The sequence below is a fragment of the Delphinapterus leucas genome, chromosome 18 (assembly GCF_059928025.1).
Source record: "Delphinapterus leucas isolate spDelLeu-1000000601 "Yukka" chromosome 18, BTC_Dleu_Yukka2, whole genome shotgun sequence".
In the NCBI taxonomy this organism is placed as follows: Eukaryota; Metazoa; Chordata; class Mammalia; order Artiodactyla; family Monodontidae; genus Delphinapterus; species Delphinapterus leucas.
In genome coordinates, this window is record NC_143146.1 from 29,971,698 (window position 1) to 30,215,490 (window position 243,793).

Genomic DNA, 243,793 nt, shown 5'->3' on the forward strand with positions numbered 1-243,793 from the left:
TCTATTTTAAAATAAAATTATAAAGTGAGAACATAGAATTATTCAACAGGGCACAAGAACTAACTGAGGCCCATTAACAGTGAGCTTTTTTTAATTTGTGGGTGGCAGGAACACTAGTGAGACAAGAGAATTTTCACCGCTGAAATCATCACAAAAATAGCTGTCACACTTGACATTAATGTTAATTGTGGACAAACTGAATCTTCTGACAGATTTTCTGCAGCTAATAATTTAGTAAAAGTGCTCTGCTTTGGAAAGCCAAAAATGTCAGCTAAAGGTCAGCTCCCAGGGCTTTGAAATGCCCCCTTTCTGTAATAAGAAGTTAAAATTCGACTATTTCTGCCTCAGTCTAAAATTGGAGAAAGTAAACAATAGGTACTAAGTACCCTACATTACAAAGTGTAGGGCAACACCACCTCTGCAGAGCTTCCAAAGCAAATGATAATAAATCAGTGTTGCCGTGAATCGCTCAGCAACCCTCTTGAGGATATAAAAGGATTGAGGTTTAAAGGGATTGCAAAGCAAAATTACTGCGGCCAGTTCTAGAGGACTATAATATTTTCTCTTCCCATCATAGAGGAGGGGAAGAGGGCAAGTAAGAGAAGCATCTGGTGAATGGCTCAGAGCAGTTGATCTTGACTGCCTGGCATATCTGGGGTCCAAGACTGATGTCAGAACCATGCTTGAAAAGGCCTGAGGCAAGAAGCTGAAGCCCATGGCTAAAGACGAAAGCCCTGCACTGGGAACAAACTGCAGTTCTTGGTGGGACAAATATTTCTGAGCATTTTCATTGGTGAGATGTGGACTACATGGGGAAGAAAGCTGACCTGGAGCTGCCTTAAAGTAAACTTTACTCAGGAGATGCCCTGAATGTATGATGGAACCCTAAAGAGAGACTTAGCATGAAATGGGTCACTGCATATACAAAGGCTGAGACTCAAATCATGACAATTACAATTAGAGAGCCCCAGCAGGAGTGTTTCTGTGGAAGTCACAAAAGCACCTAAAAGAAAAATAATCAGTGTTAGGGACCTGCCATAAACAGAGGGAACCAGTACCAGAATTTCATCCCTTCTGCAGAGGCAACTACTGTTCAATATCACTGTAGATTACCTGTCCTAGAACTTTATATAAATAAATTCATATAATACGTACTCTTTCATGTCTGGCTTATTTTACTCAAGGTAATGTTGTTGAGATACATCCCTGATGTTGCATGTATCAGTGAGTTATTTTTCTTCCTTATTGCTGAGTATATTCCATTACGTAAATATAGTTTGATGTGTTTATCTAGAAGCTCTACATATTTTGTTCTTTTATTTGAGTCGATCCTCCAATTTGAACTGTCTTATGTATAGTACAAAGTATATGTTGAAGTTCTTTTTTTCCATACAGATATCCAGTTTTCCTTGCACCATTTCTTGAAAGGAGTCTCATTTACCCACTAAATTATCCAATTACTTTTGCTGCATAACAAACTACCACCAGAATGACTGGCTTAGAACAAGGATTTTACTTTGCTATTTTATGGGTCAGCAATCTGAGAAAGGCTCTGCTGGAGTTTATTCATGGAGCTTCTCATGTGGATACACTTAGGTGTTGCATGGGGCTGTAGATTTCTGAAGGTTCAGTTAGGCTCAGGGTCAAATATGGCTCATTCACATGACTGGCATGCTGGCTGGCTGCCAGGGGCTCAGCTGAGAGTGTCAATCAAAATATCTACACATGACCTCTCCAGCATAGTAGCCACAGGGTAGTCAAACTTTTTACATAAGCCTGGCTTCCCACAGAAGGAGTGTCCCAAGAGAACCTGGCAGAAGGTGTTTTGCCTCCTACGACTTACTCTCAGGAATTATACAGTTTCATTTCCATCATATTCTTTTGGACAAAGTAGTCGCAGTCCCATCTAGATTCAAGGGATCCCCACATCCTGCTGGGAGGTGTATCTAAGAATTTGTAGTCATCTTTAAAACTATAACAACATACACCTGTGGGTCTATTTATGGACTCTTTTCTTCCATCCTATTGACCTATTTGTCTATCCTTACATCAATAATAATGTTTGATTATAATAATTTAAGGTAAATCTTGAAATCAAGTAGTCTAAGTTCTTTATCTTTAAAATTGTTTTGGCTATTCTAAGTCCTTGGCATTTCCATATAAATCAGCTTGTCAGTTTCTATTTTTTAAAAACTGCTTGGATTTCAATTGTCATTGTCTGAATCTATAGAACAATTTGGAAAGAAATGATTTCTTAACAATATTAAATCTTGCAATCCATAAATGGTATATTTCACCATGAATTTAGGTCTTTTATTCCTTTTTGCAATCTTTTTTGGTGTTTTGTATAGAGGTCTTACACTTCTTTCATTAAATTTATTCCTATGTATTTTATATTTTTTGATGCTATTGACACTAGAATTGACCTTTAATTTCATTTTCCAATTGTTTCTTGCTTGTATATAGAGAAGCAATTGTCTTTGTATATTGATCTTCAATCCTACAACCTTTCTAAATTCACTTACTAGTTCTAATACATCCAGTACAATTTGGAAAGAAGTTTTAAGAGTGAACTTCCTTTCCCTGTTCCAAAATTTAAAGATCAAATTTTAAATTTTTGCTAATTATTTCATCCTTGTTTTTCTGCCTCAGTCTCACTCTTCCTTCTTCTGGGAACTCCAGTTACACATAAGTTAGACCGATTATTGTTGCCTCACAGATCTCTGAGACTGTTCCTTCTCTCAGGCTCTTTTCCTGTCATTCAATTTGGATAGTTTACTGATATTTTCTTCTAAAGTGTTCAATCTTCTGTTAAGCTAGTCCAGTGAATTTTTCATTTCCTTTTTTTTTTTCAGTTCTAATGCTTCATTTGGTTCTTGTTTTATAATTCCAATTTCTCTACTGAAATTATCCACCTGTTCATCACTAAGTATGACAATATTTTCCTTTAAGTTATTGAATATATTTATAATAGCTGTTCAAGTTCTTTCCTGCTAATTCCAATATCTCTGCCATCTCTGGGTCTGCTTCCATTGATCATTTTTTTTCTACAGGTATAAGGCACACTTTCCTACTTCCTTCTCTAAGGCCACAGTAGCCCAACATCTGAGATGTGGCCTTTATGGGGTTTCAGTTGAACACTTGAAGTTTCAGCAAGACCCCTCTACTTTGGTTGGTCAGAATTCTAATGCTCCCTTGAACTCTGTGATCTCAAAAATCTCAGGTCAGCTCACAGCTCCCTAAGTAGCTGCTTGCTGTCAAGCCTTTTGCCATGTCTCTCCCTGCACCTGCCGATTAGTATTTGGCCAACGATTCAAGGGGACCCCTAGGCAGATTTCTGAAGCTTATTTTCTCACCAGCTGCCTTCTTTCAGATATCCATTCCTACAAGTCCAGCCTCAGCAGCCCCAGACTCTGGCTCCTCCATTCAGTGAGGCTGTCATACTTGCTAGGGTTTCAAATTCCTGTGCCATGGTCTCAAAGTGCCTTCAGTCAAAAATCTGGGGTAATCATAAGGATCATGTGTTTTCCTTTTCTAGGGATTACAGTCCATTGCTGCCTGTCGTCCATCATCTGAAAACAGCTGTTCCATACATATTTGTCTAGCTTTATAGTTGTTTACGTTGCAAGAGCTAGTCAAGTACCAATTACCATCATGGCTGGAAGGTCAACTGAAATTTTATTATCTAAGATTGCCTGGAAACATCAGTGGCTGGCTGAGATTTTATCCTAGTTACAGGAGTGAAGTGTCCACAATGTTTGAGATAATGAGATAAAACTGTTTTCTACTTGCGCCCTATAGTGTTCAACTAATTCAATATACCAGTTATGTTACCACTTCAAATATATATATAAAATAAGAAATAGAGTATGTTTGTGGAGCACTGATACAGCACTTTAATTAGGGAATGGAGGAAATGGCAAGCCATGAAACATCGATTATACAGGAGCAAATCTGGAATGGTTCAGTGTAGGGGAGGACCCGAGTTTGGACTCAGTCCCAACTCTATTCCTTATTAGCATTATTGAGCAAGTCATTTAACCTAAAGTTAAAAGTCAATGTTCCCTATAGCTGGACTGTAATACTGGCCCCTCCATTTAGTCATGAGTAGCAGATGTGAAAGTGTTTGCAAACTCTCCATAAGTGCTAGTTTTCATTGATAGAAACTTGATTTATGAGCTATATGAGGTAGAAAAACAAAAGCTGTATCCTATACTGTTGATATAGCTTCATTCCCAAATCTGTCTTCTCTCAGCATATATAATAATACTAGCAGTCCCCCTTTGTTCAGAGCCTACTACCTGCCTATAACTGTTTTGGAGATTTTAGCTTATTTATTTTTTCCAATAAACTTGAATGACAGGGATTAACATCTTGATTTTACAAATCAGGGTCCTAAGACTAAGCAAAGTTAAGAAACTTGCTCAAGGTCAAATGGAAGTCAAAAAATCCAGCTCAGACTGTTGTGTCTCCAAAGCCTAAGTTTTTGCCATTACACCACTTTGACCATGGACAATCATAATTTCTCTAGGCCTCAGAACTCTCCTCCGTGAAATGAGGATTTTGAGCCACATGGTAAGTATTACTATCCCTTCTCATCTAAACATGCAAAATTGCAACATGATTTTCTAATCTTATTAAACCTGAGGCATAAAGAGGCCTAATCTAATTCTAAGTCCATATACATAGAAATGTTGAATTCTACAAGTATATTTTGTCTGATTTTCATACTCAGATTCTGATCTGCTATCAATAAAGACTGCAACCTGAACAAAGATTTTCTTATCTTATTCTAATCAATCACACAGGATTTGGTGCTCAACTTTTTTCTCCTCTATGCTGGTCATATACACAGTGCATTTCTAGCTGTCTCATCTGTCATTGCTTGTCACAGAGGAGATGTATCCTTGGTAAGTATATTTGAAGAAGAGTCCCCCAATTTATTCTGATATGCCCTCTGTCCACTGATAATCTGAAAAATATCATTGTGCATTTGTTTGTGCACAGCTCAGGTCATATTGCAGACATATATTATTCTACCCTATGCTCATTAGTACTAAGTATCATTTTATCTCTTTGTTTTTATATCTATACAATCCATGTCAATAATGTTACTAGTTTGCAGAGCTGGCCTGAGAAGGGAGGAAAGGGCAAATATTCATCTCGATGTCTGCTTTGACAAGACTTGAAATGGGTGCAGGAAGAACACACTTCTACCTCCCATGCAGAAATAAGAGAGGCCAGCCTTTGAGACAACAAGAGGTCATTCCACAAGCATCAGTGGACAGAGGGCACATTTAAACAAGCACATCAAAACACCCATCAAAGAGATATTTACCCCCCCTTGCTGACAATCACCAAAGTCAGTGACAGTTGGTTCTGTTGGATCTGCACTGTTCATGTGAAAGGCATTGAAGAAAAGAAAGCATTAAGCAGTAAGGCCAGTGAAATTGAGTTCAGGGAGAGGATGGAGCTGTTTCCAAATATTTCTGCTATGTGTAGGGAGATGAAAAAGCACTAACTGTCTCCTCACAGAACACATTCCCGTTCTCCTGGCATAATCTGGAGACCCAGTGGGGTCCTAACCAACCAGGTTCTTCTGGTCCAAACAGTCCCCAATATTCTCTACCTTTATTCTCCAAAGATGATGAGAAACTGACCAGCAGTGAGGCACTATCTTGGCTCTCACCTCCAAAGCAGTAATTTCTTTCTTTGAATATCAGCCACACGGGTCACTCATAAATCATCTGGTTGAAATGCAGGCTTTTAAGGTGCTCTGCCTCCTACAGAAATTCAGTCAGTCTCTAGATCCAAGTTGACCTCCTTTTCAATCTCCCTCTTTTTCAATCTCTTGAATTTAAAATTAATGCAGCATCAGTGTTTACTGCATGATTAAAGATTCCAAACCCTGAAATGTAATAGTGTGTAAAATGTTAGCAGGGCAAAAGATCAAGGACGTGTATAAGACAATTTGACACAGGCACAGGCCAAGTCAAAAGGCCACATCACAAAATACATTGCAACTAGCAAGGGCATGAAAGAACAGCAGGGCCATGCTTTACAAATACATTAGCAGTGTGGGCAAAGTATAGAAGCCTCAATTATTGTGGTGGGAAGGGAAATAGAACAAGAGACAGCAGCAAAATGATGGAGTTATTAAGCATTGTCACCATCATAAGGTATATATCAAATGCCTGGAAAGTATTAGTTTAACTTCAGTTTTGGAAAAAAAAAAAAAAAAGACTCCAATGATCAGAAGCCTAGTTTTTACTATACTTGAAAGAAAAAGAAAAGTCAGCCTGATTAGAAAGTAATTTATCAACTGCTTACTGGACATTTCTAAATGTCTCAGTCACTGAAACTCTACATACACACACACAAAAAAATCATCACATTTCCATCAAAAATTATTCTTCTCCTGGAATCTGGAACAAAATGGTGGTGCAGGAATATCCTGAGGCTACCTCCTCCCACGGACACACCAAGTTACAACTGCTTACAGACAGCTATATTTGAGAGTGACTTGAAGACTAGCAGAAAGGATTTTCCATAACAAAAGATACAAAGAAGGAGTAACAACAAAAGGGGCATCTAAGTCTGGACCCCCGCCCCCAGCAAGGTGACCCAAAAGTGGGAGGAAAATCACAACTGCAGAGTTCTCCTAAAGGAGCCAGGAATCTGATTCCCACATCGAGCTCCCCAGCCTGGGGGTGCTGCACAGGGAAGACGAGCCCACAAAATGTCTGGCTTTGAAAACCCGAAGGGTTTAAATCCAATTAAAAAATGGGCAGAGGACCTGAATATACGTTTTCCAAAGAAGACATACAGATGACCAACAGACACAGGAAAAGATGCTCCAATATCAATAAGCCTCAGGGAAATGCAAATCAAAAACACAATGAGACATCACCTCACACCTTTCAGATGGCCATCATCAAAAGACAACAAAAGTGTTGGTGAGGATGTAAAGAAAGGGGACCCCCCTCTTGCACTGTTGGTGGGATAGTAAATTGGTGCAGCCACTATGGAAAACAGTATAAAGGTTCCTCAAAAAATTAAAACTAGAACTATTATACAATCCAGAAATTCCATACCTGGGTAAACACCTGAAGAAAACAAAAATGCTAATTCAAAAAGATATATGAACCCATATGTTCATTGCAGCATTATTTGCAATAGCCAACATATGGAAGCAGCCTAAGTGTCCAAGGATAGATTAATGGATAAAGAAGATATGGTAAATATATGCAAAGGAATATTGCTCAGTCTTTAAAAAGAATGAAAGCTTGCCAACAACATGGATGGATTTAGAAATTATTATGCTAAGTGAAATAAGTCAGACAGAGAAAGACAATTACAGTATGATTTCACTTATACGTGGAATCTAAAAACCAAAACAAACAAAACAGAAACAGGGTTGGAGATACAGAGAACAAACTGGTGGTTGCCAGAGGAGAAGGGGGTGGGGAAATGAACAAAATAGGTGAAGGGGATTAAGAGGTACAAACTTTCGTTCATACAATAAATAAGTCATGGAGATGTAATGTACAGGATAGGGGATAGTGTCACCAATATTGTAATAGCAACTGTATGGTGACAGATGGTTTCTAACTTATTGTGGAGATCATTTGGTAATGTATAGAAATATTGAACCACTATGTTGTACACCTGAAACCAACATCGTAGGTCAACTAAATGGCAATAAAAAAACTATGCCTCTTCCAAATATTTGCTGTCACTGCCAATGGCACTACCATTTATTTTCCCAAATCTTCAAGACTTGAACCTTTTAAGTTATCTTTGACTCACCTCCCTCCCATCTTTAATGCTTATCGCCACCAACTTTGTTTTATTTCCTTCAAAGCATCTCTTTATCTATTCCTTTCCTTTTATCTATTCACTGCTTTCTTTTGATCTTTCAACTCACAATTTAATTCTTCCATTGTCTGTACTTGCCTCTCAGGGTCCACTCATTTTATACACCACATTTATTGTGGCCGTTCTTTTCCAAAACTACAAAAGTTCCCTCCTTTCTATCTCATCAATTCTTCACCCACCAGCATAGTTCAACACAAGATATGAAATCTTTTTCTTTTTTTTTTTTTTTTTTTTGCGGTACGTGGGCCTCTTACTGCTGTGGCCTCTCCCATTGCGGAGCACAGGCTCTGGACGTGCAGGCTCAGAGGCCATGGCTCATGGGCCCAGCCGCTCCGCGGCACGTGGGATCTTCCCGGACTGGGGCACGAACCCATGTCCCCTGCATCGGCTGGCGGACTCTCAACCACTGCGCCACCAGGGAAGCCCAAGTTATGAAATCTTATGTGACGTGATTTGCAACCTCTCAGAATTTACAATCCTCTTTCCCATCAAAGGCCTGCTATTTTTTTCAAGGACCCAAGCAGACACAAATGCTGACTATGAGCTTTGCTTTGACCTAGACTCAGGGAGCCTGTGCTTTAGCTCCTGGTTCTGGCATCTAAGGTCTGATTATCATTAGGCACTTGGACACCTTTGAGTTCTGGTACTGAAAGTAATAGGAGAGAACAGGCAGAAAATCCAGTAGCAGCACTGATACTTCAAGGAGACGTGAGCTTGAGCCATTGGGCATGCTCGTCTTACAGAATAAATAACATTGGCTTATATAACCAAAAGTCCACGTTCTCAGTGGCTTAACTCAACAAAGGTTTATTTCTCTCTCATGCCACAGTCCAACGTAAGTCAGTGAGGCAGGGTGAAGAGTGGAGAGCGAGAAGCAGTGAATAATAGGGGGACCCAGGCTTCCAGACTCCTTTATTCTTAAAGTACATTTACTTTAAAGTGGCTTCTGGGGCTTCCCTTGTGGCTCAGTGGTTAAGAATCTGCCTGCCAATGCAGGGGACATGGGTTTGAGCCCTGGTTCAGGAAGATCCCACACACCGCAGAGCAACTAAGCCCGTGCGTCACAACTACTGAGCCTGTGCTCTAGAGCCCGTGTGCCACAACTACTGAGCCCGCGTGCCACAACTACTGAAGCCCGAGCACCTAGAGCCCGTGCTCCGCAACAAGAGACGCCACCACAATGAGAAGCCCGCGCACCACAACGAAGAGTAGCCCCCGCTCGCCGCAACTAGAGAAAGCCCGTGCACAGCAACAAAGACCTAATGCAGCCAAAAATAAACAAGTAAATAAATTTATTTTTTAAAATTTTTAAAAAATAAAGTGACTTCTGAGGATACGGCAGTACAGAAAGAAGAGATGAGGGTCATGCATAGAGCTTTTTATGAGTCAGGCAGGGAAGTGACAGGCTTCACTTTAGCCATATTCCATTAGGCAGAACTTGGTCAGATGGCCCCAGAGTCACTGCTAAGGATCTGGGAAATGGAGTTCAGCTATGTGCCTGGGAAAGAGAGGAAAAACATAGATATTGAAGATGTGCAATTTCTACCCATCATCCAAGAGTCCATTCATTAAGGGCTGCCTAGAACCTAGATTTGCTGTCAAATCCATATTAACTTGTTCCCGCTTAAATCAATAATTCCTGTCAGGGACCAATCCTTTGAACCATTTTTATTGATTTTATTTGATCACATGTGTTACATTAGTCCATCTTCTGGATTTTGCCACCCATTTGGTTTTAACTACTTTAGCTTTAGATCAATACAATGCAATGACCAGCAGGTTCTCATCCTGCCTCACGCTGTAGAATACTAGACCCAGACACCGGTGGCTGATTCCCACTTCTCATAAGGATAACAGTGATCTCAATTAGTCCAACATTTATACTATAATTACCCACATATAGAGTTTAATAGAACAAACTTCTCAATCAATGAGACCTGGGTTCAAATCCTGCAGGGCTCTGTTACTAACTATGTGACCTCACTGGGGTATTAACCTCCCTAAGCCTCAGTTTCCTTATCTGTAAAATGGAGATAATAACATCTACTTTCAGAGTTGTTGTGAGGACTAACTAAATGAAGTATTTGTTAGACACTTAGCACAAAATTGTCACATTGTGACAATGAGGAGGTCATCTGAACATTGTCAAATTGGTGACGAATTCTTAATAACACCAAGGAAAGAATCAGTAATATTATTTTAGACAGTAGCAAGAGGCTGATGGGGGAGATATATGGAAATTAGGTAACAATCTAGAAAGATTCTGTTACAAATCACGTATCTGAATCTGCTCTGTTGAGAAGAAAAAAATAATTGCTTTCATGGAGCAAATAAAGATATAGCACAATGTTAGGTACTATAGATACTGCGATGGCTTTGTAACATGTCAGTTTGGCTGGGCTGAATTACATTTTCTAGAATTCCATTTCTTGTGTCTTTCTGATTAGACCACAGGAAGATTCTGGGAGATGTAGAGAGCAGAGGGAAGCAGCTGCCTATTTGTAGCTCACACCCATTGTTGCTGATCTGCTGAGATACCCCAGGGGCATAGAGCAGTAGCTGGACTGCCTTTCCCTATCCTCCTGCAGCTTCTTTAACACCTGAGCCAGCGACTCCTGGGCCAGGTGCGTGTGTTTAGCTCCCTGATGAAGTGCCTTGGCTTCTGCAGGATACCCTTGTCAGCAAGGCCAGTGGCAAAAAAAAAAAAAAATGGATACAGGTTTTATTTAGTCCATCCCCATGGGGTTCCAGGTCATGTTTGTGGGTTCCAGCCAACCCTTGATCTCCCCACTCCACATCCATCTTCCCCTCCTGACCAGATGCAAATACTATATATATATATTATATCTATATAATATATATACGTAATTCTGTGCTTAAACCCTGACTGATACAGGTACCATGATTTTTTAAAAGTCAGACAAGTACATAGCAAGAGGTTATTTTAGATAGGATAGTCAGGTAAGTCTCTTTGAGGAGGTACCATTTGATCAGAAACCTGAATGAGGTAGCAAATGAGTCCTGAGACTATCTAAAGGGAAATTATTCCAGCGGAGGGAATATCCAGGGCCCAGGGCCTTTGCACTTGCTAACTCCCTCCAGGCCCTGGGAAGAGTTAGATGAAATAGGAAATCTGCACAGGGGTTTGGACTATGTGGTATTGGTAGAAGTGATAAGAAGTGTGTAGATTCAATACATATTTTGAATGTGAAGCTGATGGGAATTGTTGATGAAATGGATGTGAGTGTGAAGAAAAAGAAAAATCAAGAATGAGTCTTGATGTTTTCCATTAAGGAAACATATGCTAAGCCTAGGAGGATCTAAAAATAGGGCATTCACTATCCTCAAGGATTAACAGTCTGTTCGTTCTGCACAGAAACCATACTCAGCATCTCCTTCTTCAAACACTCTTCCCAACTCCTCATTTGAGTAACTGTGAGTCTCCCATCTTCACTCAGTTGTGTGCTCCATAGGAGCAGGGATTAGCCTTCTTCGTCTTTTTTTTTTTGCCCCAGTCCATCTAGTGCAGTGATTTGTGGAGAATAGGGTTTATTTAAATTTCTTTGTGTTGACTCTTCTTGAAAAAGATTTGAAATATGCAATCAGTCATAAGCTTCCCTAATTCCTTCAAATCACATCACAATGTGGCTTTAAGGCTTTATTAGAAAGCCAAGATGTGGATTTGTTTACATGTGCTGATTTTTTTTTTTTGGCAAATTTCAGTAATTTCATTATTTCAATAACATACCAGGAATCAAAGATTACAGAAAAGGAAATCCTTTTATTCCTGCCATTTACTTCACAAAAGAATCAGAATGTCCTTTAACAAAGAACATTTATATATTAGACAGATTTTAAGCAACTAAATTCTAATCGAGCCAACCAAAGCCAATTCAATATCTTACACATGCTGGATATTAATTAACACAGTTAATTAAAGCAATTTAAAATCTCTCCTTTCCTGATTCCATTAGCATTGGCTTTTTCAACTAATAAAGAACCTTTCTTAAGTATTATGAATTGCCATGGAAATCACAAACTGCAGGGGCATTTATGAAAGAGAAATAATTTATTCATTCATTACTAAAATTCACTGACCATAAATTTGTCACTGAAATAAAACTGTGGCATTTATGCCCAGATGCACTCATAAATAACTAAATAATTAAACCCATAGCCTCAGAACAAAAGCCACACAATGGGCACAATGAAACTCAAATAAGTATCTCACAGGACAAAAATAGAACAAAAATTATGCTAATCTGCATGTGACCCTGTCAGAGATTTTGCGCCAGCAGTTTACAGAAATTCTACTTCACTTTCCAAAACTTACTTCCTACTCACTGTCCCTTAAGAGTGACAAAGTATTTGGAGCACCCCAAGGCAGATATTGTCCCTGTCAACACTGTATAGGTCGTGGCAATGAGGACTGTGGTCTTCCAGCTCCCAAAGCACATCTCCCAACTTCTCATTTTACCAGCGTGGCCTAAGCCTCCTCCACTGGGCATGAAGCCAGGGGAAAGGAAGAGGGAGAGAGGAGAACCAGCATTTACTGAGCACCTAGTATTCAGTAACAACTGCCCAACGCCTGTTCCAAATACATTCACCTATGTAGCCCCACGATAATTGTCTCCTCCATTTTCAAACAACAAAAGTGATAGTGAAGGTTTAATTAGATTGCCCTGGCCACCCAGGACAAGATGCTTTGTACCCATCCTAGTCAGCCCTAATGAGGTCTGCAGCCCTGCATCGGGTCCACCCTGGATTGACCAGCCTGCTCCGATGACAGCAGCAACCTTTTGCATCAAGCTACGTTCCTCAGCAATTTCTTCTTGTCTTTGGAGAGCAAATCAATGTATTGAAAGCAGCCCAGAGACTTCTAAATCAGAAGCATGTTGACTAGAGGATATTACATACACATACTGTGTTCTTTAATGTTGTACAAAAATATGGGGAAAGGGCCACCAAACTCAGTGGAGGAGCCCTTGGATGATGAGTTAGATATGAGAAGAGTGAGTAAATCTCAAAGTAAATAGCAATTTCTGCCCCTTCCTACTCTACTAGTTTTTTACAAAAATAACTGGGCTTGGGTCCACAGAACTTCAATTTCTTATTCTTGCTTTCCCAGTTACTCGCTGAGTTACTTTGCCCAAGACTTTTACCTCAGAGAGCCTCTGTTTCCTCTTTTGCAAAATGGTGTCTATAGTCAACTTTGAACAGTTGCTAGAGGCCCAGAAGAGATTGTGCGTATCTGAAAAGAAGTCAACAGGGTAAATGTAGCCCACGTATATGTTTCATTTGAATAGCAGAGCAGTTTTCTTTAAATGTGACTTTGAACTTGAGGGTAATGCATCTCCCAGTTGGCCACAGTCCCCACCACACCCTACTGTCTTATACCAGGCAGCACCACACATTGACGCTATCTGCCTGGCCCCTGAGGCATTTACGTTTGCATCTTATATGTTTATATGTCTTCCGTGAACTCTCAGGAATTATATGAATTTTGTCAATATTATGTGTTCCTTTGAAGACAAGAAATCATACCTCAATACCTTCATGATGTGATAATATACAACAGAATGCCAGGCAGATATTGAACTCTAAACAGAAGCATCTGGAAATGAAATCATATTGATGGTGTCTTGATAGAAGTTGTGGCGTTCTTTATAGAGGATCCATCCTCAAAAACTCACTTATACTGCAAAACACTGGTTTCCAGGGCCCAAGGCACTAATTAGCCTTCCTTTGTCTTTCCAGAGAACACTCGGATTCTTTTCAAGAAAGAATCTTAATGTGTGGCTTAGATTGAAAACCTGTATTTGTATTCTGCAGCAATGGTTCAGGTCGTGGACGTTTTATAGGAAAAGCAAATAAGTACATCAACAGTACAGAAACTGTTTACCCCAGGGCCCATATGCTACCTTGCGCTCATTACAGTACTTAATATTGCCGTGATTAGTGTTTCTCCCTTGTGAATTCAAGGAATAAGAGGTATTGTGAATGTATGAAAAATTATTATGTATTCATCTAAAAAACTTCGAAAGAATCTTTTTACTGCACTGAGTATTAGGCATTGCAATGCCCTGGGAGGTTCAGCCAGACCCTGAAGCATGAACTGCATGAAGCTAGCTCCCGGGAAGGGAAAATAACAAGAATAGCCATTTCAGCCCCACTGTTCCCAACTTTCTGTTGCAGGCTGGGCGCCTTTATTTCTATCTACTAGTGAAGGAATAAAATATACGTAAGAAAATTGTATGTTCTAGACCTCTTACCACTAATTTACGTAAATGGAAAAAACCCACAAGTTCACATCCGTACTACTTCCTTATCCATAATTGGACAGTTTTCTCCAGTGGCTTAAATAATACCCTTCAGCCAAAGCTTTCAGATTGTTCCTTCGTATTAACTTTATTCCTCTAGGTCCCCTGTGAGCTGGGTTAATAACAGGAGCATTGGAGTCTTTATGTTGCATATAAAAAGGGAGTCAAAATGATTAACCCCAATTCCCAACCCAGCGCTAGAATCTGGACGCTCTCCCTTAGTTCTTTTTTTTCTAGTCCCACACCATATTGTTGAGACACAGGCTAAAATTGCCAAGGATCACAGTCAGCAAGATGGGTACCACCAGATGTGAATGGTGGTCAGCACAGACAGAAGTAGGAAAGAATACATTTCAGGCAAAAGTCTTTCAAGTCAGTGTATCTGAGGGAGAGTTTAAACCATGCATTGTTCTTGTCTTCACTCGATAAATTAGTGATCCCAAATATGTGGACCATGGATCACCTACAGATTTGGAGAGCTAATACAAAGAGGGGTGGAAGAATCTATATTTTCAAGTGTATGTCCTCAAACATTGTCTGTAGATGACATACATTTCTTGCACATATAGCTGCTACTTTTTTTTAATCTTATATAGTTTATATGTGCTGCTCTGATTTATGAAATACCACTTATATGAAAAGCTATTTATTGTAGTCTTGTAATTATGAATCACCACAATTACTATAAGATAAATTTACAAATAATATTGTGCTGAGTGTATTAGGGGAAAAAATGAGCTTGGGGCATTTAAAAAGTTGGGGTCCACTATCCTCAATGATATGCTCAAGTCTATCTTATAAAATGCAATTAGATCCAAGGAACCCAGTTTCTTTTTGAATAATGAACAACTTGAAGCAAACTTTTCACCATTTTTAACCTTTCTACATTTATTATTTCCATTTATACCTTTATGTGCCCAATCTTTAAAAGTTTTGTTTCCCAAGAAATATCCACCAAATAATTTGGTCTTTGCGTAGTAGACATATGCTTTTTATTAGAATTTTTTAATTAAAAGTCTCTTTCCCCATTCATTATTTAGTTTAGAGACACCTGATTGAGAATTGCAGCTTTGAATTCTTTAATTTATTTTGAGTTTATTTTTATAGTGATCACAGAATTTCCAACAATGGTTTTTCTGCTTTGGAGTTCCTGATAAACATAATGGGTATCTAATCACCATATTTATTTTTATCACTTTCTGACAATGAAGAACATTCTGTATCACTTAGTTTAGAAACAGTACTATATCCAGTGAGATAGCCCTTTGTTTCAGAGCTGGCTCCAAGCCAGATAAGTATGATCGATTCTTCTGCAGAAAGGGTTTTATTTCCCAGAGTTTATTGAAGTAATCCCCAAGCAAACTTATAGGCATGATGTTGATTTCAGTATAGACTTCCCACTGGCCAGTCTATTGACTCAAAAACTGCTTCCCTACATTAGAAAAACTGAGAAAAGGGCAACTGTCATTAAGGGAATTGTACTAGTCTTTTTCTATCATTGGGAAGTCTATGAGAGACTAAAAGTTTAGGGAGAGAAGAAATCATAACTCTCGTAACCTAGAAGAAAACAAAACAAAAAAAACCCTGAGGCTGATTGTGGGATTAGCAAAACTCTCCCTGCAACAGCCATGTACTAGGCAGAGATGCACAACTGATGCCATTGAGATGGTTTACATAGATCATCATTTTTATTATAATCATTATTATTTTACATATAATGAAACCAAGGCTTAAAATATCACACTTTCATTGGGCTTAATTATAGACTAAAAGTCATATTTCAAATGCATTATATGCACACACACACACACACACACACACACACACACACACGGATGGCATAAATCCTTCTGAATGCCCTATCCACATATCACTTTGCTCAGATAATTGATCTTCGTAACCAGAGAAAGAGTTCTGGATCTCAACCAGGAAATAAGGGAGGCGTCTCAAGAAAAAATAAATAACAATAATGGAATGTTCCCTCCAATAAGTTATTGATCAAACTGATTATCAGAAATTACCTGGGGAATTTTTATTTTATGAATGTAGCCCCGTGGCTAAAAGTTCAACAGGCCTTAAGCAAAACCTGGGATCTGTATATTTTTTACCTCACAAAGTAACTCCAATAATCAGCCAGGTTTGGGTACCACTTACCTGACCTTCTGTCTTGCAATGCCACATAAAATTTCATCACCCCCTAGTATTTTCCTGAACACTCACCAGAGTCGCCGATGGTGACAGCCAATCCCAACCTTCTCTGCCACCTGAAGTCCAGGCAAGAGCTAATTTTACCACCTCCTCCTTGTTTGCCTGCAATCAGAGAAACAGTAAAGCCAACGTTTAGGCTCACCATATCTAATATTTAATTGACACCACCTACCTACATGAGCTGTTTATAATTATCATCTGTTCTGAGGGTCGCTGCCTGGGCCAGTCCAGGTGTTCAATATTTTCCATGTTAACACCAATACTAACAAATGAGTGAGGGACTTGGAGTCATTTCGAGTGATGGGATTGCTATTCTGCAGCAACTGTAACAGATGCAAAGAAACAAAAGAAAGGGTAAGGGAGCCTTTGTTTTCCCCTCTTGACTGCACCCAATGCGGTCCCCACAGTGACCTTGCAGCAGTGCTGGAAGCCTAGTGATGATCAGCTGGGAACTTTCTCTCACTTGACAGAGATGTGGCCTCTTGTTGAGTCATTTTAGTTCAAGGTGATACATATTTCTTGTTGTTTGGTTTGTTTTTGTTTTAGAGACTAGTGCCAAAATAGTAATTTTTGTTCAGCTGAGGTGCCCACTCCTTTTAGAGACCTAGATAAAATCAGCATTCTCACCATGATGCCTGAATCTTGTCAAGCTACTTTGCCTCTTCCCAGGGTTTCTGCAAGAACTCTGGTCTCAAACGTTTCATGAATTTTAGTAGAGTTTACTCAAGATGTTCGGGGTCACAGGGAGAGTCACACTGTGGAATAGAGACTTCCACCAGCTACCCTGTTCCGCTTTCATCATTCTTGCCATCATCGTTCCTGTCCGCCGTCTCACAACCCGGCTCTGAAGGCCAAACGGTACCAAAGTCTGGATATGAGGCAGATAGAGCAGTGGTTAAAGGCGTGACCTTCGGAGTCAGATTGCCTGGATTCAAATCCTGCCCCGGTCAGCACTCTGCCTCTGGACAAGACTACTGACCATGAGAGGTGTCATTTGTTAACCAGGAATGATAATGGTGGCTACCTCACTGGGTTTTTGAGTAAATGATACCAGACCATGGCTTAAAGCACAAAACACAGAATTGGGAACATTATAGGTGCTCGTAAATATCCCCCAGCGGGCATACTGATGATCCCCTGAGCTACTGAAATGATGCACCCTAATCCCTGCCTCATAAATGAGGATAAGGGATGGAATCCAGCTCAGTATTAATTATTATTAACACTCAGTTAAATCCTGAGAGAAATCAAATTCCAGCGATTTCAAGGAACTTACAGTTAGAAATATACTACCAATTCATGAACGGGGAGATCTGAGAAGCAATGTACAAGGTGACAAAATTAACAAAATGGAAACTGAAAGCTAAGCAAAGCCATGTTCAGCGTGGAATAGTGATACTCAAGGAAAGCATTTAGAAGCAGACATTCTGAAATTGATGTTAAAATGAAAACACACACACACACACACACACACACACACACACACACACAAAACCCCGATAGCAAGCAAGTAAGAGAGAAGGTATCTGAAATGCTGGGTGGTTTTAGGAAACATACATTGATTTGCATAGTTGTAAGTAGCAGGTCCTAAGCTAAGGTGAGAGAGGAGGGGCGGAAGGAGAACATTGATGGCTGATGGAAGACTGTGTAATGAATCCTTGAGCATTTGCCTCTATAGGCTCCCAACAGAGAGCGTACAGAGCCACAAGCTGTCACCTCCTGTTGGGCACCACAAGGAGAGAGGACAGGAGGGGAGCTGGAGAAGGAAGGCCTCCAGGGATCAGGCTGTGTGGGAATGTGGAGTGTGGGCCTCGGAGCTCTGTGGGACCGATGAAAACAGAACAGGTGAATCCAATGATGTTCCAGCAATAATGTCATGATCTAACCTTTTCTATACTAGCGATTTCTGTGGTTTTATGAAATCAGAGTCACTCATTCAAAGAGAGAAATATTGAATATTTCCATGACATCACTGTGCCTCTGGATGACTGCAGGGCTAGATGGATTAGGCCACGTGCACACACTCATGCAGCTGTGGAAGGAGGTTAACTGTGGGAATAAAAGCAGGGTCTGGCTGAGGGGAAATCAGACCTACATCTGAATCCTAGCTTTGCCAGTTGCTGGCTGCTTGACCTTGGGCAAGCCACCTAACCTTGCTGAGATTTAGGGTCCTTCTGGGTAAAGCATGAATAATGCCCACCTTGCACAGTTTGTTGTGTGGATTACAGGTAACATGTACAACACAGCACCTTGCACACAGCAAGCACTCAATAAATGCTAGCCATTACTGCAACGTACAATACAGGCAACTAAACCCAAACAACATGGAAGGTGTAACCTACAGTTGAGAGTCCTCAAACACCCTATCATAAAATCCGTATATTATTGTACCAATTTTTTAAAACTCCTACAAATTTATTTGTATTATAACTTTTCATTGTATACTCCTGCGTGTGAGAGATACGCAAGAACTTCACGGGTTGTATTTGCCTGCCCCCTCGTGGTAAGATAAGCCCACTTCAGGTATGAGGCAAAATACCTCATTTTATTCTTTACCTAGAAACCAGAGGCTGCAGAGGTAAAGCGACCTCCCCAAGGTCACTAAGTACTAAAAGGCAGAATTGGAATCCAGGTCTCGTCACTCCTCTCCATGTTTTTTTCTATCCACCGCAGGGCTGGAGAGGGCTGAGGGAAGTTTAAGCTGGACGTTTAATGAATACAACATATAGGTCTCCCTTCGCTTCACCTCTCTTAGGCAATAAGGCTATTTTCCTTTGGTAATGAAGGGGTTTAAGTTGCCAGGTAATGAAGGGGTTTAAGTAGCCGGCCACCTGGCTAACCTTACATGGAGTCAGGCACGATTGTTGTTGAAAAAAAAAAAAAGGAAGCCTGCAGTGCTTCAGGTGGGGCTGGACTCCCAGGGACAGAAGCAGCCAAGTCAAAGCATATTAAGAAAATCCTGGGCTTCCCTGGTGGCGCAGTGGTTGAGAGTCCACCTGCCGATGCAGGGGACACGGGCTCGTGACCCCGTCCAGTGAGAGTGAGAGGCCTGCATACCGCAAAAAAAAAAAAAAAAAGGAAATCCTGACTTAGAATAACCAAAAACATTTTCTACCAGTAAACTGGTCAGGATAGGATAGAAGGGATGACAGCCCTCTCACCTGGGTGATACTCTGGGCTCGTAGCCAGATGAACTGGTTGGAATCCGAACTGCATCTCTTCTCGCTCTGTGGTCTTCAAACAGAAGGGAAGGGGGCAGGGCACAACCTTTAAAAGAATGACGTAGCACGTGAGGGTACGCAAAAACTGATTTAGAACCAATTGGGCCCAAGATGGCAGAAGATTCAACTTCCAGGAGACCTTGAGCCTCATTATGTGCTCATTGTAATAAATTAGCATATGCTAAAGGCCACACCCACAGGCACCGCCATGACAGTTCCAAGGCCAACCATAAAAGGCCAAAAAGTGGGCGGTGGCCCAATTCCTGGAAATCCCCGCCCCTTCCCCCAAAATAGTTGGAATAATCCTCCCACTCATTAGTTCATTAAAATACCCCGCCCATAAAAATTAACCGCCGCCGGCTTCCCTGGTGGCGCAGTGGTTGAGAGTCCGTCTGCCGATACAGGGCACGCGGGTTTGTGCACCGGTCCGGGAGGATCCCACATGCTGCGGAGGGGCTGGGCCCGTGAGCCATGGCCGCTGAGCCTGCGCGTCCGGAGCCTGTGCTCCGCAACGGGAGAGGCCACAGCAGTGAGAGGCCCGCGTACCGAAAAAAAAAAAAAAAAAAAATTAACCACCGCATAGTTCGGGGCCGCCCTCTCACCTTCTGAGATGGCCCACACTCTGTCTGTGGAGTGTGTATCTCTCTCAATAAATCTACTTCTTACCTATCACTTTGCCTCTCGCTGAATAACTTCTGCGCTGAGACATAAAGAACCTGAGCTTCAGTAAGTCCTGACACCAGGTGTGTGATTTTTACAGAGTGAAGTAAGTCAGAAAGAGAAAAACAAATACCATATGCTAACACATATATATGGAATCTAAGAAAAAACAAAAAATGGTACTGATGAACCTAGTTGCAGGCAGGAATAAAGAGGTAGACATAGAAAGTGGACTTGAGGACATGGGGTGGGAGGGCGAAGCTGGGGCGAAGTGAGAGTAGCATCGACATATATACACTACTGAATGTAAAGTAGATAGCTGGTGGGAAGCAGCCGCATAGCACAGGGAGATCTGCTCGGTGCTTTGTGACCACCTAGAGGGGTGGGATAGGGAGGGTGGGAGGGAGGCTCAAGAGGGAGGAGATATGGGGACATGTGTATGCATGTGGCTGATTTGCTTTGTTGTGCAACAGAAACTAACACAGTACTGTGAAGCAATTGTGCTCCAATAAAGATCTATTTAAAAAAAAAGAGAGTGGATTCAAGTCCCAACCTGAGTTGTGCGGTTTCAGTCTTTAATCTACGCCTAGTTTGAGTCCAATAACTGGGGGGAAAGAAACTATATTTGAGAACCACATGTCAAAATTTTCAAAAGTCAGAGAATTTTGCACATAATAGAGCTTCAAATAAATGCAAGTTGTTACCATTTTCACATCACACTGGACTGTCGGTATAAAACATACAACTTTTTAAGAAATGCTTCTAAGTCATTACGGTTCTGAGGTGAGGGAAGCACTTCACCTCTCTGAGCTCACTTTATTCATCTGAAAACATACTTTACAGGTTAACAATGAGAGTTCATGGCATGATATCTAGATGTTCAGTAAATGTTACTTGAATCTAAAATGGAAACAGCTAACCCTCAACTTTCTTCCTGTCATTGTCCACCCCCAAACCATAAAATACACAGAGCAGGAACCAGAAAAGGAACTCAAGTCAGTCCACTCAACAGTTTGGTTAGAAGGTTTGGTTGAGACACAAGATCACAACTCTGGATTTACAGGTGGATAAACAGCCCTCAGTAAGCCTGGCCCCACTAACACGACAAGGAGTCATGGCTATATTTAGAAAAAGACCTGCCTTTTCTTTTGACATTTAGGAAAGAGAATTTGCTGATTTTTAGGGTTTCCAAACTGTGTTCTATGAAACAATAAGATTTTGGAGGGTTCCCAGGGCTCTGGAAGGGAGGGATAGTAATATAGGGCAAAGAGGTGGGCTTCTGTGTCCCCCATCTGTGGTTCAACCTGAACAGCTGCATTTTATAAGATTTTATTTGGAAGGCAAAGTTTCTGCTTTAAAACAACTTTAAAAATATGACCAGGCTAGACCATGGCCCTCATAAGGGCCTGGTGGCAGGTCCCATCCTGATTAGTCGGGCCTTCTGACATGTTCCAGAAGTGGCATCACGAATGCCAATGATTGGTCTAATCAGTGAGGACTGAAGAGGCAAAGGGAAGAGCTTGAGGAGAAGTCTCCCGGAGAAATCAATCAAGCAGCTGACATGCACTGTATTACTTTGTGCCAACCAATGACTAACGCCCAAAATTAATTCAGCTGATGCTCATAACAACTGTGACTTTTGGTGCCAAAGATCTGCACCCTTAACCTCTGTGCTGTATTGCTTAACCATACAAATAGATCGTGTGAATAACCGAAACTATAAAGAAAGACCATCAGCTCTAGTGTTGTCAGGAGTGTCACGTTGGTAAATGAGGGATCATAGGCCACTACAGGATGGAACATTTAGTCTGAATACATTTCCCTCAATTTCCTACTGAGGAAGCCCTAACTGTGAAAAGGCTATCGTGCTGTCCCGACAGCAGGTCACTGCAAGGAAGATGTTCTTCTGGAAGCTTCTTTTAGCCTAAAACTTCACATGCAATCAGCATAATTTATAGATGGGATTTACATATTTTTAAAAATATTTCAAAATTAAAATGACTAGTAACTTATCAGTGAAACTACCAAACCCACCTCCCCTTCACTCTTCACCACCAGACATCCAATAAAGTCACCATCGCAGATGCTGCCGTGTCCATCCCATGGTTTCATGTCACCCCTGTTTGGGGAAATACAACTGCCCAAGATGGGAAATCTGTCTGCCATGGCTTATTGGGTATGTTTTGGAACTCTGTTATATTAACTTATTCTCCCAAACAAATCCCACACTGCTGGACCTCCTTTCCCTTCAGTGACCTAAGGGTAGGGCAGAGATATCTTCACATTCTAGGAGAGGTGGGTTTTCCATGGAGTTTATGAAGCTTAAGGTTCAGGGCCCTTACTTGTACAGTAATGTGTCAATGTAGTCATAAGATTTGTAAAGCTTGCAAAAGAAAAATCGTTCAACCCCAATCAGTTAAGGCCTCTGTCTCCTTTCCAGTCCTAATTTCCCTCTGATACATCTCCCCTCTTGTCAGAGGGCAGTGGCGTGGCCGTGGGCATTTGGGGTCTGGCTAAGGGGAGGTAGATCCAAGGGCATGTGATCTGTGTGAGAGTATCCCTGCGGCTTGCAGTCACTTCTGTGCGTGGTAGTTGCTGTGGTTCACGAAGGGCTTCCAGGAAATGCCCGGCCCTCTCCACGCTGACCCACCCTCCAGTGTCGGGGTGTGAAGACAGGAGGGCAAAAGTCAAACGAGATATGAATGTGGTTCCACAGCAACCAGTTTTTAAAGTATTCATAGTGGAAATGAACAAAACCAGAATTTTCTCTGTGGAAAATTCTTCCAAATCTTAAAGTTCATATTTCAAAGAAATTTTTGAGATTTTTTTCAACTCTGAGAATCTTGAAAATTTACATGGCATAACCAAAAAGAAGTGTGAAGTGGAAAGAAATTTATAAACTGTCAAAAATATTCTTCTCAACGATGTTAAAGGAAAGACTAAATTATCTATCATCTCTATAAAAATATATTATATCACCAGAGTCGTATGAAGAAGTAATCAAAGAGTATGTAGCCAAAACTACAGGAAAAAACTATTTCATAGGTGTGTCGGGCAGTTAATGAGTATAAATGTCTTTATTGGACTTTGATGCTTACACAATTTGTCAACTTTTACAATTTTGTCATTTCTTGGGATTTTTATTCACATATTCACTTTTGTATCTAATTTTATATTCTCTCTTAAAGCGGGTGGCTAATTTTCATAAGCTTCAGACCCCAGCAGTCTGCATCTGCCCCTGATTGTCCCAGTGCCTTATCACCCAATTTCCTCAGAGCATTTATATGCCCTTTCCTCTGGAATAGTCTTACCCTAGAACATTGCCTGTTTCACTCCCTCACTTCATTCATGTCTTAGCTGCTCGAGCTGCTATAACAGAATAACATAGTCTGGTGACTTCTAGTCAACAGAAACTTATTGTTCATAGCTCTGGAAGATGAGAAATCCAAGATCAAGGTGCTAGTAGATTTGGTGTCTGGGGAGGACCCACTTCCTGGTTCTTACATGGCCGTCTTTTCACTGTGTCCTCACATGGTAGAAAAGACAAGGGATCTCTACGGAGTCTCTTTTATAAGGGCATTAATTCCATTCGTGGGGGGCTCCACTCTCATGACATAATTACCTCCCAAAGGCCCCATCTCCAAATATCATGACGTCGGGCATTAGGATTTAACATAATGAATTTGGGGGAGACAGGAACAATCTATGGTAATTCAGGTGCTTGCTCAGACGTCACCACACTCAGGAATCCTTTCCTGGCCACCCTATCTAAAATAGAATCCCCTTCATTTCCCGTCTCTCTCTATCACTTTACACCACTTATTTCACAGCACTTACCACCTGCCACATTTGTGTGTACTATAATATAAGCACCACAAGAGGGCTGACATGTGTTTCGTTCACTGCTTTATCTGCGTTGTTGATATCAGTGCTGTGGATGAAATATGTCACCTGCCATATCAGTAAACAAAGGATGTTGTGGCCATCAAGCAAGCAGCCACTGCAGTCACCACCAATTGTGTACCCGGAGGGGATTCAGGATGGAGAAAAGCAGGCTACTGGCCCTAGTAGTTAGGGTGCATATCAAAGGGATGATTTCAGTGAGCCCAGACTCTTGCATCTTCCCATCCAGAGAAAAGCACTAAATTCATTAACTTAAGATGTCTGGTTTTCCTTCAATTAACAGTAATCTTTTTTTTTTTGGTCACACTGCACATCTTGCAGGATCTCAGTTCCCTGACCAGGGATTGAACCCAGGCCACCATGGCAGTGAAAGCCCAGAATCCTAACCTCTAGGCCACCAGGGAGCTCACAGTCTTCTGATGTTCTGACTACTTGGTTTTTGTGGCAAAACTTCTGTAACCCTGGCTCCTCCCTTATCTCTTCAGAGAAATCCCTCGGAGCTATCTGAGAGGCTGCCATCCAGGGTTAAGTCCTCAATTTTGTCCACCAAATAAAACGATTCTCAACTTTTAGGTCATATATTGCTTTCAGTAAACAATGCCTAGCTCATAGTGGGCAATCAAAACATATTTGTGGGCTGAATGAATAAAAATTGTCTGTGTGTGTGGATACAAAGACAGAGATATATGCCCAAATCCATTAAAGAGTTCATCTGCCTGATGGGAAATATTTGGGCTCAATTAACGTTGTAAAAATCCAATTCAAAGGAGGAAGAGGAATCCTCATCTTTCTGTGGGCCCCATGCCTTTGCCCAGTTGTGTCAGTTGCTTTTTTTTTTTTTTTTCCATTTTAACAGGTGATAATCTACCTTCACCCTTCTCAGAGAAGCTCCAGGTGAAAAATCTTAAAACAATATGAGAATTATTTTAAAAACTGGTCATTTTTAAAGGCAAGACCCAAATGTCTTGGCAGTCACTCGCCTCTCCCACAAAGAGAGTCAGTAATGGTTGCAACAAAATCCCCCAGGCAGATTGTAGGTGGCTCATTAGCTGAGGAAACGTGGAGATGCCTGAGACAGGACAGCTTCTCTAAGCCGGCAGCACTATCCGGGACGCCTCCAGGCCACCGGTTAGTGAGCTGAAGCGTTCCTAAATCTACTCCCGCGCAGAAAAGAAAGCCCTAAAATAGCGTGTAATCATCTGATAGAGAAATAAGGACCTAGATTCTCCACATGGCAACAGCCCGGATTTTCTCCTTATGAAGCAATGATCATTTAAATTTCCTGTTAATCCTTCAGCCGCTCTCCTGTTGGACTTAGCATTGGGGTGCACCCAGACTACTAACACTGGACTGATCGGTGATTTAAAAACTAATCAGAAAGTTATCAAACATGAAGGGGAAAGGAAAAAAAAAAAAAAACTGGTGGATTTTTATTTCCCCATCTTGTGCCAACACTGCCACCTATTGTTAAAAATACATAAAAGGAACGCTGCAAGTAAATCCTTCCAAAGAAATGGGGAATTAGGAACACAGTTGCGCTCTCAGCTGTTATTTATTGTTGATTTTCTAAAATTGTGTCAACCCTGTATCATCTCAAAAGCCGAAATCGAGTTTTTAGAAGATTGATTATTTATTCTTTCTTCCAACACTCAGCGTTTGCCATTCAGCTGAAGAGCTAACGTGCATTATCTATTTCTATTGGCAAAAGCCACTTTCCTAAGGGCATTACGTGAATTGACTTGGGACTGTTCTTGGTCACAAGAAGCTCATGAGATACAGATTGTTAGTAATACCCATATTAATTTTGTTTTCCACATAACTGAGGCACGGAGAGGGAAAGTAAGTCACTCAAGGTTACATCTCTGGTAAGCAGGGAGCCACAGACCCTGTGACTCAGCACTGTTTTAACCGTCACAGCGTCCTGCCCCTCATTCTAAGTGCTAATTGCCATGAAGGTGATACAAAATATTTAGAACACTTGGATCCAACCATCAACAAGTTGGGGGACAAGTAAATACAGCTCTTAATGGAAAAATGCAAAATTCAGGATGAGACCGAGTGCTTTATTTGATCACTAAAGGCTTTTCACATGGAGATTTGTGTCTCTGAAAGTTCAAGTTTCTACCCCATGTGTATTATAACCAAACAATAGAGTGAGTCCCACTGCTAATGCTCCAATTCTCCAACAGATGTGTGTTTTAGTGCAATTCCCTTCACCTGGAGTAATTTTAAAAATACATTTAATGTAAAATAGATAGCTAGTGGGAAGCAGCCACATAGCACAGGGAGATCGGTGCTTTGTGACCACCTAGAGGGGTGGGATAGGGAGGGTGGGAGGGAGGAGATATAGGGATGTATATATATGTATAGCTGATTCACTTTGTTATACAGCAGAAACTAACACAGCATTGTAAAGCAGTTACACCCCAATAAATATGTTAAAAAAATACATTTAAAAGATTTAAGATGGGAAAACCCCAAACAGGACAAGACCTAAGTTCCAGTTCTGGTCTGAGATACTTTACTTCTTTCGGTTTTAGTTGCCAGAACTGTAAACATGTTTATTTATTTTTAAATAAATTTAGCTAGTTTTGGCTGCGTTGGGTCTTCGTTGCTGCACAAAAATAAAGCCTTTCCTCCCTCAAAATGTTTATTTTTCTAGATATTTTTATGAACACAATATGACTGAATATTCTGATCTTACAAAATATCTTGATTGGTGATACAAAGATTGGAAGATTTCGTTGTGGACTAATGTACAGGCATCCTTGGTGTGCATGGCTGGCACAAAGGGGCAGGTGGAAGGAGTTTGACCTTGGCTGGTTTACTGAGTCGCACTAAGCAGCTACTCATTGCTCAATGGCATCTACCATTTAGCAGACGTTTTGTTAAAGATGAGCTTGGGGCTTCCCTGGTGGCTCAGTGGTTGAGAATCTGCCTGCCAAGGCAGGGGACACGGGTTCGAGTCCTAGTCGAGGAGGATCCCACGTGCCGCGGAGCAACGAGGCTCGTGCGCCACAGCTACTGAGCCTGTGCGTCTGGAGCCTGTGCTCCGCAATGAGAGGCCGCGACAGAGTGGCCCCTGCTCACCGCAACTAGAGAAAGCCCTCGCACAGAAACAAAGACCCAACACAGAGAAAAAATATATGTATATATATATATATTATTTTTTTTTTTTTTCGGTACTCGGGCCTCTCACTGCTGTGGCCCCTCCTGCTGCGGAGCACAGGCTCCGGACGCGCAGGCTCAGCGGCCATGGCCTACAGGCCCAGCCACAGCAAAAAAAAAAAAAAAAAAAGATAAGCTAGTTAATTTCCATCCCACTACTTCCACTCACTGAGTCCTCTGCCTTTTGTGTATATTTAAACAAATTGGTTCAAATTCTGCTAAAAATATATCACTTGAAAATACTGTTAAACATTTTAGTTTCTGATGAGAAATGTGTGTAATATTTAGGGGTTTTTTTGCAACAAAACCATATAATAATGGAAACTTTTTACACATTTAATTTTCAAACTGTTCTCTCATAGCATATGTTTCTTTCAAAAGGAGTTATGCATTGTATTTGTTTTTATCACCTTTATTGTACAAGAAGATTATTAAGCTTGTTTTTGTATTTTAAATATCTACTAGGAAAACTACAGGCAGCCACCTTGGGAAAAGGTCAACAAATTAGAACCCCCCCTTTTTTTTTTTTGGCAAAGGAAAATCTGCAGAATATCTTCAACCACCGCCAAAGTAATGAAAACAAAGCCATCAAACGTTGTTGCTATCAAGTGTAGCAAAAAAATATTTTCATGGTCATTCCCTATCTCATTACAAAATGTTATTTTATTCTAGTAAAGATCTTGTTCTGTTTTGTTTTTTTTTTTTACAAGTCTTTAATTAAAAAGCTCAGCAAGGGGCTTCCCTGGTGGCACAGTGGTTGAGAGTCCGCCTGCCAATGCAGAGGACACGGGTTTGTGCCCCGGTCCGGGAAGATCCCACATGCCGCGGAGCGGCTGGGCCCGTGAGCCATGGCCTCTGAGCCTGCGCGTCCGGAGCCTGTGCTCCGCAACGGGAGAGGCCACAGCAGTGAGAGGCCCGCGTACCGCAAAAAAAAAAAAAAAAAAAAGCTCAACAAAAATATATAATCAAGCATTTTACATAATGCATACATTCTTAATATCTGCAGGTAAGATAAATAACAGAAGGCAAAAACAGATATACTAATTGTATTGCTTCTCTTTGGCAAGTCACCAATATTATCCCCTGCAGAAACATAGGATATGTGTAAAAAACAAAAAGCAAAAATACCCACTACAGTCGTAAAATAATTGTCCCTTAGTAGAAACAACAAAATATTTAGCAATAATGCAGTAGACGGATTTTTCAAATTGACTAAAATTTATTATAATACTTTATTTATACCACAGGGGTTAAAGTAGCAAGCTGCTTTCCAAAATTAAGGCCCACAGCAGTAGTTAGGAAAAAAAAAAACAAATGACACCCTTTTTTCCTGGTTATATCCTGGCTATTTTTCATTTAATAATGTCACATTCAAATTCTACCTCTCAGCTGCCACTCCTAAGGAAAACAAAATCCTTCCCTAGACAAAAGCTGTTTTACTTGAAGGTCAGTTGTCTGACCACCCCCCAACCAAATACACATTTTGTTATGAGGCATTCAGCTTTCTTAAGTCAGTATTTACCATCTAACTCAGTGTCCCAGAATGAAAAAATTCCTTCCACTTTACAGCAAAGATACATATTGTGGCTCTACTGAAGCAATGTATACATGTTGGAACTAAAAATTAGAAAAGCAAAAGGGTCCATTCAACACACAGCAGCTTATATCGAAATATATACATGTATGTATATGTTCTCACAGTTACATTTTAGAAAAATATTTACATTTGATATGTTCAGAAATATTTCTCCTAAGGTCTATAAATAATACTTTAAAAGCTCAACTGATGAAAATGCAATACAAGAATGTATCAAATTAAATAAATCTCCTAAACCTTGAAGTCAGTAAAGCTTGAGGTTTGTGTAAAGTGTGTTGTCAGTCCCTAATACTAGGGAAGACAGCATCCTCTAAACACGGTAGGAGAGGAACTCTAAAACTTTGGAAGGAATCGGCAGCTCCTGGACTTCTTGGGTGGGCATCGCTCTCCGGATTGGTATGCGACATAAATGTTGAAGGTTAGGGACTTGCCTTGGAGTGGCCCCAAAATACACACTTCCATCATGTGTCCCAGCAGCTAAAACACTGCCCTCAGTAGAAAAGGCACAGCAAAGACCATTGCTCAAAGGTGTAACTTGTACTGGATAATCCTCATCAATTCTCCAGAACCTCACCATTTTATCATCAGCAAGGCTTGCAACATGCAGTCCATCATGACTAAACGAGACAGATCGTACCCATCGGTCATTTGCTCCTCCAGCAAATATTGGAGTGGGTGGGGAAAACAGGTGCCCAAATTCCATCAGAATGTCTCCAGTGTGTGGATCCCAGATATAAACTCGAGTATCGTAAGAGGCCATAGGCAGTAATGCTCCATCAGGAGAAAAGTCACAAGCTACAACATCATGGTGATGTCCTTCTAGTTTCTGTATCATGGTATATTTATCCATATTCCAAAGGAAAACTGCTTTACTGGCTCCCACTGAACACAGCATAGAAGAGTCAGGAGAGAATGCACAGCTGTACACCCAGTTCTGATGGCCCCTCAATACTTTCATCATGTTTCCGTCATCTTTCAGGTCCCACACTCTCAGAGTTTTGTCTCTTGAAGCTGACACCAGGATCAAGCTCCCATCTGGAGCAAAAGTTAAATCTCTGACCACTTCAGTATGACCTACCAAGTTAAGGAGGAGTTTTCCTGTATATACATCCCATATTTTGATACACCCATTGTTTAACCCTGTGGCAAGGAGTAGCTGATCTTGTCCAAATTTGAATCGATGCCATTCTATGTTTACACAGCGACTCTGTTTTTCTGGAACTGAAGATCCAAAAGCAAGACTCCAGACTATATCGCCACAGTCTATAATATGTTCACGAGGCTTATTTTTTTGACCACCATCACTGTTTTGTCTTGACAATCTTAAACTGCTTGAATTGGTGATATTCTTGGTGCCATGCAAGAGAAAGTTCTTAAGGCAAAAGCAACAGTCCAATTTTCACGACCACATTTCTTGTCAAAAGGAGCTGCAGGAGCTAAGAGTTCACCTGTAGTACACGATCTCACGATCTCTTACTTGTTGACCATCGGGGGAAAGCTGGCCATCTATGGGGCACCGTCTGATTCCGGGGGCGTGATGCGGCGTGACGCGGGCTGGGTCCCTCCGGTCCCGGGGACGGAGGGGAGGGGCGGGGCGGTCGCGGCGTTTTCTGCCGACCGCCCCGGGAAAGCTCCGGGAGGCCTAGGACCAAACTACGGAGTCAAACACAGACAATAGATGCTGTTCTCTTTCTCGCGCCTACGGACCAAGATGCTTCCCTCCACACAACCGACTGCAGACGAGACACTGGAGCAAGATCTTGTTTTTAAAGAGTAGAAAAGTGGTTGCACAGGGCTGTGGGTGGAGGAAATAGGGAGATGTTGGTAAAAGGGTATAAATTTTCAATTATAAGATGAGTAAGGCCTGAGGATCTAATGTATAATATAGTGACTATAGTTGATAACACTGTACTGTATAGTTGAGATTTGCTAAGAGAGTAGAACTTAAATGTTCTCACCAAATAAAAAGGATAACTGTGTGAGGTGATGGAGGTGTTAATTGGCTCCATGGGGGAAATCCTTTCACAATGTACATGTGTATCAAATCAGCCCGTTGTATACTTTAAATATCTGGCAATTTTATGCGTCAACTATACCTCAATAAAGCTGAAAAAAAATCCTGTTTATAAAATGAACCACATTTGCTAATTTCTGACTACAATTTGAGACTAAAACTTGCAATAAATTATGCAGTTAAAAATAATATAGTAACATTATAGAGACTCTGGAACTATATTCTGGAATCTCTTTATTCCAAAACAGTCATTCCATCAATGAGTAAATGTACCCAGTTTTACCATACATTTTTAAAATTTATTTATTTTTATTTATTTATTTTTGGCTGCATTGTGTCTTCGTTACTGCATGTGGGCTTTCTCTAGTTGCGGCGAGTAGGGACTACTCTTTGTTGCGGTGCACCGGCTCTAGGCACTCGGGCTTCAGTAGTTGTGGCTCGTGGGCTCTAGAGCGCAGGCTCAGTAGTTGTGGCACACGGGATTCGTTGCTCCACGGCACGTGGGATCTTCCTGCACCAGGGCTCGAACCCGTGTCTCCTGCATTGGCAGGCGGATTCTTAACCACTGTGCCACCAGGGAAGTCCCTTGTTTTTAATAAAGAAGTAACTTACTGTTGAGTATCAGTCTCCTAAAACATTTTAATGGCTCATAAATAGTTCTTTTTGTATTTCATCATTGAAACAATTTAGCAAATACCATAAGCTGAGATACGATGGAGACACCTGTATTATGGAGCAAACGTCTCACACTGAATTATTTGTTCTCATTCTTGTTTCTTCTCTACTTCAGTGATGTTTTCTGTACCTCTTCCAGCAATATTTGCTGACAAAGGAATATACTTGTGTCAGTTTCCATGTTATTTCCAGTATTTTATTTCAGCCATTTTAACCTCAGTAAGAAGAGCAAGGGGATTTGCCGTTATGTGCATCTGCTATTATGTAAGCTCAAAAGATGCTTGTAAACATTTATTACTGTATGTAGTATGTCAAGGAGAGATTAAATCTTACTTGACTTTAAGCATCACTGGAAAAATTGTAGATGTTCTTCTTCGTGTTCCTCATGTTTCTAAAAATCTTGCTTGCAAAGTGATGACATAAATAAATTGTAATATATCACAACATGCCAAATGAAGAAACCATTGCAGGGTGGGGTGCCCATTCAGCCCTCAGGACATCTACATACTACACTATGCGTTCTGCACTACACGTGACTAACACAGCCATAACGACAAGCGTGTCTGTGTCAACCCTTCTACGAAATACCAGAAATGCTTAAAATGTTTCTTTTCAAATATAAAAACACATACAAATACATTTTCTAATATGTTCTTCATACAGCACAATGGATCATCTTGCCCATCGTTGTAGAGACTGCTCCCAAAGAAATGAGGCAAAACGGGCAACGCACAGGTCACTGGAACCACCACTATCCCACTGAAAATTAAGCCCACTGAGACGACAAATGTCATTTTATTACACTTTTAGTGATGAGCACACATTTATAAATATTATTTGAGAAAAAACTTTAACATTTTTAGTCAGAATCATCCTAATGATCTTTTTAAATAGTGGCAAAAGGGGAGAATACTAACTCCTGGTTTTAGTTGGTAAATATCAAAGTGACTGTGGTATGCCAAATAATGTTCCCATCCTAATCCCTGGAAGCTGTATGTTTCCTTATGTGAAAGAGGGACTTTGCAGATTTGATTCAGGATCTAGGGGAAAAGAGGACCTTTGGCTGACAGAGCAGACCTGTTGACCCAAAGAGATGACCTGCCTGAGATGAAGGGGTGAGGGCTGAAGCTGAACAGTGGATGACCTGTGCTGCATGGTCCCTCAAGCCATGGATCAGATGGGAAAGTTGACACCCAAGTGGATGCCATCGTGAGGGTTAACCAAGTAGAAAGACCAGACAGGATGCTAGGTGCTGCAGTGATCACTGGGATAGCAACTAGGTGCATAGAACAAGGTGCTTCCACAGGCCCACCACGGGGCCATGACTCTGTCACCATGTAAATCAAGCCAAGGTCAGATAACAACTGTGGGGCAGAAGAGGGGTTAGGGAATATCCTGATTTGATTGGACTTAAATCTGAAAAAGCTGGAGAGAAGAAATGGGCAAGATTAGATTTGAGTTTTCTCGCCTTCAGGTGGAATGGGGCTCTAAGTATATATTAATTTTGACTATAAAATTGTTTGTAAATAATTTTAATTATAAAAATGTTAATTTTCATAGCTGAATTCATAGTTATTTTATAATATGAAAATACCACACTTGTACCGTGTCCCTAATACACCTGGCACACAATGAATACTCAATAAAGACTTGTTAATGTAAACTCAGGTCATGGGAGAGGCTCTTTCTTGGCTTCTCTCTGCACTTCCATTGGCCTCCTCTTCAGCTGTGAGCTATATTCCTGACCCTAGAACTTAAATGTATTCAGAAAGAAGCCAACATGGATATCCTAAACCTCATTATACATCCGAACTTGAAGCTGACACAAAGTCAGTATTTTACGACTAAGGGCTCCCAGGAAGCCAGTCTGATTTGGAGGTAGAAATGGATTTAAGAACACAGAGGACTTGCAAGCTTGATTTGGAGGTAGAAATGGATTTAAGAACACAGAGGACTTGCAAGCTTGACCCAGGAGCTCTCTTGGCCACCTGTGATGGATGTTTTCCTGCTGCCGTAGAACAGGTTGAAAGGGCAAATGAGCTTCTGACAAATGTAAGAACTCTCTATTTAGCCTGAAATGGCAACAGGCAGACCAATGCTTCCCATGCAGGTCTGTGACACTGAATTCATTACAGATTTAATAAAGCAGTTTAGCTATCAAAAATACAAAAAAAAATTTAAGTAACAGCAAGTAGCACACAAAAATATGTAAGTTAAAAGCCTGGATGTAACCTAGAAAGCACTGCTCCATCCTTTTCCTGATTCTAATAGGTCTCTCCTATGGAATTTTCAATAAATCCTATTTTTCCCAATCTAATTTTAACAGCAAGGAGTTTTGATAATCTTTCACAGGATTGTGTTATAAAACTGGTGTTGAAAAATACTCTCCATGACGAGCTTTGAGGATCTTTACAGTGTAAGCATTAAAGAGCTTCACACAGAATCGTCATCAAGAGAATTACTGAGCATTAAAGAGCTTCACACAGAATCGTCATCAAGAGAATTACTGGGTCACCTAAATGTATTAAACGATCTCATGGGATTACAGTACCTAAAACCCACAATCTTAAGTTTAAAATTTAATCATAAGAAGACGAGCATTGAACCCACCATTCCCTTTCATGAATTTTTACAGGAAAAAACTGAAAAAGTATGAGACTATTTTTCACACTTTATATTCATAAAGTATTCACAAGTATTTACAAATTATCCAGGTTACCGATTTTTCACCTCATCACCACCATGATCTCTTCATGATTGCTTGAACAGAACAAATTTTCTCAAGTACTCTCTCACATGATCCTCGGTGGGTACGACAGAGGAAATATTCTTGTCCTCTCCCCTGTGCTCTCTATATTGTTCCTTAAGAAAATCGCGGACTTACAAGGTTCTAATTTTGAAAGACAGGGTCTCACATCATATCGACCCAAGTACGCAATTTTTAAGAGAATTCATAAAGGCTAACTATGGTAAATGTTGTGGTTAACCCCCCACATTTAATCCACCAAACTCCCATCAGTCAGCAATAGCATCACCAGGTGATTCTCACTTAAGAGGGACCCCTGGTTCAAAACTGGGCAAATAACCCAAGGCTGGCCTATGAGAAGACAGAAGTTTGGCTAATGGCTTCTGGGAAAGGTCCCTTATACGCTGAAGAGCAATGAGGGCTCAGCATCTCTTCCAGTGAATATGAAAAAAGAAGCATGGAGCCTGTCTGCCATCTTGCAACCGTGGTAATTAGCAGCCTTAGGAGCAGCCACCGTTGTGATGGCCAAACAGCCTGAGATGAATGATATGGGTCTTTGATGACATTATTAAACTGCTGGATGAACCGGCCTTCTCGACTTTCTCTCAGGTGAGGAAATAAACTTATATCTAAGTCAATTTGAGCTTGCAAACGAACCAACTTTAACGGATGTCATTTCTTTCTAGTTAAACCCAAACCCCTATTTCCAGATACCTTCACCTACTTCTTCTCCATGTATGTCAACCCTGTGGCATGTCCAAAACAGAACTCATTTCCTTTTTCAACAATATCAGTCTCTACACTACCCAGGCTTGGGGTCCTACAGTTATTCTTTTGCTTCTCTTTAGGTCGTGTCATGTCTTTGAGTCATGATCTCTCATCCATTGACTTATTCCTTTTTGCAGTCTCACCACCCTACGTCAGATCTTCACCACTCCATGGAGACATGATCCCACATAGTGTATCTAGGGATCTCCTCATTCCTCTGCGAAAGAGGCCCAAGTGTGTATGCTTTTGATCGAATACAACGTAAGGGAGGCACCTCTGGGAATTTGATCCCAACTCAGAAATGGTATTTTGTTCCTTCTGCATGCTCTATCTGCTAAGATTACGTCTGCTCTTAAAGATGTAGTTCAAATATCAACTTGGCTGTGAAGTTGCTTCACAACTGAGTAAATGTAAATGTAAATGTCTCATGGATTCTCACACACTGGATTTCTCTCATAGCCCTGGTCTTTTCTACCAGGCACTAGAATCCTTTGGGTATGTGCCTTTCCCCTCCATGAGAATAAGGATTGCTTTGTATTCATCAAATATTCCCTCCATGTTTTATGACATTAATCTGAAAATTGCTTTTTTCCTGTCCTGTACACAGGGATTTTAAACACATACTAGGGTTTTTAAATGCCATTTTTTAACGTCTTTATTGGAGTATAATTGCTTCACAATATTGCATTAGTTTCTGCTGTATAACGAAGTGATTCAGCTATATGTATACATATATCCCCATATCTCCTCCCTCTTGCATCTCCCTCCCACCCTCCCTATCCCACCCCTCTAGGTGGTCACAAATCACCAAGCTGATCTCCCTGTGTTACGCGGCTGCTTCCCACTAGCTGTCTATTTTACATTTGGTAGTGTATATATGCCCATGCCTCTCTCTCGCTTCGTCCCAGCTTACCTTTCCCCCTCCCCGTGTCCTCAAGCCCATTCTCTACATCTGCATCTTTATTCCTGTCCTGCTCCTAGGTTCATTAGAACCGCTTTTTTTTTTTAGATTCCATATATACGTGTTAGCAGACGGTATTTGTTTTTCTCTTTCTGACTTACTTCACTCTGTATGACAGACTCTAGGTCCATCCACCTCACTACAAACAGTTCAAATTCTTTTTATGCCATTTTTACTGGTATAAACTGGGACTTGCATTAGCATACCTTAACACCTCTTCCAGATTGCCAGGGTTGATGTTAGAGCAGTAAATAAAATGAGTAAACTCCCAGCCCTGGCATATACACTATTAGAGATGTCTCTCAACTAACAATCAGGCAGTAGTTTTTATTCCAGGCCTATTCCTTGGAACCCAGCTAGTTTCTTTCTTTCTTTTTTTTTTTTTTTTTTTGCTACTTCTCACACCGTGATAGAAATGAAAATTAAGTATTGAATAAAATGCCTAGATTACATTCTTGAATAGAACAAATTTAATTTTCATGCTACTTTCCTTTCTGAATCTAGCACTGCAGAGGCTCCGGGTTTTAATGACTACAGGGGATAAAAGCATCCTCTTCCCTCCTCTACCAGTCATGCCTACCCATAAAATAAAAACTTTTGATTTCCCAAAAATATTGAAGAAATCATCCCTTCCTTCTACTCCTCTCACTCACTCACTCCTCCCCACTACCTCTTTGGGACAGACTGGATGTTAGAATTAGCCACTCACAAATGGCCTGGCCCCTCAATCCTTCCTTGGCCTTGTCTTATGAAGCTGCCTGTCCACAGGCCATGTGCCATCTTCTCCCCCCATGTCGTTCTCCCACAAACACAGAGGACAGAGAGCTCTTCTCTTGGCTACTCAATTGCTAAGCTCAATTCAAGTAGGAGGAAGCAGGAAGTGTGCCAGCAGAAATGACGGTGATATTTTTTGATCCCTGCCTCTTGTAAAGATTCCCAATGGACCCAGCACTCTGATTATTCCTCCCCATACACACACAGATAATTCTCATGTGTAAACAAAACAAATGAAAGACTAGAGAATACACGTGTACATACTGCCTCTTTAAGTCAAGATTATAAAGGGTAACTTTAAAGAATATTTACGAAATTTTAAAACGTAGAACTTTCTTATGTCTTAATATGGCATCTAGGACTTCCCTGGTGGCACAGTGGTTAAGAATCTGCCTGCCAATGCAGGGGACACGGGTTCGAGCCCTGGTCCAGGAAGATCCCATGTGCTGCGGAGCAACTAAGCCCATGCGCCACAGCTACTGAACCTGCGCTCCAGAGCCCGCGAGCCACAACTACTGAGCCGGCGTGCCACAACCACTGAAGCCGGTGCGCCTAGAGCCCGTGCTCCGCAACGAGAAGCCACCATAATGAGAAGCACGTACACCACAAAGAAGAGTAGCCCCCGCTCACCCTAACTAGAGAAAGCCTGTGCGCAGCAATGAAGACCCAATGCAGCCAAAAATTAATTAATTAAAAAAATATATGGCACCTAGATGGCAATTTCTGACTTGGCCTCTCCCTGCTTCCCACAAAGCATACATGGAGACATTGAAAGTGATGAAAAGCCTTAACACTGAGATCTACCACTGGCAATGCTAGATTCCGGGGGTGGGAGGGTACAGAATTTCAATCAACTACCATGAAACTCAACTGTGAATCATAATTTAAGGACCAAAGCTTGTCTGTAGCTTGAAGTAAGGCAGAGCGACCAAGTCCGGGGCCTCAGCCGAGAGACGCAAAGTTTGTGTCTCAGAACACGGCAGAACAGAACCCAGCTGGCTGTCTCTGCCTCTGGAAGCAGCCAGTGCACTCTAACCCCAGTACCTCTGTTTCCAGGACATTCCGAGAGTCCCCCAAAACTACAGGGCAAGTGGTGAAGGGGAAGCAGCACACGTGTCAAGGGAACTCACTCACAGCACACTGGGAAGTGCAGCTCTGATTCCTAATATATCATGGGCGCGGGGCGGGTGGTACGGACAGAACGCGGCCTGGAGATGGCTTTCCAAGCTCTCCCTCAGTTCATCTCGCTGGGTAAATAGACAACACATCAGGACATTCAGAGGTTGCTAGGCACTGGAAATTGGGCTGGGTGCTGTGTACGTGAAAGACCCCCCAACTGAACATCTGAGGTGGTCAATCCACCAACACCAAAATGTACATGATCTCCAGTCATCGACTGGGTTCTCATCTTACTGCATCACTGGGTAGCCTTTGACACAGCAGGTCCCTTCCGCCTTGAAATATGCTGTTGACTTGATTTCCAGAACCCCAGTGGGTGGGTTCTTCTCCTGCCTCTGCATCTCTGATCTCCAATGCTGGAGGACCCCAGGAATTGGCCCTTCTGCGATATTCTTTGCTCTAATTACAGTCAGAATCCAGGTGATGTCCTCTTGATTCTCAGCTTAAATTCCATCCATATACTGATGACCCTACACTTACGTCCCCAGCCTGGACTTCTGCCTTGAACTCCAGATTTGTACGGCCAGCTGCCCACTCGACACTGTCATTTAGTTTATCTAATACTGTTCAGACCTCACCATGTTTAAAATCCAAACCCTGATCTCCCTGCCCCACCAACCCCAACTGGGCTCCACCTACCACCTTATCCATTTTAGAAAGTGGTGGTTCCATGTTCAGCTCCTTAAGACAACACTTGAGACTTGGACTCTTCCCTTCCTCTTAGGCTACATCCAACCCATCACCAAATTCTGTCACTTCATCTTCGAGACACATATGCACACTGTGTAATCTGTCACCTCCTTCCTCATCACCTCCCCTGCTCCCGCCCTGCTGAAGAGGACATCTTTCGCCTGGAGAATTTCAATAGATTCCGAACTCGCCTCCCTGCTTTTACCTTTACTCTTCTGCAACCTATTGTTTATGTGGTGGTCTTCAGTCATTTTAAAACATAAGTCAGTTCATTTCACTCCTCAGCTCAACCCTCCAATGTCTCTGTCCTGCTCAGCAGACCTGCGTCTTCCTGCCCACACCTCCTTGCTCACATCACTCTCACTGGATCCGTCCTAACCACATGGTCGCTTCCTGAGCACACCGAATATTCTCCTGCCTCAGGACACTTGAACTTGCTATTCTCTGTATCCGGAATGCATTCCCCTCAGATATCTGTAAGGTCTGCTCCCTCAATCCTTCAGGCTTTGGCTCAAATATCAGAGAGGATGTCTCTACAACCCATATAAAAAGGCACCACGGAACTTTCACTTCCAACACTCATGGAGCCTCCTTGCCCTGCTCATTTGTGCTTCAACACCCTTATCTCCACATGCATGTTACATTTTATTGAGTTTATCACTGTCTCCCCCAACTGGAAATCTAAGCCCAGACAGAGACAAGACTTTGTATTTCTTCATTGCACTATCTACAGTGCCTAAAACTATGCCTGGCGCATACCGCTTGAATAAAGAATGCTGAATGACTGAATCTTTCCTTGTTCCTAAATGAAGTTACAGATTCTCATGGGCATATACAAAGGTGCTATAACACCGGTGTCTCAGAAGAAAATCTCTGAAAGCTGTCCTAACAACTTGTACTAACAAAAGTATTATCACTTAAAAAGATAATATGAGAGATGAGGAAAAACGTCATAAGAATGTACAGAGAAGAAGAAAAACAGTATACAAGGTTAAGATGAAAAGACACAGGATTTAGATGAAAAGGAGTACTGATCAGTAAAGATGTTGGATGAGAAAACTAAAACTGTGAGGTAAGAAATAAAGCTTGTACTAGAGGTAGGAACAAGCAGAATTAACAAGACAGAAATTGAAGCAGTAGTTTATTTATTAATTTATCCAGCTACTGCATACTGAGGGCTACTATATGTCAGAGAACAAGGCAACGGAAATTCCTGTGTGGTGCTAGTGGGAGTCTAAGTTAGTAGCATCTTTCTGGAAACCACTGTGGCAATATGCATCGTGACAGCCTTAAGATGCATAACCTCTGAGCCAATAATCTCATGTCTATGAAAATAATATAAAGAAATAGATATGATCACGGAGAGTCCATCACAGACTTTATACTAGAAATATATGCATACATATAGTATATATAACCATGTTATATATATCACAGGGAGCTCAGCTCGGTGCTCTGTGGTGACCTAGATGGGGGGGAGGGGGGAGGGAGGTCCAAGAGGGAGGGTATACAGGTATACATATAGCTGACTCACTTCATTGTACAGCGGAAACTAACACAACATTGTAAAGCAATTTTACTCCAATAAAAAATAAAAATAATGGGGAAAAAATAAAAGTAACTGTTATATCACTTTAAAGAGAATAAAATCTATTTGTTTAAAAAACGTGTTAAATATTAGAAACAACTGAGATGCACGCAGTAGAGGAACTATCAGGTAAGTATTAACAGCACCAAACAATGGAGCATTATGCAACCATTAATAAAAATATACAGAAATGGTTTTAAGAACATGGAAAAATTCACAAGCCAATGTTAACTAGGAACACAGGATAAATAACTGTGTATGGATTGAGTTTAAACACAGAGCTCTTGTCTTTGAAGTTTGGCGTTGAGAATTATATTCCTTACGCTTTAGGTACTTGATAAATTTTCATCAAAAAACACACATTACTCTAATAATCAGAAATAAAGAATACTAAACAAAAATAAAAACTGAAACTAAATTTTTTATGTTCTCCCACATTACAGCTTCTTATATATTTCTAACCTATCCCAGTACAGTTCTCATATCCTAGAATTAACCACTCCAGTTTCCTTATTATAAAGGATTCAAGCAAGCTTGTATTTTTGCTCAAAACATGCTAAAGTCTTGCGTTCTTGCACTCTCACTCCAGATTTCTAAAACATTATAGATATTTTTTTATCCTATAGATTTTCTAAACTTATCACTGAGGAAGTAAAAGAATATGTAAAGATTCTATGCAAATCATCCAACAATTCACCATTCACTTCACCTCTCACCATAAAAACGTATTGCATTCAAAAACAACTTTCCATCAAAAATAAAGTTTCTTGTTAAAATTTTTCAGGAAAAACGATATCACGATTGCAGTTATAGTTTCATAGGTATATACACATATCAAAACCTGTCACTGTACAGTTTAAATATGTGCATTTTATTGTATGTCAATTTATTCCTCAGTAAATATGCTAAATAAAACATAGTATCAAGAAAAGCCACACACCGAAACATAATTAAAAGGCTTGGAAGGTAGACAAACACAGGCACACACAGAAGAAAAAGAACCACTCTTTAAATGCATCAGCAAGTTTATTTACAAATGCAGTTGAACAGAAAGGCTCACTAGTTTCTGGAGAAAACTTCTGGCATACAAACCGTGATGATTTTCCATGAATGAAAAGAAGCAATTTCTACTGGGAATTGCTTAGTGACAATTCTGGTGAAGAAAATAGAGCTCCCCTCATCAAGCAAATAAAATGTCATATAAGCTAAAAAAAAATTTAATAATATTACGTAAATGAAAGGAAGGATACAGAAAGCAAATTTGGGGGTGGATTTTAGTGACATTTTCCGTATTGTTCTGCATTAATTTAGAATACATTATAATAAACAGAGCAAATGCAATTACATATTTATATTAACTATTTCAAATAATGTTTCCAAAACTTAAAAAAAAACAAACAATAAAATAACCCTCCTCAAAACACCATTAGAAAGTCAAACTAGATCATTATCAGCATCAAAAAAATATTTTGAAGTTCTTATTTTTCCCCTGTGCTTTTATAATGCTGAATTCAAAAAGGAAATACTGCACTTTTCCCCACACATAATTACCTTCTTATAAATAAACAACAAAAATACAGGTTCTACCAAGACTATAATGCTCTGATGTAATCTAAAGAGGCCAGAAAAAGTATTATTCTTTTTAAAAAAGAGAGCAAAAGGACATACAACGTATATTTATAGATCTATATCAGCAGCAACCACCTCTTCTTCTATCTGCAACAGTGCTTTCGTGTGGAGGCTTACATCACATGGCGGTTGGCCGTCCAGCTGATCAGGCAAGGAGAGAAGAAAGAAAAGTGCTTAGATTCAGAAACACTCGAATATCGCCACCTGGGATACATAGCAGGAATCGTTCAGAGAATGACCCCACGAGGTAGAAAGAGTTACCCTGTTACTCACTTAGGATAAAGCTGGGCAAATCACACCTCTGGGTTCTACAAGTCTTTCTTTGCAAAAAAATGGAGTAAAAATTAACTGCTGATATAGAAACAAGTTACACTCAACTCTCTATTATTTGTACTGGAGGAGAGAAAAGGCATGGGCAATTTTTCCATGATGATTCCAAAAATCAATTATATTTGGCTTTGGAATTTTGACTAAAGAGAGAAAAGCTCACACACATACACACACTCCCTCCCCATTCCATGCCCAGCCTTGACACTCTCCAACCTCAGTGCTGGCATCCAGGAAGGGTCTGGACCAACGGGGTGAGAAGGCTCAAAACACGGTGACAGATAAGAGAGAGTTGACTGGGCTGAAGCCATTTCCAAAGCACTCTTCACATAAAGGCCATATAAATACCTCAGAGCTCAAAAGCATATGGTTTGGCTGATACCACTTGTAACAAACACCCTTTCACAATAAGGAAGAAACACATGTTACCAGCATCAAGGCTCAAAATATAAAAAGGAGGAATGGTTGTCTTTATGTAGCTATAAACGATATGCAATCTACTTACGCTACCCTATGTTTATAACACACTTACAGGCAAAAACATGCTTCGACACAGAATAGCATGTGAAGTTTTCGAAAAACTCAATTTTTCCAAAAATGACACTGAAACACTATGTCATCAGAATTAATGCTTAAATTATTGTATAATTTGATAGCATATGATTATAGAGTAACAAAGCATACACTGACTATTCTTTATTACCTTTTTAAACCACAGTTTTTAAAGTTGGTCATACTCTAAATCACATAATCAGACCCCATTAGTAAATAATAGAAATCAGCTAAAATGATGAGAGTTTCTTAGCCAAGAAACTGATGAGAGTCTATACAGAAGATTCATTTTGACTGTTGGTCTTGGTTGGTTTTTATGCTTGAGTCACCAGAAGTTTCTCCAGACTCAGCAGACTGCACAGCACACCGTCCTGACTCCTGGCACGCATCCCTCTCTGGTTCTTTGGTCCTACACCCACCCTTGTGCGGCTGGAATCCTGAGCACTGACCCACTGACCCGCTCACCGGACCCTCTTTGAAGGGGATACTCTGAGGTTCCTGAAGTCTGGAGCTCTGGGGCAGGGAGCTTGAAGGGGAGCTGGTGGTAGGTTCAGGGAAAGGCATGGGAACCCGTGGTCTCCGTAAAAGACAAGAAATTTTCTCCCTGATTTGCTCTCTTACATTTGAGTCTGAGATAGCAGTCGTTGCAATACAGTTGGTTGTTTCGGATTCTGACTTCGGCTCCTGAGGAAGAGACTCCGAGGTCACGATCACAGGCCACACACTGGGAGACAAACAAAAAACAGCAAAAACAGGAAACGTCCACACTTAGCTCAAGAAAGCTTGGGGCACTCCCAGAAAAAAAAAAAAATTAAGCAAAATGCAGCTTCTAAGCTCTTAGATACATCTCAGCAAAGGAAAAAAAAAAAAAAAAAGGCCCAAAGATAATTAGATGAAAAGGAAACCTGCCAGATGAGACATTAAAGAATTCATAAAGCCAATTTTAAGAGCCAAGATATCATTCTAAATATACCAAAAGAATAGAAATGATTCGTTGATCGGTTTAAAGAAATTGCATCTTCCTTTCTCCCAGCGGAATGGAGAGGATAAAGCACCACAGGAAGGAACGGGTGAAGGGCACCAAGACTGGGTGTCTGGCTCTCTGCCCTGGGGTGGGTCACCCCAGGCATTCCCCCAGCACCAATTCGGTGAGGTTCACTCATGGTGCTTTCCCTTCAAGGCTGGGTATTTTGGTTCCATGCGCTCAAACACTAATCATTTTGACTCATTCTGCTATGCCTAGGAACAACCCAAGCCAGAGATAGACAAGCTTAAACAAGCTGAGCTCTAAAGGACTCCAGGATCAACTACCGGAATTTCTCTCTCTGGCCCAACACAAGTTCAAGAATCAAACAGATGTGTCTCTAAAGACATGCTGCAAACTAAGGGAGTCACAGAGCCCTACTTCTCTCTTATGTGCAAGAGCCCCTTAGGTGCAAGCAGGCTGTGCAACGGTAAACATACGTTATTTTTCCTTTCATACTCTCCCTATTCAAAGCTAGGCTTTGGACACTGTTATAATTCATGTCCCCATGCTGTTAATAACCGTGGCAACATGTCAGAGAAAGCATTTACGCACTGTAAATTTTACTTAGAGAATCTTAGATTGGAAATAGGAAGTGCATAGTGCTTCCGGCTTTAAGTTTTGAAGCCAGGTTCAAGGTTTGAGAACCTAGTAGCAGTAGCAGGCCATTTGCGATTCAAAGTGCAGCACAGGCCGACAGAGGCAGCGCCTAGCTTGTTAGTGGCAGGTCCACACCCAGCGCTGCGAGAAGCCATGCTCTCTCCAAGCAAAGCAATGCGGGCCTGTAGGCTGTCTGGCTCAGTCTCACCTTAAAACAATGCAAATGATAACAAAGACCCAGGGACTCGATGATCATGGCGGCTCCTTTGCCCAGAATGTTATGACAATAGGAGCACACGCGCTTCCCACTGACCGACCTAGACGTAGAACGAGAATGGAAGGGTGGCTTTCATCCGAGTAGCTCAAAGCTCTTATCTAAAAATCACACTCTGGTATTAACGTGAATCATAGTTTACGAAACTCTTTATTTTATAAACCTGTGGCAGGAAAACTTTCACCAGTCAACCAAAGTATGCCTTGATTATACTGTACCTTGATGGATCTCCACAACGGCTCTGGAACCCTTGACACCTAGTCACATACATGAAGGATTTCCATGTAATCAGTCCATTCTGCACTTCGCGATGCGATCGCCCTCAGACCACATCTGTACTCGGCAACAGCCCCCCCTCCTCTAACGCAGCCGACATCATCTTGCCAGGTAAACCCTCCCAGGCACAGCTCTAATCACGTCTTCTGCTCATCGAACACCGAAAGAGCAGCCCCGCTTCGGAGAGGTGTTGCAAGTCTACTCAACCAACCGCCTCAACCTTATTTTCTCAACCTCTTTCCCATTCACCCGATATTCTAGGTAAACAGAAGTATCAGTGCTTTCCTGACTGTACCTCTGGTTTACAGGGCTGCCTCTGTGGAGAATGACATGAAAACTGCCTGACAGCTACCATTTAGATAGGTAAGGCAAGTTTCTACTTTGCTTTATTTACAAGGCTTATCTCTTCTCCCAGGCCGAAAGGTGAAGGCTACTTCTTATCTTTGCATCCCACTGGACTGGCACAGCACTTCAGTGACATTGGAAAGGGCACAGCTGTTGAGTGCCTCACGTTAGAGCACCACGTGCTCTAGATAGAGACCTTTTCAGGGCAGAGAAGTCCACAGCCCCGTCTCCTTTCTGCTTTCCGAGGGCAGGGTTCTCAGTAAGGAAACAGGTACTCTCTCCTCTGGCTTCTCCCCGACTCTGCAGTCCCTATCTTCCCTCCAAATTTACCAAAAATCCTCATCTCTTCTTCTCTTAATTTAAGCTCCCTGATACACATTTTATAAATCCTGGCACAAGCAACATTTTTAGCTAGATAAAAATATCTTCTCCGAATGAAATCCTTTAGCTGATAGCTTAAAAAAAAAATCCCAATATTAATCATTGTGTTTCTACTTTTCAGTACTTCAACAGTGATGAAAAGTAGCATAGGCCTGTAGCACTCCCTTCAGGTCTCAACAGAAACACTGCTGTATGTGGCTTTGTGAAGCATCAGTGATCTGTGGAGAAGCTACACAGATATAACACCCCAACACAGGCTGATAATCCGAGCTTTAACCCATACCAAAAGGCAAGTGTCAAGACCCACCATTATAACTCTCACACAGTTCCCGCAGCATATGACCTGCAGAATTCAGTTGATGCAGTCTGAGTAAGATGTTGGAAAACCAGATAAGAGACAAGCAATGGTCTTGGAAATCAAAAACCCAAAATGCCATATCTAACTTAAGGATTTTTAAAGCCAGCTTGTTCAAAGTTCCACAGACGATGGGTCTGGGTTATAATGCTTTCCTTTCATACTCAGTTCCTATAAAATGATTTTATATTACAGTCTCATCAAAACAGTCAAACATTTTATAATACTGCTTTTACTCATCAATTTGTCATGCATTCTTGAGCTACTGTATATTTTTATGATTCCACAGTGAGAACCGTTCAGGTCCGTCTGCATCTAAGACACTGACCACAGGCCCAAGCAAACGAGCCAGTGGCAGTGAAGTAAACATTTTAAAGGCCTCCAATGGCTTCACAAGACATCCATAAATGCCCTTGGGTTGGCATGGAAAGATAGCAAGGAACTGATTTGGGAAAGGAACACTGAATCTGACACACTCAAAAAGGCTTGTTTTTCTTTTTTCATTGGAAAGCTTGGACAAGATTTTGGGAAATTTTTAATGAAAAACTACCCCTTGAGATGAAGGGAAGAAGAGGGGAAACCCAAAGGGCCTCACCTGTTGCGTGGCTGGCAGCCGGGCTGCGGCACCGCAGGGGAATGGCTGCGCAGTATGGGGGACGGGGTGGTGGTCTTCCCGGAACCCGCTGAGGGAGGGGGTACGCCGGAGGAGGGGTTCCGCATGTAGGCACGGTTCGAAGTGGACAGCAGCTGAGGTGGGGGGCGACTGAAGTCTTGGACAGAGGAAGTGGCATAGACTCCTGAAGGCTGGTTGAGCCAAGGGGACTGTCGCCAAGAACTGGCTCTCGGGGAATCCAGGTTATCTAGAGATTCACCTCTGAAACACAGAAAGGGTTCATCCAAGTTATAGAACACATTCAACTAGAAATCCACTTAACACCATTACAGTCATTAAAATATCCATGTATTTTATAAGCAGGTATGAATCTAACAAGGCCAGTTACATATAAAATTACCTTTAACAGCTAAAGTTCCTTTGCATCAAAGGCATCAGGATGTTTCATATTCAATTAACCTTCATTTATTTTTTTTTAATTTTTTAAATTTTTATTGGAGTAGAGTTGCTTTACAATGTTGTGTTAGTTTCTACTGCAGAGCAAAGTGAATCAGCTATACGTATGCATATATCCCCTCTTTTTTGGATTTCCTTCCCATTTAGGTCACTACAGAGCAAGAGTTCCCTGTGCTATACAGTAGGTTCTCATTAGTTATCTATTTTATACACAGTATCAATTGTGTTTATAGGTCAATCTCAGTCTCCCAATTCATTCCACATCCCCTTCCCCTTTGGTATCCATACGTTTGTTCTCTATGTCTGTGTCTCTATTTCTGCTTTGTAAATAAGATCGTTATGTACTTGACATTAATTCTGACCTACAAAGATTGACTCCAAATTATGAGGGTTTTTTCCTACCTGGTCAATTTTGTTGTTATGACTTTTAAAACTTTCTCTCTTATCCCAAGTTTGAAATGTGTATTTTTTCAAATTATAAAAGTATTATATCATCATGATGAGAAAGACCCAAGCAATCCAGCAGGGTATATACACTTTTACTTACAATTTACCTGCCCTAATCCCCAGAGGTAACCACTGTTGACTGTGTATCCTTCTAGACTCTTTCCTCACACATGCAAGTATATATTTACATACATATACAAATTTACATATGTACGTATAACCACGTCTATATACATATGTAATGTGTTCATATGTTTAACATGCTTAAACAAATGGGATTATTCTACAACTCATATTCTTCATAACTTGCTTTATTGCATGTAATATACATTTTCTTAGAACTATCTTCATGTCAGTTCAGGTGATAGAAGGTACTTTGGTGGCCCCCAGTGGTTCATCTTCCTGGTATCCACATCCTTGTGTGGTCCCCTCCCACTGATTCTGGGCTTAGCCATGCGACATGTTGGTCAATGGGACATTAGCAGACATGAGACAAATGGAGGTTTGATAAGCACTTGCACATTAGGGCTTACACCTCTTGCAAGGTTTCCTCTTTAAATCCAGGTGCCAGGTTATGAGGCAACCCAAGCAGCTAGGTGGGGAGGCCTATTTGGAGAACAGCAGCTCCCAACCAATAGCTCCAGCTGAGCTCTCAGTGGAGTATCAGAGGTCAGCAAGTTATAGCCCACTGCCAGGATACGAAAAATGCATGAGCTAAGGGTATTTTATCTTTTCAAACAGTCATTTAAAAAAACAACAAAAAATACATGACACAGACTTGGGTGGCCTACCAAGCCTAAATTATTGACAATCTGGTCCTGCACGCAAAACAAATTGCCAACCGCAGCTCTAAATGACTACAGTTGCCAAGTGCCCCAACCAATACCATGCAAAGACCTGCCCAGCCAACGCTCAGAATTTTGAGAGTAGTGAATTGTTATTTTAACCCACTCACTGTTGAGGTGGTATATTATAGAGTGATGTCCCTTTCACTCTTTAATAGTTGTATAGTATTCTACTTACCAGGGTGCCACTATTTATTTAATGAGCACCAAGTACACTCTTATTTGTAGATATTCTGATTATTTCTCTTTTTTGCTACTGCCAATACTATCTTTGCATACTTATCCAAATATACCCAGAAGATAAAGTGCCGGAAACTCAAGTGCTCACGGGGTATACGCAAAAACTTCTGCTTAATAAACACTGAAAGAACTGCCCACCCAGTTGGGAACAAGAATTCCTGTTTCCTTATACAATTGTCAATACTAGATTTAGTCAATACTAGATTCAATCAATACTAGATTTAAGTTAATTTAATCAATACTAGATTTAATCAACCTTTTAACTCTACAAATCCCACGAGCGAGGCATACCACTGTTGTTTTAGGAGAAGTGTTGATCTGTCATATGCTTACTGACTTTGTTTCTTTTTCTATGAACTATCTGTTCGTATCACTTGTCTATGTTTCTATAAAGTTGTCAGGGTTTATTTACTGCTTTTCAAGCGTTACTTTTACATTGAGGTAATTTAGCCCTTGGTCTGTAATGTGTTGTCAGTAATTTTCCTCAGTTGCTCGGCTGTGGAAATACTAAATAGAAGTAGCTTCAGTATTCACTTACCCACGATACATCTGTTTAGTTCATCCTCTCATCTCCAATTAATTTATATCTCTGGATTTTCCTTTAAGTTACAAAAATTAGGCGTCCACACTTTGTGAAGAACACTACTTTCATGACTCCAGTCTAACCACTGCCTCATTATAAACAGAGGTTTAATTTTTTTTTGTTTTTTGGTTCAGCATCATCCACGGAAGCACTAAGAGCACATCAATTATTTAAGTGCCTGAATCACACATCAGAGCTCCACAGGCAGCCTGGCAACCTATTAGCCGTGTGGTTTTGTCCGAGTGCGTTGCTTGCTCTAGTCACAGCTTCTTCGTATGGAAAAGCAGAATTACTACCCCTGCCTCAAGATATTCTTTCCAGATTAAGTGAGATGATGTAGACAAAGCACCTGGCACGTGTCTGGCACTAATCAGTGCTCTGTGACAAGTGCCCAATGACATCTGCTCTCCTTCTCTTTCCCCCACTGAATCTTACATAAGAAAAGAAATGATGACATCTCTTCTGTCCAAAGCAGCCAGCACGTCTAGAAATTAAGTATCTGCACCTCAGTACAGAAGGAGAAATAATTCCGAAGATGTCTCTCACCTTCTCATAATCCCAGGCAGACAAATAGGCTCTTTATTGACACTGGAACTGCGCTGTCGGATCCAGCTGTTGTCATCATAAAGGGACGTTCTCTTCCTCATTTCTTGAAGGATCTGCTGTCTCTCCAACTCCGCTCCTGATGGGACTTGTTCCTTCTTGGAGCTTTTCTGCGATGAGCTACTGCTCCCAGTTCGGTCTAAATATCTATTGCTTCCTAAATTAAAAACATCAAAAGCTCTGGGATTAGCACATTAAAAAAAGGCATAGTGGATAAATCTCCAAATACAGTGGAGAAAAAAAAAAACCAAAAAAGTGACATTGGGCACATATGCTCACATTATCAATTCTCAATGAGACTGCTGCCTCAGAACATAAAGGAACAGTCTCCTGTCCCTAGAAATTCCAATTCCACACCCAGAGGCATACCAGAGGGCTGCCTAAAAAGGAGACAACCAGCCTTGATTTCAGCAGTATTACATTACAAACTGCTCATCTAGAAAGTTTCTCTTCCACTATTTCCTTCCTTCCTAAATTAAAATCAATCAAGCACCTGCTCACTGAATGCTTGCTGTGACAACTCTGCAAGGGAACAGGGCACTCTGTTCTTTCAAAAAAAGTACACTCCCCCCGCGGAGAGAGCGAAGACATAAATGCATGCATCTCCAGCTAACATGGCTCGAGTCTTCATGGTGTAGGTCACAGAATAAGTCATGACCAAATCATGGGAATGAGAGCATATTCAATGACCGAAATGGCTTTTGTGAAATAGCCAAGTAATCCAAATGATAAGCAAGGAATGTTATCAGACTTGTATCTCCTGTCAAGGAACTGACAGAACTATAATTTGGATGAATGACAATTAAGTCAGGTTTTATCCTGAAGGCGTTGTCCCCTTGGATTTGCTGATTAATTCCTGATATGGGTAAAACATCCCTAACTTTGATGTATCCTCCCCATCTCAATTTGGATTAGAAAATTTCATCTAAGGATTTGTTTTCTTTTGCTCTCCAGATTCACTGCTATTGTCTTTCTTTCAAAATTCATTCTGCCTTAGTTTATCTTCCAGTAAGCAATGAACAAGGCCACCAAAGGTTTCTTGTACACGCCTATGCTTACATTGGTGTATGCACACAGCTTATCAATTTGGTCAGATTTGGAATAAAATGTTTTCTATTTTAAAGATGCCTTACTGGCATAGCCAAGTTTTTCAATAAAATATTTAATAACGTCTACCGTGTGCTATACAAGAGCTTACAGTCAGTAACGGGGAGAAAACATACATAGAAAAGCAGCCAGATTAATAACACTAGTCACAAATATCAACAAAACTATTTCTGAGAGTCACACTTGTTATTACTAACAGGTCCCGTGTTTACGTTCAAGAGAGAATATGATCACTGCAGGTTAAAAATGTTTCATGGCAGATTCAAGTACTTAAACTTTAATTTTAATGGTGGCTTAGGGGCAAATTCAGGGGAGAAGAAACTGGAAATCCAAACAGGTGAGAGCAGAGGAACTAGATCAGAAAGCATCTGATAAGTTGGAAAATGAGAAAGTGAACAGTTTGGTTATAGTTAAGGGCCCCTGATGGGGAAAACAGCAAAATACGCTGGAAAGTTAAACTAGGACCAGACGATGGAAGGTCCTCTGTGTTAAGGGAAAAGGGGTGATTACAGAACCTATTAGAAACTGTAAATTCTACAAGCTTTAACCAGAGCTGCCATCAGACCATTGGGGCCTGTGGATGTTGTTTTGTTCACAGAGGGCTGTAAATTTTTTTTCATGGCTCACAGGCCCAGCCGCTCCGGGGCATGAACCCGTGTCCCCTGCATCGGCAGGTGGACTCTCAACGACTGCGCCACCAGGGAAGCCCCATTTTGAATTTTTTGAATCTTGTCATTTAAATGTCCAATTTCAGGTTTATATGCAATTTCGGGTTTATATACAATTTCCCTGGTACTCTGCAGAAAACTTTTCTGTCCCAATTCTTTGGAGGCAAGATGAAATTCACTATACAAAATCATATCAGCATCACTCTGCAAAATTTCCACAGATTTCCTTAGCTATTTATAATCATTTTAATCTTGCAGTACTCCCTCCATCATAAAATAAAGCCAAATTAAGCACAAGATAATTTCGTTCTTATACACAAATGGGAAGGGGTGCTAAAAATCTGTTGTATTTTAAATATGTAATCTTAATCAACCTGAAATACCCTGACCTTAAAAATACTGATCATAAGGTGTGATAGCATAACTAAGCAATTGCGCTGAAGAATTCTGGAAAAAATTCACATTTACCATTTTTGTTTGTGGGGTAATCATCCAGTTCAGTAGTGGATCTGGATTTATTCCTAAAACACAGAACAGATTACATGCATCTCATTAAAAACATCCTTTTCATATTTATGAAGTAAGAACCCCCGAAAGATTACTTTTTAAAGCAGATATTTATTTCCCATGTCCGTTGAGAGCCATATTTATTTTCATACCAAACTAGCAGAAAACAAGACATCTCTAAAGAGAAAAGAGCTTGATGCTAGGAACAGAAGCATGTGAAAATCCTCTCCAAGTTGACGTCAGTTAAAGCCTAGGATTTTCTGACCAGCTTGAATACTCTGACTCTCTTCTCTTCCAGACATCAATCTTGCCAGGCTGTACAAAGCATCTGTCATCAGATCACCTAACATCAGACTGTCAGCACTTCCTTCACGCTGCCCGAGGGTCAAGAAGTCATCTTTGGGGGCATTAGGGTCCTACTCTGAAACAGCAACTCACCAAATGTTATCCTAGCATTCCAAAGAGGTACTGGAGCACACGGGCATAGGCAACTTCTGAAAAGGCCTAAACCTTGGGTCCATATACCAATCCATGCTCATCTCTTTCTCACTCTCCTAGGCACAATAACTTCAAATACTAGTAATAATAATGAATAATAATATATTATATAATAATAATATACACTGTCATACATAGGTATATGCAGACGTTTATAATATATCAATACAACATATAATTATGTGTAACACACAATATATCACAACTGTTAGCAACATCCACGAACAGTTTCATTTGTATTAAGGTAGAAGAAAATATTTTTAATGCATGATGTCCAGCTACGCTCCTTAATGCCTCTAGGGCATGCTTTATCACAACTACCTACGAGCGTTTCATACTTTCCAGGATTCCTTAAGTTTCCTTTCCCTAAAATCTACTTGTTTTCTCAAGGTAATGAACCACATACATCAAGCTTATTTATATATATATAAATAAATCATAGCTTTAAAAAAAAGAGATACACATTTTAATGATCTAAAGTTACCCAGAAACATTCACTATAAATAAGGTTATCCATCACTAGAATTTTTTGTCTAGCTTAATGTCAGCCCATTAGTACCTTTATGTATGTTGTTTTTCTTTTCCCTATCTACTCTGAGCCCTGTTCAGTCATCCTGATTGCCTATAGAGATGAGTCCTTCCTTATTTCTAAGGTGAACTTCCTAAAGGAGAAATTTATCTGTGAAAACACAGATTAATGGTCATACACTGGATATATATATATAGACAGACTTTTCAGAAGTCCTTAGTGATTTCAAGAGTGCAAAGCATTTTTAAAATTCTTTTAAAATATTAAATTTAATGTTTTAGGAAATATATAACTTTTCAGGTATCTGAAATCCTATCTTCATTCCCTGAAACTGACTAGTAGTTCTAATCAAACTAAGAGGAAGGCTACAATTCTCATTTCAGATGTCCGCATGGAACTTTTGGTAAGCTTATGCCATTGCTTATAACTTTTTTAAAATAAAGCTTCAGGTAGATCGCAAAAATGAACACAAGTCTTATTCTGTGTCCATTACCCTTGCACTGTGGCTCCTCCCACAGAGAGAGGGTTTTTCTCCTCTTCGTGAACTTGCGCTGGCCTTGTGACTTTAGATAACAGAATGTGGCAGAAGCAACGGTGTACCAGGTCAGACCTTAGACTGCAAGGTGCCTCGCACGCTTTCTCTCTTTAATTCCCTCTCTTTTCTCTGTCCAGCCACCATGTACAGGAGACTGCACTGGCTTGCTGGATGTTGAAAGACACGTGGCTTAGTTGTTCTCACTGTCCCTGCTGACGGCCAGTCAACTCCCAAAAGCAGAATTGCTTAGTAAACTGGTGGTAGATGCACTAGGGACCCAGTCAATTAAAAGAACCACCAGTTGAGTTTAGTCTAAAATGCTGACCCACGAAATTGTAAGTCAAGTCACTAAGTTTAGGGGCAGTTGGTTACACGGCAAAAGCCAGTTGATACAAACATCAACCAGCAGGATATCTTTGTATCCCACAAAAGAGCAGGCGCTAAAGCAGTCCTACGAAACATCTAGGCAAGACCTCAAATATTCTTCTGAGGCCAATTACTCCAACCAAATTACAATTAAAGTTCTACACACCTGTCACTAGGAAGCAAACCTGAAGATTCTTCTTCTCTCTTTGGTATGTCATAGGAATCAACCGGCCTAAAAGATGGAAAAAGAGTTTATGCTCAAAGTATTAGACTTTAATGCCTGCCCAGAGTTTAAGAAATGGATATCAAAGTAATGTTATTCCAGCCTCTTTATGAGAATGGTCTCTGAGTTGAAAACTAAACATACAGAAGTATTTCAATCCATCCCTACAGAAAACAGACCTACTACCGCCAACAGACATTTGCAATTCATTCATTCCACAAACATACACTGAGTGCCTGCTATGTTCTGGTACTATTCCAGGGCTGGGCTACCGAAGCAAACAAAACAAACTTACTGGCCTCATAACACATTTTAGTGGGATGGGGCAGGTTAACAGACAAGCAAATAAATGCATAATGTAAAGCAGGCGAGTGCACACTAGAGAGAAAGGGTGGGGGGAAGAGACGTGTTTCTGATGAGGTATTCTGCAAAGTCTGAGAAGGTGACATTGGAGCAGAGACTTAAAGAAAATGAGTAAGCCACACAAACACGTGAGGGAAGTCTTCTCCAGGTACAGGGACTAGAAAATGCAAAAGTCCCGGGGCAGAGTCAGTTGGACATTTTCATGGAAGGAAAAGGAGGCCAGTGTGACTGTAAGCAACCAAGTGAGGGGAAGAGTGGTTGGAAGCCGGGTGGACAAGAAGGCCGAGATGCAATTCATTCAAGCCATCGGGGCCACGGCGAGGACTCTGGATGATGTTGTAACGTGACAGGGAGCCACATGGGAACTTTGAGGAGGGAAGTTAGGTGACAGGATCACTGACAGTGAAAAAGGTTCACCTCTGCTTGTGTGGCCCTGCGTGGAGGACGGATAGCAGGGAGCAGGGGGACCAGTTAGCTGTATCCATTCCCCACTTCAGAGGCACCCAAGTCAGATCAACCGGAAAAGCACACGCACCCTTCGGCCGTGGGGACAGACCTTCTGTACTGGTATATTTGGATAGAAGTTTCCCTCTCTCTCTCCGCCCGGCGCTTCTGCTCGTCTGCCTCTGCCTCTGCCTCTGCCTCTGCCTGGCGCTGCTTCTGCTCCTGGTCTTTCTCCTGCTGCTGCTGCTGCCTCGTTTCCTCCTCTGCCGGGGTTCCTTCGCTGTCAGGTGCCTTGGACTCTTCGCCCCGGGTGGCCACAGCAGGCTCCCGTGTGGTCAGAGAAATGCTGTTTGAGTTTAGGACCATTAGCTCCTACGTGACCAGGGAGAAAAGAAACCCATCTGAATCCGTGCATTTCTGTACTATGCACAGATACGTCTATATTCAGTTTTAAATGATACTTATTGTAGTTGGCCCAGAATTCCACTTGAAATAACGTTAAAAGTTTTATCACTAACAAAAATCACACATGGGTGGTGGAGCTGTAACACAGAAGAGGAAGATGCACTTAGAGCCTAGCGATAGGATTATTTAGTGACACAGTAGAGAAGCTAGGAGAAAGGCTGAAACGTCACAGTGAAATTGACAAACCAGAGCCTGGTATGTTCAGAGAACTACACAGGTGAATGTGTGACAAAAGCCAGGTGAAACGGGGTAGCTTCCACTTTACAGCGAATTTCACCAACAAGGTAGAGAAGTTAGAAGAGGGCGTGGGCCAACACTACCTCATTCAAGTACTTGGAATTCTCTCTCTCAGCCTCCTGCTTAGCCCTCTGCCACTCTTCCCTTAGCTTCTCCTGTTCACGTTGATATTTTTCCTACAAGATGAGATGGCATATTAATTAGTTAATAGGTTAATGATGTTAATCTCTCATTTGCATTTTGCCAGTTCTACCCTCTACCTCCATCTTTAAAGACAGAGATATTGGTTTAACCAATCAGATTTGCACCCCTAAAGTAGATCATAGCTTATACTGAGCTAAAATGCAGACTTGGGAAACGGCAGACATTCAGAATTGAACCCATATCCACTCTTTACTGTGGCTGTAATTCATCGACGCCCCTAGCTAACTGGAAGGGGCACTGAATTACGGTGCAATGGACCAAGCACACAGTTTATGCAGGTGGAGATCCTGACAAATCTCTACACCTCTCATGCATAAGAAAATCCATAAAACGATGGTGCCGCATACTCTAAAAATATACAAAGGGTCTAATGAATAATTTTAAAAGGAGGACTCTGGAAATTTTCAAAATGGAAAAGTATTTCATAAAAAATGTGCTACAGGGGCTTCCCTGGTGGCGCAGTGGTTAAGAATACGCCTGCCAATGCAGGGGACACGGGTTCGAGCCCTGGTCCGGGAAGATCCCACATGCCACGGAGCGACTAAGCCCCTGCGCCACAACTACTGAGCCTGTGCTCTAGAGCCCGCAAGCCACAACTACTGAGCCCACATGCCACAACTACTGAAGCCCACGTGCCTAGAGCCCGTGCTCTGCAACAAGAGAAGCCACCGCAATGAGAAGCCCGCGCACTGCGACAAAGAAGTGGCCCCCGCTCGCCGCAACTAGAGAAAGCCCGCGCGCAGCAACGAAGACCCAACGCAGCCATAAATAAATAAATAAATTTATTTATTTTTAAAAAATGTGCTACATATCAAAAGACTTGTTAATTATGAGGTTATTGGCTTTTAATTTTTTTTAAGTTGCTTCTTAATGTAGGTTGACACTGAGCAGGAAGAGCTGTTAAAGCAAACTGTGTTCCTGCTGACCCACACTACCCTGCTTTACCTGCAGCAGGCGGTCCTGCTCTTTCTGCCACCTCTCCTGCCGCTTCCGCTCCCCTTCCTGATCCCACGTCCAGCGACTCGGGGCACTGATGGTCGGAACTGGAAGCTGCCGAGTTACAAGAGAAAAGGTGCAAAGCAGAGAAGAATATGTTACTTCATTAAGTCATCTACTGAAGTACTTTTTTTTTTTTTTTTTTTTTTTGCGGTACGCGGGCCTCTCACTGTTGTGGCCTCTCCCACTGCGGAGCACAGGCTCCGGATGCGCAGGCTCAGCGGCCATGGCTCACGGGCCCAGCCGCTCCGTGGCATGTGGGACCTTCCCGGACCGGGGCACGAACCCGTGTCCCCTGCATCTGCAGGTGGACTCTCAACCACTGCGCCACCAGGGAAGCCCTACTGAAGTACTTTTGCATACATAAATTATTCATATCGCCCTTGGCCTACGCTGTACTAAAGGAGGGTGGGTTTTATATATCAAAATAGGTCTCTTACACAAATGAACTTATCTACGAAACAGAAACAGAGACTCACAAACATGGAGAACAGACTCGTGGTTGCCAAGGGGGAACAGGGCAAGGGGCAGGGGAGGGTTGTATTGGGAGTTTGGGATGAGCAGATGCAAACTATTTTATATAGAATGGATAAACAACAAGGTCCCATTGTATAGCACAGGGAACTACTGATATATCCAATATCCTGTTATAAACCATAATGGAAAAAATATGAAAAACTATATATATATATATATATATATATATATAACTGAATCACTTTGTTGTACACCAGAAACTAACACAACATTGTAAATCAACTATACTTCAATTAAAAAAAAAATAGGTCTCTTTATCTTGGAAAGATACTCCTGGATAAACTCTCATGCAGCTTAAAATAACGGTAAGCGATGCTACTGTGTGCTAATTCAGTCCCACCCAGGCCTCCTTGTTTATTCCAAAACCAAATGAATACTACTTACATCAGGCACCACAGAATCAGAACTTCCTATATTACAGCACGTGGGCAAGGAAAGAAAAAGAAAACAATATAAATCTTCATTTCTATGAAATGATTCCTTTCAGAAAGTTGTATCACTAACTGTCTCTATGCCAATATACTGAGTGACATCAGTTTTTTCAAACAACAGTACATTTCTCTCTTTAGTTCCATCTGTTTGTTACTCATCTTCCAAATTCAAAGTCAGTAAAAAGAAGAGAAACAGTGGATGCCAAAGTTTCATCTTATCTCTAGGTGCTAGAGCTGAGGTACTGGTGTACTTATTTCTAAGGGTTCAGGGTTCTTTTATTAATAGAGTGGATAGTATTCTCATAACTTGGCCTAACAGAAGAAAAATTGAATTTCAAGTATTACAACATCTACCAAACCCAATTTTTTTACTTGCTGCTATTCAATTACATTGTGACAGGTGTAAGTCACATTTTTCAGGCCTTATTGCTAAGGAGCTACTTTTCTGAAATAAGCCACCAACGAACATATTCAAGAAACATTTCCCTTTCCACTCCTATTATTTGAAACACAAAATATTCAGACTTCATGTGTAACCCTATGGGGAGAACGCTATTCTTTTTATTCTTATGGGGCCTACATAATTGTGTGTGCCTGTATGTAGTACAATGATTATAAACATGTAAGCAAATTTAATAAAAAACACTACCATACTGTATTTTTAAATTTTCCTGAAACCTCAGCTGTCAAATAAATTATTCACTTACACAACCATATTTTTAAGAAAACTGCTTTGAGATTTAAGAAAATATTCTTCCCTAAAATAGTCTGTTGAAGAAAAGTGCGTGAAAATGGAGAAAGAAAAGGAATTGCTTTATTTTAGCCAATTTGAGCTAGGCGTATCACACAGTTTCAATTAAATTACCATAGAATAACAAGAGTTGAACAAAAATTATCAAAAACACAAAGGACACTGACACAAATGGACCCTTGTACATGCAGAGCTGGTAAGCTACTTCTATTTACGGTCAAAAAGAAATCTTAATTCACCAAAAAAGACTACGAATAGATTAACACAAAATACACAAATCCAGTAAGTACCATGTTATAAGGCAAGTTTGGAAATATTTTTGATAATCTTAAAAGTAAGAAATAATAACATTTTAGACACCAACAGCACACCCCCTACTGACTGTGCCATTGCATCTCAAATGTTGGATATTACTTTTAAGCTCTTGACTGCAAAGCACAGAGTTCAAACTGCATTCATGAGACAGAGCATTAGACAAACGTGAAAGGGGAGGAAATGCCACATGCACGGCACATTGTAACGCAGCACTGCCCGACTACACCAACAAAGAGAATCTCAAAATGTACTTGTTTACAGATGTGACCAAATTTACAGAGCGGTCCTATTAACACTCCAAAGCCATCATCCCAAGAGCAATCAACAACTCTGTTCTTTATTCAGAGCATTTTCCAAAACCCAAAATTTGACTCTAAAAGTTGGCCAATTGTATGTTGGTGTAATCTAATATTATGCAATTTGTAGGAAGCAGTAAGGCATAAATGAAATTCCTCATTTCTTACTGTCACCCAGTGGCAAGTAGTGTGTGTTTAAACAGCATCTCAATGTTTTTAATTAAAAAAAAACCAAAAACTTCAGAGGTATACAAAGGACACACAAAGACCCATTACCACAGAGGTAGACCCATGAACTGTAAGAAAAGCCTGATGACCCTAGGGAAAGAATGGAAATGGATTATGTTGCTTGGTCATAATCATGGCCAAATAGAAGAGGCTCAGTGCCCAGCACCACAGACTATCAGGAAGATAGAAGACTATCAGTGGAGAGTGGGAACAATTCCATGAAAGTACATGAATTGTTAGCTTGGCAGTTTACCTTGTTCAAAAAATTGTGATCGCCTTTTTAAGTTTTTCAAAGAAATAGGTTCAGAGGCTGGTTGAAAAATACAAACACACAAAAAAAAACACATCAATACCATGTCATTCATTTTAATCTCTCACCACTGGAAAACTAAACGATACTTGATACATCTTTCCATTCTGTAGCAATATTATTTTTAAAATGATAAAACTGATTGCCATAGAAGATAGGGATTATTTCAATGCACAAAGACACACATAGGTTTAGTAGTCTATACTACATTCAAATTAGTAAAAGGAACTAATATTTTGATTAATAAATTTTAGCAGGTAGCATCACAGTTTCAAAGTAGCTGAAGTAACATCTTCCGTGCTAGATCACACCCCTTTAGGGAAGTGGAAATTAAAATGTTTTTGCTTAGGTTAATCAATTCAAAATCTTTTCTAGTACAGGAAGAATTGTTTGTAACTAAGGTTTTTCATAGTACTAGTAAGTAAAAAAGGAACTAAAAATAATGGGGAGGCGGACAAGAAAATAAATATCCAGAGAACAATTCTAAAAAAAACCCAAATGCTAAAATTAAAATATTCTTCTAACTAGACTATTTTGCCCTAGTTTCCAAGATCTTATAGCCCCTAACTTTACATAAAGCAAATAGAGTTCAATCAGATAAAAAAGAAAAAGAAAATATTCTGACTTCTACAGATCTGTCACAAGATTATGGCAAATGATTATTATACTTCAGTTTATTCATAAAATGTAAATGTAATTATTATTTGACACTAGTTGATATTGACTTATCTAAACAAAACCCTCAAATGACAGGGCCTGTGTATCGCCCCATAGTCACTAACAAGTGCTCCGCTGAGTCACAGACAGAACGGGACCCGCACATCTTAGATTAAAATATCATGAAGAAAAAAGCAGTCATGTTCACTTTTAAAAACTCCTTTGACAAAGAATGCAATATCAAACAGTTAAAATATAGTCACATAATTATCAGAAATTAAATACATAAATAATCAATAAAGGAAGGGAAATTTATAAATTTGGTTTGATTTTGACGTAAGGTATTATGAACTGACAAATGCAGATTCAAAACCACCAAACCACTGAGAAAACCCAGACCTGTGCCTGGCAGTCTAGTTTCATGCTAAGAGAAGCTTCATCTTCTTTAGGTTTCTTTTCCTGCCTATGTGGACCAGATCTTTCTTATTTATTTTGTGTACCTAAGCTATAGCACACAGCATGTGGTAGCTCAATTATTTGTAGATAGACAGCAGAAGGAAGGGAGTGATGACTCCATAATGCAAAATTTCCCTAGATGCTATGTCTGCTTTTTCATTACAGATGGGTACTTCTGCTAACAACTGTTACTGCCACTGGTATTTCCTTATTACTAGCTGCTTCCAGGCTTGTCCCTTTCACAACATAAAAAGGGAGAAAGGAAACCTCGCATTTACCTAAGATTCCCTTTGCCAGCACACCATAGCGAGAAGGCTGATGGCCTCGGGAAAACCAGTCTTTCTTATTTGGATTAGACACACAGGCACTCAAAGCTCCTGGACAGGCTGCCAAAGCTTTGTTTGCAGTTCCTGGACTATTCAACACTGGAACTGAATGCCCTTCCACCTGGCTGCAATTGGATCTATGTGCTAACCTCTGAGTTTCAACTTGCAGTAGATCAGTTTTGCTTTCACTCACAGATATTAATTTTTATAGTAGCAGAACTTGAGTGCAATGACTTCTCCTATATTATAAATGTAAGCTATAATGGTAATGTTTACCTTTTGATTCAAAAGTATTGCTTTCATCACGAATTCCATTAATTTCCTTTGATTCAGTGTTCTAGAAAGGATAAAAATGCCAGTTAACAACATTCTCTCCAATTGGACTTCAAGCTTAAATAATGCATTTCTCATTAGTGAAAATATCTTCTAATGACATGAGTTTTTCACAGCATTAATATATTCTTTACAGCCTTTTACATATAATAGAAACATAATTTTTTCATTGTTCTTCAATATTTGTGGAAGAATTAATGACCAACTGTAAGCACGAATAGCTTTAAGTTCAATCAGTCATTAATTTTCCAAGAAACATGATGGGCCAAATAATCATTGGTCCATTCAGTTTATATTTATGAGTAAGCAACACAGTCATACAGGATTCTCTAACATTTAAACTTTTCTTATACAAGGTAGCAGGATCTCCTTATTACATGAAAGGGAGCATCTTGGGATAACAGCCATTATATCTAGGGAGTCAATATAAACACATTTATTTGCAAATTTAAATTTAACTATTACTTTGATAATTAGAAATTTTCTACATTATAATTATTTTAAATCAATTAATGTAACTGTGTATCTCTTAACCACATATGTAAGTCTACCCATCACATTCATCCACACAAGGACTAAAACTGCTTCATGAGGTTTTAAAACTGCACACAATTACTATATCTATTTTACCAGTAAAGACTAAGGAAAGCATAGAAAAGTTATAGTGTATAATTTTACATAATTAACTACTTCACATTCACAAAGATCTGAGAGAGGGGTATAATGATGAAGGATTGGTAAGAAACACCTGCAGGGACTTTCCTGGTGGTCCAGTGGTTAAGAATCCACCTTCTAGTGCAGGGGATGTGGGTTCGATCCCTGGTCAGGTACTAAGATCCCACATGCCACGGGGCAACCGAGCCCGCCCATCACAACTACAGAACCCACGCGCTGCAACAAAGAGCCCACCCGCTGCAACTAAGACCTGACACAGCCATAAATAAATAAATAAATAAATAATTAATAAATAAATGTATGTTTAAAAAAAACCCTACAAAACATCACTATGGGATCTTTTGATTTTTTTCATTATACAACTATTACTCTAAATTTTTAATGAGTAGTGCCTTACGATTTTCAAAAATATATTTTATTCTCATTACTATAAATTACCTTATTCAATTATCTGTTTTTAAAACAGCATCAAAATTGTTCAAAGAAAGCAGATTCTTTCCCCCCACAATCACACTTCCTATAGTTGCTTTGCTCTACCCAAATACTCCCACTTCTAGAAATACTTACAGAATTCTGAAGGCTTTCTGAGAAATCAGCTGTTATTGATAGATTTGAAGATTTGTCTGAGCTGTAAATTCCAGAAGTTGCATCAATCCACTTTGTTTCAGGTGAACCTATAATTTTGGTAGCCATACTGGTGAGATTGAGGGTTTTATGCCGTGTAAATGGCAGGGAAGGCTGGTCTTTGCCCCAGTCTGATTGGCACACGAAGATCAAGAAATGAGTACACGTAAATGTTGAAGTTGAAAGAACAAAGTACTGAATGTACATATACAAAATACACACACAGAAGACAAACAAGTCAGATAGTGTGTGAAAGAAATGAAGAGTTTAGGCCTTTTACCAACAGATCACCTTCCAAAAACAGAGGGTTAGAGCATGTTAATAGTGAAAAGACTGGCAAATTTGCTGAATCTTTCTGTAAACCAGGACTGGGTATTATATTTTGATATCATAAGTTGGTAGGTCTGGGAAGGCTTAACGCCCTTCCCCATCTAACCTCAACAATTAAGCAACACAATAATGAAATGTACATCGAAAGTTCTTCGCGAATGAACAACTGGGATGTTGACCTACTGTGCTCTCTCTTATACCAGTTACAGTCATGATGCTGTAGAGGAGGTGAAACCATGGTGTAATTCTTAATATTCAACATCATCATATGACTTCCAAATGCAGATATAATTACAAGAGCCTTCAGCTGATATGTGCATTCAAAGCCAGTCCAGCATATAAGTCAGTCAATAAATAATGCAGAATTCAGTAAATTTGCTAGTGAAAAGCTTTCAGACAGAACATCCAAAGAAGCATCATTCAAGACTTGTCTCGACATAACCACAAAACATCTTTAAGCCAAAAAATAAAAAAGTGAAACGAAGAGAGAAGAAAATGTTATTGAAGCAAGCTGTTATAACCACGGGCCAAAGACCAGTTCCCAATTTAGAAAGCCAAACACGGTGGTATAACCAACTCACCAGACTTTCCATAGCGTCTGATATCCATTACTAGGTTTCCAGTTTCCTGAGCATTAGCCATGGTTTCCTCCCACTCTTTTGTGTCCTTATATGAAAACTTAGTGTTGTTGATAGCAATAATTTCATCATCTACCTGTAGCTGAGAAAATTCTGCTGGGCTACCTAAATAAAGCAAAATAAATTAAACTACCAATAAAAAATAAAAACATGTCCTACTAGTCACTGCTTATTTAAATTAAGAGAAAAAATGACTTCTTAATCTCACCTAATCACTTCTCATATTCTTTTCAGGTGCAGATGAGTCACAAAATTTCTTAAAGTTATCAAATATTTGAGTAGCTACATTACAAAGCAACCAAAGGCATTTTTTAATCCTATAGAATGTATCTTCCTTAACGTTTAAAGGGAAATGATAAACCCATCTGTTCAATAAAATTTCTTTATTAACCTCCTAGGAAGAAAATTTTAAATTATTTTTAAATTAAAAATGTGAAATATATATTCCGCTTTAGCTGAGCTTCCAAAGCCGGATGCACTCTAGAATGGAGAAAAAAACAGAGCCGCCTAAAATGGCTTAAAATTACTACTTACCATTATCTAATTAAAGCAGCCTTGAAATTTCAAAGAAATAACCAAAGTTCACATGCATTTTTATATAGCTAAAATATGTAAATGAGGAACTCCTCATAAATACAATAGCTTTCGTTTTAATTTTAGGTCTTGTAATATTTTGCTAAGAGTTTCTGGGCTTGATTTGGTGGAGGAGGGGCAGTGCTTTTGTAAAAGTCCCAAAGCATCCTCAGGAGTCCTTGGGCAATAGATACATTAGGGCGCTCCAAAAATACTGATTATATAGCACCTATGTATCCATCACAAACACAAATGATCAGGGAAAGTTCTTTCTGGATCTTCAATTTAGCATTGTTTGTTAGTATTTCCCAATATTAAGCCTAAAATTTTGATAATTGAAGTCTGTAACAGTCACAAAATTACGACTCTTCAAAACTAAAATTAACGAGGCAAGATCAAACAATATGTAATGTGTAACTCCAACTATCAGTCTCTGGGAAGAGGATGCGCCTCTTCACTTCACTGCTGCATTTTTCACATGTGCTTTCTCCTCCTCTATCAAATAAACTAATTTCTCTGGGGGCTTTTTGAACAGCACAGGACAACAAAGGAGAAGAAACTTCAGTAGAGCTCAATCTATGATTTACCTGGTTCGACTGATGCTACGAAGATCCTGGAAAAATCCCATTTTACTGTAAATCCAAAGTCAAGGCTGTTCCCAGGCGTCTGGTTTATGCTGATTCTCATATCACTGAACTGATCCTGAAAACAAACATGAAACGGTGGGATCAAGTGTCCCTGGCACCCACATGGAGGAAAGTCTATCCGTGAAAGAAGGGAGGCTGCACACAAGGTACACTTGAATTATTTCATGATAAACCGGAAGCTTCATTCTTTTCCCCTTGGGTTTGGTAAAACCTTCACTTACATAAATATCTCTGAGTTTATTATTTTGCTGCTAAAATCAGGGAAATCGTCATATCCATAGATATTTTTCTTCACGTGCATACTATAAATCAGTTGATTTATAATGATAAAGCTTAGGCTTTTGCCCACCATACAGTTGGGTCTAAGTTACAGACCATTTTTTATAACACAGGAATGAAGCTGAGTGACATGTGGGGTGTGTGTGTGTGTGTGTATACACACACACACACACACACACACACACAATGGAATTCAGCCATGAGAAAAAGGACATCCTGCCATCTGTGACAATATGGATGAACCTTGAGCACATTATGCTAAGTGACGTAAGTCAGACAGTGGAAGACAAGCACGTATGATATCACTTATACGTGTAGTCTAAAAGCCAAACTCATAAAACAGGGCGTAAAGTGGTGGTTACCAGGGGATGGGGGTGAGGGGACAGGGCAGATGTTGTTTAAGGGTACAAACTTCCAGTGAATAGTAAATGAGCCCTAGAGATCTAATACACAGTACTGTGAGTATAAACAATATCTTATTATAATGAAATTTGCTAAGAGACTAGAACTTCCAACCTCTAAAAAGAAAGGATAATTATGTAATGTGAGAGATGTTAATTATCACTACAACAGCAGTCACATGACAATATATAAGTGTATCAAATTAACATGCTGTACCTTTAAAATTTACACATTATATCTCAAATACATTGCAATAAAATGGCATCTTTGAAAATGCAAAAAAAGATTTAAATCATTTATTTTTAAAATGTCACAATACTTAAACTACCTCCAACATTCAATATATTTAGCCAAATAATTTTGAGGGGTTCATAGACACAAAATTCAGCTACCAGAATCACTCCTCTAGGACTGGTACCACCCCCGAATGGGTATCTGAAAGTTTGGCAAGGCATTTTTGCTTGTCCTACTGCTGCATGAAGGTCGAGCGGTAAAGGCAGAGCTGCTACATTTGCTACAAAATGCAGAACTGGGTCATGCCTGAGGAACCACCAGTAAGATGCCAAGAGGGCCCCACTGAGACACCATGAGCTCCAGGCCACAACCCCCTTGAAATAACAACAGCCCGCAGGCCCCAGAACTTGGACAACAGGCAGACCTCTATTTTCATCTCCATCCCTACAGTCCACAGCCACAAATTCTGAGTTTCACGGACTTTCTTAGGCCATTTTCCAAAACAAATATTTTAAGTTTTACAGTATAGTACACTAGGTCTGTGAAAATTTTAATTAACTTCCATAATTTATATTTTTTGTTTCGGGTAAACAGCAGACATAAATTTTAGCATGTGTTTCCCAGACTAGTGTTTCCAGTTCTTTGATTCATAATTATCAAGAACTTAGACTTAACTGTTTAAAAAGAAAAATTCTTCCTAAAGCCACTTTATTTTCCAGAAAAAGGCCTACAACTCCTCTATTTTAATTTAGCAGTTAAATCCAGACCTAGGACCAACAGGGCAATTCATAAGTTTTTCTACCTTTAGAACAAGTTTGAAATCTAAGTGACTATATTCTAAGAAACACTGTGATATTATATAAGAATTAGAAGACAAGGAAGGCATTGACTAAAGGATCAAGAACTTACTGTATTATATGGATATGAGCAATAAGTGTTGTAACAATACACACTTACTCATTTGTTCAACGTGCATTTACTGTGCATCTATTCTGCATAAAACACTTGGGAAATAAAGATGAATTAGGCATGGTCCTTGCTCTCAAGAAACAATTACTGACTCTTCAAAGTGGGTATGGAATTTTTTAAGAAAAAAATTGTAGCTAATAATATAGAAGCGTTTTCATCAGACATCATGTAAAGCAGTTGAAATATGGGAACCCAGATGCAGATAGTGAGAAAAGAGTCATTAATGATCAGCCTGATGGATCCCAGTCCCCGGAGTATATCAAAACTCTGCTATGAATAGAAAAAATTACCGGTCGGTTCTACTCCTTAACCAAAACCACCACACACTTAAATTAGAGATGACTCAATGAAAATAAACAGTCATCTTCACCACTTTTACCCCACTCTACTCCCCCCACCAAATTCTGACCTAAAGCCAACTAGAGGGCAGAATCTATTGCTATATAAGGGCACAGAGACAAATGATGGGTTAGAAATTCCAAGACACTAATTGAGGTTTTTTTATCTTGAAGAATAAGAGACAGGATGGAGTTTTAATAAATAGTTCCAAACTACAATAAAGAATACTTTGTGGGAGAGAGCAAGTGAACATTACCCTTTTCCACCAAACATAGGATAAAAGAGAATGAGCTTAAGCTCTAGATGGCAAAGTGTCACAATTGTATTAGACCAGAAGAACTGTCCTCCAAAGGACTGCTCTTACCTTGGAGATAAATCTCTACTTGAACATAATAAAAAGGCAAATAACCACCTCTCTGAAAGAGTTAATAGAGGAGGTCAGCCTTACTGTGGCTACAGCCTGGCAGCCTGTTACGTGGGTCCTGGGAGTGCACACAGGCAAAGGAGAGAGAACCATGTGAGCACTTACAGGACTATTTCTGTCAATGGCCAGGTGGCCTCAGGCATGTCACTGAGTCTTCCAGAGAATTTTCTCTCACAATGACATTAATTTTAAAGCTTTCTGTTTTCAAAACCCTATCTTCCAATGCAGACCATCTCCCTCCCACACCACAGAAAGGATTAAAGTAGCTGGTGGCAGTTCAGGGAAAGGGCCCCAGAGGCCCCTCTTGCACGGCCTCCCCACCATGACAGTCTCTCTGGCATCTCTGTGGAATCCTGGGTTCTTGAATTAAATTATCCTTGAGACTTTTTGCAGGTGAATATATCTATAATTATAGTCAAGCATAAACTATTCAACAATGATTAGGATTTCTACTTCCTTATTTTTCTTTGCAAGATATATGCCATGTGAGTATTCTACAAAGGGTCCATGTTTCAGAAGATGACACTGTGGGAATTTCCTTTTGAACTGGATGGAACCAGGAATATAAATTATTGGGAGAAATCTAGATTCTTGATGACTGATAAATAACTATCCCAAGTGGTTACAGTTGCCTATTCTGGGAAAGATAAAATACAGTTACCAACATATCAGCATCTAAAATAAAAATAACTTCCCTCAATTTAGGTACAATTTAAACAGAAATATACACTTAAATCTGAGATTTTAAAATAATGACATGGTGATCTGGCATAGCAATGGTAAGATTTATTTTTATGAGATCTGATGAATTAAGATTCTCGTATCAACACAGATGGGAATCAATAAACAACAGGGTCAATCAGATGGCCATTCTCCTCAAACTTTTTCAATTAGATAAACATGTTCCCTTAAAGAAAGCCTACTTAAGTTGATAAAGCCAAATAACACTGAAAGTAGATTCAGGCTGTAAACTCACAAATAACAGAGGAAATATATAATCTTTGATTTTTGTGACACGGCTCTTTAGTTTCTTTTTTCAGGGTCTTAGTGGAACGAGAACATAGTGAGTAGCCCTCAACTCATGGTGCAGCTCTGGCACTGGAGCTACTCTCCTTCACCAAAGATGCGTCTATACCTACTTGTTTCCCCTCTCCATTATCCGTTCCAAAGAAGCAGGTGGTGTTTCCAGCTCTACCACTTGAGTCAACCCATTCCCCAGCTTAGCTCTTACCTACCAAATCCATTTTCGGCCCTCATGCCATCAGGCACTACAAACTATTCTTGCTTATGGGAAACGGTCTTCCAAGTCACCCATTATTCCACTTTCTCCTGCCTTTTTCCTCTATCCCTCTCGCCACCTCTCAGCTTCATTAGTGTGTTCCTCTTTATTCTATTTTCTCTTTGTTGCTCTTCTTCACCCCTAGTCAGTCTCCCACCTTCCTGACCACATGTTTTCCTGAGTCAACCTCATGCATTGTCATCAACTACTATCTACGCCCAACATACTCAGAATTAAATTCATTATCTTCCTCCCCAAACCTGCTCTTCCACCTCTTGCTTTTCACATGTTGGTTAATCACATCACTGTCTAACCAGATACCCAAGCTAGAAACATCAGGTTCTTTCTGGGCCTCTTCTTCCTTCCTTCCCCTAAGTGCTCCCCACACAACCTCTACACAATGGTCTCCCAAGCACCACCACACACATGCACTTAATAAAGTGTCAGCAAGTCCACAAGCCATAAATCCATCTGGAACCATCCCATCCTTCCATTCTCCTTCAGGCTCTCATCTGAACTCAGGTCACGGTTTCCCCTCTAAATTGCTGTGGGTCACCTCCTAACTGGCTCTCTTGCCTCCAGCACTTCTTTCCCCCCATCTTGCTCACATCTGCCAGAACTTTAGTTATAGAAAATACCAATTATTATATCATACCCTGTTTTAAAATTGCTGGTAGCTCCTTATTGCCTGCTGGGTAGAGTTTGAAGTCTGCACCTCAGAATTAGATTCAGTTCGGGTAAGTTTTGATAAATATCTACCTTTCCTCAAAATAATTTTAAGAATGATTTTCTCTTTATGAACCAGAAGATATTTCAGTCCATATTGGCTCTAAGATTCTAGAGACATGGCCAAGTTAAATTAAGTCAACATCTGGTGTTTTAAGGCAGTTCTCAAATTTAAGCATGTCACATTTCAAAAAAAAATTGGGGTCAGAGAAGTTGCAAATGTGGCCTAAGCATTTAACTAGCCTAGGGTGTGTTACATAACTTTCAACTCTCAAGTATTTCACTGGTGAAAGTGAGTATAATACCACCTACTTTGCTAGGTCATTGAGAGAATTAAATGAAACATTTTAAAAGGTGCCAAGCCACATGGTTGATGCCCAGTAATTATCTTCTTTTTCCCATGGAAACAGTGTTATACATGGTAATATATGCTGGTTAGGCAGTTTCCAGATCAACTAAAGAAAATCCTATTTAACTCTCACACATGTAGCTCTAAAGCTAACAGAACTCGGTCAGCATTCAATGTATAATTACAGATCCAGGCACCGTACTAACAGTGAGCACAACAGGCTTGCTTCCTACCCTTAGACAGGGTAGGGGTCTAGTGAAGGTGATAAGCAGGTAAAATGCACAGGAGGCAGATGTGATAAGGTAAACCCTGGGTACTCTTAAAAGAGGTACTCTCGTAGACTTGGGCATTAGGAAGTGTAAAAATCTTCCTTCCTTCCACATGTATCATCCTATTTCTGGGTTCTGATTTAAAAATCTGGGGCAAAGGTCCTGAAATGTGGATTTGGATGAGATTTGGGTGCAGAAGGCTTGGACAAGACAAAACAAAACAAAACCCTGTATGCGACACCAATTTGGGGGAAAAGCCACATCTGTGAGGCAGTTGGAGCGGGACGGAGGACTCTGGGAGTCCCACTGCCTCCCCTTGTTCGGGTGCCCCAAGAATTGCCCTGGCAGCCCAGTCTGGCAGGGGAGGCTGGAAAAGAAGCAGTACCATAAGAGAAGTCTGTGAGAAAAGGGAAGAGAGAGAAACAGAACTCCAGACTAGCAATGGAGGTGAGAAAGAAACTCCTGGGCAGATTTTAAATGAGGTCATTTAAGTTCTTCCCTCACTAAGTCTTTGCTTCTTTATGCCATGAACTCCCTTCTTACCACAATTCTGTGAGAGGCTCCTAGCCCATCTCTGCCCCCAGATTTCCCCTCCTTCAAATAATTCTATATAGCATCACAGTGCTCACATTCCTAAAACACTCCTTAATCTTAAAGAACCTATAAAGACCTAAATTACCTGCTGAATCAAGTTCATACTTCAGTCTAGTAATCAAGGCCTTGAATGTAATTCAAGTCAATAAATACTTAAGTGCCAACTACGGGTAAAGGCTATGGAGGGTATAAACAATGCCAGAGAAGGAGAAACGAACATATGGAAAAGGAAGCATTCAGTGAATGAAGCTTGCAAGGGTAGGAAGTTCAGTTCCAACAAGGGGGAGGCAATCTCTTGATCCATGAAGGAACCGAGCCTCCTGTGCTTTGAAGGAACAGGAGAACTTCAAAATACAGAGATGGGTGAAATGAACATTTTTAAATAGGGCAACAATAAGAATAAAAGTATACATGATGTGTTCATGAAAGTATAGGGTATGTTCCAGAAATATCAAGCAGACTCATGTGGCTAGATATCACCTACTTCCGCTCTCTTTCTCACAACACAGGGCAGTGGAGGCAATCTTGAGACAAACTAACTGAGTTCAAATCCTGACTCCACCACTCGCTATGCTGCATGGCCTTGGGCAAGTAACATGACCACTTCATGCCTCCATTTTCATGGCTACAAAACAGCAATAAGAGGGTCACTGTGAGGATTAAATAAAATAATGCCTTGCGAAGCCTGGTCAGCATAGCAGCTACTCAGTAAACATTAGCCGTTTGGGCACTACAAAGGGAGTTTGGGAACAGTCATGAGAGACCTCGGTGTTCCCCTGAGTGCTTTGAACTTCACTGATCAGACCACAGCATGCCACTGGGGGCTTTGAAGCAGAGAAATTACCCAGTCCAGCCCGGCATCATGCAAATTAATCTGGTGCCAGCCTTGTGTAGAATGCACAAAGACGTGACTATTTACTAAGTGTTTGCGTGGATGAGGGAAAGGGCTGGAATCAGGGTAGCGGAAGCAGGGATAGAAAAGGGTAACAACATCAAGGGAGATGCTGTAGGAAGAAATGAAAGGACACTGCCAGCACAAGTGTGAGTAAGGAAGAGGACCTGAAGAACACTCTTCTACAAAGCTACCAAGACGTCTACCTGAAACTAATATAATATTGTAAATCAAGTACGCTTCAATTGAAAGAGAAAGACATCGGGCTTCCCTGGTGGCGCAGTGGTTGAGAGTCCGCCTGCCGACGCAGGGGACATGGGTTCGTGACCCGGTCTGGGAGGATCCCACATGCCGTGGAGCGGCTGGGCCCGTGAGCCATGGCCGCTGAGCCTGCGCGTCCAGAGCCTGTGCTCCGCAACAGGAGAGGCCACAACAGTGAGAGGCCCGCGTACCAAAAAAAAAAAAAAAAAAAAAAGAGAAAGACATCTAGATGTTCAGCCAGACACCATTTTTTATTTTTCTGAACTCCCAGAACTAGGTAGTTCAGAGGAGTGTTGCATATGCCCTGGCCACACTGGTCCTAGGCTGTTCTGTGCATTCCCAGCCCTTTTCCCAAGTCAGTAAGCTCCTTCGCAGTGACAAGAGCAGGGTGATGCTACATAAGCTACTTTCCTCAGAGTGCAGAAGTGGACACACCAAGCATCTCAGGGATAGGCAAGTCACCATATGATATATACATTTGTTCAAGAATTCCAATTGCTCCACTTATTAAGTCAAGCCTAATTTTGCCCGGTAGCATTCCATTTCAAGTTGGGTGACTAAAGAGCATAAATCCACTAATGATAAAACCTGAAACCACGCCATGTTAACTCACATTCCTCTGAACTGCTCTAACCTGGAAGCCACACCCACACCCTCTTTTTCTTAATCCACTGATGCAGCTAGTCAACTGCCACCCTGAAGGAGCTACCACCACTGAGCACACAGTACAATAATCAGGCTGTTTCGTGGGATTTGCTATTTGAAAAGGCGAAGGCAAACAGGCAAGTCCATAAAACAAAAGACAGCTTGCTTCTCTCTTTATTATTCATCCACTGGTACCTTATGTTCCCCAAGTGTAACAGAGGCTACTGTCCTCATCCACTGAGACTTACGATGCTAATTACGTACTCCAAACTCTTTAAAAGTGAAGTTAAAAAAAAATAATTGACAACCAATGATTTTAGCAACCTGAAGAGACTGGCTTTAGGTATGTTTGTAAATATACATGGGAAAACTGAAAGAAATGTATCTAAATGCTACAGAATATCTCTAAATGACGGGATTACCAAGTCATTTTTATTATGTATGTTTTCCTGCATTTCCAAGTTTTCTCAAGCACAGAGTACTTTATAATCACAACGAAAAAGAGCTTACTTTAAACTTGTAAAGCTTTCCTGTACTAATAAAAACTAACAATACTAAAACATGCTGTATCATATTTTACACAAAGATATTTCATTAATATAACTTGGGCCAAGTTATATACTTGATGTTGTGCCTTGGGGAAAAAAATACACTTTAGTAAGGCATCAGAAAATGCTAGACTAAGCCACAGAACCATAAAAGCATCTCCGCACTAAGGGGTTCATACAACTATCAAATTGCTTATTGAAGGTTTTTCTCTAAAAGAGAAAAGTTTCTTTCTGTTCTCTAGACAAGCAACAACTCTTTAGCCTATGTGTAAAACATAACTAAAAGAACATTCATTACCTAATAATTCTCTTAAAGTCATCTGTGGGATTTTAAGTAGGAAAAACTACAAATGCCCCCAGTCCTTCTTCATCTGACGGTATATTTTATTTGGACTCCAAATGTTAAAGAATGCAATTGTCATACTGTAACTAAGCCTCAATATTCCCCTTAAAAGAAAAGGAGTGGTACAAAATTCTAGGCTTCCCAAAGTACAAATTAGTATTGAAAGTCACTAGGATTTTTCATATGGTAGAGAAAGAAGTTCCCCTCTCACGTGTACCAGTTTCTCCTTGTGGTCAGTTCACTTCCCTGAGAAGGGGTTTTTATTACCCATTTTCTATTAGACCTGCATCTAAAACCTCCTGAGTGACTCCTGCACCCAAACCCGGACTACTGAGTGCTAACGGTGCAAGGCAACAGCTGCTGAAATGGGGAGTAGAGAGCAAAGCCAGCCAACTCCAGGGAGACTGGTCCAAAAAGTCTCCATACACCCATATCACAAGGGTCATCTGGATCCATCAACTCAGAGTTGGAAGAGATCTACTTCCGCCAAGATCTGTTACAAATAAAATGCAATGTCATTTTCTACATTATCAGCCCAGACTGTAGTGCCTAGAGGTTAGAAACGTGGTTTCCTGGTTTAATTACTTATGTTTCTGGGCAGAAGGTGATTTAAAAGCCTTCCCAAACTCACCTGTGATCTTGAGACCTCTGTCTGTGGTGAGCTTTTCCCTTCTCCAAGCTCAGGCGTTAAATCAGGGCTAGATGTTGAAGATAACGTGTCTTTCGAAGTGGCAGCCTGGCCCTGGGAAGGAGATGAGAAGGTGGGTGTAGGAGAGAGCAGCCTCATCACACTTTCTCTGGGTGCTGCTGCCTCTCTTTCGCTGGATGACCTGGACGCAAACTGGCTCGTGTCAGGTCTTTGCACAGAGATGCTGACCGAACTGCTTTGGGTTCTCTTAATGCCTTCTACGTCTCCATTATACTTCCAAGAATCATCCATCTAAATAGGAAACATCATTTTAAACTTCGTGTTCTGTTAGATTTCTATTTAAAAAGCATATACATTAAATTAATACTTCAAAGTAATGAAAGTAAATTACCTCCCTCAGTAAAGTAACTACTACTAAAAGCTTGGAGCATGTTCTTTCACACTAACAGATCCGTACATATGAAGTGGTAGGAGTAGTTATTTTTTACAAAAGTGTTTATTTTACAAACAGACCTCTGAAACTTGCTTTGACCATCTACATCACTCCAGGTCAATAAACAGAAATCTAAACTAGATCAATTGAATACTTCACACTATGGATCTCTACAATTTATTCATTTGATATGCATTCAATGTCATTTAAAGTGTACCAAAAATATTGCACATCTCTTTATAACCAGAATATTTTTATAGCACAGATTCCCAAAAGTAGACTTGCTGGACGAAAGAATATTTTATGTATGTAGTATAAAATATAATTTATATATATATATATATATATATATCTTTAAAAATTGTAGCAATGCACTCCCAAAGTAATATATAAGAATGTCTCTGTCCCTGCATCCTTGCCAACACTAGACGTTTTGAATGTTTTAAATCTTTGTCAGTCTCATGGGTGAAAAGTTGTACACTTCATTCTTGCTCTAATGAGACTGAACATGCTTCTATGTACTTTATGTTACCAACCATTTAAATTCCCTCTCCCTTGAACTATTCATTTCTATATTCACTTTTCTACTGTTTATCTTTCCTTATCAATTTGCATTTTAAATCTTAGGGATAGTAAACCTATATATAAAATACATTTTACTAATATTTTTCTGAGCCTATATAAATTGTCTTTTGGACTACATTAACGGTGTCTACCATATAAATTTAATTTTTATGTTGTCAAATATGCCTGTATTTACTTAATATAATGGTCAGCGGTTTTTCTGGCTAGTTTAGGCAGGCTTCCCTCACCTTGAATTTTTTTAATCAAATGTTTTCCATTTTCGAATTTTAGGATTCCTCATTGGCAGAGGTAAAAGGAATTTGAACACCAATGTGCTCAAGACTGTATTGCTTCCTTTTAAATAATTCAAAATAATACATTCACTTTCAGCCCTGCTTCATTCTCAGGGCAAATGAGTCTATATCCTTTAAAACCCCAATAAAAATATGTATTTTTTGAACCATGAGACACATTTTAATAACTATAATCAAATATATCAAGTTCTAATGAAGTGGGAAATCAGGAAAAACAGAACTTTGTGCATAATCACCTGAAAATATTTAGGTTAAACCACATGAAATTGCTGTTTTGTAGGTCAAAAAGAACTGACTATTGGCAACTTCATACAGTGCAACCTAATACTTTACAAAAGATATATTTGAGAAAATATGACACTAAAAAATAAATGCTCTGCCTTAGAATGTAGATTACTTATTTTTTAAAATGTATCAGCTCGACTTTCACTGAATTTAAAGTTTAATCAGTTCTGCATCGTTGCTATATTTTAAGCATTAAATGTCGATTGAATCTAAATTGGTAAAAATACAATTGCTTTATATACAAGTTATATACATTTTACCCATCAAGTATCTGTAACTCAAACCTCTGCACAAGTTCACCGGTATTTTGCGCTGGCGAACAGACTAAGTGAAGTAGAAACACGTTTACCGTGTAGGATCTCGGGAGTGATGAGATTCCCCGTGACTGAGATCCAAAAGGTCTCGGTGTGACCACAGACGTTAACCTGGCCGCATCAGTTTTCTGGTAACTTCTAGGGAGAGTAGCTGAAACTCGAGTGGACTCCATTTGTCGTGAATGCTGAGAAGACAAAGAGGCTGGGCGTTGTTCTTCCACGGGGCTTTTCGAAGGAAGCTGAATTTCAGCTGTGATAGTAGCCTCCCTTTTTGCAAAAGCTGTAGAATCTTGCTTAGGAATTTCCGTCGGATAAGTGGTTCCCTTCTCTTCTACTCTCTCACTCTGGGAACTTACTTCTGACATAGTCAGCATAGGGGGAAGTTTTTCTTCACTCACTCCATCATCAGAAGAATACAGTTTCCTCCTCGATGTCACTGTAGACATATGATTTGGGGATTCCCTTAGCAGAAAGAAACGCCAAAACCACAAAGTTAGGCACTTGACACACAGAGGTGGAGAGACAGATGTTATTTTGGTCATTAACATAAAAAAATGGGTGGGAACAAAAAGACTACTGACTTCATATCATAACACAATATTAAGAGAATGTGGGAATAAATACACGCAAATTTTTTAATGTCACACTAAGAAAGATTAAGAGCTTGACTTTTTTTTCTTAAAGAGGTTAAAAAAAAGTCCCTGAAGTATATGCAATTGTAAAGAAACTTTAATAAGAAAACTTTAATAAGGAATTATTCAAAATTTCATCCACAAGTGTATAACGCTTCCAAAATTAACACACTATAACGATAACTAATTGACGACCAATTTGAACCCGCCAAAGATGTGGATTTCTTAACAGGGTTGAGAGTTTTCTTGTACACAATTTATAATAGCTTCGTAAAAACAGAAGACCACAAAAGACTCAGACTTTCATTAAGATCAAGTTAGTCTATAATTTCACACAGCTTGATAGAATTTCCATAGAAAATTATTGCAGATTAAAAGTCACCATTCCTGTCTATAGAGAGGCTGATGAAACAGTCTCACGGCTACCATTTAGTAAGGAGTACCTCTCAAGCCAACTGCATTGCGTTTAAGTGAATGAAACTGTGTTTACCACTGGCTTCTAGGGGACAAAGGAGCTTTGCTTAATTTCACCTGACAGCACGTTTCCTTTTTGACATTATCCTTAAAGACTATTTGCCTTCTCCCTGACCTGTAAATATCTCAAGGTTTCACATAGTAACTGCTCCACAGGCAAGTATAAATTGGACCTTTATCCTGTTATGTTGCAATGAAAAAAAATAAACCCTCACACTGATGTTTATATAGTCTTCCTTTAAAAATACAATTTTAATTGCACCACGAAGACATGAAAAAGAACTTTGCTATACTTTTACACAATTTAGTTAAGAGTAAGAGCTGGTTTTATCCGACCATTCCATTCCTAAATTTACTTTAAAAGGAGAAAAAGTTGTTTATTTTCTGCATATATAGCCAATCCTGCATGTGAATATACAATGTAAAATGAAGAAATTACATACACCACCCTTAAGTACTCATTTCTTTCATTAATCCAAGTCACTACTTATTACAGCAATACTCTGCTTTTTCACTGCAGAGCAAAATGCTCGAAGGTTATGCACATTTAATGACAGTTTAATATTGGTGCACATGTACATCCCACTACACTTACACAAAATATCTATTTCTAACACTGGTATCCCCAACCCTGAGATGCATTCAGTCTCATTACCTGTCCTGCAGCATTTCGTTAAATGTCTTAGATCTTCTCTCAGACTTCTCAAGCGACTGCTTCTCAATCTCTTCCCTCTCTTCTTTTTTCTTCTGCAAATCTGAAGTGTAGCTTTTCCGACGATCTTTCCATTTTGCAAGGTCCTGACAGAAGAAAATCACATCAGCACAGGCACACCTGAATTTCTACACACCCTCTCCAGCAGTGAGAGCGCGCCAGAGGATCCCATTACATCGCTGAAACTATTCACTACAACTTTGATGCCAAGGTGCCCTAATTTTGCTTTTTATAGCCAGCGTTTCTGTACCAAGCCTTTTATCTCATGTATCTGTCTAAAAGCCCTGACCTAATAAGATAGGCCCCATTTTTGTTTTCCCAGGTAGCCTGCCTCACTTGCCCATTTCACAAAGAATGCTAAATGCTTGTAATTAGATGCCAGGTCAGAGAAGATCAGGAACTGTTTCAAATTCATTTCCATCTCACTCCAATAATCTGGCTCTTACACAAAATGACATGTTTCACTAGTCAGACTGGAAGAGAAACGTGATTGTAAAATGGCTAAACGTAGAAGCATACATTTAACAAATACTGAGTTCAATCCCTACTTTGAGACAAGGGGGCCACAAACACAGATGAATAAGGTGCACTTCCCCTCAAGGAACCCTCAGTCTAGAGGGAAAGACAGACAGGTAAATAAAGTTCAACAATGAGTGTGATAGGATTGTGTGAGAGAGCAGGGATCCAAAGAAGAAAGTGATCAATTCTATCCCAGGCAGGGGAAGGCAGAGTTTGGAAAGGCTTTAATGGGGAAGCCAGCCTCAAGTATGTGATTTCAAAGCGGGTCAACTCCCCATAAAGACAGGGCAGTAAGGAGGATTACACGGGAACAAGTGGACATCTGCTTTCCATACATCCAGGAACCTAAGTCTCACCTAGCTGGGTGACCACAGGACAATCAACCTAATTCTCCTTTAAAATTAGTCCTAGCAGCCTAAGCCGGTTCTGACAGCCAGGGGTTAAGACAGTTTGGATGGTACCAACTTTTCTATGTCATCAAAACAGAGAAATTCCATGCTAAGAACTCCTAGTGGCACTGCAGCCCCAACAGAAGCTCATGTAAGCTTCTCAAACTGAGAGGAACCTCATCCCCAGGGCACATAAAGCAGGTGTGGTTTATACCCTTTGGGAGCAGACAGGGCCATTCCTGCTTCAAAAAACAGCCTGAAATCCATATGAACTATTTTCAGAAAGAACAAAAGCAGTGCACATAAGTCCTACAAGGTAACCGGCATGAATTTTCGTCTGACTTAACCTAAGGGATAAACCCTCCATACCTCTCATTTTCAGCCTCAGTCATCATGCATTTTGGCAAACTGACACTGAATTTCTGTTTCTTGACAATTAAAATGCGTTCCCAAATAAAAGAGGAACTGGAATTTAGAAACGTGGCCAAGGCAGAGGTTTCATCTGTATTATGTAATATTTAACTCCTTGGAAAATTAAGATTTACTATCTCTAGCCCTTTTGTTTATGCTACCACTCAACCCTCTTACCAAAAGGTTGTCCTCAGACTTCTTTGGGTCTGCTCTGTGTAGTTTATCTATCGTATTTCTTTACACTCCTTTGGTGTAAAACAATTAACGCTTTTTAAAAGGGTAGAGTTCCCTTCTGCCGGGGACAAAACTAAAGGTTAAATCTTTATCCAAATAGACACCTGGATATATGTCAGCGCTGTAAAAACACCTAATTTTGATTCACATTACATGACTGCTTTTTCAACCAAAATATTACTGAGTTATAATTCGTATTTTTCCCCAAACCTCCTCTATTAACTCTAAGAACGCTTTCCTCTCTCTCTGCTAATACCCAGTCTCTGGGCTGGACCCTCTGCTCCCCTGTTCTCCCTAAACCTTGAGCAAAGTGTTTCCTTTCATGAGCATCGGTAACAGTCATACGCCAAGTTCAACCACCAAAGCAAGTAAACAAGTTACCTATACTGCACGGAAGCAGCTTCTCATTTTTGAGAACTCACAGAAAATATTAGAAGACAAACAGCTTCCGTTTTACACAATGGCCTTTAAGATATGTAGCAGTAATAGACCAAAATGGTTAAAACATCACATTTTCTACAGAACTGAAATCTGGAATAGCAAGGAAAATCGTCCCTTGAGTATACTGACTCTCTTTTTAAAGAAGGAAGAGTCAAACAAATACATCCTCCCTGCCTCCCCATCTCCCAATAAAAATAATACTCACATCCTGCCATTTCTGATCTTGTTCTTTTAACTGTGACTTTATTTTCTGCATCTCCTCGTAACGCAGCTGACGCAAGTTCTGAGCATCCTCTGCGCTGACATCACTCATGGACTTGCTCCTACGACAAAAATACCCATGGTAACCAAGGTTCATGTGACCGGATTTAAGGTAAAACTGGAAGGTTGGGCTTATATTTGGAAATTCCATCTAAAATTCTGCAGTACTACCTAGATGCTTTCGTGATAATATCACAGAAATAGCACTACAGAGATAAATGGTGTTTTTCCAAAACGCAGAAACAAGAGCCTAGCACTCAAGTCAAGCGTGAATTCTTTCACAAAATGGCTAAATGAACCCTGAACAAGTCTGAAAAAATAATCCAATGTTCATATTTAGGTAGTCGATGCAGAAAAAGATTACTTTAGGAAAAAAATAATTATTAGTCCCTAGAATCACCTGTCTTTATTTTTCTATCTCCCCCAGAGATAATCTTTTAAGGTTTGGCTGCCTTTTCTGAGCACTTATTAAATAATTTAACGATTACCTGATATTTTCTCCTCAAGTTCAATACCAGGAATAAATGTGCCACTGCTTCTCAAAGATTCTATAACATCCGCCCCACTACTGCACTGGGCTTGGTCTCAAAGACCACAGGTGGTTTCCAATAGCCAGTTACAATATAACCTCTATTATAATCCTCTTTTTTGTTAAGGCAGCTTTCGTTTTGTCCATGTGTGACCCCTGCCGTGAGGATGTACTGCGGGTTAGGTGTCAAAGAGTTCAAGCTAGGGTAGTTTGAGGACAGTGGGGTGCCGCCCATGAGGCACGTGTTCTGTACACGCACACAGAAGGGTATGGTGAGCTACACCAGAGAAGGGAGACTGAGGGAGGCCTCCAGGAAAGAGAGGTGTCAGATCTGAATACTGAGTAGCAGCTAGGAGGAACGAGAGAGACACAGAGCTTTCAAACGTGGGGTGCCCAAAATGTTCTTTCCTACCAATCTTTCTAAATTTTTATTTCACTGTAACTGACTCCACTTTTAGTTATTTAAGTAACTCTCCCTCTCTTTCTTGAGCCCCTAAGTTTGCCTTCCCCAAGACTTTGCCATCACCACATTTTTTTAATAACATGCTTGCCCTTAGCCAGCTCAGGAATTCAATTACATTCTCTACGTAAATGACTCCCCCAAATCCACGGCCTAGGCCCTGTCTGAGTCAATTCCAATTGCTTGTTAAATAAACTTCTCTGCATGGCCACCGTAAAAGGATCAATGGAAATAACACCTAGAAAGGGTTTTGTAAATGGTAACTTACTAACACATGATTATTGTTGATGTAGCCAAACTCAATTTTGTCTCCAAACCTGCTTTTCCTCTTATCAGTGATGCTACCTGCCCCCAATTACCCACATTTGAAACCGAAGAACCATTTTTCACCTTTCTCTCTCCCTTCTCCCTAGTTATCAAGTCCTCTTATTCAGTGTCTTTTTCTTTCCATTTCTATTGCCAACACCCTAGATCAGAGCACAGTCAACTCTTACCTAGACTTTTTTAAAAGCTTCTTAAATTATCACCCAGGCTCCAAATCCAGTAAAGGTCTCTCCTGAACTCTTCCCTCCAACTTAGAAACCCTTCACCAGTATATATGCCTTTTTAAATGCCACTCATTCCTCAGGATCCCTGCAAGACTATAGTCTGGTTGGGTGCATGCAACTTCCTGTTCATTCTCTGCTTAGAAGTCTCATGGGCAACTCAAACTTAATTTGACAGACCAAAAACACGGTCCCACATCTTCCTCATCTCAACAAAAGCCAACTCCATCCTTTCATATTATGGGCCAAAGATCTTTTTTTGTTTGTTTGTTTTTGTTTTTTTTGCGGTATGCGGGCCTCTCACCGCTGCGGCCTCTCCCGTTGCGGAGCACAGGCTCCGGACGCACAGGCTCAGCGGCCATGGCTCACGGGCCCAGCCGCTCCGCGGCATGTGGGATCTTCCCGGACCGGGGCACGCACCCGTGTCCCCTGCATCGGCAGGCGGACTCTCAACCACTGCGCCACCAGGGAAGCCCTGGGCCAAAGATCTTGAAGTCATGCCAGAGTCCTCATTCCCGTATACATAACTGATCCCATCAGGAAATCCTGTCCCTCTACCTTCTAAATATATCTAGGGGCAACCACCTCTCACCACCTCCACCACTGCCATCCTGATCCAGGCCCTCCTATCTCCTGCCCGGATTATTACAATAATCAGTCTCCCTGCTTCCACCACTTTCTGCACAACAGCGTATTCTCAACATAGCAGCCAGAAGGACCTTTTTGAAACTGCACTCAGGTCGTGACAGGACTCCACTCAGCACCCACCAGTTTCTTCCCATCTCACCTGAGTTAAAAGCAGGTTCTTCCAAGACCTTCAATGTCTGACACTACCTGGCCCCTTGCCTACCTCTCTGCTCTTGTCCCCACTGAGCTCCCCTTCACACACTCTGTTCCAGCCAACTGGCTTCCCTGCTCAGGCCCAACCTCTTCCCTCCCTGCTCTTAATCTGCCTGGAATGCTCTTCAACCGAATATGCAAATGGTTTATCTCTCACTTCCCGTCAGCTGCTTAAATGTTACCTCGGGGGTTTCCTCCCCTGACCACCCTACAAGACGAGCTAATGCCCCTCTCCCCTGACTCACATTATCCCTCATTTTCTCCATAGCATTTATCACCATCTGAATTGTATGGTTATTTACACATCACCTGCCTCGCCCTGTAAGATTATAAAGCAGGAATTTTGTCTGACTTGTTTGCTGCTGTATCACCAGCGCCTAAAAGAGTGCCCAGCCCCTGGTAGGTGCTCGTAAATGTCCTAATGACCTAGATAATCTTCTCCCACTTTGATAAAGTCTTCCTGCAAAAAGCGATGCTTTAGTTATACCATTCTTGTGGCACTTAACACTCAGCATTATGTCATATGTAGTGTGCAAGCATGCATGCATGTTTAGCTTTCCTCCCTCACAAGTTCACATGCTGCCTGGAAGGAAAACACATTAACAGGGCATGCAGGACACACTCATTTAACATCTGTGGTAAGAATGAGGTATGACTTAGCATATTTAATCATGCAAAATAAACTAGCTATGAAATGTTTCTAATTTTGTAAGAAATTGTGGCTCCTCCCCAAAGTTTTATACAGAAAGCTTTATAGGATTTATTCAAGAATATTAAGGAATTACATATATGAGTACATATATGAAATTATATATTGAGCTGTTAACATCATATATAATTAACTAGGTATGACTATATAAAAATCGTCACATGATTTGAGAATATAAACTCACTTAAGTCATAACTGCAAAGAATAAGGCTATATGAACTAATACAATAACAGACTCACTAAAAAGAAAATTTTTTCAGGACGAAGGTATGAGGGGAATGTGGATGCCCAACACATGAGGTTACATAAATTCCAGAACAAAATTGGAAATGTAAATATTTTAAGTAATCTTTTGGCGGGAGGAAGGCTGGACAGTCTCAACTGGCCCAGACCCTTTCAGCCCTCACCCTCCTGCACTATGAAACCTTAACATATGTCTTTTCAGAAAACATGGTATCACCATGGGCAAAGGCTGCATCACCCTCCGGGGAGCCCGAAGCACAGAGCCCGGCACACAGGAGGTCCCCCCAATATGAACAAAGTAAGCCAAACAACGGCTAGAGTAGACAAATCCCTGTGGAAGGCAGGAATATGAGGCCCTTGTGTTCCCTGGGATCGATAAAGTTACCTCTAGAAAGCCTGGCACATTCCATACAGGTTGAGCCAGGCACCACAATGAGACAGGAAGTAAGACCCAGCAGAGGCACCATTTTTCACCCCCACCTAACACCACTTAACTTTTCTCAGCCTCAGTTCCTTGTCTGCTAAGCCAGGAAGGAGTCGTTAGGAGAAATAATGGGTCAGGTTATGTTGATGGCATTTCAATAACCATCTGGTGCTATACACCAACTATTCTTATTAAGGCAAATATGCTCATTAGAGATCTACTGAAAACTAACTCCCAAAGCAGTTTCAAATTAGAGAGGTCACCCCAGGCCACACTGATAAAATCGAGAACTTTTTGAGTGTAGGAGTCTTTCAGCCAGATCATGAAGAATTCTTTCCTTCCTTATCAGAGTTAACAGCATAATATTAAACTTCTGAGGGCTTACTGTGTGCCAACAACAACCGCCGAGCAGTCTCCATGGATTACCTCATTGTACGAAACCCTAGTCTGATTCTAGCAACTCAGGAGCTGCAGGTCCTTGGGAAAGCTGTGGCATCTGTTTCTCTTTCTCCACATCTCTAAAATGCACATAACACCTACCTGTCTACCTCTGCAAACTGAGATACTATTTACTAGCAAATAATTCCCTTGCAGTTCATTTACCCTTGTATTTCCTTATTTGCAAAAGCTCCAATTTAAAACTGCATTTGGATTTTTCCCAAAAAATACAGGTCTATTATGTTGCATTTTCAGTTGAATAGAATTTTTTTAAATAGCATGTAGGGTGAAGAGAGAAAGAAGGGGAAGTTTAAGAAAAAGGGAGTAGATTATAAAACAAGATCACTAAAATCTTATTTTCTTTTCCCACAGTGCAGGGACTAGTGTTACGATATTTTTTTAGAACACAATCTCAGGAAATTTATAGATGAATATCTAGGAACTAAGGGATCAAAAAGGAACAACATGTAGCAAAATTTCCTAAATATAAAATCACCGATAACCTTATATGGCAAACAGAAATTCCATGATGCTAAGTTTGGGGTCCCCACCTTTCAAGGGAAGATAAGAATATACCTATTTATGCACCTCTAAATATATTTCCATTAGGTGTTGTAGGAATTCTCTGAAGAGTAATTAGTGCTAAAACCAGGGTAAGAGGCTTTAGAATTACCATAAATTATAATGATAAGATAACATAAGAGACTTTTCCTTTATAGGTTTAGAGTCTAAATCAGTGTTTCTCTATAGCTGCATTATTGACATTTTGGGGCCCCAAAATTATTTATTGTAGGGGGCAATCTTGTGTACTGTAGGACATTTAGCAGTATCTTTGGCTATAAAAGCACTAAATACCAGTAGCAACGCTCCCCTCAACCCACCCAATGTGACAATCAAAAATGTCTACAAACATTGCTGAATGTCCCCTGGGGGCAAAATCTTCAGAAAGTAACTCACATCAACTTTGTTTTTCCTTCCTTCTTGTTGTCTTACGTGTCTTAGAGTTCTACAGAATTTTTTGGCCAAAATCCCATAAGTAAAATATACGTGTCTTAGTTGTCTTTGATTGCAACTTCACCTTGAATCAACGTTCATTTCCTGTTGCTACTGGCAGTAGACTCAATGGCTTAATCATATTACAAAATTATAGCTATATACCATTACAAATTCTTTGTCATTAACAGCTTCTGCCAAGAGGCATCATAACCAAATTTTCAAATGTCACAGGACCATAAGACAAATCATGCAACACAAAAGCACATGTGAGAAAATGACTGCCACATACAAAGCGTCTTACTAAAAGTAAAGTGAGAAGTGTTAAATGCCAAATAAAAAGCAAGCCAGAAATGAACAATCTAAGCCTGCAAAAGGTGATGCACATTTCTCTGTAACCTGGTTCTTACCAAAAAGAAAGCATTCGTGTTATAGGCAGTTATTCTTCCATCACAGGATGTTGAGCAATAATGATTTTTCCAGGTAAGTGTTCCAAGCTTGACAACATACACGATGTCCAGAGGAATACCACCCAGACATATCACTTGTTTCATGTTTATAATCATTCACAAACATGTTTATAAACATGAGATGAATTCTAGATTAAATGTCTATACTCAATCCAATTTAAATCTTTTTTTGTTTTCACTGCAGATCAATTTAAGAAAAACATTGGTAACTGAGAGAATTTTTTTTAATCCCAAATAATATATTTTAATTGCAAGTGGTCTAAAATGCACTTCAGTTTTCTGAAGATATATCTGTGTTACTTTCCATTATCTGACAAGTCATGCATTATTCAACAGTCTCCATTTACAGACAACCTTGCTTTATTTGTGTTACCTTGGCAGTAAACGGCATGGGGGACAGCCTGTAAAACAAATAGCGTACTATGCAAGCAGCAATCCTGAAACGGTCTACAGAAGGCATTTGCTGCTGCTGGCTCTGGCCCAGGAAAACCCTTAGCTTGCTGAGCCTCAGCCTTTGGGTTTTTCTCTTCTTTCCTTAACCCAGTCATACAGTGTGTTCCTAAGAGGGAACAGGTAGAGCCATTGGAATAGCTGTACAGGTTTACAGTCGCGTGAAGCACTTGTACTCAGTGTATACGTATCCCCTTCAAGAAAAACAACCTGCTTACATTATAAAGCCTTATTTACCAAAGAAAATTCCTCTGAAACTTATCATTCAAAATGTTTGATACTGCAAAGATTTGTTTATCAAGTTAAAACAGCTTTCCCATGATGAACTGAGATTAGCAGATGCTTGAGCGTCATGCTAAAAATTGCCTCGTTCACCTTCCCTGATGGAAACGCTTTAAGCACACATGAGAAACTGGATAGGAGATAATGTGCCTTTGCAAGGCACACTTAAAGCACGCTGGGAGCCTGATTTTTAAAATCAACGGCTGAGAAGTACTTGAAATTAGTTGCCCATCGCTCCTTTACATCTTTGACATCTAGAATGGCTGTATTGCTTTAAATAGTAATTTTTAGTACCTTCCAAGATCTCCACATTATCAAAATTATCCAAAGCTATCAAAATCAGAGAACCTGGGACTTCCCTGGTGGCACAGTGGTTAAGAATCCACCTGCCAATACAGGGTACACGGGTTCGAGCCCTGGTCCGGGAAGGTCCCACGTGCTGGGAGCAGGTAGACCCGTGCACCACAACTACTGAGCCTGCACTCCAGAGCCCGCGAGCCACAACTACTGAGCCCGTGAGCCACAACTGCTGCTGCCCGCGCAACCCTAGAGCCCGTGCTCCGCAACAGGAGAAGCCACAGCAATGAGAGGCCTGCACACCACAATGAGGAGTGGCCCCGCCCCCTCGCCATAGCTGGAGAAGGCCCGTGCGTAGCAGCAAGGACCCAACGCAGCCAAAAATTAATTAATTAATTAATTAATTAATTTAAAATTAGAGAACCTTAGAGATGAAAAGGCTTAGGCAGATTAAAATATCTGACATACTTAAATTTTCTTCTTGATCAAGAAGTATTAGCAGTTAGGTTCACAAAGTTACAGAAAGTTTGATATAAAATATTAAGATGTAGCCAGCTGGTTATTCTGCACTAAGAATGACTAAGTCTACATAGTTAGTGTGTACTAAAAGTAAAGAAGTATTTATTTTAACTCAGTTATTCTAGAAAGGGAAAATATTTCCAGAAAATTATTTTTATCATATTTTATGTCTACCAGGTGACTAGAATTAAACAACAGGACAGTCGCCCCTCCGTATCCGAGGGGGATTGGTTCCAGGATCTGCATCCTCAGATACAGAGGACCAATGTAGACAAAAACTGGGAATTAGTTCTAAATATAGTTCTTGCAGCTATATTGGAAACTACCAATATTTTAATTTTCTTGCAGTTTTGGAAGTCTGATTTGCCTTTATAATACAGCCGTGTTATAAAATTTTACCCTAATCAGGAATCTTGAAAATGTTTCCAAATCCTACTAAGGGAAGACTAATGCCACTCACCATCCCAACTAACAAAGCTCCCCTTGAACTGAGAGTACACAGATAATGCCAACTGCATGCATTCCAACCTCAAAGTAAATGCTAATACTCTTTTTCCATCATAGATATTCTAAAACATAGTTATTTGGGCTTCAACATCCAGAAATGAGAGGTTTGGTCTATGCAGCAATCAGATACCAAAATAAATACACCTAATCTCAGGCACGTGTTTTTGTGACTTTTAATCAACTCCTTAAGGAAAAAAAAAAAAAAGGGCCTGAATTTTCGACTTCTAATAAAACAAACTGTTGCTGTCCTATAGGACTTCATGCACTGGGCACTCAGACAGAAATATTACCATTTTGTTGCAGAATTAAGAAAGATTTCCCATTTTTTAAGTCTCATGCACAGCACAGAGCACCCCCATTTAGTGACATGCCAGGATAGAAGTGCAAGGACGTATTACAAAAAGGACAAACAAAATGCAGATTTTTTTTTTTACTGTGAACCACAAAACTTACCCGTTCTCACCATAAATCTTTTGAAAGAGTCTAAGAAATCAGAAAACCAAAAATTAAAAGTCATTTTTTTCCAGTTGTGTTAGTTTCTAAATCAGCATCTTTAAGAGTTGAACTAGAGATGGACAAATCTCAAAAGGTTGTTTCTTCAGTCACATTCTTGATCATGTCTCAAAATCTCATTGATCTCATATCTCAAGGAATTCAGATTAAGATAAAGAATTTCCTGATTCCCTCTGAACCAACAAACCCATTTTTAAAAAAGCTTCCTGTTGCCAGGAACTAATAAGTTAGATTTAGATCTACTAATTTCATTTAACCCAATATTTGTCGATCCCAAAGTTCAACAAACTGAACAGTCATCAAAACAGCAAGTTGCATAACACATAAATGCAGACTCATTATCAAAATGGCCATAATTACATATATGTAAAGTGTAGCAGACAGCAAATAACATTCATGCATTTTAATAATGTTTGCACTGAACTTTAAACCATAAATTTAAAAAGTCACACATCGATAGTCCAAGAAGTCTAGGTCAAAATCAAAATCAAGTTAAATGAAACTTGCAATGCCATATTTTAAGGGAAATTTTTACACAAAAATCATGTACTCCGAAATAAGAGAAACATGGAAAACCAAACAACCAGACTGTTTCAGAAATGCCTGGACGTGAGAATAAAAGTCTGTAAATATAATTGGAAAACATTTTCGTGAAACGTCAATGTGTTAGAATAGTATCATAGTCATCCTTAAGGCCAAGGGCAACATTTGTGTATACACCTTCTTAAACAGGTCTCAGAGAGGTGATGTTGAGATGTGCAAATATGGAATTGCACTTTTTCCACACAAAGACTAAAGGTTTCTCAAAGCAAAATCAATGTTTTACAGGATGCTTCCAAATGGCTCATGACATGCAGAGCTGGGCAATACGATGCCACTTTCTCACACAAGAAAAGTCACACAAGACCATCCATGACAAGCAAATCCTTGCAGAAACACACTCTGACCTCTCCACCATCAGCCGCTTCCTGTGCCTAAGCCTGCTGGCCTCCCGGATGGACTCCCACTTCTGTAAGTCGGCCTCGCTGCAGGGACCAGGGGTGAACCTGACTGGAGGCACAGTACTTCCCAGCTTCCAAGATTGGATCTTACGAGCCAACATGTCATCTTTCTTCTGCCTCCAGGAAGGAACTAACACTCTACAGCTATTACTTTTTTCTTTAGGTGGGCATGTCCTTTCAAGTACACAGAGAAATTTTGCTTGAATTTCCGGAGGAAGAGTCCAGGGTTCGGGGAAAGGGACTGGCTGGTATCTATCTGGGGCTCCCGACAGAGGCACCTCTTTCTTCTGTGCTGGAATGCGGCGAACAATCATATCATCTTTTTCTAGGTCTGGAAGTACAAGTTCACCTTCCCTACACTGCAGTATTATATCTTGCTCTACAGGATCGTCTTGCCCAGAAAGCCTTCTTAAGTCTTCGAAAGCCCGAAGAACACATGGGTTTGCATGGAAAGCCCCAGTCTTTCTGACAAAGAAATCATCATTCTCTAAGTCAGGATCCAGGGCTGGCATCTCCAGGTCATCTGGTGTATAAGAGAGATTCTTTCTGCGTGTTATGAGCCTTGGGCCAGCAGTGGGATCAATTTTGATATGTGTTTCAGAAGACAAGATGTCATCAGAATATGTCTGGAGGGCCTGAAGTAATAAAAACTGACTGAAGCATAGAAAAGAAAAAGGAAGGGAGAATCTTATTAAATTTGGGGAGAAAAGGTAATTAGGTAGCAGACCAACTAGCCAGTCACTGTGGGTGAATTATTTTGGGGGGCCATGGGAGCGACTCTTGCTGGGAAGAAAGACCAGCATTTAATGCCGTAATCCATGACTTTCCTGGATACCATTTAAAGGAATAAGAGCAGAATGTATCTCTCAGTGGGCACCACTGAGGCCAAGTGATGGGGCCAGAACGGGAAGAGAGTGAAGCTCCCTGATACACACAGTGTTCCCTTCCACCCCTTCCTCATCCCATTGGCCACAACGACCTAAGTCCCCTCCCAGAGAAGCAGCAATGATCTTCAAGAGCTGAGCAATAAGCACTTTATGCAACAGGCACAGGTGGTCAGCAGATTAAATAAAATGCTCTGAAGCTTTATTAAAGGCTCCTGTGAATCTTCTCTTTGCATTTTCCCACCAGTCTCGCCTGTCCCAGTGCCTGTCTATAAGTTATTTCCTTTCTCCACAGCTCCACACATAGCACAACTGTAAAATTAGGTCAACTGCCTAAAACGCCTTTTCAAAACGGTTTTCCCAAGAACTGTCTATGCCACATGTAACTATATACTCTCTTGTACGTGATTGTGCTAAAGAATATTTAATCCTATAGAATTTCAAGCTCACATGCTTGTACAGAAAGCACGATGTCATATGTTATGCTTTTGTAACTAAACATTAAGTGCCTAAGTGTTCATGACTCAGCACGTCATGGTCAGAGGTTAAAGTAGCAGCAGAAGCTGGCACAGGTGTCACAGGCCAGACTCCAAGCAGGCGGGCTCATGCAGGCAGGTACACCTGGGCTCATCCGAAGCACCACTAGTTCTCCTGGCTGCATGGGTGTCCCGGGAGTTTCTGGTCCATTTCTTAGCCAGTTCCAGCAAGAGTGAACATCTCTGACAGCTGCTGTCTAGCCTATGATCTGCTTTTTGTATTCTACTAAAAATGGCGGAGCTTCTGTCAGAGCCTGAATCCTCATCGTCAGGGTCTGAATTCCCTCTACCGTGGAGTGACATAGAGAAAGGAAAGAGAAAAGAAGACAAAGAATTGGAGAACGATGCGACTAAAAATAATGTCAAGCTCTGGCTATGGAGAGGACTTTTTACGATCCAGATCCTAAAGTTTAAATTTAAACAGTTTTTTCAGTTAGCAATTCTACAGATGTTGAAGGGAAATTAACCTCTCTCATGAAAAGCACACATAGAATGTACCCAGCCAGGGTACTGAGTGGACACCAGAATAAAAGAAACATGCATACAGACAAACCTGAATCCCTGAAATTCTTTATACCATGGTTTATAAGTTTCCCTTTTTATTCGTTTCCAGTTCACATCTTCTGGGATCCAGCATTTGGGAAGAAACTGATCAAAAGCATTCCCTGGGCTTGGCATGATTGGGCTTAGCTTTCGCACATAAAGATCATCCCTTACAGTGTTGGGTATGCTTGTCTTTTCTTCTGCCTCTTCCAAATAACAAGAGGAGTCTGAAGTTTCTTGTACTGTTGGCCAGTTCTCCACGTTTGTGCCCCAAGTTCTCCTCTCGTTACTGTTCAAAACATCCAACCAGTTAAGACACCACGTGAGCAATTTGTGACACAGAACACAAGAGGCATGCTTTCTGTCTCACAAAGTTTACACTGTGAATGCAGCCAATTAGTTCCCATTCTTATCAGTCTCATCATTCCAGCTCCTACAACAAAGTTAAGGCATTATAATAGCATCTCATTTTAATTAGAGAAGAGCTTGATACAGAAGGGCCAAAGACAACTACAAAATGTGTTAAAAGAGAGAGACAAATTGCAAACCATCTGGGGTGTTACTTTACATATTAAAAATCAAGAGCATAATAGACATTCCAATCCAAGAGAAATTTTTCTGACCTCGTCATTCTGTATAGCCCAGTGGCTAATGGGTCAGCAGGAGAAAAGATTGGTGCACAAGACTTAGGAGAGATGCTTTTCGAGATGAAACCCTCGGGCCTCTTTTTCATTTGGAATCTACGGTTGGCTAAGTCATCCAAAACTATATCCGGCAACCTCCGTTCCTCCTCCGAGTCTGATCCACTTTCAGAACCATACACCTCCTTCTGATAGGAATCTGGATTCGAAAAATCATGCTTTGCTCTGCTGATTTGATGGGAAATAAAAGGATTCTTTTTGTGTCCACTGAGCTCAGTCAACACAGAAAAAAATAATGGAAGAAAGTAACACAGCAGAGCTCACAATGAACAGTGTAAGTCATCCAGGAAGCTGAAAGATAACCAGTGAGCTAAAGGCATGCATCTAAAAAAAGAACCGGCAAATCATACGCTGACATTCTAAAACGGAAGAAATCTCTTCAAGATACGGATGACTAAAAATATAGGTAAGTAAAAGAAATACTTCATTAATGAAGTTTTATGTTATCTGTGAAATACATTTTAAGGACCATTCCTTTTTACCAAATTTAAATATCCTGGCAAATTCACAAAGCAGACTGAATTTTAAAATTCAACAATCAGCTCGCATCCCAGTACCTTGGAAATGTTCGATCGGCTTCTATGCAGACTGGGCTTGCCCAGGTTCTTCTGTTATCCTCATTTTTGTCCAGCTTTTTCTTCCTTAAGGGTGCCGGCACATAGGATGGCTGTCTACCCTTGTTGGGTAAAAAGCGATTAAATGGTAAAGCAGACTTTGGTTCAACAGCCGAAATCCTTCGATATGACATATCATCTTTATTATGGTCCTGCATTTTGAATGTAAATTCAGAATCTGTGTCACTTTCACAACCTATTTAAAAAAAAAGGCACAAGAATTTGCTTTACTCTCCAGATTACTCGTCCAACTGAAACCCACACAGCATGCCTGCTTTTGTCTTTCCCTTGGAAACCCAGTGCTCTACTGCTAACTGCAGGGAATATTTTTAGAAATTTGTCATGAAGTTGTGATAAGACCCATCAGGAGGAACTTGCTTTGCATACTGGAGATGCATGCAGTACATTCTTTCACTGTTGCACATTCTAAGCAGAAAAAGTCCCGGTTTATGGCTGAACCCCTTTTCTTCCCAGTCTTCCTTGCCCTCACGATTTGTCATAAAATTTGTTGATGGAATACCTGTGAATAAAATCTAGCAATCAAGTCAAAGGTGCCTAAAACGAGATCTGAATGTAGTTCGAGGGAAACTCAGTCATTTAAAATAAGTCATGCAGTCACCCAAAATTTCTGTGAGGCGAGAGACAAGGGAAGACAAAGAAAGAGATGCAAAAAGCACAAAGAAGTTTGATAGATCCTTGTGAGACCCCTATGAGCAAGAATCACACATTACACATGAGGTTGGACCAAATGACTTCTAATGTCCCCCCAAAATATTAAGAGAACACAGAACTCGAGGCTTTTTCTGATGGTGGTCACGGAAATATTGGGAACCTTGTATTTTGATTCAACATCATTTACACACAAATTTGAAAGAATACACTTTGATACACCTCAAGGTCAGATAGATGCAAACACTAATCTGTTCTCAAAAAAAAAAAAGTCAGTTTGTTCTTTTAAATACATGGGAAGAAATGAGGGTACAAAACATTACAATAGATACGATATAGATACGATAGATACAAGCTTCAGCTGCCTCCCATTCTGCCCTTTTCTTCCTGCCTCTGTGTATTTGTTAAGAAACTTTGCAAATGTTGCATGCTTCCCGCCGGAGCTCTCAGAGGCTGGCTGTGCACAGTACCTGAGGACCTGGGAGCTGTGGGCTCTAGGCAGGAGCACACCTGCAGGGTAAACCTGAGTCAAAGGCAGTCTCGTCCCCTCCCCCGTGCCTGGCACGAGTCTACAGTAGTAACAGAGAGGAGGCTACAGGAAGCGGTTGAACACACAGCTAGGAGACCTTGAGACAGGAACAGGGAAAGGAGAGTCATGGAAAGAAAGGAGGAAGTATAGCAGCTATGACCAGAAGGATTAATAGTCAATAATCTCGCGCTTTGTTTTTACTGCCTCCTAAATTAGTACAGTTTTTGAAAATAAGAGAGAAATGTCAACGACTCTTGCTAAAATCTTGTACATGTGAAATTTGTACAGAAGACCCTTCTACTTCGGAATTTTTTAAGCTTTTTTTTTTTTTTTTTTTAGTCCAGTACAGTGTGCTGCAGAGTAGGGAAATATTCTTGATCTGGTAAGAGATATGGATGAAAAATGCCACCAGCCATATCAGTAAACAAAGGATATTGCGGCCATCCAGCCAGCAGCCACTGCACCTGTCCCCGACTATGCACCCTGAGGGGATTCAGGATGGAGAAAAGCAGGCTACTCGCCCCATATAGTTAAGGTGTGTGTCAAAGGAATGATTTCAGTGAGCCCAGACTCTTTCATCTTTCCATACATAGGAAAGCTTGAAATTCATTAACTTGAGATGTATGGCTTTTCTTTAATTAACAGCAATCTTTTGATGTTCTGACTACCTGAGTGAGTTGTTTTTTGTTTGTTTGTTTGTTTGTTTTGTTTTACAAAGACTCCTATTTATCCCGGCTCCACCCTCACCTCTTCAGAGCAGTCCCTCAGAACTATCTGAGACACTGTCTTCTGGGCTTAAGTCCTCAGCAAGTCTGCTGAATAAAACATAATTCTCAACCTTCAGATTGTGTTTTTGCTTTTCTTTTTTTCAGTCAACAGAGGCTTCATATAAAACTAAGGAATATGACTTTGCAATTCTGTTAACCTAAAAATATTATCTTATCAGCAATATTATATTGATCATCAATTTGGGACTACAACCTTGTAGGTAGCGGAATTTCAACATACTGATCACAAAAATGTTTTATCATCCTGGTGGCCCCCAGGATTTTCTTTTTTTTTTTTTCCTTAGTTGTAATTACCAAGTCTTCACTTCCGCCCTCTTCAGACATGGTCTGCAACTCCCTTCCCAAGATCAGGAAGCAGCATGACAGTAACCCTCTGCTTTTCCTCACAAGGGCCGGGAACCCAACCCAACATATCTGAGGACAGTGCTTCAAGTCACACCACCGGACCGCTGCATTTGAACTGACTGGAGTCTGTATACTCCCACACGTCTTCAATACGGGTCCCTTTTATTTCTGTTGGTCAGATATGAATTCAAACATCACATGTGTTAGGTTCTTCAGTCAGGACAAAGTAATGTAGTGGGTTGAGAATTTCAACCTCTGCTTTTACAGCTTTAATCACTCAGATGAATTATGAACTCATTCATTTCCTTAAAACTATTATAAGAGTCATCTGGGCTATGAAAACATTAAAGCTAGACAGCAAACAGCCAACAAATACAGCAGTAATTGTAAAGGTTAACGCAAATAGCCATTCACTTTTTAAACGTCTAAATGCCACGACTACTCAAAAAGCTAAAGAATTTGGGGTTTTGTTATATTTGTGGATTCATTCTATTTTTGAAAAACAAATTCATTGTACATTGCTTTTATGTAAATTTACATTAAAAGAACAAAAGCAAATAAAGGTTGAATTCTAGCTAATGATTGCATGCTGAAGCATTTAGGACACGTGTAATGTTCTCTGAAGTGCCTCAAAAAATAAGATGGATAATAAATGCATAGAGAATGAGAGCTTGGTATGTGATAAAGCAAGCACAGTAAAATGTTATGGTAAAACTAGGTGGCAGGTACATGGGTATTCATGTAAAATTCTTCCAACTTTGCTGATGTTTGAAATTTTTTATAATAAAAACATTAGGCCGCAAAAAAAAAATTAGGAAAAACACTTAAAATAAAGAATAATAATCAAAATAAACAAGCAAAGTAAACTCTCTAACAATCCGGCAAAAACTCACAACCAGAACTCTCAATTTTTCATGCTGATGGTGGAAGCACAGAAATAGTTCAAGAAACTTCACTTGTGGTTTCAATCTAGTCAATTTGAATTGTGAGAGGCATACAGTCAGAAATTTCTGACACCACCCAATAGCCAGGGGAAAAAGACTTGCGTTTAAATAACAGATTTGACCACAATATTGGGATTTTGAAAGAAAGTTCCCTCCCACAACAGAAACTTTCATTAACACATTCCTTTCACACTTGTCCTGGGTTTACTCTGACCCTGACAGACGCAAAAGATGTTTTCTAACACAGTGCCAGTGTCGTTACTTAATCAAAGTTTAGCATAATATTCTATCATGACAGATATCAATCATTTCTTTTCTTAGGTAGAGATAATTATTAAAATATTTTCCTGTTTTTTCTTAGAAGTTTTGTGTTTTTTTTTTTTATCTTTTGCAGAAAAGTAAGAAAAGGAAAGAAAGTTTATTCAGGAGCTAGAACAGACTTTTATAGAATCTTATTTACTTTCTTTCTTATGTTTAGATATATCAGTTACTAGGCCTCAGAGGCAGAGATTATTAAACCCGAATCTGGAGAGAAAAGAATTAGGATAGATTATCGCTGATAAAACAGGTCATAGTTAACTGTCTCTTCCCCAAACTCCTCTAAAAACAGAAGATTAAAAGAAGTGAACTATCACCCCTCTAGTGGCAATATAGTGAGGAAGGAACAAGAGAGACAGAAAGAGAGACAGAGAGAAAGAAGGAAGGAAGGGAGGGAGGGAGGGAGGAAGGAAAGAAGGAAAGAAAAGACACCCCCAATTATATTTCCATCTCTACAAAAATATACTTCTCGGCGAAATTTTTGCCTCAATAGTTTCACTCCATTTTTCTACTCTCTCCAATTCCCAATTTTCTCTCAATACACAAAGAAATAAAAATAAACCGTCCAGTCCAAAACGTAACTCACCTTCACGTGCCCCCCTCAACGTGATATCAGAGGAGCAGCTTGTGAATGACCTAGACCCCAAAGAGTCCAAGCTTTCAAATGAATCTTCTCTCTTATAGTTGCCTGGAGGAGCAAGAAATTCTCCACGCTCAGCGCACCAGATATCACCGTAACCACTGTCTCTGCCACTCCTCTTCAGGAAGCTGGACTCTTCAAGTGCCTGAAGAACGTTTTTTAAAGACTTGTAAGTTAGCATAAACTTCCAAAAATGTAATCAGTTATCACTTATTGATTTGCAATAGTTCAAGTTGTGCTGCATTTGATAGGTGAGGCAATGAGACTGCCCCATTAAATATCAGAAAAAATCTGATAAAAATCAGAATATAAATCCGTAAATGTTATCCCACAACTAATACTTGGCACTCATGTGACTATATGGAGGTATTCAATATTATTTAATAAGGTAATAATAAGGGGGGATGTTTTAATAAAAGAAAAGCTAATAATTAGAGTAACATTCAAAGGCTAAAATCAATTATTATCTACAGTTTTCTGGCAATAAACATGAAAGGAGGCAATGAGAAAAGCCAACCTTAATTTTGATATCCAAAAGGAGAAAAGTTAATAAGATTATATTCAGCCTACCTCCAGGAAATATTAGGGCTCATTTTTATTAAATAAACAAAAAAGCCATAACAAAGTTCTTTAACAGAAAGAAAAGTTTTAAAAGAGAGAGGGGCAAGAATAGCAGGCGTACACTTCACAAATTCATTTATTTTCACTCAAAACCTAGATGTGAACCAAGGAAAGTAGACTTGTTTGTTGAATATAAAACATTTTCCCTGGATCTAAATGAAATACTTGTTTAGCTCGTATAACAGCTATATAGAAATATGTAAATGTTATTAACCATAGGTTTGTAAATCATATAGAACTTACTAAAATAAGCATTTTTAACTAACATTCCTCTAGGAAAGTTAATAGCAAAATACAACTGGACTTTTTAAAATTAGCATGTAAGTAGAATTTATAAAGCCTTTAGCATAGTTCTAATACATACTACTCAATGAATAGCTAGTAACTATAATTTTTTTTAATATGGTGAAGGTAATTTTGTTACTATAGTAAAAATCAGAAATGTTACTTTCAGGTGATGATACTAATACAGAGATAGGAATTCCTAGGTTCTTTTTTTTTTAAAGCAGAGGGTTTTCTTTCTTTTTTTTCTTTAATTTTATTTATTTTTGGATGCTTTGGGTCTTCGTTGCTGTGTGCGGGCTTTGTCTAGTTGAAGTGCACGGGCTTCTTATTGTGGTGGCTTCTCTTGTTGCGGAGCAATGGCTCTAGGCACGCAGGCTTCAGTAGTTGCAGCACGCGGGCTCAGTAGTTGCGGCACGCAGGCTTAGTTGCTCCACAGCGTGTGGGATCTTCCCGGACCAGGGATCGAACCTGTGTCCCCTGCGTTGACAGGAGGATTCTTAACCACTGCGCCACCAGGGAAGCCCCAGGAACTCCTAGGTTCTTTAACAACCAAATGTAATATGTCAACTTTCATTAAATCATTATTCAGAAAAAAAGCTATGAAAGAGAGTTGGGAGACAATTGGGATGTTCTGAATATAGACTGGATATTAACTAATGTGGAATCCATGACTGTTCTTTGGTCTAGTAGACATCACAGGTATATGGAAGAATATTCTTACTGTTAAGAGATGCATGCTGAGTATTTAGGGGTGAGCTGTCTGCAATTTACCTTGAAATGATTAATTAAAACACAGATAGATACATAAATAAAGCCAATATGGGACATGTTTAATGATTAAATCCAATGGAACACAGGTGGGTATTTGTTGTACTATTCTTTCAACTTTTAATTAGGAACATTCTCAAGATATGATAAAAAGCTGAAGAAAGAATGTTTACAATGAATAATTAGCAGCTGTCTCAGGCATACTTTTGGCTAAGACTGGATGTTAATTCGTGGTTGAATTGTTTGACAAATGTTTAAGTGCCAGTAGGGTCTAGTAGACTTATGTGAGATTTCATATATTTCAGACGCCACACACACCCTGGAATTAGAGTTGACATCCTAGCATGAAAATGCAAGTGCCTGCTTTGTACCCTATTTCCAAGCGGGTAGGGAAGCTGGGCTTAGTGCTGGTACCACCAAAATACTTCTTAAAAAATATAGGTTTTAAAATTCTAAGTAAATCTTTAGATTTACCAGGTTTCTTAGACACACACTTGTTGAAGTCTTAGAGTTCAACTCAAGGAGATGATTTTTGACCTCGTAAGTGTTAAAGATAATGATGATGTGCCACCATGGTTATAAAAGAACCTAAGTTTGGCCCCGTTGCCTGGTTCCTCCCCCTAACCCCCACCAAGGACTTTACTCTGACAAGTCACCTAAAATGAGTCACCTACAACTTATAGGATGACTAAGGGTCAACAGCTTACTGCAAGTATTTTTTTTAATATATATTTTGGATTGGCCATTAAGCGTTATCTAGTTAAGGGAGAAAAGTCTGATGAACACAATGATTTTGATTTTAACAGAACAGATGCAAAACAGCTCATATATTCACGCACCTCTTATGGCTCTCCACACTCCACAATAATGGAACGGAACCACAACTATAGTTTTACCTATGAAAATTCTTTTTTTTTTTAATAAATTTATTTATTTACGGCTGCATTGGGTCTTCTGCGTGGGTCATATGGCTGCATGGGCTTTCTCTAGCTGTGGCGAGCGGGGGCTCCTCTTTGTTGTGGTGCATGGGCTTCTCATTGCGGTGGCTTCTCTTGTTGCGGAGCATGGGCTCTAAGCACACGGGCTTCAGTAGTTGTGGCATGCGGGCTCAGTAGTTGTGGCCCACGGGCTCTAGAGCACAGGCTCAGTAGTTGTGGCGCACGGGCTTAGTTGCTCTGCAGCATGCGGGATCTTCCCAGAACAGGGCTCGAACCCGTGTCCCCTGCACTGGCAGGCAGATTCTTAACCACTGCGCCACCAGGGAAGTCCCTGAAAATTTTTTTTTATCTACTCTGATTTTGATACTGGTGATAGGAAGCAGCCTCGAATAAAGCATTCCCAGCACAAACACTCTACTAGGATGATTCAACCTGAGTCAGACTGCCATAAAAAGAACCAAAGGCTGTAATGAGAACACTCATGCAAGAGCCAAAGTCCTATGTTATTTTTAACTGGATGTTTTCTTAGCTGAAATACCTGTAAGGCAAGGCTTTGCCCTTGCTCAAATCCCTGCCACATTCATCCTTCAGAGCCTTGCCCTCCTCTATTGCACTGACCTACCTGTTCATCTGTCTACATCAGAGGGTTGTGCTGTAAGGATGGGTCATCAGCCTTGTATGAGTGTTTTCTCAACAACTAGTACAATGCTTGTGCATGGTATTATCTCAACTGTTATCTGAATTAACTGTTTTAAGGAATTTAAATAGGGTATTATCAACTCTTTACAATTAGAAAATAAAAATCCAGAAGGAATACCTTAACCTTCTAGACTATAATCCCATCTCCCTATAATGTATGTGGCTGGGTTCAGGCAAAACTATTTAGAGATCAGAGTAGTTATAAGGCAAAGTGATCATTTTCATCCTAAAATTTCTATCTTCCAATTATAGTAACTAACATTTATTACATCCTTACAATGTGCCAGAGACTAATGTTAAATGCCTGATTAATCATCATAAAGACCCATCAAGCAACTAATATTAATTAGATGATCATATATTATTTTGATGACATATTTTCTTCTGCACACAGCAGATTCTCCTGCATAAATACCCCCATAGTGAAGTTCATTTTCCCATTTGAATATTATGAGTGAAGATTTGGCCAACCCTGGTCAGCGCTGGCACTTGAGATATAATGACTCATGGCAAGACAGTAAGATAAAGAAATGAGTAACTTCCATACATTTTAATAGCCCTGAAGCACCTCTCTATTACAGGTTAAGTTCATAATGAATATAGAAAGAGTTAGGTTATATAAAGTGCCTAAGAAAGAAAGTAAATTAGTATTTTGCTGAGTTACCTAAAATTAAGAAATAAATACGTATACCTATATCATATACCCTGGAAACTGCTCTGAAATACTTACTCACTCCTTGTGGTGGCTTACAAAGCCAGCAAATGAGTAACAATCCTCTCCACCCATCCCAATCAGAGCCGCCATATATTATAGAGGGAGGAGAAGAAGGCAGAGGGCATGTGGAAAAAAGAGACGAAGGGGAAAGGGGAAGATGAGAAGTAGTACTAGTTAGAGTAGTTGTCTCATATAGATAGAGTTTCCTTACCTTAGTCAGAGCTTGTCCTAAAAGATTCTCAAATGCTTTCAAATTAAGATAGGGACCATTATAGTAGGGGTTACTTTGTGCTTTTCTTCCCAACCAGTACAAAGTTATCAAAACCTTAAAAAAAAAAATTCCATGAAACAACAAGATCAGTCTATTTAGTAACTAATGGCAAGCTCAAATGCAAGTGAGCACTCTAGATAAAAGACAGTATCTATGGTTGAAAAGTAGATTTTCTTTTAAATTATGTAAAGGAGAAGGGTCACTAAAAATGTTAATTCTTCTTAGATTTCCATCTCTGAGCACATTCTCAGAGCGAAAGCCTAGACCCCAACAGGTATTTATACTCTACCGGTACACATGAAGAAGGAAAAAATTTACAGTAAGAAAACATAAATTAAACTTTTAAAGTAATAGTTTTCCAACAATCTTACAGACTGCACACTTAAAATCAAAAATTCTCAGCTTCCCTAATAATGATATTGAGCTCTTATGTTTTTCAATAAAGCTGTCACATTTTTAGAAATTCTTCAAATATGCAGAATATTATAGATATAAGTCTACATTGGGCAATTGCCCAGAGTCCTTAAACGTTTAGTGTTTTTCCTTAAAGTCTGATTTTGGTGGTTTCTGACTTGCTCTCCTAAAAATCTTATAGCCTATTCATTTGCCTTTACCACATTACTAACATGTAAGGACCCACTCCCTAGATTTAACCCACCTTCTTATACTATGAGGTCAGAAAATACATGTTTCAACCATATTTAAACACAATTAGAATTTGTTTCTAGCAAAACTTAGAAAAAGGATAGAGAATATATCAGATATTTTTAGATCCCACTACCTTTTCACAGAACATGTAAGTAAAAAACCATTTATAATGTCCCATTAAATATATCTTACATTTTTCACTCTCCTATCAGTCTCTTCTTGCCTGTAAAGAAAAAAGAAAATATCCATTAGTAATATCTATGAACCTTAAATTGTTAATTATTAACTAGAAAAAACTCATTTGTATTCTAAAGTTCTACGAATATTAATACCACCTGGAAGTTCAGAAACCTTAGTCAGTATATTATCCATCAGAAGGATTTTTCCATATTCATTGATTTCATGAAATATAATTGTCAGTTTTCTATAAAAAGCAAGGTTGTCTTTTTTTCATTACTTTATTCATTACAGTCTGATTTTTTTTTTTTTTTTTTTGCAGTACGCGGGCCTCTCACTGTTGTGGCCTCTCCCGTTGCGGAGCACAGGCTCTGGACGCGCAGGCTCAGCGGCCATGGCTCATGGGCCTAGCCGCTCCGTGGCATGTGGGATCTTCCCGGACCAGGGCACGAACCCGTGTCCCCTGCATCAGCAGGCGGACTCTCAACCACTGCGCCACCAGGGAAGCCCCAGTCTGATTTTTTAAATGTGTTATTTGCATTTATAAGTTTTCATTTTAAACAATGTTTAAACCCAGTCAAAAGGGGGAAAAAATCAATGCGCGCTCACGGCAGAAAAAAAAATCAGGAAATGGGGGAAAAAAGCCTTAAATAGGAAAAAACAAAAGTAATTTTGCCCTGAGTTTTCTTTTCCACTTTGCGTGAGGGATTTTTCACTCAAGTTCCCCAGAGAAAATTGCTCAGAGACCAAACCCTGCAGATGTTGAAAAGTGCAGTTTAAAACATAGCCATGAATCTCTGCCTAAAGAGATTTCACTCTATTATAAGCATCATGAGTTTTCCCCCCACTTGTAAAAGGGCATGACATTTGTGGGAAAAGTTAAAGAGGCAGATGTCACCGCAACGTTGAAGACGAAAAAACATAAGCTAATTAACAAAGCGATGGATGGCCCTAAACTATTGGTGCTTTCCATCAGACTTAAGCAGGATCATTGCTAATTCAGAGAGATGCAGGAGCCTGAGCTAGATGACCTCCAAGGTCGCTTTTCAGTCTAAGAGTCATAAGTAGTACATTTATAAGAAAATATATACGTATACACACACATCATGTGTGTAAGATATATAAAACACACATATATAACGTATATACACAGGGAGACAAAGAAAAGGGGGAGAGAATGAGCACAGAAACGGAGACAAACATTTAACTTCACTTTCAAAGAATCCATGAAGACAGCTACAACCATTCCTTCCCATAAGATAAACATGAACTGAAATGAACTTAAGAACAACATTTGCCTCTCACCTACCCCCAAAACAGCATAACAAAAGTAAAATCCACAAACTCTCACCCTACTGTGGAACTGTAAATTGGTACAACTACTTTAATACATTTGGTAGCATCTATTCAAGCTGAATATACAGTATATGCATATTCTGTGATCTAGTACTTCCACTCCTCGATATATACCCAACAGAAATGCTTACAGATGTTCACCAAAAGTCACATGAGAACCTTTATAGAAGCACAATTCATAATAGAATAAACTGGAGCTACATCTATGTCTTTAACAGTAGAATGGATAAATTATGGAATATCCACACAATGAAATATTCCATAGCAATGAGAACAAACAACCTGCAGCTATATGGTTCAATCTGACAAACAATGGGAAGTAAAGGAAGCCAAACAGAGCACAGACTGTATTATTCATTCAAGTCGAGAACAAAAACAGGCATAACAAAGATATGATGTCAGGAGTCAGGATACTGTTCACCCTGGTGGGGGAGGTTGGAAGTGACTGGAAAAAGGTGAGGGGCTTCTAGGGCACTGAAAATTTCTTATATTTTGATCTGTAAGCTGGCTATTTAAGTGAGTTCCATCTCTAAAGTCTGTGAATTGTACACTTAAAGTACACATATAGAAAAAGATACATACTTCAAAAAAGCAAATAAATTTTATAGCCCAAGTACTTAAATCATAGCTTATCTCTTAAGTAAAAAAGAAAATCATCTTGTAAAAACAAAATCAACATTTTTCAAAGAAGTGGGGGGAAAAAGTCACTAGAAACTGACAATAAAAAAAAAAAAGAGTTATATTGGGAATTCCCTGGTGGTCTAGTGGTTAGGATTCAGCACTTTCACTGCCATGGCCTGGGTTCAATCCCTGGTCGGGGAACTGAGATCCCGCAAGCCACACAGCATGGGCAAAAAAAAAAAAGTGCCAAAATATATAGCCTCTTTTTATATTAATGACCAACAAACACACTTCAGACATTAACCAAAGCACAAAGAACCATCAATACTCAATGAAAAGGATACATTAGGCTGAAAATCACCACACTCTTAACAGTCAATTCAAACCACCCCACTTTTCTCATAAGTATACTGAGGGCAGGAAGAGGAACAGAGCTCTCTTGAACCCCTGACCTCCTTTCCACAGCCCTCTCTAAAGGTTTCTAATCCAACACACTCATTTACTTTGTATTATGATAAAGCAATAATTGTAAACACCAGGTATGGCCTATTTTGGAATAAACACTCACAATAAGCAGTGACCTTGGCACTACAACCTTTCCCTCATTTCACAATCCCTTCTGAATATGAGCATTTATAACATGCTCTTGAACACAGTGACACACATGCCAGCCAAATTGCTGTTCTATCACTGAAATGTAATGCCAGGAATTCAAGTAGTCAATGATTTGCTGGAGTCAATAGAGGTCAACTTCTGACACACAACAAACACATCTCATTGTATGCAAGTCAGTAACCAGGCAGCTCCTTTCCCTGCTGTGGCCACAGGGCACAACCCCAAAGCCTTCCAAATAGAGCAAGCATGAGGGCAGAGGAGAAACTCATGGTATCAGTCTCTCTATGAGCCATCCAAGATATTGCCTAACCCATCAGAACCCAAAATAAGACAGTCTGATCTACAAATAGGCTAATTCCCTTACAACAGATATTTCAACAGTTGACATGGTATAATTCCCTGTTCAAAAGCATGGTCTTTGGGTCAGATGTAGGTCCCACTAGCTATGTTCATCTCTGCAATTTACTTAACTCTTGAAGCTTCCATCTCCTTCTGGAGAAACTGCAAATAATGGCCCTTATTCCAGGACATCATAAGAAAAGTACACAGGTATTTAGCAGAGTCCCTAGCCTCATGGTAAGTGCACACCAAGCAGCAGTTATCACTAGACTGTAAGCTATGTGATGGCAGGGCCCAACTTCTTTACCAAGTTACCCACACAGGCTTCTTAGTGACGCCATGCTGGACCCCAATATTTAAGTTGCAACCAGCCTGCCTGACACTCCCCATCTGTCATCACTGCTTTATTTTTGAATTTATAACCATCAACTGCACGCATTCGTTTATTATCTGTCTCGTCATAATCCAAAAGGAATTTTTGTGATTTTATTTACTGCCACATCCCAAGTGTCTTAAGACAGGGTCTACCACCTGACAAGTATGTTAAAATATTTTATTAAAAATGCCTAGCACATGGGACTTCCCTGGTGGTCCAGTCGTTAAGACTCCATGCTTCCAACGCAGGGGGCGTGGATTCGATCCCTGGTCGGGGAACTAAGATCACATGCCACTCAGCGTGGCCAAAAGCCACAAAAAACAAAACAAAACCTCTGAGTTCCTGGAGTTTTCTAAATTAATTATTTCCATAATTTTTTTAAAAAATGCCTAGCACAGTGCATGGCACACAGATGCTCACCAATACTAATCTGAACACATTTATTTAGCTTACAGAAATGTAAGTCAGCAAGAGAAATCCTGAAATGATAAAAGCTCAGGAGATTCCTATGTGATGTCAAAGGACAGTTAAATTACATTAGCTTACTTAAAACATCCAATTTTGACTCCAACTGTATTGATACTCATAACTGGGCTTCTTTTTTAAAGTTATTTTCTTTAAAATGGCAATAAAAGGAATTCTTTATAATCATAGATCAATAACCCAAAAAAGGCACAGGTTCAAAAACAAAGGGCAGCTTCAAAGTGCTGAGTACAAAGATTAAGTGATGGTCTCTGGGATAAAAAAGCTTCCCAGCAGAGCTCTGAGAGACAAAGCCCAAAGAATCCAAACCTTCCGTGAAACCCAAATTTACCATAAAAAGGGACAGAGATGAAACATTAATAGTTTGAAAAAATGACTATGTTGAATATGTTGCTAGCCTTCTCTGTGTATTATACACTAATTTAAATATTGTTTAATATTCAAGAAATAGCAAGTATGACATAGATATCATCTTCCACTCTGTTAATGGAATAGCTCTGGTAATTCTTCACTACCTGACAAAGGACCAGAAAACATGTGCTCATCACAGAGCTCTAAACTTTCTGCCAGAGGCCAGGAAGAAAAGAGCCATAAACCCTCAAGTAAGCCCATCAGTGAACAAGATCCATCAGTAACCACCTTATCCTAACTTCAAGGTATACTTAGAGTCAGGAAACTCTAGGTGTGATCCTTTCTTTATTCAAAGCTGTTTTAAAATACTCGTACAAATCCTCCATCAAGGAGCACCATCTCTAAGGAAAGGACCAGGGAAATAAAATCCATGTGGATGCTCTGGCTCTCATCGGGAGAGCCCATTCTTCCCCGAGGCAGCAGCGTGGCTAGGAGGGCAGGCTCTGGAGTCAGGCCTCCTGGGTGTGATTTCTGGCTCCACTTTTGGGAGCTGTGAGAATGTGGCAATGCTTATCTAACTCTTTGCCTCCATAGTCTCACCTGGAAACCACATACCCATTTCATTGGGCTTAAGATAGACATTTGAAAAGTACTGAACCCAAGCAGATCAAGTAAAGGAGACACTTCAAGACTATCCTCCAATTACCCATCTCAACCACACAGTATGGTGGAAGGGAAGTGGCGAGAGGACAGGCAAGTCTCCCCACACATAGTATTTTCCCCCTAGAAGAGACATTTCTGTGAAGCACAATTCAAGACACTCTTTCATGTTCTTCTTTCCTTTCCCTCTTTCTCTGAAAGGCTTTGAACAAGAAATTGTTTCTAGAATAAGGTCAAACAAAGAGCAAGGCAAACTAGTACGGTATGACCCTTGCTGGCCAAACATCCATGTTGGCCCCAAGCCAGCCCTCCTCACCTGCCCTTTATCTACCAGGGACTGCCTAGGCCAACACCCTTCAAGTTTCCAAAAGCTCAAAATCTGAGGGAAAAAAAATGTGCCTACATGGCCAAAGTCTATCTCTCTCCTATCTGACAGCATAGTTTGGGAACAGAGTGTTAAAGGATGAGATTCTAGTTTTATTATAGCTTGGTGCAGCCAGCTGTATTCTAGGGCATCATCAAAAATATTTCCAAATACGTTCTGTTTATCCAAAGAGCTAACCCTGGGCCCACATGCATGCACCCACCTCAGCCTCTCATAGAATCTCTCCTGGTGGACAGCAGAGAGCTGGAACCACACCTGACTCACGACTGTACCCCTGGAGTCAACCACAGGCCTGGCTAAGAGCTGCCAAGCTTCCAATGTTCCTATATAAGTCACCTAAAGCCACTCACAGAGCCAGTCCAGCAGATCAAGGACAAAGAGTTGGAGGAAAATTCCCCCCCAATAAGATAAAGCTTCACAGAGCTTGAAACCGACCCCCAATTCTCTCTTTATGTTCTTCCTCCATACCTTTTTTTTTTTCCTTCTTCCATATCTTGATACACCTTTTCCTCGAGGTACCAACTTCTTCACTGACAGCACCGTAAGCTCAATCTTGTCATGTTCTGCCCTAAGATCAAAATCCCCTAGCACTGAATTCTCCATGCTCCAAAATCATCCTTCCTCCCTAAATCCCAGCCCACACCCTGCCCAATCCAACCTCGGTTAAGATCAAATACAGTTGTCTTACTGAAGCATCATACAAGGAAGCGTGTGATGAAAAACTCATGCTGGAATTTCTGATAGAGTGGGAATATCTTTGCTCCAGATACCACGGGGGAAGACTCCCTACATCCTAACAGGAGAGATGAGACATGTGGTACCACCTGCCACTACCCCAAGCTTCTCTGGCTACAAGGAATCTGGAGTTCAATAAGAGACTCAAGTATAACTTCCTACCCCACCGGGTCTCCTCCCTGCCATACACACTCACCCCTCTTTCTATCCCTAATCCTACAGCCCCGATCATCCCCTTTTCTTGGTCTCAAATAAGCTTTTACCTTTGTTCCTCAGAACAACTGCAACTCACTGGGTGATTATGTCCCCAAGCATCCACTTCCTGAGGCTACTTCCAGAGTAGGGCATGGACCCAACCCTTCCAGAGTCAGTTCTAGCCCTGCCCTGCCCTGCCCTGGGCGGCTTCAGCTGACCAGGATGTGCTGCTTGGGAAACGGGGTTGACATTAGAGAAGCTGGGCTCACACAATACTTGGTCCTCCTCCAAGCCACTAAGTAATCCCTGCCCTCCAGTTGTTGCTTATGTAGTCTGGCCACCTGTTCACAACTTTTTAAAAAATGTCAAGAAATGAGGTTCTGGATCATGATTTCATAAGCGGTCACTAGTAGAAAAAAGTGTGTGGACCGTATCTGCTTTCAATCTGTCAGGTATGCATGAGGTTAGGGAGGAGGCATGTGTGTGGCCAGGGGAGACGGTTGAGACCATTCAAAGCAGATGCCCTTCTCATTACAGCCGTGGCATCGTTTTCTATAAGAGACAAGACAGTCTGCCTCCAAATGGGAGGAAAGGGTTGCTCAGGATACTGAGTGAAATTTTAAGAAGCATAGTGACATAATAATTTCTGACGCTACTGTCTCTGAGGGAAGGGCCTGTTTTTATTCCAAATGCAGGAAGTGAAGAAGGAATTTAGGAATCTATCAGGTAACGGCTCCTTTTTCTATTAACAGACATTTTTATTCATGGAAGCTCTTCCATTGCATTACATAAAATAGAGCAAACCTTTCTCTAATGACTGGCAAATAGAAGGAGGAAGAAATGTGTGGATAAAAGTTAAAGACAAATTCTTGGAATACTGCACTCAAAAAGTAAGCTGCATTTTAAAAAATGAAGTTGAAATTCTTCCTTTCCTCCCACCTTCATCCCTAAAAATGAAACTGTATTCCATTTGACAATCTGCCAGTAATGTGAGACACATGTGACTCATAGCTTTTAATCAGCCATTGCTACAAAATGCAGCTCTACCTGACTGTGGAAATTGTAAAAATGGCACTTGAGAAAATAATACCAAATCTGGAGATAATTAATGAGCAAAAATCGATAAACGATGATTTCTGTACTTACCTATGTGAGACAAAACTCTTGGAAATTCAACAGTTTTTGCCCTAGGAACATAATGCTTATTCCAAACATGACAAATGAGTAAGTACCCTCTCGTTAAAAATCATTTCTTATTAAATTTCACACCCCACCCACACAGTACTAAGAATAGCTAAGTTTCACTTAAAGAGAAAGGAAAAAAAAACCCCACATGCATTCGAAGACACCGGCACACAGTTCCACTTAAATAATGAACCTGAGGAGCTGCTGCAGGAGCTGAAAAGTGGGTTTTGTTTCTAACTCTCTCAACCACAGACTTTTTGAAAATCTTCTTTTCTGCTCCGTGTACTAAATGGGGTTATGACCTTCAGTTATATAAAATGTGCTGGGGAGAGACTACAGGGGGTGTCAATTACAGGCCTACCCATCATTTTACTTCTGTAGGTAACAATGCCAGGTAGCAGCAGCAATGGGAAGAGTGGGCTTGGTTTTAGACATGGGAAGCTTGAGACATGTGACAAAGTAGAAATGTGAAGTGACTGGTAATTAGACATACAAGTAGGATGTTCAAGCTAGAAATCTAGGTTGGAGATATAATCTGGGGAGTTGTCAGCATAGAGATTAAGTGTAAAGTCATGGAGCTACCATGAGACCCCCTTAGAAAATAAGTGTAGATAGAGAAGAGGTCTAGGGATTGAGGGCTGGGAAACCCAACACATAAGGGCTAAGAGGTGGAGAAGAAACCAGCAAGGCAGATACAGAAGGACCAGCCAATGTGATGGGAGTGGCACGCCGGAGGGAAGGAGAGCGAGACGGAGGGACCAGTCAAAAATGTTGTTTAGAGGGGAATGAGGATGAGCGCTGAGGAATTACTGCTGTATTCTTTTCTTTTTTTTTTTTTTTTTTTTTTGCTGTACGTGGGCCTCTCACTGTTGTGGCCTCTCCGGTTGCGGAGCACAGGCTCCGGATGCACAGGCTCAGTGGCCATGGCTCACGGGCCCAGCCGCTCCGCGGCATGTGGGATCTTCCCAGACTGGGGCACGAACCTGTGTCCCCTGCATCGGCAGGCGGACTCTCAACCACTGCGCCACCAGGGAAGCCCTGTATTCTTTTCTTAACCCTTATAATATCTTACACACATGTAATACACACTCACTCAATTACTAATTACTTCTCCTCAAAGGAGAAAAAGAAAGAAGTATTAACATCAACAAAAATCTCGTCAAAACCACCGATGTTCCTAAACATACAATTAGGGAGAATACTGAGCTAGATGGCTCAGGTGCCCTTCCAGACTTCTGAGTCCACACTTAGCAAAGCCAACAAGAAATTCGACTATAGGTATAAATCTTCTAGTCTTTAGCATCATGATATTGGAATAATAATGTGCCAGGTGAGGAATTTTCCAAGTCAGTATTTGTCAAACTGTGTACCACGAAGCATGAGAAACTGGCAGACTGAATGGGGCTTAAGGTCAAAACTTTTACAAAGTGTTGCATATTTTCTCCTTAACACATAACAGAAAATTGAAGTTGTGAAAAGCCCTACAACAAGAGATCCGTTTTACTTATACTCGGAAAAATTCACTTTCTCATAGTTTTTGGCAGAACAGTTACTAAAATCTTAAGGAATTCTGGTATCGATGAAGTATTTCCCAATTGTGTCCTGTTTAAGTCCACTTTACGCTTAATTGTATCATGTATATTAATAATAATTACCTTTATTAAGCACTTTATATTAATCATTACGTTGACCGTAGTGCATTATTATCTCCTTTAATCCACACAACAATCTAATGATTTACAGATTAGGAAATTGGGACTCCAAAGGCTTAAAAACTTCCCCAAGGTCACAAAACTATTAAGACTTGATGTGATCCATACTTGCCATACACTAAGAGCTATGGACTAAAACCCTGTTTTAGTATTAGCGCAGTCACCCTTTCTACCTTAATATATTTTTAATAGTTTACTTCTTTCTTAATCCTGAAAAATAATTGTCTGTAATATTCTTGAGAAGTATAAATGTCTCTCAATATTCTCTCCAAATGTTGGTTCAAAACCTATCTATGGCAACAATAATTTCCTGCCTAAATCTGTCTCCCAAAGACAATGGCAGAAGTTCCCCCCTACCTTTTCTGGCAAAATTTAGATTCGTACTGTACTATCTTGCACATACAACCCGTTATGGGATTCTGCAGATGGAAAATTGCCAAAGCATTTTTTAAAGGACTTCCTTCTAAGTAGATGAAATATATCACAATAATTCTCGTAGTGAGAGAAATGCAAGGCAGAGATTACCTGTTCTTATCACTGCTAAGCCTTTATGAGTATAGTTTCTTTAAGGCAAGTGCCCATCAAATATAAATAAAAAGATTATAAATTAAGCACAAACAAGATTAAGTGGGAAAACATTTTGGTTAGTCTCCTGAAGGTACATTTTCTAATCTAAAAAAAAAAAAAAAGAAAGCTAAATCTACCTTTAGGTTTGTGAAAATTAAACAAAATATATTTAAAGTGCCTAGCATGTAAATATTTATTTTCTTTCTGATGAACATGAAAGCATAAGGTGTAAATTATTAGTAGTAAGTTATTATATCATTACACCAATTCCTTAGCTGTAGTTTATATTAAATGTGCTATGTGTGAATAGTACAAACCTGTATTGACAAAGTAGTGCACACCAAACTATTGATTCATGCTACACATTCAGAAGTCTCCATATTGCTTTTAAGCACATTATTCTCCCTTGCCTATAAGTGAGACTTGTTTCAAAATTTTAATTCCACCATGGGAAAAATCAGCACCACGGCCTCCTCAAAAAAATCCCTAGCCCAAGTTTTTCATAAATCATTTTTAGTCCTAAATTTTGCCTGTTCTAGATTAGCCTCTCTTATCTTAGTGTTTTTTAAAAAAACACCAAATTTTTCACAACTATATTTAATCTAAAGGTTCCTAGGGGCGATATATATTTAGAACAGAGTTTCTTGACAATATTACCATTTGAACCTTACAATTCTTCATTGCGGGGGATTACCCTGTGCATTGCAGGATGTTAAACAGACTCCTGGCCTTATTCACTAGACACCTCTCTCCTCACCCTAGTCAAGACAATCAGAAATGTCTCCAGACGTCACCAAATATCCCCTGGGGCACAAAATTGTCCGATGTTGAGAACCACTGTTTTAGAGGATCTAAGAATTTAATTAATTCCTCTTCATAAAGTATACTCAAGTTTCCATGGGCCTAAAATTAGCTGAAACCAAAACCAGTCTCATGAGTAGTAAATGAAGTCTGAGGAGTTGACTCACTCTCCAAGAATGACCAACTATTAAATTAAAAACATACTATGACTTATCTCCCTTGCAATTTGTATAAAGCTGCCTGTCTTTCATTAGAGAGTTAACACCATGCATCATTTAAAAATTTCCATTTACATATACCACCTTCCATAGATGTGCCATTTCCTTCTTAGCCTTCCATATAATGCTTCAAATTTCAGAATCATATCAAAGTATCACCAATCACTCTGTATAAGTTATTGAGAAAGAATGGACATGCTTCAAAGGAATAACATAATTGGTTTTCAAATTCAGATTAATAAAACACCGCCTTCTTCAATTAACTTTCAAGTTCAATACACATTCGATCCCGATGTCCTTCAGAGTAGTCTATCTTTCTTGCAATCAATTTCAATTTTCCCATTTTCTGTGAATACCTTTTTGAAACTTCCAAGACTAATGAACCTAATGAGTTTTTTCTTCTTCTTTCTCCCCTTCACCATATTTAATCTAAACCAAATTCAAATAATACTTCCCAGGCAACTCTTCTCAGATATGCCCATTATATTCCCACTATCACCAGTTCAGAATTTAAATTGAATAAGTCTTCGTAAGTGCATGCATCATCTAATCCCCGAGCCTGTTCATCCTTCCACATGCTCTACACTGGTGAAGGGCCCCAAATTTCAGAGTCAGAAAACTAAGGCCTAAGCCAAACAACATCTCCCTCGAACACTCACTTCCCCACCAAACAAGTCCTATCAATTCTAGTCCCTAAATCTCTCTGGAATTCCTTGCTTCTTTCTCAGATATATTTCCTGTCTTCGGTCTTCCCCCTGGTCCTCCTCCTCCCCAGAGATTCCTGAACAATCGTCCTAAAACGGAATCCTCTCCATGTCTCCTATCTTTTCTTTTTTTTTTAATAAATTTATTTATTTTTAATTTTTATTTTGGGCCGCGTTGGGTTTTTGCTGCTGCGCGCGGGCTTTCTCTGGCTGCAGTGAGCGGGGGCTACTGTTCGTTGTGGTGCCGGGGCTTCTCATTACAGTGTCTTCTCTTGTTGCGGAGCATGGGCCCTAGGCGCGCGGGCTTCAGTAGTTGTGGCACACGAGCTCAGTAGCTGTGGTGCACAGGCTTAGTTGCTCCGCGGCACGTGGGGTCTTCCCGGACCAGGGCTTGAACCCATGTCCCCTGCATTGGCAGGAGGATTCTTAACCACTGTGCCACCAGGGAAGCCCCATGTCTCCTACCTTGACATTCTTACCTCTTACGGTTTATTTCCCTCAAGTAAAGTTCAAAACGTAGCATTCACATTCATCAGCTGTCCACTCTCGGTCGCCTCGCTTCTGGACCTGCCCCGGCATAAACCCGACACTCTTTCCGTAAAACAGCTCTAGAACTCTCTCAGCAGCCCTGATCTCTCCCACCTCCACATAAGAGACAACAGGAGGTTTTCTCTTCCTAGAAGGCTCTTGACTGTTCTCCCCCACTTTTGAACTGTTCATCCTTTCAGATTAAACTCAAATGTCGCCAGCCTCTGAAGCCTTCCTATCTTCTAGAGGCCTCTCTCATGGGAGCCCATGGGTGCTCCGCACAGAGTGCTTTTAAAGCATTCCATTAAATTATCTTCCTAGTCTCTCCCACTGGACTGTGAACTCCATGAATTCAGAAACAGAATGCTGTTCATCTCTGGCTAAGTACTTAAAATATAGGCACTAAAATATTACCAGAAAGAAGAGATTAATCTTCAGCCTCTTCTAAAAATCTATCCTACCAATCCTCTAGAATCATTTTTAAGGGGCCATTTACTCCCTCTCATCCCCACTAAATCATAGGGCTCCCCATGCTTTATCTTGAACTTAATTTTAGTTACATCCCCATTTCCGTCTTGCAGCCATTTCCTGTTGCATCCCACTCTATTCTGACTTTAATCAAACAAGTCTAACACAACAGGACCTGTTTACTCTCACTCCAGAGCTATATATTCCATTCCTTCAGCCTAAAATGCCCAGAATCTGTCACACATTTAACTCTTAAATGTCAATTTCCAGGAAACTCCCATAGGACATTGCCAAGTCCCTGATACACCATCACTTTAGAGTCCCAATCGCTCATACAAATATAGAGCCATACCATTATTCACCCACTTCTATCCATTACTGACGTTAATAAAATACATTTTGTGTATTTGTCTCACTGCCTCCAAAGGACCTTTGAGGACTATTTTCTTTCCACAAACATTATTCACTTACAGTTGACCTCTGAACAGTGCTGAACATGTAATACCATAGTACGTATTTAGTGAACAAAGTCCACGTGTAAGTGGACCCTCATAAGTTTAAACCTATATTGTTCAAAGGTCAACTGTACTGAGGGTTTTGCTGAATATCTATACGAGATGAAGTAAAAATATGCTTAGGATAATAATGTCACATACCTTCTCTCTGAGTAGTTTCCATTGATTTATCCCCTAAAACAGAGGTTCTCAAACCACGGTCTCCAGACCATCAGTATCCACAGTACCACAGAACTTGTTAGAAATAAAAACCCTCAGACCCTACTTCATACCTCCTGAACCAGCAACTCTGGGGTTAGGAGTCCAGGAATCTGGGTCTTAGTGAGTCCTCCGGGTGACTCTGATGCATGCAAATGATTGAGAGTCAGTGCCCTAGAAATATACCAAAGTTAAAACTACAGCTTAACCGAAGCTACAGCTTCAACTACTTTAGCTACTTCTCTGAAAAAGGAATTTAAACTGAAACATAATTCCTCTAGCCTTACCCAACTAGAATTAAAAACAAACAATAAAAAGCACAAAGAAACTCAGAGTTAAGTGAAAAGCCTGGAACTGCTGCCAATGATTTTCAAGTGTTGACTGAAAAACTTCAATGTGTTTCCCTGGGCTTGCGTGGGCTTAAGAGAGCACCATAAAAATGCACTTGATTTGTTGCTGTCGCTGCTCACTAAGCTGTCACTTAGGATGTCTTGGTCCAGGGATCTAAAGGACAGGGAAGATCACTGAGTTCACTGCTTAACACTCCAAAAGCACCAACACTCCATGGGATCCAGAAGAGAACACCCAAACATAGAAACACACATACCATGTCCACAGAACACAATGTTTCAAGAGGGACAGAAATGATTTCTCCTATAAGTTTTCTGAAAAGTCAACCACTGTCAGCTTTAAAGGAATGAATGCTATTCAGAAAGTTAAAATAAGTTAATTTTGTTACAGTCATCTTATAATTTCCTCATAATATCATACATTCCTGTTATATGTCTCTGAAAAAGGGTAATTGGTGAGAAACTGGCCTAGACCTATTTTTGTATTACCTAATCTCTAATTTGTTTTCCCCAGTTAAGAAGAAAGTCTGGATTAGGTAACACTGGAATAATGCATCTGGTGAAAGATTAAATGAGCATGAATCTAAGACCACGTTATCAGAAAATCCTACATACAAAACTATAACACCAAATTAGCTTACATAAAAATAGTTGTGTATATTAGGGTTGTAAGGCACCACTAACAAACACCAACACAGACCAACTTGTTGAAAACAGGTACAAAACATGGATAAAGAAAAGTGGATAGCGGTTGCACAGACCAATTAAATTGCCATTGGTAAATTTCCTTCTTTATATTCTAAAATGTGAACTAATGTGAACATATTCAGGTCTACTGATTAAAGAAGGTGGTTGCCTTTGAAATTTAAGTATAGCCCTTATCTTATTCAAGTTACTAAATCTGAAGTAGAATAATAAACTAAAATGTAGACAAAGTATCAATATTACAGACAGTCACTCACAGAAATAAGAAAAGGTTAAAGCCAGGTGAAATTAAATGTTTGTTATTCTTGTTCAAGTCTTCTGCTGCCCTGGCTAAGCTGGGCATAAGACATGGGGGGAAATAACTACACCCAAACCAGAAGGTGGGACTTAAGTCAGGATACATGTCTTGGCTCACGAGTGGCCTTGGAATAGCATTTTGACCTCTTCTGGGCCACATTTTCCCTCTCACGTGAAAGGAGGACTGCACTGGATGAAGCTGTCTCTTTAGTACCTTCCAGCTCTGATAGTCTGATTCTTACCTCTTATAAAGGAATATTCCCACCACAATTTTTAAGTTGATATGAAAGACAGCAGAGAGATTCCCTAGAGAGCTTTTCTGGTAAGTTCAAATAAAACAGTGAACACTCACATCAACTGCATGATGTGACTAAGCATTTTGAACTAATATAAATAAATGTTCCCATGTATTACCTTCATTACGATTGTGGGATAAACGTGCTCCAGAGTTGAAGGCTGACAACTTTTGAATACAGTATTTATCTCCTCATAACTATATGCCAATTTTTAAAGGCTTATGAAATTAAAAATGCTTTTGAAATCACAAGTGAGTTAACTGACAGCAGAATATTAATAAGTTTTCAAAGTCATTCCCTGAAAGCAATTCTCAGACATGATAAAAAACAACCTTTCAAATAATGTAACCCCAAATTTTGTCTTAAACTTTCAACAGAACACAAAAAAGGATCAAACACCAGATTGTCAAATTATTTACTTAGGAGTGAGGGAGGATGAAGAGAATCGTGAACAGTGTATTTGGGAGGGAAATGAATACACAGAAGTGTAAAAGTTTACTAAGGTAAGTTCTTCCTGATTGCATCATTCTGTTTTATGAATGAACTAGTAAGACTTGAGACCTTTAGCAAAATGATTTACTACTAACTTCTTGGTGAGATAATGCCCTTCTTACTTTCATAGTTTTCTTTAACACAACTGTTAGTCAAATTAAGAGGACAAATTATCCACTTATAAGTCTTTAAGGAAAGAGTAAAAACAATCATTCCTAATAATAGAAGATTAAAGCAAGACTAAATCGTTAGCGGGCTATTCAATTATTTTTGCTTTCAACTTTTTCATCCTAAGAACACTGTTGGATATTTTCTGTTTATATAAAATAAATCCAATTGCTTATAGTTGTTATCATAGTAATCAAAATATCCAAGGACAGGGCTTCCCTGGTGGCGCAGTGGTTGAGGGTCCGCCTGCCGATGCAGCGGACGCGGGTTCGTGCCCCGGTCCGGGAAGATCCCACATGCCACGGAGCGGCTGGGCCCGTGAGCCATGGCCGCTGAGCCTGCGCGTCCGGAGCCTGTGCCCCGCAACGGGAGAGGCCACAACAGTGAGAGGCCCGCGTACCGCAAAAAAAAAAAAAAAATCCAACGACTATGGAGAGATCATCAGTTATCCCTAGGTCTGTAGTCTTACATTTCTTAAGATTTAAGTTGGTAGATGCTTCTCCATTTACTCTAAATATCAAAGAACAAAAAAGAAAAACTATCCTCTTCACACATAAGGGTAAGAGTAGAGGTCCTTCCTTTCCTATTATTGTTCGTCGCACAGACTTTGAGTCTACAGGAATGTCACCTGGGTCACACTTTTCTCTTCTGGCAGAGGGAGTCACTGTTGTCCCTCTGCCACACCTCTCCTTTCTCCATATACACAGCTCTTTCTCCCTCCTCTATCTCCTTATATGGACAGATCCTTTATTTTCCCTTCTGCCTTATTACCCCAAGGGTAAAATCATATTGCTTAGTTCATTTAAGAAACACACCCTTACAATCCTTTCTTAAGACTCACCTACTGGCGCAGTGGTTAAGAATCTGCCTGGCAATGCAGGGGACACAGGTTCAAGCCCTGGTCCGGGAAGATCCCACATGCCGCGGAGCAACTAAGCCCGTGCGCCACAACTACTGAGCCTGTGCTCTAGAGCCCACAAGCCACAACTACTGAGCCCGCGTGCCACAACTACTGAGCCCATGTGCCTAGAGCCCATGCTCCGCAACAAAGACAAGCCACTGAAATGAGAAGCCCACATACCGCAATGAAAAGTAGTCCCCGCTTGCCGGCACGCAGAAACAAAGACCCAACACAGCCAAAAATAAATAAATAAATTTATTTTTTTAAAAAAAACTCACCTACAATTTTTAACCACAAAGTCATCTCTACTGCATCTTATTAAATGAGATATTACTGGGCATTGGAGACTAAGGTTTTAAACTGAGGAAAACATACAGAATTAAGATTACTATGAGACAGAATAATATTGTACATAGCATGTAATGTCTCATATTTCCTTTATCTATTCATCCATCGATGGACATTTAGGTTGTTTCCATATCTTGACTATTGTGAATAATGCTGCAATGAACATGGGGGTGCAGAGAGCTCCTCAAGATCCTGGCTTCAATTCTTATGGATATACACACCTGGAAGTGGAAATCCTGCCATCTGCAACAACATGGATGAACCTGGAGGACATTATACCAAGTGAAATAAGCTAGTCACAGAAGGACATGGTTCCTCTTAAATGAGATATCTAAAATAGTCAACAGACATAGAAACAGACAATAGAATGGTAGTTGCCAGGGACTAGGGGAAGGGGAAACTGGGAATTGCTTTTCAGTGGGTATGTAGTGTCAGCTATAAAAGATGAATAAGTCTAGAGATCTGCTGATACATTATGCCTATAGTTAACACTGGCTTGTGTACCTAATGATCTGTCAAGAGGATAGATCTCATGTTAAGCGTTCTTACCATAACAAAAAAGAAATTAGTATGAGAAAATTTGTAAATTAACTCATATCTAAGACAGTCAAGAAAGAAAAAAGGCAGCAACTCAGCAGTACTTTCTCTCAGCACCTTGGGTCCATCCCCTCCTCTCGAGCATTTCCTCTAAGTAGACAAGAGGAATAGACAAGGACCGTCCCTAAGTGTTCTTTGCTCCCTCCATAGGGTTCCTGTTCCTACCTGATTGTCAATCACCAAATACGTTATAATTCAATCTAGCTCTAGATATGTTAAAAGTTAGGAGTTTAAAAATCTACCATAAAGGTAAAAAAGATGGAGTAGGAAATAAAAAAAGCTATCATGTAGATTATACACACCATATTTAGAGAACACAGTAGTCTAAAATTTTACGTAAAGTATCAATAGTAGTTAACGGCCAGCGTATAATGGATGTGTGCCATGTGTCAGGCATCTAAGCTCTTCACCTTTACTCATTTAATCCTCACAATGGTCCCTGTGCAGTAGGTACTAGTGTTGTCCTCTATTTCGCAGGTAAAGAAATGGAAGGACAGAGAGGGTAAGGGAAATGAGCAAAGACCACAGTCAGCACTGGCCGCCTGGGACTAATAACCAGGCATCTGGCTTCCTCTCTTAGTGAGGGAGGAAGGGCTTCCTGGATGAGGCAAGATGGTGCCTGGCCTGTAAGAATGGCTGTCCAGGGGAAGAGGCTGGCCTGACTGGTTGACAAAGCTTGCGTAGAAGGGAAATAAAAATGCAAGTAAATAAGCCACGCATGATTAGACAGTACAACTCCATTAAAGTCTCAAGTGGGCTTGGACTTGACCTGTGGGAGCCACGATGGGCTCACGAGTGGGAATACATGATTCAAGTACACATATGAGACTTGAGACTAACAGACAAAATACGAAATCTTTTATGAAAAGCAGGAGTCAAAATACCATAGTAGTTAATTATCTGATCAAAGCAAGCTTCCTTGAATTCAAACCATATAAAATCTTAAAACAAAAACTGAACCCTTAATTCATTTGCGAGGGTGAAACCTAAATGCAAAGACACAAGCCCTGCCAGCCAGCAGGCTGCCAGATGAGAGTCAGGTGCAGAGGAGGGGAAGCCTCGTGCGCAGATGCACCCCAACCTGCAGCCTGACCTTCAGAGGTTAACGGGCCTCCTTTCTGATGCTTCACTTTAAAATACACTAAAGCTTCAAATCAGTGAGCTTGTTTTAGGAGAAAGGTTTACCAAAACTCTTTATGATTCTAATAAAATGTAACATTAATCCCAATAGCTAGTTTTATTAGTACCTTTAAAATGTACTGAATGTAGATTTTTATCTAAAACTATGCTTAAAATATCATATCAAAATGAACCTTCCTGACGTGCTCTCTGCAGCCCTGATTTCTTTTGTTTCAGAGTCCTATCACCACCTCCCATCACTTTATATTTTTATTCATTATTGCCCTCCCTATTAGAATTTATGCCTAAGCATGGCAAGGCTTTGTCCTTTTCACCACAGAGCTGGATCCCCAACCCCTAGAACAGTGCCATGCACAGAGTAAGAACACAGCAAATATGTGTTAAACTCGTTCATTTATCCATCCATCTAGTTATTGAGTCAAATTCCCTGGTGTTACACCTGCCCTAAAATACTGTTATTTTTCCAACCTTGATGAACGGAAGTGGAAGCAGTTTTGGGTTATAAAATTCCGTCAGGCTGAATGAGATGTTTTGCAGACTCCATAGTTTTGTTTTTCAATGCTGTTGTTTGGGAGTAGGGTTTTCATGGGTGGGAGAAAAAACAAGGAGATAAGTCCATTTTGTTGTACGAATTTGGACACAGTGTGCCTGAGATGGTCTGTTCTATGGGGGGTTGTACATATTCTTGTCTGGAACAGTTGCTGACAACAGATGCAGAGTTTAGATTTAAAAGGTGTTGACAAGAAAGACAAGGGACAACTTTTGCTCAGGTTTTAGGAGAATATACAAAGCAAGTGAGTGGGGTTAGTACGGCCAACACTGGCCCAGATGGTGGCTACCACGCAAACAGGGGTATTTATGATTTAAGGACGCCAAGGCTAGGACACGCAGTGATGTTGGATTCTCTAAACTGATTTGAATATCCACCTGAGCCCAGAGGCCAAGCCCACAGTGTTTCCTGTGAGGGCATGACATTCCCACTGCCCTTACTCCGAAAGCAAAGTAGTTCCTAGGACAAGAAATCCGGCCTAACACTTCCAGAAGGCGCTACAGAAAAGAGATTTGGGACTCAAATAATAATTCCTCCTTTTTGTTGGCATTTAAAAGAAGGAAAAAAGACCTTAATTTCTGATTAAATGCATTAACAACTCCTACATTTCCATTTGGATACTCTACTGTCATGTCCAGTGCAATGTGTTAAGACCTCATTTCTATCTTGCCCCCAAATTGGCTACCTTTCCCGTTTCTGCTAATAGTTGCACAAGCTCAAAAGCTGGCCCTTCTTGCTCTTTCATTCTAATCAACCCCCATCATGTCTACTTCAAATATCTTCTCCTCTTTTACATTTTTACTGCTTTCAGCAGTTTGCATCCTTATCAAAACACCCGTGAACTGCAACAATTTCCCAACATCTGTCCCAGCCTCCAAGCTAGTTCTCAGTCAATCCATTTTATATACTACTTCATTACCCCATCTTTCTAAATCTCTGATTTTAACATTGTAACCTTCTGCACCAAGCTTTTGGTAGTAATCCCACTACCTAAGAGATAGCTCCAACTCCCCCAGCCAGGATACTCGAGGTACCACTCAAGCTGGTCCCAACCTACCTGTCATCCTGCCTCTGATCTGCCAACCTAGACTAGAAACTCATGCCTTGCATACCTACCCTTCTCCGCAAGTAAGTTCAGGCCTCAAGAGCGGAGATCTTACTTAACTTTACTCATTGCTTTGCATCTAAAGGGCTCTCTAAAATGATTGATTAGAACTTCTCACCTCTGTGCCTCTGGATGTGCCAGTCTTCCTGTAGTATTCTCCCACCTCACTCAAATCCAACTTATCTTCCAGATCCACACTAAAGCCTTACCTCTGCCCCAATATCTTTATTAAACCCTCACTCCAGTATGTGATCACTATCATTAATTGCCTAAATACATGTAACTCAGAGCGTGGTGCTCATCGGCACAGCCTGGGAGCTTGCTAGAAATACAGAATCCCAGCCCTGTCCAGACCTAATGAATCAGAACCTGCATTTGAATCAGAGCCCAAGGTGTTTTACGTGCACCTTGAAGTTTGAGAAGCACTTGTTTAAAGCACTCTCACCCTCGGTAAAGTCTGGGTAATTTCTCACCCACAGCTTCTAGAAATGACAAATTCCTCTGTATCTCCAAAACTTCCCTCCTGTCCAACCAACTTCATGGAGCTCGTGTCTGACAGATACACGTTAACACGTTCAAAATTCCTTTGTTTGACTTTCCTGTCTTTCCTTAGGATACACTTGAAAGCAGAATTATTATAATGGAGAGAAACTGGGTTTGGAGTCCTAATGAGGGTTCCCACTTGTGCTAGGCACATGACCTTGAGTGAGAGGCCAAAACTCTCAGCTTCCATACCTGTATACTCAAGCAGCCACTCTTTCTAACAAAGAGGGTGTAAGATTATACAAGGCATTAAGCAAAGCATTCAAATGTTACTTTCTTTCCACTCTCCTCCACTCCGTCTCTCAAAAGCAGTACTTTTCCTCCTTTTACATATTCAACAGCCTTAAAACAAGTGTCTTCTATTATTGCATCTAGCCCATCCCACCAGTTATTTAAAAGGAAATTTTTCCTTATTTGTATTCTTCTCTTATACGTATATCTTAGGCTACTATTAGTTTCATCTATCTTTGGCTCTCTAAAAACATCACATTCACAACATAAAAGTTTAATATTTCTTCCTATGAATGAAAGGTTTACATTCAACAACTAGCAAGAAATAACTTCTAATGACTTGTAGAAGAAGTGATCACTCCACTTGTCATAAGTCTTAGTAAAGGAATTCTTAAAGTATCTCTGTGCTTGAGTCATTTCTTGGACTTTGCTTTTCTGAGTCACTATCTGATCCCCCAGGAGTTTCATCTTACCGAAATTAGACAGTGTTATTTACTGTTACACTTGGTGCTTTGTACTTACCACCTGTTTCAAACCCTCCAATGGCTACGCTGATAGCAGGACTTGCAGTGATGTACTGAAGTAATTCTTCTTCTTTAATTCAATAAGCTAGGTAATATGACTATAATTTATCTTTTTGCTTTTAGTTTGAGCTTTCAGACAGGACTTCAAATTATCAAGCATTAAGGTTTTACATAAGATTTAATATACAATAACCTAAACTGAAAATATTATATATATATAAATATTTATATGTATATATATAAATAATTTATAAGCACTTATTCCCAGCCAAGGATGTTTGGAGGAGGGAGTCATGGTTTAGTCATTTTTTTAAAGATAAGTTAATTTTTAATTTTTTTAAGTCTTTAAGGATAAATTTATTTTTAATTTGTTTGTATTTTAAAATTTAATACATTAATAAAAACACAGTATTATATTTCATATTTGTGTTTCAGAACTATTTTGACAACCATGTTTCAGTGTAATTGGTTTCTCTTGTGATTCTGTGTATTTTATTTTATTTTATCTTTTATTGGGGTATAGTTGTTTTACAATGTTGTGTTAGTTTCTACTGTACAGCGAAGTGGAGTTCCCTGTGCCATATAGCAGGTTCTCATTAGTTGTCTATTTTATACATAGTAGTGTATATATGTTAATCCCAATCTCCCAATTCATCTCACCCCCCTAATCCTCCCTTGGTGTCCATATGCTTGTTCTCTACATCTGTGTCTCTATTTCTGCCTTGCAAACCGGTTCCTCTGTACCATTTTTCTACATTCCAAAAATATGCATTAATATACGATATTTGTTTTTCTCTTTCTGACTTACTTCACTCTGTATGACAGTCTCTAGGTCCATCCATGTCTCTACAAATGACCCAATTTCGTTCCTTTTTATGGCGGAGTAATATGCCATTGTGTATATGTACCACATCTTCTTTATCCATTCCTCTGTCGATGGACACTTAGGTTGCTTCCATGACCTGGCTATTGTACACAATGTTGCAATGAACATCGGGGTGCGTGTGTCTTTTTGAATTATGGTTTTCTCTGGGTATATGCCCAGTAGTGGGATTGCTGGGTCATATGGTAATTCTATTTTTAGTTTTTTAAGGAACCTCCATACTGTTCTCCATAGTGGCTGTATCAATTTACATTCCCACCAACAGTGCAAGAGGGTTCCCTTTTCTCCACACGCTCTCCAGCATTTGTTGTTTGTAGATTTTCTGATGATGCCCATTCTAACTGGTGAGAGGTGATACCTCATTGTAGTTTTGACTTGCACTTGTCTAATAATTAGTGATGCTGAGCATCTTTTCATGTGTTTTTTGGCCATCTGTATGTGTTCTTTGGAGAAACATCTATTTAGGTCTTCTGCCCATTTTTTGATTGGGTTGTTTGTTTTATTGATATTGAGTTGCTTGAGCTGTTTATATATATTGGAGAGTAATCCTTTGTCCATTGATTCATTTGCAAATATTTTCTCCCATTCTGAGGGCTGTCTTTTCGTCTTCTTTATGGTTTCCTTTGCTGTGCAAAAGCTTTTAAGTTTCATTAGTTTCCATTTGTTTATTTTTGTTTTTATTTCCATTACTCTAGGAGGTGGATCAAAAAATATCTTGCTGTGATTTATGTCCAAGGGTGTTCTTCTTATGTTTTCCTCTAAGAGTTTTATAGTGTCGGGTCTTACTTTTAGGCCTTTAATCCATTTTGAGTTTACTTTTGTGTATGGTGTTAGGGAGTGTTCTAATTTCATTCTTTTACATGTAGCTGTCCAGTTTTCCCAGCACCACTTATTGAAGAGACTGTCTTTTCTCCATTGTATATCCTTGCCTCCTTTGTCACAGATTAGTTGACCATAGGTGTGTGGGTTTATCTCTGGGCGTTCTATCCTGTTCCATTGATCTATATTTCTGTTTTTGTGCCAGTACCATACTGTCTTAATTACTGTACCTTTGTAGTATAGTCTGAAGTCAGGGAGTCTGATTCCTCAAGCTCTGTTTTTTTTTTTTCCTCAAGATTGCTTTGGCTATTCGGGTCTTTTGTGTCTCCAAACAAATTTTAAGATTTTTTGTTCTAGTTCTGTGAAAAATGCCATTGGTAATTTGATAGGGATTGCATTGAATCTGTAGATTGCTTTGGGTAGTAGAGTCATTTTCACAATATTGATTCTTCCAATCCAAGAACATGGTTTATCTCTCCATCTGTTGGTACCATCTTTAATTTCTTTCATCAGTGTCTTACAGTTTTCTGCATACAGGTCTTTTGTCTCCCTAGGTAAATTTATTCCTAGGTATTTTATTCTTTTTGTTGCAATGGTAAATGGGAGTGTTTCCTTAATTTTTCTTTCAGATTTTTCATCATTAGTGTATAAGAATGCTAGAGATTTCTGTGCATTAATTTTGTATCCTGCAACTTTACCAAATTCATTGATTAGCTCTAGTAGTTTTCAGGTGGCATCTTTAGGATTCTCTATGTATAGTATCATGTCATCTGCAAACAGTGACAGTTTTACTTCTTCTTTTCCAATTTGTATTCCTTTTAATTCTTTTTCTTCTCTGATTGCCATGGCTAGGACTTCCAAAACTATGTTGAATAACAGTGGCGGGAGTGGACATCCTTGTCTTGTTCCTGATCTTAGAGGAAATGCTTTCATTTCTTCACCACTGAGAATAATGTTGGCTGTGGTTTTGTCCTATATGGCCTTTATTATGTTGAGGCAGGTTCCCTCTATGCCCGCTTTCTGGAGAGTTTTTTGGTTTGGTTTTAACAAGTAAAATGAAGCATCAAAAATTGGTAAATTAATAACTTATTTAGAATAATTTCCTGCCAGTTCTGTTTTTAAATATATATTTCATGCCAATGCTGTAAAGGTCAAAGTGTGGTAGTATGATCCTAAGCAATTTAGATTAGTAAGGTTTTACAATCCACAGCCTCTAACAGGAATGTTCCATTAGAATGGCAAATACAACTGAACATTCATAACTATCTGTGTAAAGGTCATAAAACCTACAAAGGCCTTTATGTGTGCATATCAATAAAATCCAAATACTCTATTATTTCTCTACTAGACAGGGAGAAAAGACCACACATGTAGCATACTTCTTCTATTCTAAGGTACACATGTGTCTATTTAACATTTCTAAAATAAGGAGATCTTAAAAGCACCGATCTTAGATTTAATGGCACATAGTAATATTGTATCTATTTGAAGTTACTTAGCTCACAAACTAGGGGGAAATTTTAATTATAATATAAAGATATTGGCCATGTATCAAATGAGGTAATATCAGTCATACACACAAATCCATCTGGGCTATAGCTGGCCTGGTTAAGCAGCAACTCAGACAATTTCAGTCCCATAGCACTAGAAAGAATATTAGCAAGTTTTTAAAGTCTGTTCAAGTCTGTTTAGACAATACAGTGGAAGCAATCCAAGCTTTGAAGGCTAAGACACCCCCTGAATTTAAATCCTAGCTCTGTTATTTGCCCAAGATAAGCTAAACAAGTTACTCTTCTCTCTGACTCCCTTCATTTCATGCATTGGAAGCAAAATGGCTGGCTGGGCTGTTACTAGGTTAGAAATAACTAATGTAAAACACCTGACAGATAGCTAGCTGTCTGTCAGGTGTCTAAACCTGATGGAGTATTTATGAAATATTCCGGACACTCTAGTACAGTGATGCCCTCACCTAGTTGATATTCATCAGTCCAAATCCATCGTTCCCTTAGAGTTGTAAACTGTAAATCATTGCAATGCTCTTTAAGACACAAAAGCAAACATTAAGACTGAAGAATGCTGTTTTCATCTTCCCCATTTATGGTTTTAAGAACGAGGTAGAGAAAGAGTAGGGTTTTTTTTCTCTTCTACCCACCCAGGATTCAGGGTCTGTACACAGCACATATTAAATATTCAATGGCTGCGGCTGACAAGCCACAAGATAAAAGGTGTACAGATGAGAGAACTCAGTACCCCTAGGCTAAGCCTCATGTACCTGTCCACCCTCCCTCTTCAGCCCATCAGGACTGTGCTGCTTCTAGATACCCCAGCAGCAGTAATCTCTGGCTCTAGCAGCTCAAGGCTTACATCAATGGATATCAGTCTTTACGGGAATTTTTTACCCTGACTCTTTCTTGTAAGCAGAATGAAAAAGAGAATGAAAAATATGAGAAAGGACATAGAGCTCTATTTCTTAATCTGGGATGGGCATGCTTTAGACACCAATATTTAATCATACTATTCCTATTTCTCCTCCAAGACAGGGACCAAGCCCTTCTGGTGAAATGAATTCTTCACTAAAATAAAAAAGGATCTAGGGACCCTCAGGGTCTGGTGCCTCACTCTTTGAAGCCTTTTACAAATTTTCACATATATTCTTAGTGTGTGTACACGTGTGTGCTCTACTGCACACTTTTGAGATGAATACACATTATACACAAAATAAAGTCTGAGCTCCCCACTTAGTAGAGAATTTTTCTTCTCAATATTAAGTCAAAAGAAGCCTAGTAACATGTCAGCCAAATTGTCTACCCAGACATAGATTCTTTTGAAGATTTTTTCCGTTTATCTCAGTAAAAGTGGAAGAAAAAATACAGAACAAAAGCATTTCACAAAGTCTAGCAGCCATCAATGTTATTATAATGTAATGAAATGGTGAAATGTAATAACAGTGATACTTGATATCTAGGGATTTCTCCCCAAAGTGCTCAAAATACACAGCACAAACCCTTCTTAAATTTATGGTGGTTAATGCAAACAGAGCTTAATTCAAAGCAGCTGCTTTTTCCAGGCCACCAAGATCCCCCACTTTTTCCTTTTTTAACTTAAGAAAAACTGGCTTACCTGAAGTGTGTTCATTCAAGTATGTTTTTAACCTACTTATTTTTGAATGGAATTTTATTACACTACCATATGCATTTAATGTGGCAAGTATCCTTAATTTATACAGCAGGTGTACACTTTTCCTTAAAATTAAAGGTTTCTCAGTAACACTTTTGGAACATGTTTTCTTAAGTTTACTGTGTATATTTTGGTCAGTAGTATCTGAAGCAATGCTTTTAAGCTCTTAAGAAAAAGTGACCATCACCCTGCCTCTCAGTTCAGTAGGGATACGCAGAAGGTATGTCTCTGAAAAATGGAGAATCAGTCCATCAGCAGCCAATCCCACCTGGGATGGCTGCTCAGCATGACAAATTATACCAGGGCAATTACCCCTAAAATATAACTACTCCACTAACCTAGACTCTTTAAAATAACCAATAAATGATCAATATACAACTTTTATACCTATTCAACATTTGATAGCGAGTCTCTTCATTTTAAAAGAACCAAGCTATAATGTTATGTCAAAGCATCAACATGAAAGTATACTTCCTAGTTTCTTGATGTGTTTCACCACGTACAACTGGAAGTAAATAAGAACCAAGGCTTATGACCTCACAAACAGTGCCTATTGCTAGTTATGACTGTTCATGTCCAGAGTTAAAGCTACAAATATTTTAGAGAATATAATCAAGACCTTTATGCTATCAGTACGGTAGCCTTTTGATGGACAGCACAGATGGGAGATATCCAAAAGGAGCAGCTAAGTTTTCTGTCTGGAGGACAACATAGCTGCAGTGTGCATTTGAATTCTGTAAACATTTTGAACACCTATCCGCCCCCCCCCCAAAATTCATAAGGCCTACAAAAGCCTTTTAGAGAACAGCATCTGATCTGATCTTGCCTATCCAAAGGATAACCACCTCTCCTCTCCTAATGACCAAAACGATAAGAATTTTCACAGAAGAGGGAAAATGGGATGAAAGAATTAAACCAATCACCAAAGTAAAGTTTTGAATTTGGATTTGTGTTGTGGACTGCTTGTGGTTTCATGTCTTTTTTTTTTTTTTGCTTTTTTAAATATGGAAATAGAAACTTTTTAAGGAAATAAATCCAAATCAAACTACAATATTTCTAACATTTCATAAAATACACAGAAAATTGAGGTCTCAAAAAGTTAACAAAATTATGTTGGTCCCACATAAACAGGAGGAAGAGGAAATAACTTAGATATATGTTCTCTGGTTTCCAGCTTTGCTATTCTAATGAAACAGATACACTGTAAAAAGCTGACTAAACATACATGTCAGAAAAACATCTGTTTTAATATCTGCTCCTAATTGAAAGAAGAGATAAGTCTAAAACGGCTAAAATTCTCATAAAAAAACAAAGAGCCTAGAGCCAATCATCACAATTTAAGTAGCTGGGGGCCAAATTTTTCCCTCCATGTTCTTCTACAGAGCACACATATCTTCACTTCATAGGGTCAAGAATCTGGATATATGTATAGGTACAGCTGATTCACTTTGTTATAAAGCAGAAACTAACACACCATTGTAAAGCAATTATACTCCAATAAAGATGTTAAAAAAATAAATGATCACAATTGATAATTCAGTATCACTTATTGAGCACTACTATATGTCAAGCACTATACACTTTACATACATGACTTTATGAAAATCCGTACAATATCCTTGCGGGGTAGGGCTATCCCCCAAATGGTATTATTTGCTAAGCTCCAGGATATTAGCCATTCCATCTCTCTTGTTCACTGAGCGGTAAAGTGATCACAGGGAGGAAAACTAACCTGTCTAAGGTCATTCAGCCACCAGGTGACTGAATGGGATGGGATTAAACCCATGTCAGGCACCTAAAGTCCCTGCTATTGTTAGGATGATTGTCTATTCATGACAATTGATGCACATCAACTGAAATTCTATTCCATCCTGGGTGAGAAAGAAACCCAGCCTGGGGTATACTAGAAACAGTTCAAATGAACTGCTAAGAAATCTTCATGTTTCTGTGCGCTCATATTCTTCAAATAGTTTTTATCATGCCAAAGTCAAAGGCAATTTGTGACTTTTTTCAAATTGGCTTTGGTGTTTAATGCTAGGCAAAGGTAAGAGGTACCAAGGCAGATAGCTTGACTTTGGAAGAAACAAGGCTTACTGTAAACTTGTTGGTAAAACTTCTTATTAAAGTAACTTTAATGACTTCCCATTAAGTTACCTCCACTCTTGATTCCTGCTTTTAAAATTTTCTGTCCCTTGCCCTTGAGCTTCTACAAGATATTCCAACTACCTGCGTAACAACTATACTTTTCCACCCAAGCCTTAAGCATACATTTAGATTGGTGATGGTATGAGAACATTAAAATGTTTCTAAAGCTTCATATAAATATAAGCATGGAACAACATCCCTCAAATGTCAGTTAAAACAATATTAGCATTTATCATTGGACATCAGCATAAGGATTAAAACTTCCACCAAATACTTTGGAAAGTACATGGCCCAACATTCCAATTTTAGTTTTACCCACACAACTGAGACGAAACACACATTCTTCTTTTAAACTGTATAAGTTTCAGATTGTGTTGCAATATTCTGAAATGATAAGTAAAAGGCTCACCCAGCAAACCAAAAGTTTAGTGACTGCTTTCCCAGATCTGCTTTGCAATTTTGAAAGATGAGGAAAAAAGATAGGAGCACTTAGCAAAGAAATATTCAGTTCTCATCTTCGAAGCCTGGTTTTAAGATTTCCATATCTTCATAATTAAAATCTGATTTTCAAATAAGTATTTAACACCTAAGGTGTCAGGAGGAGATTAAATGCATTATCTCTGCCCTCAGATAGCTTCAAGTCTAGGGAAAAATTAGATGTAGGTAAAAACAAGAAATGCTTTGAAAGCCCAGAAGAGAGACCAACGTCACCTTCAATTAGAAGTGTTTCCTGATTAAAAAGCTGAAATGACTGTTCATCTCTATAGTCCCAGAGAGCCCTGTGCATTTAACACAATGTATTCTAACTTAACTTATGAGGACATTTCCTCAATTATAATGTGAACCCCTCTAACGGCAGGACTCCATCTTATTTATGTCTGTATAAGTACCGGCCACAGAGAAGATGCTGAATCAATGCTTGCTGTATGATTGGCAAGTGAATGAAACCAAAATTTCCCCATAGCTGGATTAACTGCCACTTTCTACTCTGTAGCTCCAGAAACAGATGTAAGCACACGCACCTCACATGTACACCCTTCACTCAAACAATCAGTTAAATCAGACCAGAATATAGCATGAAATTCAGGGAAAAACAATGCTTAACATCTCCAGTGACTGGTGAAGCTCTCGTTTTCAAAAATGACTGACAGGACTACAGATATTACAGTGCATGTAGCTGTAAAAGTTCGATTAATTCAACATAGGCAGCCCTACAGATAATTAGGTGAAAAAAGAATCTCTTCAACAAAAATCTCTCTTTGGTTTAGCCCTTTGAAGGACCACATTATAAAACAAATGCTATCTGATAGGCGAAGCAAATTCTACCACCTTCCCATGAACTGACTCATGACAACTGCTAATCAAGATGAGCCACCAAGTGAGATTCTTTGGAGCAATGAATTTAGGATGGGTTACTTTTGTAGATAAAGATCCTGGCCATGAAAGTCTATAACATGAAGTCACACCCAGCAAACCAAGACAAAATCAGACCCCATGGCTCTTTGGATTTGAGGGAGTGGGGAGCTGAGGAAGGAGACTTGGCATCCAGAAAGTGTTGATCTATCGAAGAAATAAATTAAGAACTAGAAATGGAGAGAAATAAATGCCAGATAAAACTGCTAGTTATTCTACAGTTTGTCCCTGCAGCTCATATCCCACCACCTTCTCTGCAGCTGAGCAGACTCTCAGAAATTCAAACTTTGCAATTAAAGATCATTTGAAAAATGTGACCATATATGTTTGCTGCTGGCCTTAAACAGGACTTCGGCAACCCAAAAGAATTAATATCCCCCTTTCAGTAACTACCTAACACCATAGAATGAATGGGATAGAGATATATGTGATGCAGTAAACTTCCTTTCTCTTTTATTCTGTTCTAATTACTTGGTAGGAAGGGAGGGAACATTTTAAAATAGCAACATGAATTGGCAGGTGGAACTCCCCATACTCAAGTTACAGATCCAAGTTTGGATACCATTAAGGTTGCTTTTTTCCTTTTCGTTTTTTTTAAACAGATTAAGACATTGAGAAACTCATTTGAAAGACACATCTGGGGAAAAAAAAGTAGTAAAATCAGGTTTAAATGAGAGAAAGTTGAAAATTATACAATTCAAAGTAGGTATATTTTTACTTACATGAATAACAACCTTAAAAAAATACACAAACACATTCATATCTCAAGTCAAATTTGGCAGACTGTAAAAGAGAGCCATCTGGGAACTTAATTCCTAAGACATGACTTTACAGTATTGCTGCAAAATCAAGCACCTTTTGAAGCTTTAGAGATCAGCTAAATCCTTAAAATATCATTTTGAGCCTCCTTTATTTTCACAAGGGAAATACGTGAACATTAATTTCGCTTCCAACTACTGTTCCTTTGGTAACTAGTACATGTAAAAATAACAGATTCTTGATTTCTCCACCCTCCATTTGATAAACAGACCTTCTAAAAAAACTCAGTCAATAATATTTCAAGTCACATTTTAGAACTAAAATATTAATATCGTAAATAACAAAAGAGTTAAGTGTACACTAAAAAATACTTTTTCTTTGCATGACAAATATTGTGTTCAAAAGCATCGCCATCCTATAATTGTATTATGAACAGAATGTATCTAAGGAAGTGCGAAAAACTGGACTGGAATGGTAAGGGGGTGGAAAGAAAAAACATGTTTATAATCTGTTCAAATTCTCAGCTTAAAAATTTCAATATATAATTTGGTTTAGAGCAATGGTTTAAATGAAGGACTTAGTCTGAGTCAAAATGCTAGACACAAAATTAAAACCTTTAATGTTCAACTCTACCTTTCTGTCAACTTCAATCCTCCAATACAGGACGTCTGGGCTGCTCTGTTGAGTTGCTTTCCATGAGTCATTGTTCTGTGCCTCTTAATGACCAGATGCCACCAAAGACCATGACGCTTGCTGTAGGAGCTCTGCAGTGTGCTGTGGTTGCTCTCCCACAGGCCTTTTAGAGAAAGTGTGCAGAGATGGCCCTGTGGGAGTCACACCCCCTCTTCTCTGCAGATTGTGTGTGTTTCTAAGCTCAGTATGGATATTTGGTAAATGGTTAATAATACGGTGCAGTTAATCATTGGTGCAGAAGCTAAATTTCATGGCCTCAGTAAACATCTCATCTAGGATAGGTTCAATCTCAATCTACCATTCATGGAGGCTAAGTCCCCAGTTTGCTTACTACCCTTTCGGGAAGAAAAGGAGTAAAGATACACCCTGTCCATCAAAGTCAGGAATGTCAAAATTAAAAGTATCAACTGACTTTTGCATATATGTAGTCCCAAAATAAGTGGAATAATTCAAACATATTTGGAAAAGTTCAAACTATTACTTCCTTCAAATAAAATAATTCAGTTAGAAAATTAATATGTATAATTACAGAAATATAAAGAGTACCCTAGCTTGTTTGACTAGCGAAAATTGTTACAAAGTAAATGGTAAATCTCAAACTACTGGAAAATAAGATTTGTACTTAGGGTCTGGATTAGTGAAGTGATTCAACAGCAGTGGATCTTTATATTAATTGCTTCTGCTCTTGCCACTCATTCTCACCACACACAACTCTCCTAGGCTCTGTGTGTCATCTATGCTTTTAATAACATAGATAGTGGACTGTTGTCCACTAACAAAAAAAATACCTCACATTTGCCAACATGTAGTTCTTTGCTCTCAGGATGTTCTGCAAACGTGTATCTTAGATTACATGTGCAGGAAGACCAACAACAGGTCTGTGAACTGTAAATGCAGTATCTTAGGGATTGAATTTTGATAGAGCATTTAAAATAATAAATCATTTGCCACACTTCTGCTAATTTTTTTTTTTTTCCGGTAAGCGGGCCTCTCACTGTTGTGGCCTCTCCCATTGCGGAGCACAGGCTCCGGCCACGCAGGCTCCGCGGCCATGGCTCACAGGCCCAGCCGCTCCGCGGCATGTGGGATCTTCCTGGACCGGGGCACAAACCCATGTCCCCTGCATCGGCAGGTGGACTCTCAACCACTGTGCCACCAGGGAAGACCCCTGAGCTGTTTTTTTTTTCCTTTCTTTTTTTTTTTTTTTTTTTACTTTTGCTAATTTTAATGTACATGGATGGGCACGGTAATGTCCAAGTACTCACACCTTACTGCACGCTCCAAATACAATGAGCCTTTCCGTAAAATGAACAAACATACTAACACAGAAATACATGTTATTATATTAGTAAGTAAAACGTCACACTTCAGCTGAAAGTTTATGTCAGTATCCTCCCTTCCACACAATTATCTTGCTGGCAGAGTGGAAATCTAAAAATTTGAAGTCAAGGCCTCTCAACCTCAGCACTACTGATATTTGCGATCAGAAATTCTTTGTTACGGAGGCCACTAAATACCCTTCTGAACTGAAGGGTATTTAGCAGCATCCCTGACCCCCAGGATGGCGGTAGCACCCCCATCCCAGCTATAACAATCAAAAGTATCTCCAGCCAAATGCCCCCAGTTGAGAACCACCGGTCTAACCAACACCAAGGCTTTTAATCTACAATAAATATAGGACAAGATCTTTGACCTACAGAAGCCTCCACGTTGCATAAGAACTGAAACTAAAGAGAAATGCATTACTATTTCGTAAGGAATTATTTGCTTTCCTTCACATTTTCCCTTCCTTCTATAAAAATGCTATCTCAGGGCTTCCCTGTGGCGCAGTGGTTAAGAATCTGCCCGCCAATGGAGGGGACATGGGTTCGAGCCCTGGTCCGGGAAGATCCCACATGCCGCGGAGCAACTTAAGCCCCTGCGCCACAACTACTGAGCCTGCACTCTAGAGCCCGCGAGCCACAACTACTGAAGCCCACGTGCCACAACTACTGAAGCCCGCGTGCCACAACTACTGAAGCCCGCGCTCTACAGCCCGTGCTCCGCAACAAGAGAAACCACCGCAATAAGAAGCCTGCGCACCGTAACGAAGAGTAGCCCCTGCTTGCCACAACTAGAGAAAGCCTGTGCACAGCAATGAAGACCCAACACAGCCAAAAATAAATAAATAAATAAATAAATAAATATTTTTTTTAAAAAATGCTATCTCAGGGCAGAGGAGCTCTGGCCAACCATTTAAAGAAGCTGTCTGCCAGCTTTCTCACTCTCCACCCTCCACTTCCTTTGCAGCAGTCCCACGATCGACCCCTGTGCTCTTTGGTCCAATAAGACGGAGCTGTCGGGGCGATGCTCTTAATTAAGAGTGTCGAGGTCCTCATGCAGATGTTCTCACTAGGACCGCTTGGACACATCTTGCTTTTATGGACTTGTGGTTTCCACTGAAACAAGTTGTTCTGCATACTTCCTACTACGGCTGTTAACTACGTGACCTCCCGGTTTCGCTTTGTCACTAACTTAATTTCATTGAAGGCTGAGGCCAGATACTGATTTTTCCTGAACACTTTAGACCCAGTGTCTCATGAAACAGGCTCCAGGCAAGTTTCACTCAGGGCACTCTTGTTATTAGAAGCCAACAAACATGTTTTATTAAGTTCATAGCCTCCTCGAACGTCGGCTACAGAGTTTCAAAACAGTATGATTTTAAGGGGAAAAGACATTTCTTCTTAATAGACAGCAACAACTGAAGAAAAACACTTTGAAAGTTAAAAATTTCTTTGCCCATCAGATAGGTCGTATGAGAGAATGTTGATTAGGAAAAATAAATTCATCCATAGTTATTTTTCACGGAAATTAAACATGACCTCGAACACTGCAGAAGTAAACATGCCATTTTGGTGATGAAACTTAGCATCTCTCAACAATCTTCCAATTAATCAGAAATGCTAACAGACCCATCCCTGCTATGCACATATCACTGCTGTGTCGTTTAGAAATGCTTGTTCAACAGAACTAGAAGCATATAGATATGAAATGGCTTGTTCATTTAAAAATATATCATTGCTTTTAAAAGATTAATCCTACCCAGGTTTTTAGGTTATATGGCTAAAGACAATGTTTACTATAAAAAATATTTATAGACAGGGTTATTCTTCTTTAGAAAAAAATCTTGACCATATTTAAGATTTTACAGTCATTTTTTAATGACTTTAAAGCTATTACAACAGAGATATCAACTCTTCAAACTTAGTCTTTGAATTGGTAAAAGCTAATTTTTTCATTTCTATTATTTCTATAGATAGAATAAGGTGTTTATTTTTTTCCAATGGAAAAATGCTAATTATGTTTAAGAGCCATGATAAGGAGGAAGTCATTATTACAAAATTAAATCATTTTCCTGTCACACTGAGCTGGTAACATGAGTTTATTCTGATTCACTGAAAGCAAATTTAGATTTATAAGAGAAAAATCTTACAAGAGTTTAAAACCAGATTTCCTGAAACCATATACTCAAACACAAACAGCATTTTCCATCTAAAACACAACACAAACACCTGTGCACATGTTTTCACACACACACACCCACTTTCACTTTCTCATCCATACTATTAAAAGAGTGAAAAACAGTTCATTTTTAGAAATCAGCCAGTTGACAAAAGTCATTAGCGGTACATGTTGGTCCCAAGCACCGCTGCTTTCCAAATATTAAGTCTCTTTTATCACTGTCCCACTCTCATTTTTATGTTAGCAATCATGTCTTAATTTCAAATAATTTTTACTCTGTAAGCTAAAATATAACCTTCTCCATTTTCTTTATAAATATAATGAGCATCCTCACCATTAGCAACCAAACACTATGATGTTGGACAAGCATTAAAATATAAACCACCATTTTGGCTAATACAGGAATCTAAAATAATAAGATACCATGGTCTCAGTTACAGACAGCTTCACACTCACAATCCCTAAACTATTTCTTAAATGGTCTGTTTTGGACTGCAAACAGAGGAAGACGGAGGGACAATTTTCCTGTAATCAGAGCTCTCAGAAATTATTTACACTTAAGCCACAAGCCCTAAGTTTAAAAAAACATGTAACAAACCAGTAAAACTTACTTGACAGTGACTCGATTTGATAAATCCTGTAGATCCCCAGGATGGAAAAGCTGGGCTTCTTTCAATCCAATCTGTTCACAAGCTTTCAAAAAAACGTTTATATTATCCTGTGAAAAGAAGTGGAAAGTGATTGCTTAGCCGAGCTCTCTCTCAGACAAAGGTTACCAATTTTTATGATATAACTTCCAAGCTTCAAAGTCCAATTACAGCCAGCAAAAAAGGAGGAAGCAAGACCAAGCCACTCATGTATGTAAAAAAAAATAATATTAATACATGTGCACGTATAGCCTTTCAGTTTTCCAGAGCATAAACGGCAGTGCTCTCTTATGCCAGGCATATGCTGTTCCTGTGATCTTTGTGACTGACACGTTAAACATTACCTGTTATAGGACAAGTGCCTGGCCACTGAGCAGTAATCTACACTTGGATGTCAGCTCTGCTCTGCAAACAAACGCCCTCTTCCCAGCTTTGCACGACAAGCCTCACCTCTCCTCTTTAAAAATAACTCCAGCTACTGACATTCACCCACCCAGAAACTGTTGGCAGGGAAGAAAGAAGAGGAGGAACATTCTGTTTCTATGATTACAAATTACAGAACGACTGTGGAATACCACACCTGGAATCTGGGTTTGGTTGCTTACCCGGCTCCTGACAGACAGGGAAACCACACTGTAGGACCCAGGAGAAGCCCAGTGATCACTGGCTGAGCCGCAGAGTTGAGGTGTGGTCATTACTCATGCCCTGCACCTGCCTCAGGAAGTGCCTCCACAGCATGAAAATCTAGGTTGCCCTCCTATCTAATTTCAAAACGCAAATCCTCCATTCACAAACCAAGGCTTTTCATTCACGTAAACAGCTGCACCAACACTGACAATAGTAGAGACACACTGGGTGAGCAAAATTAGCTGGAGCTTCTATCTTCACTCCACTTCAAAAAAGAAAATCCTTTATGGGCTTGAGCTTGTGCAGATGCCATGCGACTCTTCACCATCCACGTTGTTAGGTTCTCAGGCAAGAGAATGGCCTCCTCACATGCCAGCACAGGCTGGTCCCCTCACACCTGCTGGCAACGCCACATCTGAGGGGTGAGCCGCTCAGGGCCCCTGAAACCTCACCCCACTCCCTAACAGGTGGCCGCGAGGGTCCTCTCTGCCACGTGGAGAGAGGCAGTTACCCTTTTCCCATGCTGGGAAGCTCATCTCCACAGGAAGAAAAGGCAGGCTGCGATGGCAACGTGGGAGGGAATGATCGAAAGGGAAATGAAGTAAGGTGAAGAGGCTAAATTCAACAGTTTGGGTTCTTGGTGCGTGAGAGGACTTAGGGAAAGGGGAAGCAAATGTATGGCAGAGAAAAACAATGCTGTTAGGGAGCTCAGGGACATTTAAAAAAAACCTGTTTGTAGCGGTAGGATGTTAGTCTAGTGTACGTACTATCAGTAAAAGGCAGCGTGAACTACCTAGCTGAAAGCTGCCATCCATGATTCATTTTATTCATTTTGAACAGAGGTCAAAGGTTAAAGGAACTTAAGTCAAAAGTTGAACAGCTCAATGGAAGGCATTCAATCTGAGGAGCAGTAGGCTCCTCAGGTGTGGTGCCTTAGAAACAGCCCTTGAATAGCTCTCTCAACTTGAGTGCCAGTGAACTGAAGCAACAAGTTACCTGCCCCATACACCCAACATACAATGGTGGGACAGGTGTAGGGTAACCAACAGACACACTCCAGTTCAATGTGTGCAGAAATGAAAGGTCACTGATCCACAGAAATTCTGAAGTCCTGCAAAGCATAGGTTGGCAGGTCCTTCATTAGGATTGAAGGCCAGGGAACACCTCCTTCATGGTTTTCTGCTTCACTCTCCGGACACTTGGCTCCGCCTTAAAAATTATCTTTCCATTTCCTTGGAAAGTAGCTTGTGTTTGCAGATGTGTACCTTTCTCAGTCTGCTTCCTGGCTGAAGAAGTTTGGAGGACTAAAGGTCTTTTTATTTTGTAATCCTCTTTCCCTTTCAGTCTAAGTTTACAAAGTTTCTGCAGATATGATGCCCTCAAAGTTTCTGCAAATACAATTCCCTCAAAAATACCATATGTCTTCTGTGAATCTTATTGGACTTCACTCCCTTAGACAAAAGCCACAACCACAAATTCCTTCAAGACAAGCCCTTCTCTTCATCTGCTGAGATGACTGAGACACCACACTTAAGCTTCTTAGAAGCCCTATTGCTAGACCAGACAGATTTCCAAGACACCACTTTGTATCTTTCTAAGATCTTAAGCGATTGTACAACCACACCCTCAGCTTCATCTTTAGACCATCTTGTTTTCCTGCAAGCGCTCTGAATTTGATCTCTGCCAAAAACCCATTTCTCAATTCTCCTGATTTTTTCCAGAAAAAAAATAATCATTTATTAACATAAAGAGACTGATAATTCCCAAAACCAGCAATTCCTGTGACCCCTTGTGTTTACTATTCTACCTGTCACTTCACCTTTCACATTTTACTATAATCATCAAGGGGAAGGCAGGAAGCACATTAACACTCCACCAGGAAATCATTTCAGCTAGAGCATCTAGTTAATTAGGTACAATTTATAGGTATAAGGGAGTGACTATCACGTGAGAATCACTGGGACCACTTTAGAAGCTGGCTACAATACTTGTACAACAAAGAACAGAGCCTGAACCAAGATGGCGCAGTAGAAGGACATGCTATCACTCCCTCTTGCGAGAACACCAGAATCACAACTAACTGCTGAACAATCAAGGACAGGAAGACACTGGAACTCACCAAAAAAGATACCCCACATCCAAAGACAAAGGAGAAGCCACAGTGAGATGGTAGGAGGGGCACAATCACAGTAAAATCAAATCCCATAACTGCTGGGTGGGTGACTCACAAACTGGAGAACACTTATACCACAGAAGTCCACCCACTGGAGTGAAGGTTCTGAGCCCCAGGTCAGGCCTCTGAACCTGGGGGTCCAGCACAGGAGGAGGAATTCCTAGAGAATCAGACTTTGAAGGCTAGCGGGATTTGATTGCAGGACTCTGACAGGACTGCGGGAAACAGAGACTCCACTCTTGGAGGGCACACACAAAGTAGTGTGCGCATCGGGACCCAGGGGAAGCAGCAGTGAACCCAGGGGAGACTGAACCAGATCTACCTGCTGGTGTTGGAGGGTCTCCTGCAGAGGCAGGGGGTGGCTGTGGCTCACCGTGGGGAGGGGGACACTGGTGGCAGAAGTTCTGGAAGGTACTCACTGGCCTGAGCCCTCCCAGAGCCTGCCATGGGTCCCACCAAAAAGCCTGCAGGCTCCAGTGTTGGGTCACCTCACGTCAAACAGGGAGGGAACCCAGACCCACCCATCAGCAGACAAGCAGATTGGAGTTTTACTGAGCTCTGCCCACCAGAGCAACAGCCAGCTCTACCCACCACCAGTCCCTCTAATCAGGAAACTTGCACAAGCCTCTTACATAGCCTCATCCACCAGAGGGCAGACAGCAGAAGCAAGAAGAACTACAATCCTGCAGCCTGTGGAACAAAAACCACATTCACAGAAAGACAGACAAGATGCAAAGGCAGAGGGCTATGTACCAGATGAAGGAACAAGAAAAAACCCCAGAAAAACAACTAAATTAAGTGGAGATAGGCAACCTTCCAGAATAAGAATTCAGAATAATGATAGTGAAGATGATCCAGGACCTTGGAAAAAGAATGAAGGCAAAGATCGAGAAGATGCAAGAAATGTTTAAGAAAGACCTAGAAGAAATAAAGAACAAACAGAGATGAACAATACAATAACTGAAATGAAAACTGCACTAGAAGGAATCAATAGGAGAATAACTGAGGCAGAAGAACAGATAAGTGACCTGGAAGACAGAATGGTGGAATTCACTGCTGCTGAACAAAATAAAGAAAAAAGAATGAGAAGAAATGAAGACAGCCTGAGAGACCTCCGGGACAACATTAAACGCAACAACATTTGCATTATAGGGGTCCCAGAAGGAGAAGAGAGAGAGAAAGGACCTGCCAAAATATTTGAAGACATTATAGTCAAAAACTTCCCTAACACGGGAAAGGAAATAGCCACCCAAGTCCAGGAAGCACAGAGAGCCCCATACAGGATAAACCCAAGGAGAAACACGCCAAGACACATAATAATCAAATTGGCAAAAATTAAAGACAAAGAAAAATTATTGAAAGCAGCAAGGGAAAAACGAAAAATAACATACAAGGGAACTCCCATAAGGTTAACAGCTGATTTCTCAGCAGAAACTCTACACGCCAGAAGGGAGTGGCATGATATACTTAAAGTGATGAAAGGGAAGAACTTAAAACCAAGATTACTCTACCCGGCAAGGATCTCATTCAGATGCGATGGAGAAATCAAAAGCTTTACAGACAAGCAAAAGCTAAGACAATTCAGCACCACCAAACCAGCTCTACAACAAATGCTAAAGGAACTCTAAGTCGGAAACGCAAGAGAAAAAAAGGGCCCACAAAAACAAACCCAAAACAATTAAGAAAATGGTCATAGGAACATACATATCAATAATTACCTTAAAAGTGAATGGATTAAATGCTCCAACCAAAAGGCACAGACTGGCTGAATGGATACAAAAACAAGACCCGTATATATGCTGTCTACAAGAGACCCACTTCAGACCTAGGGACACATACAGACTGACAGTGAGAGGATGGAAAAAGATATTCCATGCAGATGGAAATCAAAAGAAAGCTGCAGTAGCAGTACTCACATCAGATAAAATAGACTTTAAAATAAAGAATGTTACAAGAGACAAGGACATTACATAATGATCAAGGGATCAATCCAAGAAGATGTAACAATTATAAATATATATGCACCCAACATAGGAGCACCTCAATACATAAGGCAAGTGCTAACAGATATAAAAGGGGAAATGGACAGTAACAGAAAGATAATGGAGGACTTTAACACCTCACTTACACCAATGGACAGGTCATCCAAAATGAAAATAAATAAGGAAACAGAAGCTTTAAATGTCACAATAGACCAGACAGATTTAACTGATATTTATAGAACATTCCATCCAAAAACAGCAGATGACACTTTCTTCTCAAGTGTGCCCAGAACATTCTCCAGGTTAGATCACATTTTGGGTCACAAATCAAGCCTCAGTAAATTTAAGAAACTTGAAATCATATCAAGCATCTTTTCTGACCACAATGCTATGAGATTAGAAATCAATGACAGGGAAAAAAAATGTAAAAAACAAAAACACATGGAGGCTAAACAATACATTACTAAATAACCAAGAGATCACTGAGGAAATAAAAAAATACCTAGAGACAAATGACAATGAAAACACAGCGACCCAAAACCTATGGGATGTAGCAAAAGCAGTTGTAAGAGGGAAGTTTATAGCTATACAAGTCTACCTCAAGAAAGAAGAAAAATCTCAAATAAACGATCTAAACTTACACCTAAAGGAACTAGAGAAAGAAGAACAAACAAAACCCAAAGTTAGCAGAAGGAAAGAAATCATAAAGATCAGAGCAGAAATAAATGAAACAGAAACAAAGAAAACAATAGCAAAGATCAATAAAACTAACAGCTGGTTCTTTGAGAAGATAAACGAAATTGATAAACCATTAGCCAGTCTCATCAAGAAAAAGACGGAGAGGACTCAAATCAATAAAATTATCAATAAAATTAGAAATGAAAAAGGAGAAGTTACAACAGACACCACAGAAATACAAAGCATCCTAAGGGACTACTACAAACAACTCTATGCCAATAAAATGGACAACCAGGAAGAAATGGACAAATTCTTAGAAAGGTATAACCTTCCAAGACTGAACCAGGAAGAAATAGAGAGTATGAACAGACCAATCACAAGTAATGAAATTGAAACTGTGATTAAAAATCTTCCAACAGGGCTTCCCTGGTGGCGCAGTGGTTGGGAGTCCGCCTACCGATGCAGGGGACACGGGTTCGTGCCCCGGTCCGGGAGGATCCTGCGTGCCACGGAGCGGCTGGGCCCGTGGGCCATGGCCGCTGAGCCTGCGCGTCTGGAGCCTGTGCTCCGCTGCGGGAGAGGCGACAGCAGTGAGAGGTCCGCGTACCGCAAAAAAATAAAAATTAAAAAAATAAAAAAATAAAATCTCCCAACAAACAAAAGTCCAGGACCAGATGTCTGCACAGGTGAATTCTATCAAACATTCAGAGAAGACCTAACACCCATCCTTCTCAAACTCTTCCAAAAAATTGCAGAGGAAGGAACATTCCCAAACTCATTCTATGAGGCCACCATCACCCTGATACCAAAACCAGACAAAGATACTACAAAAAAGGAAAATTACAGACCAATATCACTGATGAATATAGATGCAAAAATCCTGAATAAAATACTAGCAAACAGAATCCAACAACACATTAAAAGGATCATACATCATGATCAAGTGGGATTTAACCCAGGCATGCAAGGATTCTTCAATATATGCAAACCAATCAATGTGATACACCATAGTAACAAACTGAAGAAGAAAATCCATATGATCATCTCAATAGATGCAGAAAAAGCTTTTGACAAAATTCAACACCCATTTATGATAAAAACTCTCCAGAAAGTGGGCATAGAGGGAACCTACCTCAACATAATAAAGGCCATATACGACAAAACCACAGCAAACATCATTTTTAATGGTGAAAAACTGAAAGCATTTCCTCTAAGATCAGGAACAAGACAAGGATGTCCATTCCTGCCACTATTATTCAACATAGTTTTGGAAGTCCTAGTCACAGCAATCAGAGAAGAAAAAGAATTAAAAGGAATACAAATTGGAAAAGAAGAAGTAAAACTGTCACTGTTTGCAGATGACATGATACTATACATAGAGAATCCTAAAGATGCCACCTGAAAACTACTAGAGCTAATCAATGAATTTGGTAAAGTTGCAGGATACAAAATTAATGCACAGAAATCTCTAGCATTCTTATACACTAATGATGAAAAATCTGAAAGAAAAATTAAGGAAACACTCCCATTTACCATTGCAACAAAAAGAATAAAATACCTAGGAATAAATTTACCTAGGGAGACAAAAGACCTGTATGCAGAAAACTATAAGACACTGATGAAAGAAATTAAAGATGGTACCATTACCAACAGATGGAGAGATAAACCATGTTCTTGGATTGGAAGAATCAATATTGTGAAAATGACTATACTACCCAACACGAAAGACCCCAAATAGCCAAAGAAGTCTTGAGGGAAAAAAGTGGAGCTTGAGGAATCAGACTCCCTGACTTCAGACTATATTACAAAGCTACAGTAATCAAGACAATATGGTACTGGCACTAAAACAGAAATATGGATCAATGGAACAGGACAGAAAGCCAAGAGATAAACCCATGCACCTATGGTCAGCTAATCTATGACAAAGGAGGCAAGGATATACAATGGAGAAAAGACAGTCTCTTCAATAAGTGGTGCTGGGAAAACTGGACAGCTACATGTAAAAGAATGAAATTAGAACACTCCCTAACACCATACACAAAAATAAATTCAAAATGGATTAGCGACCAAAATGTAAGGTAAGACCGGACACTATAAAACTCTTAGAGTCAAACATAGGAAGAACACTCTTTGACATAAATCACAGCAAGATCTTTTTTGATCCACCTCCTAGAGTAATGGAAATAAAAACAAAAATAAACAAATGGGACCTAATGAAACCTCAAAGCTTTTGCACAGCAAAGGAAACCATAAACAAGACGAAAAGACAACCCTCAGAATGGGAGAAAATATTTGCTAACGAATCAACGGACAAAGGATTACTCTCCAAAATATATAAACAGCTCATGCAGCTCAATATTAAAACAACAAACAACCCAATCCAAAAATGGGCAGAAGACCTAAATAGACATTTCTCCAAAGAAGACATACAGATGGCCAAGAAGCACGTGAAAAGCTGCTAAACATCACTAATTATTAGAGAAATGCAAATCAAAACTACAATGAGGTATCACCTCTCACCAATTAGAATGGGCATCATGAGAAAATCTACAAATAACAAATGCTGGAGAGGGTGCGGAGAAAAGGGAACCCTCTTGCACTGTTGGTGGGAATGTAAATTGATACAGCCACTATGGAGAACAGTATAGAGGTTCCTTAGAAAACTAAAAATAGAATTACCATATGACCCAGCAATCCCACTACTGGGCATATACCCAGAGAAAAGCATAATTCAAAAAGGCACATGCACCCCAATGTTCATTGCAGCACTATTTACAATAGCCAGGTCATGGGAGCAACCTAAATGCCCATTGACAGATGAATGGATAAAGAAGGTGTGGTACATATATACAGTGGAATATTAGTCATACAAAGGAACGAAATTGGGTCATTTGTTGAGACGTGGATGGATCTAGAGACTGTCATACAGAGTGAAGTAAGTCAGAAAGAGAAAAACAAATATCATATATTAACGCATATATGTGGAACCTAGAAAAATGGTACAGATGAACTGGTTTGCAGGGCAGAAATTGAGACACAGATGTAAAGAAACAAACATATGGACACCAAGGGGGGAAAGCAGCAGGGGGTGGTGGTGGTGGTGTGATGAATTGGGATATCGGGATTGACACGTATGTATACAATGATGTGCTATTGCATTACTGTCAACAAACTATTTTCTCTTACATGCTGAATCATTTTGTTACACAAAGTCTAAATCCTCATTAAAGTGTATATTCCACCTCCCTAGGCTCTCACCTGCCCAATGCCACTTTCATTCTTACTTAGAGGACCTTTTCTTATTTAAGTATCTTTTTTTTTTTTTTTTTTTTTTGCGGTATGTGGGCCTCTCACTGTTGTGGCCTCTCCCGTTGCGGAGCACAGGCTCCGGACGCGCAGGCTCAGCGGCCATGGCTCACGGGCCCAGCCGCTCCACGGCACGCGGGATCCTCCCGGACCGGGGCACGAACCCGTGTCCCCTGCATCGGCAGGTGGACTCTCAACCACTGCGCCACCAGGGAAGCCCCTTTAAGTATCATTAATGATAAAATTTCAAGTGTGATGACTTCCAACATGTAGAGGGAATACTTTGAATCATGAAACCTTAATGCCACAACAGATGGGGAACTGTCTGCTCATAAGATCAAACCAGTTAGACCCACCTCTGCAGAAATTTCCTGAGTGTACAGGGTCAAGAGCTGTCATACACAAAAATGGGTTCTTTAAATAAAGACAAGACTAATAAAGAGATTTATTACAGAATTCCTGAACAAGATGAAAATCCTAACTAATTCTAAAGAACAGTGAAGCTGTGCTCAGGCCTGTTACCTGAGGGCCATACCGGCAACATCTTAAACCAAAGCTCCCAGAATGGCGTCACTTGGCAGTGTTTCCCATCAATGAACCAAGCGATCTTCCCATGCTCAGTCTGACCTTTTTTCCCAGTACAGCTCTATGCCTACTTTAAGCAAGATTCTTCCATTTTCAAAAGAGCCTGTTATCCAATTCCTCTGAACATGAGGACAGGATGGTGCCGGTAAATTTATCCTAAGGCCAAGAGGCTTGGTGACCTCAACTCCTTTTCTATTAATGACATGACCCCTATTTCCTCTGCCTCGGGAATTGACAGTGCCAGAAAGTTAGCAGGTACGTGCCAGCAAGCAAGAGGGTGTAAGCACTGCTGGAGGCGGAGAAACTAAGTCCATGCTTTAGAGTGACAGTCTCCTGTCAGCCACATCAGAATGACCAAAGGGGCACGCAGTACTGCCGCTCAGGCGATGCTGATGGGGATCAAACTGGAGAACAGCTGACCTAGCCTTTTGCTACTCAACGTGTGGTCCACACACCATCAGCACTGGCATCACCTGGGAACTGTCAGAAATGCAGAAGCTGCAGCTCCACCCCAGACCTACTGAATCGCAGTGCGCATCCTAAGATGCTCCTGCAGGTGATTAGAGTCTTTGTAGACAAGTTCTCTGACAAATAACAAAACAAGGACGCTCTTTCCAAATACGAACTAAAGCAGTGTTTCTCGTTAGCGTAAACACGAAACACCTAGGTATTGTAGAGCTCACATTAGACCATGACCAAAAGTGAACTGAATTCCATTCTTATGATACACTAATTGTGGTCATTCAAAATTATTTTAAAGCAACTCTCAAGCAACAATGACAATATATCCAAATTTGCCTTTTAAGTATACCATTTCCATTAAGAAAGCAGTTTAGTCACAATTTTGATCAGATAGCCCTAGCTCTTTTTAATTGTTTTGGAAAATTCATCCTCTATTTTATGGCTTAGTTAATAAATGTAAGCTGTGAAGTAGCAAACCTACAATCTATGATTCTAATATGTAGGTAAACACACAAGAGATTCGACTTCCATCCTTATTTGTGAAGAAAATAAGCAGCTAGTCTTTAAGTTGTCCTTGGGTCCTTATTTCTCTACAAAGAAAAAGGCTCCATCACTTGCCGGTAAGAAAGGAATTGAGGACAAAGAGAGCAGTAAAGTTTTGTCACATTTGAAAACAGGACCCAACCAGAAATGCTTAAAAGGAATCGCCAGGTGACACAGAGGGCCCGGGGCTTATACATGATAACTTTGCCAGCAGCTTGGTGGTTTGATTTTGCCCCAGCACTGTCTGGCGGGACAAGAGCAAAACCAGACCAAGAGAGAGAGACTGAGAGCTGGCAGGTTAGGGCAGCAGCAGGTCAGAGGGATGGAGGGCTGAGCGCTCCCGTAAAAGGCTAGTTATTCTCTACACTTGCGTCCTTCTTCCTGTCCTGCCCCTAGGTTCTTCAGAACTTTTTTTTTTTTTTTCTCTTTCTGACTTACTTCACTCTGTATGACAGACTCTAGGTCCATCCACCTCACTCCGGGACGAAGTGAGAGAGTGGCATGGACATATATACACTACCAAATGTAAAACTGATAGCTAGTGGGAAGCAGCTGCATAGCACAGGGAGATCAGCTCGGTGCTTTGTGACCGCCTGGAGGGGTGGGATAGGGAGGGTGGGAGGGAGACGCAAGAGGGAGGACATATGGGGATATATGTATACGTAGAACTGATTCACTTAGTGATACAGCAGAAACTAACACAACATTGTAAAGCAATTATACTCCAATAAAGATGTTAAAAACAACAACAACAATAAAAAAGGCTAGTTATTGAAATGCTTAATCAACTCAGGTTACAATTAACTACACAGGAGCCATAACAGCCTTTGTCAAACTGCAGCATGAAGTAAGGTATGGTCTTACATATTATTTCTATTAAACTTTACATCAAAAAGGAAGTAATTCTAAAACTTACCTACTCTGTTAAAAAAAGAAAAAAAAGGTGCCAACATAGATTCTTAAGAAGTTCTGTCAGAGAACAGATTGGTTGGTTGCCAGAGGTGGGGGGACGGGACAAAATGGGAAGAAAAGAAAACAAAGTTCTGTCCTCAAATTATCCGTGTTGTATGTTCTAAAGTGAAACAAGTAATTGCTTAGATCAACGTGTCATAATGATGCTAAAATGCATGTTTTATGAATCAATAAAGCATGTTTAATGAAGGAAAACTACACAGTAAAACTTTGGAGATGGTTGGGAATTCGTGTTCCTTCAGTGCCCCCGCCCCACCCCCTTCAGAGACTCTTTTACAGGTGATATGTCTGGATCATCAGCCCTTTTCTAAGTCTTTCCAACCCCAGGGACTCCTTGCTTTATGAGGCTGACTCACTTTTAGTCATTTCTATGTCAAAAAAGTCCAAAGACTTCTCACTGTAATTATAAAACATTGATCCTAACCCTGCCTACTTAATGCAAAATGAATCTCATCTTTCTCCCACAGGAAAGCCCCTGAGCTTTCCTACTTCGTACACTCCATGTGTTCCCCCCACCTCACAGTTTCTCCTGGTTTCCTCAACATCTCTGGTCCCTCGTGTGACATTTTTCCATTCTCTTATTATCCCAACTGGCTCTCCATAGAATAGCTAATTTTCCCAATAATCTCAACTTCCCATGAAAAGAAGCTTACAAAGTCTAACTGTTCCCATTTTACACACGGTGAAACTGAGGCCTAAGAGGTATGTGACTTGCCTAAGGTCACCCAGTAAGTAGTGAAGCTAGGATTCAAACCAAACAGTTCAACTCAAGTGCGTGCTCTTAACCACTGTATTAATTTCCCATTGCTGCTGTAACAAATTACAGTTTAGTGGCTTAACACAAGATAAGTTTATGATTTTACAGTTCTGGAGGTTAGAAGTTCAAAATCAGTCTCGCTGGCCTAAAATCAAGGTGTCGGCAGGGCTGCATTCCTTCTGGAGGCTCTGGAAGAAAATCAATTTTCTTTTCCTTCCTGAGGCTTCTTTCGCTCCATCTTCAAAACCAGCAGCATCGGGCTGAGTCTGTGTTCCACTACCATCTATCTGGTTCTCGCTCCCTCTTCCACTTATCAGGACCCTTGTGATTATATTGGGCCCCCCTGGCTAATCCAGGCTCCTCTCCTCCAACCCGAATTCCACCTGCAACCTAAGCCCCCCTTGCCTTGCAACATATCCACAGGTTCAATGGGCTAGAGTGTGAACATCTTTGGGAGATGTTCTGCCTACAGCTACCAAGCCTCCTTAAAAACAGGTTCCTGGGACTTCCCTGGTGGCGCAGTGGTTGAGGGTTCGCCTGCCGATGCAGGGGACACGGCTTCGTGCCCCGGTCCGGGAAGATCCCACATGCCGCGGAGCAGCTGGGCCCGTGAGCCATGGCCGCTGAGCCTGCGCATCCGGAGCCTGTGCTCCGCAACGGGAGAGGCCGCAACAGTGAGAGGCCTGCGTACTGCAAAAAAAAAAAAAAAAAAAACAAACAGGTTCCTGTGTGCTATTGCCTTCTCAGAGTGAAGCATCTGTAACTCAAGACAGGACTCCAAGTTTGGTTAATTATCACAAAAAACCATCACTGTAAAGGTAATTAATAATGGTCATCTTGTAAAATGAGGATAATGGGGTGATTGTGAGGATGAAGTGAGGAAATAGATATGTGATTGGCACAGTTTCTAGCATATAGTAAGTGATCAGTAAATGGAGAGAATTTACCCAACTTCTCTTGTTGCAGACCACAGGTACTTTGTATTGCGGCATCTATATTATACTGTCATCTGAGCTCACATACAGTGGCGTAGTCACCTCCTATGAATTGACATCACAGTTCATAGGAAGAAGACCTGTTAGTTTTAACAGACCAGGAAGCTAGTCAAATTTAGAATAAAAATAAGGTGGATATAAAGAATCTGAATTGAATGTCATGTGATGCTATTAGTGAGGTATCACAGAAAAAGGCATAAAATGCATGATTCCATTTGTAGCTAATATAAAATCACAGAATTCATGTGATTGATTTTTTTCAGTAGAATACAGTAGAAATATATTCCTGATGAATATCCTTTTGGAGACTGAGGCCCATTCGGATCGTTTTTAGTTTCAGTTTTTGATATCCAGTACATGAGCTATGCGTTATTGCTCCAACATCTATAAACTAGACTAAGTAAATTTCCCATGTTTTCATCCCACCTTTTTTTTTTTTTTAATAAAAATAGGGCAAGTACAAGCCCTAAGGCAAACTGCCAGAAACCTCTCTCCAAGTTTACATGGATTTACATTCAGGTCCTTAAAACTGAGCATTTTTTCTCAATTATTTAAGATTTCGCCTACAGACATTATTCTGGTCCGCTTTTCCATCTCAACAATACCAAGGCTACAACAACAGATACATTACAGGAATTAAGACAGACGCCTAAAAGGCCAAGGATGGTCATATGAATAAATCAAATACAAATGAAAAAAACGGGCATAATGTCAAAGAGATGGCAAAAGAGAACAAAGAAACCAGAGGCTCCCATCCTGTCTATGGGACACCCCATATAATGGTTGCCTTGGGGGAATACAGGCCTGCTGTTACCAGATTCATTGCAAAGCTAGAGATGAAGATTTTATCTAAAATATGAGGGTATGCAAATGTTGATTTAAATTTTGAAGACAAGCAAAACCTGTGTGAGTCAAGCAAAATCCATTGTGGGCCATTTCATGACCTCTAGTAGGTCTCCTGGACTCTCCATGGGACCAGCCCAGTGATCTGTTGCTTTAGAGCATTTGTTTGTGGTAGACAAGGCTGGCTTCTAGTGATTATTTTCCTTCTTGTTAAATAATCACAAACCATCCCTTTAATCATCTTTTCCATGATGTTGTTAGGGAATAACATCTAAAATCAACATTGACCACTTTTTTGGACATTTGCAAATCTGCCACCTTATGCAAATCGCCTCATCCTCCACAGGGTCTCTTGATTCTCCCCTCCCCTCCACCAGCCCTCTGCTCCCTACGTATTATGTCAATAAACTACTAATACAAAAACCCTGGCTTCTCTATCAACCCATAAGTAAATCCTACACACTTTTTCCATCAAAACATTTGGAAACTCTGACCGCTTCTCACCATTCCCAATATTGCCACCACATTCTCTTGCCTGAACTACTGTCTTAGTCAAAAACAGAACCAACAGGATAATATATAAAAGAGATTTATGATAAGGAATTGACTCATACAATCATGGAGGCTAAGTCCACAGTTATGGAGGCTAAGTCCCACAATCTGCCCAGTTATAAGCTGGACACCCAGGAGAGCTGATGGCATAGTTCCAGTTCGTGGGCAGAGCCTGAGAACCAGGAGAGTCAGTGGGATGGTATAACTACAAGTTCAAAAGCTAGCAGCCTTGAAACTCAAGAAGAGCCAATGTTTCAGTTCTGGTCTGTCTGAAGGCAGGAAAAGACCAATGTCCTAGCTCATGCACTGAGGCAGGAGTAGCTTCCTCTTACTCACAGGAGGGTTGAACTTTTTGTTCTAGGCAGGCCTTCAACTGATTAGATGAGGCCCACTCTCAATTGAAAGGGCAATCTGCTTTACTCAGTCTACCAATTCAAATGTTAATCTCATCCAAAACACCCTCACAGACACACCTAGGATAATATAATGTCTGACCAAATATCTGGACACCCCATAGCACAGTCAGGTTGACACATAAAATGAATCATCACAATTACTGAAGCTGTTCCTTAACTGACTTTTCTGCTTCTCAATTTCCTTCAGTCTACTCTTCAAACACCAATCTATGATCTTTATTTTTAAGTTTTATTGAGACATTAATTCACATACTATACAATTCATCCAAAGGGCACAATTCAATGGGTTTCAGTGTATTCACAAATACGTGCATCCTTTATCACAGACAACCAATAATTTCTAACAACAAATTAAATTACTCTCAAAAGTCCCCAACGGCTTCTCATCCCCAGTGGCTTAGGGTAAAATGCGGTCTACTCATCAAAGCCCACAAAGCCCTATACAACCTTGCTGGCCTACCTCTTTGCCTCACTCAGTTCCAGACGCAGAGTCCTCCTTAATGGTCCAGTTAGATCCTGCCTTGACCCCGCCCCTCTTTTCCTTCTCTATGGAAAACTCCCACCCATCCTCATATCTTCCCACTCCCTCCCTTCGTTCAGGCCCCTGATCAAACGCCAGCCCCTGAAATAAGATGCTCCTGAGCCCCTTCTCCGTAATACTTTTCATGCATGCACTCAATCATTCTCTACCCATTCACTTTATTTTTTCAGTATAATTAAGGTAATTGGCAAGGTATTATAGATTCTTCATGGTAATCATTGGCACCTGACAGGTTATTATCGACTTACTGCCTATGTTCCATTAGGGAGCAACGTTCTCTGCCTTACTTGTGGTTGTGTCCCAAGTTCTTAGAACAGTACCTGGCACAGAGTAGGTGTTCAGTATTTTTAGGAGAGGAGGGATAGTCATGGGCCTAAACCCCATCAAGTAACCAATGCCCTGACACCAGGCTTACACCTGGGTTCTATTTCATATTAACATCATCTGCTCTTCCATTTCCAATTTCTACATTAAAAAGATGCCTAAAGAGAGACTGTTCAAAGTGTCTTTGTATCTGAATAAAACTGTCATGTATGACATAATCTTACTCTGAATCAATTTTTTTTTTTTTTTTTGCGGTACGCGGGCCTCTCACTGTTGTGGCCTCTCCCGCCGCGGAGCACAGGCTCCGGACGCGCAGGCCCAGCGGCCATGGCCCAAGGGCCCAGCCGCTCCGCGGCACGCGGTATCCTCCCGGACCGGGGCACGAATCCACGCCCCCTGCATCGGCAGGCGGACTCTCAACCACTGCGCCACCAGGGAAACCCCTGAATCAAATTTTTTTTAACTCTAAAAGTTAATCATAGTGTTGCTTTAGGAATTCTAATTCATTAATTTTTTGTTGTTGTTTTTATTTTTTTGGTTTTTTTTGTTTTTTTTTTTGTTGTTTTTTTTTTGCGGTACGCAGGCCTCTCACTGTTGTGGCCTCTCCCATTGCAGAGCACAGGCTCCGGACGCGCAGGCTCAGCGGCCATGGCTCACGGGCCCTGCCGCTCCGCGGCATGTGGGATCTTCCCAGACTGGGGCACGAACCCGTGTCCCCTGCATCCGCAGGCAGACTCTCAACCACTGTGCCACCAGGGAAGCCCTCATTAATGTTTTGAAAAAAGTTGCCCTCAAGGCTGAAAGTTGGCACATAAATGTTCATCTTAGATTTAAAAACGAGTAAGTTTTGAAACCATAGGGAAGTGTTCCTAAACTTGTGCCAATGCCATGACTAAGAGATTATGGCTAGAAATAAAACCGGAGTTTCCTGATTTACAGTGCTGCATCATTATAAGGGCATTGTAACCAATTTCAACGTTGACACTAAGTTTCTAAGTTTCTACTCTTGGTGATACTTAATTTCAGTTGAGAGTTGGAGAAAAATAGGGTGACAAGAAAACTTGATGAGATCTCCTAAAAATACTTTATATAAATAACTCAGTCATCATTGACTTATTTATATGCCATTTACATGGAGGTATTAAGGCATTTGGATATTTAATATCTAATATTTGTTACCTTGAAGACATCCAATGCACATCAGTCTGTTTCCTTAGACTTGATTACTGGATAACCCCAAACCATTTCAAAGTACAGATGGTGATCCACAGAAATTCCAATAAAAGATACATTAGAAAACAGTTATTTACATTAAAATACAACCGTGGAAAATGTCATTTCAAATGCACAAAGTGATCTTTTTTTTTAGTACTGGCTAACTTTTATGCTATGATTTCTTACACCAGTGCAATAGTACACTAAAAATGGTAACATTATAGTACTCTTCTATGTCTTTATTAAGAAGTAAGAAAAAGTACTCCGTATTTGTGTTATTGGTGTTTTGTTTTCAAAGAAAATAATGAGATTGGCATGCTAGTAAAATAACGATAGTTTAAATGTTAGTGTTACACAGCTTGTAACAGTGGTTCACCTTCCCTTTGTAATAAAAACATTTCTTTAATAGAGTTTTAATCATGAGACCAAGACGGAGCAGTTTTAATCAAGTGGATTGATATAGTTTAACCTTCACTGTCTCATTAGGAAATGAAAGAAAAGAAAAAATTCTTTTAACTCAAAACTCCAAGGTCTGACCCAACATATATGAAATTATTCCAATACAGTAAGAGGTGAGAAATGGTAATTTATAGAAACATTTCGCCTTTGTTATTTATCAACCGTGAGGAAATCAAGAACGTGAAAACTAAGAGTTGAGGCAAGAGTAGGGTTATGGGAGGGGACCTCCATGTTGACCCCCATTCATCTAAAGATGGGGGACAGGGCAGTCAGAATCAGCTCAGTACGAAAATCCTGCTCTTATTTGCTGAATAATCGAATTGGCAAGGATGAGTGAATCAAAAAGAATTTGCTTGGTGGAAGCCTCTCCCAAATTTACTAGGTGGAAGATCTCCTTCAACAAATCTACGAAGTCAGCAATAAAATTCAAGACCAGAAAATAGGGCTTCCCTGGTGGCGCAGTGGTTGAGAGTCCACCTGCCGATGCAGGGGACACGGGTTCGTGCCCCGGTCTGGGAAGATCCCACATGCCGCGGAGCGGCTGGGCCCGTGAGCCACGGCCGCTGAGCCTGCGCTCCGCAACGGGAGAGGCCACAACAGCGAGAGGCCCGTGTACCGCAAAAAAAAAAAAAAAAAAAAAAGACCAGAAAGTAGACACTACTGATCTTACCACTAAATGGTTATTTTAAACTAGCTGTACACCATTTTCCCCTCTCTTCTCATGCCACAGCTTGTTATCAGTGTTTTGCGTATATTAACATCCAAATATTTTCACAAATGCATCTTGCTCATTACCAACTAGAGAGATATTCCCTCTGAGGCACACATTGGGTTTGACCTAGTACACAGCAACTCCCAATCACCACTCTTTCAAGCAAGGCATATATTCATACTGGCTGCTCATCCAAGCCACATTCTAATATTTCTTGAGTACTTTCTCTTCAACCATACAAAATTCATTCCTGCCTCCTACCCAGAAAAGTACCACCCTTGAATGAAACTAGTAATTATATTTGTACTTCTTACATTATTTCAACTTGGAAGAGAAAGGAAACAGAAGAAAGTTTTTTTCTCCTGAAAACAGTCTGTCTTGAGGTCTCACTTTTTGATTTTACTTGTAGAAAGAACTCACAAACTCAGCGTTTCACAAACCTCCCCTCTCCCAACCCCTGGGCTTATTTTACTAAAAAAAAAATTTTAATGGGATAAATATAGTCATTGCTTAAGAGTAGTTTTCAGAAAAGTGCAGGATAAAACCTGTATCAGAATATTTAAATTTTATAGCTGATTCCTCAGGTGAATTTTCTACTACAGAGGAAGGGAACAACTAGATGTTTCAACAGTGACCTTGGCATAGACTAGGTTGCACTACTTTGCTGACACCCAAGTGTATAGGTGAGTGAAGATGAATGAATCAGAAGCAATTTTACACAGATACAAGAACACTGACCACTAATAACCTTCTGAAAAATGGCAGACCCATAGACTTGCTTTATTTCTTAAAATAACCATTATGAAGGCAGGAGAAAATGACACATCTAACAGCTTAAGCTAGCTGGCATCTTTGCCCATTTCCTACATTCTACAGCATTCCTGAATGAGGAGACAACTTTCCCAGCCTCTGTAGTCAACCTTACACATTCCACTCTTAAAGGAATCTGAAAGAATAACACTTTAGAGCAAAGATGTTCAAATTGAGCCCATATTTTTCATGCAAGTCTGGATATACCAAGGATTTTTCTACTAAGCCCACTGACAGACACAGACATTCAAACAAACAAATGATTCAAACTAAATTTTCTAGGATACCATTGCTTTTCAAAGGGAAATCGCAATTGAAATGCCAAGCGTGAGAACAATCAAATCTGTAGTCAGTCAGCAAACTAGCCCATATAGAAGGGTAGGGTTTACTTTCTTGATTCTTTAGCTCAGTGGTTCTCAACCAGGGATGATTTTATGCCATAGGGGTTATTGGCAATGTCAGGAGACATTTTTAGTTGTCACAAGGGGGGGATGGAGGGCACAGTGCTACTTGCATCTATTGAGTAGAGGCCAGGGATGCTGCTCAACGTTCTACAATGCACAGGACAGACTCCCACAACAAAGAATTATCCAGTCCAAAATGTCAATAGGGCCAAGGTTGAGAAACCTTGCTTTAGAAAATACAAATAAACCATTAGGGGTCCAAGATGACTATAAGTCTTACAGTTAATAACTTCCTTGATGTTTTCTACACATATTGTATCTCATGCACATTAATGCAGATGGTAAATAATATTCTGGTTCAACAGCTCTTTTCACCATCAGAATATCTTGCCTGTTTCTCAGGGGTTTGTTTTGAGGTTGAGTTTTTTAATTCTCAAAGTTTTGCTTTTGAGTTTCAATGATTTGAACATACCCACATTTAACACCAGCTAATTTTTGGAAGACTCAAACTCTTGCGTTAGAATTTTTAAGCATGGCTTTATAAAGAACAAAAAGAATTTAAAGGATAGGGGGAAATGTATTTCTTTACAAAACTCAATCGTATCTCTAAAAGATCTATGAGAACATGATTACTGCCTTCCTAAAGAAAAAAATAATCATATAATCATATGAATGTTTTAAGCAAAGCATTCAATATACTTCTGAATCATCTTAACATCTCCCTCTGTGTTGTCATTGCTCAGGGGATATTCCAAGTGTTTCACACAGGTCCATCTGCCATGGGTAAGTCCACAGCCTTGGCTTCAAAGCTAAATACACATGGGAGTGGACATGAAACAGATAAAAGTCATAACTGAAGAAGAGAGTAAAAAAGGGAGGAATGGAAGAGGGGGCTTGGAGCATTACACTCACATAGCTTAACAAACCCTTACACAGAAATTGTGTAATTATTGCTGTATTTGACCTAACTTGGTATCTACCCCACACAAACTTCATTCATGAAACCACTTCAGCTCACACACCAGAACTGAACAAACTAAAGGAAATGAATACTCCTGACCACAGCCCAGTCAGCCAAGACCACTCTCTCCCTTAAGGAACTCACCTACTAGCTGGCCACTGACCCACGAGATCTGTAGCCTGGAAAGAAAAAGGTAATCTCAGACTCACAGATCTCGAAATCAAACTTATGGTTAGCAAAGGGGAAACCTGGGGGGAAGGGATAAATTAGGAGATTGGGATTATCATATATTCCCTGCTACATATAAAATAGATAACTAATAAGGACCTACTGTATAGCACAGGGAAGTCTACTCAATATTCCGTAACAACCTATATGGGAAAAGAATCTGAAAGGGAGTGGATATATGTGTACGTATAACTGATTCACTTTGCTGTACAGCTGAAACTAACACAACATTGCACAACACTGCAAATCAACTATACTCCAATTTAACAAAAAAAAAAAGAAAAAGTAATCTGATCCATTCAGATTCCTCTCTTGGGAAACGCAACTAAGGGATGCCATTTCCTGTTAGAAATGGGACAGAAAAAAGTAATCATGCTGAACGCAGCTGCCATGTTTATGCCTGAGCACTAGATTAACGAGAGTCCTCCGGAAAATCCTTACAATAAAACACTCTTCATCTCACTTAGCTTGAAAGCATCTTTGCTCTTTGTTACCATTAACTGCATGTAAAACTGGTGGATCTGATTAAAGTCTTTGAATGTACCAGTGTGAATTCCTGGTTTCAATATTGTACCAGAGTTATACGAGATGTTACAATGCGGGAAACTGGGGTGAAAGGCACAGAGGAACTCCGTGTACTGCTTTTTTTGCAACTTCCTCTGAATCTATATTTCAAAATAAAAAGTTTTTTAAAAGGCAAGTATTAACTAAAACATTTACCTATCTGTATTAGTTTCCGAGGGCTGCCATGACAAAGTACCACAAGCCGAGTGGCTTAAAGCAACAGAGATTTATTGTCTCACAGTTCTGGAGACAAGAAGTCCAAAATCAAGGTATTCACAAAGCCATGCTCCCATGAAACCTGTAGAAGAATCCTTCCTTGCCTCTTCCAGTTTCTGGTGGTTTGCTGGCAATCTCTGCTCCTCCTTGGCCTGTGGATGCATCACGCCAATTCTCAGTTGTCACATGGCTTTCTTCCTGTGTGTACCTGCCTTCATAAGGCCATCTTCTTATAAGGATGCCAATCATATTAGATTAGGGTGTCTACCCTACTCCATTATGACCTCTGTTCCCATTCTCCATGGGACAACCCTCTTCCCAAATAAGATCACATTCTGAGGTACTGCAGTTTAGGACTTCAGTATATAGGCATACCTCAGAGATATTGTGGGTTGGGTTCCAGACCACCGCGATAAAGCAAGTCACATGAATTTTTTTTTGTCTCCCAGTGCATATAAAAGTTATGTTTATACTAACTGTAGTCTATCAAGTGTGCAGTAGCATTACGTCTAATAAAGCAACACACATACCTTAATTAACAAATACTGTATTGCTAAAACATACTAACCATCATCTGAGCCTTCAGAGAGTCACAGAAGTAACATCAGAAAACACTGGTCATGGATCACCACAACGAATACAATAATAATGAAAAAGTTTGAAATACTGCAAGAATTACCCAAATATGACCCAGAGACATGGGGTGAAAAAATGCCGTTAGAAAAATGGCACTGATAAAACTTGTTCGATGCAGGGTTGCCACAAACCTTCAATTTATAAAAAATGCAGTATCTGCAAAGTGCACTAAAGCGAAGCACAATAAATTGAGGTATGCCTGCAGTGGATCTTTTTTTTGAGGGGCGGGACACAATTCAACCTATAACACTGAGAATAACTCAAGCCGTCTGAAAAAACAGAGTACTTTCAATACAATTCATACTTTTAATTTTCACAGAAGTTACTTCGTAAAAGTTATTTTCATATAAAACATATTTATTCTATTAAATTGAATGTTTCTTCCTAGGAAGACTTCAAAAACAAAAGTTCTTTCACTTTATTCCTTAAATAACACCTCTGACTCCTATATTGCTAGAAGTAATTCATACATATATGTACATTGCAATACATGCATATATATGAAAGTTTTTTACCCAACCAAGTTTGAGACCAATAAAAATATCATGTCAGCTGCTTAGTCGTGACAGAAATAGAATAGATGTAACTTGGTAAGAAGGAAGGAATTAATATTTGAGCCCAACTGCTCTGGAACTTTATATATAGACAGTTGACCCTTGAACAACAAAGGTTTGAACTGCACAGGTCCATTTATACGTAGATATTTTTTCAAGAAATATATTGGAAAATTTTTTGGAGATTTGTGACAATTTGAAAAAACTCACAGATGAATCGTGTAGCCTAGAAATATCGAAAAAATTAAGAAAAAGTTAGTATATATCGTGAATGCATAAAATATATGTAGATACTACCTTTACACAGGCATAAGGTGAGTGATATTTAATATAAAATTATTTGTTAGTTTTCTTACTGTTTTATAACTTTGCTTTCAAGGAATTACAGTACAATATGCCTCTCTCGCTCTCATGATTGGAGAAACTGCATATCAGACTATCATCACGGGTAAGTGGGTTTTTCAATGTAACAATGTTTCTAGTACTGTATTATAAATATGACTGTAATACTGTATGCCACAAAAATCATATAATGGTTCATTTATTAGTGTATAGGCTTGGTAACCATGAAGCAATCATAGTGCTGTTTCTTTGTTATCAATGCATGAATCATTATACCTTTAAATAAATATGAATTTCTTTTTCACATTACCTTTTCAATTTTATGACTAATGGTAGTAATATGTATAACAGCTATAGTGTTTTGTATCATATGAGACAATATTGATGTTGGTATTGACAGACAGATGATTCATCTTGTAAACAGACAAGGTAAACTTATGGTTTCAATAAATACAGTACAGTACTGTAAATGTATTTTCTCTTCCTTAGGATTTTCTTAACATTTTCTTTTATCTAACTTACTTTATTGTAACAATACAGTATATATTGATAATACATATAACATACAAAATATGGGTTAATCGACTATTTATGTTATCAATAAGGCTTCTGGTCAATAGTAAGCTATTAGCAGTTAAGTTTGGGGGGGAGTCAGAAGTTACACACAGATTTTCAAGTGCGCAGGAGGTTGGTGCTCCTAACTCTCGCTTTGCTCAAGGGTCCACTGCATTCTATATTTCAAAAGAAAATAGTAATTTTCTGATCTTTCAAAGAAAAAACTGTAAAAACTCTTCTTTCCTTCTCTCCTAGACAGATATTTTCTAATAATAAACACTCTGCCACCAACTTATTCCTGTCAAAATTCTGATGACACCTTCTGCAAACCCAGAAATTTTAGTACTGCTACCTTTAATCCGTCATGCCTTTAACATCTGCAAACACATGCATGGCCAAACAGAAGGTTCCTGAATGTATTATAAGCAGCTTGACTATTCCAATGATAAAATATTAACATATTTTATTTACATTCCAGTTATTAGCTGTCTTAAACTTAAGTGTTTTGTAAATTAATTTTTTACCTGACTCCCATCATCAGCCTTGATTCTTAGGGAATGCTAACTTTTTTTTTTTTTTTTTGCGGTACACGGGCCTCTCACTGCAGTGGCCTCTCCCGTTGCGGAGCACAGGCTCCGCATGCGCAGGCTCAGCGGCCATGGCTCACGGGCCCAGCCGCTCCGCGGCATGTGGTATCTTCCTGGACCGGGGCACGAACCCGTGTCCCCTGCATCGGCAGGAGGACTCTCAACCACTGCGCCATCAGGGAAGCCCCAGGAATGCTAACATTTTGAAAATTATCCATCATTTGTAATTATAAATTATATTTCCAAAGATATGGTCCCACATTATTATTGATCTCTCTAGGGTCTTGATACAGCAGAGAATCTATATAATGATAGTATGGGGTGTTTTTCATACACAAAACTCCGGATTTAAAGCTAGAATGAATCTAGAGAGTCATCCATAGTCATCTTATAGAAAAGGTTACTGAGGCAAAGTAGAAGACAGAGACTTGCCCAACATCACACAGGAAACCAAAAGAGGTGACAGGTCTTAAGTATGTTGCAAATACACTCCAAAGCCTGCATGCTGAGCGAGGGCAATGTATAAGCACGAAGCACCTGAAATGTAACAACTCATCAGCTTTGGCCAGTTTCCATAAACTGTGGTCAACTAGCAACCAATACACGGAGGGCTGAGTTTCGGAAAGACCGTGATCCTAAACAAATGCAATTTGTGGAAGAAATGGGCCAAAAGGGGGGATATAGGCAGTTTGAGGGCACAAGAAGCAAAACAAACAAAAAATTAAATAAATAGAATAAAAGCCTCCAGGCAGAATGGAAACAGAAGGAGGAACTAAAGATATAAGGACAAGATCACAAGAAATACTTTTCTTGAGAAAAAAAGACCCCAAACCTAATATCTATGATAATTCCAGATTAAGAGAACGTGTTTATGCCCATCTTTTTACATTTCAGAAACAAATATAATTTTGAAGATAATTTATTACTTACCAAACCTGCTATTGGTGTGGACAGTCTATTGATCTTCTTAATGACACCAGGTTTAAGCTTATTAATCAAACTGAAAGTAAATAAAGAAACAACATATGCAGTTACAAGAATGCCAGTATTAGTTTAGTGTTCTTTTTAACATCCTCAAAAATCATACATGTCATTCATCCATCCCAGTATTTTCTTCAGGTCCAAGAGCCCAAGAGAAAGCAAACAACTAAGAAAATAAGTCAAGAAATAGAGACCAGCAATGCCAACAACAGTGACACGGGCCTCTTAGAACATACAGATACACTTCTACATTCAAAGACATGTCCTTTAAAACTAGTTCCACATTTGTTAAAGAAAGGTAATATTTGATTCTGTTTCAACAGTTAGTTTAAGAATCTCTTTCATTGTAATATAGTTCTCTTAAACCTAAGAATACTTTTTTCTATTAATCATTTTTACTGATATTTTTTCTCAAACTGAACCATGTTTTAAAAAGGTAGATTCAAACCATATTTTTTTCTTTGCCATATTTAAAGGGTGCAGTGGAACTCATCCAAATAACAACTATTTCCCATTGGTAACTCATTCAACTCTATGATTGCTTTGTTATCACTGCGGAATGACTGGGTAAAAATTTAAATGTACCAGAACTCCCCGAAATAGGCTAACAGTCACTTCAGAATCTAACACTGAACAAAAGTTTATGTTGTTATTACAGAATCTGCAAGGATATCTGTAAGTCTCTAGATTCTAAAACACTTTTAGAACCCAGTTTTGACACCTGAAACTTAAGAGTACAATTTTTGGTTCTAAGTCTAGATTATGGTGAATTCTATATTTTTGTTGCTGTGCACTGATAATAGTGCCAAGCCATGTAGAAATTTAATATTATAATAATGTTTTTCTAGTAAAGCTAGCCTCGTTAATTAATCATTAGTCACTGCCAGAAAACTATAATTTGAAACAATGATTTTCCTATTCAGTAATGCTTCCACAAAAAAACAATTCTTTATTCTGTAACAGAGTTCCAAAAGGAAAGCAAATATAGGAGAAAGAATCAAACATTCTTAATTTACTGGTCTCCCCTTCACAATGGGCAACAGAAGAAAAGAAAAAAATCTGACACTTGCGGAATGTCACTCCTTCAACATTCCAGAGATTTATATATACACTTGAGTGTGCTAAAAATAAAGAAGACAAAAGTCTCAATTTAATAAGCTTCAGAATGTTGTTAACAGGATTCAAAATTACAAAACAGTGGCTTATGAAGATTTAGTCTGGTGAACAAAAGCTGTTTTTCTGTTTTCATAGTTTCTTCACACAAAGATCTTCAGATAACTTAACATAGATGACAGAACCACCACCCCTCGACTTTAAGCATTTCCAAGAACTGTTACTCTTTGACTCCTAATTTCTTATTTGTGCACTGAAAACCACGTAGGAAGAAAGGCTTTCTCCCTCATGGTCACAATATTTTTCTTTAATCACTAGCTGAAGAGCTAGCAAAGAATTGAGCAGGTTTATAAGAAATGACATTTCCAATTTAATTGTTCTAGTTGTTCCCTATTAAGCAAGTATTTCTTGAATTCTATTACTGGTGGCTTCTTGCAATGCATAGTACAAATAACTGAAACATTACTTAACAGAAACATAATTCTAACATGGCGTCAACCAAAAAATTCATAGCAGTTGTTGACCACTAGTTTGACAGTGACTTTCCTACGGAACTTGAACCTAAAATGTAATCTTTCTGTGATATTAAAAGTTAGACATAGGGGTTTCCCTGGTGGCGCAGTGGTTGAGAGTCCACCTGCCGATGCAGGGGACATGGGTTCGTGCCCCGGTCCGGGAGGATCCCACATGCCGCGGAGCGGCTGGGCCCGTGAGCCTGCGCGTCCAGAGCCTGTGCTCCGCAGCGGGAGGGGCCCGCGTACCGCAAAAAAAAAAAAAAAAAAAAAAAAAGTTAGACACCAATATGAGCTGGGGCACCTTATAAAATGTCAGGGAAATCTGACATCAGTTGTCCTTATTAAAGGAAGAGTGTCATAAATTCCGCCTCCACACACTTGAGTCACCGGTAACTTTGGCCAGATCATTCAATTTATCTGTTTACTTCGCTTACCATTTTTGTATTACAGCGTTAGTAATAGAGAATTTTTTTTTAATACAGTTTCTGGAATGGATAATAACACAGCCTACTCTCAATTAAGTCAGCCAAAGGAGGCAAGGGATAGAGGTAAAGCAAACAGCACAGATAAATGACATCTCCCAATAGTGAGTTAATGGACTCCTCCCTCATCAGAAAGTTTCAGAGCTATTACTTAGAAGCAACATACACCCAATGGATTGGCATCCATTCCTGAACCTCCTCGTATGTGTACAAACATCGAAATAACCACAAGGAAAAACAACACTCTGGATAACATGCAAACTACCCTCTAAAAAAAGCAGTGTCACTAGAGGAAAATGCTGTTTTATTTTGTCAACTGTTAAAATGGTATCAGTTCTAAGCACTAGAATATGGAGAAAATGCTCATATAGTTTTGGCAAATAGTGAACATCCAATCTGATTATGAATCATGAGTAATTATTTTCAGATACAATTAAAGAAAGACTAGGATATTTCTTCTGGGGAGAAAAACAGGTTTCATAAAATCTAAAATTCTGTGAAATTTAAGTCTATCTAAAGGAATAGGGCATAGTCTTATGTCAAATAAAATACAAGTGCCACACAAGAGAGATACTACTCTCTTTTACAAATGGAACTTCTTTGCATAATAAGTATTCTTCAATTACACATGTGGAATTCCTAAAGGCAACACTGGCTTCAGGTCACTGGCTCTATTTAAGAACCATATAACATGCTAACTTTCCAGATACCTCTGTACACAAGGAACTAGAGGCAGTCAAGGGACCACTATATCTGCCTGCATCCCTTTGCCCCACCCCTCTAATCCTATATAGAATCATACCTCGACTCCCCCCAGCTTTCCCTCATGGCCATGTGCTTTGCTAGCGTACCAGGGGTGTGCTCTTTTAGTAAGATGAAAACCAGAACAGGAAACACCTAGTCACTTGCTATCTCCCATGGTAGAGCACTCCCGCAAAAAGGACTACAACCCCTCTCCTTCATCTCTTTCCTCCAGTTTTATCTACTTTCTCTTCTCCTCCTCCCCAAAATGTATTGCCCCTCCCTCCAAGGGAGTTGAGTTACATAACAGATGCTAGGAAGTTGTCTCTGTTCAGAAATCTCGTCACCAGTGAATGTGACCTGACTTTAAATATAAGTCAGAGGCAACACTCCAAGAAAACTGCACATAGAGCTCAATATGGTATCTGGCTCAGTTATAAAAGGCTTTAATGAGAACTAGAATGTGATGCTCTGTCTCTTGGTCTCCAGGAACTAGTTCCAAATGCCAAATCTCATTTCCCCTTTATCAGAAAGCTCTTCGGCAGATGTAGAAAATCAAGAGACATCTTTTGACTTCCTATTTCCAAAGATTTTTTCCAAATGTACCATAAAGACTGACATCAAAGAGTATATCAATGCAATGAGAGTGAACTTTTTAACCTGTAAGTATTTGGTTAGGCATTCACACATACATATTTTTAATATCTTTCTGTCGGCTGCATTTTCTAAACATATATCCCCACATTAGTCAAACTTTTCCTATCAGTAAGCTAAATATTTGTTTAAAAGATATACTAAAGATATTACACATTTCCTTACAAATTAAGGAGCAATGCCTTGTTTTATCTGTTACTCGACACAATCATTTGTCTAGGTTTCTTTGAGATGCAGACTCTGCTCAACAAACAGATGTCAAGTAAAGACAGAGCACTGCACTGGGACCAGCCACAGAGCAACCAGCCAGTGAAGGTGCTAAGTGCAAGGATGTTCTCTCATTCCAAACACATCTCCTAGCACTTATCGAAGGACCTGGCATATCAAATATTTTATAAACCCACTAACTTCTAACGCAGAAATTTTTCTGTGAATGATTCGAAATATCTATCTTCTTTGTAGAAATAAATTTACAAGAACTTTTTTAGTTTCACTCAAATGCTAGACATGATTTTGAGCTTTTCCCCTTTGTCATTTTTTGTTACCAAACAAGTCAATCTTCAGTGTTCTCTCTTGATTGTCAAATACTGATCAAGAGAGTAAGCTCTCTAGGGACTTCCCTGGTGGTCCAGTGGGTAATACTCCACGCTTCCAATGCAGGGGGCCCAGGTTCGATGCCTGGTCGGGGAACTAGATCCCACATGCATGCCGCAACTAAGAAGCCCGCATGCCTGACAAAGACCCGGCGCAGCCTAAATAAATAAATAATAAGTAAATAAATATTTTTTGAAAAAAGAGAGAGTAAGCTCTCTACCAGATATATTAATTTACAATGGTTATCATAAGTACATATTTTACTAAGATTTTTAATTAATTATCTACAGCTAAATTCATAAGTTGTAATATTTTAAAAATAAAAACCACCTTGAGTAGTGATCACACATCCATGGGTAAAGTAATAAGCATATGTAATTTAAAATTTTAAAATTTAAAAACATCAAGGGGCTTCCCTGGTGGCGCAGTGGTTGAGAATCTGCCTGCTAATGCAGGGGACACGGGTTCGAGCCCTGGTCTGGGAGGATCCCACATGCCGCAGAGCAACTAGGCCCGTGAGCCACAACTACTGAGCCTGAGCGTCTGGAGCCTATGCTCCGCAACAAGAGAGGCCGCCATAGTGAGAGGCCTGCGCACCGCGATGAAGAGTGGCCCCCCGCTTGCCACAACTAGAGAAAGCCCTCGCAAAGAAACGAAGATGCAACAGAGCAAAAATAAATTAATTAATTAATAAACTCCTACCCACAACATCTTCTTAAAAAAAAACAACAACATTCAATACAGAATTTTATGATTACTTTAGTATTGATATTTTTAAAGACTGGTAGTAAAATTAATATAAGTTTGATTTCTAGAATTCCTGTGGCAGTAATTTTGAATACTGCTGAATTAGGATACAACACAAATAAATGGTTAACAAGACATGCTAAGATGGGAAAGTAAGTGAAGCGGCAACAAGTCAGTACCAATGCATTGATAATCATCATTTCATGATGATAGGACTTTCTGTTTAGCTTCACTGTTATGCCTGAAGCATCCTCAAGTGAGTCTAGCAAAGCTCAAGTGGTCTGACAGCAGAGTCCTCTTATTCTAGGCAACGTCAACAATTATGGCACTAATGGATCTTGCTGAGTAACAGGACGTTTCCCAATACAACATCGATAGCCATACGTGTTAGCAGGAGGACTCTGGTTTCCTGTCCTGGTTCTGCTCTTTACTATTAAGTAACATCGCAAATTCTGCTCCATCCCTTCATGTAAATCAGAGGATTCTCACAGTCCAACTTAGGTTCTTTCCAACTTTTGCCACTGTAAAAATGCTTGGGTGCATGTCTGTATGTATATCTTTGACCATGCTCCTTATCATTTCTTATATTCTATTTCTAGAAATAAAACCATCAGTGACAAGTTCTTGGTACTTGTCTGGAAAGGAACCTGGCAATATGAACCAATTTACTTTTGCATCAGCAGGTAGCATTCCTGTGTCTACCTCATGGTATGATAAAACAGCGACACTGTTTCCCTCTGCCTGTCAGCTCTACTGCGTGATCTCCCTAGTGCTGCAGCCTTTATAAGCACTGCTTGAAAGGGATATAAAAAATTTTACCAATGTTTTATGTATCACATTTTAGATATTTAAGCTCTTTTTAATATTTTCCACTATGAAGAGGCTTTATGCATACCTTTTTCCCATTTTGTAGTCTTAGAGTCCAAAACAAAAGAATTATTGGGGAAAGTCTTATAACCTTTATGATAAATAAATATATGTTTATATTAATAAATAAACTAGCATATAATTACTTGATAGATACTGCCAAATTGCTGTTCAGCACTGTACCAGCTTATACTCAGCTGGTCATTTTGGGAATATCATAGACTACTTTGCCATAATACGGCCATCATTTTTTTTAACAGATTTTAAATTATTTACTAGTTCAATTTAAAAACCGTATCTGATTTTAACATAATTATTTCTTACTATTGAAGGTAGAGATTTTACTATTTATTTCCAGTAGTATTTCTTCATTTGTGAAGTATTTGGTCACATCCTTTGTTCATTTGTCTATTGAGATTTTCAAACGTGTACCTTACCAGTTTATTTGAACTCTAGATAATATTTAAGCCAATTCTGCTTAAAATATTTTTCCCAGAATGTTATTTGCCAGAGTTATCTATTTAATAAAACTTCAAGTGTATTTTTTCTGGGTTTTTTCTATTCCTTCAAAGCTTAGAATCTTAAACTGCCTCCAAAAAATTTTTAATTCTTCTATTTTCTTTTCTCAGTTTTTTATTATTTTAATCCAGGCTATATTCTAGTATACGTAAGGTTTGGGCTTGGGTTTTTTTTTACTGAAGCATAATTGACCTACAACACTATGTTAGTTCCAGGTACATAAGACAGTGATCCAATATTTCTATACATTACAAAATGATCACCATGATAAATCTAGTTACCATCTGTCACCATACAAAGATATTACAATATTATTGACTATACTTCCGTGATTCATTTATTTTATAACTGAAGTTTTTACCTCTTAATCTCTCTCATCTATTTCACTTATTCCCCATCCCCCTGCTCTGGCAACCACCTATTTGTTCTCTGTGACTGTGTTTCTGTTTTTTTTGTATGTGTTCACTTGTTTTCGTTTTTAGAGTCCATATTTAAGTGAATCATGGTATTTGTCTTTCTCTGTCTGACATTTCACTTAGCATAATACCCTCTAAGTCCACCTATGTTGTCACAAATGGCAAGATTTCATTCTTTTTATGGCAGAGTCATATTCCACTGAGCATATATACCACCTCCTCTTCATCCCTTTATCTCTTAATGGGTGCTTAGGTTGCCTCCATATCTTGGCTACTGTAAATAATGACGCAATGAACTTAGGGGTGCACATATCTTTTTGAATTAGTGTTTTCGTTTTCTTGGGGAAAATGACCAGAAGTGGAATTGCTGGATTAAATGGTAATTCTATTCTTAATTTTTTGAGGACGCTCCATACTGTTCTCCATAGTGGCTGCACCAATTTACATTCCCTCCAACAGGGCACGAGGGTTCCCTTTTCTCCACATCCTTGCCAACGCTTGTTATTTGTTGTCTTTTTGATAACGGTCATTCTGACAGGTGTGAGATGGTATCTCACTGAGATTTTGATTTGCATTTCCCTGATGATTAGTGATGTTGAGCATGTGTCTATTGGTCATCTGCGTGTCTTCTTTGGAAAAATGTCTATTCAGGTCCTTTGTCCATTTTTTTTTTATCAGGTTGTTGTTTTTGTTTGTTTGTTTGTTTTGTTTCTTTGCAGTACGCGGGCCTCTCACTGTTGTGGCCTCTCCCGCTGCGGAGCACAGGCTCCGGACGCGCAGGCTCAGCGGCCATGGCTCACGGGCCCAGCCGCTCCACGGCATGTGGGATCTTCCTGGACCGGGGCACGAACCCGTGTCCCCTGCATCGGCAGGCAGGCTCTCAACCACTGCACCACCAGGGAAGCCCGGTTGTTTGTTTTTTTGATGTTGAGTTGTGGTATATGCTGAGTTTGTAAGTTAATTTTCTTAGCCAATTATGTACCCCAATACAAATAATCGAGTGCCTCATCTCTTCTCCATTCTCTCATCTGTCCTTTATCACAACTTCCTATGCATAAGAATGTATTTTGGACCTCCCAATTACATTAATATGTACATTTATAAAGCAATCCATAATTTTTTAATTACTGTGCTTTCTCAAGTCTGTCATTTGTTCTAATATCGAGACAGTATCATTCCACAGAAATTTTTAGTTTTAGGATTTTTCCTTTTCTCACCTGTTTATTCTTCCCTATGAATGTTAAAATCCTATTTATTCTAAGAAAAGTCTGACTAGATTTAACATGGGTATTGGCTTAAAATTATAAACAAATTGACAACTATTGGAAATACAGTTTTTCATTCCATTTCTTAAGTCATATAGTTTACCATTACATTTCAACATACAAAATAAAAGTCTCACACATTTCTCTAAAGTAAACAGTAAACTGTGTTCTAAATTTTTCCACTATTGCCTTTATCCCTTAGATCTCATCTGACTTTCTGATTGTTGGTAAGTAAAAATTATAGAGATTAAGTCTCTCATATAAGGCAACTACTCTACTTTTAATTGATGTGATATCATTATATATTTGTCCTTTTTGCAATATTCATTTCCCTTTCTTAATACTTCTCGTTGCACCGCCTAGAATTCCTATACTTTCACCATTTCCTGGCCAATACGTGGTTTTCCATTACCTACCTGAGAGCCTTCATGACATCAAGAAACCACTTCAAAAATAACTTTTTTCTGATCAACTTTAATATAAATTGTTTATATTACACACATTTAGCATATACATTACTCCTACTTATTTTTAGTAGAACACCATTCTCATTTTTTTTTCCTCAGAGACCCTAGCACTGAAATGTTGTGTGCCCTCCTCTTAGTAATTTATATTTAGGATGAGAAAGCCCTGAAGATGGTACATGCAAGTTCATGAGACAGGACCAAAGCTTTCTACCTTCAAGTCTGAGGCCACAATGTAAAAAAAATTTCTGCAAAATTTGCAATGAGGCTGTATAACATGACTACCATTACAGAAGTGAATTTTTTAATTGATGTTTGCCAAGCTGACCTTCAACTTGAAAAACTACTTTTAAAAAAATGACGTTTTGCTATATGTGGACATAAAATTACAGAAAAAATTGACTGTGAAGCTTAAAAAGACAGCATACAGATGGCAACCATAAAACACTGCCATGAAGAGAAAGCAGTTTTAAAATTTTTAATTATCTTTATGAACTTGAACACATGCATCTTTGCAAACTACTGGATTATCAAATAATATAGAAACTTCAAAGTCTGTACCACTTTAAGTGAAGAAAAATAGTTCTTATTACTTAAATTTTAAATGGCTATAATATGGGAACAGGGTCAATTGATAGAGCTGGTGAGCTGTATGAACGCACCTGTCCTCAGGAAATTCAAAACCAGTAAGAGCTCTAAGAAGAAAGCCTTCAGCCTTACAGAAGGACCTCTGAGCTTTACATGGAGCTCTGCATAGAAGCCCCAAGAATCCACTGATGTCGCTGTCACTCAGTGTGTGAGTGTCCTAACAAAGTTAGTGTCCTAACAAAGGACAGAGCCCTCTCGCATGAATGAGAAGTGGCAAGGTCTCTATCTTGTCTGATGTCTTAAAACAATCACTCGAGTATCCCATAGTAAATTAACAGGAGTATTTTTTAATAATTTTTTTCTTTTTTTGAATGCACCTTTAACAAAATACTACAGTCGTTTCAGGAAGACAGTACAGTATTCACATAGCAGATATAAATAGAAACAGGTTTTCTCAAACCAGTAGGTGAATGTGTATTTGCTCCACTCTTTCCAAGCTGCAAGCCATGGAAAGGAAGGCCTGGTGCCAGTGTGAGAAGAGTTTCCTCAAAAATGTGAGCTGTGAGTTCAAAAAGGCATAAACGTCTGCATGGCTGACTCGGGACAGAGCAAAGACTTGGCATTATTCCAGGGATGGGAAGTACTGACTGACTAACCAGAGACACACCCAATAAGATTACCTTCAAATACATCTTCTTACTTCATAAAGATAATAAACAATGTTTCCATTTAAATATTTCCAAGATTGCTATCATAAGATGAGTAACTGAAATTACTAATCACTAGCTGGATATGCTCCAACTAAATATATTTAAAGAGATATAATTCTGCAGAACCACAGAGCAAGAGAGGACTGCAGATACTTGTGTAGTGGCAGATCTCTTATGTTTTTAAATATATAGTAAGGGAGTCTTCAGGAACCCTAATAAACACTGAAGATAGGAGACAGATGAATGAATACTATTAATAAAATTCATAGAAAATTATAACAAGGAGTTGAAATCACCTTATAGACCCCTGTCAATCCTTTTACTAATTAGAAAAAAAAAACAAATTAGATTTCGTTCACATTTCACTGTTTAATAAAGCCAAGAGAGACTGCATGTCTAAGGTATACAGTAAAATAATTACTACAACAGACTTTAACTGGGGGAGTATTCTTTAGCCCTCAATTGATTGGATCCCACAGTCAATCAAACTAAATGATACTAAAATGATTTACAGAAGATACTAACTTCAGATTAAAAGGCAATAAATGCACATAACTACCCTCATTATTCAGATGTGTATCTTGTCTGAAACCTCAGTGCAGAGTTTACACCCAATTTAAACTATCTGAAATGTCAGTACAGTGCCAGTTGGGAAAAAGCTATAATGAGCTCATTTCCTCCAACTCTTGACTTTGATATTCCAGAATGCCAGTTCAAAAAGGATAAACTCCTACTAAAGCATAAAAGACTGCTGAAATTACTAAATAAAATAATAAGAAAACTGTTTAATGGTGATAATGAACTAGGATGCCTAGAGGCTTTTAAAAGGCAATAAGCAGACCCTGTATTTCACAAGAATTGGTCATTTTTCTGGCAGTGAACCAAAGAGAAGTCAGCCTTTTCCTATAGAATATTTTAAAAATCTGAATTTATTTTTAAGTCATAATTCAGCTAAAACTTGAGATCTCAGATGGGCAAAATATTCTCAAAGACAGACAGCTTACTATATTTACCACTAATTTAAAAGTCAGGGTTTACAATACCAGGCTTCTGAACAGCAGGTTTTGCTTTCCTCTCAGACATAATAACTACTCAGGCATATGTGATCAAACAATGATGCTTAATCATTTTGTAGACCAACTAGCTAGGCTTTTCTTTAGCTATAAATTTACACAGAATATAGTTACCTGGACTTTTTTCCAACACTACATCTATTAGATTAAAATGCCTTCATTAACCAGTGGCTAAAAATAATGCAATTCACCATTAAGAGATTTTTTTAATACAAACATCATGCGGTACTTTGGGATCCCATCATAAACTAAAATTACTGATTACCACAGCTTAATATTTACTGACACTACTTTTGGGAAACATTCATTCAAAGAATACTGGGTGGACTTCCCTGGTGGTGCAGTGGTTAAGAATTCGCCTGCCAATGCAGAGGACACAGGTTCAAGCCCTGGTCCGGGAAGATCCCACATGCTGCGGAGCAACTAAGCCCGTGCGCCACAACTACTGAGCCTGCGCTTTAGAGCCTGTGAACCACAACTACTGAGCCTGCATGCCACAACTACTGAAGCCGATGCGCCTAGAGCCTGTGCTCTGCAAACGAGAAGCCCGCGCACCGCAACGAAGAGTAGCCCCCGCTCACCCCAACTAGAGAAAGTCCGCGTGCAGCAACAAAGACCCAACACAGCCAAAGATAAATAAATTTAAAAAATAAAAATAAAGAATACTGGGTACTAAATAGATTGATTAGACTTAGCTGGTAATGCACAAAACCCCAAATTGGTGTTATTTCAATAAGGAAACAATCTAAGAATGAGCTTCTGGAAGTTGTGAATTTAAATGACATTTAAAAAGAAACGAATATATCTCTAAACATGCATCTAAATGTTTGCTGTGACCATTAAGGTAGAACTTATAATATTTAATCTAACAGTACTGCCTGTGATCAAAACAGTTTTTTATCAACTCTGAATATCCTCACTGGTAACAATATACTCAGGTTGGATATAGTTTTTGGAAATCACCTCAAGTAATTTAGGCTGCTGCATAAATTGCCTTTTAAATAAAACATTAAGTGTCACTCTCAAGTATGTTTAATGACCTAGTTATGGAGGCTATGTCCCCAAAAGGGGGATCCCTAAAACTATTTTGAGTAATAGTTCATCACTGGAACGATATAACCACAAAGTGAGTTCTTAAAGAGATCAGCTATTTGGGTTGCATGCTTTCATGTGTCTAAAAACAACTCTGTGCTCCATAGGCCCACTGCCTACATAAGCCCACCTAACTCCTATCCTGACTTATGGGACTTAAAACTGACATCAAAGTTATTTGCAGCAAAGCTCTAAATAGTCTACACTCATAGCTAAGGTTCTTTTCAGATCACATGTGTCTAACAGCCATTTTTCCCTCCATCTTCTGAACACATGAGAATATATAAAACATATAATTTGCAAACCAAGATAATTTCCTATCAGTGACCAATTGAGCTAGCCACGTGACCTACTAATATTAGTTTAAACACTATTTGGCAACAACAACTCTGAACGTGGCATCAGAAGAGGACAAGAAACATCCCTTAAACTTTACTTGTGACCCTTATTCATATGCCTGTCCTACTACATATTAGGTAGAATCACATGAAATTGACATTTCTGTAGGTCACACGTGGTTGAATATCAACACTTCATATGATTCGACTTAATAACACTGCTCTAAGACAAAGAAGTGTGAACACCTATCAACAGAACTGATGAGATAAAGACTTATCTTCATGGCCGTCTTCCTAGCAACAACTTGTATTCATACAAAGTTTGATAGTTTATGGAAACCTTAATATATGTATTATAGAACTTTGCACCTTTGTGAATCAGGCAGATCAGATACCCTGATCTCCACTTTACAGATGAGAAAATAAGGCTCAGATGTTAAGTCACTTGCTCAAATGTCCAAAAGTATGAAGCAAGGAATCAAACCTAAGCCCTCTGACTCCGGATCTTTGCTGCAAACAACCTTCCTTTAAAAGGATAATCAAAATCATCTAAGTATGAGCACATACACTCCCAGTGCGCGCTTGTGGACAGATTCCATAAATACTTATGTGATAAGTGTCTAGATTGGAATACTTAAGTGGTTTCAAAGATGTGGGTACATGCACAAGTACATTCTTATGCTTTATTTGCTCACATCTGCAACCTGGACCCTCACCCAGGACTGCATTCTTCTGTCCCACAGACTGTCTGCCCCTCACCCCCAAAGGTCACCACCCGGCTAACTGCACTCTGCATCCAGTGGGGAACAAAACATCACACTAAACATACACTGTAGGTCCCACACCGTGAATCGTGGCACAAGCCTATCTGACTTAGGATAACCAAAGCCTCAGATGTGATTCCCAGTAATATCATATTAATTGAATGAATGGCTGGCCTGTGACTCAAATTGATTTTGTGGTAATGTAATGACTCCACTTAAAGGTTCAAAGAAATATTTGCTGCAGCCTAAATTTGTTCTACAGTCATCACTGTTTACTGATGAAGGAAACAAGCTTTATATTAACTTCTAAACCAGGCAACTCCATACATTAGAATATCCACAGCAAGCAAGAGCTGGTGCTATGCGATAGGGCTTGCTTCTCAACCACCCACCCCTACTGGCCCATCAATCAATAACAGAATCTTTCTTGTTTACTAATTTAAAATAATATATATTTCACCAATGTTATCTTCAGATACAGAGACCGATAACCCCTTCCTACTGTCTGGTACTGTCAGGGTGTCAATTTGCAGGGATCAAATCTCACTTGTTACCAAGAAGACATATCAGTGACTATGGTGGCCATGTGGGGTGGGGGTGGATGAAGACACCTCATAACAGGCACGCGCATGCACACGCGCACACACGCACACGTGCCCCTTTGCTTTTGAATTATTTTTTTAATGCTTTAAATACTTACTCACACAACAGAACGCCATTCTCCAGGGAGGCTCGAAAATCCTTTGTCTCAAAATTCTTCTCTGTCACTGCCTGAAAGACATATTTGGGTATTAGTTTTCTCTAAATCAGGGATTATACACAAGTCAAATCCAGTATCAGATTAATTAACATGCATCTAATATCATACTTGGAGAACATGCCTGTATCACCAAAAGTTGTTCCATACAGGAAATTCTATGCACTGTTCTATGTTATAAAGAGAAAGGTTAACCATTTTAGTATGAACAAATATAAACAGAAAAAACCACAACAAGTGGTTTCTATGATGCAACCATTTTATGGAGGGTAAACAAAAGTTAGAAGCTTAATTTCGAGCATATTTTCTGTTTAAAAAAGAAGCCCTATGGGCAATCTACTCTACTAAGAGTAAATAAAACCAGACTAAGATATAAACTTGAAATACCAACTGTATACGCACATCATTAATTTCAATTCCACCCTTAAATTCCTCAAGTTTCATTACAAAGCTAAATAGCAGAGGGCATGACTCTCCTTAAACGTATTCATGAAATGGCCCTGATTTGTGTAAAGAGCTATTTACTGCAATAGGAAGAAAAAGATTAAATCCTGACATTGAGAGACAAAAGACAGAGAGGGAAGATGGTACATACTCTAAACAGACAATTCCCCACTTAAGGCTTTTACATATGAACAGCCCATCTTCGGTTACCGCCACCAATGTTCTTAGTGAAACTGCTGAAAAAATGTCTACCAGTTCTGTCTTCCTCTGTCTTCTGAGGGTGGAGTGGTTGGGAGGAAAGGGGATTCCACAGGGACAAGAGTAGCAGAGAAAATGGAGGCCATGTAGGGAAAAGGTGCTCCAGGAATACCCTGGGACTGAGTCCCCAGCCAAGGGTGTGGGCAGGTGTACCACAACAGCTGGGACAGCAGCCACCCTAGAGATGGACCCACCACCCATAAGCAGAGGCCTTGCTCCACCTGCCACTTCAGGGAGAAATCTGATCTCGGAAACCTGATTGGGAAGTCACTAATCTTAAACCCTAGGTGAGCTACAAAGCTCCTGCTGTCCTTACTCACCACTGTGACCTTTACCGTCCACCTAGAGTCCCTGTATGTCTTCTGCATCTTTTCCACAACACCCAACAGTGCCACAGGTACACATAATAATGGGTAACTGACAAAACAATGGCTATTCCTATAATTAAAGTTGGTTTCTCATAAGCTGGTTCTATAAACAGGGGCAGGAAGCTGTGTCAGGAGGTGACACACTCAAAAGCAGGAAGAAGTAGCAGATCCTTTCCTACAAAGGTCATTAATCTACAGAAGGGCTATGTTGCTGCATGAATTAAACATTTGCTGAGTGTCTCCGTTACGTGCACTTACTTGGATACTGGGTGTAGATCTAAAAAAAAAAAATGCAAGGAGCTCACAGCCACGTAAGTAAAACACAGAGTTTAAGAGTTCAGTAAAACATATCCAAATGGAATGGTATATTCCTTCAGGGATAACCTTGAGTGGCCCATGTATTATCCCAGGTAACCTATGCAGCACAAACTCTCTTGAATTTTCCCCAAATAAATCCAAAACAAACTCAAGGTGAGCACTAATCCCAGCTAGTGAAAACATAGTAGCATCTCATTTATCTGGGAACTCCTACCCAAAGCTAAAAAGCATGAAAAAGTCCCAGGAACGGCCAAAGCAGATGTCAAAGCCCATTCTCTCTAGTCATTAGGAAAGCCACTCAGAGCCACCAATACTCAATTACCCACCACTGAAACAATCTAGGGATTACGTTCCCAAATTAAGGTAGATTAGAAGCAGTGAGTTAGAAGGAAGAAGGACTGTGACCCCACAGACACATGGAGAGCAGTGAAGAGTGACAGTCAACAGCACTGGATGGGCCAGTCGAGAGGCAGTGTAGCAAGTGACGAAATGGAAGGAGAAAGGGCGCAAGTCAGACAAAAATATATTCAAATCCCACTTTCATTATCTAGTAGCTGTGTGACCTTAAGCAAGTTGAATAGCTTCCATGAATCCCAGTCTGCTCATCTGAAACAGGGTAAATATCACCTACTTATTAGCTTATAATGGCCAAGATGCAGTGCAATCAAGTACCTGAGGGTAGCTCACAGAGGTATATGCTTAACCTCAATACACACATCAACCTTCAAGTAACACGCTGACAACACATCGCAATAATTAGCCCTCAAAAGAATACCTCTGGGGACTTCCCTGGTGGCACAGTGGTTGAGAATCTACCTGCCAATGCAGGGGACATGGGTTAGAGCCCTGGAGCAACTAAGGGCTGCTTAGTTGCACATGCCACGGAGCAACTAAGCCCAGGCGCCACAACTACTGAGCCTGCGCTCTAGAGCCAATGAGCCACAACTACTGAGCCTGTGTGCCACGACTACTTAAGCCCGTGTGCCTAGAGCCCGTGCTCTGCAACAGAAGCCACCACAATGAGAAGCCTGCCCACAGCAACGAAGAGTAGCCCCCGCTCGCTGCAACTAGAGAAAGCCCACGCGCAGCAACGAAGACTCAACACAGCCAAAAATAAATAAATATTTTTTAAGTTAAAAAAAAAGAATACCTCTGCACCATACAGACAAAAAAGCTGAGTTAGATTCAGAATATTAACAAAGTAGAAATAATGGAATATAGAGAGATATTTAGAAAACCCAGCTATCCAGAATGGTTCATTTCTCCAAAAAGACTACAGAAAGGCAAAATCATCGTATGTAGCGGATTTCAGACCACCTCCCTCCATATGTCAAAATATGAATGCACTCTTGTACATATACACTTATCAAAATATAAATAATGATGATATAAGACCAGACTCCATTTATACTGTATTTACAAAGACAGAATGTAAAAACTAAACAGATTCTTAAATGATAGTCTATATTTTGAAGACATGGGAATCTGGCATGCTCTGTACACTATTGAAGATAATATAAAATGACACCACCATTGCTGAAGGCAATTTGTAAAATGTGTCTGACATCTCTCTTTTTTTTTTTTTTTTTTTCCGGTACGCAGGCCTCTCACTGTTGTGGCCTCTCCCGTTGCGGCGCACAGGCTCCGGACGCGCAGGCTCAGCGGCCATGGCTCACGGTCCCAGCTGCTCCGCGGCATGTGGGATCCTCCCGGACCGGGGCACGAACCGTGTCCCCTGCATCGGCAGGCGGACTCTCAACCACTGCGCCACCAGGGAAGCTCGTGTCTGACATCTTAAACACACATTCTCTTGGGCACACTATGTGCAGATCTAGGAATTTATATTAAGTCAACAGGACAAGAACTCAGAGACATCAGTAGAAGAACTGCTTCACAGCATTACACATAATAGCAACAACTTAAAACACCCTGAATGCTCAACAATAAGAACTCAGATAAATTATAATATAACCATAAAACAGAAAACTTCATGAAATTACAATTCATGTCAGAAAAGTAGATTTATCACTTGTAGAGAATACTGAACATATTAATTATAAAGCAATTTGTCAAAAAGTACATGGAGTATGATCCCAATTTCTATAACTCTATGCATTATATAAATATGCATATATAAGTATGCATTATATAAATAAATATAGAATAAATATATTAACAGTAATTATTTCTAAGTGGTAGAATTATAGCTAATTTTAGTATTTTTTTGCATATGTATATTCTGTAGTAACCACAGGTGTTTCTTGTGCAATAGATATATAAATTAATATATTTTTAAAAACATTCAAAAGAAGTCAGATTCCATCAGATTTAGGTCAATTTCCTGTGTCTCCTACATTTAAAGGATAAAGGAAGAGAAGGACACCAGTTTTCATGTAGGTAATTTTTCTCATCTATGAAATAAACACATCCTCAAGTTTAATAATCCTTATTCTTACCCCTTTCACTAGTAAGAAGGTTGAGGTTCAGAAAGTTTAACTTTCTAGAAAGTTATAGAATCATCCACATGGAACAGATACCAAAAACCTACAGCATTTTACAAGCACTCAGTAAGAGCATGTTTCAAATGCATCAGACACAAAGTGTTTCTAAACTAAAAAAAGAAATTAAGTTGTCTTCCATCTGTGTTTAGACTTTTTTAATTTAAATTAATGTATTTTACCATGCAATGTGCCTTCAAAAATAATCCTCCACTGTTAAGGGTATTAAAAAGGTAACTCTGTAAATAAAAAATGTTGAATTAAATTTTTTTCAATGTTCCTGAAAAAAAACAGACTTGTGTCTTAACACATAATGACTGTGTGTGTGTATGTGTGTGTGTGTGTGTGTGTGATAAAGTGGCATTCTAAATGCTAATAAAATGAAAACTCATCTGTTAATGGTTTCAGCATTTCTCTTGACATTTTCCTGAACATTACAAAATGTTCATACTGTATATACTATCTACCTCAAGCTCAACAAGGAAAACCATCTGATCACTGTAAACTAAAATTTTTAATTAGCAATTTATATATCCATATAAATATAAACTCATCTAAGACCTCTCCTAAGAAATTAAAACAAAAAAGTTTTCCCAAGAGTTTTAAAGTAAAAAGAGAACATAAATTCATAGCAGGGATTTTCAGTCTATAGCAGCTGCCTGGGCCACGTTCCTTAAGAAACACACAGCAACACACAGCACGGCACCTACCATGGCCAGGTGAGGCCAGGGCGGGGCTCTAGAGCCTGTGAATCCCTGCCCCACTATTTCCTACCTATAACCCTGGACAGGGTGCTTAACCTCTTTGTTTTCTCAGGGATGCAACAGAGATATAGTACCTACGTCACAGGGCTGCACAGAGTATTAAATGGGATACTGCATATGAAGCCCTCAGCACTTGCCTGATTCAGAAAAAGCATTCACAAATGTTAGCACAATTAGCTATTACTATCCCTCTGTAGAATGAAAATAATAGTTTCATCTTAGCAAAGAGAAAGTCCATGTTGCCAGAAGTAACATCTTTTACTTAAAAGGAAGAAACTGAGTTACATTATAAAACTCCACTAGACTACCTTCTATATCCTGGAAACTGTAAAAAAAAAAAAAAAAATTATAGAGATCTAGAAAGGACCTCAAAATAGAGTGAAGGCTGTTTTGTTCAAAAAAATGAAATCATACTTTAAAATGTGAATGCATCCGTATTTGAAGAATTCAGTATGCTAAAAGAAATTCCAGAATTTTGAAAGAAAAATTGTTTGGTAGTTCTAATCTAACAATTACTCATTGTGATTTTCAATAATTTTCAACCTCACTCATTAGCAAGCTATTTGAGGTGTGATACATTTTATGTAATGAGGCTGTGATTCACAGGAACTAAATAGAGACCACGTGTTTCCCACTGAGTTATCAAAAGTCAACACAAACAGGAGTAATCACTATGTCGTCAAACGGCCACACCTTGCCTTCTGTAAAAACTTGTTTTCTTCCCTCTTCCTTGTCCCTTTCCATATTTTCCTAATGCAGTTGAATAAAATCAGTACCACTTGAAATAACCTAAGACGTACATCAGATTTCATCTGGGGTTTGATCCTAGACCCATCTCACTCTACACACTTCTATTAAGTTACTGCTCAGTCCCGATTTTCAAAGGGAAAGAAGTATTTGCCATATCTACTTCACAGCCCACAAATGATATGTGAAAATATTTGATATCTTCAAAAAGAAAAGGAAAAAAAAAAAAAGACTACACACTGTAGTCAAGGCCACTGCATCTTCCAGCCATGTGTCCCTGCGTGCTGAGCAGCCATCTTGTTGGAAAGAAGCTAAGAAGCAACAGGGCCAAGTGTGAGGCTCTTGGGTGAGATGCTTCCTGTGAAATTATAATTACTCCCCCTGAGCATGTTAAGGGCGGAGCAGCGCGCCAAAAGTACACACCGCACAAACACTGCCGTCAAACCCGTCCTACCACCTGTAGCCTCCAAAGAAGCCCTTGATACAAAGCTTTCAAAGGGCATATGTTGTGGAATAAAATACCTACCAACCGAATACACCCTCAATAAGTGCCAAGTTGGCAAATTTCAAAAAAACCCATTTCTTTTGTTATGAAATATATTACCTTAATATATCAATGGGAATTATCTTCATACCCTTTACTGTTTGGTTCACAGCTTTATTTAAATCCTCTCACTGGAGGAGATTTCCCACCAATCTAAGCAACAAGTTTCTCTAAAACTTCACATCTCAGCTCCAATTCTGGCCAAGAAACCACATGACCTAAACCCCAAACATTCTGGGAACTTTTCAAAGACCACTTTATACCAGACTGTTATCAGCAAAACACTCACTAAGGCAAGTCAGCAGGCCCTCATCTCGTTTAAATTTTTCAGTTCCTTTTAAGCAGCCATTTAAAAGATGTTTAGAATCCCAAAAGCACTCTCCACCATACTTCTGTGTGAATCACAGTGCAAAAACACAGTGCCCATTTGAGCTTGTTTTAAAAGAGGGAAAGGGGGCTTCCCTGGTGGCGCAGTGGTTGGGAGTCCGCCTGCTGATGCAGGGGACACAGGTTCGTGCCCCGGTCTGGGAAGATCCCACATGCCGCAGAGTGGCTGGGCCCTTGAGCCATGGTCGCTGAGCCTGCGCGTCTGGAGCCTGTGCTCCGCGACAGGAGAAGCCACAACAGTGAGAGGCCCACGTACTGCAAAAAAAAAAAAAAAAAAAAAAAAGATGGAAAGGGATGTTTGCTGCCAAAAAACTAGATGATGAGCTTCAACTGGGCTCATAGTTGATTCCAAATTAAGTTACTAATTGATTGATCAGCTACTACATCAGGACATTTAAGATACACACAGGAGATCGTCATGCCAAAAAAAAAAAAAAAACCCCAAGGAATATTTACCCTCAGAAAGCACTGGGGAACACAGGAACCACATCATGAAGCAATTCACTAACAATGGGTCTGCTTTAACATTTTCATTCAGAAACATAACCTAGTATATCCCACCTTCCAACGAGAGAGCCCTTATAGGCCATGGTTTCCACAGAGAGACTCCCCCCCAGGCCGGCACACATCAAGGAGCTGTCGTGTTTTCAGTCTCTAAGAAGCCACCAAAGAATTAAAAACACCCTTCTCTCCTTTCTTCCATCAAACTTCATTTTTTGCAGCATCCCATGATGCCGCAAAACAGGTCCAATTTTTATGATGAATTCCATGAGACGTATACATTATTCAAGATTCAATAACTTTGACAAATCTCATTGGTCACACATACTAAAAACCTATAATGCAAGGACTGTGACACACAGTCGAAAATATTAGGTAAAAACTAAACATAATTTAAATATAAAAAGTCTACCTTCTAGCTCTTTCCTTGCCCAGAGTAAAATTACTGAAAAGGTTATTCACAATTTTAGAGAAACCAATTCTTCCAAAAAGGGTGGGGCTCTATCCCTTTAATCTTATTTTTTTTTAATTTTATTGGAGTATAGTTGATTTACAATGTTGTGTTAGTTTCAGGTGTACAGCAAAGTGATTCAGTATACATATATTGAATACATGTATGCATTTTTTTTCAGATATTTTTCCCATATAGGTTATTGCAGAACATTGAGTAGAGCTCCCTGTGCTATATACAGTAGGTCTTTGTTGGTTATCTATTTTATACATAGTAGTGTGTGTATGTTCATCCCAAGCTCTCCCCCCACCCCACCCCCGACGTATCTCCTTTGGTAACCGTAAGTTTGGTTTCGATACCTGGGAGTCCGGGTAGTGGCCTTTTTAAACTAATAAAAATTTGAAGTCAGAGAAGCTGAGATGGAGCCTCAGACTCCTTTGTATAATGAAGTCTCCCAATTTCCCCAGGCCTCAGTCTTCTCAGCTAGAAAAGGGGTTCCAGGATTGACAGCTAACCCTTACTCTGTTTACTTCGTGCACGATCTCCCTTAATCTTCACAGCAACCCTGTGTGGTGGACACTCTTACCCCATCTAGACATGAGGAAACTGAGTAAAACTATGCTTGCTTGAGTTGAGACCTAGGTCAGTCCCTACATAACAGGCAGTGAGCATCCAGTGAGAGTGTCTATGGAAGCACTGAGTGAACTTGACAATGTAATTAGGAACCTATTCCCAGCCATCCCAGCCTATTCTGCATACTCTCAAGGGCAGGACTGTCTTACCCAACCTCTCATTGGTTGAAATGCGGCTTACACATACTTGTCACTTATGTTAAATCTAATTACTCTTCTGATGAATATTTGCACTACAAGTATTTGAAGCAAGAAAGAACAAGACCCCAAAAAAAGCAAAACTGCTGGTTAAATTTCAAGTGTATGGGGGGTAGGGAGGGTGGAGATTGGTTGTGTTTTAGAAGAAGAACCTGCCTCAGTTCCCCAAAATCACTCACCCTAGTTTTGTCACTAGCTCAAGAACAAACACATACAATAGTCTATGGAAACATATCACTCTAGTGATACACCTTTTTAAAAGGGAATATTCTTAGATGAAAACCTCAGTTGAGAGCATTTCACCACTGATTTGCTACATAAATTTTTTCCAGACCGAAGAATACATTAGAATTCAATTTTCCATTTAAATAATCTTTCTTAATTTTAACTAAGATACTAAGAAAGTATTTGGTTATTCACTCATTCAAAAATCATGTAATGGCAATTGCTATGCACGTACCTGGCATGGTGCTTGGCACTAGGAATATAAAAAGATGAAGCAATTCTTGGAAATTCCTCTTTAAAAGTCTAATAACCCTGTTTTGAAATATGTGGTCAAAATGGCATTTTAAGCCTAGGCATCTCTCTAAAATGTGGTTAAGCCTCTGAATTACAGCATGTTCTTCGTTAACTTATATTGTATACTCAGCATTGCTTTAAGTGACATAATTCTCAAGTCACTGGCCTCTCTTAAGACTTGGCATTGTACTACATAATATCCCGGCATATACCAGGACTATTTTTGCCAATGCTAATATCACTTGATAGCAAACCCAAAGCCAACGCACAGTCTTCCAAAATCGTGGTATTAGAATTGCACAGATCACTGAATTCTAAATGGAATCCGAAAGTCTCATAGTGGTCAAAAATCTAAACATTTTCTACCCCACTGCCCATGGTAAGCCCTTGGTCTTAGTGGCTAGTGTAAATTACACCTCCCCACTTCCCCTTCTCTTGGGAAGGCTCCCAAGTCTTCACGCAGCCGGGAAGGGAAGACTAACAGCAAAGTACACAGCTCCCAGTGTGTTCTGGATAATTAAAAGCCAACTGTCTTTATAAACCCTCCAAATTCTTAATCATCATTAGGCCAAATGCCAGCTACACTCAGATATTTTGGCGGGGGCGGGGGGGCGGAAAGAATGAGTTTAAACATAATTTCTGGTCCAGAAGAAGTGGCCACTTCCTGATACCAACTTTTAGCTTAGAGTCTCCGATTATTTTTGCTGAACCACAACTATTAATAAGCCACAACTGGAAAGAACTATATAAAACCAAGGGAAGAACGATGTGCTCCAGGGCTGACAATTTACGTACCAGGTTTCATCTAGATACGAAATCCAAAACAACCTGAACCCTACTGGCAGCTAGTTAAATTCACCAGAAACATCACACACGAAAATGTGCTCGAGCTCTACAGCTATACTTTGTTCTGCTAAGGATCACAAAACTACTTCTAAAGAATAAAGTATAAAGTACATGTTGTCTATAAATACAAGTTCAGACTCCAAATTTATGCTGCTGCAGACAACAGGTAAAATACTGCAAAGGAAAAAAAGTCCACCAAAAGCCTAGTCTAGCGCATAAGTTATTGTTTGCTCCTCGATCAAGGAGTTTTTTTAAACAAATAGCGCACAAGGCACATGTAGACGTGAATATCCATTATCAGGACAGTTTAAGTAGAGTTCAAATGCTTAATATAATCATTGGTTCTCAAGAGACATCATTGTTTTGTGCAGAAATGTCACACACACACATTAGCAAGTCTCAACAATTAACCTGCTTACCTCCCGGTGAATTACTATGAGAGTCATCACTGTGGGAAACATTCATTGTGGGAAATAGTGTATCTGTATTACAGGTGACAGTCACTACTTATTTTACATGAACTTCAAATGGATAGTCACACCCCTAGGATATGTTTTACTCTCCAGTGTAAGTTTGGCATTATGGGACGAACTTGAGGCGACCTGTGACACAGGAGCTGCCTAAATGATTCTTGATGGATTCCTACTGCAAGCTAACAATGTCGTCCTTCTGGTACACAGTCGTCAGCCTTCCTTCCATTCAACAGTGAATTTCTAGGAAGCAAAGAGATAATTGCACTCCTATTCCTAGGTACATGCCCAAGAGAAATAAAAACACATGTTCACACAAAAACCTGTATATGAGTTTTCATAGCAGTGTTACTTGTGTTAGCCAAAAACCTGAAAATAACCCATCAATCCATCAACTGATGAATGAATAAACAGAAGATGGCATAACCATACAGTGGAATATCAATCAGCCATAAAATGGAATGAAGTACTGATACATCTACATCATGGACAAACCTAGAAAACATGAGGCTAAGTGAAAGAAACCAGGCACAGAAGACTACATATTATGATTCATTTCTGTGACATGCCCGGAGAAGGCAAAACCATAGCAACAGAGAGTAGATTAGTGGTTGCCAGGGACGAAGGGAAGAGTGGGTGAGTGCTAATGGGTATAGGGTGTCTTCGGGCGTGACGAAAACGTTTTGAAATTAGGCTGGGGTGAGGGTTGCACAATCCTGCGAATACACTAAAGCCCAATGAGCTGTACACTTCAAAGGGTGAACTGCATGGTTTGTGAATTATATCTCAATAAACATGTTCTAAAAAAGCTCAATGAATTGCACACTTAAAAATGTGTGCATTTTATTCAAGTTCAGTAAAGAAGACTTTTAAAAAGGCATTCAATACCATCTCATACCCCATACACAAAGGAAGTTCAATATATGTTAAGCTATTAAAGTAATTTGTTTACTATCTCCTAAACGCCTATCCCCCTAAAAAACTTATTTATAATTTCATGGAATAGGTCTAAATTTGCAAAGTGAAACTTCCAGCCCACTACTTCACATACAGAAATGTTTTAATCATGATATTTCCTTTTATGTACTTGCATCTATCTTTTTACTTTTAAATGTGTCATCTTTGCATTATCTCTAAACAATTCTACAACCCTAAGTTTTCTCAAGTGCAGTTATGGCCTTTTTTTATAGCTCACTTTACGTATATGGTTTCAAAACAGAAAACACAGGTAAGAGGGGACACAGAGGGCCATAGCACCTCCACATTAGCTCCTGTTGTGAATTAATTACCATCCCCACAACAGAATGGTTCAGAAATCAGTTTCCTCAAATGACTTGTAGGAACAAAGTTTCCCGTAGGTTCTCTCTAGGGCCTTAATAGATCAACAAAGTTTCCAGATTATTTATCTCAAAAGTAGATATTGCTCAGGGCTCCATAACACGTCTAATTATTAGTTTAAAATATCCTTGGCTGAGTAATAATTTTAGTTTTTAGTAATAATGTTAGTAATAATTGAATTTAGTAATAATTTTAATTTTGTTTCAAGACTATAAAAACGGAAGGACTGAGAGTAACTTCTTCAACACCACAGTCGGCCCTCTGTACTGAGTGTTGGGAATGTGGAACCCACGAATACGGAGGGCCGACTGCACTAGGGCATTTTATTTGAGGGACATGAGCATCCCCGGATTTTGGTGTCCCCAAGAGGTCCTGGAATCAATTCCCCCACAGATACCAAGGGACAACTGTATCCTGGTATAGTGACATGTGAAAAGATTGATATGAATGTTCCATCTTAGGATAACAGAAGGAAGACTCTGCCCATACAAATGGATGAGATTGTTTCCCCCCCGCCAAAAAAAATATATATATATATCGCAGACCTTGAGAGCTCAATGTCAGGACGCGTGCCTGACCCCCTCATGCAGTGCTGAGGGCTCCCTCTTCCCCCTCTGCGCCTTCAACTCCTGGCTGCCCGTGACATTCACATCACCGCAGGCACATGTGTACTCGCCTTCGTGGCTCCCCTACTGGCCTAAGTCCTTGAAGGGGCTGTCACTGCCGACAGGATGACTCCAACCTGAACACGTTTTGTTTGGCCCACGCACAATGTTGGGCAAGAGGGAGCAAAGATCTGGATTACCAGCTTCTCTTTAAAAAAAGAAATGGTCTGCCAACGCTGGGCATGCATTACCTCAAAAGCCACAACTGGCTGCCCTGAGGTAGTGATGGGCGGCCCTGGGGAGAACACACTCTGCAGAGAGCCACAGACCCTACCCTCCCATCTGCTACACCCACCCTTCCTCGCCCCAGCTCACCACCTGGCTGGCCCCGCAGGCATGTCAGTTTGAAAATCCGCAGGGATTTTCATTGCATTCTGAAGGCCCAGCATAAATCCTGCCCTGTAGGAAGGACTCTCACTCGTTGACTCAGAATTTAGCGTGTAAATGAATCACTTGTGGCGCCTGTAAAACAATACAGGTCCCAGGCCTTTCTCTAAGCGAGCCTGATTCAAACAGCCTAGACAGACACCTGAAGTTCAACTTTTCCAGAAGTATCCTTACGGAGTTTTGCTAAGAATGGTCTCCAATAAACACTGTTTTAGTGTTAGGTATCTAGAGCTCTGTGAGTCTTGATTTCCTTATAAGAAAAAGAGTTCGGAGTAAATCATCACTACAGCTCACAACTCTAAATGCTTTCTTTGGTTCTTTATTGGAAATCGAAGGAAACCGAACAGGAAATCAGTTCCTGCTCTCTGCTACCACCTACTGGCAAGTTCCTGGTACTGCAGAGGTATAAGCTGCAGTTTAATACCTCAGTTAGGGAATTACTGTTGCCTAGTTTTCACGGCTAGATCCAACTACGTTTTTTAAAAAATTCAACAAAATAGCTTAAGAACATATCACCAAGCAACATTTGATGAAAACAAAAAAGAGAAATATCTTACAGTTTGATTTGTCAATTATACCTCAATACGGCTGAAAAAAATTAATATAAACACCACTAATCTGTCTCCTTTATTCATTCTATAAGAGCTTTTGATGTGTTTCTACCAAATTGATTTTGAAACACACAATAGATTCTGAGACTTCTGTAGAAAAATTTGCACGTTAAGATATACAGTCTGTTCAAATGGTAGACCTGGGACCCAACTACATGGAACAACTTTCTACCATAATAAAATTCTCCAATGTGGAATGATCTGCATTTTTGCAGAAAGTAAACTCCTGTTATAAAAAATGTTCGAACGTATGGGTGAGATTTCTAAGATTCCTCTCAGGGCCGTGGATGATTTCTCTCTCATCCAGTAAAGCATCAGGGCAGCTCACAGATCTGGGTTCTATGAGGCTTAGGTTTATACGTGGATTCTGCTCTCCGAGCCTAGAACTATGCTTTAAAAGGGAGATAATACGGGCAGGCGACCAAGCACAACAAACTGAATATGTGTCTGAATGTTCAGGCAAAACCGAGAAGGATCCCTGGCAGAGGGCAGCTGGGTGTGACAGAATGTGTGCAAGGCAGGAGGGTATGGGTTAGTCCGGAAAACTTCTCCAGGGTAATTACTTCACCCTCCTCCAAACCGTGAAGCTTAACCTGCCAACCACGCCCTCCAAATTCTTCAGTTCACCTGCTCAGTGGCCTTCCTCCACCTTCTAAACTCTGCTCATTCAATTACAAACGCCAAGCAGGTAGCCCTGAACTTGCAACCCTTGTCCTTGCCCCGAAGCGCCCCTCCAGCCTCATATTCACACCTCCCCTCTGAGCATCTCCTCTTGAGCACCCAGACATCACCACAGAGCCCACATGTAAGACAGGCCTCACCCTCTCACCCAGGACTGAACCGCCACACCCCACTTCTCTACTGAAATCATGATACCAACACCCTCCCAGCTGCCCAGACTCAAAACACGAGCATGAACCTTCCTGTCCCTCCAAATCCACGTCATTCTCTCCACCCCAGTTCTCGGCTTCTCCTCTGGCAGATGTAACATTTCAACAACCTACTGATCACCTTGCCTTAATCTCCCTTTTCTACTCTGTACTTCAAAGGCTACCTATCATTCCTTAAAAATCAAAAACCACTGCTCAAAATCTTCCAAAGGTCCATTTGTCCTTAGGGTAAGGCTTCCCTCCCTCCCTCCAGGTCTTTCACCCCTGGATTCTCACACGTGACTCCTTGATTCTGTGTAAACACAAGCAATCAGTATCCTCCAGGGCCTTCACCCCTCTATCTCAACATCTCAAAGTGTACCCCTCCACTGTTTTCCCCAAACACCACTGCCCCCAAAAGAATCCTTCTCCCTCTACATCTTCTGTGAGACGGATTTTCTGAGCCACTAGTTCAGTAGATACCCCGTTCTGCCTTATGTCACCATCGAGTGGCCGTGTCTGCTCTTCTGTCCTACACTGAAACTTTCTGGAGCTCAGGAACCTCCGTCAAGGTTACACATCTTCTCCTGCCCTCCCCCACTGCGTAACATACACAACAACAAACATCTGTAAGAAAAAAAATATCTTAATTCACTTCTCCTAAAGGCCAAAAGGAGAAAAAGAGAAACTGCTGTGTGAGATATACAGAGAAGGTTTAATTCAGATTCAGGGACTAAAACAACACAGCTCAGGAAAAAGAAAAGGCAGCAGTGGAAAGCGGGAGGAGATGGGAGAGCAAACCAGCCTCCCTACCTCTCAGGCCGTGATCCAGGAACAAGAGTCCTGGATCAGACAGATGGTACCTACACTGGGGAAAAACACCTGAGAGGTTCTGGCAGCAAATGGAAGCCCTAACTAATGTCTTGGGGGGAAAGGAAAAGCCGAAAACCAGCGTGAACTAATATTTTCCTCCCCTAACAGAGAATAATGACAGACGTCCTACATCCTGGAACACAGAACGAAGTCAGAAGACAGAAAAGCCGGAGGAGAAGGAAAACAGATTGGGTATCGGCAGGGACGGGGACCCTGAGTGCCGCATGAAATAATGATCGCTGCACCTAAAGCAGAGCCAGATGGCAGCCACAGACAATGAAGACCCATGCAGGCCACATGAAATTTTGATGAATTCCTTAATGGCCACACCACGAAAGCCATATTCCAGAAAGAGGCTAATAACAGAACAAATGTCAGTGCAGAACAAAAAGACTTAAAACCGCCTGCATTCGTTATTCAACTACATTTGGACAGTTTTCAAAATGTGGTTGTTTAATAAGGGCTTTCACTGGTGACAATGATCACCGTTTATGCCACGAATGCTGTTATTTTTTGAACCCTAAGCTGATGCTCCAGGCCACTGTGGTAACTGCATTACAACAAAAGGCTGGGTCACACACCTACCCACACACTTGACCCAAAATGATCACGAGAGTCGTGGACTGGGGAGAACCATACATTTCCATGCCACTTCCCCACATCTCAACGTGAGAAATCAAGCCAAGTTACAGCTTCTATAACAACATACTCTTAATCCTCAAAATGAGCAGACTAACTTACACAAGAGTATATGCACAGTGCCTTACGAACTCTAGCTTGTCTACACAAGGCAAGATGCTTCTGAATTGCATCCAGTCAAAGTCGAAAGTTGAAATAAGACTGAAGGTGAGTGAAGTAAGTCAGAAAGAGAAAGAGAAAGACAAATACCGTATGCTAACACATATATATGGAATTTAAGAAAAAAAAATGTCAAGAAGAACCTAGGGGTAAGACAGGAATAAAGACACAGACCTACTAGAGAATGGACTTGAGGACACGGGGAGGGGGAAGGGTAAGCTGTGACAAAGCGAGAGAGAGGCATGGACATATATACACTACCAAATGTAAGGTAGATAGCTAGTGGGAAGCAGCCACATAGCACAGGAAGATCAGCTCGGTGCTTTGTGACCGCCTGGAGGGGTGGGATAGGGAGGATGGGAGGGAGGGAGACGCAAGAGGGAAGAGATATGGGAACATATGTATATGTATAACTGATTCACTTTGTTATAAAGCCGAAACTAACACACCATTGAAAAGCAATTATACTCCAATAAAGATGTTAAAAAAATAAAATAAAAAAAGACTGAAGGTGACTGGTCTTATCTTCCTTCTACAAAAGTCTTGATGGAATGAGTTAAATCTTCCTGGAGTTAAACCTCCAGGAAGACGCTGTGGGAGACGGCAGAGCCATCTGATAACTGGTATGAAGTGATGCTTCAGGTTGAAAGAGCTAAAACTGGACTGGATAACCCAGAAGGAACATGAATAGCTGTACACATGCGTGAAAGATCCGGAGATAACTAGAAAAGAATTGAGGGAACTGCAGCCCTCCTGCAGGTCCTGGGTAAATAACCTCTTAATTAAGAGACACTGAGTAGACCAAGGATTCTGAAACTAGCTGGGATCTGTTGGGACCCGCTCCACACAAGTAGGGTCGGGGCAACCTGGAGTTCGTGCAGATCAAGACTACCTGAGCAGGCCGTCAGCAGTTGGGTTTTCCCAGGTAGATGTGAGAGGACAAGAGAGCCAGTTTGAAGACAATCTCAAGAAAGTGGCTTAGTGTTAGACCGTGCAGACTACACTAAGCAGGGGGGGAAGGAGAGACAGGCAGCTGCTAAGAAGAAAGAAAGTAAAGGGGTTTTGACTAAGCATGTTTAGTTGAAGCTGCTGAGTAAGCTGTAGAGTAAGATGCTGCGATTTTTTTTTTTTTTTTTTTTTTTGCGGTACGCGGGCCCCTCACTGTTGTGGCCTCTCCCGTTGCGGAGCACAGGCTCCGGACGCGCAGGCTCAGCGGCCATGGCTCGTGGGCCCAGCCGCTCCGCGGCATGTGGGATCTTCCTGGACCGGGGCACGAACACGTGTCCCCTGCACCGGCAGGCGGACTCTCAACCACTGCGCCACCAGGGAAGCCCAGATGCTGGGATTTAATAATGCAAAAGTGCAGCCCTTCCAGGAAATAACTAAATCCAGGATTAGGGCGTCAAAGAAAGTGGCTGGTGTAGGAAAGGATATCGTGGATTGGGAAGTGAGAGAACCTGATGCACCCTTCCAGTCTACACTGTGTTACCCAGGGTGATGGCAGGTCAGAGCAGGAGGGATGCATGAGTCAGGTGCTCAAGTCTTCACTGAATAAAAAGGAGCAAGTGAGAGGTCAGAGGTCAGCAAGCAGTGAGGAAGAAGGATATTGGACAGTCTAACCAACTGGTCTAAGACACAGATACTGCTGTGTGAACATTTCAGGCTAACTCTCTGGAAGTGGCCACTTCTTCCAGCCCTGAGGTGGGCGAGAGATGGCAAACTCCACTGGAGAAGGCAACAGGAAAAAAGGAGGACTGGCTTTCTCTTAAGGCAAAGAGGTAAAGAGAAGGTTTAGGGGAGGGGTAAATGTTGGAGTGTTCACCATAAAATTGTTCCAGGGGACAGTGTGGAAAGCTCTGGGAGGAAGCAGGTCACTGGACCAAGAAGCCAAGCGTTGAGCACCATGACCAAAGCTCTTCCATCTTGGTGGGACAAAGGCTGACTGACAGTAAGGATACAAGAGGTTAGGCGGCTACAGGGAAGACCTCGGTGTGATTTAAACATTTCTGTATTACATTTAACAGTCAGTAACCTGTGACTCTAAGTCAAGCCAAGACCACACAAATCCTACATTTTTTTCGTATGATAAACCATCCTGCGTTTTGAAACTACACTGAAAAAACATCGTCTACTCAACACACACCCAGGAGACTGACGAGATGAATAATACTTCAAACATTAAGCCACTTGTCTATAAACAGAGAGATATTTTGGCTATATTCACATTACCTGAAGCAAAACTAATTTTTTTAAAGCTTTTTAAAAACATTCTTCTCGGTCACAGTTTGGTTTAGGAAAACCTTTCAGTTTCGCTTAGACTATACACTCCAAAGGCACTTATCAAAACTTTTCATTTACTAAGATCAAATCTCCAGTTTTTAACTGTAAATTAAATATTTACAAATACAACACATAGACGATCCCTTACGTATTTTCTGAGAACTTCATTGAAGCATTACCAGAAAAAGTAGTTATAATTATTATTCAGCCATTGGAAATAACTCTTCATCACTGAACAAAGAACGTTCAAAGTACATCAGAGTATATTCAACAAAATCAATGTACTTTATGCATTTGCTTGGTACTATGTTAAAGCAACATGGTAGACAAAATAACTTATTAACCTAATTTATTGAAAACCACATCTTAAACCAGGGGTGGGCAAACTAGGGCCTATGGGCCAAACCCAGGCCCGCCAACTGTTTCTATAAATAAAAGTTTATTGGAACCCAAACTCCAATCGATTGCAATGAGATCTCTCACTACAATGGGCAGAGAGAGTTGAGTGGTCCTAACAAAGATCCATTGCCCATAAAGCCTAACACAAAATTAAATATGGGCTTGGGCTCCTGGTGACGGTTCCAGAGGATCTGCCAGGAGGCCCAGCACGGGCAGATTAGGCCAGAGAAGATCCCATCCAGGCCCATATTTTCCTTGGAAGGGGCAGCTCAGCACCTTCCCAAGCTCTTTGGTGGGAAAGGGGTTTTCTGTCCCACCAAAGTGAGGGGGTAAGGATGCTTCCCATTGAGAAAATGGACTATGTTTATAATCAGTGAATCCTGGAAAACACTTACAGTGCATGGAAATGTCAACAGGCTAGAAATCCTACCTGGGACCTGGCCGTTGAGTGTTATGCCCAGGAGGGGATTCTTCCCACACTGGGATTATAGTGAGGCTCTGCCCCAGAACCTGCAGGCTTCCAGGTGTGCAGCCAGCAGGAGAAGGTGTACCTTTCTAAGAGCTACTCTCTTAAAGACTTGAACTTCAGGAAAAGACAGGGCGTGGGCTGCTTCCTCCTGGCCTACGTGATGTTGCATTGAACTCTGCCGATGAGGCCTGAACTCACAGGAAGAGAAAGGTCAGATAATGAGAGAAACAAATCTCAGATTTCTCTTAGATAGACCAAAAACTGAAACAGAGCCACATGTAAATGCACACAAAGTGTGCCTTTCTGGAATTCCCTTAAATATGTGGAATAAATTTCAAGAATTGCATAAAAAGCATTCCAAACATGAAACCCTGACCTCAAGCCTGGGAAGCGGAAGCGGGGTGGAAAGAAACTCTCCAGAAAAGATAAATCGAAGAATGAAGGGGCATCTTGTCAGAAACAATCTTTAAATAAAGCCCAGTGGAAGGAACGTATTTGGTATTTTGGAGTCAGGGATAGGTTTGAAAAAAGAAAAAGAAATGATAAGTCAGGCCTTCAAGAGCATAGACCAGGCTGTGGACAACTGAAAAATGGAGAAAGCTGAGAACTCAGCAACCAAATGGCTACAGGAGAGCTTATTGTAAAACTATCAGAGCCACTGAAAGCCCCAACTCTGTAAAAGCCAAAAAAGATACTGCAAATTCACAGGTTGCTTGAGAAAAGAATAAACTTGTATGGGGGTCTGAAGCAAAGAATAGATCGGAAACTCAAACAATATGAGACATATGTCACTTGGCCAGTATCCTTCACTACATGTGCGGGGTGCACATGCTCAATTTACTGAAAAGATTTCCATGCTTGTGTTAAATGTGTCAAGAAATTGACAGAAGTAGAAAAAATAAGCATAAATTTTGGGAGCTTACAATAATGAAATGAAGCTTTCTGTTATCTGTATAAGAAATTAGAATGTTTAACACTTATATATCCCTAGAGTGTAAAATCCATTTTAGTTTTCATCTATTTGTTATAGCATAGCCAATGAGCTTCCTATTCGAATTCAGTTTAATGATACTTATTCTGAAATTTTAAGATTGCTATTTGTTTATAATGGATTAGTTATAACTGGATGAGTCTCAATTGATATTGTCTTTGTAAATTACTTTAATTACTTTAATGTTATAAAAGTAACGATTAAATTTTTATTGGGAAGGTGCAGTTAATTCTTCACAGTCGCATGGTAAAAGCAATTAATTTTTATGTTCCTTCAAATAAAATATTTCAGTAAAAAAAGAAAAATATAATAAGTGCTATATAGAGATATATACTGAAAGCTGTGGAATAACTCTGCTTGGGGAGAAAGAAAAAGATGGAGAGACCAAAAAATGACATATTGCTGGAGTTATCCAAGGTGGATGGGATGAGCATAAAATCAGTACAAAGCTGACTTCACTCCAGGGTCTGCCCCCCTTTCACACAGTCCTCAGTGGTACTTTGAAAATGCAGACTTCAGAAAATAGTTGTTGAATGCATGCTGCCCTCTGGTGGCCCAGAAGTGCTATCCCCTATCACAGCTTTCTCCCAAATTACTCGTACTGTGTTCTGGAGCTTTCCCAAGTCCTTTTCCTTCAAACAGTTACGCATCCTTTATTCCAGTGACTTAAGACTTCAATCTCACATGACAGCCGAATATTTCTGACCAAACAAATCCTAATACAGTCACGGTTTACCCCTTCCATATAACCGGTAGTCACTTTATAGAAACACATTCTGTAAAGAGTCACTAATAACAAGTCCAGAACAGGGAGAACAGCCTTCATGCAGGCAGACCCTGTAGAGGGTCTCTCATTCCCCATGGGATGACCAATTGCACGTGTAACCCGCTTTCTCCTAATGCTCCGCCAGTTCTTTCACTGTAAGGATTTATTTTCAGGTATTGTTTCCACAAACCTTGCCGAGAGACACTTCTCCACACATTCCATTAGTCTGTCATAGCTAAGCCCCCTCTCACAAAGCCAGTGTCAACATATTTTACCCCTTGTAAAAAAAAGGGGGGGGGAGGGGGTAAAAAAAAAGGTAAGAGGGAAATCTTGGATGCCGGGGCCTCCTTTCGCAGTAAATTGATATAACTGAGGTAGCCACTTTCTCCCTCTTCATCACCCCTTATTTCATACACATAATTACGGCTGATAAAAAATGGAGGCCAAGGGCTTCCCTGGTGGCGCAGTGGTTGAGAGTCCGCCTGCCGATGCCGGGGACACGGGTTCGTGCCCCGATCCAGGAAGATCCCACATGCCACGGAGCGGCTGCGCCCATGAGCCATGGCCGCTGAGCCTGCGCGTCCGGAGCCTGTGCTCTGCAACGGGAGAGGCCACAACAGTGAGAGGCCCGCGTACCGCAAAAAAAAAAAAAAAAAAAAATGGACGCCACTCCAGTGGACCGGCCCACATCACAAACCTAAACCTAAGTCAGCCTACACTCACGGAAAACTGCCAAGGACACCTAACATACACGGACCCCAATCCTCCAGCTCGGCTCACCTCACGCTAGAAAACACTAGACCTGTTAGCCTTCCCAGGATACTCCTGGCCTCCTGGTCAATCATGCAATGTCCATGTTGCTGCCTCGAAGGCTCTGTCAACTCGCTTTTGCCCAAATCCCTCAGAAACAGTACTCCCCCCCATCCATGAATTATCTTCCCTTGAATAAAGGACCATCAAACTTGCTACTAAATTGTATCATTTTTTTGTCATTTGTCACAACCCGTAGATACTTCCTCTGTATGCAGGCTTCCTCCAACTTCTCTCACTGTTGAATGTTTGTGTCTGTCAGCCACCACTGCAGGCCTCACAGAGCTTTGCACTCAAAGGTCGGCCGGAAAGCATGGCTTTCATTTCAACATGTTCTTCATGAGCTGTTTCGGTGCAAACCCTGAGCAGCTGAGTTCTGAGTTAGTTTCCATAGGACAAATCCAAGTAAATGTTCCACAGGCTCTGCTGCTTCCTCTCCTCCACAGAGCCTGCAGGCCACCCAGAACAGGCAGAAGATTAAAATGCATTGCCAGGCTTTCTTCTTTTAATTGGTCTCTTTCTTTGGCATGCTTTTGGAAGACAGTAGTGTGGGATGAGGCTTCAGTTTCCTTCAACTTTACACAAACATGAGTCAACTCTAGCCAGAGGGGGAAAGAACATAAATCTGTGGTGTGGCAGCCTAGTTCCCAGCGGCCAGCGGGGTTCACAGAAACTGCAAACGCAGGTTACTCCAAGTTCAAGTCTGCATTTACAGGATGTTTAGTAAATCTATGCAAAATGAAATGGAGGCAAATTCCGTGGAAAACCTAAACCAAAGGATACTCAAAGGCAAAACCTTTTTTCATAATCTAACAAGCTCTGGGAAAATTACCTGTGGGACAACAAATTGGAAAGTTACAGAAAACATGCTTAAATTTTTCAATATCACTGCTTTTACGCAATAACTTACAAATAGCTGAAGATGGGTGGAATTTACCAGAATTAATCTAATAAATCACAATGTCATAGATGATCAAACCTTGAAGGGGCCTCTAAGATTACTCAACAGCTGTCAACAAAAGCTCTCTGTAAACTGTACATCACAATACATAAGAGGAAAAAACTAAGGCTCTTCACTGAAACAGACAAAGAAGAGTAAAATGGTTAGCGAAGAATGGACAGTGCATAGTCACAAGCACAAGCTTTGGGTCAGACACCTGCTGTCCCATTCAGGCTCTGACACTCTCTAGCTAAGTTACAGAATTGCTAAGCCTCTATTTTTTTCCCCTTACTGAACCAAATTTTCGTAAGAAGTTTGGCCAAATCCTATGCCCTTCCCATAAGACTTTCTGCCTTTGATGACAAAAATTGTAAAAAGAAAAAAATGACTATGAAATGTCAAAGTGACAAAGTTTGGATACACAGAAAATACTCTTTCCCACTATGCCATACTGCCAGTGGATATATTTGATATGTTTGTGGGCTTAAAAGTACTAGAGGAGAATGGCACAGCTGAATAGGAATCTGTGAAGAAAAACAGAAATATATGATTGTATTAAATAAGGATGACAATAATTAGTGCTGGGACACAAATTCTACTCTTTGAAAGACACTGAAAAAAAAAATCAAACCACTGGGAGAATTTCTGCAAAACACAACTGATAAGCGACTTGTATCCAGAATACAGAACTCTAGAAAACAACCCAATTTAAAAAATGGGCAAATAATCTGAACAAACACTTCATCAAAGAAGGTATACAAATGGCAACTAAGCACACAAAAAATGCTCAACATCATTTGCGTAATAAAGAGAAAGACTCAATGTGGAAAAGTGTCGACTTCTGATAAAGTTAAACAGACACTTACAAGAAGACCCATCAATCCCATGCCTCAGCATTTACTCAAGTGAAATAAAAACCCCGTCATGAATGTTCACAGTGGCTTCATAATTGCCAAAAACTAAAAGCAACCCAAATATACTTCAAATGGGAACTGATAAACTGAGGTACATCTGTTCCAGGAATACCACTCAGCGACGAAAAGGAATGAAGTACTGATACAAACAACATGCATGAGTCTCAAATGCATTATGCTAAGTGAAAGAAGGCTACAAATAGTATGATTCCATTTATATGATATTCTTAAAATGACAAAACCACAAGGACCTTCAAGGACAGAAAACACATCAGCGGTTGCCAGGGACAGGGGGTAAAAAAGGAAGGATCTTCTACAAAAGGTGCACAAGGAAATTTGGGGGAGGGGGGCGGGGGGATGAAACTGCTGTAACTTGATCGAAGTGGCAGTCACACAACTGTCTGCATTTTGTCAGATCTCAATTCACTACCAGGGGTGAATTTCACTGTAAATTATACCTCAGTTAGAAAAAAGGTATGAGACACGTGATGTGGAACAGCTATCAGAAATGTTGCCGTTATCTGAGCTGATATGCAACGAGGTTTAAGATAGTGATTCTTAAACTTGAGTCAGTGGGTCCAGGGTGGGAGCTGGGAATCTGTAGCTTTAAAAAGCATTCTAGATTATTTGGATGCAGGTGGTCCAAAGACTACACTTTAAAGTTGTTACACAGCATGATCATGGCAAAAGCTGATACAAATACCCTCTCATCATTTCTTCATCTGAGGGAGTGAGCAGAAAAAACACGATCAAATGCCAGATTATGTATAAGGTCTTTTCCCAACTCTCATCTAAGGGAGCTGCGGATTTCAGATAATCATCTGTTTAGTGTCCTGGACAGTTTTACCAAAGCTGGAAAGACAAGAAAGTAGTTAAATTCATAGACGAACACAGAATAATATGGAAACAAAGGTTAATCACAGAATATCTAAACCACTGTTGTCTAAGGCAAATTTCAAACAAAAAGATAATTCTCCGTTTTCCAACACTCACCCACTCCATTTATAACCTAAAGTAGATCGCTCCTTTTTAAAGAAATAGTATACTGAATTCCCATGTGTAAACAGATAGGCGTAGAGCTGGTCTAATAAAAAAAGGGGTGTGGGGGCAGAAGATTCTGAGCATCACTGAAGAGCCATATACACTAGTCTATAAATCTCATCCCCACCCCATCTTCCAAAGGTCACCATGGAAACTCTGCTCTGCGGAGCCCCATTAAAAAATATTCCTTAAAAACTAAGGTTGCAGGGATAAATGCACAGCCTATTGGGTTGGCCAGAAAGTTTGCTCAGGCTTTCAAGAAATCTAGCTAACTTCTACTATAAGAGTTTCAGTAAAATCAGTAAATTTGGCTGAATTATGTAATAAAATTAACACTTACAGTTATTCTGTATGTTTGTCTGGTTTCTTCACTAATATATCCCAAATACCTACAAAAGTCACTAGCCCATAGTAGGTACTCCTAGTTATTGAATGAGTATCTAAATATAAAGCAGCTTATAAACTTCAATACAAAACATATCCCCAGTGAGTCAACCTCTGATTGCAGATACTGGTAAAATTGAATGATAATTGTTAATTCTCCCAGAAAAGAACTACAATTTTAAAGGACCATTAAGTAAATTAATCTCTAATTAGTCAAAAATATTAGTGTAGATTTTTGTAGAGAGGACTTGCCGAGGTCTATATCTCCCACCAGTGTCCATGCCATTACTCCAAATATGCAGGTTTTATTAGTGTTTAATGTATGTAGGATTAGCTATGTCACTTCTGAATTAAACAAAATCATGGAAAACAATCCAGGAAAAAAAAATACTTGTGCTCATTCTATACCATAAACAAGGCCTTAAAAACCTCTCTAAAAAAGAAAGATAGGTTGCTCTTATCTTGGGCACAAAATAAAAGCTGAGCTACCAGAGTTTGATCCAAAAGTAAAACTTCATAGCTTTCGTATTAAAAGCTTCAATTGTAGACTGAAAGTAATAAGTTCAATTTACAATTTTAAACACTTAATAGGTTAAAAGCCCTTGAAAAAGGCCTTAGGTGTAATCACCAAAGAATTGCAGAAAAGTATTACCCCTGAATAGTTGTTTCTGTTTTAAAAACAACGAAGGGGGCAGGGTTGTCTTCAACTTACGTACCTAACACCCCTCTTATTGGCTAAAAGCTTTAATAATGCAATGTCTTCTCATCTTTGTTAGCTAGTGAAACAAGGTTTAAGTTTCACATTCAGTTGGTAGCTGCTGTGGAATGCATTAAATAAGGAATGTTTTATCCAGAGGAGAACAAACCTAATCTTCAGGTGTGGATTGATACAAAGAGAGGGACATTCACGGAATTCAAGAGAATCAACACCTCACAAATTCTTGCTCCCCCGCCCTGGTGTTACATTACCTGCTACACTGCCTCAGGTTCACGGCCCCCCTGCAGTCAAAGACACTGAGAAGGTATCCATATTAATGTAAAGAAACCAGCTTCCAGCGCTTGGCTTCTCTGTGTACAACTTAGATGCAGCAGGGCAAACTCTGAAAAATCTGTTTCTGTTAACTATAATTCAGTTAGCAATCACAGAGATCAATGAGTAGCCACAGTCACTGTTTCATCAAGCCAGTCAAATATTCAGTCTGGAGAAAGTCACATAATTAATATGCTGTACTTGACAGCGTAATTTTATTCATCCATTCCATTAACATTTACGGATGGTCTACTCTGCTCCACAGAGAATGCTAAGGATGCTTTTAACAAGAAGGTGGCTACATTTTATATTTGCAATCTTCTAAAAATACGTGCAGTTTTAGGGGAAACTTTCTAAACTTTCCCCTGTATTTTAATTATTACTTTACTTCTTCGAAAAGGCACCATGTAAATGACATCTGTGTGTGTCTGTGTGTTTCACAAGGAGGAGACATTTATGAAGAGGGAGACAATTGATAAAATGTTCTCCCTGGTGGCACAGGAGTTAAGAATCTGCCTGGCAATGCAGGGGACATGGGTTGAATCCCTGGTCCGGGAAGATCCCACATGCTGCGGAGCAACTAAGCCCGTGCGCCACAACTACTGAACCTGTGCTCTAGAGCCCGCGAGCCACAACTACTGAGCCTGCGTGCCACAACTACTGAAGCCTGCACGCCTAGAGCCCATGCTCCACAACAAAGATGAGCCACCGCAATGAGAAACCCATGCACCGCAACGAAGAGTAGCCCCCGCTCGCCGCAACTAAAGACCACGTACAGCAACGAAGACCCAACACAGCCAAAAATAAATTAAAAAAAAAAAATGTTCTTTAATTTTCTGTTACAAGCATCATGTCTCATTGACCACCTTCTTCAACTAAGTGAATAACTCATTCTTTGTTTAAAGAATAGCATTCCAGCAATGAGTGGCTGGGTAACATTTAGATACAGAGCTCCCTCTGAGAAAGCTCACCCACCACCTCCAGAGCTTGCCTCTAGCGACAGAGATGTCTCTGGATTTGTCTCGTTGGTTCAGACTTCCATCAACACCACAGAGGAGAGAATGTATTCCAAAAAAGTGTGTTTAAGTTTATTTTTGGAACTGCCAAGATTGGGGAGGGGGAAGGATGTATCAACCTTAAAAAAAATAAAGCTCAATTTCCTAAATAAGTCTGTTTAAACATTGTTTCATGAAAACATTTGTTTTACAACTGTGGAACCTAACTTAAATCTGGTTTAGAAAAGACTTTAACTGAAAGGAAATACAGGGTACAAATATGTTTGAACATTCTTCTGTTATAATCTAACCTGAAAATAAAATTATAAACAGCAGGGATGGGGAGTTGAAATTGACTCTGAAACCATATATTCGCCACAACTACTTGCTGTTGCTGGCAGATTCGATCCAGTAATTTCAATAAATTATTACTTGTATTTCCTTTATAATTCAATCTCTAGTTTTTAAATATTGGATACTATTTATTTCATTACTCTAATCAGGATATTGTCTGTAAGCTGAAACCAAATAGATCACATCCTTTGAGCAGATTTTCTCTACCTTTCAAAAACCAGGCTACAACCCAGTGAGAAAAACAACACATTTGATTTGAGATGCCTTCATATTTCATTGTAGTTTTGTGAATACCCCAATTCTTGTGTCCAATTTGGGGAAGGCCAATATATTATGAATAAAAGCTAAGAAGTCGGTCCTTCTGTTTAGTTGCATTCTTCCATTGTATTTCACCCTCTGCTTTTTTTTTTTTTTTCTGTACGCGGACCTCTCACTGTTGTGAGAGCCTCTCCCGTTGCGGAGCACAGGGTCCGGATGCGCAGGCTCAGTGGCCATGGCTCACGGGCCCAGCTGCTCCGCGGCATATGGGATCTTCCCGGACCGGGGCACAAACCCATGTCCCCTGCATCGGCAGGCGGACTCTCAACCACTGCGCCACCAGGGAAGCCCTCACCCTCTGCTTTGAGTTTGCCAACATACACATACACAGAAGCACTCTGACTTCTGCTGCCAGAGATTGGAATTTTTTCCACAAGTGTTTTATTTCAGTTACATTTTTCTGTAAAGTTCTTCGTATCCATCCTCAAAGTGTAATCCACGATCATTTCCCTGATGGCCTACAAATGCTGGCCATCTGTACCTTCTACCCTCACCTAGGCAGGAAAAGAGGGAAAGGATAAAACCAAAGGGTTATGCTATCAGCCTGTCCCTCTTTGTCACCCAGGCAATAGCTCTCCTGGAAGCTCCACCCTATAGTCACCTGTGACACATGGACACTCTCAGCACAAGGGTGTCTAAGAAGACAAATCTTTTCATCTGGATTTACTAACATTCTCATAAATGTCACTGTTCAAAGGGTGACGAGATAAGAATAGATATCAGATAGATAACTTGTAATGTCTGCCATAGGTAGATCACATTAAAAAAAAAAAAGAGGTGAATTCACCTGGGTGGCCATCTGAGGGAAAAAGCAAGTTAGACCCATAGCTCATGCCTTAGAGTAAGCTAATTCCTGATAGATCAATGATTTTAAAGTATAAAAGATGAATCTACAAAACAACCTAAAGAAACTAGGAGATTTTGGTACTCTAGGAATGAGAAAGGTCCCTATGATACAAAACCCAGAAACCACAAAAGAAAAGATTAACAAACTCAACTACGTACTAAGATAGTTTCTTCATAGGAAAACAGTCAAAACACAAACCAAAGTGCACACACACACACACACACACACAAAATAAAAACTCTTGCAGCTCACATCCTAGACAGAGCCAATTTCCTTAATAAATAAAGAGCTCTTACAAAAAGGAGGAACAATATAGTTAACAGAAAAGAAACAAATTACCCTTAAACATATTAAGAGATGGTCAATCTCATAAATAAGATTAATACAAAATCAAAACTACAAGATACCATCTTCATCTTTCTGACAAAGAATAAGAATAGGGGTTAACAGACCCTCTCCTACGTGGCTGGTGGGAGTGTAAACTGGCAGACCCTCTAGAGAGGAAAACAACAATTCAGCTGCTGGGACTCATCCTACAGTTATAACCGCACACACGCAAAATGACGTACGCCTGATGTCATTCGCAAAAGCGTTGCTTATAATTATAAAAATCAGAAAAAAATTAAGTATCTGTCAAAAGGGGACAGGTTAAATAAATTCTAGTTCATCCAGTCAATAAAATACAGTAATTACAAATATTAGATTTTGCAACTGTCAAAAAAATTTTAAAGCCCTTTATGTGCCAATATATAAGGGCGGTCGAGCTATCCTGTTAAGTACCAAAATCATGGAAGGGAATAGTGTGTATACTACGTTTCCATTTGTACTTTTAGAAATTAAGCAGTGAACAGAATATGCAGATTATCCAAAGCATTCAGGCTTCTCAGAAGCCCTGTGAATACTTTTTCCACTTTCTGTGCGCACTTGCCCTGCACTTTCTCACCAAGCAGTGACAACTCAAGGTGATACACAGCTTTCACAGAGGTGAGGAGGGCAGTGCGTTGGCTCTGGAGCTGGAACTTCTAAACTGATTTGATGTATTTTATTCTTTGTCTAAGAGTCTGAGAAGGGTAGGGTCCAAAATGTCTTTACCACAAATTTATCCAACTATAGATTCATTTCTTAACAAGTTTCTAGTATAAGAATTGAATGTTGAGAAACTTCCCTGGCGGTCCAGTGGTTAAGACTCCACGCTTCCAAGGCAGGGGGCACAGGTTCGATCCCTGGTTGGGGAACTAAGGTCCCACATGCCCTGCAGCGCAGCCAAAAACTAAATAAATAAATAAATAAATTTTAAAAAAAAAAGAATTGAATGTTGCTGGAGAATTAGCTCTCATCTAATCTTTGATCAATTATTTTCACCATTATCTGATATTAGAAGTACAGTGACACTGCACGGCTTCATTAGGGCTGGAAGTAACAAGAATTGGTGTTAAGGTAGCTGGCTTGGGTGAGGAGGGGACACAGGCAGGCTGGAAAGTGTTCTACTTCTCAGCGACAGAAAATACAACAAGCAATAGGAATGAGCCACAATAGGTATTCTGCAGATTTCCTTTAATTGAAGGATATCAGGATGAGTTCAGAAAGCTACAAAATCTCAGTTTCCCTAGTTCAGCCTACTTTTCTGATTCCCATAGTAGTTCAGCCTAGTGTCTTCCCATCTAATCACACTTCTCTCTTAAGAAAAGAAGTCCAAAGGTGGGGGGAAAGGAGCATGGGCAGGGGGGATATATTCCATATTTCCCTACTTCTCCTGGACAACTTTTTGAAAGCCTTTCCCTATTCTAAGGGCTTACGACAGGGAAACCTTCATACATAGCAACCTGGAATCCCCCCAGAGACCTGAGAGCATCCATGGAGAGCTGTAAGGGAAACCATGCACCAGAGATGTTCTCTATACCCTTGGCACTGGGACCACTGTTTCCACCGGATCATGGCCCTATCCCATATCCTGAAACTGACGCCACTGACATTAAGCCTTTACTATATGCAGAGTAAAATAAAATGTGCTATAGGGGAAGAACACCAAACTAAAGAGAAAAATAAATTGTCATCATCACGGCGCTCGTAACATCTTTGGGATCAAAAGCTACGAATACGGGCATGCCGGCCCACACAAGCAGTCTCCAGAGTTTGAAAGCAGAGCAGCTTTCACAAACTAAAAATCTCAGGACATAAGCACAAAGGGGATAGTGTGGCAAGGGCCCTGCGACACATGAGGCCAGGCGGGGCATTGCTAGGCTTTTCTTAATCTTACTCCCCTCTATCAGGCAATCTCTCCTCCCCTTACCATCCACACTTCCTGCAGGAGAATTTTATACTCCCTGCCCTTAGCTCTGCATCTTCATCTCCGATTCACTTCTCAGTGAAGTCTAATTTGTCTTCCACCTGCACCCTGAAATCGCTCTCAGCCACTAGTGAGCTCCAAATTTGTAGATTAAATAGACACTCTCCAGTCATTTTTCTGAACTTTAATTTGACACTGTTTATTTTTTAATTTATTTTTATTGTAGTTGATTTACAATATTGTGTTGATTTCTGCTGTACAGCAAAGTGATTCAGTTACACACATATATACATTCTTACTTATATTCTTTTCCATTATGGTTTATCCCAGGACATGAAACATAATTCCCTGTGCCATACAGTAGGACTTTGTTGTTTATCCATTCTATATGTAATAGCTTGCATCTACTAACCCCAAACTCCCAATCCATTTGTCCCCCACCCACCTCTCCCCTGGCAATCACAAGTCTGTTCTCTGACTGTGAGTCTGTTTCTGTTTCATAGATAGGTTCATTTGTGTCATATTTTAGATTCCACATATAAGTGATATCATGTGGTATTTGTCTATCTCTTTCTGACTTATTTCACTTAGTATGATAATCTCTAGTTCCATCCATGTTGCTGTAAATGGCATTATTTGGTTCTTTTTTATGACTGAGTAATATTCCATTGTATATATGTACCACATCTTCTTTATCCATTCATCTGTCAATGGACATTTAGGTTGTTTCCATGTCTTGGCTATTGTGAATAGTGCTGCTATATGAGCATGTATATTTTTGAATTATAGTTTTGTCTGGATATATGCCCAGGAGTGGGATTGCTGGATCATATGGTAATTCTATTTTTAGTTTTCTGAGGAACTTCCATTCTGTTTTCCATAGTGTCTGCACCAACTTACATTCCCACCAACAGTGTAGAAGGGTTCCCTTTTCTCCACACCCTCTCCAGCATTTATTATTCGTTAACTTTTTAATGATAGCCATTCTAACTAGTGTGAGATGGTACCTCACTGTAGTTTTGATTTGCATTTCTCTACCAATTAGCGATGTTCAGCATCTTTTCGTGTGCTTTTTGGTCACCTGTATGTCTTCTTTACAAAAATGTCTAGGTCTTCTGCCCATTTTTTTATTGGGTTGTTTTGATACTGTTTATTTCAACATTTAACTATTTGTAGGTCACAAACCGTCCTGGAAATCTGATGAATGGTATGAACCCTTTCTCCAGAAAAATCCTACACATACACACACTGCAGAGAGTTCAGAAACCCCCTGAAACTTAATCCTGAACCAACCGGGTCAAGAGATCCCAGGTTAAGAACTGCTGATCACGAGCTTGGTTTCTTTAACAACTTTCCCTTACAAATTACAGTTGACTTTTTGATCAACTAGGGGATTAGGAGCGCCCTCCAGGCAGTTGAAAATCCGAGTATAACTTTACAGTTGACCCTCTGTATACACAGTTCCACGAATTCAACAAATAGCTGGCTGATCATGTAGTGCTGTAGTGCACAATCGATGACCAAAAAAATCCATGTATAAGTGGACCCGCGCAATTCAAACTCATGTTGTTCAAGGGTCCACTGTATTCCACTTCCACTTTGAATCTCCTTCCTGTGTTCCTCATCCTATTCCTACCTCTTAAACACGGCTGTTCCCCAGAGTTACGAATTCAGGTCAGTCCTCTGGTTCAAAACATTCCTCCTTGCTCATCCACTCTCATGATCTCGGTCATCACTGGCATGTTTAGAAGTCCTACATCTGTACCTCCAGCCCAAACCACACCTCTAAGTGTCACACTTCCATAACCACCACTTGGTGGATAACTCTACTTTGGTTAACATCATACTCAGCACGACCAGAATCAAATCCATCCTGCTCCCCTCACCTCCCACTTAATTAGACTGTCTTTCTATAATCTCTCTTTCTTGGTAAATAATACCAATAAAATACCATAATTCCACCTCTGGGACGGCCAAATAACTCCTATCAGGCCAACTCTCACACAGATAAGAACTATAAACCTAGGACTAATATATTAAAAAAAAAAGAGAAAATTTCTGAAGGCCCTGGAGGAAGAAATGAAAACAAGCAATGACTGGAGGTGAGTTGACATGTGAAAGAATGAACGAACTATGCTAGATAAGGACAGGCCCCAGTCTGTACCATGCAAGTGGCTAAAATTCTGGTAGAAATCTCACAGTCTCACTGGGCTTCAGAACTAGAGGACGGAGCCCAGGAAAACCACAGTCACCAGAAGATGAGAGGGAAATTCCAGGCCAGAGAGAGTTAGAGAAAGGAAGCATAAAAACTCCTCCCAAGGGCTTCCCTGGTGGCACAGTGGTTGAGAGTCCGCCTGGTGATGCAGGGGACACGGGTTCATGCCCTGGTCCGGGAAGATCCCACATGCCGCGGAGCGGCTGGGCCCGCGAGCTATGACCACTGAGCCTGCGCGTCCGGAGGCTGTGCTCCGCAACGGGAGAGGCCACAGCAGTGAGAGGCCCGCGTACTGCAAAAAAACAAAACAACACAAAAAAAACTCCTCCCAAATCTCTGAAGGCCCCCAAACCACAGATGTGCAGGCAGATTCCAAGCACCAGACTAAGGGAAAAAGAGCTGAACTGAGACTTAAGCTGCCACCACCACAGGTAAAACAGAATTTACAGTTTGAATCCAGGCAAATGAAGTACCTGCTTTAACCAAAAACAAAACCAAAAAAACAAATAAAAATACCACTTCTTGGCAAAATGTAACAGAATTGTGAGTTCCCACAACTCATCATTTATAACGTCCAGGATACTGTCCAAATAAGTTGACATAAAAGAACCAGGAAACAGGATCTCATTCCCAAGGGAAAAGTCAATCAAGGGAGATCCTAAGATGTTTCAGATGTTCTAATTAGCAAGCATTTTAGGTACAATACTCGGGTATAGAGAGGAAAAATGCTAATAATGAAAGACAATCTCAGCACAGAAACATAAACTATAAAACTGAATAACAGTAGCAACAAAAAACAAATTAAAATTCAAGAAATGAAAAATAAAATTTCTGAAATAAAAACTTAACTGGACGAGATTAACAGCAGAAGGAAGATGACAGAGTCAGTGAACCCTTTGAAGATACTGAAGATATGCTGAAGATAGATCAATGCAAATTACTCAATCTGAAGAAAAGAAAGACAGAGGGTTGAAAAAAGTGAATCTTAGGGACATGAGGGACACTGTTAAAATGTCCAACATAATAGCATAACAACTGTCATTGATGTCCCAGAAAAAAAGAATGGCAGGAAAACATAATCTGATAAAATAATGGCCAAACTTTCCTCAAAAATTGGGAAACATATTTGGTGATTCAAAAAGATAAGCAGGGGCTTCCCTGGTGGCGCAGTGGGTAAGAGTCCGTCTGCCGATGCAGGGGACAAGCGTTCGTGCCCCGGTCCGGGAGGATCCCACATGCCGCGGAGCGGCTGGGCCCGTGGGCCATGGCCGCTAGGCCTGTGCGTCCGGAGCCTGTGCTCCGCAACGGGAGAGGCCACAGCAGTGAGAGGCCCGCGTACCACAAAAAAAAAAAAAAAAGATAAGCAAATACCAAGCAGGATAAATTCAAAGAAAATAATTCCTTGACACATCAGAATCAAACTGCTAAAAACTAAGTATAACCAGAAAATCCTGAAAGCAAGTTGAGAAAAGTGACACTTTGCTTACAGGAGTACAATGATTTGAATTCCAGCTTACTTCTCATCAGAGGCAACAGAAGCCAGAAAACAGAGGAACATACCTATAAAATGCTGGGGAGAAGAAAAACAAACAAACCTGTCCGCTCAGTTTATCATACCACTGGCTGCCAGCATCCCACATCAAAAACCTGGGAGTGAGCTGAACTTCTTCCTCACAGCCAAACCCTCCCAGAGCCACTGATTCTACCCCCTTTTTGGTCTCCCCATTTGCACCACCATGTCTATCCCACCAAAAGTAGCTCAAACCCTCACATCTCTCCGGAATTACAGCAATAGCTGTTTAACAGTCTCTCTGCCTCAGGCTGGCCCCTATGCACTTTGTGTTTCTATCAGCACCCCTGCTCTCTAAGAACACTGAACACGTCACACTCTTGCAAAAGTTACTTGATGACTCCCTACCACACTCAAGATAAAATCCAAACTCTTTAAAAGGGCATTCTCTGATTTTTGGATCCCTTTATGCTCTTAAAAATTACTGAAGGCCCCAAAGAACGTTTGTTTATGTGGGCTTATCTATCAATATTTACTGTTTTAGAAATTTAAAGTGAGAAATTTTTAAAGCACAAGAATCCACAAGCACACATCCTGTTAAACAAGAGAACAATGATATCATCATACACAGGGCAGCATCTAGAAAATTCTTAGCATAGTCTTGAGAGAATTAGGGTGAAAGGGGCAAATGAAATCTTAGTATTGTTTTATAAATAAAAGGATCTCAGGGACCCACAGGGATCTCAACCCACACCTTGAAAACTGCTGCTTTAGATGGTTCCCTCTGGTGTCCAGCTGCCCCTGGAAGCTCCAGCTACCCCAACCTTCAGGGAATTCCCTGAGCACGCCACTCTCTCTCATGTGCTGCACACCCCGTTCCCTCTCCTTAGAAGAAAAGCCTTTCAGTTTCACGTATTCCAGCTAACACCTACCCATGGCCACAACTCTGATTAAGTATTGCCTCTTTGGAAAGCATTTCCTCATCTTTCCCCTACAGTCTGATTCTGGTGTGCTCTATCCTCCCCCATAGCTCCCTCTGCCTATCTGCCTGATGACATTTATCAGACAACTAAACCAAGAAATATAATGTAGGCTACTCGTTTCTGTATCCCCAGAATAAGGCCCAGAATTTCACTCATGCATTGAATACACACACACACACACACAATCCTTAAGAGATACTAATCTAATGAAGAAGTAAATTCAATCATTCTCCCAGTTTGAAATATCAGTACATGGGTTGACAACCTGGCCTACTAGGATACAAGCAAGTTATTCATCCTACTTCCCAGTGTCAAAATTATTAGAAGGTTCTCCTTTATAGTAGAATCTCAATTACCTAAGTATTTCAGACCTCTCAGCATTCAAATAAAGTGAAGAAAAGGAATTTGGGGACAGATGTGATGGGTGACAGGAGTCATTTCTGAGGGTGGAGAAGTAACACTCAAAATACCCAGTAACCATGTTGGGTTACCAGGAAAAAATTCTAAGATGACAGGTGAAGAGCTAAGACGGTCTAGCTCTCATAGAGAAATGAAAAAGCACTCTGATTGGCTATGTTTTTCAGATAAAGTTTACAAGGTAAACAATGAGAAATACTGAAGAAGGAAGAAAATGGGAGGACCAGCAGCAGAGTGACAAGTCAGGTCACTCCGCTGATATGGAACCCAAGGTCACAAAGGGCTAATTGTACCAGGCCGCTTTATACAAGGGACTTGAGCGTGTGTGGATTTGGGTATGGGGGCCTGGGGTGCTGGAACCGGTCTGTATCACACTCTTGCTTGTCAAGGAGGGCAGACGCAGAGAGGAACAGTCCCCAGGCCTGGTAAGTTAAACAGCCTACACGTGAGTCCTCTCTTACCAGTCTAGGACTACTTACTGGATGTGAATGGATGTGAATACAGGGAGAGAATGAAGGGACCAGTGTGCTGCCTTTCCATCCCTGCAGAAGGCTGGAATGGCCTTAGGAACACAGTAAGGTCCCAGGGCAGCAGCAACTCTACACCATTCTAAGTGATCAAGAATATTAAATGCCGCATCCTAGAGCTAATGGAGCAGTAATGAAAACACTTTAGGAAGATTTCCACTTTTTAAAGTTTCGAAATCCTGACACAATTAAGAAATGGGAAAACTTCATTTTCAAAAAAAGATTACAATTACAAAATTAAACAGTCACCATAATATCCATCTTCCAAATAGAAACCAGTTTATTGTCAAGTTTTAAAAGGCATTTCGGTGTAAGTTGTAAGCATGGTTTGTATCAATACAAATAACCACCCAAAACATTACCAAATTAAAAGCAAAAGTTTGCTTTGACTCCAACTGATAACAGAAACACACTAGAATATTCTTACACCAAAAATTAGTGGGAAAAAATCCTAATACTTTATGATATATCATCTAACTATCCTCTCATAATTTTCTTTTCATAACGCAGAAAATAGGATCTTAAATAGAAAATATACATTTAATTGAGTAACTACCAAAGCTTGTAAAAATCCCTACTATATTAACAATATTAGCCTTCAACAATGAATAGTTACAGAACATATAAAATGTAGGCCAGGTAGATACAAATTGCCCCTTGAATTAGAAATCTATCAAGTTAATTACTCCACTCAGACTAAAATTTTATTAACTTACAAAATAAGAATCCAAAAGTAAATCTGATCTTTTCTCATATAAAGTTTATAAAATAAATGACTACTTCTAAATATGCAGAATATATTTTAAAAAAACAATTATTATACTACAGAAAAAAGGAAACTATCAGAACATATTTCTTTCTGAACTCTAATTGCTTCTAAAATTTACCTCAATCAAAAAATTGAAAGTTTTCTGAAAGCTGTAAATTTCTAAAGAAATTACTAAAAAATCTAATAGGTTATTCCACTGAAGGATAAGAGCATGAAAGAAAATTTTAAACTACTATGAAGCATGTAGTATAATTCAGAGTAGCCATTTTATTTCCTCAAAAGTAAAAAATACTAAAACAATTTTATTCCATACACATATCTGACCCTCTGCCGTTGTGCTAATTTAAACTCAGTAAGAGAAAGTGCATTTTTACCAGCTTTAGGGCCCCAAAGAATACTCATGTAAATAAGACTTACCATGTTGGCTACAGAAATACTATCTTACTATGATTTTGTACTATGAATGCAGAATGTGTAAAAAACGGCGATGATGAGATCAAGAAAGACATAATCCATGTAACATATTTCTGAATGTTTGGATATATATAAAAGTGTACTTACTTAAAGGACTAGAAAACATTTCTTTGTTATGTCCACGGTGAGCAAGAAGCCCAGCTTGAGAAGAGGTCACATTCCTGTGTTCTCTTAGCCAACTGGAATAGTAAAGTTTAAATTGAAGCAACATTTTAGATTTAAAAGCAATATTTAAGAATATTTATCGGGGCTTTCCTGGTGGCGCAGTGGTTGAGAATCTGCCTGATAATGCAGGGGACACGGGTTCGAGCGCTGGTCTGGGAGAATCCCACATGCCGCAGAGCAACTAGGCCCGTGAGCCACAACTACTGAGCCTGCGCGTCTGAAGCCTGTGCTCCGCAACAAGAGAGGCCACGATAGTGAGAGGCCCGCGCACCACAATGAAGAGTGGCCCCGGCTCTCCACAACTAGAGAAAGCCCTCGCACAGAAACGAAGACCCAACACAGCAATAATTAATTAATTAATTAATAAACTCCTACCCCCAACATCAAAAAAAAGAATATTTATCGACAGACTTCCTACATTCACCTTTGTCTATCCCCAAATCCCATTTACCAAATTTAAAAACCAAGAAAAAAATCGGAGTCACCACTGCAGAGCAAAGAGAAAATATCACAGAAAAAAAGCACTGATAAAAGCATCTTGACATAGGGAAGAAAATCAAGGGAATTTCTAGAAAGAAGACTAGATTTTTAAAAATGTGTAGGAAATAGTCAAACCTAAAGAACAGACGTATATTTTCAAAGGAGATAAACCACATTTTATCTATCAGTTGTATATAATTCAGTAAGAATTAAATCATCAATTACTTTCAGATTTTTAAAATAACTAAACACAAAAGCAGTACATAAATGCTTTTTCTAATTGAAAAGAATATTTTTCAGCTATCAATTTCAACCATGAAACATAAATTTTTCCCAAAAAACTATGAGCAGAAGCACATATATCTATTGTTGCCTTCCAAAGATATTTAGAAATATCCTTTCAAGGACCAGAAGTTATCTAAATTAAAATCAACCCTGTCATTGGATTCCACATGTACCTTGCAGAGTTGGTAAAAAGAAAATCAAACTTTTCATTTGGTAAATGTTAAGTTCTAGATGGAATACATGAAGACAAAGATATTAACTATAATATTAATTATTCCCTAGTCATTACATTACTTGATTTATTTTATATAAAAAACCATATTCACGTAAATGTTTCTAATTTTATGAGAAGCAATACATAAGTGTTTTGTATCTTAAACATCGGACATAAAAACCAGAAATGGCCCCCAAACTAAAATATACCAGTATTCACCATTAGTACTGATTCATCACAAGATTTTGAAACTTAAAAAGTTTTTTTTTAAGCATTTAGAAGTCCTATTTTGATTCTTAAAGACAAAATAAGCAATAACTAAAGTTGTAGTACAATGAATTTTATGTTACTTTTTTGCATTACACCCCAGGAAGAAGAATTTTTGTTGTTGTTTTTACCTTTCAACAGAATGCAATGTCTTTATCCTGTGTTCCTCAGCATAACAATTTGTAAATGATTAGCTTAAAGACAATTAAAGGTAAATTTAAACCCATTTTACTTTACAGTTAGCATTTGACCCCAACCATGCTAAAACTGGTAGGACTAGCCCTACTAAAACATTAACCCAGGGAGGTAAATAAAAATATCAGCACATTATTTTAGTAACTTCAGTATTATTATGTATACTGTTTTAAATTCATATTTCTTCAACTGATAGCTTAAAACATATTAAAACTTCAAAATCTTAATTCAAAATTCTATTTAAAATTATATGGATTAAAGAAGCATGTGATATGAAAAGGACTAAAAATTATGCCTGAGGGCTTCCCTGGTGGCGCAGTGGTTGAGAGTCTGCCTGCCGATGCAGGGGACACGGGTTCGTGCCCCAGTCCGGGAAGATCCCACATGCCGTGGAGCGGCTGGGCCCGTGAGCCATGGCCGCTGAGCCTTGCGCGTCCGGAGCCTGTGCTCTGCAACGGGAGAGGCCACAACAGTGAGAGGCCCATGTATTGCAAAAAAAAAAAAATTATGCCTGAACTTTGAAAAAAAGTATGACTAAATATTTTACAAATCTAAATTTAAAATACAGATATCTCAGAGAAAATCCTTAGATATAGAAGTCTTATAGTTAGCAATTAAAACAGATTTATTACCTTTGCTATGATCAGGTAAATTATATACACAGTCATGAAGGACATCTCAAAAGTTCACTAGCAATCATCAATATTCTTGTCCCCTACATAACAAGTCATCTCAGTTTACCATCAGCCTTAAAAGCAAATGAGAAACTCAGTGTGTTGGTCCCTTCAAAGACATTATTTAGCTTAAGGATGCTACAAGTGCTCCTTTAAACTCTCAGCATTAATCAAAGTCAGAAAATGTCCAAAAGGAAAAAAAGGTTGGTGGGATAATTAAAGGGAATTAATAAGAGGTCCCCTCCTCTGTGAACAGGGTCAGGGCTTGGTTTTATTCCCCAAGGCCAGCTGCTTTCCTCATAGGGATGTATTGGTCTTCTTTTTCCTAGGCACATACCAGGAAATCAACAATATTCAGTGAGTTAAAATTGAATATTTAAAAACTTTACTTCTACTTTTAATTAACAACTAGAATAATCCACAGGAAAATATTCTCAATCCACAAATGATATTAGGATTAAAATCAGAGGCCCTCAGTTCCACCATTTGGAAGCTGTGTATTAAGTTCTTAAGTGTGCTTCAGTTTCCTCACCTGTAAAATGGGAACTTCATCTGCCACCCTTCCCTAGCAACAATATGAGAGATGAGAACCTGGGACACTGAAATCAACATCTTTGCTCACACAGTCCTCTTTCAGGGGTTAATCATTACCTCCTCAGGGTCACTGTAAAAAACTGTCTAATACTTCAAGTATGTAAAGATAAATGAGAAAGCCAAAAAGCAGCTGAAAATTATAGTCCTTGCGAAATGATCAGTTTCTAAAATTCCATGAGTACCACAGAGAGGAACTCTGGGAACATTAAGAAATTTAGTTTAACACATGATTAAGGGTGAGTTAAGGTCAGGCTTGAGTAGCCATTCAGTTAAACGCATTACTTGTCACGTAAAAAAAGAATTTGAAAACCCAAAGAAGAAAATTTAAATTGGCAGGTAAATGAGAATCTAAGGTTATAAATTCCAAATACAAAACATTTGTAATTTACAATTTCTAGTAGTAAAGCACACCCATTTAAAAAAAAAAAAAAAAGATTGTTCAGCTGTAAAGGTAACCCTATGTAGTGACAACAATTTCATAGGGTAGGGGGGATGCTTAAGAATCTTTAGTAAAGCACAAGATTTTATGGGATGTAAATTATAGCTCAATAAAGTTGCTAAAATATAAATAAAATAAAAATAAAGCATAGAAGGAGACAGGGCACAGACACACTCTGAACGTGACAGTGCTGGCACAGGGGCATCTTTCATGCCTCCTGGACTCCCCAGCAAGCAGACAAAGGGAAACTAGAAACAGGAGGCAGGGGTTGGAAGTCAGTCCTGGTTCAGAGTCACTGTTTATCCCTTTGTGTGCTCCCAGTGTCTTAGTTACCTTTTCTGGAATTTGGCCCTTTTCGTTACTTCTGGTGTCCACGTCTTCTGCATTCCTTAAAAACTCCAGTTGAAATAGCTTTGTACTTGTGTCATTTCATCCTCCAAACCCCATGAAGCAGGTTTGACTACCATTTTGCAATAAGAAAACTAAAGCACAGAGAAGTTCAGTCACTTTCTCATGGTCTCACTTAGCAGTTTACAAAGCACATGTAAAATTCATGTACATGAATTTTATTCTTGGCCATCCAATGTCAAGAAGCTACCTTTTCTGTCTAAAACTAGTATGTGACAATATTTAATTTAATAACACCTCAGCCTTTTTTTGGCACATACTATATATATATGTATATATATACACACACACACAGTATTACGGGAAACACAAAGATGAAAAACACAGGGCCTCAGCCCTTCAAGTGTTCCCGCATTAGGATGGGAGAGGAAGCCAAGCAAAAATCACTATTTTAAAAGAGATAGCTATCCCAAGACATGGAAGCAACCTATATGTCTATCAACAGATGAATGGATAAAGAAGATGTGAGATATATATTATATATATATCTATATATACACACACACACACACGATGGAATATTACTCAGCCATTGGACCTAGAGATTATCATGCTAAGTGAAGTTAAGCCAGAGAAAGCCAAATATCAAATGAAATAACTTACATGTGGAATCTTAAAAAAATACAAATGAACTTATGTACAAAACAGACTCACAGACATAAAAAACAAACTTATGGTTACCAAAGGGGAAAGGGGTGTGGGGGGGGATAAAGTAGGAGGTTGCGATTAACATATACACACTAATGTATGTAAAATAGATAACCAACAAGGACCTACTATATAGCACAGGGAACTCTACTCAATATTTTGTAATAACCTATAAGGGAAAAGAATCTGAAAAAGAATATATATATTATATTATATAGGAATATATATGTATAACTTACTCATTTTGCTATACTTCAATTTTTAAAAAACGCTAAAAGATATGGCTATCTACACTAGAGGTAAAAATAAAGTAGGAGAATAACATGTAGGAGGAAGAATTACTGCTGGAGAGAATAATCAAAACTTCTTAGAATAAGGGATTTGAAGTAAACAGTGAGAAGATTAAATGTCAAAACACAAGTTTGCAAAAATATCTGTGGCCTTGCATTATTAACTAACTGCGCTCCTGGAGACCCCATACTCCCTTACTGACATTCTAAATTCCATTGACAAAGTACCTGTTATCAGCCAACCCTGCTCCGCCCCTGAAAATCCTGACGAGGCGTAAGGCATCTCTTCTACTACTCAGGAGGGAGACTCAAATAAAATTTCGAAAACTCCAGGGAATGGGTTTCTAAAGAATCATGACAAACGAATGGAATAATATTTAGGAAACAAAGGTAACTTCTCCTCATGGCACAGCATGTGGTTAACTCGACAACCTCGGGAGACCGAGGTGCCCCTCTCCCACTGGCAAGCAGACAGCTCTGAAACAAAGCAAAAGTAGTAAAGACAAGACCCTGAGACTAGAAAAGGGGCAAGACAGCAATCACTCGGTCTCCCAGGGCAATAACTGAAGGCACCGTGCCCCATGAGCTGGGAATTTCAGAAGTTGGAAAAAGCAAGAGTAAAAGCCAAGAAACAAGAAGTAAGATTGATATTAAAGAGAAGGGCAGAAACAATGAAATAGGAATCCCATCCCCTGCATGCATACCAAAAATAGAAGTAAATAAAATCAAAATTGGTTCTTGGAAACGATCAATAAGATACACATACCTCTGGATACTGTGGTGGGATTTAAAATTTTCTTTTTAGAAAGGATAAACTACAATGAGCAAAAAACAGACTAAAATGGAGCAATAAACAAAACTTTAATACAACGTCAGCTCGTTTATTTTTTATCTCCCCCACCAAAATGTAAGTAAGCTCCATGAGGCTAGGGACTTATACCTACTTGTTTGTTGCTGTGTCCCATTAATTATATCACGTGGAACACAGTAAGTGTTCAATAAACATTTTTTCAGTAAATACATAAAGTTTTTTATAAGAATATTACAAACTATTAACTACAATTTGAAAATCTAAAGAGAATGGATATATTCCTGGATATTCCAGGAACCTTATGAAATGCCAAAATAAAATGCAAGGGCTTCCCTGGTGGCGCAGTGGTTGAGAGTCCACCTGCCGATGCAGGGGACACGGGTTCGTGCCCCGGTCCAGGAAGATTCCACATGCCGCGGAGCGGCTAGGCCCATGAGCCATGTCCGCTGAGCCTGTGCATCCAGAGCCTGTGCTCCGCAACGGGAGAGGCCACAACAGTGAGAAGCCTGCGTACCACAAAAAAAAAAAAAAAAAAAAGCAAGAAGAAATGAATTTTTAATCAGTCCCTCCCTAAAATGGGCCCATTCTTAAATGGTCCAAAATAGGACAGAAAAATGTACTAAAGGAACAAAATATAATGACCATGAAAAATTTAAGACAAAACTGAAGCTCACTAACGTTTATTTTTAAATGGCACTTAATAATCAAGGTTACTTGTGGGTGACAAAAACTTTAGTAATAATTTCTATCCCCAATGATGAGCTCCTATGAATTGGATATTAATTTTACTTTTTTTTTTAAATATAAAATTATACCTGCCTACCAATACTATTTGAAATCAGCACAGGACAAGTTTGTTTTTCTCACAAAAGGTGACAGAAGAGTAATTTGAAACAATCATATCAAATCTCCCTCAAGAAGGGAAGGGAAAGAAGGGTCCTAAAGTCTAACCTTCTTCACAGGGCAGCCCTTAGAAAGGCTGCCAGTGTGCCAGACCTGAACTAAGCTTTTTCATAGCCAACAGAATTGATGTAACCTTTCCAAGAGCCACACATTTTACATCCAAATGAAAATTGTTGTCTAGGATTTCTCTCCACTGACTACAAACGTTCTAAAGTCTACTAACCACAGGCTAAACATGGCATCTCTGAAACCATAACTATGACAACCAGTTAGTATACAAAATCTGCCTGCATTTACTCCAAAGTCATAATTTAAGAGAAAATGTTACAGTCCAGATTTTGAAATGCAAAAACATCTTTATGCACTAAAAAACTCTGAAGTTAAATTTTTAAACATACTGCAAAGGTGAATAACCACTCTGAATTGCTGAATAGATGGTCAAAAACATGATAAATATTAATAATGTATCTATAGAAAGCCTAAGAGATTTTTTTTTTTTTTTTTTTTTTTGCCGTACACGGGCCTCTCACTGTTGTGGCCTCTCCCGTTGCGGAGCACAGGCTCCGGATGCGCAGGCTCAGCGGCCATGGCTCATGGGCCCAGGCGCTCCGCGGCATGTGGGATCCTCCCGGACCGGTGCAGGAACCCGTGTCCCCTGCATCGGCAGGCGGACTCTCAACCACTGCGCCACCAGGGAAGCTCAAGAGATTTGTAAATACAGTGGAGGTGGTAGCATATTAAATATGTACAGCCTTTTTCCCTCTCCTAACTTCAAATCTAAGCCATACATTTCCCCTGGACCCACAGCTCCAGGCAAGATACCGGGCCCCCAACAAGTAAACAAGGAGTTGTTGCAGGACTGTCTCCCCTTCAGCATGAGAGAATTGGGGGACCAACAGTGGAAGACCCCAGGTTAAACCTCTGACCAGAGTGGCTCCCAGGGAGAAGTGACCCACAGACAGACCTGAATCCTTAAGGGAACACGGTCAATTTCCACAGGCCCTGGGATGAGAGCAGATAGGGATGTATCCAGACAAGGAAGAGCATAAAAACACATAAGAGCACAGGAGTTTCTTGCTGGTGTCTCAAGATAGACAGACCAAGGACCCATCAACAGATTCATTGCCCACCACGTGGATAGAAACCACCAAGCCTCCATCATACAAGGAAGCCCAGAAGCTGGACCTGAACTGCAATGAGGAGACAAGGCAAAATAACTACATATCTACGGGGGCCCAGCAGCCAAAGGAAGAATAAACAAGAAAAATCTTCCCAACTCCTAATGAAACAGAGCTACTGCCAGGCTCAGATGACAACCTGAGCAAAAAACAAGCACTTCAGGAAATTCAAGTCAACACCAAAAAATAATAACCATCCTTTTTGTAACCTAAAAAATGTATAATCCATGAGCTAAAAAAATTAGTGGGTGAATTGAAACGTCAGCACTCCCAAGATCAGAGGCCTCAAAGAAATGTCAGCCACAGAGCAAAATTACAAACAGAGATCATGAGTAGACTTCTGGGAGAGCTGCTGGAGACCTAAATACCAACAAAAGGAGGTGACTAAAGATGGGAGCGATAATTAAACAAGTGGAATAAAATTTCACTGAGTTGAATAAAATCTGATATTTTCTGATCAAAATATTACACGCAAAAATATAACAAGCTTCGAGATAAGAACTAGTTACAAAAACTTCTCCCCGACCACATTAGAAATGAGAGGCCTGTGGAACATCTCTACAGACTTCAGAAGTATGAAGCCTGCAATCTAAAACTCTAGCCAGACAAGAATCATTCATCCATGAGGTAACAGAAAGACATTTCCAGATATGCAAAGCTTCAGAAACGTTTTTACCCAAAACAGGACCTAAGGAAAAATATCTGAGAAATAAGTATATCTAAGCATGTATCAGAGATCTTGAGATGAAAAAAGAAGAAACAACGGTAGACCAAGATCCTGAGTAATGAGACTGGAATGTATAATAATGTTCAACGAGGACTCTTAAGATCAAAATCCTACAAGGAAAATTCTCAGTCCAGACCTAAAATTGGGCTACACAAAAAGAAAGAGATGGGAATGGGTGAAATCTATGCTGGTTAGTTTGTTTGCTCTCACCTCCACCCCAGTCTATTCTCTAGCTCCCCCCCACCCCGATCTGATTACACCCCCCTCCTGTCCCCCCTGAGGACTGCATCATCTTGGTTATTTAGCCAATTGGCCTCTGACTGGATTTGTCCAACGAGAAGTGTCAGATGTAGGTGACAAAGAATAACAGAACGATCAGGGTATTATTTTCCCCTGTTCCTTCCCACTGCGTCTCAAGAAACTTCACAACTAAAACTCAAACCTGCCTGTCCTCCTGATTGGCCCCAGATTTGTTTCTTATTGGTTCCCTTACCTCTTTCTACACATTTGTAAGACCTTGCCTTCTTTGAATCATGTGAGTTGTGGTCTGTTTCCTGCTTAGGATCCTGATATACATTCCAAATTTCTTCTTTGGGGAAAGGGTAGAGGATAGTGTATCAATGATAAAAATGAGAAAGGGGTATTTTTCATATGAAAAAAAAAAAACCCAAGATCCTGTGTTGTCTTATGATTCTATTACATTCGCCATAGAGAGACCCACCATGGCTGCAAAGAAAAGAAAAAGTACAAAATGAATTTAAATGATTTATTTGCTAACTTTAAGATCACTGTGCATTATGTGATTAGTAAAATCTAATCTAAGTTTATGTTTGAGTATTATATAAACATCTCTAATAATCCTCAGGTCAAGTTTTGAATTATTTATTGACTAACGATGCCAGAATTACAGGTGTAAATTCACTAGAGTAACAGAAAACTATTTATTGGGCTCTGTCATCAGAGACTTGGAGTACACTCCCTTTAACCACAAAATACCAGCACCATTACACACTGTTTCCAGTTGTACTGATAGCTTTCCTTCTCTGCCCCAGCATTTCTTTCCTCCAGAGGTTACACGTCTAAGTCACCAAGTCTCAGGTCTCATTCAGTAAGGATTTATAGTACCAGTATTATGTGCAAAGCACTAAATTTACTCAACACTTTCTTCTTTCAAGAAAATTCTACTGAGCCATCCTTAAGGGTCCAGGTACTGTACTTGGGCCCTAGGTGGTTTGGCAACTCCTCTCAAGAAGCTTCCAGCATAGTATACAGCACGGTGACTACACTTAGCAATACTGTTTTGTATATTTGAAAGTTGCTAAGACAGTAGATCTCAAAGTTCTCCTCACAAGAAAAAATATCTGTACCTATGTGAGGTGATGGATGTTAACTAAACTTACTGTGTTGATCATTTCATAAAATATACTTAAATCATTGTGTTGTGCTCTTTAAAGTAATACAAAGTTATATGTTAATTATATCTCAATAAAACTGGGAACAAATAAAATAAATATTAAATCTTTGGTAAAAAAAGAGGAAGAAGCTTGTAGCAAAGACAAACAACTAATTATAACAAGTGAAGTGCCGTTCTCATTTAGGGAAACATTCACAGAAAGGGTGTCACTGGAAGCAACTGTGATGTCGCAGACAGGACAGCAGGACTGAAGCCAGGATTGGAGGTATGGCTTTCTCTTCCTTGGGCAGGTTACCCAGGCTGTCTGATCTTCTGTCCCCTTCTTTGTAGGATGCAGTTATTTGAAGTGACTAGAACCTAGATGCTCATGTCAACTTCCTTTTTTTCCCTTGAAGGGCCAAGTTTCTTCAGAGGTGAGTGAAAGAGTGTGCATAAAAGCCAGGCTGTGAAAGGCACGGATGGGGTCAAGATTCTGTCTCTGAACTGAACTAACTGCTACAAAGATGAAGTTTATGACCTATTACTAGCACAGGTATTAGAAAACATAGCAGAAACTGCAACTCATCTGTGGCTTTAGTTTCTTTCTTATGCTCATTTTCTGCTTGGCCTGCATTCACTATCCCTTTATTTGTGATTTAAATTTTGCCTTATTACAGTGTATGTATGTAAGATTTATACAAGCCCCCTCAATTTAATTTTACAATAAGATAGGATTCTTTAAAAATTTATATAAGGTGGCATTTATTTTACTAGTATGAAATTCACCTAGGCAATATTATAACCATCATTCAACCCACGTTTTTCTACTCTTTTATTCTATTGTAGACACACACACACACACACACACAATGGACTTCTGCTTGAACACAATGAACTGGCTACACATTTCTCTCCATTGCCTCCCAAAACCTCACCAAAATGAAAGCACAGAAATTTAAGGCATTAATCCACAAAGACAAAGGGAATTCAAAAAGAGACAACAGTAGAAGAAAACTGTGAACAAACATTTGGATGTGGAAAGTAGATGGAGGAGTGGTAACCAACCAGACAGAATGGAGGAAATTCCAACTTCAGGACATGCAAAGGCATAGTGCAGAACCAAAGCAGGCAAGTTCCTCCAGAAAAGAATCACAGTCTAGAGGCAACGGGTCCTCCGGGTAGGGAGGGTAGTGAGGAACATGGCTCCATATACAGAAACTGACAGAAAACCTAGAGAGCAGTTAGACAATGATCATCAGAGGTTTAAGAGAAACTTCCATTTTAAAAGAGACCAAAGCCAAAAGGGAAAAAACAGAAAAGGAGCTCGGAAGACACAGACAATGCAGGGAGTAACGGGGAAAAAAAAAATTATAATATCTTCAAAGAGCTAAGACACTAGATTGCAATCATAATAAAGCAAAATGCTACAAAAAAAGGAACAATCAGAAAATAAGTATGGCAGAGATTTCATTGTCAACCTCTTCCTCCTTAGTAATGAAACTGCCGTAGTGTCGGGAGCAGTTACGTGTCCAGCTACATTTTTCAGACTATTTTGCAGAAAAGGTTGACTGATGAAAAGTTAAGTAGAAACATTTAGGTGGGCTTCCAAGAAAATTCTCCTTTATGACACCAGCAGAACTTCCTATGGGTCTTCAACTTGATCTCCTTAAGGCACATCATAAGCTTGTGCCCCAAAACGGCCCACCCAAATGTAATTCTTCCCCCAAATGCTTCAGTTGTACACAGGATTTTAACATCACATTGGCCATTACAAGCACAGAGAGGGTGGCTGCATCTAAACTGAATAATGAAACCTTAATTTTAAATGACTTGGTAATAATCAAAGAGCCAGAAACTCATCTGGAGTTTATCAAGCCAAGAAGATTCATTTCCTTACACAAAAAGGATTACTGTAAATTGCAGTGTGGCTGTCAACCACATTCTTTTCCCAGAAGTAAGGCCAAGTTTCAAAAGGGTCAGCTATTTGGCAAGTGATACCTTTCAGGACTTACAAGCATTTTGCAAGTCTAAATATGTTTGCAAATTGGCTTAAAAACAAGCAGTTGTATAATGTTATCCTTTGAATAAAACACCTAAAAATGCATTTCCTTTCTTCATGGAAACGGTAAAAGCTTCTCTTTTCTAAAATAGCTCATTAGGCTCATTTTTAGGATGACATCAAAAAGTGTCTTTACTGGAAGGATCTTACAATTGCCTCTTCCAAATTGAATACAGCAGAAAAGCGAAATTAATGAGATGATTCAAAGACACACACAAAACATGAAAAGTAACTTAAAGGATAAAAAAGACGCATGAAGAACAAAGAATAACTGAAGTAACAGTGATGCATAGAGACTTGAAAAAAACAATTTATGTGAAAAGAATCTTAATGCACATAATCTACATACCCTTCTCTCTGATCTGAAACTAGTAGCTGAACGGAAAGCAGCAGTGAGGACAGAATATATGGCAGTGTTTTCAACAGTGCAATAAATATGGAATTCTCTTCCTTCAACTTAAAAGGTCTCAGGCAGGTCGACTAGCCTTAGATTTATACTGTAGGTCCACTGACAGGAAAGAATCAATAGCAAAGATGTACTAAAATGAACTTGAGGGTCCCTAGAGAGATGATGATGACAGAAGTATCATCAAGAAAGAGAATTCAGGGAATTCTCTGTGGTCCAGTGGTTGGGACTCTGTACTTTCACTGCCAAACCCACCAGGGTTCGATCCCTAGGTGGGGAACTGGGACCCCGCAGGCTGTGCAGCACAGCCAAAAAAAAAAAAGTAAAAACAAACAAACAAAAGAAACAGAATTCATTACTCATAAGGCATTTGTTCATTCTAACTTCAAGTCCTTATAAATGAAAGGATTTTTTATCACAGCTTAAGAACAATACGGAAGAACTTTAATAAAGACCCATATTTGAAAACCAGAGGTTAGAGTACACAGCAAGTTATCTAGGTGCATTTTGAGATTCACACACACACAGGCACACATGCGCTCACGTACACACACATCCATAAAAACTAGCCATTCTAGGGAAAACCAAAAAAGTCATCAATTATCATCTGTTTTCTGACTGTATACAGATGCAAGTAGAATACTACTACTAACATGGACACTTTGTTGAGTAACCTACACATCTCCCAAATTTCTTTTCTTTTTAAACCTTATCACCACCTTGCAACCCTCACTTTACAGTGAGAATTTAGGCCTAGGGATGCTACGTGTCTTGTCCATGTCACACCTTTTACTCTGGGACCTGCCATGTACGAGCTATGCCTATGAAGTACTACCTCAAACCCTGCCACTCTCGCCACTATACCACGCTAAACACAGAAAAGAAACAGACCCAACAGGCCAAAAATGTACACCTTCATGGCAACGATGTGCATCGATATTTAAACGTTTTAAACGTTTTATTTCTTTTATTACCATCTGTTTTCTGGTTAATATGACCTTAAGCTTCTTAGAGTCACTAAGTCAAAACTATTTATATTTATTCTATGGATAAAGAAGATGTGGCACATATATACAATGGAATATTACTCATCCATAAAAAGAAACAAAATAGAGTTATTTGCAGTGAGGTGAATGGACCTAGAGACTGTCATACAGAGTGAAGTAAGTCAGAAAGAGAGAAACAAATACCATATGCTAACACATATTTATGGAATCTAAAAATTAGAAGGAAAAAGGTTCTCATGAACCTAGGGGCAGGACAGGAATAAAAGACGCAGATGTAGAGAAGGGACTTGAGGACACAGGGAGTGGGAAAGGTAAGCTGGGACGAAGTGAGAGAGTGGCATGGATATATATACACTACCAAATGTAAAATATCTACCAAATATCTACCAAAATAACTACCAAATATCTATTTTACATTTACTACCAAATGTAAAACAGATAGCTAGTGGGAAGCAGCCGCACTGCACAGGGAGATCAGCTCAGTGCTTTGTGACCACCTAGAGGGGTGGGATAGGGAGTGTGGGAGGGAGACACAAGAGGGAGGGGATATGGGGATATATGTATACGTATAGCTGATTCACTTTGCTATACAGCAGCAACTAACACACCATTGTAAAGCAATTATACTCCGATAAAGATGTTAAAAAAAAAAAAGATATTCTAAATACCGTAAACAAAGTAACTTTACCAAGTTATTATCAGCTAAAAACCCTGAGGACAAAAGAGACATTTTCCCTGCTAAGGAAACAGGAAATAAATTCAGGAGATTAAAATGATCTTCAGCACGTGAAGGGCACAGATGTCTAAAAGAGAACAGTATGCTTCAACTTTAGTACTTCATGTAGAGACCACAATGATGCCTTCGGACCTGTTGTCCTAGAGTGTACTTCCCATAAGTATAAAAGGTTTGAACATTTAGTATATGTAAGCTGGGGGTAAGGAGTGGATTTGTTAACACAAGTAAAGAGAATCTAGATTTCTTGAATAGCTCTCCTTACCTCTTCTCTCAGGGCACTCGCACGCCTATACTGAGACTTCCCAGCAGGATTTCCTGAGGCTTCATTTGGCTCTCACACTAACAAGCCAAAGCTCTATTTTCAACAAGTGAGAGACGTCTCTTGCCAAATTCAATGGCCTTTTTCCATTTTCTTTTCCCTTGATCACTTCTTTTAGTCCTGAACACTGCTGACCATCCTCTTCCTTTCTACCTTTCACGGAACCAACACTTCCCTTAAGGGTCCCTAACACCCTCCTAGTTTTCTGCCTTGCATTTGGACCACAACCTCTCTTTGCTCTTCCTTTCCTCTTAACAAAAGACACTGACTCCCAAGGCAAGCACCTTGATCTTCTAGGTGATATGGTCTTTCCCCTCCACCGTCCCATTCTGTCCCATGGGTTCCAACATCACCTGACATGACATTCACAGGAAAAAAAAAATTAACTTCTTTATCCACAATTTGGGCTTGAAATTCTCACTACCTTCAAATGAGCACCTTCCACGCTAAGTAGACTATGAGCTTCTCTGTCCTGCCAACAGAACAATCCAAGAGGCCCTTGCTCATGCCAGTGACACCGCTACCCAACTCAACTGCCCTGCACACTGTGTTCCATCGTCTTTCTGGTCCAGCTCCAGAAGGACCTTCTCTAAGAGCCTCCAAATGCTTCTCCCATCTCCCCAGAGATATGCTCTCCAACACGTTCACACTTATCCCCCCCATGCTGCCCTGGGACTGTCTCTTCCCTGTCAGGACGAGCCCCAGGAAGAACCACCAAAGCCAGTGCCCAAGCCTGCCCTTCCTCAATACACACACACGCACACACACATGCTGTCTCTAGGCCCGTCTCATCCCAACGGCAGGAAGTTATTCAACAGTATCTACTTACATCTTAGTGTGAATTTACATCACATTTATATTAAGTCTAAGCACTTTCTTATGCTTTTTAATTGCGAAATAAGAAAAAAAGAGAGACAGAGGCAGACATATGGAACAGTACAACACAGCGTGTACGTGCCAAAAACGCAGGTACAGTCATAAAAGAGGAAGAGAAACAGAGGAAGGTGAATGAAATGGTTGAGAGCTTGAGTTCTTCTGATAGAAAAATATAACTTCAAACACTTGTTCTAACAGTATCAGCAGTGCTGGGAAAGAAACTCTACTTCTCTGAGCCGCTCTTTTCTCATCTGTAAAGAAATTATATTTAACAGATGGTAACTAGACTTGTGCTGCCGATCACTTTGCAGTGTATACAGATGTCGAATTATAATGCTGTCCACCTGAAACTTACAGAATAAAAAATTCTATTTATGAAAAGAGAGCTATCGCTTAATCCATATGACAGCTAGGAGGAATAATTTTTTAACTTTTTTTTTTTTTTTTTTTTGCGGTACGTGGGACCTCTCACTGCTGTGGCCTCTCCCGCTGCGGAGCACAGGCTCCGGACACGCAGGCTCGGCGGCCATGGCTCACGGGCCCAGCCGCTCCGCGGCATGTGGGATCCTCCCGGACCGGGGCACGAACCCGCGTCCCCTGCATCGGCAGGCGGACTCTCAACCACTGCACCACCAGGGAAGCCCAGGAATAATTTTTTTAAATCACATTAAGAGAAAGTCACTTGCATAAAAACAGACAAAAAGTTTCAGCTTCCCTTTTTCCCTCATTTCTGAATGAAGCTCTTTTGGAAACCTGCGCTTCTCGGCTTTATGTGCCATCTCAGAATGATTCCTGAAAAAAGTGGTATAAAGTGCAACACTGGGAAAGCGTGAAGTAGACTCGGATGTCTGAGATGGGACAGAAGGAAGTGTTTCTGTTCTCAAATTTTTAATTATTTTCTTTTGTTTTTGAACAAGGTAAAGCTATTTTCTTCTGCTCTGTCTCCAGTTAGCTCCTGGGGATGGTCCATGCTCAAGCTGGAGGACACCAGTCAGGGAGTTATAAGATCTTTTTCATGACTAAAACCCAGAGTTTCATGACGATGCATTGTCCCCAGTGCAGGATATTCAGCTAAGGAGGCTCATCTTCAAATTTTCTAGGATGTTTCTTACCTTACGATACTTGCTTACCCTTGGGCATCTTTACAATTGGTTGAGCAAAGTCAATTTTACATGGTTGAAACTTGTTTCTTAAAAACATGCTTTGAACTTGCTCAATCCAGAACGGAACTTGAACAAGAAAAACAAAACCAACAAAACCCTAATATAACAAAACCAACTTGTCTTATTGAGGGAAGCACAGCCTGAAAGTCAGTCATATCAGAGTGAGAAAGACATCAACTGTAAAGAATTAAAAGACATTTGTTCATTCATCCATTTATTTATCCATTTATTGAGTGCCTACTAAATACCTGGTACTATTCAAGGCTTGAAAAAAAATCAAAACACTTATATTCTTGTGGGAGTAACAGCCAAACCAAAAAATATATCATACAACAGCAAGTGATGGTAAGTGCTATGAAATATAAGAGTATGGGGTCACAAGGCTGATTATTTTATAGAAAGGGAGACAGGGGGCTTCCCTGGTGGCACAGTGGTTGAGAGTCTGCCTGCTGATGCAGGGGACGCGGGTTCCTGCACCGGTCCGGGAGGATCCCACATGCCGCAGAGCGGCTGGGCCCGTGAGCCATGGCCACTGAGCCTGCGCGGGAGAGGCCGCAACAGTGAGAGGCCCGCGTACCGCAAAAAAAAAAATAAAAATAAAAAAAAGAAAGGGAGACAGGGAGGAGGAGGTATCATTTAAGCTGAGATCTGAATAGGTGAAGGAAATGCTTTCATGCAGAAGGAACAGCAATGCAAATGTCCTAAAATAAAAACCTTCTTTGCACATGTAAGGAATAGCAGGAAGCCAGGATGACTGGAGCATGGCAAGCAAGATGGAGAGTGGGAGCAGAGAGGAGATAGGCAAACAGGAAATAGGTCATGTGGGGACCTGGAGACCATGGGTTAAAAACTCAGATTTTATTCTCAATGTAATGGTAGCTGTTGTGGAGGGAAGAGAGGGCAAGAGTTGAATGTACAATCTCTGGTTCACTTTTTTAAAGAGGAACCTGGCTGTTACTTTGGAAGCAGGGAGGTGATGATGGACATGGTAAGAGGTGGTCAGATTCTGGGTGTATCTGGAGATATAGCCACTTGGATTTCTTGACAGACTGGACGTGGGGTGTGATAAAAATAGGAGGCAACAGTGACTTCGAAGTTGGGAACCTGAGCAAGTGGGTGAACGGTGGTGCCATTTACTAAAATGGGAAACATTGAGGGGATGAGTAGGTGGGTGGTAGGGAGGGAGAGGAACTAAGAATTTTGTTTTGAAGAAAGTGTGATGTGCCTATTTGACCTACAATTGGAAATCTTGAAACTGTGTGTGTGTGTATACACATACATATATGAGGGGGGTGTTAGACACAATGTCAGGGTCAGGAATAAAATGTGGAAGCTATCAGCACACAGAAGGTGTACAAAGCTATGGATCTGATAACACCCACAAGGGAGAGGTTGTAGACAAAGAAGAGACAACACGGAAAGATGAATGAATCCCAGGGCACTCTAATATTTACCCAAATAATTACGATTCAGCAAAGGAAAATCAGAAATATCAAGTTAAATGGGAGAAAAACCCAGAGGGCAATTGAAGGAAATGTTTCAAGAAGGAAGGTGTGGCCAACTATGTCTGACGCTACTGATAGATGGACGATATTTTTTCAGGCGATAGGGTAAAATTCCAAATTGATTAGCCACCACTCAAGAAGTAAAGGTAAAATGCTTGTTTATTTTCTCCTTCCTCAGGTAGAATGAGAGACCTCAAACTCTAATGAGAAAGTTTGTAACAAGGTTGGTAACAACCACCCTTCCTTTGAATAGTATGAAATGGTGATATAATAAATCAGGTATTTCCTTCCCAGCTCAGACACCTAAGTCAAATTTAAATCTAGTCAAGAATGCAAAATCTTTGATCATGATCTTGGCTTCAGTCCTTACAAGTCTAAAACACTAACTAGAAAGTATCCTCATCAAAAATATGAAATATATTTCGAAGCACTATACAGTAACAGACTGTACAATTTTGGTATACCATGTACTACTTAAAATCAGGTAGTATAAGAGAAAAAACTGGGAATTTTATAAATTGTTTAGAGAAGAAACTAGTTAGATATAATTTACCTCCTACTCTAGTACAAAGTATAACTCAGTGTCATCATATAACCATGTTTCCGTTTTGTAACACTTTCAAGGGTTTATGGAGCACTTAGATACACCAGAACATACAAACCTAAAGTCTGCAATTGCTCAAGAGTGTCTGTTAGCAACGCTGTAGCTTACATAATATTCGATCATGAGCTTTCCAGGCACTAACATCACAAGACAGAACCTGTTGTGTGTGGAGGACTTGTCATAAACAGAAAGCAGCTAATCTTACAGCTTTAGGTGGAGTGAAGACTGACAGCCCATTCTCTTCCTGATTTATAAATCCTTCACCACGATTTACCGACCAGTGTCCCTCTTGAACAACAGCATATACTGATTAAGAGTCAGATTGCTTGGGTTCAAATCCCCAACCACCACTTACTAGTTCTACTGTTTCCTTGAGCAAATTATTTTACCTCTCACCCTTCTTTTTCCTCATCTGGAAACACACACACACACACACACACACACACACACATATTTGGGTAATAATAGTCCTTCATTATAAGAGCATGTGGGTATGATGCTCTAGCCACATGTCTTCCACATAGTTAAAAAAATAAATACTAGTTGCTCTAATTGTCAGTTACTTACCCACTCTTGGAAAACCTTCACTAGGCGGTAACCCACCATTCAAGTCAGTCCATTCTGGTGTAGGACAGCTCTTTATTTATAGAAGGGTCTTTAAAATACTTGAGTCAAAAGTCTCACTGTGCTCAATCAGTTACTACCAGTTCTACCCTCTAAGCCCACAGAAGACTTTTCTATTCTCTCTCCTTAAGACAATCCCCCAGGTACTTAAAGACAGATGTGATGTCTAGGGCTGTGCACTATCATCTAAACACACGTAAGTACCAAACTGAGCATCCTGTACCCGGGAATTAGAACCAGGCTTTGAGAAGCCTATCAGGGAGGATTTTACAGTCTTTGAAAAGGCTGTCTATGGGGCCGTGTGGCGATTCATCTGTAAGTGGCAGAGTGAGTGTGCTAAACCTGTTTTCAAAGCTGTGCATATATGACAGGTATCATCCTTGTTAAGAGCTTTGAGTACATCAAAAGTGTTTTTAAAGAAACATACCCGACAATTACCTTTGGAAAGAGTAAACACGGGTACAACACATAGTTTATCATTTCCTCGGGCTCAGATACATTTTTGACAGTTAAGAGATTTAAGGAGATCTACAGACATCAATTAAATCAGCCAACCTTTTGACTGGACACAAAACTTTCATTTGTTCAACAAGAACCTGAGAACTGTCTGTCAGGGACTGTAGAGCACAGGAACAATATGGACAATTCAATCTGCAGATAATAGATGTAACAGATGAAAGAGTTCACCTACAATCGATTTCTCCGAACTAAAAGAATCAGGTAAATGTGCTGTTGCTTGGTTTTTCTTAACTAACGTTGTCAAAACTAGTGCTTTTCTAAAACTCAAATGCTGTTATGTCGAGAAGTGATTTTGAAAGGAAGGAGGAGATAAAAGGAGCCAGTTAGCCTCAGCAGAAATCCCTGACCACCCAAAGCCCTCTGGGCGTCCAGAGACAGAGCCCCCTGGAGCACCGCACAGAAGGCCAAGAGCCCAACGGGTTGAACGAATCGCACACTTCCTTCCACACACCGGGGAAATTATTCCTCTCTCAGCCTCGGAGAAGCTTTAAGAATTCCTCAAAACAGCCAGCTGTTCCATTCTTTACCTCATAATTGTGTTCAGAACTCAACGGGCCTGCCTATCTCCAAACAACCCAAAAGCAAAGTGAGACAACTCAGGGGACGCTTCCTCAATGGCCCTACCCTGGCCTACGAACTTAGAGACTTACGTCACCAGGCCAGGGGCCCTCTGAGCCTTTTGCGACCTCATTTAGAGGAGGTAGAACCCTCCCTGTTTCAGCTTCACCCTTCCTCACTGGAAAAAACCCAATGAGTCATCGGTTAGATAAATGTTTAACTTCATTAGTGACCTAAGAAAAAGTAGAATGTACATCTTTCATCTATTTATTTAGAGGGAAAATACAAATGACAATTTCTAATTCTGGCCAGAATAATGAGAGGCTGGGGCCCCCAGCCTCTGCTCATGGCTGCAAATTAGCACAAAGCTTTCACAGAGTGACTTGATGATGTGCATCAAGAACCAAAAAATCGGGCTTCCCTGGTGGCGCAGTGGTTGAGAGTCTGCCTGACGATGCAGGGGACACGGGTTCGTGCCCCGGTCCGGGAAGATCCCACATGCCGTGGAGCGGCTGCGCCCGTGAGCCATGGCCACTGAGCCTGCGCATCCGGAGCCTGTGCTCCGCAACGGGAGAGGCCACAGCAGTGAGAAGCAAAAAAAAAAAAAGAACCAAAAAATCATTCATTTCCTTTGCCCAGGGAGTTCATATCTCTCTAGCCGGTTCAAGAACACTCTGTTTTATTAAAGGTACCAGTTCCTAGTATTTTCCCCCACTTTAAGAAGAGGTCCACTTCTAGCTTTCAGTGTACCAGTACACTGGAAGGATCCAGAATGACTGACACTGCTAGAATCCTCCCACTTCCTCAGGAAATACCTTGTCATATCTGTTTACCCTTCCTGGAATCAAGCTATTCTAACAGCATCTCTGCCCTGGTTCCTCCTTGTGTGAATCAGTTCCTTCCCAAGAGAATTCTGTGAACGCCCTTATCTCTCGCCACCCCTCCTGTCCTAGGATCCTTTCTTATTTGCTAAATAAAGAGGATGTGTTTAAGAAATAGGAAGATGCTGCATAAAGAAAAAAGAAACAAACTGACATCAAGACACTCCTTGGCTGCTCACAACTGCCCTGAGAAATCTATGATGCTAGAAATCTGAAGAGTGGAGAGGTAAAGACTGATGTGCCCTTCTGGAAGGAAACGTTCTTGAGTGGTAAAAATATTCAATAAGTTGATTGGGGTGCTGGGTACATGGGCCTATACATTTGACAAAAAGGTATATGCTGCAACTCTACACTTAAAACCTATGCATTTCACTGCATGCAAAGGTTACCTGAACAAAAATAAACTACTCTGGGGCTTCCCTGGTGGCGCAGTGGTTAAGAATCTGCCTGCCAGTGCAGGGGACACGAGTGCGAGCCCTGTTCTGGGAAGATCCCACATGCCGCAGAGCAACGAAGCCCAAGCACCACAACTACTGAGCCTGCACTCCAGAGCCCACGAGCCACAACTACTGAGCCCATGTGCCACAACTACTGAAGCCCGCGTGCCTAGAGCCCGTGCTCCGCAACAAGAGAAGCCACCGCAATGAGAAGCCTGCGCACCACAACAAAGAGTAGCCCCTGCTCGCCACAACTAGAGAAAGCCCACACGCAGCAACAATGACCCAAAGCAGCCAGAAATAAATAAATTTTTTTAAATGTAAAAAATAATATAAATAAATAAATAAATAAATAAACTACTCCAAGCAACTCCTGAAAGTTGTGCTGTATGCAACCTCAAGATCTGTCAACAAATTACAAAGTCACAATGCTCTGGCTCAGGGGGCAAAGGTGTTAGCCCCACTCCAGCCTCGACTCAAGTGCTGCCTCCTCTGTGAGCTCAGGCTGCCTCCCAGATGCCATCACTATACACGGGGCAAAATTCCATCAGAGCAATTATCTGATGGCACTGCAGGGTCTGTTTGCATGTCTGCTCCTCATGGGGCGCACTCTGTCTGGAGGTCCTAGAAAGATACTAAAGAATTGGCAGTTGAATCAGTAAGCCCAGCAAGTGCCTGGTACAGAGTAGGCACTTCACAGGCATTTTCTGGATAACAGAATGACTGAATGTAAGTCCCCATGAGGGAAACCAGTAACTAAAAGGCAGGAGTAGAGTGACATCACTCAGGAACAGGGTTGGGGCAGAAGAGGAAATACTGCATAAATAGGTAAGTACACACTGGCACCCAGATGAACGCGTATCTTGTAGCTGGTCCCAACCAAATGCCAAAGCAACAAGCTCAGCTTTGCACACTGATGCACATTTCCACTGAGAGAAGGAAAGAGTCCTGGTCCTTAGGTTTCATTAAAGCCCCAGCCTTAGGATTGTACATTCACTCAACAAGTGTTTACCTGGAACTGTGCCAAATCCTCAAGCAAAAGACTAGCTATTGTTCCTGCCCTCAGTTAGCGCTTAGTCTAATACAGAAGAATGTTTGTAATTATACCACAGAGAGCAAAAAAGAAAAATCCATACAACCAATAGTGATAAGGAAGGAATGGGTGGGGTGGAGGCTTGGTGGCCGAGAAAAGGCTTCCCATAAAGCTTGACTGTAGAGCCCAAGCATGAAGAATGCAGAGGAGCAACACATATTAGGTAAACAAGGAATAGCAGGCATTCCACACACAACAGCCTGGAGGTGAGAAAACAGCACCCTGTGTGGGGCGGGGAAACACAAGCAAGGATTAGGGAGCACTAATTCCTTTACAGTCAGCATCTCATTCAACTGGCGAAAGCACCACGGGAGGCTCAAGGAAGAACACTGACTGAGGCCTACAGCATTTAAGAAGCTGAGCCAGGACTTGAACAATGATTTGATTCCAAAACGGTGCTTTGGGGTTTTTTTCAGCTTTATTGAGATTTAATTGGCACACAGCTTGGTATGAGTTAAAGGTGTACCACCTAACAATTTGACATATATTGTGAGATGTTTACCACAGTAAGCTCAGTCAACATCCGTCTCCTCATATAGTTACAAAAAACTTTTTTCCTTGTAATGAGAACTTTTAAGATTTACTCTCTTAGTAACTTTCAAATATACTGTACAGCAGTGTTAACTGCAGTCATCATGAATTGGATGAAGGTGGTCAAAAGGTACAAACTTCTAGTTATAAGATAAATAAGTTCTGGGGATATCTGTACAAATCTGTGCTTTTAATGTCTATGCTATCTGGCAACTATGCAAATAGTAATGGAGAAAATGAGCAAAAAATAAAGATAGATATACAGACGGAGACCAGATTGTAAAGGGTTGTGAATGCTACACTTCACAGCTTAATGTAAATGCGGACTTTTAAAATCTTTTCATGGCTCCTCAGAAAACAAAAAACAAAATCAGGTTTATATTCTGAAAAACTAATTTTAATTGCAACAGCTAGTGTAAGAATTGCTTTCTAACATTTAAAATTTTAAACGAAGTTTTACCATCAGAGTCTTTTCAAGCTTAATATCCGTTAATTGAAATTATATATAATTACCAGAAATGCTTCTATGAATTCAGTAACATTTTCAAATGCATTGGTATCTTGTCTGTTTACGTCGCTCTACATCCATTTGAAAAGCAACAGTACAAATCATAAGACCCTCATTTAGTCTACTGACAACACTGGTATGCACTGAGGATTCAAGTGCACCCAGCAAACCTTTTCACGCCAGACCACAGGTTGGAAACCACCAGTAGAAGGGATGCAGTTTACAGAGAAAGAGGGAAACCACTTAGGGGAATTTTGTAAATATCAATGGGGGACCCACAGAGTGCGATTCTTTAAAAACTTAGCACTAAACGCAAACAAAAGTGATGACCAGCACACAACTCCCAAAGGACAAAAATGGGGCAGGTGGAGAAACAGACCAGTTGGAAGTAACTGGGGAAGGATTCATATTCTGGTGCCAGGCATGGCAATGAGCTCAAGTTGGCATCCCTTTGGTCCTTCTACAGGGTGACAGTGATACTGAAAACTTCGAACACAGAGATAACAGGACGGGCAGGTGAGCAGGAAGGTGTTGAATTATGTTAGCCTGATCTGCTCCAGTCATAAAAATTACTACTGTGTTTAAACCTCAACCTAGATAGGAACATTAAGTCACAGACTGGAATGGGTGACCAACCAATGCAATGAGCAATATACTCAGTTTTCAATTTCATTGGTATCTTCTCTGTTTATCACAGGTTTTTAAATGCTCCATAAACAGAGGGACAGAGGCAACTATTAGGTACAGAAAATTAAAAGGTGCTGAAGAAAAGGACTAAAATTAGAGGGTCCAGGCTGCATTTTCTACCAGTTCCTCTCCCACTCCATGACCTTGCTAGAATCAAGCTTCCCCTCTGCCTCTGCCTTCAAACCATTACATTATTTGGCTTTCAACCCGTGTTTAATCATAAACTAGCTGAATACATTATTAATATTCCAAACCACATTTCCAACCAGATAATAATCCAATATCATGATGTTGAATTACCTTAAAAGGTTATGTTCCTACATTTGTTTTGATTTCAAATATGAAACTAATCAGAAGTATATGGACACTTTTAAATATCGAAGAAACACTTTGAAATAAACAAAAAGAGTCATGAAATGACAATAATTGGCAGAATAACAAGCACTAGCCCTCACCTTTACCCTTTCCCCTCCTCCCAAAACAAAACAAATTTAAGACTTTAACTTTGGTTGTGGGAATAATACATTAGTTATTTAAAATCGCTGATGGAGAATGGAAATGGCAAAGACATACGCCCATGGACTCTGGTCATCTTTCAAAGATATACAAGGTTATCGGAGTTTTCTGACCTTGGATTGGTCAAAGCTGCAGCTGAGAATAAAGGTAGCAGATGATATTATATGCATATTACATACAATACATATAATAGATTATAGTATGTAATACATTAATGTATTTATTTGTGTTATATGTATATATAAATACATATATATGAATGATATAATTCACATAGTATAATACATATATGTTTATATACGTGTACTGTGTATATATAAAAATATATATATATATGAATGAACCACTCATGCTTCAATGTATGTAGAAGAAAGTATGATAGAAGTGGAAAAATGGAGCAAAACTATTAGTAATCAGGAGAAAGATTTACACTATAATCTTCCTTGCTTTCCAAAGTAGTTTATAAATACACTTTGGAATCAATATTTTATCCTCAAATTAGCGGTTCTCAGGGTTAAGTGGTTGCGGAATGAGACACTCATTCACTCTGCTTCTTTTGGCAAGAGTGATATTTTAAAATACGTGCTCTGGTTATAAAGGCAAAGCTAAGGAGGCAGATAAATTTGGACACTAACTGGAGAAATAACATAAACCTAACAGTGAACACAATGCTGTCACTTCAATGTCCCAAGTATACCAAAAGTATATGTGAATATGTATTCACATATCTTCAATGAACGTACTGCCTTGCTCCCTGTGGCACTAGGGGAAAAAAGCCACTTGATTTTAATTTCATAAGAGTTAACCATATTAAAATTATATGGCAAAGCCTTTAGAAAGATTTGGCTTTCTGCTAATGATGAACAAAGCACTCTACAGAGTTGCCAAATCATTGCTGACAAACACTTTTAGGTGGAGTGGGATGGTGGTGGGAAGATGAGCACATTTACCGTGCACACGGGGTATCTTTTATCACAACACACCTCCCCAGAGTTTATTAGATACAAATTTCTCACAGAAGTCTCCAATTATAAGCAAGCTATCACACACAAAAAAAGTTTAGATTTCAAAAATCTGTATACTGAAAAAGGAAAGGATGTGAAATCATCCATATTCACAGATTCCCTGAAGCAAATACAGAACTTGCAGATACAAACTCCACACAGGAACCCTGTATGGCCAAAAAAGTATCCCCATATTTCTTCCCTTCTCCCTCTCTCCATCTCACCATTCAAACACAGAAGGGCAAGTTTGATTTCTAAAATTATGCAGTATACATACTGCTAATGGAAAATTACCTTTGGAAGCCTTGACTTCTCAAGGTTTATGAATGGGGGAAGTTATTTCCCTTAACTACATTGCTGGAATTTTTCCACTCTCGTTTCAATTCAGAATACAGTGTTTATTCTTCTCCCAACCTCCCCACGCGCTCCCCTCACCCCGTTCTAAGTCACCTTCAAACCAGCTCAAGTTTCAGTACAAAAAGACGGCAAAGCTAATTTCTTAGACGCCCCCCATCTCCATCTCCCGCCACTGTCTAGTGGGTAATGATACATTCACTTTCCTTTAGCGTGAAAAACATAACATTTAAAGTTTATCTTTTTTTTCCCCACATACATAATTTACTTCTTTAAGGAGAAATGAATTGTTTTAAAGTACTGTTTGCTTTGGGATTCTTGAATATTTTGTTTTTCCATGGAATAACCTTTAATCCTAATTTGAATTTTTAAATACTGAGTAGACCAGCACGTGGCATCAATAACCCTTAAATGACTGCAAGGCTGGTAAACGCAATACTTTCGGTTCCTGATTCACATTTGCTCCGAAGACTTCTTTAGCATCATTATAAAAGTCATCTTTTTCATCCAATAATAAAACGGCTAGAAGTCCTGGTGTTAACTTTCTACAGACAAACGTAACCCTAATGCGTTGATCAAGGAACTTCCAAGAGACCATCTCCTTTTTAACGCCAAAGAGGGGAATGGAAGATCTCCTCCCTGAGGCACAGCTGGGAAACTAACAACCCTTGAGTAAGTGATTTCAGGATATCTTAGTCTTATCAATGCCGACTTTGGAAAACGTACGCGCCTTGACTCACACACTCTGGGCTCCAGAAGCTGCCTCGGAGAAAGCATCTCTCCAGGTGCGCCACAGGTGTCTAACCTCCTCCATCCGCCCTCCCACACAACACACAATACGCTGCCCAAGCAGGTATGTTTCAGGCATTTACACTTCTAGCCACCCCAAATAAACGCTCCCGAGGAGCCTGGGCCGTCTCTGCCCAGCAGGTACATCCCAGGCGTCCTGGCGCGGACGTGGGCTGCTCCACAGAGATGCGCGGTCCCCAAACCCGCGGGGCCAAGCTCTCGACTCTGTCCTGGCAGAGAAGCTCCGGGGAAGACAGCGAGACCGTCGGGGGGGAGGGCAGCGCAAAGCTTCACTAGACGTTAAATCATAGGAGGCGCAGAACTTGCAAAGTCCCCCAAACTGCTGAGCGAACCAGCCTGAGGCGCTGCGCAAGCTAAGGTCCGGGAGGCGGCTGAAAAGCAGAGTGGCGGGAGCGGCCACAAGGCCGCCAACTCTTGTGGAAAGAAGAGGAGTAAAGGCACTCACCTCCACCCATCTCTGGGCCTCGGCGAACGCTAGGGCGCAGTCGGCCTCCGCCTCCTCCATCACTTCCAGAACTAGGGGGAGAGGGGGAGAGAGAGACATAGTGGGTGCGCGGAAAGGCGGGAGTGCCGCGCGCGTCCGGCCCGCTGCTCCGGCCTCTCTCCGGCTGCAAGACGCCCGGACTCTCTGACCCTTTGTTGCGCCCTGCAGTTCGGTAAAGTTTCGAACCCAAGAGAACTTGAAGCCGGGGCTTTCTCTAAACTCCTGAAAACGCCGCGGAGACCCAGGCACAGCGCGGGAGGCGGAGAGGGCGACCAGAGGCGGCGCGCAGCACCAGCCCAGAGGACTGTTTGGACTTCAAAAGTGGCTGCGCGGCCGCCGCCCTCCCGGAATGCCCCGCCCCCGCACACCCCCGCCGCCCACCCCCGGCCGCCCAGCCGCCGCTTCCGTCCTCCCCACCCTACCCCCGGCCGCGCCCGGGGGCTCCCGGCCGCAGCGGCCTTTGTGGTAGGACAGTCTGGCCCAGGGGATGCCACCGTCCGCCAGGAGGCCGTGGCCCGGGCCACGCACCCGCTCCCGCGCCACCCGCCGGACCGCGGCCCCGCCCGGAGGAGATGCGCCCCCGCGCCCGCATCCTGTCCGCATCCTTCCCGCCTCCGGCCGCCTGGCCGCCTTCCCTCTGCCGGGGCCCCAGGAAGAGGCGCCCCCAGGGCTCGCGGCCGCCCGGCCCGCCTGACATACCAGGAATAGCTGCTCACAACTGCACCTTTCCCAGCCAAGAAACGTCCCCCGCGGTGGAGCGCGGCCCAGCCCGCCGCCCTCACCTGCGGCCCGACTTCGCAGCGCGCCGCTCCGTCTCCGGCGGAGTCCGCTGCGCGCCCGCCCCGCCGCCAGGTGAGGACGTCCGCACTCCCGGGTCTCCGCCCCCTGCCGCGGCCAGAGCTCTCCTGGCGGCAGGTGAGGGTAGTGGCCTTGGCATGTGCGGCCCATTTCCCCCAGCCTGGGCCAGACCCTCTCCGCTTCGCTTCCAGGTGGGTGAGGTGGAAGATACCTGCCACTCAAGCCCCATCCCTCCGCGAAGGGTCGGAGAGGAGGGGAACCCAGCATTCTCCCGCCCTCACCCTGAGCGTCACACCCGCCACCCTGCGTGGTCTGGGAACACTTAGGGAGCAGTAAGCTGACGGGTTATTCACCATCCGCAGGAGGACTGGGTAGGTGCGCAGGACTGGAGGGTCGGAGGCTCAAGGGTTGCCTTACGCGGGTTCTTTTCCCACAGAAATCAGATCTCCGGAAAGGAACCTGCTCGTCTGTCTAGGCTCCCTGGAATTTCGCTTCATGCTCCTGAAGCCCTATCCGGGCCCACACGTTGATGTTGTCACTGTTAGAAGAAGATAAAGATCGATTCTTACTCCGGTAAAGGAAGCCATCCCTTTTTTTTTTTTTTTTCCCCCGGTTGATCCTCTTTATGATGCAAAACGACGTCAAAGAGCAGAGAGACTAGTATAATGGATAGCTAAAACCTAGTTTTGCCTTATTTACCTCATCACATTTTCTGCTGAAAATACACATATTTCCTACTTAAAAATAGATATTTCAGGGCTTCCCTGGTGGCGCAGTCGTTGGGAGTCCGCCTGCCAATGCAGGGGACACGGGTTCGAGCCCTGGTCCAGGAAGATACCCCATGCCGTGGAGCAACTGAGCCCACATGCCACAACTACTGAAGCCCGCGCGCCTAGAGCCCGTGCTCCGCAACAAGAGAAGCCACCGCAATGAGAAGCCTGTGCACCGTAACCAAGAGTAGCCCCCGCTCGCCACAACTAGAGAAAGCCCGCGCGCGGCAAAGAAGACCCAACGCAGACAAAAATAAATAAATAAAATATTTTTTTTAAAAAAAGATATTTCCTCTCTAAGTATTATAATATACATCGTGTTCTTTAAAGAACGCTTTTCTACATAACTATATTACCATTTTCACACCTAACTAAAGCTAACCTTAATTACTTAGTATTAACATATGCCCAGTCCAGATTCAAATTCCTACAATGGATTCCAAAATGTCTTTTACAGCTGACTTAGACCAGAATTCAAACAATAACCACACATTGCGTTCAGTTACCTCTTTTTTTTTTTAGCCTAGAATAGCCTCCTCCTTCTCTCCCACTCTACCCCCTCCCCCTTTTTCGAATGACATTATCTTCTTAAAAAGAAACAAGGCAGACTTCTAGATTTGTCTTATGGCTTCTTTGTGGTGTGTTCAACATATTTCTCTTCCCTCACTATTTCCTGTTACCTAGAAGTTAGATCTAAAGGCTGGATTAAACTCATTTACACTTCTGAATAAAGATTTCACCATCATCCTTCCCGATTGGGGTGACTTCTAGAGGAATCTGTTATGTTTATTTTCATCCAACCCTTTTTTCACTGGCGTTGTCTGTAATCAGTGGGTCTGTTCAGAAGAGCTCACAGTTGTTCCTGCTAAAGTGGGAAACCGTCGACTGGATCATCTCTTTGCCTCCTGACGACACCATGATCAGGACAAACCCAAAATGAGGATGAAAGGATAAACGAAACTAGGAAGAAATTGCTTTCCGCCTATTTAAGACCTGTTCTATTAAATATTTAGTGAGCACATTATATGTGTAATGTGCTGGGTATCATAAGTGTTACAAAAATTTAAAAATTTTAGATAGTGAATCCTATGGACTTCCAACCCAGTAGAAAGACAGACATTCTGCAAGCTTCATGAGAGTTATTGTTACTACAGTTGTTATATATATATATATATACTACACCATTTAAAGCTACTGCTGTGTCACTTGACTTACAGCTTTGGGGGCAGCAGCCCAGGATGGCAAGAAGTGCACAGGCTTGGGAACCTGTATGACTAAGGTTACCAAGTTACCAAATTCTGTGAGCTTCAATTTCCTCACCTGAAAAATGTGGTGATAATAACTACTTCAAAGGGTTCTTGTGAGAATTAAATGTGATGGTGTATGTAAAAGCCAAGGGCATTGCTTGGCATGGAGCAGGCACTTAATAAATGATGGTTATTTCCCGTTCGTCTCTCTCTAACAGTAGTGTGTCAAATATGGATT

The 243,793-nt window shown here is 40.1% G+C and overlaps 1 protein-coding gene, 1 long non-coding RNA gene and 2 pseudogenes across 11 annotated transcripts; 1 reads left to right on the forward strand and 3 right to left on the reverse strand.

The window, feature by feature from the left end:
- Positions 1–27,908: 27,908 nt before the first annotated feature.
- Positions 27,909–30,356, reverse strand: LOC111176336 (WD repeat and SOCS box-containing protein 1 pseudogene; annotated as a pseudogene).
- Positions 30,357–41,357: 11,001 nt separating this feature from the next.
- LMO7 (LIM domain 7) lies at positions 41,358–240,772 on the reverse strand. Of its 10 annotated transcripts, XM_089899436.1 has the most exons (33): positions 240,702–240,772; positions 176,126–176,196; positions 162,433–162,502; positions 137,468–137,574; positions 102,223–102,253; positions 101,323–101,436; positions 97,032–97,230; positions 92,796–93,048; positions 92,161–92,406; positions 91,548–91,826; positions 91,080–91,280; positions 89,521–90,228; positions 88,514–88,543; positions 80,299–80,416; positions 78,043–78,185; positions 76,317–76,743; positions 74,354–74,662; positions 65,110–65,224; positions 63,893–64,054; positions 62,925–63,112; positions 61,626–61,686; positions 59,854–59,910; positions 57,964–57,989; positions 56,992–57,096; positions 55,926–56,018; positions 55,253–55,512; positions 54,277–54,342; positions 52,144–52,196; positions 49,844–50,057; positions 46,709–46,987; positions 44,691–44,799; positions 43,480–43,582; positions 41,358–42,120 (listed from the first exon to the last, which is right to left on the reverse strand). In XM_089899436.1, the coding sequence occupies exons 1-33, from the start codon at positions 240,759–240,761 to the stop codon at positions 42,098–42,100; spliced, it is 5,280 nt and encodes a 1,759-aa protein (XP_089755562.1). In that variant the 5' UTR covers positions 240,762–240,772; the 3' UTR covers positions 41,358–42,097. The 10 variants fall into 10 exon arrangements, with proteins under 10 accessions (XP_089755562.1, XP_089755564.1, XP_022432724.2 ...); XM_089899438.1 differs by lacking the exon at positions 240,702–240,772 and having other exon boundaries at positions 92,161–92,445; positions 176,126–176,214; XM_022577016.3 differs by lacking the exons at positions 91,080–91,280; positions 92,161–92,406; positions 240,702–240,772 and having other exon boundaries at positions 62,925–63,031; positions 176,126–176,213.
- On the reverse strand, positions 124,351–135,581 carry LOC149746838 (uncharacterized). The gene is made up of 2 exons (XR_016388659.1): positions 133,296–135,581; positions 124,351–132,540 (listed from the first exon to the last, which is right to left on the reverse strand). It is a non-coding gene; the product is annotated as an uncharacterized LOC149746838 (long non-coding RNA).
- LOC149746839 (protein FAM204A pseudogene) lies at positions 194,728–196,058 on the forward strand (annotated as a pseudogene).
- Positions 240,773–243,793: the final 3,021 nt, after the last annotated feature.

What these genes read in the sequence shown, in the direction of transcription:
- LMO7 (XM_089899436.1), bottom strand. Translation starts at nt 240,761, where the DNA reads ATGGAGGAGGCGGAGGCCGACTGCGCCCTAGCGTTCGCCGAGGCCCAG. An exon ending in AATGGCGTTCTGTTGTGTGA is followed by an intron (nt 162,503 to 176,125) that starts GTAAGTATTTAA and finishes ATTTACTTTCAG; the next exon opens with TTTGATTAATAAGCTTAAAC. An exon ending in TTACCCCACAAACAAAAATG is followed by an intron (nt 50,058 to 52,143) that starts GTAAATGTGAAT and finishes TTTTTAATTTAG; the next exon opens with GAAGCAATAGATATTTAGAC.